The sequence below is a fragment of the Aethalodelphis obliquidens genome, unplaced genomic scaffold (assembly GCF_003676395.1).
Source record: "Aethalodelphis obliquidens isolate GAN/ISIS:26980383/991018 unplaced genomic scaffold, ASM367639v1 scaffold62, whole genome shotgun sequence".
Classification (NCBI taxonomy): Eukaryota; Metazoa; Chordata; class Mammalia; order Artiodactyla; family Delphinidae; genus Aethalodelphis; species Aethalodelphis obliquidens.
Window position 1 is genome coordinate 11,056,252 of NW_020838006.1, and position 222,604 is coordinate 11,278,855.

At 45.7% G+C, this 222,604-nt stretch overlaps 4 protein-coding genes, 2 long non-coding RNA genes and 1 other non-coding gene across 11 annotated transcripts; 2 read left to right on the forward strand and 5 right to left on the reverse strand.

The window, feature by feature from the left end:
- Positions 1–369: 369 nt before the first annotated feature.
- Positions 370–19,656, reverse strand: POMGNT2 (protein O-linked mannose N-acetylglucosaminyltransferase 2 (beta 1,4-)). Its single transcript, XM_027088322.1, has 2 exons — positions 19,230–19,656; positions 370–2,673 (listed from the first exon to the last, which is right to left on the reverse strand). Exon 2 carries the CDS (start codon positions 2,566–2,568, stop codon positions 826–828), a length of 1,743 nt encoding a protein of 580 aa, XP_026944123.1. The 5' UTR covers positions 2,569–2,673; positions 19,230–19,656; the 3' UTR covers positions 370–825.
- A 1,372-nt stretch (positions 19,657–21,028) lies between these two features.
- LOC113610291 (uncharacterized) lies at positions 21,029–27,952 on the reverse strand. Its single transcript, XR_003429025.1, has 2 exons — positions 27,503–27,952; positions 21,029–24,174 (listed from the first exon to the last, which is right to left on the reverse strand). It is a non-coding gene; the product is annotated as an uncharacterized LOC113610291 (long non-coding RNA).
- Positions 27,953–29,023: 1,071 nt separating this feature from the next.
- Positions 29,024–123,234, reverse strand: GASK1A (golgi associated kinase 1A). Of its 5 annotated transcripts, none has more exons than XM_027088340.1 (11): positions 122,805–123,234; positions 122,144–122,248; positions 112,536–112,618; positions 110,204–110,313; positions 109,496–109,609; positions 101,771–101,900; positions 63,236–63,422; positions 60,118–61,413; positions 45,095–45,217; positions 42,968–43,071; positions 41,354–42,349 (listed from the first exon to the last, which is right to left on the reverse strand). In XM_027088340.1, exons 8-11 carry the CDS (start codon positions 61,348–61,350, stop codon positions 42,139–42,141), a joined length of 1,671 nt encoding a protein of 556 aa, XP_026944141.1. In that variant the 5' UTR covers positions 61,351–61,413; positions 63,236–63,422; positions 101,771–101,900; positions 109,496–109,609; positions 110,204–110,313; positions 112,536–112,618; positions 122,144–122,248; positions 122,805–123,234; the 3' UTR covers positions 41,354–42,138. The 5 variants fall into 5 exon arrangements, 4 of the variants coding, with proteins under 4 accessions (XP_026944141.1, XP_026944140.1, XP_026944139.1 ...); XM_027088339.1 differs by having other exon boundaries at positions 122,773–123,234; XR_003429038.1 differs by lacking the exons at positions 63,236–63,422; positions 101,771–101,900; positions 109,496–109,609; ... (2 more) ...; positions 122,144–122,248; positions 122,805–123,234 and adding an exon at positions 29,024–30,941 and having other exon boundaries at positions 41,928–42,349; positions 60,118–62,044.
- Positions 123,235–128,052: 4,818 nt separating this feature from the next.
- On the forward strand, positions 128,053–128,125 carry TRNAE-CUC (transfer RNA glutamic acid (anticodon CUC)). The gene has a single exon. It is a non-coding gene; the product is annotated as a tRNA-Glu (tRNA).
- A 6,522-nt stretch (positions 128,126–134,647) lies between these two features.
- Positions 134,648–148,440, reverse strand: ZNF662 (zinc finger protein 662). The gene is given in 6 exon segments (XM_027088341.1): positions 134,648–136,164; positions 139,747–139,814; positions 139,816–139,855; positions 140,510–140,638; positions 142,383–142,563; positions 147,646–148,440. Coding segments are annotated over 5 exon segments (1,329 nt in total). The 5' UTR covers positions 142,447–142,563; positions 147,646–148,440; the 3' UTR covers positions 134,648–135,136.
- Positions 148,441–150,691: 2,251 nt separating this feature from the next.
- Positions 150,692–197,039, reverse strand: LOC113610341 (uncharacterized). Its single transcript, XR_003429050.1, has 4 exons — positions 196,911–197,039; positions 192,280–192,569; positions 162,660–164,103; positions 150,692–151,951 (listed from the first exon to the last, which is right to left on the reverse strand). It is a non-coding gene; the product is annotated as an uncharacterized LOC113610341 (long non-coding RNA).
- Positions 197,040–197,142: 103 nt separating this feature from the next.
- HIGD1A (HIG1 hypoxia inducible domain family member 1A) lies at positions 197,143–204,027 on the forward strand. Its single transcript, XM_027088387.1, has 4 exons — positions 197,143–197,246; positions 201,443–201,557; positions 202,197–202,331; positions 203,016–204,027. The coding sequence occupies exons 2-4, from the start codon at positions 201,461–201,463 to the stop codon at positions 203,063–203,065; spliced, it is 282 nt and encodes a 93-aa protein (XP_026944188.1). The 5' UTR covers positions 197,143–197,246; positions 201,443–201,460; the 3' UTR covers positions 203,066–204,027.
- The last annotated feature ends 18,577 nt before the right edge of the window (positions 204,028–222,604 follow it).

Consider the following 222,604-nt stretch of genomic DNA (forward strand, 5'->3'; position numbering starts at 1 on the left):
GAAGTCACTCGATGCAGCCGTGCTGGCTTTCTGAGCATCTTGTGTTACGTCCTTCTAAATGAATCCGGCACCGGGCGTCTGTACCACAGTCTCATGTGTCTGAACGTGTAGTGAAGCCTAAGCAGACTCTGGCAGACACCGATCTTCCTCCCCGCAGCCCTCTCCCACCTACTTCCAGGCTTTCATCCCACACAGGTGGAAATGGGATACTCATCCCTCAGCGGGATGAAATCCAGCCAGCCTGCCTTGCCTCCCAGGCCTCGATGCCTTCCCCTTTGCCACATCCGCTCGGCTGACAACCCGGATGAAAGGGCATCTAGGTATCGACTGCGAGCCCCCCTTCCCACCGTCCAATAAAAGACTTGACCGAGATGTTTATAATCATTTAATCAATGTTCCAAACACACACTTCATGGGGCTACAGGTGAATTTCATGATGACGGAAGCTGATGTACCACCCACCCGAACGACCACAATTACTAGCAGTTTCCAGAAACCCGACACCAACCAGAAAGATGCCGTAGGAAACAGCATGATCACTTAGCCAAAGAGGTTCTCTGGGATTCTTACTCTCCTCTTCCTCCTCCCCTCAAGGACCTTCTCCAGGGCATGGGTGCTCAGGATGAGAGAAACGGGTGGGGAGGTACCATCACACCTGTGCAAAGAGGCGCGCTGAGAACCCCACACCTCCGATGCAACAAGGTGACCCGAGGCACAGGCCTGCTCAGTAAATAAATAATTCCCAGAAGCCACCCCTGGGAGCTGGCGGGCCCAGGGACACCGAGCCTGAGTAGCCCCCCTCCCGAGGCCTGGCCGGACCGCTCGCTACGTGTTGCACACCAGCACGTCTGCAAAGGGTCCCTGGAGGGTCTTGTTGAAGATGCAGCGGACCCACACCAGGTAGGTAGTGAAGGGCTTGATGTTCTCGGTGAAGGTGTGGTTCTGCAGGGCCAGGATGTAAGGCACGTAGGTGTTCTCCCCCTGCTCCTGGAGCCACACCTCGTACTTCACCTCCCTCACCTTCAGGTACTTGAGGTTCCACGGGATCTGCCAGGAGACGGTGAGGTGGGCCTCGGAGGCGCCCTGCACCGACGCCTGGCACCGCGCCTCCCGCACCTTGCCGGGGTACAAACTGACCGTCCACTTCTGCTTCCTCGGCCCCGGCCGGCCCTTCACCACGCGCCGTATGGTTTGGATGAGCGACGGGATGTCCACCTTGGTGTCCTGGTAGATTCGGAAGAGCCACTCAGGGTTCCGGCAACAGAGGTGCCGCGGGACCTCCCGGCTTTGCAGGATCCGGGCCTGCTCGGCCCGGTCTAGGTGGCTGATGCCCCCCTGGTCCCAGGGCCGCTCTGGGTGCGTGACCGTGTTCTCTGGCAACGTGTTCCGCCAGGCTACGTACTGGAGGTCCATGCCGGGCAGCGTGGCCAGTGTCTTATAGGGGGTGTAGTGGTCAGGGTTGACGGCGTAGGGAAAGAGCTCCACCACGGCTGCCCCGCGGGGCAGGAAGAGGGCAGTGACCAGCTGGGCCCCGTGCATGCTGACCAGCATGGAGGCGTTGCTGACCAGCCGCACCACGTCTGCGAAGGCGTGGTCCTCCAGGGACACCGTCACGGTCTTCATCTGAAACTCCTGGGCCAGTGCCAGCAGCAGCTCCGCCTCATTCAGGATGAGTCTGTTGTGGGTGCGGGTGAAGACCAGGAGGTACTCCTCGCCCAGGGGGCTGCCTGCGTGGCTCACGTTCAGCTTTTCCGTCAGGAACCTGGCAAACTGCCGGATCTCGTTGCCCGAGACGAGGATGTTGGCCTTCGGGCCCTGGGGCTGGACGAAGCCGTACTGGTACCAGGTGGTGATCTTGGAGAGGCCCACGAAGGCATGGGAGAAGCAGAGCAGCCGGCCCAGGGCCTTCAGCTGCGCCCGCAGGAGGGGCTGCTTGGGGCTGAGCAGCTTGTAGAGGTCAAAGTGGGCGCCCTCGCCCCAGCCCTCCATGAAGAAGAGCCGGGCCTCGCGGGCCAGGCCGGGGAACTGCCGCAGGGTGTAGAAGAGGGGCAGCAGGTCGTCGTGGAAGACGTGCATGAGGTTGTCGGGGTTGAAGCGGTTGGCGATGAGGGCCACGTCAGGCACGAACGCCGGCTTCGGCATGAAGCGCAGGGCGGCGGCCGGCAGCTCCACGAAGTTGAAGTACTGGGTGTTGTGGTCCTCCACAGTGGACAGGTCGAGCAGGGCCGGCTGGAAGCGCCGGGAGCCCAGGCTGGGCAGCATCACGGAGGCGTTGCCGTGGAAGAAGATGAATTCCTCGGCCTCGCTGGAGTAGCAGAGCCACTTGAAGCGGCAGAGGCGGTCGGTGTGCGTGCGGCCGGTGCACACCATGTGCGTGCCACCCTCCGTCAGGATCTGCAGGGCCTTCGCGTAGTCGATCCGCATGGCGGGGGCGGGCTCCGGGGCTCGGCTGCCGAGGGCCAGCTCCTCCTCCAGGGAGGCCGCGTGCTCGCGCAGCCTCACGTGCTTCCACAGCACGGCTGCCAGCACCGACACCAGGAGGGCGTTGAGCACCGCCGAGAGGTGCATCCTAGCGCCGCAGTGAGGCCCTAGTGAGACGACGGCCCCTGGAAAGCACCTCGGGCCTGGCGGGCTTTACCCATCCCTGCAGGCACCCGGAGGACCAGCAGAGGCCTGCGGGAGGAGAGAAGGAAAAGGAAAAGGTGTCTGCACTGTGTGTCTGGAGTCACCCCAAGCGCCCGCTCTGCGCCAGGCATTGCGCTGGGCTCTGCTACGGCACTGGATCCTTGCGTCGCTCTGCACATTTGAAGACACGGTAGGCTAGACCATTGTTCAAAAATATTCACTCCCCTCCCTCCCCTGCTGCTTCCATGGGGGAATATACATCCCTGCACCTGGACTTAGGGCTTGGCCACATAACTTGCTTTGGCCAATGAGATGTTAGCAGACAGAACATATCAGAGGCTTGATAAGCGCTTGTGTGACTGTCTTTGCCCTCTTTATACTTAGGATGTTGCCATGAGAAGAATGTGTGCAGCCTAACTTCCTGGTCCCAGGAGAAGAGATCTGTGTGTGGAGCACGGCTGCTCCAGCCACGCTCAGTCTGGCTCAGCTGACCCCCAGATTTGTAATTGAGTCCAGCCAAGATCATCAGAACCACCGGTCAAACCCAGCCAAGACCAGGCAACACAGAGACACGTGAGCTGAATAAGTGTTCTTACTGTAGATCACTGAAATTCTGGGGCTGTTTGTTATGAAGCGCTGCTGCAGCAAAAGATAACCAGCAAAGGTATCTGTGACAAGAGGCCTCAGGGAAAATCCCCATTAAGGGCCCGACATTCCTGGTACTGCAAGGTAAGGACTTCACCTTACCATGGGCACATACGGGACAGAAGGCTTGTGAGCGCAGTTCCCAGGCTGCACACCAGGACCCCGCATGCCCCTTCTCAGGACACGTGGCACACACGCATGGGGGAGACAGGGAACATCTGCTCTTGCTTAATGCTCCTGTTTGGAAACCACGCCTGCTGGTTTTTAGATCTCCATGAAAAGATGGGTAGAAACTTGTCCCCTCAGTGCTCCACTCAGAGAACTGTGTCTGAATATCACTGCTGACAATGGTTTTGTATATTGAGGCAAAACCTCCAAAGGGTTAAACTTCCTGTCCCACATACACCTACAGGGAGGCCTGGCTGAGCTGTGGGCATTTGCTCCCATTTTTTCCGTTACCACCAGGAAGGGTATCATACCTGCTCTGAGGCCCAGGACTGTTCAAACGATCGAAGAATCTCGCCCTCAGCCCTCACAGGAACAGCACGGGTAACACCTGACACCAGCCATGGGGTGAGAGAACAGGGCAGGGGCAGCTGCCTTCTTAGCTGGCTTTTCACTGCACCTTCAGTCAGCCCTGTTCCTCTCTAGGGCAGGGTCTCTATAAGCCCAGAAACCCTGTAGCTGAGAAATCTGTTTAAGCATCAGTCAGCGTTTCTCAGGTTTTTCAAACCCATGCACCCACTAATAATACAGAGAAACTCTTTCATGCCTCAAACTGACCTGTAAAGTCCAGCATCCCTTTCCCCCAAGAATCTCTCACACACAAGACTCTCTTCTGTAATATCTGCTCCCCAAGACAACAGGATTTCATCAACTGTTACTTTCTGAGGTTCGTATTTTATATCTATATCTGTAATATGTAAAATAATATTGCTGCATATACTTTCCCAAATATGTGTCCCCATCTAGAAATTCTCCACCCAGCCTCACCAGCTAAGAACTACTTTGTCATAAGGTTGAACCACGTTAAACTGCTGAGAGTTGACAATTTCCGACCAGTGTCCTATGGTCCTGCCACGGGAACCAACTATCCTTACCACCACCGTGGTACAGACAGTACCAAGGCGGCTAGAGAGAGAAAACCTGGCGTACCCAAATAGGGGAGAAGAGACAGATCTCCCTTACAGAAATCCAGCTGATAAATGTAGAAGCAATGATGGAAAAAGAAAATCACCATTTGGCAAACATCACAGCAATAACTGTTTCAGGCAAGATCTACTGAGGGATGCTAAAATTAGTGGGTGAAAGTACGATGAGAAACAGGAAATCTGCATAGTCTCCAAGTATCTCCCTATGAGATACATACTAATGACAAAGGTAAAAATAGACATTTTACAGCAGAGAAGCTTGGCAGGCATCCCCTGAACCAAATAATCAACATTAACATCACCAGTAACAATATACTGACATCGTGTACTCCTTGATAGGACGTGCTAAGAAGTTACCTCATTTCTGGAGCCCTCTTGCCCAAACTACGTAACTGCGATCTATATTTCTAAATGGGGAAAACTTGGTTCTAGTTCCAGTTCTAGCTCTGAATATGATCTATAGATTAGTTAATAAAGAAAACATTAAACCCAAATTGAAGGATATTCTACAAAATACCTGACCAGGACTCTTCCAGAGTTAAAGTCATAAAAGACAAGGGAAGACTGAGGAGGTCCCAGATTGGACGAGAGTAAGGAGACAAGACAACTAAATGCAATGTGGACTCCTGGGCCAGAGAAAGGACATTAGTAGGACAACGGCAGAATCTGAATAAGGTTCATGGTACTGTATCAAGCCTGTGTTAATTTCCTGGTTTTGATACTTATACTGTGGTCGTGTAAGATGTTAACATTAGCGGAAGCTGAGTGAAGCGTTTTTTGTAACTCTGATGTAAGTCTCAAATTATTTCAAAATAAAAAGTTATTAAAAAATTAGATAACTTAAGAAACAAGAGGACGTAAGTATTTATAGGTAAAATAACATGTATGTGGTTCGTTCTAAAATACTCCAGCAAAAAAGGCATGGAGAGAGATGGAATAAGACAGCAGGATATTGGTAGTTGTAGATGATGATGGGGTCTTTTTTTGATCCCTTTTGAGTTTGACATTTTGCATATGAAAAAGTTAAAAAGGAAACAAAGAATCAAATAGATCACTATTACAAAATGACAGAATACTGGATAGTGGATGAGTAATAAATTAACGCTCAGAAAAAAATAATAAGATAAACTAAAGCTTTCCCTGGAGAGATGGGAGGCAGGTGGGTGCGGCATGAGCCGATGCATGCTTTGCTCTGAGCAGGCATCTGGGCCCCCAGGTACTCACCGCCTCTCTAGTGAGCATTCTGCTACCTGCCCCTCGCCCAGGTGTCCTTGTGGTGAAAGGCAGGCTTGGCAGCAGGTGGAGAGGTGGAGCAGGGGCCGCAGGCGGGCAGGAGGACCCGGGGGATGTGTGTGCAGCGGCCAATCCCAGTTAAGTCACTGAGCTTGCGGGCCTCGGGGCAAAGCTTACGGGAACCAGGGAACATGGGGGTAGGGGCCTCGCGGGCCAACAGGCAACTAGGCAGAGACCAGCCTTAGGGCCTGGGGAATGGGAAGGACGGCTTCTAATCAGATGGTAAGTCCTCCACCCACCCCAGGCCCTGCCGGAATGGTGCTGACAGAAGGCAGGACAAATACAGACTCGCCCACGTGGACCGCTCATGGATGCTTCAGGCTTTCCAGTTACCCTTCCAAGAGGGAAAATGGGAGAAAAGGTTTGCTGGGGATGGACAGAACATTTCCCTAGAAATAAAGCATGGTGGTTAAAGCATGGGGCCCTGAGGTCAGATTGCCTGGGTTTCTAACTTTACCACTTACGGGCCAAGCGGGCTGCGCCAACATCTGATGGGAACAGTCACGTAAATCCCCCAATCCCATCCTCCCCACATGAGATGGCCCAAGGCGTGTCCTACACTGGCTCCCAGAGCTCCTAACGGATTAAGTGGATTACACAGTTGCCCGCAGTGGGAACTGGCCTTCTCCCCCACCCTGTCTCATTTCCCCACTGCCCTGTTCATGTGTATTGCGATCAAGTGCAAGCAATCTACTTGCACTTGAATCCTTGTCTCAGAATCTGCTTCTGGGGGAATGTTAATTAACGCAGATATTATTGTATTTTGCCCCTGTGGAGACAGATGGAAAGCTGCCCTGGTACTCTCCCCTGCTGTGAAATAGCCAAAGTGTGGTAGTGAGAAAGCCAACAAGAACTCAGGCAGTCACTGCTTATTATAAAGTCCTCCCAGCCTGTTCCCCACGGTCCCCCCTCTGTGTCTGTCCACCCCCACCCCCAATTGCACCGCAGCAGCCTGCAGATGCCAGAAGAAGGATCAGGCAAAATCCTCAGAAATGTTTCAAAAGATAACAGATGGAGACAAAGAGTACACTAATCACACCCTGGCTCTAAAGAAGCCAAGATTCTCCTAAGTCCTGCCTGCTGGCTGAGGAGATACAACTTCTCTGGACCAGGTACCAGGCTGCTGGAAGAGGAGGGCAGTGTCCCTGCTGCCTTCCCCAGTGGAGTCTCGTTACAGAGGCAGATTAAGGGCACCACTGGCCAGGGGCAAGGAGGCAAATGAAAGGGGCCAACTCAATGGCCTGGGGGACACTTTCTCCGCTTGTGGTGCCGAGGGCTGACTACAGAACTGTGTTCTTTGGACATAAACTTGTTACATGGAAAAGACAGTCCCTCTTGGACTTCTAAGGTGCGGCATCAATAGCTTGGATGGTGTTGTCTTCAGCACACCTACTCCCTGGCCTGGGGGTCCCAGGAGGGGAGAAGCCTGTCACTTATTATGAGCAGACCACTCTTGTCTCAAGCTACCTGTCAAGCCACTCTGTCCCAAAGCCTGGTCTGGAGCAGTGGACCCTCTCCCAGGAGAGGTAAGCGGCAGGGAGACCAGGGGAGGACGGCCATGCTAAGACAGAACAAGGCCTCAAGGCTTACAAAGGGCACGTGCCCAGAGCACCTGTCTTCCAGCAAGGAGGCAAACTCTGAACAGATCCCCAACCCCTCCTGAGGCCTGGTTCTGTGGCACATGGTGGAAAGCTGTGCCCTTGAGTCGTCCATGACGTAGGTCCTGAGATTCCCTCCTTCAGTCTCTTGACAGCAGGCTCGGTCAGAGGTGGGCAGGCAGGGCACTGACCTTACGTAACTCCCACTACGGCACAGCCAGCAGCCAAGCAGGATGGACGCCAGCCACGGCGCTCCTCCCCGCAGGGGACAGCACTGGCAGGGTGCGGGGCAGGGCAGCCTGAACTTCCTGTTGACTCACCCAAAGGAAGATATGTCCATATCTCCATCCATTTCTAACTGTATCTATTCATGAACCTGAGTCCAAAGACTTAGGAGAACATGCAGAAAACGGGAGTGAGGCTCTGCAGCAGCCTAAGTTAGAGCAGGGTATGAGCAAGAGATACAAACACTAAAAAAAAAAAAAAAAAAGACACCCCCGTCCTCAAGGTTCTCCCTGTGGCAGAGCAGACAAGAGGCTGCTGTGAACACCTGACGTGGCGCAGCTGTCACAGAGGCAGGGAACACATTCTCGGGAGCGCTAACGCAGGAAGCATCTTCACTGCTGGGGGTGAGGCCGGGCCCCCCCTGCTAGACGCACTCCTCCTGCCCCACGAATGTCAGAGAGGCCCTCAGTACAGGCGACAAGCTTTCCTTGTCCAGTGAGACCAGCCCAATCCCCCTTCTGATCACTTCCTGGGTCATCCTGATGAGACACTCATTTGGCCTTTGCTTAAACATCTGTTTCCCACTGGTCTCACCCAAAAGGCTCCCTAGAGGAAGAGCATCGTCAGGTGGATGAGAGAAGAGTCTGCTTAGGAAGCTGGGAACCCTGGCAGCTCTCCCACACCATGGAAGTGCATTCAGTCTGGGCGAGTGCAGGTGTCAGGACACACACAAGACGGCAGAGGAGATTTCAAGCCTCCTTCCTAATGCTGGCGGTCAAGAATTCTTCCCAGGCTCTTGTTCACGCTCACCTTCCTTCAGACCACATGTGAGCTGGCTTTATGATCTTGGCACGTCCGTCCCTCCACCACCTTAAGTCTCAATGGCCTCATCTGTACAATGGGCAGAATAACCTCCTCGGGGTGTTGTAAGAATAAGTGAGCTAAAGCATGTAGAGTATCTAAACAGGCCTCAAGGCACATCAGCTGTCATAATTATATTTCCATTAGGGCTCCTAAAATTAACAGTGAACGAAAACAGGTACCAAACTGTAGAGCCTCAGACCAGTTCCCGAAAGGGCTGAACCCCCGACTGCTCTGGGGAGCACCCTCACTATCTCCCAGCTTTGCTCCCTCTTCCTATGACTTGTTCCCTTTCTCTGTGAAGATGGCCCCATACATTTAGAAGACGCTTCTGCCTGGTCTGAGCAGCCAGTTTTCAGTACAAAATTAACATGCAGAACCCCTGCCACCCTCAACATTTTATGCTGGCAGGGTACTTAAAAACTATTTATGCATTTCCTCATTTAATCGGAAAACCAACAGCTAAGCAGCTAGCAAAGCACCAGTGACATTTTCCCCATCACACAGATCAGGACACAGAGGTAAGGAGAAGCTAAGTAACGTGTCCCAAGGCCCTCGGCTTGCACGGAACAGCGTCAGGATTTGAACACAGAGCGCGTAAGCACTGTCTACGCTAACAGCCCAGGCACCCCTGGGACCTCATCTTCTCTGCATTCAGGGCAAAGAGGTCCCGGGGACTCAAATGTCACCACGTTTGTCATTGTCTGCTTCCTCTACCTCGGGCTCCACATTTAGGACCCAATGGATATGGGGCACAAAGAGCTTACTGGCTTAGCCAGGGCAAAGAATGATAGAGCAGGAATGTTTTTCAATGGTATATTTTTAGTGTTAAAATGTTTTCATCAGAAATGTGCTCTACTGAAGTTTGGGAGATATAAGATGTTTATTTAGCTATTGTTTTTTTAATTTTGCTGACAAGTCAATAAATAGAAGAATGGGTTCAAGCTAAAAACAAAAAAAAAAAAACAAGAATATTTTTCAAAAGAAAGGGGAAAAACGAAATAAGGGATTAAAAACATGCTTAAAACAGCCCTCTAGAAACTGAGGCAGATAGAGGATACTGCCAATTCACCCCCCAAAACCTGCTTTACTCAGCTCCTAGACCAGATACCTACTATCAGATTCCCACAGACGGGAAACCCTCCTTTCCAGGATCCCATGTATTCCAGGAAGCACTGGAGGAAGGTGCTGATGATGTTGCCACACCTGCAGACACAGTAAGAGCAGGGCAGCAGGAGGAGCCACCAGTGTGGAGGCTCCCATCCAAGGCTGCTCAACCAGCACTGGGTGCAGGCTCCCCTCCTGGGGCGCCCTGCCCGGCTCCAGACACAGGCACAGAAAAGGCATCTGATAAGGAGTAAAAGCCCCAGGAATTCCAGGCCTAGAGCGGGGGGTACAGACTCACATGCTTGCTAAGGCCAAGAGCCAATGGGGAAAGTGAAGCCAGGAGCGAGCAGTGTGACCCGGAGACCAAACGCCAAGGTTAAAGTTCAAGCTGATGAGGGCCTGGCAGGAAAGTGGCCCAGTGGTACCTACTAGTATTAGTCTGCTCCGGCTGCCATAACCAGGTACTACAGACTGGGTGACGTAAGCAAGAGAAATTTATTTTCTCACAGTAGTGGAGGCTAGAAGTCCCAGATCAAGGTGTCGACAGGTTTGGTTTCTCCTGAGGCCTCTCTCCGTGGCTTGCAGAAGGCCACCTTCTCACTGTGTGCTCACATGACCTCTTTGTGTGTGCTGGAGGGAAAGAGATCTCTAGTCTCTCTGCTTCTTGTTATTAGGACACCAGTCCTATTGGACTAGGGCCCCACCCTTATGACCTCACTTAACTTTAATTACCTCCTTAAAGGTCCTCTCTCTAAATATAGTCACATTGGGGTTTAGGACTTCATGAATTCGCAAGGACACAGTTCAGTCTGTAACACTACCCTTCTGGTTTTTCCAGAGAAGCCAGAAATCCATTTAAAATGTGAAATGTCCTAATCTGTAATTTCTGGTAACTATTCAACTTGAGTGAAGATGACAGGCAGGCCCAAGGGCTGGGGCTGCAGGCCTTATTGTTGCTGGTACAACGGGACCAAGGATGTAAGCTCTGGTCTAAAGTGAAGCCCTCTCCTGCTGGTCTCGCCAGCTGCACTGGGTTCCCAACCACCAGGACCAGCCGCTGTTCACCGGCCACTCCCCCAGGAGCAGGGCTGTGGGGATGGGGGGAGCTGGGACTGCCAGCACCTGCCAGACCCAGGCCCAGAAGACCAGCAGTGCCCACGGCAAGATGTGGGGTGGCAACAGCGCCTGCAGAAGGTTTCATATTAATAGTATAACAATCTTACTTTTAAGGGTTGTTCATACTCCCGACTGAAAATCATAGAATTCTTATTTTGTCATTTATTGAAAAAAAATGCTTTTATCCCAAATGCAGCCTGAATTACTAGTGCTGAATTATGGAAGTTTTCTGTCCTGCACTGATGTGTCTCACACGTTGTGAGTTAGGAAAAGCAAACAAGTTCTAATAACTCAAACACCCTCATAATGATCTCTCCCCCTGCGCCCTCCCCTTCCTATTTATTGTTACCAGAAGCAGTGTGTAGAACTGGTACTCCTAACATCCTGCTTCTATGGGCTCCAAAGTTAGATCTCCATCCAATGCTATTGACAAACCTGAAGAAACACTGACGAGACATCAGGTTTTCTGCCAAAAGCATTACCCTCTGGCAAAATGTTGGCGGCCTCTGAGTACTCCTTGTCAAACCTAACATTTAATTGACCGGGCATATGTAACATTCAGTTAAGAGTTCCCATGCTTAGACTAAAAAGTTAGTTTAACATGGATAATAACTCCGTGCTTTAGTACAACAGGCGAACCAAGGCAAAGCTGCGGACATTAATCCTGGGTCAAGCTAAAGATAGTGACTCTACTTCCCTATCAATTAAAGGGGATGGAACTCCTTGGGGGCGGGCAGGGCGGGCAGAGGAGCAAGCGAGTTCCAGTCTGTGTGACTCTGGTATGATACGCGGTGGCAGGCTCTGCTGAGGACAGCCAGGGCTCCACGGCGCTCAGCACAGGCGGGACAGCTGAAGAGACGGAAGTGAGCCCAGCCTACCACCGACGCGGAAACCCTCGCTCGCACAGCCTGCTGTGTCACCACCTGGCTTTTGCTTGGCACCCATGGGTCACTTGCAAGTTAGAGCTGTCCATGTTGGCCCTTTCTGGCAAAACAGATAAGCACTACTACACACCAATGTGGTCACAAACAGGGATGCAACAGAGAACAGAATCGTGTGAGTCTCTGCTGTGATGCTCACCCAGGTGACACAGAACATGCCTGCATCAGGTTTTCTACTGAAACTGCAAATTCAAATAAAAACAATTCTTACAGGAAATGCACAGTCCCCAGTGTGTACACAGATCCATTTGGGCCCTCAGGTCCAATGTAAGAAGACTGAATTCATCAAGAGGGTCAGAAGGCCACTCACTACAAGAGGCACAAAACATTCACCAAGAACGAAGAAGTGTGCCTGACAGGAAATGGTGCTGGTGGGGCCTGAGGAAGCTGCCTGAAGGGTGAGGGAGTTCTGAGCAAGGTGTTGGAGGTGTTTTGGTGGTCTGGGGGCTAAGATGAGTATCCCTGTTAGGTGTCCACACATCCCTGCTGACAGTGACTGCTACAAACCTCCAGCCACAGTAGACATCACTGTGCCCAGTTCTCACATCTGCCCACCAAGAAAGTCATGAGGCCACCAAGGCAGAGACTCCTCTCCCATCCCAGGGCAGTGACGGCCAGGCCCGAAGTCATGCACAGCTGAAAGGGCACTGTCTTTATAAGACAGTGGGGCGCTCAGGCTGCGGGGCAACTGTGGCCAGTGCCAGGAGAAGGCAGGGCGTGAAGCTGCCAGGAGACCCGTGTTTCACCCAGTCGAGCCCCCTGGGCTCAGGTGACCACTGGCGAAGCCCTCTGCAGGGGGAAGCCGTGCAGTGTCCAGGTCACAGCAATCCGTGCCAAAAACCCAGGGAGCCTGGAGCCCAGCATTAGTGAGTGGAGGGAGGTGACAGGCCTCGGCTTGGGTTTTCCTTTGGCCTCATCACCAAGGTGTCACCCTCAACTCCTCCCTTTCATCACCACCATCACCACCACCACCTCCACCACCTCCTTCATCATCATATCAGAGCCAACATCCACTGGCCAGTCACTAGGTGCCAGGTTCTCCAATCTACATGATGATGGTCATGTTATAGATGGTAGAACCAAAGGGCAAAGAGGTTAGAAACCTGCCCAAGGTCACCCAGGAAGCAGCACTGAGACTCTAACGCAGTCAGGGTGGCTACAGGGTCTGTCATCTCTGTTATCTGTTTTCCTTTTATCTGGAAATAATCCCAGACTTACAAAAAGTTGTAGGTATAATACAAAGAGCTCTCCTACATCCTTACCCAGATCCAACAACTGCTAATTTGACACATTCGTTTTTACCATTCTCTCTTTCTCTTTTTCTGAACTGTTTAAAAATAAGCCGGAGGGACTTCCCTGGTGGCGCAGTGGTTGAGAATCCGCCTGCCAATGCAGGGGACACGGGTTCGTGACCCGGTCCGAGAAGATCCCACATGCCGCGGAGCAACTAAGCCCGTCCGTCACAACTACTGAGCCTGTGCTCTAGAGCCTGTGCTCTAGAGCCCGTGAGCCACAACTACTGAAGCCTGCGCGCCTAGAGCCCGTGCTCCCAGCAAGAGGAGCCACCGCAATGAGAAGCCCACACACCGCAACAAAGAGTAGCCCCCGCTCGCCACAACTAGAGAAAAACCCGCGCGCAGCAACAAAGACCCAACGCAACCAAAAAATTTAAAAAATGAGCTGAAGATGTCTTGCCCCCTTTAACCCCTAACACTTCAGCATCTATTTCCTAAGAATGAGAACATTCTCTCATATCACGCAAAATCGGGAAATAAATATTGATATGACACTGTTATGAATCCCTGGTCTCTATCCTGTGGTGCAGAATCCAAACCGGGGTGAAGCCCGGCGGCCAGGCGGCATCTCTCTCTAGCCTCCCCTATTTGGGGCAGCTTCTGAGTCTTTCCTTCCCTTTTATGACCTTGACAATTTTTAATAGAGTCAGATATTTTCTAGTATGTCCCTCAGTTTGGGCTTGTCTGGTGTTTCCTCGTGATTAGACTGAGGATACAACCTCTGTCAGGAATCAGAGTCTACGTGCTTAATTGCAAATATGAGACTATTCCATGTGAGTCCTTCTGAGAAACGTCCAGTGGGGCAGCCAGGATCAGGAAGGATCCAGAAACCCCATCCTGTGTAGGATGCTCAAAGGAGTAGGGCCCCTTCCTTGCAGAAGAGAAGCCCCTGGACCCTGGGCATTCTTCAAACACCTGAGGGGCTGTGCAGCAAGGGTGAGGCTGCCCCAGAGCGGGGGCTGCACCCCTCTCTAACAGAGTGGACACACGTGCATGACGGTGACATGTGCAACCCAGGCCCCAGGCTGAAGGGCGGACTCCAGGTACCTGTAATTCCCAGCAGCTGGCTGCCGCTCTGCACCTAGCACGTTGGTGTGGGCCGCTCCAGGGCACTAGAGTAAGGCCTGCAGGGGCAGTCACAGGGAGGGGACTCCAGCGTGGGAGGCAGGAAGAGGCTTCTCTAAGCGTTAGAGCTGTTCTAACATTGAGGGATCGGCTACTTTGTACTCTCCCCTGCTGGGCAGTGGTCCAGTAAACCGAGGTCAACCTGTGAGGCTGGCGGGGGCTGGACATGGGGTCCCCCAAAGCAGTATCAGCCTCACCTGGGATATGAGAAATGCAGAATCTGGGGCCCCCTCCAGACCTGCGGAACCAGAATCTCTGAAGGGTGATTCAGGAACCTGTGTTTTTTAACAAAGCTTCCAGGTGATTCTAGTGTGCACTCAATTTTAAGAAGAACTCCTCTGAGGTTTTTCTAACACTCCACAATTCTGCAATTCCCTGCTTCTAAATACGCAGCAGGGCATTTCTGTCCAACCCAGGGTAAACAACCAAGGACAACCCTCCCCTTCAACAAAGGCTAGTAAATCCTGTTCCCAGCCTCTGCTAAGACAGTGCATAAGCCTACGCTCTGGGGCACACTAAGAAGGCTGCCATACTCTAAGCCCCTTTTGAGAAAAGGTTCCCCAACAGACACCTTCCCGCACAAGCTGCATCACTTATAATGCTGAAGTGGCAAAAAACCAGCCCAGGTCTCTAGGCCACAGCTAAATGGATGCGAGTGGAGCCTGGGTGTAAAGCAGCCACTGGTGGGAGACCCTGAAGAGGTCAAATCCAGCGGTGGCGCTTGTATCAGATGTGCACACCCGCAGGCCCGCAGACACAAGGCGGGTCTCCTGAGAAATGAACTCCTGAGCAGAGAAAGGCTGGACTGCTTCTCTGGCTCCTCACAGTGGCCACTGTACATCCCTCTTGGAAGCTCTGGGACCCAGCATAACGGTGGTAACCCCTGAAGCCCCTCAGGATGTGCCATGATTTCTGTCACAAACCCCCCACTACTGAAGGAGCCTGTGATGTGTCTCGTCACTGGGTGTGTCTAAAACAACCGGACCCAAGGGTCTGTACTGGGGACAACAGTAATAGTGACAGTACAGCAGACCAGGTCCCCAACCGCTCCCTGAAGCCTGGCCCAGGGCTGAGTACCCACTGCCCAGCCAGGAAGGGGCCCTCTGTTAAGCTTTTAAAAGTGGAGAAAGGAGGGCTTCCCTGGTGGTGCGGTGGTTGGGAGTCCGCCTGCCGATGCAGGGGACACGGGTTCGTGTCCCGGTCCGGGAAGATCCCACATGCCGCGGAGCGGCTGGGCCCGTGAGCCATGGCCACTGAGCCTGTGCGTCCGGAGCCTGTGCTCCGCAACGGGAGAGGCCACAACGGTGAGAGGCCCGCGTACCGCAAAAAAAAAAAAAAAAAAAAATTAAAAGTGGAGAAAGGAGACAACTCTTAGCATTAAGACCGTACCGATGGTCATCACCACTGGCAGAGTGAAAGGTGTGATTCCCTGATAGAGCCTGGGCCCTGAGTATGTACCCAGGGGAGCCAGACAACATGGAAGGATCGATAGCTCTTCTGAACACGTCAGGAAAAGAGGATGCTGGCCTCTGGGCAGGGGGTGGACGTTAATGCTACCACCATCTTACTTTACTGAGCACCTACTACGTGCCACGCACTGTTCTAAGCCCTTTCTCTGACCCTTTTCACTTAAGTCTCACAAAAGCCGTGTATCAGATGAACCAGAGAAGCAGTCCAGCCTTCTCTGCTCAGGAGCTCATTTCTCAGGAGACCTACCTTCTGTCTGCGGGCCTGCGGGTGTGCACATCTGATACCAAATGCAGGTACTCGTATTATCTCCATTTTCTTTTAATATGAAAAACTAAAGCTTCGTGGGGTTAAGTACTTTGCTCTAGGTCCTGCAGCTCAAGCAGGAGCACCAGAATTCAAAGCTGTGTCTGACTCCAGGGTCCACAGTGCTTCAGACTCAGAGGTACAATGGGTGATGGAGAAGCAGGGCAGGCCTCAGAGCAACAAGCTTTTATCCCTCAATGGCAGAGCAGGTGTGGATGCAGACCCACAGGCCCTCAACTGTAACTTAGCAACCAAGGCTTCTCTCGTGTAACTACTCCCCACCCGGCCAGGCAGAGAGATTCCCGGCGGTGGCAGGCCGCTCAGGGAGCTGTGGCCATTCTCTCACCCCAAGGAAGGTCTGGAGAGCACAGTGGGGTGACAATTATCCCACCTGCCCCGGTGCTGTGCTGACAGGGTTAATCCACCTATATAGAATTACCACCACCACTTTTCATAGCTAAAAGAGCCCTTAGAAACTATTTGCTCCAACTCTTTATTTTATAAAAGGTCTTGAGAGGCAGTGGGAACTCTCACAGGCAGCCGAAAAGAAAAGAGGAGGGTGCTGGCTCTCCTCACACCCACAGCTCGCAGGCGAACCCCCTCCCCAAAGCAGACGTCAGGCCCAGAAGAAGTACGTGGCTCCAGGACTCTTCCCAGCCCCCAGGCAAGATCATTTCTTCTCAAAACCAGGCTTCTGGGTCTCACCCAGATTACGCCCTTCCCCAGCCCTGTGGTCCAGGGATGAGAGCCTCTGGGGGCCACAGGGCTCGTTTTGGCTGCCTCTTCCTAAGGCTTCACCCTCCAGCCTCGGCTAACCTTAGACCTGGAGACGAGGCACACTCAGCCAGGCTGCAGGATCCTGCCTCTTCTCCAGGCGGTCCAAGACCCCCTGCTGTAACACTGGAGGCTGCCCCCGGTCACAGGTGGACTTTGAGAACTGTGAAGACCCCGGGCAGCAGTTCTGCAGCTGAGACTCCAGGATATGAGCTCTGGTCCTGACACTTAGCAGCTGCATAACTGTAGACCAGTTCTTCTTTTTATTTTTTTGACACATAAAAAGGTGTACATGATTAATGTACACGACATGATAAGTGTGGAGATAAGTATATACCCATGAAACCACCACCATAATTTATGCCATAACCTATCCATCACCTCAGAAAGTTTCCTCTGCCCTCTTATTTATTATTTTTTTGTGATAAGAACACTTAACATAAGCTCTACCCTCACAGCAAAATTTGAAGTGTATAATACAGTATTGTTAACATAGGCTCTATGCTGTACAGTAGATCTCTAGGGCTTGGTCACCTTGCCTATCTGAAACTTTACACCCTTTGACTAATACCTTCCCATTCCCCCCACCCCGCCGCCCCCAATCTGTGGCAACCACCATTCCACACTCTGCTTCCATGAGTCTGACTATTTTAAATTTATCCTTTAAGTGATATCATGTAGTATTTGTCCTGTGTCTGCCTGGGCCAATTCTTAACCCCTGCAAGCCTCCATTTCCTGCTCTGAAAAAAGGCACAATTATACCTACTTCAGGGGGTGGTTTTGTGAATTCAAACAGACAACTCAGGCAAAGCACAGTGCCTGACAATTATTTTATAGAATTATTATTAATCATAATAATGCTATAACTCCCATTCACTGGCCCTTACTCTAGGCCAGGAACAATGCTAAGTACTTGACATGAATTATCTCATTTGTTCCCTCTTACAAATCTAAAACAGGTGTTACCAATTTCATTCCACCTTTGAGGAAGTACGCTCAGAATCGTTAAGTGAATTGTCCAATGATGCACAGCCATTAAGTGGTGAGGCTGGGATTCCAACCCAAGTTTGACTTCAAAGCCTACGATGACATTTGTGGTCTCTGCCTTTCTGTTCATGATCTTACCCAGTTAAAAAACCTATCAGGTGATAAGCAGGTCCTGGGGGAGAGTATCCACTGACAACCAACTGAGAGTAACGAGGACCCTTGGGGATTGGAGCATTTGGCAATTTCATTTTCTGGTTAGCTCCATATTCACTAGAAGCCTGTGTTTATTGCTAAATATTTTCTAAAGCAAGGCTCAGAGGCAAGAACTTGCCAACCAGAAGGTCAGTCTGAAAGACACTCTGACACCTGCCACTTCAAGGCCACCAGAATGCTCACGTGCCACAGTGTGGGGGGGCCACACTCACCGTCACCAGCACCCCATCCTCCCCTTTGCTGAGGATCTCCACTCTGCTGCTCGCCACCAACCCCACCCCGCCCAGGGGCCCAAGACTCAGGGACTGATGTGCTGTCCGTCCCCAGGGAAGAGGGGACCTGTGCTCTTTCCTGGCTCTGCCACCCAGTGGGACTCAGATTTCTCATTTGTAATGTGAAAGGATGAGCTGAAGATCTCCAAGATCCACGAGCGTCAGAGGGAGCAGCTAGTTCCAGTGAGACGGACCTGGGTTCCAATCTCACCTCTAACATCTTCTGTTGTTAGCAACCATAAGTGATAACATTTGCTGCACGTTCACTGTACACCAGACACCGGGCTTCGGATTTGTGCAGCATGATTTCATTTAATCCTCACAGCAACCCTGTGATGAAGGTACTTTTATCTCCATAAAAGAAACAGAGGCTCAGAGAGGATAAGTGACTTGCTCAGGGGCACACAGTTAGTAAATGAGGGCCAGGATTTGAATGCCCAGCACATGTAACAGTAAACATTTGGTGAATGAACCCTGTTCTGCCTGTGCTCTTAGCCACCAAGTCCTATCAAGTTCACCCCATAACCAATTCCATTCCCTTCTCCCTTCCCCCAAAAGTATGTTTGAGGCTTGACTGGCATAAAGTAAGCCAACCCTAGCCGCCCACCACCAGGTGCAGGACACTGGCCTGAGGACCCTAGACCTTAGCAGAGGATTCCCATCAGTGACCGGGAGACGGGTTCCTACACACGATAGGGCCGGGAGTCCATAGGGTTCCTCCTTCAGAGGCTACCCCAGCACTGTCAAGCAGGCTGCGGCAGGCTCTCATTACTAGACACACAGTAGGCACCCTATGGAACCCCAAGGAGCCCAGGAATCAGTTGTGGTTTGCCCAGGTACTGCCTTCAAAGGGAGCTCAGCAGGCCCCGGCCCCCTCCGTGCACCTTGCCTGGCTCCCCGCCACCCGCGCCTCACGCGCACCATCTCCCCAGCAAAAGGGCATGGGCACCCGCTGCCAGTGCCAGCCCCGAGCTAAGGGCTTCAGCTGACACGCCAGGGCCCGCGGCACCTGGACCCCGAGGGTCCACCTCCCCTCACCCTCGCCTACCTCCCGCACCTCCTTCAGCCCCATCACACGTCACTCCTCCGATCTGCAAATTCCCCTGGGCTCCTCTCCACCCCAGCGCTCCTGTCGTTCCCACCCGAGGAAGGTCAGGGGGCCGCTCCCTCAATTCCAAACCCAACCGGGTGGCGGAACCCTCGCCCGCCGCGAGGGCGCGCATCTCACCTGCACCCCGCAGCCGGGCTCCGCGAGGCTGAAGCTTCCAGGCCGGCCCTCTGAGGAGCTGGCTTTGGCCGAACCCGCCACCGCCGCCCGCTCTGAGCCGTGGAGGTCCACGCAGGGAGTGCAGGCTCCGCCGCGCCGTCTGGTCAGCCGCCGCGGGGCTCGCAGGTGGCCTCCGTGCGCCTGCCCAGCTGGCGAGCCCGCGCGTCACCTGTGCACGTGCGCAGGCTCTTGAGTTCAGCTTCCTGAGCCCGAGGCCAGACCCACCTCCTTGGCTCGCGGAATTCTGGGAATTGCAGTTTGCGTCCGGTGACAGCCCGCTCCTTCAACCCGCGGAATCCTGGGAGTTGTAGTTTGCCCGACGAGAGGCGGTTTTGCTTGGTGTAAAGTTTCTACAATTATGGGAGGCCTGATAATAAACTTAAATGCAAGTTAAACCAACAAGAAGATGTCATTTATCAAATCAAAGTAATTAATATTTTCACATGCTTTTAAAGAACATATAATACTACGGGGGACTTACGTACAAAAGTACCGTTCCTCTGCTCCAATCCCTCAGCCCCACTCTATCCCACCAGGACCGACCTGCTCCTAAAGGGCAATATTCCCAAGTCTTATGGCTGCTGCATTTGGCATTTACTGCCGACTGTCTATATATATATATATATCTCGACATATATATCAATATATATATCTCCCTACTTCTTCATTTATGAATTTTAGACCTCTTGACTTTTTGCTAGTATAGATGAAAATTTTATTCATTTAGATGTGTACCAACTATGACTACCTGCACCTCCACTGATCTATGAGATAACACTTCTGTCTTTCGAATTGGGAAAACCCTGTATTTTTTTATAATTATTTTAAATGATAATGCCCAAGTGGTGAGGCAGTAAAAGTTCATAAATTTATGCAGGGCAATTTGACAATACAGTCAAAAGCCTTTAAAAACATACAGACCTCTAACCAAGAAATTCTAATAAATGTGGATGAGTGCAAAGGCTGAACAGTGTTGTTTATAATGATAATAAGTTATAAGGCTGGAGTGGCTATATTAATTTCAAAGTAGAATCAAGAGCAAGGAAAATCATCAGGGATAAGAAGGGATATTATGTAATGACAAAAGGGTCAATTCACCAACAAGACATAATAATCCTAAATGTGAATGTACCTGACTATAAAGCCTCAAAATAAATGAATCAAATACTGATGGAACTAAAAGTAGAAATAGACAAACCTGTAATTACAGTTGGAGACTTCAACATCCTTCTCTCAACAACTGATAGAACAACTAAGCAAATAGTCAGCAAGGATACAGAAAAGCTCAACAACACCAAAACCCAACAGGATCTAATTGATATAACATAACACTCCATTAAACAACAAAAGAATACACATTTTTTTCAAACACCCACAGTATATATATTAAAATAAACTCTATCCTGGACCATAAATATAAAAATTAGCAAAAGACATTAATAGACATTATACTGAATATATATATATACATATGGCAAATAAATACATAAAAAATGAAAAGATGCTCAACATCACTAGCCCTTAGGGAAATGCAAATTAATACCATGATGAGAAGTAAATTAAAAAATAATGTCAATATCAAATGCTGGTGAGTATGCAGAGAACTCTATCTCTCATACATGGCTGGTGGAAATAGTTTGGTAGTTTCTTAAAAAAAATAATTTCTTAAAAAAAAAAAAACATGCACTTACCATATGACTCATCAATCACACTCCTGGGCATTTATCCCGGAGAAATGAAAACTCACACAAAAACTTGTACCAGTTGTTCACAGCTGCTTTATTTGTAATACCCCAAAACTGGAAACAAACAAAATGTCCCTCAACAGATGAATGGTTAAACAAACCGTAGTGGATCCATACCATAGAATACTATTCAGTACTACAAAGGAATGGACAATTGATACAGGCAACAACTTGGATGGATATGAAAGGCATTATGTTGAGTGAAAAGATGTCAATCGCAAAAGGTTACATATATATAATTCCATTTATATGACATTCTTGAAATGATAAAACTGTAGAGATGGAGAACAGATTAGTGGCTGTCAGGAGTTAGGGATGGGGTAGAGGGGGAAGTGGTGAGTGTGACTATATAAGAGTAGCAGGAGGGAGATCTTTCAGGTACTTGATTGTGGTGGTGGTTACACAAATCTACACATGTGATAAAATGACACAGAACCATACACAACTTTATACCAATGTCAAACACCTGGTTTGGATACTGTACTATAATTATGTAAAATGTAACCATTGGGGGAAACTGGATGAAAGGTTCCAAGGAAACTCTCTCTACTATCTTTGCAACTTCTTATGAATCTATAATTATTTCAAAATTAAAAGTTTTTAAAAAGAAACAAACAAACAAATAAAAAAACAAACCATGGACATTACTTAGGTCCTTAGCCATACAGGATTGATTAAATAACATCATGGACCATCTGGGAAATTATTAAAAGAATGTTGCAAAATAATATTCACTTAACACTTGGAAGATATTTCATATTATATCATATTTAATTTTTAAAAAGTACCAAAACATTCAAAGTGACCCCTTTTTAAAAAGAGTATATTTGTGCAAAAGAGTCCAGAAGGATGTCAGCACATGCCCTGTGTAGTGAGATTATAGGTGATTTTTATTTTCATCTTGTTAATTACCTATATATATATATATTTCTCCCCCACCCCCGCAATGAACATGTATTTTAAATTTAGGGTTTAAATTTAAGTCGTATTTAGTTTTAAAAAAAGCTCCTAGGTTGAGTTCACGGTTCTCTACAACAGCGGTCCCCAACCTTTTTGGCACCAGGGACCGGTTTCGCAGAAGACACTTTTTCCACGGACGGGGCCTGGGGCGGGGGGCGGGGGGGCGGAGGTGGGGATAGGTTCACACGGTACAGCGAGTGATGCTTTGCTCCCTTGCCCGCCGGTCACCTCCTGCTGTGCGGCCCGGGTCTTGACAGGCCGCGGACCCGTCCTGGTCCGAGGCCCAGGGCTTGGGGAACCCTGCTCTACAAGAAAGCCAGCAGTGGTCAGCCGATGGAAGGAGGTACCGAGCAGCCCAAGAAAGCAGCCCATTACTAAAGGTGGGAAGGGATTGAGTTCTGGACAAAGCAGTCTTCTGGTTAAGATCCCAAAGGACGTAGCCTGTGGGTCCCCTAGGACCCAGTTTGCAGACAAGGATGATGTTTCATTTTATGAGCCAATCATGTTTTAAAAACTATTCTGGTTGTGGAGCATTAGGCAGTGCTTTAGTTGCTGATAGGAAGCTTTGACAGACTGGGAGAAAACAAGTACTTTCCTTTGTAGTAAATACCCAAGGTGGGCTGAGTAGCTGTCTTTTTGAAGCCTTAACCAATACTTTCAATAAATCAAGTATTTATGCAGCACCAAGCTGGGTTTGGCATTCCTCATGACTGAGTCCTCTCCCTTCCTCTGGGGTCACATTCCCTTTCTATTTCTATATGTGGATGACTCCCAAATCCACATCTCTAGTGCTGAGTTCCAGATCCACACTTCCGATCAAGTTGCTTGGGGCCTATTTCTACCCGGCTTACCTGACAGCATCTTAAAGTCTATGTGATGAACATGACGATGATGGTAATGATTTTAAATAGATCTGCAAATTATTTTACTCTCCTTCTTTCAAAAGATGAAGTTGAATTATTTTTTCCTTGAATAACTTAGTGATTCACTTAGTGGCATAATATAATGACTCACTGCTAATGAATAAAATATGTCAGAAGCAATACAATGTGATTTCTGAAACTAGGTCTTAAAAAAGACAGCATCTACACCTCTGTCTCTGTCTCTCTGGTAGCCTTTGGAACATAGCTGCCATGTCATGAGGAAGTTCAGGCCACATGGAAAGGACATGCATGGGCACATTCGTTTGCTAGGGCTGCCACAGACTGGGTGGCTTAAACAAAAGAAATTTATTTTCTCACATTCCTGGAGGATCGAAGTCCGACACCAAGGTGGTGGCAGGTTTGGTTTCTCTCCTGAGGCCTCTCTCCTTGGCTTGCCGACGGCCACCCTCTCTGTGTGTTACCCCATGGCCTTTACTCTGTGCACAAGCGTCCTTGGTGTCTCTTCCTCTCTTGTTAGGACACAAGTCCATCAGATTGGATTAGGGCCCATTCTAAATGGCCTCGTTTGAGCTTAATTACCTCTTAAAGTCCCTATCTCTAAATACAGTCACATTCTGAGGTACTGGAGGTTAGTTAGGAGTACAACATATGAATTTTTGGGGGGACACAATTCATTCCATAACAATGGGTGTACCAGGCAACGGCCCCAGGTAGGCCTGCAGCTGACAACCAGTAGCAATTGTCAGATATGTGAGTGAATGAGCCCTAAGGCGATTCCACCCTCCAGCCTTCAAGCTACCTCAGCTGATACCCCAGACATCACAGAACAGAGATAAGCGTTCCTGCTGCCTTGTTTAAATTTTTGACCCACGGAAATTACAATAAGTAATACATGATTTTTGTGATTTTCAAGCCACATGAATACGGTTTTGGAATACGGTTATGTAACATTAGATAAATAATATCCTTGTATTACACTTGTCTAACACTGCATAACAAATCCCAAAACGTACTGGCTTAAAGCAACAATAATCATTTATTATATCTCACAGTTTCTTTGGGGCCAGAATCTGGAAATGACTTGGCTCATTGGTTCTGGTTCAGGGTCTCTCATAAAGTTGCAATCAGATGTTGGCTGAGACTGCAGTCAACTGAAAGCTGACAGAGACGGGAGGATCTGCTTCCAAGAGGGCTGGTTCACGTGGCTGGAAAGTTTGTTCTTCTCCATGTGGACCTGTCTATACGGCCTCTTGAGTGTCCCCGTGGCCAGGCAGTTTGCTTCCCCAGAGCAAGTGATTTAAGAGACCAAGGCAGAAGCTGAGAAGAGACCAAGGCAGAAGAATACCTTTTGTGACCTAGCCTCAGAGGCCTCATACCATGTCCCGTCTGTGTATTCTATTGGTCACATAGGTTGACACTGATTCATGTGGAAAGGGACTATGCAAGGGTACAAATACCAAGCGACAAGGATCTTTGAAGACCCTCTTGGAGGCTGGCTACCATAATGATAATCAGAGATACCATCTGTTCAGTACCTATTATGTGCTTGGCTTTAGATGGAAATGATCTCATTTAATCCTCACAACAACCTCATGCAGTAGATTATTTTTTTCACATCTTTATTGGATTATAATTGCTTTACAATGTTGTGTTAGTCACCTATATGTATACATATATCCCCATATCCCCTCCCTCTTGTGTCTCCCTCCCACCCTCCCTATCCCACCCCTCTAGGTCATCACAAAGCATTGAGCTGATCTCCCTGTGCTATGTAGCTGCTTCCCACTAGCTATCTATTTTACATTTGGTAGTGTATATATGTCCATGCCACTCTCTCACTTCGTCCCAGCTTCCCCTCCCCCTATGTCCTCAAGTCCGTTCTCTACGTCTGCGTCCTTATTCCTGCCCTACCACTATGTTCATCAGTACCGTTATTTTTTTAAATAAATTTATTTATTTATTTATTTTTGGGGGGTGGCTGCATTGGGTCTTCGTTGCTACGCACAGGCTTTCTCTAGTTGCAGCGAATGGGGCTACTCTGTTGCAGTGCACAGTCTTCTCACTGTGGTGGCTTCTCTTGTTGCTGAGCACGGGCTCTAGGTGCACGGGCTTCAGTAGTTGTGGCACACAGGCTCAGTAGTTGTGGCTCGCAGGCTCTAGAGCACAGGCTCAGTAGTTGTGGTGCATGGGCTTAGTTGCTCTGCAGCATGTGGGATCTTCCCAGACCGGGGATCGAACCCGTGTCCCCTGCATTGGCAGGCGGATTCCCAACCGCTCTGCCACCAGGGAAATCCCAGTACCGTTTTTTTAGATTCCATATATATGAGTTAGCATTTGTTGTTCTCTTTCTGACTTACTTCACTCTGTATGACAGACTCTAGGTCTGTCATTACAAATAACTCAATTTCATTCCTTTTTATGGCTGAGTAATATTCCATTGTATATATATGTACCACATCTTCTTTATCCATTCATCTGTTGATGGACACATAGGTTGCTTCCATGTCCTGGCTATTGTAAATAGTGCTGCAATGAACATTGGGGTGCATGTGTCTTTTTGAATTATGGTTTTCTCTGGGTATATGCCCAGTAGTGGGATTGCTGGATCATATGGTAATTCTATTTTTAGTTTTTTAAGGAACCTCCATACTGTTCTCCATAGTGGCTGTATCAATTTACATTCCCACTAACAGTTCAGGAGGGTTCCCTTTTCTCCACACCCTCTCCAGCATTTATTGTTTCTAGATTTTTTGATGATGGCCATTCTGACTGCTGTGAGGTGATACGTCATTGTGGTTTTGATTTGCTTTTCTCTAATGATTAGTGATGCTGAGCATCTTTTCATGTGTTTGTTGGCCATCTGTATCTTCTTTGGAGAAATGTCTGTTTAGATCTTCTGCTCATTTTTGGATTGGGTTGTTTGTTGTTTTGATATTGAGCTGCATGTGCTGCTTGTATATTTTGGAGATTAATCCTTTGTCAGTTGTTTCATTTGCAAATATTTTCTCCCTTTCTGAGGGTTGTCTTTTTGTCTTGTTTATGGTTTCCTAGTAGATTATATTTGTCCCCAGTTTATAGATGAGAAAGGCTAAGAATCAGTAAACATTTTGCCCAGGGGCAAGTAGCTAGCAAATGGAGGGAGATGGAACCCAGCTTGGTGTGACTCCATCCCAGCCTCTCCATACTCTCTGGGGCCCTGAAACCTCCAAGTCACTTTCACCTTCTCTCTCCTCACCACCAAGTTGTGTAAATTCCTGCCATGTTTATCCTCCCCCTCATCTTCTTCCAACCTTGCATCTACTGTCCTGATTCAGGGTGGTGCCCAAAAATATGACTAAAAAAAATACATATTGGTTAAATTAAGGGAGAAACTCTAGCCACCTGTTATAGCTCTACTGTACTCAGTTTGAAACCCATGCATCTACCGTATTAGGATCTTTAAAAGGAATCTGCACGCTCAAAGCAAATGGCTAAACAGGAAGCCAAATAATCTCAATGGAATCTGTGCCCAGATCAGAAAACAAGGCCAGGGCAAGGCCCCGGAGAGCTGGATTAAGAGAAGAGGCAGAAAACAAGAGCTCTTCTACCCAGCCGTTAATCCCGGGCTGGTTTCTCTGGCTATGGAAGCGGAATGAGGTTTTCAATGGCTGTAAAAATATGCTTTTAGGACTTCCCTGGTGGCGCAGGGGTTAAGAATCCACCTGCCAATGCAGGGAGACACATGTTTGTGCCTTGGTCCGGGACGATTCCACATGCCGCAAAGCAACTGGGCCTGTGCACCACAACTGCTGAGCCTGCACTCTGGGGCCTGCGAGCCACAACTACTGAACCTGCGCACCTAGAGCCTGTGCTCACAAGAGAGGCCACCGCAATGAGAGGCCCGTGCACCACAATGAAGAGTGGCCCCTGCTCTCCGCAACTAGAGAAAAAGCCCATGCACAGCAAGGAAGACCCAATGCAGCCAAAAATAAATAAATAAATAAACATATATGTAAAAAAAAAAATTAACCATTCATTAAAAAAATGTTTTTAAAATTTTAATAATTACTTTTGAGGAAATATAATTTTTGTAAACCTCCCCTAGTGTATGTTTTTAGGTTATATTTGCCCAGCTCACTGATGGCATGTTAAGACATTTTGCTAGTATTTGGGCTCTCCAAGCCTGTTTGCCATGGGGACATTCCACTTCTCCTCCCACAGGGGGCGCTCCCCGCAGATAAGCAGGAGGTATAATCACAGCTTTGGGGAGTCTACCCCACGACACACTGACTTCTATAGATAATTAAGTGCTACCTAGGAAGAGGGATAATTATAAAAGACACATTAATTTCCTGAAACTGAAGCTCAAACGATTGCCTTAAATAAACTTTAAGTTTTGGAGGAAGATGTAAAATTTGTATAATTCAAAATCATCCCATTCTTTCATCTCCTCTCCCCCAACACTGCCTTCTTCCTTTTGCTCCTGCCAATGACTGTTATTTTAATTGTCCTGCTCATGCTTCCAGAAGAAGATTTCACTCTGAATGTGAGAGAGAAGACACATCCTTTAGTGGCAAATGCTCACAGTTACAAAGAAAAAACAGTGCCTTTGGTAGACATACGTGGGGAATACCCAACTGAGAATCTGGCAAACTGGCTGCCCCACCTGCTACAGGACGGTCCTGGGTCATTTGCTTGTCTTCCTCTGTTGGCTCATGTATGCAAATAGCTGCAGTTACCCCCTGAACATGGCTGCTTCTGAAATCTCCAACTCAGTGGTTTACTTCACGTTCTCCCATCCGATGTCCTGAATTTCTTGGAGGATAATTTTGCTGGAAACTTAGAGGTTAAAAACAGGGAACATTGGCTAAGTGAAGTAAGCGAGACAGAGAAAGACAAATACTGTATGACCTAATTTATATGTGGAATCTAGGACGCCCCCCCCCAAAAAAAACCAAGTTCATAGACACAGAGAACAGATTGGTGGTTGCCAGAGGCTAGGGCGTGGGAGGTGGGCAAAAGGGGTGTATAGAGTCAAAAGGTACAAACTTTCAGTTATAAAATAAATAAGTCATGAGGCTGTAATGTACAGCATGGTGATTAGCTAATAATACTGTATTGCATATTTGAAAGTTGCTAAGACGGGTCTTAAAAATTCTCACCATAAGAAAAAAAATTCTGTAACTATGTATAGGCATATTAACTAGACTTATTGTAGTGGTCATTTCACAATATATACAAACATTGAATCATTATGTTGTACACATGAAACTAATACAATGTTGTATGTCAGTTATACCTCAATAAAAAATTAATTAAATGCTAAAACAATAGGGTATGTTGTAATACCTAGTAGATGGCGAGGGTATGAGGGAAAAGGTGCTGTCACACACTACAGATGAGAATATAAATCACTGTGAATAAGTCAGGGACTGCTTTGGGCCGTTAGCAACAGAGGGCTGCCTGCAGTAGCTTAGAACAATTAAGAACTTTGTTTGCTCAGGTCTGAGAAACAGCCCAGAGCTGTTTGAAAGCTCTAACAGGGCTTTCAAGGACCCAGACTCATTTGGCCTCCCTGCTCCCCCCTCCTTAGTGCACGGTGTCCATCCTCAAGGTTACAAGAAGGCTGCTGCAGCTCCTGCCATCACAACAGAGACCATTTGGAAGAGGAAAAAGGACTGGAAGCAAAAAGGACTTTCCTGGAAGTCTCACTCAAAACTTCTGCTTCCATCTCACTGGCCACCCCATCTACAAGGGAGGCCCCCAAATGTAGCTTTTTGATTATTAAGGGAGTAAGGGAGAATGGATATTGGGTAGGCTGCCATGAGGTGCAGACTTTTTGGAGGACAATTCAGAAATAGCTATCAAAATTTAAAAATTTAAATACACTTACCTCTTGACTCAGAAATCCCCCTGCTAGGAATTTATACTGGAGATGTGTTCTCATATATGTGCATATGCTTACACACCACAGCTGTTTCTTACAGCAGGAAAGGATTCATGGACATGCATTTTCACTACATGCAATGTCTCAGTGAATGTCAGGCTCTGACCCATCCGATTAGCAACTTCTCTTCCCCTGGAGGAGGTGGGTAGAGACAGGGAACAGGAATGTGGCTGGGGGTTCCGTCTCAGCCAAAGTAGTGAAGTAGGGAGGGGAGCATAAATGTTTCTCTGCAGCCCTTAGGAGGACACAGAATGGGATTTATTAAGGAATATTAGGTGACTCAGAGGTTCACTGGAATGGATGAGGAACAGACTCTAGACTGGTTTTCTAGGAACAATTCCCGCAATGTCTGAGAACTGAACTGCCGAGGGAGCAGCTGCCTCCCCACCTCTGGGATCATGCTGCTGTGCCATGGGATGGAAAATACCACTGACTCTGCCAGCTATAGAGAAACCACCGTCCTCTGCCACCATTTCCCCCGGCAGGGGTACCACCTCATGGCGTTCTCTTTCTTCTTCCACGTTTTATAGGGTGCATCTGTTTGGTGGAGACTTGGTCCCAGGGATCCCTTGTTGCAAAGAGTCTGGGAGACGGAGTTTGTATTTCTCCATCTCCAGTGTGGGCAGCCTGGTGGAAGGGGGTTGGAGTGAGGGCAGAGTGAGATCCTGATGAGTGCAGACTTCTGTATCTGCTACCCTCACCAAGCACCTCATGTAGTTGCTTTTCAAAAGACAGTCCCTCTCATAAGAGGAATTCTCTTGCCAGTTTTTAAGACATTTTTCTTTATCTTTTTACATGGCTGCATGAAAATCAGATAGAATAAGGCTGTGAAGCTATTGGCCAATGTCTGTCATACGGTTAAGTGTTCAGTACATGTTAACTATTAACCAGTAAGGAGGTACCTTTCCAGCTGGCCCTTCAAGGTTGGGGGCTGGGAGTTCCAACCCAAGGTGCTTAAGGAGAACAGGCAAAGAGAGCGGGGGGATGATCCATTAATGAAAGTGTTCATCTTTAATTTTTTTCTTCCTGTGGTCCATCTCACTTCTCCCTGAGTGTCTTTTCATTCTTCAAGAATGACCAACTTCACCTACCATCGACTCTACCTATTGAAACCTCTGAACGAGCCAGCCCTTCACAAGACTCCAGAGTTGTCGGTAGTCCCTGACTTAGTTTCTTCTGTGTATCTCCATCAGCCTTCACCATTGTTTGGTTGACTGTCCAGAGGCAGCATGACTAGAGAATGCACTATATCCAGATGAAACCTCAGAGAGACAGCAAGATGGATAACGTCTCTGCCTGGGATGGTGCCCCAGATGAGCTCAGTTGCTTAGTCGCCCAAGGAGACTCTATTTTTTTTTTTCAAACTACCTAAACAATCCACTGTGCACCACACACAAATTCTAGCAAGAGAATGTCTGCTGATGAAGGCGGCAGTTGGTTTGTGGAGGCCCAGCTATAGGCAAGTTGACTTTCACGCAGACGTGACGTGCAACACCACTGCTCGCTGCTGGGAGTCTCCCACTGAAGTTAAGAGGAGCTCTGGGTCTCTAATTCTACATGGGGAACACCATCCTTCAACAATTTCCTTCATTCAGCAAACACTCTGGGCAATATATCATTTGGGGGTATTTATCAGTGTTTGGGGGGAGATCTTCAATGTGTATTTTCAGACTGCATAACCTCAGAGGAGACATTTGAGCCAAATGTCTTACAGTTGTCTTACATTCATCAAAGACAAGGTTGAAGGCTTGCTGGCTTTGCTTCCTTTAATTTTGGAAAAACTCTTCTAGTCTGATTGAATCTACCTGATTCATAGCCAGGCTAGAAGGGGGCAATCATCTGCAAGACATTCTAAATCATTCTGGAGGAAAAAGAAACCCTCTGTTTGTCCTGCTCTCGTTAGATTGCCGTCACAGGAGAAATCGCCAGCCCTTGGCCTGAGTTTCGGGGGATGAAGACCAGGCTCTTGAATGCGCTCTGTCCCATATTTCGTTCCTCTGTCAAGAACTTAATCCCGGCTTGTGAAACAGACATTTTGTAAAAGCAGTAGTAATAAGGCTGGCGTCAGCAGTGTGGCCTAAAGAGCAAATGATCTCACTGGCATATGACGATTCATCAGTTCAGAAGAGAAAGGAGAGAGGAGATGAAGATGAGATTCCTGAAGATGAGAGAGGAGAATTCTTAAAACAAAACGAAGATAGCTTGTTGGAACAGAAAAGTCATTCCATTCCTGGGGCAGAGAAGGAAATCCGATACAGGCTGCTCACTTCCCACACCTGCCCTTGGAGTTTGCACATAGAGCTCGCCCCTTGTTCCTCCTCCGATGCCAGACTTCCAAAACCCAGCGAACACACCAGATGCTGCATATACCATCTGGATCATCCGCACCTACAGGAGTCTCTCACTCCTCTATGACTTTCATTTGTTGTGTCATTCTCTTAAGTTGGGTTCCCCCAAAACAAGAATTTGAGAGAAAGTAGTTTGAGAGGCGGTACCAGGAAGCTCCAGCCAAGGGCTGGAGAAGTGATACAGGAAGGGAAGGAAGCTAATATAGGGGGAATTAATACCACCACTGTAGGAATCAGTGTCTCAGTCCCACTGGGGAGCTCTGGAGACTGCACAGACCCCACCTCACTGTCATCTTCCCTGAGTGGGGTAGGAATGGAGGCTTTTATCCTTCACCTCCTATCCATTTTGCAGGAGCTGTTTCTAGGAGTCTCAGAACTTCCTTCCCTGCACTCATGGAGAAAGCCCTCAGATGGAGAATCCCAGGGGTGTTCCTCAAGAAACCATCATTATACAAGGGAGTGGGGAAGGTTGAGGGGATGTGGGTTGGCAATGACAGCATCTGCTGTACTTTCCCTCCTTTATTCACTAACTCATCACTCTGTGTGAAGCCCTGTGCCAGATCCTGTAGCTGCAATGAAGAACAACAGACACTATCTGCAATCTCCTGGAGCTTAAAATCTAGCAAAGAAGTCTCACGTTGATTAAATAAGCATGCAAGTATATAATAAAATCAGTGAAAAAGTGAGGCAGAATAAAAGAACTGTGAGTTCAGGGAAAGGATGGCAGGAAAACATACTCTGGCTTGAGAAGTCATGGAGGGCTTCTTTGAAGAAGATGTGAGAGTTATCTAACTAGAGGTGAGAGAGAGATGGGAAGAGCATTTCAGGCAGAAGAAATAGCATGTGCAAAGACCTTGAGGCACCAGGGACCACAGTAGTGAGGCTAGAGGTCAAAGAGCAAGAGGATGATGTGGGGCTAAATAAGGCTGAAAAGGTGAGCATGAAACGTACTGTGCAGTGTTGTGTGAGCTGTGCTCGAGGTTTTGGTCTCTGTTCTAGAGCAGTGGAAGCCATTGAAGATTGTTAAGCTAGGAAGCGATGTAATTAGATTTTTAAATTTAATAGATTTTTAAAAGAGAAAAGATAGTTGCTGGGCAGAGAATGGGTCAGAGTAGGAAAGAGTGGAAGAAGTCATGAAGTCAAGAGTTGATGGCAGGATTTCTGCTCCAGCCCAAATAGAGTAACAGGGACCAGATTTATCCTCTAGCCTGAAATAGTTGTAACATTGAACAAAGCATATGAAACGATGGTTTTTAAGCATCGAGCATGCTTGATGATGCACAGTGATCCCTGAGAGAGAATAAACAAATGAGGTAGAGTTTATAATTTCCCCAGCTTACTGCATGGAGAGTTTCTAGGCCAAAAGAAAAGGAAACCAGGCAGAGTCCTGAGTTGAGAAAAAGAGCTGGAAGTCTTGGGGAGCCAGAGCAGCCAGAGTTCAAAGGGCGGAGTACTGGAGAGAACTCAAACAGAAAGAGAGAGTTCTAGCCATAAAAAAGAATGAGATGATGCCATTTGCAATAACACAGATGGACCTAGAGATGATCATACTACGTGAAGTAAGTCAGACAGAGAAAGACAAATATTATATGCTAATACTTATATGTGGAATCTTAAAAAAATGATACAAATGAACTTATTTATAAAACAGAGGGCTTCACTGGTGACGCAGTGGTTGAGAGTCCGCCTGCCGATGCAGGGCACACGGGTTCGTGCCCCGGTCCAGGAAGATCCCACATGCCGCGGAGTGGCTGGGCCCGTGAAGCCATGGCCGCTGAGCCTGCGCGTCTGGAGCCTGTGCTCCGCAACGGGAGAGGCCACAACAGTGAGAGGCCCGCGTACCGCAGAAAAAAAAAAAAAAGAAATAAAACAGAAATAGACTCACAGACATACAAAACAAACCTATGGTTACCAAAGGGGAAGTCGGGGGAAGGGATAAATTGGGAATTTGGGATTAACAGATACACTCTACTATATATAAAATAGATAAACAACAAGGACCTACTGTACAGCACAGGGAACTATATTCAATATCTTGTAATAACCTATAATGGAAAAAATCTAAAAAAGGAAAAAAAAATATATATATGTGTCACTATTCTATATGCCTGAATCACTGTAAATCAACTATACTTCAATTTGAAAAATAATAAAATAAAAGAGAGAGTTCTAGAGCTCTGGATAGGGTCCCCCTCAAATTTTTGGTTGAATATCGATCAGTGTATGTGTATGAGGAAACTCCCAGAGGCCAAAGAAAGAGTCACCTAAAAGGATTAGAGGGAATAGTTCCCAGAGCTCACACGGGGCTGGGAGATTGCAAACCTCCCTCTGAATAATTAATAAGACAAGCAGAGAGAAAATCACTGAAAATGTAGAAGACTTGAATATGTAGGTAAAAATATAGAAGACAACAAACTTGACCTAACTGATATTTAAACAATACCCCAAATAGTAGAATATTCATTTTTTTCAAATGAACATGGACCATTTACCAAGACAGACAATATTTTGGTGCATAAAATAAGTCTTAATAAACTTAAAATGATTCAAGTTAAAGGTAGGTTCTCTCACCAAAGTGGAATTAAATCTGAAATCAATGATGAAAACATACCTGGAACCCCCCCCCAATTTTTGAAAACTAAATAACACATTTATAAATAACTCATGGATCAAAAAGGAAATTAGAAAATATGAATGAATGAAAACAAAAACCCAACAATCTAAACTTGTGAGATGTCACTAACAGTACTTAAAGAGAAATTTATAGCACTAAAGGCCTAGGTTTTAAAAAAAAAAGTTTTCAAATTGATGACTTCAGCTTCTACCTTGAGAAACTTAAAAGAAAAACAATTAAACCAAGAGTAAGCAGATGAAAAGGAAACGATAGATCAGAACAGCAGTAGAAATAGGAATAGAAAACAGAAAAACAATAGAGAAAAATCAATGAAACCCAAAGCTGATTCTTCGAGAATTTGTAAGCCTTTAGCAAGACTGAGCAGAATAAAAAGAAACATTAAAAGATTACCAATACTATGAATGAGAGAGGTGACATCATACAGATTTCACTGATATTAAAAGGTTGATAAGGAAAAGTTATGAACAATTTAATGACAATAAGAGTTAAAAACCATCGAAACTTGAAAGATACAAAGTATCAAAATTCTAGAAAAAATAGATAACTTGATAACCCTATAAAATATCCCTTAAAAGAAAAATATTAATAAATTGGACCTAATCAAAACAAAAAACTTAAAAAAAAACACAAAACAAAACAAAAAACTTTTGCTCTTCAAAAGATACTGGTAAGAAAATGAAAAAGGCAAGTCACAGACTGGTAGAAAATATTTGTAAACATATATTTGACAGAGGACTTGTATTTAGAATATATAAAGAACTCTTAAAACTCAACAATAGAAAGACAAACTTTTTTTATGAATTTATTTATTTATTTTTGGCTGCATTGGGTCTTCATTGCTGCATGCAGGCTTTCTCTAGTTGCAGTGAGCGGGGGCTACTCTTCGTTGTGGTACGCGGGCTTCTCACTGTGGTGGCTTCTCTTGCTGTGGAGCACGGGCTCTAGGTGCCCGGGCTTCAGTAGTTGTGGCATGTGGGCTTCAGTAGTTGTGGCTCACAGGCTCTAGAGCACAGGCTCAGTAGTTGTGGCACACGGGCTTAGTTGATCCGTGGCATGTGGGATCTTCCCGGACCAGGGCTTGAACCCGTGTCCCCTGCATTGGCAGGCGATTCTTAACCACCGCGCCACCAGGGAAGTCCCAAGACAAACATTTTTAAATGGGCAAAGATTTGAGCGGACACTTAACCAAAAAAGCTATGTCACTGGCAAATAAGCACATGAAAAGATGCTTGGCATCATTAGTTATTGGGGAAATGCAAATTAAGAACATAATGAATACTATTACTCACATATTAGAATGACTAAAATTAAAAATTAAATTATACTAAAAGCTGGTGAGTATGTGGGGCTATTGGAACTAGCATACGCTACTTAAGGGGAATAAAATGGTACAACCACTTTGGAAAACAGTTTGGTAAATGCTTAAAAAGTTACACATACACCTACCACACAATGCAGCCTTTCCACTCCTAGGTATTTAATTAAGATAAAAGAAAGCAAACACCCATACAAAGACGTGTACACAAATGTTCACAGCAACTCTACTCATACAGCTAAAGTAGAACAACCCAAATATCCGTCAAAAAGTAAATAGAGGGGCTCCCCTGGTGGCGCAGTGGTTGAGAGCCCGCCTGCCGATGCAGGGGACACGGGTTCGTGCCCCGGTCCAGGAAGATCCCACATGCCGCGGAGCGGCTGGTCCCGTTAGCCATGGCCGCTGAGCCTGCGCGCCTGGAGCCTGTGCTCCGCAACGGGAGAGGCCACAACAGTGAGAGGGCCGCGTACCACAAAAAAAAAAATTAAATAGATAACCTGTGGTCTATCTATGCAATGAAATACTACTCAGACTAGTGATATCAATAACAACATAAATATGCCGAGTGAAAGAAGTCAGACATCCTGTATAATTCCACTTAGATAAAGTTCTAGAAAATGCAGATCTATAGGGACAGAAAGAAGATCAGTGGTTCCCTAGGCAGGAAGGGCTGGAAGGGCAGGAAGAAATGATTACAAAGGGACATGAGGAAACTTTTGGGGGAGTGAATGTGTTGATTGTTTTGATTGTGGTGATAGTTTCATGAGTGGATACATATGCCATAACTCACTGACTTGTATACTTTATATATGTGCCACTCATTCTACTTCAATTATATCTCAAAAAGCCTATTTAAAAAATAAGGGTCGGGCTTCCCTGGTGGCGCAGTGGTTGAGAGTCCGCCTGCCGATGCAGGGGACACGGGTTCGTGCCCCGGTCTGGGAAGATCCCACATGCTGCAGAGCGGCTGGGCCCGTGAGCCATGGCCGCTAAGCCTGCGCGTCCGGAGCCTGTGCTCCGCAACGGGAGAGGCCACAACAATGAGAGGCCCGCATAACGCAAAAAATAAATAAATAAATAAGGGTCGACGTGGCTTAGACCAAGTTGATGGAGACGGTGGAGATGGAGAAAAGTAAACAGATTTAACAGATATTTAGCAGGTAACTGGCAATAGTTGTGATGGATTGCATACAGGGAGGAAAGGAGAGGGAGGTACCAAGGTTGTCATCTGTATTAATGGCTTGAGCAATTGCTTGGATGTGTGGACAGTCACTGAGATGGGGAAGGCTGGCAGAGGACTATGTAGGGAAAGATGAGGAGGTCAGTTCTGGACATATTGAGTCTGAGGAACGATTGAGACAGAATCTAAGAGATGTCAAGCAGGTAGTTGTAGATCACTATGTTGGAAGCTGAGAGGAAGTGGTCTTGAGACATGGCCTTGAAAGTCTTCGGCACTGATATAAAATTACCGTATACTTTAATGTTTTGTGTCTTCTCGTTTGGGTTGTAAGCTCTGCGGGTGCAAGATTTTTAACTTATGCCTCTACCTATGTCACACCACCCTTTTATACCCACTTTAGTAGAAGGAGCACGATGAAGTGGGTGATGCGTGGAATTTAGAATGAGAGAGGCCTGGCTTCAACATCTGACTCACCACTTACTAACTGTGTGACCTTGGGCAAATTGCTTGCTCTCCATAAATGGTAATAATATTAATAGGATGTATTTCATAGGTTGCTGAGACATCTTAATATGATAATATAAGCTAGAAACGTGTTGAACCTACCTAAGCCCCAGTTCTTTCCTCTGTAAAATGCATGCAATGCTACCTTCTTATCAGTTGGTTATTGCTGCACCACAAGCCACCCCAAAATTCAGAGGCTCACAGTAACAGTCATTTTTTATTACAACTCCCATGTGTGTATGTCAGGCAGGGGACTGCCCTGGTTGATCTCCATCAGTTTGCTTATGCGTCTGTGAGTTGACTGCGGCGGCTTAGCTGGGGCAGTTCTCTTACATATGTCTCACCCTCCTCCTGGATGCAACGGACTTGGGCAGGCGTGTACCTTCTCAAGAATGTGGCAAAACAGCAAGAGCACAGGCCCCACTGTATATAAGTGCTTTCTCACACCTCTGCTTGTACCGTGTCTGCTAACAATTCTTTTGGCCCAAGAAAGTCACATTGCTGAACTCAGAATCAGCAATGTACACCACACTGCTTTGAAGTGAAAAGGCACATAACAAAGAAGACAGGTAGCGATAGGTCAAGAATTGGGGCAGCAATCTAACCTACTGCCTCTACAAAACAAAATATTTTCTTGTAACATATATAACATGCCTATCTCATTACATGTTTCAATAACTACATCTGCTCCCATCTTCAACAAATGTTGGATTATCGACTCTGATTTTAAGGGTAAAAATAAATTGGTTCCAGGCATTTGAAGCTATCCTTGCTTATTATGAAGCTTGGCATATTATATAAGAGAGTAATAATTAACCGTTTGGGTTAAGCACCTTCACACACAGACAGTGGCAATGTAAATAGATACAATCTTTTTGGAAAGTAACTTGACAATATATATCAAAAGCCTTAAAAATGTGTACCCTTTGACTCAGAAATTTTCATTATGGCAAGTCTACCCTAAGAAAATAGGAGATATATAGACAAATGTTTATGTGTAAGGATGTTCACTGAAGCAATATTTAGAGTAACAAAAAAAAAGGAGGATAACGCCAGATTAATTTGTTGCAGGGAAAAAAAAACCCTCTCATTGAAAACAGCTAAAAAGGCTGGACTAAAACAAATCTGTTTGGGGACTGGAGAGTTACCAAGACAGTCACAGTTTGAGGATCTCAGATTAGAGATATATGGAAAAGTAATTAAGGTGAGTCTGACATTCTATGCTGTTTTCCCCTCAAAGCCTATGTGGGTTCTTGGATGGTACAGCCAAAGAGACTAAGCAACAAAGAAACGCTTTTAAGTGACACAGAATCTGAGCAAAGATGTCAGCAGTCTGAGGAGGGTCTGAGGAGGCAAAAATTAGAGTTCCAAGCTTTTAAGACAGCTATGGCTTGAGAGGCTAAGATCCTGTCAGTGGTACAGAAAAATGACGTGTTTATTATCTCAAGGCATTCACCAGTTCACAAACAGTGCAGGCTGAGAGAAACAAAGCAGAAAGTGGCAGCCAACAGAAGTTTTGTGGCCTCAGAAGGATGGGAGATAAAAATCGATTTTGAAGTCCTGACAAGAAAGACTCCTGGGACTTCCCTGGCGGTCCAGTAGTTAGAACTCCACGCTTCCACTGCGGGGGGCGCAGGTTCAATCCCTGATTGGGGAACTAAGATCCCGCAAGCCGCGTGGCCAAAAAAAAAAAAGGAGAGAGAGAGAGACAGACTCTGGTAAGCACCTCACGCTTTCAAATGGAACTCCTAAAGGCCTGCAACCCTAGGAATAAAAGTGAACTAAAAGTAAACCAGGGCTTCCCTGGTGGCCCAGTGGTTAAGAATCCACCTGCCAATGCAGGGGACACATGTTCGATCCCTGGTCTGGGAAGAACCCACATGCCGTGGAGCAGCTAAGCCTATGCGCCACAACTACTGAGCCGGCGCTCTAGACCTCACGAGCCACAGCTACTGAGCCCGCATGACACAACTACTGAAGCCCGCGTGCCTAGAGCCCGTGCTCCACAACAAGAGAAGCCAACGCAATGAAGAGTAGCCCCTGCTCGTAGCAACTAGAGAAAGCCCGCATGCAGCAACAAAGACCCAACACAGCCAAAAATAAATAAATAAATAAATTATTTTTAAAGTTATTAAAAAAAAAAAGTAAACCAAATCTTATAAAGACTGATAGCCAATCCATTCTGTGATTGGATTAAAACGATCTATCCTGATTCTACCTGCCTGCCATAAGCTAAGGGCTCATTTAGAGCTTCTGCAATATTTTATACACAGTGTCTGACATTCAACTAAAATTCCCAGGATATCAAGAGACAGTGGAAGGAAAAAAAAATCAGACAATATAAATAGATCCAGAGGTAGGCAAGAATATACAATGGAAAAAAGGGAAAAAGAAAAAAACCGTCTCTTCAGCAAGTAGTGTTGGGAAAGTTGGACAGCTGCATGTAAATCAACGAAGTTGGAACACACCCTCACTCCATACACAAAAATAAACTCAAAATGGCTTAAATATAAGACATGACACCATAAAACTCCTAGAAAAGAACATAGGCAAAATATTCTCTAACATAAATTGTACCAATATTTTCTTAGGTCAGTCTCCCAAGCCAAAAGAAATAAAAGCAAAACTAAACAAATGGAAACTAATCAAACTTACAAGCTTTTGTACAGCAAAGGAAATCATAAACAAAATGAAAAGACAACCTGTAGACTGGGAGAAAATATTTGCAAATGATGCGACCAACAAGGACTTAATTTCCAAAATACACAAATAGCTCATACAACTCAACAACAACAGCAACAAAAACAACCCAATCAAAAAATGGGCAGAAGACCTAAAAAGACACTTCTCCAAAGAAGACATACAGATGGCCAACAGGCACATGGAAAGATGCTCAACATCACTAATTATTAGAGAAATGCAAATAAAAACTACAGTGTGGTACCACCTCATACTGGTCAGAATGGCCAGCCTTAAAAAGTCTACAATAACAAATGCTGGAGAGGGTGTGGAGAAAAGGGAACCCTCCTACACTGTTGGTGGGAATGTAAATTGGTGCAGCCACTATGGAGAATGGTACAGAGTTTCCTCAAAAAACTAAAAATAGAGTTGCCATATGATCCGGCAATCCTAATCCTGGGCATATATCCAGACAAAACTATACTTAAAAAAATACATGCACTGCTATGTTCATAGCAGCATGATTTACAATAGCCAAGACATGGAAACAACCCAAGTGCCCATCAACAGGCGATTTGGTTTAAGAAGATGTGGTTGGGCTTCCCTGGTGGCGCAGTGGTTGAGAGTCCGCCTGCCAATGCAGGGGACGCGGGTTTGTGACCCAGTCCGGGAAGATCCCACATGCCGCGGAGTAGCTGGGCCCGTGAGCCATGGCCACTGAGCCTGCGAGTCCGGAGCCTGTGCTCCGCAAGGGGAGAGGCCACAACAGTGAGAGGTCCGCGTACCGTAAAAAAAAAAAAAAAAAAAAAAGAAGATGTGGTATACATGTGCAATGGAATATTACTCAGCCATAAAAAAGAATGAAATATTGGGACTTCCCTGGTGGTCCAGTGGGTAAGACTCCATGCTCCCAATGCAGGGGGCCTGGGTTCAATCCCTGGTTGAGGAACTAGATCCCACATTCATGCCACAGCTAAGAGTTTGCATGCTGCAACTAAGAAGTCCACATGCCATAACTAAGACCTGGTGCAGCCTAAATAAATATTTTTTTAAAAGAATGAAATATTGCCATTTGCAGCAACATGGATGGACTTAGAGAATATTATACTTAGTGAAGTAAGCCAGAGAAAGAAAGACAAATATTATATATCACTTATATGTGGGATCTAAGAAATAATACAAATGAATCTATATACAAAACAGAAACAGACTTGCAGACATAGTAAACAAACTTACGGTTACCAAAGAGGAACAGGGATGGGGAGGGATAAATTAGGAGTTTGGGATTAACAGATACAAACTATTATACATAAAACTCATAAGCAACAAGCATTTACTGTATAACAAAGGGAACAATATTCAATATCCTGTATAACTTATAATGGAAAATAATTTGAAATTACAGATATATAACCGAATCACTTTGCTGTATTCCTGAAATTAACATGATATTGTAAATCAACTATACTTCAATAAAAAATGAAAATTAGAAATAGGTTTCCCTATCAGATGAATTAAAAACAAAAAGTTTGAGAATAGCAAGTGTTGACGAGGTGTAGGGAAGATAGTAAGTCCCCTACCCTCTGTGTACGAGGGCAAATTGACACCACCATTTTGGAGGGGATTCGGCAGTCTCTCTGAACATAAAGAATGCCCGTATACTTTGATGCAGAAACCCACCCATAGAAACCTAGCTAGCAGAAATACTTGCACACCATGCAAAGATGTTCATGGCAGCACTGTCCAGAATTGGTGAAAAGTCTGAACCATCTAAATGTTCATCATAATGAGAACAGCTAAATGAAATGTGACACGTCCCTGCCTGGGAGTTCCATGCAGTCATGAATAAGAATTGGGTCAACCCAGTTGGCGGATAAAGAACATAGTAAACATAGTAAAGTACAAATAGTGAGTTGACAAACAAAGATATCCTACTTTATTATATTTTCATTTGCATGCAGTGTGAGTGTGACTAAAATACGTATCACATCTCTAGGGGGTTTCTGGAACTCTCACTTTTTATCTTACATGCTTCTGTTATTTATGAATCTGTTTTTAGTGGCATGTATTACTTTCATAATTCTTAAACCAAAAACATAAGTGAATAAGGATTGACCATCTAAAGCCTATAAAGACAAAATGCTTAGTGTTTCATTTCTTGGACCTGAGTTCACTTTCAGCCAGAGCAGTTCTGGGCCACAAGTATAACTCTGTGAAGATCCTTTATGTATGCATGTGGGCATACACACATACCACACGTGCACAACTACCTGCACACCTCTACACATGCACACACACACACACACACACACACACACACACACAGAGTTGTGCAGCTCCGCGTGTGCATGTGGAACGCATGACTTTACAGTACCTGGAGCAGTTCATAGAACATTCTTGTGTATTTATTGGTGCAAGGGAGTAAATAGCCAGGGCTGAGCAGGCAGAAAAGAACGTGATGAGACTGAAAACCCAACACTCACCATCTCCTCCACCATCCCAAGCAGATGACACGTCCTGTGGAATCCATGGTGCCCTCCCGATTTCTGGCTTTTCCCTTTTGTCTTCAAGGCGGGTAAACCCAAGAAAATGTGGCCGTGAGGATGGGCACTTATCCACTCAGGTCATGTCGTGAGATGCCCCCGCTTCTTCCCCCTGCAGTGAGGTGAGAGTCCCGCCCAGACCGTGGGGGGCTTACGGGCCCTCGTCCCTGAAGAGTGTCAGGTTGTGCGTCTGGATGTGGCTCAGCAGGACCTGCCCTCGCCGCTCCAGGGTCTGGAGGACCCGCCGTAGGCCCTGCTGCCCGCCTTGGCTTTCCCAGAACACCGGGTCTGTCTGCAGCGACTTGAGCAGCATATTCTGTAGGCACCCTGATGCGAGAACCTTCACGACAGACTCAGGAAACCTGGAGGAAGGTCCCCCAGTCCCATAACAGAAAGGAAGAGCAAAAGCCATCTCAGAGAGTTGCCGTGAAAGGCCAGGCCAGTCGGCCAGAACCTGCACAGCTGAGGGCCCGCAAAGCCAGCCCGCAAAGTCTCCGGGGCCACCTGCTGACTAGTTATCCAGGAACCCTTCCACCCGCTCTGCTGTGACAGCAGGCAGGGGATAGAGCTTTCGATGGGTCCCACCTCCCTGGGTGGGTGAATCCACTCTGCTGGCCCGGGTGAAGTGAGGAGGAGCCCTAGGAAGGCCCAGCCGCTGCAGGTGTGAGCAGGGAAGGTGTCTCCCAGGCTAGCTCCCTGCCAGGGAAGGGCCAGCCTGCCCACTCCCCAGCAGGGCAGCCCATGTTGTGCAGGGCCAGGAGGCCCTCTGGATACTGGGGAGGGGGCAGCCCATCATGGACTTGAAGGGCCTGCTGGCTGTATCCCCTCAGCTTTCCCAGGACTCCTCACCCCCTTCTGAGGCTCATCCAGCAGCTTTTGTCTGAGGGACTGTGGGCTTCTCTGGAGCCACAGTTCAAGGTCTACAGCAGGGCCATCAAGCCTCAGCCCCTGAACCTCCACCCAACCGCTCTGACCCTCACCCGTCGATGCCCTCCAGCAGCCGGAAATTCAGCTTGTGCTCCGGGTGCTGAAGGTTGCCGGCGTTATCGATGTAGACCAGATGAGAGAGATCACTGCTCCGGACCTCAGGCAAGAAATGGACAGAGACAGAGGAGAGTCAGGGAGCAGCCTAGCCGGTGCCCCTGGACTCTGTCGGGGCTCAGCAGCTTGGGGGACCCTGAGCTGTCAGTCCCAACACCCAGCCTGCTACTCGCCCAGATGCTCCCCTCGCACTGAGCAGTGAGCTCACTCCATGCCGCTGCCATGCTTAGGACATCCAGGCACCCTCTCAGTGAACCCTCGCAGCAACCCTGGGAGGTGGCCACTGATATTAGCCTCATTTTACAGAAACAGAGGCACAAAGAAGTAATTTGCATAAGGTCACACAGCTAATCAGTAGCTGGCTGGTTCAAACCTGGACCCGTAGCCAAAAGCCACAGCACCTTCTGCAAAATTGCAAGGCAGAGGGACTGATTCCTGTTCTGGTGGCCGAAGGGCTGAGGAGCACGGGTGGAAATGGGAAGAGGCAGAGGTAGCCCACCCAGGGGCTGAGGCTGCGGGATGTATCGTACATGTACACCCTCACACACGTATGCCCGCCCACGTGCGCCCTGTGCCCCTGTCCCAGGCGTTCCCCTGAGCATCACCGAGGACACAAGACACCCTCCATCCTCAGATAGCACTGCCCATCCTCTGTCTCTACAGTTTTAGGGCCTCTGAAAACTCTTCAAAACTGAAATCAGGGCTTCCCTAGTGGCGCAGTGGTCGGGAGTCCGCCTGCCGATGCAGGGGACATGGGTTCGTGTCCCGGTCCGGGAAGATCCCACATGCCACGGAGCGGCTGGGCCCGTGAGCCATGGCCGCTGAGCCTGCACGTCCGGAGCCTGTGCTCCGCAACGGGAGAGGCCACAGCAGTGAGAGGCCCGCGTACCGCAAAAACAAAAAACAAACACTGAAATCAGCAGCAGGGAATTCTTTAGCACCTTAAAACTCTGGTATGGTGGGAACAGGAGGCCATCTCTTCCGGCTCCCACCTCCATGCACACACTCCGTTCTTACACATTTGCCAAGATTCCCTGGTAGTTTCCCATAATTCTCTTCAGCAACCTGGGCTTAAATTATGAACTTTTGTCTTCAGGACCTCAGCTTCCCCTCTCTCTGCTTCTTCTACCTCTCACCCCCCTGCACACACCAGGGATCATCTATTTCTCGAAACCCAATGACTCCTCCCTCCAAAAACTGATATCGGGAAGGATGTGTGAGACAGCTGCCCACCAGGGGGAAAGGATGGATATAAAAGCCCTCCCTCTCCCAGGAATATTTGCCTTTTACTGGGGAAGGAGAGAGGTGGCTATGGGGCAGGGGAGGGAGAGTTCCCACCACCCAGCAGCACCATGAGGCAGCCCTGGCCTGCGGGCTGGTGGGGCTGCCTGACGCTCGGCCCAGGGCAGCATCTGACGGCTACCGTCCAAAGCAGCTGGCCAAGGTGAGGCGGTGAGGACACCAGCCTCACTGGGGGAAGACAGAGCAGCCCCTCCCTAGGGTGGCACTTTGCTCCTCGTGCAGGAGAAGCGGCTGTTCTGCCCCACCAGCCTCTCATCGATGGCCACGGCACACGGCTTCCCACCCTGGGCTGTAGTTTTCACAGGAGGCAGCACAGTGTTCCTCCAACAGCCCCAGCCTGTGAGCCATCAGGGGCCAGGAGAGCGCCCTGTCACTGCCACCTACCAGACATGCAGCTTGGGAAACCCCCTTCCCCGCTCCAGGCCCCAATTTCCATATTTACTGGCACATTGAGGACATCCTACTAGACACACAGTTATTACACTCTGCTTCCTGGAGCCTTAGGGCGTCCCCGGAGTCTTCAGGGCTCAGAGGAGTTAGTGACAACAGCTCCAGCCCACACCCCATACCTACCTAAACCACATCCTCAAAGTTCCACCTGTGTCAGTTCTATATATTAAGGCTTCCTGAAAACATTTAAAGGGTTCTGCTGCTGAAAAGAACAGGATTGGGACACCCCAAGGTCACGTGATCTCTGACACTTGCCAACAGCATCTGCTGATGGAGACAGGAAGACCTGAGTCTGGGGCGACCTGGGGACATACCAAGATGTGGACCAGCCGCAGCTCCCCCGGGTTCCGGCATTTCTCTCGGAGCCTCTCTTCCACACAGGGGTCCGAGGGCTCGGGCTCGAAGCCGCAGCAATAGCGATCCAGGCGGTCATGGACCTGCGGGGACACTGTCCTCTGAGGGCCCAGCACTAGGGCCGCCGGAGCCCTGGGGCCACACACTGGGGGCCATCCTCAGGGATCTTGGTGCTGGTCAGCTCTGCTGCTGGCCTCCGGCTGTGACGGGGCTTCTGCTTGCTCCTCAGCCAGCCTGCCCTGCACCAGGACTGCTTGCTCACACTGCGTGGATTTCCACCCACCATTCACTGCTTAATCTCTGCCACTGGCCCTGAGCTCCAGCCTGGGGCTGACTGTCTTGTCTGCCTGGGGAGACCCACACATGACCACTTTCTCTTTAATCAGCAAATGCTACATCAGGGGTTCCTCCCTTTACAGAGATAAAAATCTTTTAATGACCATCCAGGCAGCTCCTGCCTTAGGACAGTGCTTTCACCCTGCAGGAGGCCTGAATCAAAGTCAGGAAGGAGAGCATTCCTGTTCCTGGCTCCTGTTACACTGGATGCCTAAAATGGGAGCAATGACGCTCCCTCAGGGATGATCACGATGTGCTTTAATAAGAAATATGGTCTCTTCCCTGGTTCCTGGCACAGCGCTCCTAAAACCCCTGCAATTTGCTCAGTGATATGAGGGTCTTTTGTTATTCATAATAAACCCTCTGACCATATCAGGGTTTAATAAGGTGACTCAGCGGGGCCCTTAGATCACTTCAGGCTGATTGCCAGATAGACAAGTAGAGAGCAGAACTTTTAACCCTACCCTCCAACTTCTGGGAAGAGTAGGAGAGCTGGAAACCGGGTTATAAAAAGTCTTCAACAGTGAGATTTGGGGAGCTTCCAGGTTGGAGAACACACCCACATGCCAGGAGGGTGATGCACCCCGACTCCATGAGGACATACAGGGTTGTATACTTGGGACCCTTCCAGACCTCTCACCCCATGTACCTCTTCAACTGACTGCTCACTTACATCCTTTGTAATAGACCAGTACACAAAAGTAAAGCGTTTTCCTGAGTTCTATGAGCCATTCTAGCAAATAATTAAACATGAGGAGGGGGTCATGAGAACCCCCAACTTATAGCCAGTTGGTCAGAAGTCCGGGTGGCCCAGGATTTGTGACTGGTATCTGAATCAGCAGTCTTGTGGGAATGAGCCCTTCACTTGTGGGATCTGACACTGAGTCCAGGTGGATACTGTCAGAATCAACTTGTACACCCAGCTGGAGTTGGAGAATTGGTGGGGTCAGAAGACATCACTCAGATGACCGGCACCACTGCTGCATCTCTATCTCACCCACTCCTCACTGCAGCCTTGCAATAGAAACATTATTGTCCGCATTTACACAGGGGGACACTGACCCCAGACTTGCCCAAGGTCCTACATGTGAAAGCAGTACAGCTGGGATTTGAACCGAGGTCTGCCTGGCTTGAGCCCAGTGGTCTCTGTTATCCTGCCCTGCTTCCCTGAAGGTCAGGAAGGGTGAGCCAGTTAGAGGTCAAGTGAGGTCCCCATCATTACACTAGTTAAGGCTGGAGAAGAGCTTTCAGAACTGTGAAGGAGGCTGTTCTGCCAACCCAAGCCGCAGATCTGATCCAGCTTTAGCCAGTACCACCATCGTGCCTCCCTCTGCCACATGCAGCCAACCCCCTCCACAAATGGCAGAGGGGACGGGGGCGGGGTTGGGGGGACGACACAACCTATAAGCCCCAGAATGCGGCGCTCATCAAAGCCGGGCCAGCCCCCTCGCAGTCCACTCGGGCCCAGCTCAGCGCTGGCCGGAAAAGGTCTCCCTCCATTTCCATCTCCCTTTGTAGGAAACTCTCACATGTTCTGAAGAAATACAAAATTGATTTCCTTCTACACAAGCCAGAAAATAACTATAGTTCTATTCACCAATCAACCTCACAAAACCGGAGTCCAGAAATGAGACAGTGTTAAACAGTCCCAGCTTCTGTCCCAAACCTGGAGGACAGGCCCAGCTCGGCCGGGGGCAAACGGCCAGAGCCCTGTCCAGGCAGTGAGCCCACGAATGAGCCCCCGGCGCAGACAGTCACTGCTTTGGTCTCCCAGACTTTGGAGAACAACAATTACCAGTAACAGAAAAGCCTGGCTCAAAATGGCTTTAACTGTAGGGGAAATTAAGATCATCTACCGCAGGAAGTCTCGTGGTGGGGCAGCGGGGGGATTTAGCAGCTCCTACTGTCACGGTAAGGACTCGGGTTTCTTTCTGCTTCTCACTGTACCCGCACAATGTTAAGGACATCCCTTTGTTGTCTCAGGAAGCCTGCAGGTGGCTGTTGTGGGTATGTTTTTCCTTGTTATGTCTAGAGAGAAGGAGATAGAGACACAGGAAGGGAGGGAGGGAGGGGCGGGGAGGCGAGGAGAGAAAAGGAAGCTATCCCCCAACAGTCACGGAATAGAAGTCCTTCCTTTCAGCCTGACTGGACCATATTTGGACACAGGATCATCCCTGGTCCAGTGGCAGCCAGGGATGCACAGACCTCTGAGCCCAGGCATGGGGGGAAGGTGAATCACACCAGGGCTCTGTGCAGAAGGAACGAGAGCAATCAGCTGGGAGCCCCAGTATCCTCGCTCAGGCTCGTAACACAAGTGTTGACTGGGACAGGGCTGAGGACGGAGCCCTGCGGCCTATGCCCCAGAGACCTCTATTTGCCCTAACTATTTTTGAATCCACCTGAGGCTAGTATCACGCCCCCATATTTCTCCATATGGTCCTAGAACTTAGCGGGTGAGGGTGGTCCTCCTCCATGCATTCACACACATGCCTTCCTCAGCAGGAGCCTTCGAGGCTGCCCACACAGAGGTTTAGAACAGAGGTCGGCAAGCTTTCTCTATAAAGGGCCAGACAGTAAATACTTTAGGCTTTAGAGGCCATACGGTCTCTGTCACGACTACCCACCTCTGCCTCTGTAGAGCATATTGTACGTATTCTACCTAATATGCAAACAAATGGTCATAGCTATGTTCCAAAAAACCTTTATTTACATACACTGACATTTTAATTTCATATAATTTTTATATGTCACAAAATATTCTTCTTTTGAGCTTTTCAACCACTTAAAAATGCTAAAACCATTCTTAGCTCATGGGCCATACAGAAACGCAGAGAGGGGAATTTGGCCTACAATCTGGGCCATGCCTGTGACCCTGGTTTGGAGCCCAGTTGATCTGGGGGTGAATCGTGGCTCCACTGTGTCCTAACTCCATGACCTAAGGAAGTTAGCTAACCCCACTACGCCTCAGTTTTCTCATCCACAAAGTGGAGCAGTGATGCTCCCTCAGGACCTCACTGAGGACCACACAAGGTGATGATGTAGGCAAAGCAAGGGTGGTTGTCCTGGAGGGCCCTGGAAGGGACAGGCCCGAAGGCCTGGAGGAATCTCAGGGTTCCTCCCTCCAGAAGCCCCGGCCCCACCCCACCTATAGGCCTGAGAACCAGAGTCTGAAATAAAGCAACGCCATGACAATCTAGCCACTCTCTTCTACGTGCAGGCCTGGTTTCTGGAGTGCAGACACATCTGTGAGATGGACACCACCTACCAAGTCCTCTTTGGCTGGGAGAATAAATGCCAGGACAGTTCTAGCAAGACTGAAATACGGTAACTGCTCTGGATTTCACGTGATGCCTGATGCACAGCCAGCCAAACCCCCTTTCTCCTGCCAAACGCTCCCTGACCCTGTGCAGATTTCAACTCGCTGCAGCGTTGCAAGCTGAAATGCTGGAAGCTACGAGGAATAACAGCCCATGTGATACAGGCGGCGCTGGCGTCCCCAAGTCTACACCCATTTGAATGCTGAACAGGAAGGGGCTGGCCAGGTGCAGTTGCCAGTGTGATTAATCTGCCACGCTGTCTGGGAACTTTTTTCCACTGAAGAGAAATTCAGTTTAAACTGCAGTAGCCAAGCAGGACCAAGCTTAAGCTTCATTCCCAAATCGCTTCAGGATTTGATTTTTTTTCCCCGTTTTTGAAAAAATGAGGAGTTACCAAGAAAAAATGATAATCCTTTGCAGTTTTGGTTTTCTGATGAACCTAGCAGAGTTGGATGATCGTGAAGTTTTTGTTTAATTCTAGTTAAACAGTTGTGAAGCCCTTACTCTGTGCTGGGTACCGCTCTGAGTGCTTTACCCATCACCACTCATTTAACCCCTCCCAGCAGCCAGGAGCCAGATACGGTTATTATCCCCATTTCAAAGATGAGGGAACTGAGTCACAGAGGCTAGTAACGTGCCTAGGGTCCCACAGAGCGAAAGTGGTGGCACCTAGGGACTTCCCTGGCAGTCCAGTGGTTAAGACTCCACGCTTCCAACGCAGAGGGCGCGGGATTGATCCCTGGTCAGGCAACTAAGATCCCACACGCCACGCTAAGACCCCACATGCCTGCGTGGACAAAAAAAAGAAAGAAAGCGGTGGCGCCTAGACTCAGACCCAGGCAAGTCTGGCTCTGACCACTGAGTCAGACTGGGTGGCAGGTACACGTTTTTTGGCACCAGAGAGTACAAGCTCCCCAATGCAAAAGAGAAGATATGGTTCAGGCTGATCCCCAGCACTTGTTCTGCACGAGACTCAGCTGAGGTTTTCTGAGTGAAAGGCTGAATGAATGAAGCGCATAGCTGGCTGACAGCAGGAAGGATCGGGGGGTGCTTCACGTGAGGACTATCACTGAAAGCCTGCCTGTCAGGTGAGCCCCACATCCCTGCCCAGGATACCAACACCAGAAGGCTTCGGGGGGAGGCCTGGCTCTGGGGTCCCCAAACAGGACATCTGGTGGGACAAGACACTGCAGTCTGCCAAGAGGGACACCAGGCCCAGCTGTGGGGAGGGGAGGTCTGGGAGGAGCCCAGCACAGGGCACGAGGGGTGGCCCGAGTCCTCTAACCCATCCACCAGGCTCCTGGGCCAAGACGCGTTCCTCAGCCAGTGCCTGATCTGAGTCTGGTGGATTCCAGAAGAACTGCCTGCTGTCCCTGGTGGCCCTGCCCCCTATGCAGGACCTTCCCCTCACCTGGGGACAGTCACAGGCCCAGGTTCTTCTGGATGGGAAGGGTGGCTCTTGGCCGGGCCAGCTCACTGCCAGATTGCCCCAGAGTGGCAGCATCTCTGTCCAAGGAGGGCAGCAGGCTGGTCTGTTAAAGAATTCGTGAGGCTTTGGGGAGGTCGGGGTGGGGGAGGTGTGGGTTACTCTGTACTGACTCTTACTCTCCTCTGATGACTCCCTCTGCAGTTCTCCCCTGGTGTCCTGACAGAGGGCAACCTTCCCGGAGGCCCAGGGGAGGAACATCTGGATGCCTCATCTGCCCCAAGCCTGAGGCCAGAGGTCCCAGCACCAGCTCTGGATGTGGGTGAATAGACTGGCTGGTGGGCTTTGAGGAGATGGTCTGAGAAGAACTAGACCTTATCTAAAAAGACATCTGTAGATCACCCTACATTTTAAACATCAACACAAAACCCAGCAGCCGTGAAAAGATGAATCCACCACAGCAAAATAGGTTCCTATCAAGAAAGCTGGGATGAGTCACCATGGGAACACCTTTCACAAAACGTCCCCACATCAATACACTAGAGGGGGGAGTACTGTGAGCTCCTCCCTGGATACTCAAAAGGCATTTGATATAATTTTTACATCCATTCCTGACAAGAAAAACTCTAATAAAGCAAGAGTAGCAAATAGTTCTTCAGTCAAAAGCCAGCATGATGTTTAATGGCAAAACACTAGAAATTGTCCCAAAAAGAAACAAGTCAAGTCCATCATCCCATTACTATTTACCATTAAGCTAGAGGCACCACAACTGTAGTGAGGAAAGAAGAAAGAAAGAAGAGGCAATGAGGAGACAAAGTGCATTCATTACAGAAGAAATGATCGTATACTTGGAAAACCCAGGGGATGAACCAAGCAACTGTTAGAAGCAGTACGAAGTAAGCAAGAGGCCAGTAACCAAACTATGACACAAAAACAATATCCTTCACACAGACCAAGAGCTACGGGCCAGAACATATTGAGATAGGCTGGGACCTGGGACCCTTTACCAGAGTGCTTGCAATACAAAGAAACTATAAGGGACTAAAAATAACTGCACACAGGCTCAGTGGGGCAAATTATGAACAATAAGATACAAAAAGGTCACAAACCAACTGTCACTTCTGAGGTGCCGGGAGCAAAAGGAGGGCCCCGCAAAAGCAGGGCCCCGCGCGCATGATCCCTGCACACAGCACCACCAAGGGGGTGTGCAGACCACCTAAGCTACGCCTCCTGTCCAACCCACCCATCCGCCCCCAGCCTCACCCCATTTAAGGGACCAGCTCGCCCTCGCCTTGGGAAGTGAGCAAGGGCACCTGTTTCTTGTTTTCGCTCCCGTGTGCTGCAGCACGGGCTCCAATAAAGCCTTGCCTGAATTTCTCATCTGACTTCTTATCAATTTCTATTAATTTAGGTCTCCTGCCGATTTTTGGATTGGGTTGTTTGTTTTTTTGATATTGAGCTGCATGAGCTGCTTGTATATTTTGGAGATTAATCCTTTGTCAGTTGTTTCGTTTGCAAATATTTTCTCCCATTCTGAAGGTTGTCTTTTCGTTGTATATGTATAGCTGGTTCACTTTATTATAAAGCAGAAACTAACACACCATTGTAAAGCAATTATACTCCAATAAAGATGTTATAAAAAACTTCTATTGATTAAAGAGTCCAAGAACCCAGGTCAGTAACAATATAATGGAAGGAAAGAGGCCATTTTCAGTGGTCACAAGAAGATGAAATAACAGTATCATCCCAACATGGAAGTGAAGATCTAGCTCAAGAAAACATCAAGATGCTTCTGAGGAACAGGAATAAATGGAAAGACATAGCCTGTCCTTGGCTAGAATGACCCTGTATTTTAGGATGTAAACGCTCTCTCTGTTAGTCCATGCAAATTTAATTTGATTCCAGTAAAGTCCCAAAAGGACTTGGGAAGGCAAAGGAAGTAACAAGCTGACTCTAAATTTCACAGAAGAATAGTATGCAAGAATATCAGAAAAACCTTAAAAAAGAGCAATGAGAAAGACCGAGCACTCCCAGTTATTAACTTAAAATATAAAGCATGATAATTAAAACAGTGTGATTCTGACACATAAATAGACCCTTTACTGGAACAGAAGAGTCCAGAAATAGACTTTTTAGTACATATGGAAATTGGCTATATGATAAAGACAGCATTTCAAACTGGGGGAAAGAACGATTTTTCAACAAATGGTGCTGGGACATTTGGGCTGCCATCTGAAAAAAAAATCATTGTTTTGCACCTGATCTCTTATTCCAAAATAACTTCCAGATGGATCAAAAATATATGTAAACACATGGGAGAATTTTTTAAATAACCCTGAAATGAGGATGGCCCTTTAAAACATAGTACACTAACCTAGAAATCATAAAAGAAAAACCTGATAATGTTAACGACATTAAAAAATTTTTTGAATTTCTGCACAGCAGAAAGACTAGAAACAAAGTTTAATTGACAATGGAACCTGAGAGAAATATTACAATGCAATGAAAACAAAAGACTAATTTCCTTAATCTATATAAAGCTCTTAAAGTCATTAAGAAAAAGATCAACAATCCAACAGAAAATGGGGCAAAGGATATGAACGATTAAAAAAAATCTAAAAAGAGGCAGGACGAGGGTGAGGCAGAAGAAAGTGCTTCTCGCTGCCAGGGACACGCACAGCAGACAGGCACTCCTAAAATGTTTGCACCTGGGGCCCCTCCCTTGCCTCACGAACTCACTTTCTATTGCTGCATAACAAATGACCATGAGCTTAGTCACTTAAAAATGACTCATTAACTCGGTTTCCGTGGGTCGGAATTCTGTCCCTTTTCTGCCGGTTTCTCTGCCCAGGGTCTCAGGCTGAACTCAAGGCGGGGCTGCATCTCTTTTGTAACTCAGGCTCCTCTCCTGGGCTCAGTCAGGTTGTTGGCAGAAACCATTCCTCGTGGTTTTAAGACTATGTTCCCTGAGATCTCAGGGTCCTTCCAGAGGCCGCCCCTCCCCATAGGCAGTTCGTAGCGTGGCTGTTTACCTTCTTCCTCGAGGCCCTCAGGAAAATCTCTCTGATGCTTCATCTTTGAAAGACTCTCCTGATTGGCTCAGGCCCACCCAGGAGAATCTCCCTTTTGATTAACTGAAAGTTAACTGATTAGTAACCTCAACAATATCGCAATAACTTTGTATGGTGACAGATGGAAACTAGACTTATCGTGGTGATCATTTTGTAATGTACAGAAATATGAAATCACTATGTTGTACACCTGGAACTAACATAGTGTTGTAGGTCAATTATACTTCAATTAAAAAATAAACACCCAGAGTTAACTGATTGATAACCTAATCACTGAAATGATATTCCATCTATTCGCAGGTCTCATTCCTACTCAAGGACAGGAGTTAACGCTAAGGGGGGTGGTTATCTTGGAGACCATCTTAGAATTCTGCCCATCACACCGCAGCCTAATCGAGGTCCTGCTTTTAAATATATGTAAAGATGCTTGATGTCACCCTTTAAACACCCTTGTCCGGGCGGGCTGTTTCACCCCTCCACCGTTGGCTGTACCACCTGTGCAGGAGGGAGGAGTGCAGCACCCATCTCTTGGGTCTGTTGTAGGACTTGAAGGAGCTCATGTGTGGGCACTCCATAAACGGTAGCTACTATTATATTTCATGTCACCGGCTGGAAGCCTGAGAGGTCGGCAGTGGTCACGGATCTGGGCTCCTCTCTAACTGCCACAACACCTGATGTTCCAGGGAGCCCAAGCCAGAGGAGATGCCATGAACCATAGACTTGAACTCAAAATAAGGAACACACACAGGATCACAAATGACTGAACCCGGCTCCCCGGGAAGGAAATGGGCCAACCTTAACCCAAAGAGACCTAGAAGAAATGACTTTTCCAGAGTCAGTTAAGTCAGCAAAGAGGGCAAGGGTATGCCCTCTACGACCAAGCCGCACTAGATTCGATCCCAGCTCCAACACTTAAGGCCTCGTGACTGTGGGCAAGTTCCTTAGCCCTTCTAAGCCTGTTTCCTCACCTGTGGAAAGGAGCTAAAAATACTGTGCCCCCCTAGGGCTGTTATGCATCAACACATGCTAAGTGCTGGCACGGGACCTGATGTGGAGGACGTCAGGCAGCATTTTATGCTGTCATCTGTTCTGGATGCATAAGTTAATTACGTGCCAGAGGCAAGGGCTGGACAAATGACTGTCACATTGTTTTCTGCCTCTAAGATTCTCTACCAGACCCGAAAAGAAATGGAGAAGGCCTTGGGATTCTTCTCAGTCTAGAGGAAGGAGTGACATTTGAGGAAACAGAACACAGCAGCACCTAGATAGGAAGTCGTACAGAGACCCTGGATTCATTCATTGATTTGTTCCTCCATTCATCCGCTCGTTCACTCATTCAACAAGTGCTTATCTAGGACCAAACCAAGAGCTTGGCCCTGTGCTAGGTGCTGGGGATGTGGTAGTAAACAAAACACAGCGACAGAAATGAACAAATAAATAAAATAAAATTTACATACTGTGCTGGGAGTCAGAAAGGAAATAGATAGGATAGCACAAAGGAGAAAGAGGATAACAATGGGGAAGTAGAGTCAGGAGAGCTGAGGCCCCAGGGAGGAGGAGTCGGAGGCATGTCAGGCTCTTGCACCTGAAGAAACTGACCGAGGCCACGTGCCAAGAGGCGGGGCTAGAGACAGCAGACAGGGATGGATCACGTGGGTCCTTGCAGAACCTGATACCGAGGGCATTGAGATGCTTTGCCTTATGGTAAGGAGGAAGTAACACAATCTGATTTACAATCGTAAAAGAGGTATGTTCTCTACCTGACCAGTTGTCTGTGAACTTCAGAGGTCTCCCTCCAACTTCCAGCTGCTGTAAGCTTTGCCCAGGGGCTTTCTCCAAATGCCAGGGAATTAACACCTCCAGGAACAGCCCTCAACCAAAGACCAAGGGGAGATTTCGCTATAAATACCTCGCATCCCTCACCTCTTCGTGGGGTGCGTGAATGTGTATTTTATACCATTTCTCAGAATTTTCCTGTGGAACTAAGCCCCAGTCGCCCACAGTGGTGACCTGCTTGTTGACGCCCTTTGTTGGCTGCCTTCCCTCCATCTCACTTTCCTCTTCACTACAGGTGTTTCCTGGGGTCCCCTTGCAGATGAACCACCACAGTGGAATCCTGGTCTCAGGGTCTGCCTGGGGGAAACAAAACCAAGACATCACTCCGGCTTCTGTAAGGAGACTGGATTGGAGGGGGACATAAGCGGAGGTGGGGAGACAAGTCCAGGTAAGAAAAGATGGCGGCCTGGACCAGGTTGGTGGGAGCCGAGGCTTTCTGGGGTCTGGACTTTCCAGAACATGAAGGCCCTTCATAAGCAGAAGCTGCAGAATGACTTCCGTGAGTGAACATTGCTCTCTCACAGGCTGTCCGAGTTCTCCATAGCTTCTCACCCAGCCGAGCCAAGCACATGCCCCCTAAGAGGAAGCAGGCATGAGAAAAGAAGCCTGTCTAAAAGGGGAAAATGCAAATGTGCCCAAGCCCCCAGCACTTCCTTCTCTCCCTCTGGCCTCTGGGTAGAAGGCCCTCTTGGGTCCAGGCACAACAGCCCTTGGGCTGGATTTGGCTTACGGTGGATGTGATGGTCATAGCTCCTCCCAAACACGGTTGGCTGTGCCACCTTCACTGTCCCAAGAGGAGGAGGACTTTGTGTCTCTCACCAGAGTGAATGCAACTCTGGCAGCAAGTAGCCCTGGCAGGAAGGCGAGTAGAGCTCTTTGAGCCCCTTCCCCCCAGCAACACACATACACACTCTCCCACCCACTGTGTCCAGCGAGTACAACCAGCTTCTCACTGACCCTCTCTCTTGGTCTTACTTCTCCTGATGACACAGCCCAGGGTGGGGTGGGAGGGCACCCACTCACTATCAGTCCTTTATCTTTCTTAGAGAAACCAGTTTATTAATCAAGAACACCATCCTGGTCACGCCAGCCTGCTGAAACTTGGTTTTGACTGATCATTCACTGGGAGCAGCAGATGCTATTGGGACCCACCTCCGCTCTTTGGCACTCACTACTCCTGTGCGTACTGATGGCTTTCTACCCCAAGTGCCTGCAGCTCTCTGCCTTTGCCCCTTTCTGGCTGCAGGAGCATGGACCAGTCTAGAGGTTCCCGGAAGTCAATGCCCTCAGGAGCAGTCTCAACCAGCGATGGCTGGGAGTTAGTGGCCCAGCTTCTTTGGCCCTTGGGCGGGACGACTTGAGGCGTTTTCTACATATTCCCCCAAAGGTCTCCGGGATTGAGCCCCAGTTGCCCACAGCAGTGTACAGACACCACATGGAGAGTATGTGGGTTGATGTGAATGGTGTGCACATATGTGGCTATAGCATGTATGTGGCTATGTTCATGTGTGAGTTTATGTACAGTGTGTGTTTTGGGGGCATGTTGACTGATCTGACTATTGTCTAACAAGTGTTTGCTCCCCCTTCTACTCTGAACAGAGTGTACTTCCCTTCCCTGACATTGGGCTTGGCCACTGACTTAACTCTAGCCAAGGGAATATTAGCAGAAGTGACATCAGCAGAGGCCTTAAATGTGCTTCTGCAGTTTGGCTGAGCCCTTGGGCTTCTTCCCCATTAGAAGGATTGCCCCAGGTGGTGCTTCCTCTTCAGCCTGGGCTCCAGAATGAGAAACGACGAGCAGACCTGAACCCACAGCTTTGGGCCAAGCTCAGCTGAGCCCAGCTGACCCACAGACCCTGGAGCAAGAAATCAAGAGCTGGTGTCTCAAGCCATTGAGTTTCGGAGAGGTTTGTTACATGGCATTACTTCAGCAATCACTAATACAGAGTGTTATGGGGGATTTGCAAAGCACGGGGTATGGTTTGTGCGATACGAGGAATGTGTTTGTGTATTTTGTGTCTGGGCAAATGTTATGTTGTGATACATAAACACAGAATAACAAGGGTTTATATTGGATGAGACAAAACAGACGAGCAAGCATACTGCAGAGTGCGCTGCATGTGGAGTTTGTACCTGGCTTCTGGTCAGAAGGGACCTCAGGTTCCTGGGCTGGGAAACCCACAGCCCCGCCTCTCTCCAACTTGCCTGTGGTTTCTAGGAAGGCGGCATCCTCCAGACAGGGGTGTTTGACTTGCCTGGTGTTCAGCAAACCCAGGAAGAGGTGGCACGAGGCCAGCCGAGTTGCGTCTGACCACACACACCCAACCTGCGTGTGCTTTGGCTGTTGACCCTTCCACCCCCATGGCAGGGCTTGGCAGCTGGGGAAAGGCTCCACACCACAGCCTCCACAGATGGACAGAGGGGCTCTGTGTGGGCAGAAAGCTGCTGCGTGCACATCAGCTGGACTGGGACTTTGCAAGGAGGGGCCTCCGAGCTCAAAGCCCCAGGGCATCCCTGTAAGCACCCCCTCTTCCTGCCCTCATTCATGGCTAGATGAAGAGGACTCTGTGAGTAAGTGGGTAAGCTCTGGAGTCAGACCGTCCAGGCTGTATCTCAGCTCCACTAGCCATGGCCTTGGGCAAGTAACTTAACCTCTCTCGGCCTCAACTGTTCAACTTTAAAACAGGGAGAAATGTAGTATCTCTCTAGTAAGGTTGCCATGAGGATTGGCTGAGTTACTTCCTGTAAAGTATTGGAGACAGTGCCTGTTTACTATTGAGCTCGGGCCGCCCGCCAGGCGCTGTATGAAGTACATCACGTGAATGACCTTGCGTGCACAGAGCACACAAGGTCAGTGTTATCTGATGGAAGCTGGGCTCCCCCCAGAGACAGACCTTGAGACAAGAATTCAAAGCAAAACCAGTTGATCTGTGAGCTAATTCAAAAACACAAGCAAGGAGAAGGGAAGGAGACAGGGAGGGCCAGCAATGACCACTGTGGGTAACTAGGGCTCGGTCCTGGTAGGGAACTGAGAGACACATGGAATCGCACCACAGAGCTACCCCAGGGGCTTTTACACACCAGCTCCCGTCAGTCACAGGAGGGCAGCTCCTGGAGGGAGCGTGACCAGCTCTCCCACTTTAACCAGGACTGTAAGTTTGTGGTCTGGGAAACCCCTGCATCCCAGGCTGGATGGCAGGCCACACTGTCTGGAGGGCATTAATTCCCAGCCCTCAGCCGGTCACACCCTGCGCAGAGCAGGCTCAGGGCCCAGAGCCCGAAGATGCAGATGCTGGCAATTCAGAGCTACCATGTGCCCAAGGGCATAAGGTTGGGACACCCGGTCCCATTTAGAGGTGAGAGAAGTGAAGCTCAGAGAGGCAAACTAATCTGCTCAGCGTCACACAGTGGCAAGGGGCCTGTGGGCAGGGGGTTCAAACCCAGGTCTGTCTGATGCCAAAGCCCATGCCAACCACCAGGGCCCATACTCCTCCCTCCACAAGGGCAGCCACGAGACAAGGGCTAGAGGAGCTGCGAGTATCGTGGGAGCCCAGCTAGTCCAGTGACTGGAGACAAACATCCACAGGCAGACAGGTAACATCCAAGCGTTTGGGGGTGGGTGTTAGACAATTAAGAGGTATGGTCTTCGGCCAAAAGGAGAGTATGGCAGCCTTTAAAGGGGGCAGCAGCTACTCAGCTCAGGAGGATTCCTGCCACGTGGGAATGAAGGCCCCATGTTACTAAACCATCCAATGTTTCAAAGGAAGTGGGATTTCATGAGAAATCTCCAGAGTATTAAATGTGGTCTGAGAATTTTCTAAAACACATTTTGAACCAACCTTATATGGACCAAAGAGGGCGCATCAGTCCCTGGCTACCCGGTTACGGCACTGAACTCGTTCTGTGGTGCGTCCACTCACCCCAGTAGGTAAATTTAGGGCTAGTATTGATCTCTTTCCTCAACAGGGGTCCCTACAGAAATGGGGGCTGCCTTGGTGTGCATTTAGCACACATATCCACCTGCTTTGCGCTCTAATCGTTTTTTGTCTTTCTTTCTGGCCACATTTTCCCACTCGTGTCTCCACGGCTGACATCCAGCTCACAGGTCCCAGAACAGCCACACTGGCTGTTCACAGGTCACTGAGTAAATAGCTGATGGCTGCAGTCCCCCTGTTAACCTCTGGGCCCTGATCGCCAACCCCTTCTCCAGGACCCCCGAAAACTCCAGGGTTAACTCCTGGCCCAGCAGAGGCCTCAGCTGGCCCTGTGGCTTCCTTCTCATTCTTCAGGGCCCAAGCTGGACCATTATCATCCCTTTATCTCTCCCCTCTCCCATTCTGTCTCTCCTCCACCTCGACTTTCTTTTCCGAATTATGCAACCATCTTGAATCCTACTTGATTCAAGGATAAAACATTACCAACAGTAGCGTGCTGATAAATGTTTAACAACCAGCTCTCAGGGAATAGGGAGGAGTCCTGATTTGTAGCATTTGCTGATTCCCTTGATGTAAATACTCCTACGCTGGCCAATTTCAAGCTACCAACATGGATGAATGTGGAGCTAGCAAGAGATATGCAGTAACTCATCATTATGTAGTATTTACTAGGTAGATGCAAAAAACCTCAAGAGCTCAGATAATAGTACAATGTAAAATAATTATGAAGTGATGAGTTCAGAGTATTATTACCTTTGTTTCTAATATAACTTATTATATTGTGAGTTTATGTAATTTAAATTTTAATAACGCCTGTGTTTCACAGCCAGGTCATAAAATTCCTGAAATTCTTGTGAGCCTATATGAGCTCGTTCCAGCACACCAATGGATGAATGAACTCAGAGGCAGAAAAATAACAAAAATGGGTGCTTGGTGATCAAAAGACAAGGACTAGGGGGAAAGTCACCGTCCATCCTCAGGTGGACAGTTCCGGCGTCTCAATTCACCTCAAATCCCCTACCTCCACTGCTTCCCACCCCCGCCCCGCCTGGACCCACTTACCTGCAGCAGGAAGTCGAAGAGTGCCAGGCGTGCCCACTCAGTGCGGTGGATGCCCAGGCATGCGGCCTGGCCCGGCTGGCTGCAGTCACGTGCCAGCAGGGCCTGGTACTGCAGCCAGCCCAAGGCCAGCGAGTTCTGGTCGTCATCTGGATCACCCAGGTGCTGCACGTCGGGTGCCCACCAGATGACGGGCCTTGCGCCACCGTCCGTGTAGCGGTAGGGCAGCAGGGGGCTGTGGAAGCGCCTGGCCACGGCAGGTAGGCTCCGGCGCAGCCCCAGCACACGGTCCACGTGGAAGGACAGGACCTCAGACAGGTCCCCAGGCCTCTTGATCAGGCCACAGAGCCCCTGGGAGCAGAGGTGGCTGAGCCCCGGAGACAGGTCCTGAAGGGCACCCTTGGCGGAGAAGCCAACCTGCAGCACCTGCCCGTGGCCAGGGACCCTGGCTTTGCCCACCACCTGCCCCTGCGCCAGCAGCTGGAGGGTCTGTACATCCTGCTCTGTGAGCCACGGGGGCACCTGTTCGCTGGTCCTCAAGCCACTCGACAGCCTGGGGGTCTCAGCGTCACACCACACAGATCCTTGCAGCTCCCCAACAGAGCCAGGCCACTGACGAGCCCCCGTGGCCGGGGAGGGACCCCCTGCTTGTCGTCCACCAGTCAAGGCTCTGTTCCTCAGTCCTGGCAGATCCCCGCCTTCTGCTGGATGAGGCCGGAGGGTCGGTCCAGCAGTAGCTCTCCAAGTCTGTAATGCTGCCATGTTGTGCCCTGCGAGGGGGCCATCTGGGGTGCCCGTCTCGCTCTGTGCCTCCCAGAGGGGACCACTGTGCCAGGGGAGGTCCAGGTCTTTGGTTCCTGGACCCCTGACCTCATCTGCCCTCAGGAGCACCAGATGCCGGGTACTGAGTCTCAGATCTCCTGGAGGTGCCAAAGTAATGCCCCTCTTGACCCTCCCTGGACGCCTGCTGTCCATGCCTGGGGACTGCCTGCTGCTGTCCACGCTCCCTCCGTGGCCTTGCTCCTCAGCACACACCAGGATGGAGCTCCCAGGCAAGGCCCAGCCTCTCCGGAACCTCAGGTTTCTTGCCCGCCGCCTCCAGCCGGAGCTCAGAGCCTGCCTGCTCTGGGGGACAGGGGCACCAGTTACCTGCTGGGGCTCCACGGGACCAGGGTCTGGGCTGGCGGCTGGGTGCTGTGGAGGGAAGCGGGTGACAGCCACCACAGACAGAGCCATTAAGAGGCAGAATGCCGTCACCAACCGCCTCTTGCCACGCAGCTTTCTCCAGAGCCAAGATGCCTGGGGGATGGGGTAGAAAAAAAAGCTTGAGACCTGCGAAAACATCAGCCCTAACCCACAAGACAACAGGACGGTGGATGAAGGAACATCGTGGGTGAACGAAGAGGGGAAAGAGCAGAGCCAGGTGGAGTAACGCCTAGCTGTCCTCGAGAGGCCCGGGAGCCAGCTGCGCTCCTGCCTCAAAGCTCAGCCTGCTCTGTCCCCAGGACAGCCCTGGCCGATGCCTGCAGGCAGACTAGGCTTCTCCTCTCTGAGTAAACTGCCATGATGACTCTAGTCAGCAAACGCACTGAGAGCCTTTCCCCATCTTCCCCCACCACCAAGTGCGGGCCCCTGTCGTTTCGTCTCCACGTGATCCCACTCTGCGGACCTGCAGTCGTCTCCCACAAACACGCTCTTCCCTTTTCTGCGGCACACGGCCGCCCAGCTACAGATGACCTTGCCCGGCCTCCCTAGCAGCCAAGTGTGACCCTGGGACTAAGTCCTTGCCTATGGCCCAAAGCAGCCAAAAGGAGGCTGGCTGCCCCGGCTTTCCCCTCTCTGGGCACACAGGTGTGGCAGTGGCAGCTCCACACGTCTTGGCAAGGACACACCCTGGGGCAGTGAGTTTTCAGCACGTGATCTCTGCACCAGCAGCATAAGCATCACCCGGAAACTTGTGGGAAATGCAAATTTGCAGGTCCTACCCCGGAACCACTAGATCAGAAACAGGGGCGCAGCAACCTGTGTTTTAACAAGTTCTCCGGGTGATTCTGCTGCTTGGGCACCGTGGAGCCACCAGAAGGAAGGAACTTGGGAGCTTGCGTGACCCCATGGGAGCAGAACTGGCAAGAGCTGTTTAAGCCACTGTATTTTGGAGCCCCCCTAACTGTGAGCCTGAGGCGCCATCTCCACCCCCTCCAACACCCCAGCAGCTACATCCGTCCAGGCACCCTGACCCCTGACCAAAGCTGATGGGGCCATCCTGGACCCTGATCTACACTGGTCCAAATCGCTCCTCAGCCCCAACCTTGCCCCGGGAACAAAGGCTTGTGACGAGTCAGCAAGGTTGGCTTGCTCTGCTCGTGCACTTGAGATCAGGGGCACGTGGCTGCCCAGCTAACGATGACAGCAGCGGCCGTATGCTATTGAGAGCCAGTCTGCAGGGAGAGAGAAGAAACAGCTGCAAACCAGAAACCCAAACAGGAGGGAGCACCTGCCCAGCTTCCTGAAGCTTCTGGTTCCAGTCCTGACCTGGCCCAGCTCTCTGTTCTTCTTTCACTGGGTGGATTTAGCCCATTTCCATCACTTGAGATTCCATACACGTTTAGTCTTTGTTCTGTCATAATATCTTATGGTATTTTTTTGTATTTATAATTTTTGAAGTCCTCCACTATGTTTTCAGTTATGTTTACTTTGCTTTTGGGGTGTATATTTCTTATAACATTTAGGAAATTTTGATCTGGGTCCTAATGATTACCTTTATGATTATATGCCCTTAAATGTCTAGTTCTTTAAACAGTAGCTCTTAAATCCGAGTAAGAATAATCATATGATTATTTCCTTTCCCCCCATTCCCTACCATTTTTTTGCTATTCAATTTTAATCACTAGTATTATCTTTTTTAATGTTTGCCGTTGTACAATTTAAAATGCTTACGTTTCTACTATATTTTGTCAGCTTTAAATGATATTCTTTGGTCCCCAGCTATTATTCACAAACAGCATGTTTGTTCTTTCTCCCACTTTTCCCTCATTCACCTTCCAAAGTTTTCTATTTGTGTCATTTCTATATTGTTAGGATATAAAACATGTCCCTTCTACTCTATTACTCCAATACTTACACTTGTTCGGTCTTAGTTCTTCAGTTAAATATATTCTTTGCATACGCCTGTCCCCTTTTGCCCTAGTTTTCCATTATTTCTTGGTTGACTGAAGTTAAAACTCCATAATTTTCTCAAGAAGTACTCATGGGTATAATAGTCTCTGGGTTCTTGCATGTTCAAAACTATTTTTCTATAGCATTCATACCTGAAAGAAGGTTTGGCAAGATATAAAATACTGCTCACAGTTTCTTTCTTGGAATAGCTTGTAGGTTCTGCTCCACAGTTTTCTAACATCAAATGATGCTGTGGAGAAATCTAAGATTAGACTGGCTTTTTACCCTGCCTAGGAGCCCTAAGAATTCTTTCCTTTCCTTCCCTTTTTTTTTTTTTTTTCATTTTTTCCCCAGCTTTACTGAGGTATAATTGACAAATAAAATTGTGTATATTTAAATTATTAAACATGATGATTTATGTATAGATTGTGAAATGATTACCACAATCAAGTTAGTTAACTCATTCATCACCTCACATAGAACTTTTTGTGTGTGTAGTGAGAATGTTTAAGATATACTCTCTTTGCAAATTTCAAGTATACAATACTAGCTAGTCACCATGCTGTACATTAGATCCTCAGATCTTATTCGTTTTATAGCTGAAAGTTTTTTGTTTTTTTTTTTTAGATTCTACATACAAGTGATACTATACAGTATTTGTCTTTCTCTGTCTGGATTATTTCAGTTAGTATAATGTCCTCCAGGTTTATCCATGTTGTTGCAAATGGCAGATTTTCTTCTTTTTTATGGCTGAGTAATACTGCATTGTATACACGTATGCATTTTCTGTATCCATTCATCCATCGAAGGACATGTAGGTTATTTCCATGTCTTGGCTATTGGGCATAAAGCTGCAATGAACATGGGAGTGCAGACATCTCTTCAAGATTTCTTTTGCTTCAGATAAATCCTCAGAAGGGCTCCTCCAATTTCTGTTTGGGGTTCCAGGGGCCCCCTCTCTATAGAGTATGCTTTTTGTACCCTCTGTTATGTTCCCCTGGGCCCCCAACTGATTCCAGCTGTCCCTACAGTGGACAATCCCTCTGTACACTGCCAGCTTCCCACCTCAAGCCCCGGAACTATTCCCTGCTTTCTTGCCCACTCTCAGGGAGGCACAGAGGAAATTAACACCTTTGGGGACAACCCTCAACACATAGGTGACAAAAGTCAGTGGGTAAATGCCCAGCCTCCGTCCTTCAAAGGGACCACTCTGAGAAGTATCCTATATGATGCCACAGGATATGCCCAGTGGGACTGAGCCTCTTTTCTATAAAACAGATGATCTTTGTCTCCCCCTAAGACACCTTTAGCTGATGATCCTTTTGAGGTGAGAGTCTAAATTTTTGTCTTTATTAGATATATTTTAATATGATCTTTATTACTATTTCACACACACACATACGTGTAATACATGCATAGATAAGCACTGTGAAAAACCCAGATAACACAGTTGGTCCTCCATAATCATGGGTTCCACATCCCCAGATTCAACCAACTGCAGACCCCATTATTGATGTTAACTTTTCAATTGTATATGAGTTATTATCTCCTTTAATCCTCACAACAACGTAGGGAAATGGGAATTATTCAATTTCCTGTTTTACTGATGAGAAAACTGAAAGGTCCAGAGTGCTAATTTGCCCAGAGTCACACAGCTGGCAAGAATACCAGTATTTTTAATTAAAACTAAAAGTAGAAATGGCCATGGACAAAGAATCTGTTTGGTTTTGTTTTTTCCTTCTACAATAAAAAGAAAACTATGTTTTCAAGTTGGATTCACAATCTGGACTCTCAAAGTTCTGGATACCACTAGGGAAAAATAAATCATCTTTTAAAAATGTTTCAAGAAGACAGACTGTTTTGATCCTTCTCTAGGCCTCACTTGGCTTCAGACAACCTGGGGAAAGTTGGCAATTGTGCAGTTGTGCAGAGAAAAAGGTTCGAAACGGCCACGAGCAGATGTCCCTGTAGGGCCACACAAGCAAAGCTTTTGGGAAAAGAAAAGCTGCTTTGATTGAACTGTAAAAACATCCTCTGAAGAGAAATATTCAGCTGAATAATAAAGAGCACTTTAGAGAAAGTAGTAAAGGGAATGATGCATGATGTACTAGAAAGTTTGCTGGTGGAGCCCAACTGACCCCACTGCTACACACCGGCCAGTGGAACCCGCCCCCAATTCTCCCATCCAAAACACACGCACGGTCTCTTGCGACGCTGGTGGCAGTAGGGAAAGGAGAATGGTGTCTGGTTCTACAGTTTGCTCTGTTTCTCCTCCCTCCTCAAATCTCACCTCCCACCCTTTCACCAAGACTCCCCCCCTTAACTTCTCAGAGAAGATGCCCACTGGACCAGTAGTCACATCCACTCACGGCTGCAGAGGAAGCGGGGTGAAAAAGAGAGTAGCCAGAAAAACTTTGGGGAAGACACATTTGAGTTCTAGATTAGCTTGTGCCCTTCTGGGTTGAGTTACAATGGGTGAGATACACAACCACTCTGCCCATTTCCTCAGTTATAAAATGGGCGAGAATGAGATAATTCCTCCCTCCAGAGACTGGCATGAGAAAAAAATGAGTCAAAATATAGAAAGGACCCACTACATAGTTTGGTACATTTACATGGTGGGATCAGGGTTTCTGTCCCCACTTTCCGAACCCCCTCTGATTTCTGGGATCTGAAAATTTTCCACCACCACCCCTTCCTGAGTTTTGGCATATTGCAATTGGGACACTTGGAAGTACAGCTCAAGGCAGAGCCAGAAAGAGAAACTCTTTCATCATAAAGCCACAGGCATAAATTAGGAGGAGGCCACCTGGGCAGTGAGAAGGGTCTTGCCCTGCAGAGGCTCCATCCAAAGATAATCCAGGATGGAACAGGAAGGAATCACTTGGCTTAAAAGTATATGGGAGGGCTTCCCTGGTGGCGCAGTGGTTAAGAATCTGCCTGCCAATGCAGGGGACACGGGTTCAAGCCCTAGTCCGGGAAGATCCCACATGCCGCGGAGCAACTAAGCCCACGTGCCACAACTACTGAGCCTGCGCTCTACAGCCCTTGAGCCACAACTACTGAGCCCGCATGCCACAAGTACTGAAGTCTGCACACTTAGAGCCCATGCTCCGCAACAAGAGAAGCCACTGCAATGAGAAGCCCGTGCACCGCAACAAAGAGTAGCCCCCACTCGCTGCAACTAGAGAAAGCCCGTGCGCAGCAACAAGATCCAATGCAGCCAAAAATAAATAAATTAAAAAAATTTTTAAAAGTATATGGGAAGTTGAGGAGAGAAAGGGTGGGAACCAAGAAGGACGCATGCACAAGGCCTAAAAGGAAAAGACTGAGATTTTGGCTTCCCTAATAACTGTAGGAAGGGGACCCAGGAGAGTAGTAAAGAGCCCGGTCCACTGAGAAGCTGTGGGCTGTGCTGGGCTGGACACAGGAGCCGCCACCAAACTCCCCATCATCGCCTCCCTCCATACAGGGTGCAGGCAGCTCTTAAACATGACGTGAAAGACAGTGTCACTTTTGGAATCATGTGGACCATTTCTTTAAAGTCTCTATTGAATTTGTTACAATACTGCTTCTGGGTTTTGTTTTGGTCACGAGGCATGTGGGATCTTAGCTCCCTGACCAGGGTTCGAACCTGCACCCCTTGCATTGGAAGGAGAAGTCTTAACCACTGGACCGCCAGGGAAGTCCCCACTGATGGAATCATTTGTTCACTATTCCTTCCTCCTCACCCTGCCATGGCTGCACTGAAGATGGAATACACTTCCTCACCCACTGTCTTTGACGTCGGTCGTGTGACTTGCTTTTGCCAATGGAATATAAGTGGACAAAACACAGGCCACGTCCTACTGGAGGCTTTGACTGTGCTTGTGTGGTGTTTGCCACCTTGCAAACTTGTCTTCCAACATGACAGGAGCATGTCCCAGGCAAGGCACCTGGAGCAGACCTGAACCCAGTCCCCAGCCTGGACCTAACCCAGCCACCCACTACTGGGCCCAGCATACCCACAGCCCTGGAACCAAGATCAGGGTGTATATTGTTGTAAATCATTGTGATTGTGGGGCTGTTTGCTATGCAGCATGATCACAGCAAACCCTAACTAATACAGATCCTTTGGTGATTTCTTTTGGGCTCAATGTGTGCCCTTTGTCAGAAAACAGTAAGGCAGTTTAGTAATGTAGTGCCCTTCCCTTGCCTAATAAGGGCATAGTGGTGTCACTACAGATGCATGACAGACTCTGACGACGATGATGGTGCAACCTGGTCACGGACACATCCCGTGAACCAGTTTCCCCCATGAGATGGGCAGATGGCATGGAGGATGCCTTCTGTCAAATGAAAACCAGAGCGGTCTTTTGAGAAGAACTTTTTGGAAAAATTCCAACATACACTGGTGGCCTTTGTACAGACACAGTTTGAGAAACTAGAACATTTAGAGAAAAGGGCTCGATTACAGTTAGTACTGTAACCACCAGCAGGAGACTTTTTCTTATTTCTAAAGGGCCACAGGAAAAGGAAAGCTCTTCTTCTTTGGGAAAATTAGTCAGGACTTGGCCTCACTTTGGGGCACCAGCTCTCCCTTTCCCAGACTACCTCCCAGAATGCCCTGCTGTAAACTCTGACATCCCAGGCTCATCAGATATGACTTTCACCAGATGCTGCACAGGAACGAGCTGGCAGGGACAGAGGCAAACCCATCTTTTCTCAACTCCCAGATATCAAAAAAAGACAACGAAAACCTGGTCCTCCACTGAACTGCCTTGGCAGGTAGGGTAACATGCAGGGCAGGGAAGGTGGGGAGAATACAGAGATCGCATGTTCCTCTCCCCATCACAACAGACAGAATCACAAAGCACTTGTACAGTGTTTCTTGGTGGGAGTTTCCTGGGTGGGAGAAGGGGCAGAGGAAAGCCACATGGGGGGGTGTGTGTGTGCGTGTGTGTGCATAATAAGAATCAAGTTTGGCTCTAGTTCTGGAGTCATCACTAAGGTGTGACAGCCCCTTCTGTTCCATCCCCCGACCTCTGCCCTCTACTTAGCAGCCCCCACTGGCTGATCACTGATTTATCACTACTCAGACTCTGGGTGAGACTGGCAGAGATTTTGCAATTTGGAGTTTCTGTTCCATTTTTTAAAGACCAGTTAAATAATTTTCATAACAAAACCATGGCTCGGGTGAGAGGGAATACGTAAGCATATTTTCAGAGGGCTGGATTAAAACCACATGTTGGTCCTGTGAGTAACACTGCAGGCTAGACCTGCTCAAAGTCTGCTTCTCTTGGGTGAACCCAGAATCAGGCCCTAGGCAGGGGGAGCTGGGCTGGCCCAAGACTCTGGGGGCAAAGGCGACAGGCACAGCCAGTCGGACCCTCCAGGCACAAGGCGTCCCTCTCTCAGTCAGATCTCTGGGTCCTGGGAGGCCAGAATTGTTCGTGCTACTGTGGGCAGAACCCCAGGCTGCCTGTCTCCTAGGCCACCACCCAGCCAGGCCCCTTGCTCAGCCCATTGGAGAGCTGTGATTTTCCTTCCACATCAGCAACTTCAAGACAAGAAAGGAACTTTTGCCCCTGTAATTTCTGGTCCAGCCAATCTCTAGGCAGGGGAAACCCAAAGGAATGATAATTAACATTTATTCAGTGTTCACTATGAGCCCGAGACTATTTGAAGAACTTTACTTCTATTAATTCATTTAATCTGTATGCCAGTCTTACAAGGTAGATATGAGGATTACTAACCCATTTTACAGGTAAGGAATACAAGGCATAGAGAAATGAGGCAACCCAAACTTCACAGAGGACAGCGTCATGACATGAACCCAGGCCATCTGGCTCCAGAGCCAGTGACCTAATAACTGGGTCACTCTAGAAAGGGGCTGCTACCCACAGCCCCTGCTCCAGCCCTGATTCCAGAGGACTGCACTGGGTCTCAGGGGTGGGCCCTGCTCTCAAAGGTTTAGCTCTTTGGGATTGGTCAGTTCATCTGTAAAATGAAGCTTGAGTGAGATCAATGGTAGGTGACAGCCTTTTTGCACTGGGACAAGTTGAGGGAAAATAAAATGTTTTCAGGCTACATTTATTCTTCTTTAAAAATGAAAATAATTTATTGTGTTTCATGCTCTACTTTATTACATAGAAGAATATCAGTGAGAAAATGCCACCATTTGACCCACTCAACTCTGGGCGTACTTGAGAGGTAACATTAGAAGCGGGTTTCTAATAATCTGTTACCCTCAAATTAAACCTAGGGCTTGACTCAAAACCACGCAGGTTCTATGTCTCCTGCTCCGTCCAAAAGAAGATGGTGCCCAAGTTCCTTCCAGCTCAAGCACTCTCAAGACTGTAGCCAGGAAACTGAACATATCTGACATATACAGACATTCCTCCAAAGAAGACATACAGATGGCTAAAAAGCACATGAAAAGATGCTCAACATCACTAATCAGTATTAGAAAAATGCAGATCAAAACTCACACCTATCAGAATGGCCATCATCAAAAAGTCTACAAACGATGCTAGAGAGGGTGTGGTGAAAAGGAAACCCTCTTACACTGTTGGTGGGAATGTAAATTGGTACAGCCACTATGGAGAACAATATGGAGGTTCCTTAAAAGACTAAACACAAAGCTACCATATGATCCTGCAATCCCACTCCTGGGCATATATCCGCAGAAAAGTGTAACTCAGAAAGATACATGCACCCCAATGTTCACTGCAGCACTATTTACAATAGCCAAGACATGGAAGCAACCTAAATGTCCATTGACAGAGGAATGGATAAAGAAGATGTGGTACTTATATACAGTGGAATACTACTCAGCCATAGAAAAGAATGAAATAATGCCATTTGCAGCAACACAGATGGACCTAGAGATGATCATACTAAGCGAAGTAAGTCAGACAGAGAAAGACAAATATCATATGATATCACTTATATGTGGAATCTAAAGAAATTATACAAATGAACTTATTTACAAAACAGAAATAGACTCATAGACATAGAAAACAAACTTACAGTTACCAAAGGGGGAAGGGGTGGGAGGAGGAATAAATTAGGAGTTTGGGATTAACAGATAACACTACTACATTTAAAATAGATAAACAATGAGAAACTATATTCAATATCTTGTAATAACCTATAACAGAAAAGAATCTGAAAAAGTATATACAGATACACATATATATATATATATAAAACTGAATCACTTTGCTGTACACCTGAAACTAACACAACAGTGTAAGCAACTATACCTCAATTTTTTTAAAAAAATGAAAATCTCTTTTCATTACCTCTTCACCTTTCCTTAATCTGCCCAAGTAAATGCTCTCCTTGGCACACCTGAAATAAAGCATTTTGAACACATAAAGGCACTACAGGTATTCGGCCTTGGGGGATATATGGCAGAGACGGGGTCTAAAGGTTCATGATGGGGGATAAATTGAAGCTCTCCTAAGGCTCAGATCTGAATCTCATTCACCCCAAGCAAATGAGTCCATGGCTCTCTGCCCAGGTTCTGCCGCTTAGCTTCCACAGCATAACTTCAGGCACATAGTAACCTTGTGATGTGATGGAAACTTCCTGGTTGAACAATGGCAATAGCTAGTGCTAGAGATAGAAAGGAAGACCAAATGAGGTCTCAGAAAGTGATGGTTCTCATTCCGGGGAAAGAAAAGAAACAGTGGGGAGAGCCCCAGAAAATACAAGCTCTAAAAACAATAAAGAGAAGAATGTTACATTTCAAGACAGCAGACATCTATGAGCCAAATGAATTCACCACACCCTCATGAAAACACGAAAAGCAATTCAAGAAATTGTTTCAGCAAAGGGTTCAGCCAAAATAAAACTTATTTTTCAAGAACTTTAACAGAAATTGAAATTTCAACTCTTTCCACCCACTTGGCTGCATTTTATTTAGGACATAAGGGGCTGTAAGGTGTTTTCAGATTTGGGGATTTAAGAAAGCCTAGGGGACTTCCCCGGTGGCGCAGTGGTTAAGAATCCGCCTGCCAGGGCTTCCCTGGTGGTGCAGTGGTTGAGAGTCCGCCTGCCGATGCAGGGGACACAGGTTTGTGCCCTGGTCCAGGAAGATCCCACGTGCGCGGAGCGGCTAGGCCCGTGAGCCATGGCCGCTGAGCCTGCGCGTCCGGAGCCTGTGCTCCGCAACGGGAGAGGCCACCAACAGTGAGAGGCCCACGAACCCAAAAAAAAAAAAAAAAGAATCCGCCTGCCAACGCAGGGGACACGGGTTTGAGCCCTGGTCTGGGAAGATCCCACATGCCGCGAAGCAACTAAGCCCATGCGCCACAGCTACTGAGCCTGTGCTCTAGAGCCCGCGAGCCACAACTATTGAGCCCGTGTGCCACAACTACTGAAGCCCGCGCACCTAGAGCCCATGTTCTGCATGAGAACCCACTGCAATGAGAAGCTCCCGCACTGCAATGACAAGTAGCCCCCACTTGCTGCAACTAGAGAAAGCCTGTGCGCAGCAATGAAGACCCAACGCAGCCAAAAATAAATAAATAAATTTATAAAAACTTAAAAAAAAGAAAGCCTAGGAAGTGGCCCTTGCAAGCATTAGAGCTCTACTGGAGGACACCGCCCGTCAGGAGGGAGGCTCTGGCTGGGTAACACCTGAGCATGGGTTTGCCTTTTCAGTCTCCATCGTTCACTGTAGTGATTTCTGTCAGTGGCAATTGAGCTGTTATCTACAACTGCCTGGAAACCAACACGTGACTAGAGCACCATGAAGTAGAGGACACTGGGAGAGCCATGTGATGTCAGGCACTTCTGAGACCCTCACGGCACAAGTGTGGGGATTCAAGGTACCTAGGGCAGGAGGCAGGCAACTTCCTCCAAAGGGACAGTGCAGGGCTGAGGCAAGGAAAAGTGTTGCTCCCCAAATTCTGCTACATCACAATCTTACCCTGTTATACTGCGTACCCCAACAGGGCAGGCACTGGATCAGGAAACAGGGACATGAGCATGAGGAAGGTTTGGCTCCGCCCTTAAGCAACTCACTGTCTCATTGTAAAAATGTGAATGATACAATCATTTGCCCCAAACCTGTTTTGGCCACCCCAAAGCCCCCCACAAAACTGGCCTTGCCTACATCCAGGGCATCTATCTTCCTAAGGTTGAAGGGGTGCAGATGGCAGAGTATGGAAAGCCAGGGAGCAGAGCTGGGTGCCACTCCCCAAGGACTCCACCACAGTCAGATAACATCTCACATTTGTTTAGTGTTTTTCACTATATGGCTAGAAGGATGTTGTTTCCAGACATTCTCACAACAACCCTGGAAGGGAAGAAGGAATTCTCACCATGCCCATTTTACAGATGAAGGAATTGAGGCTCAGAGAGACCTAGCCATTTGCGCAAGCTGGCACACCAACTAAATAGAAGAGCTGGGATTCCAACTCAGGTCTTCAGCCTCCAGAGACCAACTGCTTTCCTGCACACAGGAGCCAGGCCTGGGGATTTGGGAACACACGCGGGAAGCATTAGCTAAGGCCCTTGGGTGCTCATCCAGAAGCATTTTCTTTTTTTTTTTTTTAACATCTTTATTGGAGTATAATTGCTTTACAATGTTGTGTTAGTTGCTGCTGTATAACAAAGTGAATCAGCTATACATATACATATATCCCCATATCCCCTCCCTCTTGCGTCTCCCTCCCACCCTCCCTATCCCATCCCTCTAGGTGGTCACAAAGCACCAAGCTGATCTCCCTGTGCTATGCAGCTGCTTCCCACTAGCAATTTTACATTTGGTAGTGTATGTATGTCCATGCCACTCTCTCACTTCGTCCCAGCTTACCCTTCCCCCTCCCCATGTCCTCAAGTCCATTCTCTACATCTGCATCTTTATTCCTGTCCTGTCCCTAGGTTCATCAGAACCATTTTTGTTTTTAGATTCCATATATATATGTTAGCATACGGTATTTGTTTTTCTCTCAGAAGCATTTCTGATGCTCCCAGCTGACATGGGGGAGCCAGTGCCAGCAAAAGGCTTTAGAAGACCTGAGAAATTCCTACGTCTGTCTCTTCATTACATGAGCTGGGAACCTGATACCAGCCGAGACACGGGAGATGATGGGCTTCATTATCCTTCAGTAAATACTTAACCAAACATCCACTTCAGAAAGGCAGAATCCTAAAGGACACCCTGGAGGACACACATGAGCTAGACTCTCTAGGTCCAAACCCCAGCTCCACCACTACTGAGTGTGTCATATAACATCAGTTTTCTCACCTGGAAAATGGGTATGATAATGGTACCGACCTCAAAGAATTGTGGGGAGGATTCAATTAATTTTAATAAAGTGCTAAGAACAGGACACTGCATGTATTTTTATCGTGATTACTCAGCACTATTATTTAATCCCAGGATTATTAAATCCCTGCAGAGCTTTGCGACTCCAGTACCTTCTTTAGGTTACTATCCTGTGCCTCACTCTCTCCAACTGTGAACAGCTGGTAATGGTTAAGTCACAGCGCTCTGAGGACTGGTGAGTCATGGTTGAGAGGAAGGCGCATTGGGAAGTCTCAGGAACTGATGCTAAGATATATCCTCAGAGCCACCATTTGCTCAAGTGACCAAAAGAGCAGCCACTGACTCCAGCTTGGCCAGCCCAGTGCCCCAAACTTCTGGACATCGGCTGTGGAGCCCCAGAGAGGGTTAAATACTCTTGGAGAGAAGCTTCCCAGCAGGAGAGCAGGGCTCAGCCATGAAATGCCTTGAAGATTAGCCCTTGGGAGGGGTAAAACAAAGCTACCCTTGGAACCTGAGCAAGTTTATCAGATGGGCAGTATGTGGGCTGAAGGGGAAATAAAGGGACCCTCCTGTGGGAGGGCTCATGGGGCATTTCCTGACAACCGTGGGGCATAGAACTCCTTCCAGCAGGAGGCCTGGGGCTCAAAAGGACTAGGGAGGAACTGGGCAGCCATGTCTAGGGGCACAGATGGAACCGTCTTGGAGGCACGGAGGTCCTCCCTCCAGGAAACTCCATGACGTCGGCTGTAGCCAGCATTGTGGAACACCTCCTGTGCCAGGCTCCATGCCAGGTACTTGACTCACAACAGCTCATTTACTGCCTGCAACCTCCCTCTAGGGAAGGCATCACTGTTCACATCAGGCATTGAGGAAACTGAGGCACAGGGAGCTCGCGTCTCGTCCTCACAGCCTCATAGCTAAGTGGCAGAGGTGGGATTCAAACCTGGGTCTGGCTGACTTCATCAGTGTATTAACTAGAATTCTGTCCCTGCTATTACAGAAGCCTCAAAGAACAAGAGTTGTTTCCCTCCCTGCCACCCTTCTGCAAGCAAGCAAGCAAACCTGGAAAGCTGGCCTCATCCTGCCCCAAGAGAGAATAAAAAGCCTTTGTTTTCAAAAGCCAAGGCTTCTAGAGGTGAATTAAGCTAGGCTTTCTGTCTGATATTGGGTTACCTAGGTGAGGGCTCGACTGGAGCCAAACAATTCAATTTAGAAAAAGCAATGCTGGTGTTCATCTAAAACTGGTGGATGAAATACATGCCATTCCTCTCTGCCCTCCTGAAACCTCATAAAAATGACAGTAAAGGGCTCTTATTTTTAAGGGACAAACCCACAAGGATAAAGAGAACTGGGCAGGAGGCAATGGAAGCAAAATTCAGGACGCTAGAAAATAGGTGAGTGAATGGCAATGGACTTAGCAGACCACGAAGGCTGGATTCTAAACAGGAAGGCGGAAGGGTAAGACTCACCACGATTTACCCTGCAGAAGCCACCCCAACATGTCCAGAGGTGCCACCAAGTACCTCCAGAGGAGGGGGTGAAGGTGAGTCAAAAACAAGAGGGCTGCTTGCAAGTCTACTTAAGAAGAAGCTAGCATGCTGCTTGGCCAGATAACGCACCCCTGCACCTGGCTAAGGACCTGGAGAGAGAAAGCCAGGGAATCTGTATACTGGGGAGCATCCGGCACAACTGAGGGCAGGGAACTACACTGCCCTAGAGTAGAGAAGAGAAGCTTTAAGAAAGCATTTACACACTGAACATTGAAATATTGCAGGGCCTCCCCCACCCCAAGTAGCCAAGAAAATGGCTGAAAAGAAGACCCAAGTAGTAGTGAACACAATTATTTGCATCCCACCACCACACACACACATTCACACATTTGCATTTTGATGGGTCAGCCCTAGTGATGGCCTGGCTTGTCCCCATAGTCATGGAGTCAGTTTGTTGCTGCAGCCATCCAACGCCAAAGCTTCCACAGCGGTGGCTACTTGAGGCTCTTTCAGCCACCACTAGGCACATCCTGACAGCCTAACCACAGTTGCTATGCCTCTCACCTGCCCCTCCCCTGGCCCCCATGACTAGCAGGTGGGTGGTACCCACGACTACACAACCTGGAAGCACAGCGAAATTCAGGTCGAGTGGAGCAAACCTTTGATCACTGGGAGAATGAACCCAGTGGATAAATTCAAGTGGTCCTGAATTCAATTTGTGCAGCATCTCGGTAGGGCCGTAAGATCCTGCAGCCCATTACACTTAGCAGCGGCCAGCTTAAAAACGGATCCTCTTAACATCTCTCCCTGCGTCTCTGTGTGTTCCTTGAGCTTGCACTCACTCTCCAACAAAACAATAGCACACAAACTTTCTGCCTCAGGCTCAGCTACTGGAAACCCAGGTGAAGACAAACCAAGACACATCATCATTGTGAAAGTTCAGAACACTGGGGGAAATACCCTACAAGTTTCCAGAGAGAAAGAAAACAACTGAAACAGGTTTTATACAAAGTAATCAAGAATAAGAAAGGCTTTGGCCTCACTACTGCGACATGGAAGGCTAGAGCACAACTGAGCAAATCCTTCAAAATCTGACAGAAAATGATTTCTGGCTTAGAGTTTTATATTCTGCCTTAGAATTTTATACTCAGCCAAACTGTCAATCCCACTGTGAGGGTAAAATAAGAGCAGTTTCAGACATACAATGTTTCCTAATGGTTTACTCCTCAGCATCAGATCACTTGGACCAATGCAGCTGTCAACACAAACACAAAGGCAAGCATAAAATTTGCAGTGCGATGGGGTTCCAGCTGACGGGAGAGTTAGATTCTAATAGAGCAAATTAGGCAAAACTGAAGTCTAAATCAAAACTACCCTTGAAAATCCCTTAAGAAAGAAAGAAATTTATACACATCTAGTTTTCCTCCAACCTTAGAACAGAGGCTGAGTCTTTTGTCTCAAACAAATAAAACCACAGAGTTGGGAAATTCCAGTAGCACACTCAGCCTCTGAGACCATGTGTCTTGAGAAACACTTGGACCATCTACCAAGAGATTCTGGGGGAGGGAGGTCTGAATGCAGACCCACTTAGCTCCATTCACATTTGGAAGAAGACTAGCAATAATTAACACCAGATTTCTAATCAGCAGAGTTTCCATGTTGTGCAGTTTCTGGTAATAAGAAGAATCCAAAAAGGAGAGGGGGGTGTGTGTGACCTTGAAAAAGGTCAGGGAGCTGCCTCAAGGGCAGCTGGGGGCCTTGAGGAAACACAACCTCAGGTGGGAAAAAGGGTGCCTGAGGAGAGGGGCAGCAGCCTGCAGGATAAGAGAAAGAAGTGAGCCTAGGTTCCAGTTGACAGGAAGCCTCTCTAGCCTGCAGAAATTCTTTCTCCAAAGCAAGCCTGACTGCCCTCTCACTGGTCATGTAAATTTTTAAAAGTAATGTTGCCCCAGACACCCCCCAATGCCAGCTCTCTGATGACAACCCAAGGGGCCCACCTTCACCCTTACCTACGTTGTTTCCCTAATTTCTCACTGAAGCTCCTGGCAAAATCAGGTGTTTCTGGAAGTCAGGAGCTGTCGCCCCCGCCCCACCTTGAATCTCAGCTCTCCTCTTTGAAAGGGATAAAGTCAGTCGATGTTTCCCCCATCTGCAGCTTTGTATTCATGAATAAACAAGCAAACATGCCAGAGCCCTGGTCAGACAGAGTTCTGCCAAGGTGAAGATCTGGTGCTGGGTGTTCCCAACACTGGAGCATCTGGGATGTGTGTCCGGTGGACACACCGGGGGAGGGGCAGAGGTGGAAAAAGGGAAGAGGAACCAAGGAGAGAGCTCTCCTAGGCAGGAAAATGTGGCTGAACTCCATCTCCCTCCTGGGACAGGCATCCGCTGGGTACCTCATCAGTGTATGACAAAAGAATGAGATTTTTCCCCATCTGCAAGAAAATGTAAAATGTAGTTAGGGAGGTGTGTCCAGGGCAAGACTCTAAAAGGCAAAACTAGCAAGGAGGAGAAATTAGTCTTCAGTGTCCTCTATGCCCCCATTCTATCCCCAAATACATCGAAAATGAAATTGTCCATAACCTCAGCCACTTGTTAGATGATTATACAGTTCATCTCTTGGGAGTAGCACTCTAAAACAAGTGTAAGAAGGATAGTGTTTATAAAGTATTAATTCCTGTTTGCATTCCTGAGACCCTGAGCTGCATCTTATCCATCTATCTGGGAATGATATAGAAGAATGTTACAAAAAGGTACAAGGAGTTAGACCTTCTAACTTCTGACATGCAAAACAGAATTATGTGGAAATACACAGACTTGTAGATGAGGCTGTTGTCTTGAAAGACAATTTCCCAGATTCCTTCACCTCTCCTTAGCATCAAGTACCAAGCCTGGAGAATCTGGTTAATTTGGCCCAGGGGCCACCAGTTTGAGACCCCTGGTTTATACGCTCTCTAAGTTCCTTCTACTTCCGAGATTCTGCAGCTCCCTGTGTTTCCACAGACTCAAAAAAGAACTCGATTGAAGAGCTGTAAACCTAACTCTGGAAATTATTTGTTAAATACCTAATTACTACTGATTTGGGAATTTGAAGTCACATTGGTCCCACAGGACCCCTAGGAGAGCACAGCCCAAGCCTGACCTCGCAGGGCCAGCTGATGAGGGGGGAGTAACTCATGATCCTCAAAGCAGAGGCTGGATGACTCCTATGGTAAACTGAATAAGGGCTCCCAAAGACATCCAGGACCTAATGCCTGGGACGCGTGAAAGTTACTTTATGTGCAAAGAGGGACTTTGCCGATGTGATTAAATTAAGGATCTTGAGACGGGGAAATTATCCTGGATTACTTGGGTGAGCCCTAAATGTAATGACAAGTGTCTTTATAAGAGGGAGGCGAAAGAAGACTTGACTACAGAAGAGGTAAAGGCAGTATGATGATGGAAGCAGAGATTGGAGTGGTTCCATTTGAAGATAGAAGATGGGGCCACAAGCCAAGGAATACAGGTGGCTACTAGAAGCTGGAAAAGACAAGGAAAAGGATTCTACCCTAGAGCCTCTAGAAGGAAGCATCCCTGCTAACACCTTAACCTCAGCCCAGTGAAACTGATTTCGGACTTCTGACCAGAACTGTAAGAGAACAAATTTGTGTTGTTTTAGCCCACGAAGTCTATGGTAATTTATGACAGCATCAAGGGGAAACTAATACAGTCCCTACCCTGGCTGCTGCAGGGATGGGCCACACAGTCTTTAAGATGTCTTCCCACCGCAGGGGCACAGCTGCCAGGTCTCTGCTCCAGGACAGAGTGACCTACTTGTCATCAGAAAGACAAACAGCCTCTTGGGGGTTGTGCACACTCTCCAGGGAGCCCCCTGCCCTCAGGCTTAGTGAGGACGGCCCACAGCCCACTGAGCAAGGGGGTATAGGCTGAGCAAGGGACTGAACACCCACATCCAAATGTCCCCGGGGGCCCCACTCAGTCCCTGACCTCAGGACCAACCCCCAGGGCAAATCTGCTCACCACGACCTTCCCCCAGTCCCCAAGCTGTTTGGCAAGCTTCATCTCTGGTCCCAGAGGGATGCAGCAGCTCCCCAGGCTCACCTACCACCACCAGCCCCTTAATGACACATAGGTTCAGAGGCAGGCTGCCTGAATGTTGATTCCAGCTCCACTGCATCCTGGCTGTGTGAACTTGGGCCTCCATTTCCTCACCTGTACTGTGGCGATAAGAATGGCACGTCCCTCATAGGGTGGACCATTCACTAGCTCATTGAGCAGATATTCCTGAGCCAAGCACTGCTCCAGGCAGAAGTGAAACATCATGAAAACAGACAAAAGTCACTCCCCTTATGATGGTGACATTCTGGTGGGGAAAAAAATGTGACTTGTCACTCATAAAAATAAGATCACTCCACCAAGTACTGTGAAAGTTATATGAGCTGTTGTAGGTAAAACATGCAAAACAGAACCTGAAATATAGTTATGTTTACTCATAACTGATCATAATTTTCTAGCAGGACCCATGGGGTTACCTCCATGGCAGGGTTCCTGGCACCTGCGCTCACAACACATGCCCATCATGTGGGCCTGCGAACCCCCAACTCCCGAGATGGGAGGGGGCTAAACGACATGTCCTTTCTCTCCCCCTCCCTGCCAACTGGTTGCTCTGCTCCAATCTCTACGCTGATTATATGCTGGGGCTTTTCCAGCCCCGCTGGCTGCCGCAAGAGCCCTCTCCATACCCATAACTGAATTACCATTTTGTTCCAGCTCACAAGAGCACTAGTGTGGGAACACCGCAGGCCTGATGGAATATTTGAGACCCTGCCATTTGTTGGAAATTTTCTCTGGCTGCCTTGGTATTAACAGCCATACATTTTGGTCTCAGGCCTGGGAGTGGGGATTGAGGCTGAAAAACTAAAGTTTCTCTCTGGGCCATTCTGTGCCAGCCTTCCAGAGATTTCTACTCTCTGGCTGCTCAGAGGCCAGGACACAGCCCCAGAGAAGAGTTGGTGGGTGGGGGGAGCAGGTCTGTTTCCTACATACACACTTCCCCCCAATTCCAACCAAACCCGTGACAACACGCGGCTGAGCCAATGAGGGACACTAAGGGGAAAATCCACCTCACTCTTTGCCTTAAATCCATCCCAGTCACAGCAGGTCATATGGACTTCTCCAGAATAAGGCCTAGAGGAGGGTTTGTAAACTGGGATCCTTGGGCCAAGTCTGGCCTGCAGATGTGTTTTGTTTGGCTTGAAATGTTTTGAATAAATTCGAGCCAAAGTTGAAAAACCAGGATATTTCCCACAAAAATCCAGATTTCCGGCTTCCTCTGAAAAGGGGGAAGTTCTAGCCACAACTTGGGCCCACCTTCTCATATGGCCGGAGTCAAGTATGGCTCCCTCTCTCAATGATATGCTCTTCTGCCATTCACCACAGGCTCCACCACTCCCTATTGTCTGTCTCCCAAGAGAAGGAAGGACAGTTGCCTTTGGAATCTCACTTGCTTTATTGTTTTTCATAGGAGATAAACACTTCTCTGACCACAGCTCAAGACAATTTGAGAAAACAAAACATAGATTGTTTTTTTCTTCATTATACCCAGCCCACTTCTTTCACTTATGCCAGCAGCCCAGGCTCCATAAGCACTTCAGTTTATACTTCTTGGTCCAGAGCTGCACTGTCCAATATGAGAGCCATGAGCCACATGTAACTATTTACATTAAATTAATTAAAATTAAAAATTTCCATTCCTGGTTGTTCTAACCACATTTCAAGTACTCAACAGTCACCTGGGAGTAGTGGCCACCGTGGTGGACAGCGCAGAGGAGAACATTTCCATTATCTCAGAAAGTCGTACTAGGCTGGACTCTGGGGAGATTTAAATATAAGATGTGGAGGCTACCATCCAGTGAAGATACCTGTTGAGTTCTACGTCTGTGCCACATTGGGAGCTCTGGGGAGAGCTGCTGCCTTCCAGCGGCTCACTATCTAACTAGGGAGAAAGCCATAGCCAGCGACAAGAGATGACAGGAAGTACCCCCTGGTGTCACAGTGACCCTCTCAGAGCCAGAGAAGGGGAGCAGGTCTCTGTTTTCATGATACAAAGAAAATGCTCTGCTTGCCCATTGCATGCCCTCTCGGCCCAGTCCAGGCAGTCTCCTCAGAGGCTTCCAGAGACTGGGACTCTCTCAGCCCCGTCATGGTGATGCTGCTTTGATGTCTGGCGTAAGTGTTAGAGGCTCCCCAAGCAAAACACACAAGGAGAGTCAAACTCCGACACACCCCACTGCCTGTGTCTCCTGCCCTCATGCCCCTCGAGGCTGTCCTCTGTCCTCTCCATGAATCCAGATCTCGCCCACTCCCAGGGCTCCTACTCCAGCCACTGCCCCTCCCTCCCCTATGTCTAAACAAGACACTCCTGGGACCCAGACCCTCAGGGTAATGCTCTACACAAGAAACTAATTTCCAAGAATATTTACTTTCAACAGAAAATTTCCATAGATGCTACCAAAAGAAAACAGCTGCATCTAAGTGTGAGAATTTTCAGGTTGATCAAGTGGAAAAAGACTCAGATTTCTGGTTGTAGGGCCCACCTTAAAGTCCTTCATACTTATGAACTGCATGACTCAGCAATTACAGCATCATTGATCTCTAAGTTACTTTATTTATTGCTCTCTAAAATGGATCTAATGATACCAGCCTTAACACTTGAAGGATTAAAGACTCAATGAGATAATGGATAAGAAAGCTACAAAGCCCAACACAAGTATTTGTTGTTATTAGCTCTAAGGGGGAATGATCTTCCCTCAGCCAGCACAGAGGCCAGCACTCACTAGAAGTTTGTTGAAGATTATTTTTTAATGATCCCGGAGTAGAAGGTGAGGAAAGACATTTTTAGACAAAGAGGACTCTTGGCATATTCCAAGATCAGATCACCCAGACAAACATCTACACAGAAGCAGGACTTCTGAATCTTTTTAGTACCAAAGACTACTTCAGCCGCCTGGTAAAGACATGGCTCTTTCTCAGGATGCTTTTTTTTTTTTTTTTTAATGTATAAATAAAAGGCATAGGGTTACAAAGGCAATCAATTATACTGAAACACAGTCATCAAAATCTTCCAAAAAACAAATTTGTGATATAATAATGCATGTGCTTCTTTATTAACCCATTAAATAATGAGATTTGTCAGCACATCTAATAACCAATGCACTTTCAAAGTAGTGAGGAGTAAAGACTATATTTCAAAGGATCTGGTTCTACTCTCATGTTGTAAACTCTCTGATTCCTCTTGGTGACAAAGTCACAGGTCTTGCTAAGGCTACTGTGGTCAGTGCCTACATTCATTATTAAAGAAATGCTGAATTTCTGTTAGAGATTAGAGAAAATAAAGATGGAACTTTTCTTCATCCAAGTTTAGGGCTCCTCTGAATTCTAGGCATGGATCCCGGTCAAGAATCCTTGACCTGGTACCATCTGACTCTGCCTTTCTCTAGTTCACCGTTATAGGGATAGATCCATATGGCTTATATAAAGGCAGGCCCTTTATAGCACATATTTCCCTAATTCCCCCACTCCAGAATCTCTTCTGCATGGGAGCTAGGGTCCAAGGATACCCCCCAACTCCTGCTCCCCTGATGCACTGAAGGATCCTACTAACAGTCCTAGTGGCCCAGGCCTTGCTGCATCTTCTATCTGTTGTCTAGGGACAAGGTAACCACAGCTCCCATTAACTGAGCACTTACTATGTGCTGATGACTACTGTATGAGGTGCTTTATGCTCATTACAGGTCGAACACACAACCCCACAAGGAGGCAGTGTTATCTTAGAGGAAACAGAGGCCAAGAGGTTAAAGGTTCACTGACTTGCCCCAGGTGATAAGCAGGGTTTGAATTCAATTCTGATTACATCTTACCTCTGAATCCTTCATGCTTTAAAACCATACCAAGTAAGGTATTGTGACAATTACAGTTTAAGCCCAGTCACCCTGGGCCGCTGCCCAGGAGATGGGTGAATGTGAACAAGGACCAGGAGCCTTTCCTGACACCCAGAGAAGTGGCTGAACAGGGTGGCATTGCCCAGCCCTCCCTATGCCCTTCCCAAAGGGAAATGAGGGGATTTAAACTAGAGTTTCAAGAGAGAATGTTCTGAAAGGAAGGAATACAATAGCATCTTTGTATTTGCAACAGGATCTCTAGGGCATCAGGCGAAGTGGGGAGAGCAGGGGGGAGGAGGGTGAGACAGAACTGTAGGAGCTGACTCGGACTGGGGCCTGCAGACAGTGGCTGGGTGTGAGGGGAGGCCGGGAGGGAGTACTGTCCAGGAGGCCACCGCTGCCGGTGGCCAGTTCCCCAGCCGGGAACCAGGTCCCCCAACAGGTACACACTGAGCTTCTGTGTGAACAGACAACAGAGCCACTTTGTCCTGGAGAAAGAGGCCTGTGTGCCCTGCCCCCACTCTCCTCCCAGCACAGGGATGGGCATCCAAATGGCCTATTCACTGGCCATCCCAGCCTCAAACTGGCTGCAGCCTCCACCTCCACTGGGCCCAGGCATCCCAGGCAGCACAACCCAAAGCCCTCATCCCAGCCCGGGCACAGCGTGAGTCCGTTACTCCCCCCGCCTCTTCCATCCACCTGGCTGGAAACCAGTTATCACATTATCACTGGGGCTGGAGTTCCTTCATTTCCTTTGGAGAAAAGGATGAAGGGGGTTACGGATCCTGTACTTTCTGAAATTATGACCTTCTAAGGTTACAGGTTTAACTGTATGTGGGTCTTCCCTTCCCACCTCAAATAAGACCCCAAGCATTTAAAAGTACTAAAGCCAAGTTTTAAATCATGGCCAGAATGAAGAAGAAAGGCACGGCCTCTGCCTTTAGTTTACAGTCCAGATGAGAACATGACCATACACAACACTGCTGCACTAAGTACTAAGGCTGTAGAAATTACTGAGAGCGGTGTGAGTTGCCTGTGTGTGTATATGAAGGAAACTTGGAATGGAGGATTGGACTTTCATGGATAAACTCCTTTCAGGAAACGTGGAGACTGAGATATAAGAGACAGAATGTCTTGAGAATTCTCCGGTACCTAGTGCACTGGAAGGCAACTCATAGCATGGGTGCGAAACCAGTCTGGACAGAGGCAAGGCCAGCCGCTGGACGACCAAGTCTGTTCTGCTGATAAAGCTCCCTGGCAGGAGCACAGGGCAGACACGGGGACACAGGAAGCGCAGAGAGGCAGTGGCCGTCAGCCCTAGGCAGCCAGGCCAGCAGACAGCATCACTGCTCTGCCACAGGGAAGCACGCCGCTGAAATCCAGCCCGGAGCACTGTGCCCAGCACAGCCCCGATCCTGTGTCCCCCGACTGGCATGCTCAGACCTCGAGGGGCATCTGTGGGCTCCACACGCCTGCCGAGGGGTGAAAGGGCCTCCCCGGGGCCGTCCTTTTTGTCTCTGAGCCTCAGTCTACTCATCTCACATCCATACACCTCCAGCTGTTACTCTTCTCTTTTTTCTCTCCCTTTCTCTCTTCTAGCCCTAACCCCTCTGCCGTCTTTGACCAGCTCTTTGGCTGAGGGCGTTTTTGTAAAAACCCCTACCCGACTTGGCTTCTGAACGTGGAACCACGACCATGCTTCTCAAGCCAAGATGGAAGGATCTGAAGTCTCCAGATGGTTCTGGAAGAAGCTGTTTGCTCACTGCAAGCAAATACCCTTGAAAGCCAAACAAAAACTGGCCGCAAGTAAACAGCATATGACATAGCCCTTCCTGCGGCCACTTAGCAGAAACCCAAGCCCAAGCCCATGGCAGGCAGGGAAGCTGGCCAGGAGAGATGGAGCAGCCGCAGCCCTGCCCACCCTCCAGCAGGGCCTGGAGGCCAGGAGGAAGGGGACCTCTGTGGCTGCGCTGCCTGGCAGAGGGCCTCAGGGGCTGCAGGCAAGGCGGCTGGAGCGGCATAAATAACACCGTACTCACTTACCATTGCCACTACCTCTAGCCTATTTTTATGATTATAATGGCAAAACCAATCCAGAGGATGAAGGGAGAAATGTCAGACACTTCACCGTGGCTCTTAAGAATATACCATAGCGATCCATTTTATACAGCTGAAATGGTTAGTATCATTTTTAAATAAGTACTTTCTATATCATGGTTACTTCTAAATGTGACTAGTTAAAGGACCCCATAAGATAAATAAAATAGAGATGAGGAGAGAGGAGAAAGGCACAGAAACCTCTGTACCCAGATGCCTGAGCAAGAAACAGAAGTTGCTCTTGACTTGCCCTCAGGTTGCCAAGGGTTGGAGATTCTCCTGCCCAAATATCTCCCACCCCTGCTCCCTCTGGCCAGCCACAGGGCCATTCCTCCCTCTGGTCCACTGGGATCATAATCGTTCCCCAGACGCTCCCCCTCCACCCCACACCCCGGAGTCTCCCCTCCCTTGGAAACTGCTCTCTAAAATGCAAACACAGTCCCACCTCTCCAAGCTCTAAAGTCCTTCCATTGCCCGCTCTGTTCTCAGAATAATAACACAAATTCCCTCCTGGCTACACCACTTGTGCCCCATTTCCAGGCTCTGCCTCCCCCATTTCCAGAAGGTTTCCCCCAACTCCCTCCCAGGCAACTTTGATAGCTCACCTTTGCCTTTAGGGCTTTGCTCACGTCGTTCCTTCTGCTAGACTGCTTTTCCCTCTTCTTCTTCTTATTTTTTAACTATTTCTTCTATTTTTTCAGTAAAACTAAAATTTTTGTATACAGTTCTATAAGTCTGAACATGTGCATAGAACCACCGCCACAATCAGGACACAACAGTTCCATCACTCCAAAAACCTCCCTCAAGAATTCCAAAGCCGGGCTTCCCTAGTGGCACAGTGGTTAAGAATCCGCCTGCCAATTCAGGGGACATGGGTTCGAGCCCTGGTCCGGGAAGATCCCACATGCCGCGAGCAACTAAGCCTGTGCGCCACAACTACTGAGCCCACGTGCCACAGCTACTGAAGCCCGTGTGCCTAGGGCCCGTGCTCCGCAAGAAGAGAAGCCACCGCAATGAGAAGCCCGCGCACCGCAACAAAGAGTAGCCCCCGCTCGCCGCAACTAGAGAAAGCCCGTGTGCAGCAACAAAGACACAATGCAGTCAAAAATAAATAAATTAAATAAATTAATTAAAAAAAAAATTCCAAAGCCACAGGGAATACGACTCAGGCCCTAGCCAAAGGAGACCCATGTCGGTTCAGAACTAGTCAAGGCCTGGAGACCAGCGGAGGCCCTCTCCCCACCTTTCACTCTTACCCCCTTCACCTCTGAGTTCACCGGCTGCTACCTTAAAGCACCTTCTGGCTCCCTCTCATAAGCAGTTCTGGAGCCCCAAGGCCACTTCCAAGAATATGTGCACATGGTGCGGGGGGGCGGGGGGGGACACACGGAGAAGGGCAGCCTGGGGGTCACCCACAAACCCCTGCTCCATCCTCACTCTCAGGCCAGGTGGCCCATCAGACGCAGGCCTATGTAGACACATTCAGACAATACAGGGATTGCACCCCGAAGGCCCCAGATGGAAACACTTTAGCAGTCACATCAAAAAAACAATCCAAGCAAAGAAAGCCCAGGTGGCTCAGGCACCCAGGCCTCAAAGAAACCGGAAGCACCCTGCTTCTACGTCAGCACCCTGGTAGGGAGGGAGGGCTAGCCTCCCAGACCTCTTCTGAGGGGACTGTCAGCATCTTTGCGGCCCATCTGAAGCACATTTCTCTCCCTGGCCCCTGAAACTGCTAAGGCCTTTGCTCACTTCTTTGTGAGGCCTATCAGTTCCCCCACCCCCCCCACCCCTTCCAACCCCCTGTTTTTGGACCAACTCCTGCTTGGTCAGGTTGGGATCAGTGGATTATTTAAACCCCTCTGCTCCCCCCCCAGCCAGCCCTACAGAACCTGGCTTGTGTATGTATTAGGAGCTGCTCCATGAGGGAGGTGCCCACAAGAGAGGGTATCAAATTCCCTGCAGGCTCCAAGGGCTGGAAGTCCTGATTCCCAGTTCTGATTCCAAAACTGGTTAACCTCTTCTCTTCTCCGGCTGAGCCCAAGAACCTGAGGGCTTCACCCAGACCTTCGGCAGGGTGATTTCCCAGGGCACCCCGTCATTAGACCTCAGGGGCTGCGGCTGAGTGGGGCTGCCTTCTCACCCAGCCAGCATTCAGCAAGGAGGCCCAGGGCACACAGAGGGCAAACATCTCCTACGGGCTGGGTATTTCCTGCCTGGTGAGAAGAGAGATCTACAGGAGCAAGAAAACTACTTTAGGTTAGAATCTGTCTACACTTGGTCCACATTTAGAGTCCCAGAAGCACCCCCTAGTCAGGTACTGAATGAAATACATCGATGACTTCCTTACTGTTTGTTTTAGGTCCCGACAAAAAGAAAACTTATTTTTGTGGGTTCTTTGTCAAACCCCCATTCTTATACCACCTTTGGGGTACCAAGTGGTTTCACCTCCAAGATTCCTTTTGCTCCTCAGAGCAACCCCTTAGTATAAGTCCATTTTACACACGAGGGGCCTGGGCTTCAGAGCACTAGAGTGCTTACTCAAAGCTGCACGGTAGCTAGTCTGGCACGAACCTCGTTCTGATTTCAAACCCTGTGCCTTTGCTCCACCACTCCAAGCTGCACCAAAGGCCTCAAGAATATGAAGAAGCCACAGTGTCTGATGGAACCTGTAGGGTTGGGGTGGGGGAGTGAAGAACTAGGAGACCTGGGCTCTAGCCCGGCTCTGAGTGACCTTGAGAAGGTCACACCGCTTCTCTGGCCTTAGCCCCTTCACCTAGAGATTCCCCTCTGAGTCTTAACCTCCAGGGACTTGAGGTCTTGGTTCTTCCGAGGAGAACTGACCTATGTGTGGGCTCTCCTGGAACCCCCTTCTCTCCACGGCCTGCGTGATGACATGCTCATAGTAGAGTGAAGAGAGACAAGAGGAAACTCCTCCTACACCCACACTCTGGGCCCTCAAGCATGGCTGCAGTAAAATTTTTGACCAAGAGGCTGAAGGAATTTGTGCTTGTGCCACTTCACCAGGCACTCAGATCCCCATTTCCATTTCCATGGATGATCAGAAGCTGGCCCCATGCCACTGAAAACAGCCCCAACGTGGAAATGACCTGAAGTCCACACGCAGGGAGATGATTATCAAAATCATGGTACTGAGCATTGAAAGTACAGCGATGAAGATCTTTTTAGAGATGCACACATGGAAACTTGCTTTGACAAAAAGTGAAGTAAAACACATCAGACTGCAAAACTGCATGTTTGGTATACAACTCTTTAAAATAATACTCAAAGAGAGTAGAAGATACACCAAAATGATAACCAAGGTTACCTGTAGAAGTTGGCAGTATGGCTGTTATATAAAATATATTATATTTCATATATTTTTTTATCATATATATTTTTTATCCCCCAAGGACCAGAAAGAAAACTTTTTTTAAGTTGGCAGTAATAGTCTTAACTTCTATCAGTATTTTTCATCCAAGTTCAAAGTGTTCAGCATACATCAAGTCTCCCACCATTATTGTAAGGAAAGGGACAAGTGTCCCACTCTTAGCTTAGAAATACACACACCAAGCCCTGGCAGAGACTCACAGCCCCTTCATGATGATCAAAAATGCCCTTACAGGTCCCGCAGCTCAATGTTCACTTTTGCAAAAAAGACATTTAAGGATTCCAGACTTTTTATATTTCTAACTCAGGCTTTCCCATTTTAGGTACCTTGGATCGGTAATAAGATGGTGTTAAGGAATTACTGAATATTCAAACAAGCTGGGGAAGTTCACGTCTCAGTTTTAATGAATTAAAAGAAGTTTCTCTGTGGAAAGATCCTCCAAGAGGGGCATATAACATATATCATTTCCCAGCTGAAGTTCACCAAAGCCTTCTATTTTAGGACTATCTCAAAGAGTAGCAGTTCCATAGATGCAGGGACATCTGGGTAGGCGCAGTTTCTGTTCCCTCAGCCCTCTAGCCCTGGTGGTTCCCAGTCCTGGCTGCATAATGCGATCATCTAGAGAGACTTCGTTTTTAAAAACTTCTTGGTCTGGGTCCCACCTTGGATTTGGTCTAGGGAGCACTGAGAGTCAGTGCTGAGAACCACTTCGCCCTCACACCCTCTTAGCTACCCATGAGAAGAAGAGGTCAACACCAGGGCTGGGGTCCAACCTCAGAATTATTCAGGCATCATCCATTTTTGGAGCTAAATGCCACCTCAAAGGACATCTAGTTTAATCTCTCATTTTACAGAGGAAGAAACTGAGGACTCCTGGTCCCCTGTCTCCTCCTATACTGGTTCCTGCCAATGCTGGGCCCCCAGGCCTCTGGACCACAACACCCTTCATTCAGAGGGAGAAGCAAAGGAAACCTTCAGATCTCCAAGGCCATTTTGCTGCCAGAGGTTGCCCATCAGGCCCCTCTCTCTGGCAAGTGGACCCAGACACAGTGAAATCCTGACTCAAGTCCTCTTCCTAACACACCCCAGAACGGAGGATGAGAAGCCAGGAGGCTGCTGGCTCACGGAAACAGGAAGCCCACCCTGGCAGTGGAGCAATCACATCACTGTGGCGCCCAGAGGCTGCCCGAGCAGAAGGCAGGTATCTTCTCCCTCCTGCACCGGCCTCCACCACAGGAGGCCTGAGAGGCTCTGCCATGGACAGAATACTCCTGTAGACAGCAGTAACAGCCCTGAGTGGGTGGCCTCAGCCCGTACTCTCTTCTGGAAACACTCTGGCCACCAAATAGGGAATTTTGTGGTAAAAAAAATCTCCACGCTTTTCACATCCTGTACCTCTGATCACTTCCCTTTTCCAACCTTAAGATTCCATTATTAATTCCTCTTTAGCAGCCTTGAGGGGAAAAAACAAAAAACAACAAAAAACTCTGAGGATTGGGGAGACGGTGTTACGCAGGGGTAAAGTGAAATACACACACACACCCAGCCTCATAGGCCCCCGCTCCTGGTGACCAGGCTCCTGCCTTTGGTTCTGACACTGCCAGGACGCCCTGGAACACAGGGAACTATTCTCCCAGAGACCATCCATCCTACAGGGGAATCTCTGGGCACCTTCTCAACTCCAGCCCCACAGCTAAGCTCCTTGAGGAGAATCTCCCCTGAGCTCCAATCTGCCCTCTATGAGCTTGGGGTGGGGAGGGGGAGGGCTGTCCATAGAAGCAGACAGGAGAGCCCCTCTGGGTTCCTTCAGAGTTCAAAGTCATCCTAGTAGCTGACACCAGCCCCTGCCCCCGGGGAAGGACGGTGAACTGCAGGAGGGGTGGGGGGCTGGCAGCTCCATGTAGCTTCTACCTGGAAGCAGAGCTGACCAGAGCAGCCAGTGCTGAGGGAAGCCGCTTTCCTGAGGCTGCACCTGTGCTTTAAGCTGCCCGGATCACATTCTCAAAGGGTCTATTTTTCCTGCTTGTTGGTGTTTGTGAGTTTTATCGATAGAAGGGCCACTGTTCACAAGGTCCCTGGCTTCATGAATGATGCCCCAGGCCATCCAGTGCTCCCATACCTGCCCTGTGGTCCCAGGAGGTGGTGGGAAATGGGGCACTGGGAGACAGGCATTTGAACTTTACCAGGGCCAAATTAATTCTATGGTAATAAGTGTAAGGCATTACTTCTTTTTTTTTGTATGTGTTGGGTCTTCGTTGCTGCGCACGGGCTTTCTCTAGTTGCGGTGAGCAGGGGCTACTCTTGGTTGCGGTGCGCGGGCTTCTCATTGTGGTGGCTTTTCTTGTTGCAGAGCACAGGCTCTAGGCGTGCTGGCTTCAGTAGTTGTGGCTCGCGGGCTCTAGAGCACAGGCTCAGTAGTTATGGTGCACGGGCTTAGTCGCTCTGCGGCATGTGGATTTTCCCGGACCAGGGATCGAACCCCCATCCCCTGCATTGGCAGGCAGATTCCTAACCACTGTGCCACCAGGAAAGTCCCAAGGCATTACTTCTTAATATTAAAACATGGCTAAGATACAAGCTAATACAGAATTCACACGCATTTTTCTGAGGAATAAAGTGACTCCAAAGGCTGCCTTGGGTGTCCCATGGAATCCTCTCCTCTCCCTGCGCTGTGGATTGGATGGAGTTTGTGCAGCGCTGCCAGAAGGTTACAGTGCAGCCAGGGTGTGCAGGTCCAGAAGCAAAGCCGCCTTATTACGGTCCCCCCCCCCCCCCCAAGGCAAGCAGAAAAGCCGATTGCCAGCGTCCTAAGTCCCCGCCCTCCTGCAACTTTCGGGGAACAATTCTGGCCCCAGGAGGCTGCGCAGGCTCAGCGCGCCCGGAGCGGGGGCGCTTCCCACGGTCACCTGTCTGGGTGCCCACCCCACACGCGCGTCCCCTCCCGTGGTTCCTACCATGTCCCCCTCGGTGGCTGGACCGGCTCCTCGGCGCGCTCAGCCTGCTCGCCAGCTCATCCCGCCGCCCCGGCCCGCCCCCGGCACCGTGGCTCTCCGGGCTTCCCGGGACGCGGGATCCGGACCGAGGGGCCACAGCTTTCTAGCGGCCAATTCCGGGGCAGGCGATGCGCGGCGGGATGCTCTGAGGTTAGGCTTCGTTAGAGGAGGTCTAGGAGAATGCACACGCGGGATCTGTCGTTCTGCGGTAGCCTTCCCGCAGCCTCGAGCCTCCTCAATCAGCTAGGGACGTTTGCAGAGTTTGCAAAGTCCTGGCGTCGAGTCCCGGCCCAGCCTCCCCACTTCCCCGAAAGCGCGGGAGGGGGGAGCTCCTTTCACAATAAAAGCCCTGCCCCGGGCTCGAGCAGCCGCAGCCGCCTGAAGCAGGGGCCCAGATGCTAGGAAGGAATGGGCCCCGCCCGCCGGTCCGCTGGGTCATGAGCCGAGGCTGGGGGGCGAGGGGCGCTGCGCAAGGCCTGGGGACGTCGCCTCGATCTCTCCTCCAAGGGGTGCGGTGCACTGCGAGCCCCTGGCAACCCGGGGGTTCCTGCGGAGGGTCTCCCAAACTATCGCTTTCCCCTGCAAAGCCTCAGAAAGACAACTTTACTGGCACCTCATCGCCTTGCTTGGGCCCAGTCCCCAAGGGCGATTTGGAAGGAAACACGGGAGGAGAATCCGTTGACCACTTAAGATCATTAACGATGAACAGGTTTTCTCCTTGAGAACTAATCAGTGTTTAAGTTGCTGCAGTAAGCCACTGATACCAACCTCTCTGCTAAGGATGCAAACGCAGGGCCCTGTGTCCCCGGGGTCTTCATGCTCCTTGTTGGAGAGAAGACTGGGCTTGGAGCCCATAGCCCTGGAATTGGGGGCTGGCCCCTCTGTAAACAGCTCAGTGACCTTCTACCAGTGCCTGGACCTCTTTGAGACCAGTGTCCCTAAGCAGCCCAACGTTGTATCTCAGGATTCTTAACAGCCTGCAGGCAAGAAGGTGGAGGTGGGGATAGTGTCAGCAGTAGGACTCAGAGAATCTGAAAACCAGGCTAAAATATTACCCTCCAAGATTGAAACTAGTACAAACCACATTAGATGGACAAAAACTGGTATGTTCCCAGAAGTTCCCTGCTACAGAATGCTTTGAGGTTGTCACTGATGACAGTGCTTCTTAAGAGGGTCTCCTTAAATTTGTGTGTGTGTGTGTGTGTGTGTGTGTGTGTGTGTGTGTGTGCTGGGGCTACAACAGATGGAAAGGAAAGTATTTTTTTCAGTCCTTATCTTGTTCCAGATGCTTTCCAGAGGTTATTTCATTTCATCATCACAAGCAATCCTAAGAGAGAAATTTTATTACCACCATTTTTCAAATAAGGAAACTGAGGATTAGGCAGTTGAAGTGACTTTCCTGAGGCCAGATAGTCAGTTAGTAGTTTAGTAAACCAAAGTCTATTTGCTAGAGCACGTGAGAAAGAGGAAGAAATCGATAAGCCAGGAACAGGAGGCAGGATGCGGTGCTGAAAACCAGAGCTTATTTGTGCATAGGGAGGACGGCGAGAACTGAGAATCTGAGTGCTGGCTGAGGAATGTAGAGGAAGGGGGAGAGGGACAGACAGTACAAACTTTTTTGTGTTCTCTCCAGATGTTTGGGGAGACGATGTGGTCTTTTGAGCCTCCTTTTCTGACTGCAACCCACATAAGATGTACATTCTTTGTCATGACCTTTTACACAAACATACACGTACAAACGTAACTAAAACAAAGTTTTATAAATCACTGTTACACGTAGTGCACTCCAATATGTTCTATTCTATTCCATCTTAATTATTATTATTTTTGTGTGTGTGTGTGTGTGGTACGCAGGCCTCTCACTGATGTGGCCTCTCCCGTTGTGGAGCACAGGCTCTGGACGCGCAGGCTCAGCGGCCATGGCTCACGGGCCCAGCCGCTCCGCGGCATATGAGATCCTCCCCGACCGGGGCACAAACCCGTGTCCCCTGCATCAGCAGGCAGACTCTCAACCACTGCACCACCAGGGAAGCCCCATCTTAATTATTTTTAACAGTGGTCTCTAATCACTCTATTTCCCTAACATCCACTACTGAGTATAGTTTGAAAAACACTGTACTTGAGAGTAGAACAGAGACATTTCTTTAATGTTTTCAAAGAGCTTTGTGGTCTTCTACAGAATGTATCTGTTATATAGAAAAGGAATTTTAAAGGCAGGGATTTTGTTGGTCAAGTTTGAGAACACTGAGCACAGTTTCTTTGCTTTTTGTTTTTGTTTTTGGCAATAGGACTTGCCAGAGCCTTTGATGCTAATATATGTTGAGGTTTTCTGAGACAGGAGGATAGTGCCCAGTTTTTCCCAGGTTTACTGGATGTAGAACTCTTTTTCAGAGGAGTCACCTCTCAGGACTCATGGGACACCCTTGGGAAAAGCTGTTCCAGGACCTGGTCCAGACAAGTGAAGGGTCGCATACGAACAGGGAGTGAAAACCCTACATTCTGAAGCCCGACTCCCAAGCTCAGCACCATTCTGTTCAGCTGATACTCTGCTCAGAGAAGGATCAACTACCCAGATGGTGAATGTAGGAACTCCATTCGTAAATGAACAACTGCCACTTTTACAACCCAGAATGACCGTGAGCAGTGTCCAGGAATGACCACAGCTGAGGAAGCAGATAAGCTATCCAGCTGAGGACGCACGTGGGCTCTGCAATCATCCACCTGCCTTGCACAAGATCCTGCCTAGACTCCTGCCTTCCCTTTCTTCACTAACTCCTAATTGACACTGATTCCTTCCAGCTCTGAAATCCTATGAAGTTATATTAAATTTAGACAACCAATAAATCCCTCCTTTCTAGGAAACAGCACTCCAGGCAGTATTTACTTTCAGAACTTGGGCTGCTTGAGAGTTGGCTGCTCCCAGGATACTGGTAGGGCCTCTGGTTACACAGTGGAGCTTGCAAGTGAGAAACATTCAACTGAGACAGGTTGGTGCTAGTGAGGAATATTTTACTATTTCCACCAGAGAGAGCTTCCTACTTCATCGCGGAGTGAATCTATCTTCACCTTAACCGTTCCCGAGGAGTAAGACTTACAATTTGCTCTAATGACTTTTAGAGCTCCTTATAAATTGGTACCGCAGACAGCTGCCCAACTGGCTACTATTTTTTTTTTTTTTTTTTTTTTTTTGCTGTGCCCTGCGCTTGCGGGATCTCAGTTCCCTGACCAGGCATGGAACCCATGCCCCCTGCAGCGGAAGCGAGGAGTCCTAATCACTGGACCACCAGGGAATTCCCACAACTGGCCCACTCCTTGGTATGGTTCCATGTCTCATTCCAACTCAGACTTACTAAATCAAAATTTCCAAGGCTTGAGAATCTATCCATTTTTTTAAGCACCATAATTAATGCTAAAACACAGCCAGGCTGAGAACTGCTGAGCTAAGCAACTCCTCTTTCTTGGCTCCCACGTCTAAATGACCATTCTAAATGATTCTGGAATCTCTCTCCTATCCATTCTCACTGCCACTTCTTTGACCCAAACTCTTGTCTCACTCACAGAACTCTTGGAGGGACTCCCAGGCCCTGCTTTTGCTCCTTCCAATCCATCCTGCACATCACTACAAAAATGTAAATGTGGACCTGCCACTGGCCTGCTCCCCATAACTCTTGGGATTAAATGCAAATTCCTCAGCATAGCTTTCAAGGTCCTTCAGCGTTTGACTTCTGATGACCTCTCAGGCCTCTTACACATTTCTAAACCTTCTTAAGTGCAGTTCCCTCCATCTCAAAGCCTTTTTTTTTTTTTAATTAATTTATTTTTGGCTGCGTTGGGTCTTCGATGCTGTGCGTGGGCTTTCTCTAGTTGTGGCGAGCAGGGGCGGCTCTTCATTGTGGTGCATGGGCTTCTCATTGCAGTGGCTTCTCTTGTTGCAGAGCACAGGCTCTAGGCACGCAGGCTTCAGTAGTTGTGGCACGTGGGCTCAGTAGTTGTGGCACGTGGGCTCTAGAGTGCAGGCTCAGTGGTTGTGGCACACAGGCTTAGTTGCTCCGCAGCATGTGGGATCTTCCCAGACCAGGGCTCAAACCTGTGTCCCCTGCATTGGCAGACGGATTCTTAACCACTGCGCCACCAGGGAAGTCCCTCAAAGCCTTTTCTTGATACACTCATTTCTAACCGGACACACCTCCACCGCCATTCACCCCCACCCCCAAATCCTCTCTATTCTGAAGACCCAGCACAGCATGTTCCCTGAAGTTATTACCTTGTTGGTCTCTCTCGTGGACCTTGGACTCCCTAGAGGAAGGGACCATTCTGGGCCTTCTGTGTCCACTTGCCTAGCACCAAGTAACTGCTCAGTAAATGCTTTTGAATAAAGGAATAAGAGAGAAGACTGGGGTTCAATAATGAATCTGCTGCTCACCAATTATGGGTACTCAGTAAAGCAACTCTGCTCCAATGGCTTCACGTTCCTCGCCTGACAAATAAGAACCATCATCCCTGCCCAGCCCACCTCCCTGGATTCCTACAACCACATAATGGGTTCACATAAATTACATCATCCAGAACAAAGCCTGTGTCATGACAAACTTTCAAAAACATTTGTTGAATCCATGAATGAAGGAATGAATGAATAAGAAAGAAGCTTCCTTTGTGGCTAACATCCAGTTTACATTTTCTCTTTTTATCTTCACTCACTGAACCCCTGTATTTTAGAGGGCAGCAGTGTATTCAGCCAAAAGAATTACGTATTTCACAGCCCCACTTGCAAAAAGGGACAGTCGATGGGCAGTAAATAGAAGTCATTGAGTGGGGCCCACAGGAAGCTCTTCCCAGGGGGCTGGCATTGCTTTGATTATCGCTCAGCAAATATTCACTCCCCTTCGCCCTGCTGTGAGCAGAGCATGTGCCTGTGCCACTGTCGTTTGGCTTGGCCATGGACTCACCATAACCGTTAGAATGTGAGCAAGTAGAGGCATTATATCTGCCTGTGCAGCATCACTTGGCTTTCATTCTGGGGGTTCACCATGTAAAGAACAAGCCCTGGGTAGCCACTACCCTCTAGTCTGAGCCCTAGAATGAGACACGTGGGACAGACTTGAGCCCAACTCACTGCTTGGAGTCACACCCAGCCGCCCCAGAGGCATGAGGATAAACGCTGCGATTGGAAATCACTGAGTCTTAGAGAAGTTTGTTCCATGACATTATTATAGTAAAAGTTGAGGCATACAGGTAGGAGGGCCAAGCGCTTAGAGAGTCGATCTAGGACAAAAGGGCTCCCAGGTCAAAAAAAGAGGCCTATCAGGGCTTCCCTGGTGGCACAGTGGTTGAGAGTCCACCTACCAATGCAAGGGACACGAATTCGTGCCCCGGTCCAGGAAGATCCCACATGTCGCGGAGCGGCTGAGCCCGTGAGCCATGGCCGCTGAGCCTGCACATCCAGAGCCTGTGCTCCACAACTGGAGAGGCCACAGCAGTGGGAGGCCCACATAGCAAAAAAAAAAAAAACAAAACAAAAAAGAGCTCTATCATACCAAAAAGTCTCATAATAACATAATATATAACAAATTATTATACATATATGTGCTATTACTTCAACATAAAAATATATAAACAGATGTCATATTAAATTATCTATTATTCTATATTATTTATTTTTGTTTCATAAAGTCTATTATTTAAACAAAACAAAAATAGGACTACTTAGCAATAGTAATTAGTAGCAATGAAAAATATGTGAGAAAAATATAACAAAATTTTGGTTTCTTTCTCTCCTCTCATATAGTAATTTATTTAAACTCTTTATTGGATATTTATATAAACTATATCATTGTATATTCTTAAGCTATATAAATGTAAGATTGCTTAAAAAGATAACAGAAATGTAATAGGACTACTTAAACAGATATTACCTAGATTTAATTTAAAAATAAGAATATGGGGCTTCCCTGGTGGCGCAGTGGTTGAGAGTCCGCCTGCCGATGCAGGGGACACGGGTTCGTGCCCCGGTCTGGGAAGATCCCACATGCCGTGGAGCGGCTGGGCCCGTGAGCCATGGCCGCTGAGCCCGTGCGTCCAGAGCCTGTGCTCCGCAATGGGAGAGGCCACAACAGTGAGAGGCCCGCGTACCGCAAAAAAAAAAAATGGGACCTAATCAAACTTACAAGCTTTTGCACAACAAAGGAAACCAATGAAAAGACAACATATGGAATAGGAGAAAATATTTGCAACTGATGCAACTGACAAGAGCTTAATCTCCAAAATATACAAACAGCTCATACAACTCAAAAAAAAAGCCAAAAAAAACCAACCCAACCGAAAAATGGGCAGAAGACATTAATAGACATTTCTCCAAAGAAGACATACAGATGGCCAGTGGACACATGAAAAGATGCTCCACATCACTAATTATTCAAAAGTCTACAAATAACAAATGCTGGAGAGGGTGTGGAGAAAAGGGAACCCTCCTACACTGTTGGTGGGAATGTAAGTTGGTGCAGTCACTATGAAAAACAGTATGGAGGTTCCTCGGAAAACTCAAAATGGAATTACCATATGATCCAGCAATCCCACTCCTGGGCATATACCTGGACAAAACTATAATTCGAAAAGATACATGCATCCCTATGTTCATAGCAGCACTATTCATAATAGCCCAGACATGGAAACAACCTAAATGTCCATCAACAGATGAATGGATAAAGAAGATGTGGTACATATATGCAATGGAATACTACTCAGCCATAAAAAAGAAAGAAATAATGCCATTTGCAGCAAAATGGATACAACTAGATATTATCAAATACCATATGATATCACTTATATGTGGAATCTAAAATATGCCACAAATGAACCTATCTACAAAATAGAAATAGACTCACAGACATAGAGGACAGACTTGTAGTTGCCAAGGGGGAAGAGGAGAGGGAGAGGGATGGACTGGGAGTTTGTGGTTAGTAGATGCAAACTATTACATTTAGAATGGAAAAACAACAAGGTCCTACCGTATAGCATAGGGAACTATATCCAATCTACTGGGATAAACCATAATGGGAAAGAATATAAAAAAAAGAATGTATGTATGTGTATAACTGAGTCACTTTGCTGTACAGTAGAGACTGGCACAACATCGTAAATCAACTATATTTCAATAAAAAAATAAGTCACTTAGCCTTCTTTTTCAGTGATGACTGTGTCATACTGGCATTGGTAGGATAATCACTCTTGCTTTCATTATCTGAACTCTTAGAAAACATGGTCATGATATTCAGTGCCAAAAATTAAACTAGCACTATCTCAATACAAAGTCCAATAGTTAATTCACAAGCAAAATGTAAAATAGACTGTTAGTGCTCCTGATTACAACACTCTTAAGGTGGACGTTTAAGTCACATCATTTGGAGTGATGTTACAATGAATGCTCCATTTTTGTGAACCATAAATCATGGTTGCCTGCATCAATGGTAAGGGGAAAAAATAAGCAACAGCAACTACAGAAGGCAGATAATCTACGCCGTATCCAACTGACACTAAAAATAGCACTGCTTTCGGCCCCTATTTTTCATGTAGCCCTGTGGGGTTCTATATTCTCCCCCAGACATCTACATCCATCACCAAAAACTGGGACTTTTTGTGTCCTGAGGAGGGGTTTCCTGGGATGCTAAACTTTCAGTGCTAAAGCTGGGACAGTACGGAGCAAGCCAGGGGGTTAGTCACCCTTGCCTAAAGGAAGCTCGGAGTCTATATCAGTTATATCAACTTCCAGAATGGATGAATTCAACGAGTAATTAGCTACACTTACCGAGCGTCCACAATGATCAGGTGTATAGTGCAAGGTTTTTTCATGCGCATTTAATTTTTTAAAAAATATTTATAATAGCCCCACAAGTAGCTGTTATAGTCTCCATTTTATAGATGGAAAAAGTAAGCCTCAAAATCTAGGCTCTACCACTCATGGAATTGGGGAAAAGTGTAAAATGGATTTTCGTCCTTGCCTTGGCTAGAGAGGAACCATATCTGAGTAAACTAGGGGTCAGACACACTGTCAAAGAGGAGAAAATTCAGTAACTCTCAGGGAAAGACAACAGATTATAGAGGGGCGAGTTAGGGCCTGCCAGTCCCACTGCCCTTTGCGCCCTCCAGGTGGCTCCTTTTGTTTCTGGAACATTAGGACCTTGTTTTATTAAGAGTTGCATCCCTTATGCAGTAATTCTTAAACTTTGTCTCTAATGGCAGGTCAGAGAAAATTTAGACTCAAGGCACATGACCAGGGATGAGGCTGTAAACCACCTTATGGTCAGCATGTACTTTAATGTTAAAATAATGAAATCATTATTAAAATGTTTAAATACACTTTGACCTTGTATTTCAAAATCCTTGTCTGAAATTCCTGCTCCAGAAAGCAGTAACTACGGGCGAGCTAATTAACATTTATATTCCTTATAAAAGCAAATATAAAATGATGCCTTCCCTCTCTGTTCCACAGTCTCTGTGAGAATTGAGAAGAAATAACTTACATAAGACATATTCTTTCAGCTTAGTACTATCTGGGGAGTCAAGGATCCATGCTTATGTCACGACTGTATTTTTTTTTCCTGAAATTCTACCACTAGTTCTCACCTGGAAAACAGTCACAGCTCAGCCAAGCAGGACACACCACATTTAAAGGCTAGTTCCCTGGTCCAGACCAAGAGTTAAGATAACCAGTATCTCATTTTCATACGTATTTATCTTGTGTTCCAAAGGTAGGCAACGAGGTGAGTATTGGCTATTTCAGATTCATTATCTTATCACCACAGATCTGAGCAACATTGTAATAAAGGGTCTAACTTCGTTATTGATATTTGATCACTAACAGCTTCCAAGCCTCTTTCCTCCCTCTTCTCCTATTGCTCCACACCTCGACGGGCCTGTAAGAAACACTGGGGGCTCCCTCTCCTGGTGCCAGTGGAAGTTCAAACCATGCCAGCCCCCGCAGGCACAGTTAGAACCCTCACCCCAATGCTACTACCTACACAAAAAGAATAGCCAAATGGCCAAAAAGGATATGAAAAAGGTACTCAACATAATTAGTCATTAGGGAAATATAATTAAAACCACAATATGTTACATCTATACTAACACCAGAATGGCTAATATTAAAAAGACTACCCAGGGGCTTCCCTGGTGGTCCAGTGATGAAGACCTCGTGCTTCCAATGCAGAGGGCATGGGTTCGATCCGTGTTCGGGGAACTAGAAAAGACTATGAAGAGGAGGCTGCAGAGCATCTAAGACTCTCATACACTGCTGGAAGCAGGATACATCATTACAACTATTTTGTAAAACTTTTGGCAGTATCTGTCAAAGCCAAGCATATGCCTAATCTGTATGATGCAACAATTCCACTCATATAATAATTAATATAAAATTATATAAATGTATCTATCTACCTATAGATATTCAAGAGATATACATGAATAGGTCAGTTAAAAGGCATGTAAAAGAACGTTCATAGTATCTACAAAAGCCCCAAATCTGAAGCCACCCAAAAAGCCATCAACCAGTGGTATATTCAGGCAACGGACTAGTACTCAGCAATTTTAAAAAGCCTCTGCTACACGCAACAACATGGATAAACCTCACAGACAAAATGTGGTAAAAGCATCTAAACATAAAAGAGCAGATACTGAATCATTTTGTTTGTCATCTACACTAACCTATAGTAAGAGAACTCATTACAGTGGTTGACCCTTGGGAGGAGGCTGACAGGCAGAAGATGTGAGGAAGCCGTCTGGGCTATCTTGATCCGGGTAGGGGGCACGATACACCTCACTGTTTGCCTCCACTGGAGCCTACCTTGCTGTTCTCAAGCTTGCTTTTTCTTACTTAGCAATATATTGTGACCATTCCCATGTCAATAAAAGTAGCTCTCTTTCATCAAGTTTAAGTTGCTGTCACCTTTTTTTGTTAAACATACTTTCAGGAATCTTGTCTCCCTAAGCAAGTTACAAATGCTACAAGGGCAGGGGCTCTATCTTGCAAATCACATGAAGAAAGAGAATTTGGAGCTGTGGAGATAGTCAGACCTGGTTTTAAAACTGAATTTCACCACTTTGGGCTGTATAACCTTGGACAAATAATGTACCCAACCAGCCTCAGTTTCCTCATCTATAAAATGGGGATATAATGCCTACCTCGTGAAGTTTATTAGAAAGTTTTAAATAGACAATGAACGCAAGGAACGTAATACCTAATGGGTGCTCATCAAATGACAGCTGTCTTCTCTTCCAGCCTCATCAAGGCCTTGCTCACAGAGCCCTCAGAAAAGCTATGATGATTCTCTTACCTTGTTCCTGGAGCCAAGCAGCAGTCTAGAGAATAAGTGAAGGGCAGCATCAGCTCATCGTGCTTCCTAATGCCAATCGCTCCTTCTCAAGGTCAGGAGACACTGTCTAGCTGATCACACCATTTAAGGCCTGAGGATGAATTCCGAGAACGCATAGTAATGGGTATCTTGAATTGCTCTCCCCAGTCACAAACAGCAATCCCCTCAGAAGGCATAAAAATGAGGAAGCGCACTGAACTTCAAGGCTGGCAGGTGCGGTTTGACAGAGACCACCTAGGCTAGTCCCAGAATCAGGAGTATAAGAGAAATGTTTTAAATAATGAGGATTTGAAGAAGTAAATAGCACCCCTGCGTGGCCAACATTCCATATGGAAGCTGTTCTGTGCTTTGATTCAGCCTGGGGTTTTGCCTAACTGCTGTATCATGTCCTGGCTTCACAAGGGTGGAGAGAGAACTAAGACACACTCAGGAAAATGAGTACAGTTGTTCCCATAATCTGTTCCTCACCAAGAAGATCTGTGGCTCTGAGCCCACTGTGCCTCTAGGGCCTCCTAGCTTCATAACAGGCATTAATTCAACAACCCCTTGCCATAGGCATTGGACAGACCTTAACCTGAGCAAGCCCCACCTCACTCCTTTTTTTTGTTGTTGTTGTTTTTTTGTGGTACGCGGGCCTCTCACTGTTGTGGCCTCTCCCGTTGCGGAGCACAGGCTCCGGACGCGCAGGCTCAGCGGCCATGGCTCACGGGCCCAGCCGCTCCGCGGCATGTGGGATCTTCCCGGACCAGGACACTAACCCATGTCCCCTGCATCGGCAGGCAGACTCTCAACCACTGCACCACCAGGGAAGTCCCTTTTTTTAAAAAAAATAATAAATTTATTTATTTATTTTTGGCTGCATTGGGTCTTTGTTGCTGCACACGGGCTTTCTCTAGTTGTGGCGAGCGGGGGCTACTCTTCGTTGTGGTGTGCGGGCTTCTCACTACAGTGGCCTCTCTTGTTGTGGAGCACAGGCTCTAGGCGCGCAGGCTTCAGTAGTTGTGGCACACGGGCTCAGTAGTTGTGGCTGTGGGCTCTAGAGCACAGGCTCAGTAGCTGTGGCGCACGGACTTAGTTGCTCCGTGGCATGTGGGATCTTCCTGGACCAGGGCTCAAACCCATGTCCCCTGCAATGGCAGGCGGATTCTTAACCACTGCGCCACCAGGGAAGTACCCCACCCCAATTCTATATTCTGCCCTCTGATCTTTCAATGTGGGTGGGATTCATGAAAGTGTATTTCTTGCCAGACTCCTGCCTTCCACTGTATATGGCTGTCTATCTTCTTGTAGGTTTCCTAAGCACTATGAGGACAGATGCCATGACTAACTTATTCACAAATGTAATCTTGGCACCTATCACGATGCCTGGCACAAAGAATGAGCTTAATAAATGCCTGCCAAATAAATGAATGTTGACGCGCTTGAACTCTCCAATATACGCTGTAACTACTGATTGCAGAAGTCATTTCACTCACTCACTTCTTGATCCAAGATTTATTAAGTATCTCCTACGTGCCATGAACTATGTAAGAGGCCAGGGTGACAAAGATGACTAGAACATTATCCTCGGCCCACAAGGATCTCCAGGTGGGAGAGAGAAGGTGTGGAAATGAATAATATGACTAGGGCTATCATAAAGGAATGAGCAGGCTGCTTCGACACCTGCCTGAAGAGGTGGGCTAAGGTTTCTGAGCCAGCTGACTGTTTGGGATGAGTAGCAGCTCTCTAAGTAGGCAACTCGGGAAGGGGAGGCATTCTACTCAAAGGGAACGGGATGCTGTGCATGAGGCTGGGGTCAGGGTCACTTTGCATTGGACAAAACAAGTCTCATGGCCAAGCCTGACTTCAACAGAGTGTGAAGAACAACCCTCCCGCAGAGAGAATAAGTGACTCTTTGGTGAATGGCAATATGAGCTCATTGCCCGTGTGAGCGGTCCTCCCCGCAGACAGTAAGCTCCAGGACTGTTTGATACGAGTCAACATTCCCATGCGAAGATCGACCAGAATTCAGGAATTGAGGGGAACCTACAGAGTGTCTCTCACATTTGATGATGCCAATCCACCAGGTACTGGCTTTAGCAGTTTTATCTTTGACCGAGAAGCCCTGTGATCCGGCCATGTTGTGTGTACCTTCCTTCTTTGTCCTATTCTTCAGAATAGGATAGTTAGAGAGAAGACCCATCCATCTTTGGCTTTGTTTAATGTTTAATAGAGTTTCTATTACTACTGAGCTATTGCAACAAATACTGACATTCTCATCTGGTCCCTCAACAGTCACTCAGTATGCCCTCCTAGCTCCTCCAAACTCAGGGACATTAATAAAACCTCGCTCAAATCTCCTCTACTTGCTGCCTAAGAAACAGAAACTTTCTCAGAAAAGGCTTTGAGTCATCCCTCGGGATCAATTCAGATCCATCTACACAAGTCCTTAAGAATGAAGAAAAGTCCTTAAGAACTGAGGCAAAAGGTAGTATATTGCTATTTGTTCTCTTCTCTTTTGTATTCTTTTCAGGACAAGATCAGTCACAAGGATGGGGAATTGGAGACTTGGATGTCTGTGCTCAAATCATCATATGAAGTTAAACATTTCTGAGTGGTATTTTAAAATATAAAATTTAAATTGGTTGTACCATATCCCTATTGCCTACAAGTTGGTAGATGCAGTGAAATTTAGAAGGACATAACCCACCTTCTAGCAATGTTAACAAATTTTGCTGTGTCAGTTCCCATTGTACTACAACACTCAATAAAGAAAAAATAAACTTCTAATTTTGTTATAGTTACACAGGCTTTTCTGAGGTATCAATATGCCTGGAGCAAAAACTTTATTAAAGTCAAATCCAGCAACATGGTGCTCTCAGGACATTGTTTCAGGTATTAACTCAATAACCCTCCACCTTATAGTGTCCATTTGAGGGCTTCTCCTCCATTCCAGCTGCTGGACTGGTGGTTGGTTCTCCTGGCACGGATGGCATGCAATGCAGATTCTATCACAGGGTGGCACAAGACTCAGGTGCATTGGCATTGGAAATATACTGAGGCACAGCCACTTCTCACTAAACACTGTATTGCTTAAAATTAAAATTAATTCAATTTTTAGCAAGTCCAAGCAGCTATCAGCTTCTTGTCATACATGCCTATCTCAACAGTTGGCTCTGCTACATAAACGATCAGATCTTCACATACATATTCATTTATGTAACATCGATTGCCAGCCAACATGGTTCTCTAGCCTTCTTCCCCATCGCCAGGCTGTGATAAACTCTACAGTTGCTTTCCCCAACTTTTCTGTCTTTTGTTCCTATTATTTTCTGTGAGCATCTGACTCCTCACCAGTAAGGCCTCCAAGTAAGATCTTCAGTTCTGAGTATGGAAGGGAAGACAGAGGCTGCGACTGGCCCTTCCACAGGCTCCGTGTACAGGAGCCAGGTCACGGGAGGTCTTTCAGCAGCAGGGCCAGGAGTAGTGAAGAGAGAGAAGCCTGGGATACCTACCTCAAGAACCTAGAGTGGGGCACAAAGCAGCAATAGGCGTAGATGAAAAACGAAAGTGGTGCAACCATGGTCACACGTGGAGACATACTCACTGAATATGAATTCAAACCTCTCGGTAAACCCCCATGTATTCATTCGTAAAATTCTGACAATAGGACTTCCCTGGTGGTGCAGTGGTTAAGAATCCGCCTGCCAATGCAGGGGACACGGCAAGATCCCACATGCTCCAGAGCAACTAAGCCTGTGTGCCACGACTACTGAGTCTGAGCTCTAGAGCCCGTGAGCCACAACTACTGAGCCCTCGGGCCATAACTACTGAAGCCTGTGCACCTAGAGCCTGTGCTCCGCAGCAAGAGAAGCCACCACAGTGAGAAGCCTGTGCACTGCAACGAGGAGTAGGCCCCGCTCGCTGCAACTAGAGAAAGCGCACGTGCAGGAACGAAGACCCAACCCAGGCTAAATAAATAAATAAATAAATTTATTTATGGGAAAAAAAATTGTGACAATAATAACCCCTAACTGCACAGAGCTATTATACCATTGAGATAAAGAATATAAACTCCACACAATAATACTTGGCTCACGTTAGGTGCTCAATAAAGAAGATGTGGTATACATATATATGAAATATGATGCAGCCATTAAAAAAATGAAATAATGCCATCTGCAACAAAATGGATGGACGTAGAGGTGATCAAACTAAGTGAACACAGTCAGACAAAGACAAATATCATAGGATAACACTTATAGGTGGAATGTAAAAATTGATACAAATGACAACTTGACAAAACAGAAACAGACTCGCAGACTTCAAAAAGACATTTATGGTTACCAAAGGGGAAAGGTGGGCAGGGAGGATAAATTAGGAGGTTGGCATTAACATACACACACACACACAGACACACACACACACACACACATATATAAAATAGATCATCAACAGGGACCTACTATACAGAACAGGGAACTCTACTCAGCACTCTGTAATAACCTAAATGGGGAAAGAATTCGAAAAACAATAGACATATGGATATCTATAACGAATCAATTCACTGTACACCTAAAACAAAAACAACATTGTAAATCAACTCAACTCCAATTTAAAGTAAAAGTTAAATGAAAAACAAAACAAAAAAAATAAGGAAAGAAATGCCTACTCTATTCCCCTCAGGCCTAGTGACCTGGGCTGGTGTCACATCCCTGGAGCCTGAGCAGCCTTGGGTCCCCTGGCTGGAGTGTGCTGGTGCGGAGGGAGCCGGGGAGAGGATGTGCCAGCAAATGAGCCCCGCCCGGACTCAGAGTGCCCCGTCCCCTCGAGGTGGGACTACAATCACCAGATCCAGGCAGGCCCTCCTACACCTAAGCGAAGCCTACTGCACCCAAAAGATGGTGGACCCTCTGGGCTCAAAGAGCGTTGACAGGGGACCTGGTCACCAGGTCCCCTAGTGGTAAGGTCCCCACCTCCAGCCTCCTTCCTTAGAGTAGCCCCATGTACGGACGACAGCACCCTCTGCAGAGTGGTTATGCAGGGGTTGCCATCTGCCAGGGTAAGGGGGAAGAAGGAATGAGGCACAAGCCCTTGAGTCTTTGTGCTGGCACACTCCCCTCTCATTTACAAGCCAGGAACACAACCTTCCCTAAGGCTCTGGCTGCCTGAGTCACCGCACTGGAGCATGAAGAAATCCTGCCGCCTTGTGGCCGCTTCCTGTAACAACAGCTATAAACCCGGTGCTGCTGGGCACTTAATGTTCACAAGGCCTGAGGGGCGTTAAGTGATACCTGCCCTCAAGTAATGTCCTGGGGTAGGTCATCGAAGAAGAATTCAAAAACGGGAAGACTTTCCAGAAGCCCATTTCAAGAGATAACTTTTACTCACACTGTTTAAGGGAAAAAGAAAATAAAAGCACATGTAAAGATGCTCAACGTGGCTAATTATCAGAGAAATGAAAATGAAAATGACAACGAGCTATCACATCGCACCAGTCAGAATGGCCATCATCAAAATGTCTACAAACAATAAATGCTGGAGAGGGTGTGGAGAAAAGGGAACCGTCCTCCCTGTTGGTGAGAATGGAAATTGGTTAAGAGCCACTGTGAAGAACAGTATGGAGCTTCCTTAAAAAACTAAAACTAGAGCTACCAAATGATCCGGCAGTCCCATTCCTGGGAGTATATCCACAGAAAACCCTATTTCAAAAAGACACTTGGGGCTTCTCTGGTGGCGCAGTGGTTGAGAGTCCGCCTGCCAATGCAGGGGACACGGGTTCGTGCCCCGGTCTAGGAAGATCCTACATGCCGCGGAGAGGCTGGGCCCATGAGCCATGGCCGCTGAGCCTGTGCATCCGGAGCCTGTGCTCCGCAACGGGAGAGGCCACGGCAGTGAGAGGCCCGCGTACTGCAAAAAAAAAAAAAAAAAAAAAAAAGACACATGCACGCCAACATTCATTGCCCTATTGAAAATGGCCAAGACATGAAAGCAACCAAAATGTCCATCAACATATGAATGGATAAAGCAGATGTGGTTGATATACACAATGGAGTATCCATCAGACATTAAAAAAAAAAAAAGAATGAAATAATGCCATCTGCAGCAATATGGATGGACCTAGAAGTGATCATTCTAAGTGAACTCAGTCAGACAGAGAATGACAAATATAGGATATCACTTACATGTGGAATTTAAAAATTGATACAAATGAACTACTTCACAAGCCTGAAACAGACTCGCAGACTTCAAAAAGAAATTTATGGTTACCAAAGGGGAAGGGTGAGCAGGAGGGATAAATTAGGAAGTTGGCATTAACATACACACACTCATATATATAGAAAATATGTCATCCACAAGGACCCACTCTATAGCACAGGAAAGTCTACTCAGCACTCTGTAATAACATAAATGGGGAAAGAATTCGAAAAAGAATTGATATATTGATATGTATAACTGAATCAAGTTGCTCTACACCTAAAATAAACACAACTTTGTAAATCAGCTCTACTCCAATATAACCTAAAAGTTAAATTAGAAACAAACAAACAAACAAAAAGAAGAAGGAAAGAAATGCCTACTATATTCCCCTCAGGCCTGGTAACCTGAGCTAATGTCACATCTCTGGAGCCTGCGCAGGCTTGGGTCCCAAGGATGGAGGGTCCTGGGGCTGAGGGAGCTGAGGAGGATGTACCAGCAAATGCGCTCCCGCTGGCCCTGTAGTGCCTGGTCCCCTCTGCATGGGACCACCATCACCAGATCCAGGCAGGCCCCCCTACAGCTTAACCAAGCTCAGTGCACCCAAAGGATGGTGGACCCTCTGGCCTCGAAGAGCTTTGACAAGTCACCTAGTCTCCAAGTCTCCTAGCAGTAAGGTCCCCACCTCCAGCCTCCTTCCTTAGAGTCTCCCCACGTACGGATGACGAACCCTCAGCAGAGCGGTTTTGCAGGAGTTGACATCTGCCTGGGTAGGTGAAGCGTAAGGGGGAATCTAATAATTGGTACAAATGAACTACCTGACAAGCCCCAAACAGACTACAGATTTAAAAAAGAAACGTATGGTTACCAAAGCAGAAAGGTGGGCAGGTGGGATATATTAGGAGGTTTGGATTAACATATACACATTAATATACATATAAAATAGATCATTAACAAGGACCCACTGTATATCACAGGGAACTCTACTCAATATTCTGTAATAACCTATATGGAAAAGAACCTGAAAAAGAATCGGTATATGGATACGTATAACTAAATCACTTAGTTGTACCCCTGAAAGTAACACAGCATTGTAAATTAACTGTACTCCAAAATAAAATAAGAATCAAATTTTTAAAAATGTTTAACTTATTAATAATCATGAAAAGCAAAAATAATTTTTTCTATTTGTTTTGTTGATTAGTTGACAAGATAATACTTGCACTGAGTTTATCATTTTTGTAAAACTGGGAGAAACTGGTAAATGGTTATCACACATAACCAGTAAAGTACTTCGAAAAATCATTCCACATATCCCCAGGGATAAAATCATCCTAGTATGTAAGACACTGAAGCACGGTGTTGTGTACTCCATTTAAATAGATGAAAAACAGACCAATCAGAAACAGTGTGATTAAGGATCCCAAACACTCCATGATGCTCGGCAGAGAGAACACACTTAATCATTTTAATCAAATAAAAACAAAGGGCATTCCTTGTTTAACTCACCTGTAGAAACTGCTCTCCTGTTCCTCCTGCTTAGGGGTCTCTGGGGCTGGGTGAAACGTGACTCTTTTCCTTGCTCAAGATGAGAGATCAGAGCTAGTTTGGAAGTGGACGATGCTGCTTGAAGGGAAGAAGAAACAACACAATGAAGAGCAGAGTCACACGGGTCAGTCTCGGCGGGGGGAGTAACCCTGGGGGAACTGAGCAAGAGGTACCCTAAACAGGTACAGGACAGGTTCTGGGAGGAGATCTTGGACAGTGCTTCCAAGGAAGCCTGAGACACTCTGGGAGGCAAATTTCTATTTAAAGGAAAACAAAATGTTTTACCTTCCTTGTTAAAGAATGGAAAATTCTCTAACTGTGGAAAACGGATGTATGGCTCCTAGGAGCAACTCCGACATGGAGACAAAGGGGCTGAGTTCTCTCAAGATAATCTGGAGGTTCAATACTAGGGTGAGGGTACCAAGAGATTGCTCGAGCCCTGGTGTACCCAGAGAATCACCTCTAAGGCAGGTCCGGAGGGAGGACAGCTTTTATGATGGAAAAAGAAGGAAAGCCTTCTTGGAAGTCAAATAGACTCCAGGGCTCTGTGTACCTGGAAACTCTTAACATCACCATTTGGGGTCAGTTAATAGTTGTAAGAGAACCTTTAGCTTCTTAGGGCCCAGAGAGAACAGCAGCAGAGAGGCTAAGGCTTTAGGAAGGCCTCACATAGAGTTCTCCAGCATCACACTCCTGTACAAGGCCCTCTGAGCAGGTGTCAAGCTGGCCCATTCCTTTTCAGTGAAGTACACAGCCACATCCTCAAAAGCCACTGATTCCTGAAATGACAAGTTCCTCCTATCCCAGGCCTCAGGACTTTGGTGATGGTCAAAACTGTCAATGAGAGGCTGAGAACAGCATCTACAAGGACGTATATTTAGTACTGTGTCCCTCATGTGCCTGAGAAGTTTTTGTGTAAAAGTTGGAAGGTGTAGAGGAAGAGGACACAAATTAAAGGTAGACAGCCAGCCAGAGTTCCACATACTTTCCCAGTTAGAACAAAATACACCTTCACTATGAGCTTCCAAACATATGCAACCTCCAAATAGACTATAATATAGAAGCTAGGCTTGGGCCTGAGCATGAATGTATATATATATATATAAAAGAAAAACTAACGTATAATGGGATATGGCTGCTACCTTAGCTCTGAGCTCCTTCCCACTTCGTATAATATATTTGGCTGATTATTTGGGCTGCTCACAGTCCTGTCATTTCTCAATTGTGCTTTCATCCAAGTTCTTCCTCCTTCTTGTCTCCTTTCTCACGACCCCAGGCACAATGCTCTCACATTTGTCCGTGACTCCCCACCCCCATGTAGAGGTAGTGAGGTCAGAGAAGCATAGGAAAGTACCGTTTACTTGAGATGGGCTAGAGAAAAGTCTGTTTATCAAAGGACAACATTAAGAGAGTGAAAAAGTGGGAATTCCCTTGCTTTCCAGTGATTGGGACTCTGCGCTTCCACCACAGGGGGCCCGGGTTCCATCCCTGACTGGGGAACTAAGATCCTGCAAGCCTCGAGGCACGGCCAAAAAAATAAATTAATAAGAGAGTGAAAAAGCAAGCCACAGACTGGGAAAAGGAATTTCATAATACATACATCTGACATAGGACTCAAATCCATAATTACTACAACTTGGAGGAAAAAAATGACACACAATGTAAGAAACAATGGGAACGTATCTCAACAGCGACTTCACATAAGTGGACATCCACGTATGCAATAAACATAGGAAATGGTGCTCTGTATCACTCCTTAGTGGAGAAAAGGCAATTAAAAAACCCCAATATGATATCAAGAATGAATGAGAGGGCTTCCCTGATGGCGCAGTGGTTGAGAGTCTGCCTGCCAATGCAGGGGACACGGGTTTGTGCCCCGGTCCGGGAGGATACCACATGCCGTGGAGTGGCTGTGCCCGTGGGCCATGGCCACTGGGCCTGCGCGTCCAGAGCCCGTGCTCCACAAAGGGAGAGACCACAACAGTGAGAGGCCCGCGTACGGCAAAAAAAAAAAAAAAAAAGAAAAGAAAAACGGAAAAAAAGAATGAATGAGAAGTATTTGCAAGGATGTGGAGCAACTGGAACTTTCTTGTACTGCTGGTAAAAGTATAAATTGGAACAACCATTTCAGAAGATTGTTGGGCAGCATCTACTAAAACTAACCAAATGTATAGCCTATGACCTAGCAATTTGACTCCTAAAGATACACCCCAGAGAAACGAGTGCATGTGTTCATCAAAAGGCATAAGCAAGAATGTTCGCTGCCTTCTTATTCATAGTAGTCGAAAACTGGAAACAATCAAAATGTCCATCCACGGTAGAATGAATAAATAAAATGTGGTATAATCATATAATGGAAAACTATTCAGCAATGAAAAAGTACAAACTACTGCTATGTGCAACCACACGGGTGAAGTTCACAGACATAAAACTGAGCAAAAGAAGGCAGATACAAAAAAAGTAAATTTTGAATGATTCCATTTACATGAAATTTAAGAACAAATAAAACTAATATATTGTCATAGCAGTCAAAATAATGGTCATCTTTTTTTGTTTTGTTTTGGCAACGCGGCTTGTGGGATCTTAGTTCCCTGACCAGGGATTGAACCCAGGCCCTTGGCAGTGAGGGCAGTCCTAACCACTGGACCGCCAGGGAAGTCCCATAAAGGTCAACTTTGGGGTGGACTGCTTGGGATGGTGCATGAGGGAGTCTGTTGAGGTACTGATAATGCTCTATGTCTCAATATGAATGATGGTCTTACAGGTGTGTATATTTCTAAAAAGTGAGCTATACAGTGAGTTATATTTATTATAAGCTATACCTCAATGAGAAAGCAAATTTACATATTTATATATATAAAAGTACGTTATATATATTTTATATATGCATATGTAACATATATAAACTTATATACACTTGTATACTTTAATATGTGCATATATAAATATTTCTGTACATATGCACATGCATACATGCAGGGGCAGAGGGAACCCAGCTCACCTGGGGCCAGGTTGTTAAGGACACTGTTGTCGTCATCTGACCGCTTTTATTCCTGTCTCGGGGAAAGGTAACACTCTCAGGAACTGAAAGTAAAGAAAGAAGCATTAGTGACAATAATTCTACTGACCCTAATTCTTGCATATAGCATCTGACCCATTCTTTTTGGGGGGCTACATGAACTATCAATACTATTCATTAGTTATTGCCTTGTATCGGTGGCAATTCTCAAGTCACAGAGGTGAGACAGCAGGCATAAGAGGGAACACAGAAACAGAAATCGTGTGGAGAATATAATTAATATACAATTTCCCAGGTACATATTCAGCTGACTGGTTCAGCGAACAGATGCGAAGGTGGACTGACAAAACTAATTTTCAGTACTCCAAAGAAGACATCTTAGGAAAGAGGACAGAAAAGGAAACTAGGGCATACAGTGGTACAGTGGAGAGAATGTTATGGGCTGAAAAGAAAACTAGAGTTCCAATTAAGATCCCTAGAGTCAGGACTTCCCTGGTGGTCCACTGGTTAAGACTCTATGCATGAGGGTGTGAGTTTGATCCCTGGTCTGGGAACGAAGATCCTGCCTGCCACACGATGCAGCCAAAAAAAAAAAAAAAAAAAAATATCCCAAGAATCCACACAGTCAGACAGTAGTAAAAGTCAAAATGGAATTTGAAAATAGTTTATTAGGAACATCTTTTTTTTTTTAAAGATTTGATGTGGGACCTCTTTTTTTTTTTTGGCTGTGTTGGGTCTTCATTGCTGTGTGCAGGCTTTTCTCTAGTTGCGGTGAGCGGGGGCTACTCTTCGATGCGGTGTGCAGGCTTCTCATTGCAGTGGCTTCTCTTGTTGCAGAGCAAGGGCTCTAGGCGCACGGACTTCAGTAGTTGTGGCTTGCAGGCTCTAGAGTGCCGGCTCAGTAGTTGTGGTTCACAGGGCTTAGTTGCTCCACAGCATGGGGAATCTGCCCGAACCAGGGCTCAAACCTGTGTCCCCTGCATTGGCAGGCAGATTCTTAACCACTGCACCACCAGAGAAGCCCTGATATGTGACCATTTTTAAAGTCTTTATTTAATTTGTTACAATATTGCTTTTGTTTTGTTTTGGTTTTTTGGCCACAGGCATATGGGATCTTAGCTCCCTGACCAGGGACCAAACCTTCACTCCCTGCACTGGAAGGCGAAGTCTTAACCACTGGACTGCCAGGGAAATCCCATATTAGGAACACCTTGATGTCTCTCTACTACTATTTTTTTCCTCTAAATGCAGATTGATTATAAGATGATCATTCAATTTTATAAGAGTGTTGGGGATAGGTGGTGAGAAGAAAAACACTACCATATTAAATGATCCATCAACTTCATGACATGTCTCAAATACTCCAAGTTCTAAATATTGTTGCATCAGGGAAGCCAAGCAATTTTATTTGTAAACTAATAGTTCTAACTCCCTTTCTAGGTCAGTTAACCAGTTCATCATTAGGAAATAAGCCTTCTGCCATCCTACAGAATGAATCAGCAAGGTTTACACATTAAAGGCGACACCTGAAATACAAATAGCCACCATTAGTTTGATTGGAAATCGTTAATAAGCATAAAAGTGCATGCACTCGTAGACTTAAAAACAACTTCCATTTCAACTCCTTATCTGCAGTTTGCTATTAAGTCTCAGGGTCCATCAGACAAAAGACTTTATACAGTCAGCACATAGCCCTTTCCTCCACTGACCCTACTTAGTGAAACCAGAAAGCTATCCAGGAAGGTAGAGGAAGCTGAGGCTGTCAGGGAAAGAGCTGTCAGGGGAGGCTAAAAACCACATCTTGATAGTTGCAGGGATTCCAGGGGTGGGATGGGGGGGGCGGGGAATGGACGGGGAAGAGTAGCTATAAGTGTAAACAAAAGAACTTTAAAAGAAAACACAATGTGGTAATTCCCTGGTGGTCCAGTGGTTAGGACTCTAAGCTGCCAATGCTGGGGGCCTGGGTTCGATCCCTGGTCTGGGAACGAAGATCCCACAAGCCCTGTGGCACTGTCAAAAACAAAAACAAATAAAACAACACAATGCAAACCTACACAGGTAATGCTGCTAAACTCATGGATGGTTTTGTCCAAAGGTAACAAAAGCAGGGATTCATACTGAGTAACTGGGTACCCCTTGTAGTTGTGTACTTTAATTCTCTTAAATCATGATACTGTCATCGTATCTTTGTAATAAACATCCCTTACAGTGGATACTTAATATTACTGACATATTAAACAAATGGCCTTAAGCAAAAAGATGTGATCTGTACAGTTGACACTATGAAAAGCAAAGCATCTGGAAGTAGAACAGCAGCAGAGGCCACCCTTACAAAGTACAAAACACTCCTACTTTCCTGTGGGGAAAACCATAGCTATGGAATTGAAGCATAAACAACAAGCCCAGGTGGGAAACAAATCACAACACACTTCACTAATGGCAGGGACCATATGTTTTATCTGATTGATTGTGAACCTTAACAATTACGTTATGACAATTACGTTAAGAGAATGTAATGAGGAGTGAAATAAAGGATGGGAAGAGAACTAGATCAAGAAATGCTGGGCTTCCCTGGTGGCGCAGTGGTTAAGAATTCGCCTGCCAATACAGGGGATACGGGTTCAAGCCCTGGTCTGGGAAGATCCCACATGCCACGGAGCAACAAAGCCCGTGTGCCACAACTACTGAGCCTGTGCTCTAGAGCCCACAAGCCACAACTACTGAGCCCGCGTGCTGCAACTACTGAAGCCCACATGCCTAGAGCCCATGCTCCGCAACAAGAGAAGCCACCGCAATGAGAAGCCCGCGCACTGAAACGAAGAGTAGTCCCCACTCACCGCAACTAGAGAAAGCCCACGTGCAGCAATGAAGACCCACCACAGCCAAAAATAAAATTAAATAAAATTTAAAAATAATAATAAATAAATAAATAAATAATGTTTCCATAGCCCCAATACTGTGCATAGGATATTATATGCTAAACATTAGACACATATTAGGCGCTTGATAGATATAGATATATATATAGATATAGATATATATAGATATAGATATATAGATAGATATAGATATATATATATATAGATATAGATATATCTATATATATATATATATCTATCTTGATATATATCAAGATATATATCAAGATATATATCTATCTTGATAGATATAACCCAAGCCACAAAAAAAAAAAAAAAAGTTTTATTTTTATTTATTTATTTTTGTTGCACTGCACAGCACGAGGCATCTTAGTTCCCCAACCAGGGATGGAACCCTGTGCCCCCTGCAGTGGAAGCCCCGAGTCTTAACCACTGGATCGCCAGTGAAGTCCCAAGATTTTAGATTAAACATTCATATGAGCCAATCTTAATCCAGGGCTCCACGTTCTCCAATTCTGTGAAGGAAGTATCCTCCATGGGGGTGGGGGGAGAAAACCATTTCAGTCCTCTTAAAACTTTGGGTACTCTACGAATCGCTTCCAGATTGGGTTTAAACATGGCCAGGCGAGTAAGGCGAATAAAGTGATCACAGACTGATTTCCTGAGACCACCTGAAAAGGGAAAGAGCGTTAAGTAATTGTGCACAGGCCTAGGGGTAGGGCTGGGGTCTCCGCAGCCTGTACAAGACGGGGCTGGAGCGACCAAGGGGAGTGTTCTCTGCTGACAGTGCGTCCTGGAGCGCAGACAAAAAAATTTGAGAACCTCGGTGTCAACACTTGAATTTGTGTCAGTATCCAAGTCTGAATAGGCCACGGGCTGTCCTGGGGACGAGAAACTAGGCGTCAGGAGCCTGCGGCCGGCGTCCCCGGCCCGCCAGCGCGCCCTCTCCATGCGAACGAGTCGAGCATGGGCGTTGGGGTGAGGACCCCGGGAGCAGCAGTAGCCGCGCCGGTCTCCCCCAGGGTCCTTCCCGTCGTGCTCAGACCAAGCCAGACCCGCTCACTGTGGACTCTGAGGGCCTCTGCCCCTTTCCAGTGAACAGAGCTTTGAGGAACCACTCGCGGGTCTTCAAAAACCAAACCCTCACGCGCTAACAGCAATGGCTGAGCCGGAAGTACGTCATCACAGTGACCTGTCAACCTATAATTTACCTTAAATTCTCTCTAGTGATTTTAGAGGACCCCACATCTCGGTGATTCCTCCTTCTAGTTCCCACCAGACGAGCCTGAGGAAAAAAAGGCGAGGTAGTGTCTTCCTCTCAGGCTCCGCATTCTTTTTTATTTTTTTGGCCGCGTCACACGGCTTGCGGGATTTCATTTCCCTGACCAGGGATCAAACCCTGGCCCTCGGCAGTCAAAGTGCAGAGTCCTAACCACCGGACCACTAGCGAATCCATGAGACTCTGCGTTCTGAGTCAAGGCAGAGGACTTGGCTTGTCCTAACCCTAAGACCGGAGAAGGAAGCAGGGCCTTCATTCCATTGGATATCAGGTGAAGGGGCGGGGCCCAGCTGAGCCAATGAGCAGTGGAGCCTGCGAGGTCATTCTTCCTCTTGGAGGCAGGAGCCTCTTCCCTGCCGGGACAGGCCCGGCCCCTGCCTGGCAGATTTTCCACCTACTGGTGAGTCCCTCCCTTCAGGGCCTAGAGGAGAAATCAGGGACCTGGAGAGACAGCTGAACTGGGCTGAGGGCCTGACCTGGACGGGGCGGAGACCTCAAGACAGAGGAGGCACCGAAACGTTTGCTGAATGAATGAAAGTCGAGGAACAGAGTAGCGATCTTAATATATACCCAGAAGACCCTTAGAAAGTCAAAAAGGAGGTGCTTTTCTGTCCTGCATAGGGAGAGCCACCATGAATGAGTGAGGGAGGGTGAGAAGTGAATCCGGGCCCCAGTTAGAAGCCTACACACAGTCCTGCAACCTTTCTTAGACTTGTCCGCCACTTCATTTGTCCACCACTGCCAAATGTCCTCATGTGTCTAGTTCCTACCCCAGCCACTGTGATGCCCCACATGGGGCTCACAGTTTACAAGTCTTTTCATCTCACACTGCCAAGAAGGCTGTGTCCAGAGGAGCATCCAGCCCTCAGCCATATCCTACTGAGGCCAACACTTCCCCGGGATCCACGAGGCCCTTGTGTGGAATCCAGGTCACATCTTTTCAAGATAACCTCAAGTCCTCAATCGTCTGCATACCCTGAGAGCTTTATAGGAGTGTCTGTGGTCACCTCCAAAAGACCTTTAAATATGCGAGAGCAGGGGTTAGGATCTCCCTGCTCAAAAGAACCTGGAGTTTAAAGCATTACTGATAACATTGTTACCGAAGAGTGTCAGATTACTCCAGGGCACTTCGGTATTCCTGAGGAGTAAACATGATTTCTCTTTCCCTCCCACTGGGATGTTCTCAGATGTAAGTCGCTGCTCCTACTCTTTGACATATTTTCCATGTAGCAGATATGGAGCCTGGAAATCATGCTGACAGTTGGAGTAGGCCATTCCCAATTCCCATCAACCAAAGACACTTGGTTAGGTAGGTTTGCCAAGGCAAAATCAAAACAACCTATGCCAGGGAATTCCCTGGTGGTCCAGTGGTTAGGACTGTGAGCTTTCACTGCTGAGGGCCTGGGTCTGATCCCTGGTTGGGGAACTAAGAGCCCACTAGCTGTGCAGTGAGGCCAAACAAACAAAAAACCCTATAGCATAATACTCATCTTAGAACAGCAATCTAGTTTTAGCAAAACATCACTGTTCCTAAAATTAAATTAATGCAATTTGAATATTATCGAATTTGAATGTTCAGTTGTAATTGTGTAATAACCTATAAACATAGGAAATTTATATCAAGCTTTAAGGGTACAATATTTACAAGCTTTAAGGGTACAATATTTTTTTACACATTTTACAAATTCTTACTCATCCAATTGCTTTAAACATAACCCATATTAGCATAATTTTAGCTATTTAGAGCCTGCCTGCTTTGCATAATTCGTGAAACTGCACCTAACGTCGGCCAGCCATGGATAAGACAAACTCTGTGGCCATAGAAGACCCCAAACTGCTGCTGCCCTTCAACGATCTCTGAAGGGCAGAGACTCCCACCTTGCTGTTGAGCAACACTGCCTAGACAAGTAAGCCTCCTTTCCAATTCGCCTCTCCACCCCACCCCCTCCCCAGGATTCCCTCGCCTTCTGCCCCTGCTGGGTTATCCCTTCAGTAAGGGACTTCCCCTGTCCTGCGATCTGTACAGAGGCCGCCCAATGTAGTTTGTTGTACAATAGTGCCATCTAGTGGTCTTATCTTTTTCTTTAAAAAATTTTTTTGGATTGAGGTATAGTTGATGTACAATATTATATGCTTCAGGTCTTGTCTTTTCTTGATCATCCCTCAAATCCTTGAACGCACCACAGAATTGAAACAATATAGATATTCTTGCCTCTTCAGTTCTTTAATACCATTTATTGAATGCTGGTTAGATCATTACTAACGGCATTGAATCATCATGTCACCCATGAATATTGGCTTCCAATGACATCCTCAAAGGTTATTACAATAAGTGCAAATACAAGTCTTACGCAGAATATTCAGGAAAATATTAACTGTAATAGATTTCCTGGTCATGTTAAATTTACCATTTGGAATGTTATAGTCTAATCACTGAATCACATATTTTACAACCACAACTGCTCTTAAACTGCTGTCTTAGTCCATTCAGGCTGCTAGACAAAACACTATAGCCTGGGTAGCTTATAAAGAACAGAATTTTATTTCTTACAGTTCTGGGTGCTGGGAGGTTCAACATCAAGGCACCAGCATGTTCGAATTCTGGTGAGGGCCCTCTTCCTGGTTCATAGACAGGGCCTTCTTGCGGTGCCCTCACATGGAAGGGAGCTAAGGAGCTCTGTGCGATCTCTTTTGTAAGAACGCTAATCCCATTCATGAGAGCACCTACCAAAAGCCCTGCCTCCTAATACCATCACATCAGGGTTAGGATTTCAACGTATGAATTTTGAAGGGGACACAAACATTGAGACCATAGCAACTGCTATAATCTTTGCGTTCCTGGAATGTGATGTCTTTCAATGTCAGTTATCCTTCTCCCTTCCATACCACCACCACCAACGGGGAAGATGAGCAATGGGCCCATGCGAAGAGTAAGAAGAGCAGTTCAATTCACCCAAGAAATGAATGTCCCCTTCCAGTGCAGCTTAAGACTGACCCAGGACAGCATGCCGTCACTGCATCAGTGGGGGGTAAGAGAGGACATCTATCAGAAAGCCCTCAGAGGAGAGAGGTGTGGCCACCCCCAGAGAACTGCCTGACATGTTGTGTGGGGAAGAGTGACCACCCTCATGGCCAAGAGTGGGGAATGCACAAGATAAAGGATGTTTGCTGCCACCTCTCTTGTCGTCGGGTATTGTAGCCCATAAGCAGCACTGCAGTAGGAACGCAGAAGAGCAAGAGCTGACACAGGGGCCCACACATGCAGCCCACCCCAAGGGTTGACAGCAGACCCACAGTAGCCCAGAGCCTTGAATTCAAACCTGTACCTAAGATGAATGAGTTACCCTGAATCAGTCAGCATCATTCTGATGGCCCAGTGTCATGTGATCCTGTGGGAAAAACCCACGCTGGCCGCCCTCCTAGAAATGAGGTCCAGCCATAGGGCCCTGGCACAACCCTACAGGTGTGCATTCTGGAGCTCTTTAGGACACCTGGTCAGCCCACACACTGAGTAAATGCTCAGAGAGCATCCCAAATGGGACAAACAGAGCACAGGTCCCATAGAGATCACAATCTACTCTCGGAGCACCCTATCTGACAGTCCTATTTGACCTAGCCACACCCAGGCAACAGTAGATGACTTTAAAAATGTAGAGGAAGGGGGGACTTCCCTGGTGGTCCAGTGGGTAAGACTCCACGCTCCCAATGGAGGGGCCCAGGTTCGATCCCTGGTCAGGGAACTAGATCCCACATGCATGCCGCAACTAAGAGTTTGCATGCCGCAACTAAGAGTTCACATGTCGCAACTAGCAGTTCACATGCCGCAACTAAGAAGTCCACATGCCGCAACTAAGACCCGGTGCAGCCAAAATAAATAAATAAATAAATGGATAAAAATAAACCAATAAAAAAAAAATGTAGAGGAAAGAACTCCTAAATGCAGGACCCCTTGAACACCCTGGGCACATGCCCTGGGGTGGGACCCTGTTTTCCTTGGTCTAATGGTGGTGCTGGGCATGGATTTAAGTGCATGGCCAGAGAGTTGCACGTACCATTTCACAACGGCCAGAGGTTGGTCACATGGCCAAACACACCTGCTGAAAAAACTGGAAATTTTAGCAATTTCTACGGAAGCAGGAGAGAATGGAGACTAGGTGATGAGTAGCAGTCATTACCATGTCCACTGAACAATAGAATGCAAGATAGACTGGAAATGTGAATATCTAGCTTTCCTATACTCTAGAGTGAAAGACAGCAACAGAGAAAAATGCTGGGAAAGGCCAGAATAGCCCATAAGGCACATCAGTACCTATTAGGAAACAGTAGCCCCTAAAGAGATACAATCCCATAGGTGCGTGACATGGCAAATGGAACAAGGGCAGGATTTCAACTCCCATCTGTCCCTTAGACCAGTTCCTCTTTGCACGATTATCACAACCACAAAGGACAGACCTGGAAATGGCTCTAGATTCAGCCACCGGTAATGTCACACACTCCTCCCCTTTGTCAACTACTTGGTGCTTTTTCAACACATTTCTCCATATTTATACAATACGTTAAAATAAGAAAAACATATAGCAGGCCTGATCTCTATCTCCTCCACACACTGAGAAAGGCTGTAACTCTCTGGGCCACGGCTCGGCAAATATTCCCAAGGAGAAGGTCTGGGGAATGTGAGGTTCATGTTATGTGTCTCATCTCTCTCAAAAATCATCACATTGCATTGGTTGCTAATGAATATCTACAAACTGTTGTTCAGTGTTGTTTTTTTTTTTTTTTAAGTGTGGTCCACTTTGAAAATTTTAAAAATCCCCAAATCCACCTCTTCTCAAGATGTAGAAAAACTGAAGAAGGGACTTCCCTGGTGACGCAGTGGTTAAGAATCCGCCTGCCAATGCAGAGGACACGGGTTTGAGCCTGGTCCGGGAAGATCCCACATGCTGCGGAGCAACTAAGCCCGTGCGCCACAACTACTGAGCCTGCGCTCTAGAACCCATGTGCCACAACTACTGAGCCTGCGTGCCACAACTACTGAAGCCTCTGTGCCTAGATCCCGTGCTCCACAACAAGAGAAGCCACCGCAATGAGAAGCCAGTGCACCGCAACGAAGAGTAGCCCCCACTCGCCGCAACTAGAGAAAGCCTGCACACGGCAATGAAGACCCAACAGAGCCAAAAATAAATAAATAAATAAATAAAATTTTTTTAAAACCTGAAGAATATGGCCCCACTCTTACAACAAAAAATAGCCAGACTGGGACCTCCCTGGCAGTCCAGAGATTAAGACCGCAGTAGGCGTGGGTTCAGTCCCTGGTCAGTGACCTAAAATCCCACATGCTGCATGGCACAACCAAAAAAAAAAAAGATAGCCAGATAATCTGAAACTTTTCCTTGAACACATCAGAGAGCTGAGCCTCAGGGCAAACAACTTACCTAAAATCTAAGGAAAGACAGACACTCTCAAGGTCATTCCTTATATTCATCTCCTTTGGGGACAGTCCACCTTCCTGACCAATCCTGCTATGGAGAAGCTCACCACTGCAGAGTTGGAAATAACATTGAGTCAACTGGAGGGAAAACAAAAAATAAAAATACAAAACAACAATAACAAAACAACCAGCATATAAATTCATTGTAAATAGAATGTCTGTCTTGGGAATTTCCCGGCAGTCCAGTGGTTAAGACTCTGCCCTTCCAATGCAGGGGGCGTGGGTTCGATCCCTGGTCAGGGAACTAAGATCCCACATGCCGCATGGCACGGCCAAAAAGTTTTAAAAAATAATAAGGCTGTCTTTAAGAAAACAGACAAAAGAGGCTGTAGTAAGAAAGGCAGGGTCAAAGTGCTAAGCTTCAAAAAGTCTTAAGGCTAGATAGGATCAAAGAAAGGGGAAGAGATGGGGAGAGGGCATCTGGGGGAGCAGAAAAAGCACAAGCTCAGAGGAAGAAACTGAAACAGTGTGTGTTGCAGTGAGTGGAGAGGACTGGCTGGAGCAGAGTCTGGGGAGGGCAGGAGGTACAGCTGGATTGGGATAATCAGGCCAAGAAGGGGAGGGCCTGCTAACCTGCACTAGGGGGACACACAGAACAAGATTACATTTAAAAGTTTCTCTCCAGGATGAATTCTCCAATGACGAATAAAATTTGAGTTCTGAATGACGACTTTCCCACATTTCTTACATTCACAGGGTTTTTCTCTAACATGAAGCCTTCAGTGCTGCTTCAATCCTGAACTCTTGTTGAAGCCTTTCCCACACTCTGCATTTGTAGGGCTTCACCCAAGGGTGGATCCATTGATCTTGGGGTTTTCTTTTTCTTTTTTCCTTCCTTTTCTTTTTTTCTTTTGGATCCATTGATATTGATTTAAGCTGACTTTTTGCTTGAAGGCCTTGCTGTAGTCCTTGCATCTAAAAAGTTTCTCTCAGGCTTCCGTGGTGGCGCAGTGGTTGAGAGTCAGCCTGCCGATGCAGGGGACACGGGTTCGTGCCCCGGTCCGGGAAGATCCCACATGCCGTGGAGCGGCTGGGCCCGTGAGCCATGGCCGCTGAGCCTGCGCGTCCGGAGCCTGTGCTCCGCAACGGGAGAGGCCACAACAGTGAGAGGCCCGCGTACAGGTAAAAAAATAAAATAAAAGATTTCTCTCCAGTGCTGACTTGCTGGTGCTGAGTTGAAGTTAAAGGCTTTGCCACACTCTTTACACACCTGGAAATTGCAGATGTGTGAACTGACCCCAACATTTTTTTCTGATCTCTTATGTGCATGACATCTATTTTTCTTTCTTTTTTTTTTTTTTGCGGCACGCGGGCCTCTCACTGTTGTGGCCTCTCCCGTTGCGGAGCACAGGCTCCGGACGCGCAGGCTCAGCGGCCATGGCTCACGGGCCCAGCCACCCCGCGGCACGTGGGATCCTCCCGGACCGGGGCACAAACCTGCATCCCCTGCATCGGCAGGCGGACTCCCAACCACTGCACCACCAGGGAAGCCTGACCTCTATTTTTTATAGGAATTTTCTCATTGTTTACTCCCTCCTTTGCTGAATCTCTCTTATTTTTCTTCATTCCATCCCTTATGAGACTTCCTGAAGGCCTCTCTATCTTGCTCTCTGATTCACAGGTAACTTGAAAACCACATCCCTGGGGAAGGTCTCTTAATGTTCCTCTGAGGCCAAACCACGGGATTCACTTTTCTCAGAATGTCTTATTTTGAGGCCTAAAAGCGCAAATTCAGCCCTGATTTCACAAGCTGAGAAAAAATAATAAACGCAAATGTTAGAGAGGGAACTAGATCATCAAAGATACGACGGTATGCTGTAAATACACAGCTTTTGTATGTTTGCAAATTGGTTTCACAGAGCATAGGGAATGAAGAAAGACAAGGAAAAGCCCTGGGACCCAAAAGGGAAAGGGGCTACATCTGGTCTCACAGCCAAAGATGCAAAAGAAGACGAGATAATTATGGTTGGTCCAAGAGAGTAACATTGTTGAAAATGGAAATCTGATCATGGGAGTGGCCTCAGAAGACCAAAAGAGAATGAAAAGTGAAGAGGATATTGGGTTGGGCGGGCTGGTGAGACTCCTTCATCAATTAAATGTCAAACAAAAAACTAAATTAAATAACTTAGATATTCCAACTTAGGGGTATGTGAGGAATGCTATCACGAAGCTTGCAAATTACCTGAAAACATAAGTAATATAAAAGATTAGAGAAAACCACACTGGGCCAGGAGAACACAGATCAAACTTCCACCCACACTGACTAACTAACCATAACTGCAAGGTAACATTTGGCCATCGATTTAGCCCTAGGCCATGACAAAATTTCACAGACTGGATGGCTTAACAGAAATTAATTTTCTTATGGTACAGGAGGCTGGAAGTCCAAGATCAAGGTGCCAGCTGGCTGGTATCCTCTGAGGCCTCTCTCCTTGGCTTGCAGATGGCCAACCTCTTGCTGCCACTTCACACGGTCACCCGCCTATGCATGTGCACCCCTGGGGTCTGTGTCCTAATCTCCTCTTCTCATATGGACACCAGTCTGACTGGATTAGCGACCACCCTAACAGCCTCATTTTAACTTAATTATGTCTTTGAAGATCCTGTCTCCAAATACAGTCACATGCTGAGGTACTGGAGGTTAGGGCTTTAACATATAAAGTTGGGGAGGGGGACACAATTCAGTCCACCTGCCATATGCTGAACCCATCCCGCGCCTAAGCACCGAAGCCTCACCACCTCCCTATGGACATGGTCCAAGCATGTTCCCTCCCCTCGGCCCCAGCAGTTGCTATTCCCTCTGCCTGAAATGCTGCCCCTAAATATCAGCACATCTCGCTCCCTACTTTGGTCTCTTGTTCACATGTCCCCTCATCAGAGTCTGTCCCTGATCACTCTATCTATCCCTTTCTATACCCCTTCCCTGCTTTATTATCCTTCATAGCATTTACCATTACTTGCCATAAAAATTTATACATTGTGGGGTTCATCCGTGTTTAACATACACCCAGGAGTTTTAGAAATCATGTATGGTAAGGTCACAGACAAGGAGACAACTGCCTTGGAAAGAAGAAGTACTTACAGTTCCTGAAAAGAGGGGGCATGCCACACCACGCAGGGGGCCCATGGGGAAGCACCATGGGGTCAGTCAGGAGGCAGAGGAGGGGGCAGAAAGCACAGGCAAAAGCCTCTATTACTAGAGTGGTGGGAAGTTGTTAGGTGGGCATGTCCTCCTGCTGGGCAGGAAGCAAAACACAGATGTTGGGGTCCGTGGTTGGAAGGTTTGTAATAGGATTTTTGCACACCCAAAGGGGAAATATAATCATCTTCGGCTGTTAGTTTGACCCTATGATCAATGGACGCCAAATCATCAATTACAACATTTTTAAATGTTGGTTAGAATATCCCACATTTTTGGCGTTATGCCAATATATTCAAATGTTGGTTAATAAGAGAACAAGCAAATGAGTTTCCATTTGACTAGTTTATGCCTGTCCTCATGTACACCCATGTCCTAAGGGTAATTCTTGCTGCCACCACTTGGGTTCCAGGCTTCATCCTTCCTCTCAGGCCAGGTGTACTTCTTCTCTGTACCTATCTTGTCTTACCTGAAACCTCTCAGAGGCTCCTTTTGGTGAATATAGATGGATGCATCTTTACCTCGGACACAGTTTCCATGAAGTACCTGCACTGGCTTACCTCAAAACTCAAGTGGACAGAGGTCAAAGGGAACAAAGCTCACCTGAGGCTTGGTTTTAAGGGACACAACCTGTCATCATCTAGCTTCTTCAATTCTTCTTATGGAGAAAAGTATGATTCTCAGTAGCTTAAGGCAGAGAATGATACATCAGCAAGATGGACTGATCGCAACTCCCATAAAGAACCTCTCCCCCAGGTTCTGTTTTCACATTTAACATTGTTTGTACTGGCAGCATGATTCTCTGCTCACAAGAGGAAGATAACAGGCACATCTCAGAATGCTGAGACAACGCAGAGATCATTCCAGTAAGGAGCCTGAGAAAACTGGACGTTCCATGAATCTAGATTCATAATCACAGGATCGCAGGAAAGCATCCAGGAGAGGAAGCTGGGGGAGATAATGGATACAGGATTTAGAAGCCAGGAAGAAATGTGGAGCCCCCAAACTGTAAACAGAGTTCCCTAGAGACTACACACCAGAGATAGGAAAATGTTTATTAAAGATGCAGGCATCATTAGAGCGAGACTGAATCCATAGCCTGTGCTTTTCAACACCACTGCATCTCTCCGTAGTATGACTGTGCCAATTAAAGCTCTATTATCAAAAACCTCAATTCAAGATCCCCTTATCTGTCCCACAGGACAAGGAAAGGCTATTGATGTGATCTTGCCCTTTTAAGTACTTTATTCTTGTGTACTCAATGCTACCTAGCTTATGTAGAGTATTAATGTATTTCTATTAATACGACCCAGTAAAATTATACTCATAAAGTGACAGAACTGAATGAATCAATTTGCCCACTAAACAAACAAACAAAATGTACATACGGTGTGTTGAAAAACATAGCTCCCAATATAAAACCAATCTAGAAAGAGTGACAATATACTGAAGTTCCCAGCCACTCTTGGCTAAGTTCTCCACGTATGTGTGGTGTGCCTTTAGTTTATCCAGTGGCCCAGTACTGATACTAGTCTGATGTTTCCCTGCCTCCCCGGCACCATTACCTCATGCTCCTTGTCATGTGTTGACACTGGCTTAAGGATCATATTTTTAATTTAAATTAATTTTATAGGAGCCTAAACAAACTATGTGATGCATGCAAATGGCAGATATAACTATTGTGAATTATCAGTGTTCCCTCCGTGCGAATGGCTTACTGAGAGTTGACTGTGTCTGGCTTCATGTGATAAGAATAGAGTGATGCTATTCGGTCTATTCAGTTCCCTCCATGCTCCTGGCAATGTGTCAGCAATGTGTTGTTTCCTGGCATGTAACTGCTTTTAATAGAAGGCAGCAAAAGTAACGACTCTTTGATATGTGATGTTATTAAGATATTTGTAGTTTTCTTTGAAAAGAGAAGCTGGTGTGATTAGGTACCTTTTGTTCCATTAACAGCAATAATAAAGATGCTATCACTCCTCAAAAAAAAAAAAAAAATGCAGGCAAACACTGGAAGATCTTGAAAAAGTCCTTAACTCTCAACCTCTATTTTTTTCCTGTATAGAAATAAGATACTTGGACTAGACAACTTCAAATGTCCTTTTCAGCAATAAAGTCAATGAGTCAAAGGAACAAAACTGAAACAAGACTTACAGATGGTTTAACAATAAATTTTGATGACTCCCTACTACTATTTTTTTCCTAAGACATATCAATGGATTTTAAGATTCTTCATTAATTTTATCGCTCTGGCAAGGGTGGGGAGAAGGTAAGTTGGAAAAAAAAAAGAATGGTAGTCATGTTAAAATTACATCCCAAGTTATAAGGCATGTCCCAAATATTACAGTATTATAACAGTAACCTACTTCCAAATCCCACTCTGTGTCAGCTACTTAGTTCATCACTGGAAAACAGGGATCCTGCTGTGGATTGATTCTGCGAGGTACACTCATTAAAGACAAGGCCTGCAACACAACAGCTGCCACTGGTTAGACCACAGATTCCCAACTGCATAAAACTATATGTGCTCGTGGATCTTTACACTTTAACTGGTTTGTTTTGAGACAAAATGATTGCTATTGTCACACCCAGTTCTCCTCCCTCTGCTCATACATCATGCATGAACAGCAAGACAAAAATCTCACAACCCAATTTCAGGTCTGCAGTTTCGCCAAGTTCATGGTATTCTGACTCTAAAGACGTCCAGGGGGACTTCCCTGGTGGTCCAGTGGCTAAGACTCTGCACTCTCACTGCAGGGGGCCCAGGTTCGATCCCTGGTCAGGGAACTAGATCCCACATGCTGCAACTAAAAGATCTCACATGCCGCAACTAAAGATCCCCCGTGCTGCAACTAAGACCTGGCACAGCCAAATAAATAAATAAATAAAAAGATTGAAATAAAAATTAATAAAAAAAAAAAAAGACTTCCAGGAAGGTGAGGGAAGCAAGGCATGTGGGTCATGGGAAAAGTTGTCAGATAATGCTAGACACCACATCTTTGTGGGTAGAAAGACTATTAAGGACAAAGAGTAGTTAAAAGCATGAACTGAAGGACACAAAAGAAAACACAACACAAATTCTCACACGTAAAGCTCATTTCACAGAGCTTCTATCCAATATTAACACAAGTAGTGATTTCTTGCAAATAGAGTAAATAGGTACTCCTTGGACATGGATGTTCTATTTCTCTTTGTACCTATTTGTCTGATACAGTAGATATGATCAACAGACTTCCACATGTGGTTGCCCTATACAAGATTTTCTTAACAGCAGCACTAATGGCATTTGGGGCCAGATAATTCTTTGTCATGGGAGACTTCCCTGTGCATTGTAGTATATTTAGTTGCATCCCTGGCCTCTAGATGCCCACTAGATGTCAGTAGCAGCCCTATCCCCAATTGTGACAACAAAAAATGTGTCTAAACATTGCCAAACGTCTTCTAGGAGAAAGGCGCAAAATCACTGCCAGTTGAGAACCACTGACCTATACTGATATATTCACACATTCCTTGAAAGAGCAAGATGTGGTTGAGAATGAGAAGCAGAGAAGTATGGGTGCCGTTGAGACTTAAGTGGGAGATTGAGGAGAGAGAGCATAAAATCATAGATTATAACCAGTCACTGACAGAGTTTTGAATACTCACCTAGGGAACTTGGGTTTTGTTTTATAGACAAGAGAGAATCATTAAAGGAATTCCAGAAAGGGGGTGATACGATTAGATTTTCATTTTAAGGAAATTTTCTTGATCTAAGAATGAGAGAGGATTGAAAAGACAACAGCTATCACAAAACTCTGACGTGGTAACTATGGAAAATAGAGCAGAGGATGTGGAAAGGAAATGGCCAACCTGCTGCATCTGTGAAACGGAATCATTAAAACGTAGTCTATTTATAAGGGTGCAGGATAGAGAGGAACTGAAGATTTCCATGAGGTTCCTGGGCTGAACAAGTGGGCAGGTGGCGGAGAAAACAGGGGTTAGTGTGTACCTGTGGGTAAGGATAAGAAGTTCATTTTTGTACATGTGGCTCCCAGATGTAATTTATTTTTATTTATTTATTTTTGGCCATACCACGCAGCTTGTGGGATCTTAGTTCCCTGACCAGGGATTGAACCCAGGCCCTCGGCAGTGACAGCAAGGAGCCCTAACCACTGGACCTCCAGGGAAGTCCCCCAGATATAGTTTAATCCAAATGGGTTAATAATCCTGTCACCTGGTGACACTGTATAGAGTTAGAAGAGGGACAAGATTGGATCCCTAGGTGACTGCTTATCTTTAGAGGGTGGACAGAAATGGAGGAAACTCAAAGGAGGCAGGAACTAACAAATCAGGAACGTCAGGAGAAAGTGGTGACCCGAGAGCCAAGAGGACATTTGCAAGGGGTGTAAATTATCAACAGGGATACATACTGCAGATGATGAAGCCCGGGAAGCCAGGCGCTGGTAGTAACCTCAGTTCAAGGAGTTTGGTGGGAGCAGAGGTCAGTTTCTACGGGCTGAGGAGCTAGTGGACAGACAGAAGAGAAACAGAGAGTAGCTGTCATGAACCAGAACTAGTCTTTCAGAACAACTCCCACTCTGCAGGGCAACAGCCTCCAGCCCCACCTGCAGGTGGAGCCGGCATCGAGGCTCTCTGGATGGACCATGTCCACCTCTTATGTTTGCGCTGAGTTGATTTTCAGTTTCCATATTAACATCACCATGTGCGGCTTCCCTCAGGTATATCTGTCACCTTTTCAGAATACTTTCGCTTTATATATCCTGGGGGTTCTTTTTGTTTTCAATCTTACTTGCCACCAGTTTCCAGCATATATCACTCCCCTCTTTTTCTTGTTTCCTCTTCACCTAGGCTTGTATTTTTCAAAGGAACATCAGGGAATCTGATCTGCCACCCGCAAGGCAGAAATAGTAAGGGAGCTTAGCCCCATTTGCCTGAATACCCTTTGAGCCTCCTAGGAAAATAATAAAATAAATTTGGGGCCTGGTAGTTAGATCCCTTGCACTCAGAGTTAATATTTTCTCAAAGAGAAGGGGTCAGAGTGAAAAGTCTACGTCGAGTTTTCTACCGGGTGCTCTTGTGGGAAGAGAAATCTGTAGTGTGAGACACAACCCAAGACACCAGCTGATTGTCTGCCAGACAAATGTACTGTTTGGCTTCTTCTTTCACACCAGTTCTTTCTCATTCCTCTTGATATTATCAACAGAATAAAGTTTATGTTATATACTTGACAATGAATAAGTTTTTATCGACTTTAGGGGGTACAATACAGTGGAAATCAGAAGACATCGGGTTTCCAGCTGCATTCATGCTAAGCACACTTTAGCCTGGACTACGTATGCTGGAAATGGGGGTAGAGGCTGAACAATTCAGTTGCTTAACTCCAATATCTATATCACTTCCACCAGACAAATATAGTCCTTCTTTCGGAGGAAAAAAATGGTTAAAGCCAGTTCTTTTTGTTTTCTCTTTCTGCTAAAGTAAGGAAGCAATTTTCCATTCTATAAAGTAATTTACATCTCAGTCACTGGGCAGAGGAATTGTCTTTCAACATCAGAGAATCTTCTCTAGGTCTGAACTCTGCCCCTCTCAATAGGTATTGGAACATTGTCCTACCTCTGAACTTTTCAGTTATGTGAGCCTATAAACAACTTTTATTAGTTAGATTTGGGTTTTCTGTCATTTGCAAATTAATTATACTGATCCTGGCTTATATTTGAAAGCACTGTTTCCTTGTATAGCACCTTAATATCATATTTTCTCTTAGTGGTCACACAAGCTCCTCATTTGTATTTCATCTCAGTTGCTTGGAGGTTAAGTGTCTAAATAGGTACCTTTCATGCCCTAACCTTAACTTGGTGATCCCACCGGACTAATGTTTGTCATACCGTAACATACCTTCCAAATTTGATGAAAATATACTCTCAGTTCCAGATTCTCCAGTGGATAATTTCCAATCTCTTTGAGGTATCTTCCAGATTCCCCTACCCTACCTATGTGAATTTTGGGTTTGCCACATCACCAGTGTTTTAAGTCAGATCATGTGGAATGTCCAGGATATTTTCATATCTGCTAGAGACCCTTACTGGACATCCATTTCCACGTGCTATTTCTTAATCTTCCTAGACCACCTATCTTTTGCCATGTTTTGCTAATTCTCTCATTGTGATACTTCTAAAATTTGTCTTGCCATTCCACCACTCTGCCTACAAACATTTCCATCTTTGAAAGAGAATTCCTAGGGTTGATCAACTCCCATGATCCTCTTCTGTAAGTCTAAACTGTTTCTTCTCTTTCATAGTTCCATTTCCATGGGTTCTTATTCTTATTCATTCTCTCTCTCTCTCCCATTTTAAAATACTGAACTCATCTAACGTATATGTCACCTTCACTCTGGAAGCTTTTGAATATTTAGGATTTTAATGATCACCTCCTTACATTCCCAATTGGAAAGTCAACCCTATTTCAACTGCTGCCTGCATAACGTTGCCACTGGTAGTGTAGTGTTGCCAATCTCTCACTGATGCTCTTTCTTAGCATTTCTTCTTGGTGTGCCCCCTGTCCAATTCCCTAAGTAGAGTTGGTATTCCAGAAGACTTCACCCTGGGCCCTCGTATTTGCCTGTACTGTCTCTGGGAGCAGTACTGTCCAATAGACCCTTCTGCTTCAATGAAAATGTTCTACGCCTACACCATCCAATAAGGTAGCCAACTACCACATATAGTTACTGTGTGCTTGGAATCTGGCCAGTGTGGCTAAGGACATACACTTTAAATTTAATTTTAATACCCACACGTGGCTAGTGGCTACTGTATTGGATAGTGCAGCTCTAGATTACATTCATTTCTTCCCATGGCTTTAAATACCTTCTGTTCGTTTGACCGCTCTCAAATGTACAGCTCCAGGTATCACTAACCCAGAGGTCCAGCCCATATATAAAACCACCTACTTGAAATTTCTAATTGTACATCTCACACTTATCGCAAATGTTAATCCAAAGTAGAGTTCTAGACTTTTCCATCTCCAAACCTATTCCCATTCCAGTCTTATTCATTCCAGTAAATGGCACCACTGTCTAACTCAGCTGCTCAAGTCAGAAGCCAGAAAGCTATCCCTGATTCCTCCCTGTCCATTATCCTTGCATCTAATCCACTGGCAGCAGCTCACTGATTTTACTTCCAAAATATATCTTAAATCCACCTTCTCTTCATTTCCATTACCACCACCCTCTCCAGGCCACCGTCATCTCCAACTTGGACGGCTAGCAGTCTCCAACATGATCTCTACTTTCACTTTTGTCTTCTTACAACCCATTTTCTATTAGCAGCCAGAGTGCTCATCATCATCTTATAATCAGAATCAAACACGTCATTCCTCCACTGAATACTCTTCAATGACTTCTTTCCACTTAGGGTGGAATTGAATGATCTGGCCCATGGATCTGTATAATCCCAGCTGGTGCCACACATGCCCTGTTCGTCTTGCTAAAACCTGTTTTCTTGAACGTGCCAAACTCTTCACACATCAGGGAGTCTGCACAGCTGTTCCCTCTGCCTGCGGTTCTTCCTGTTCTTGGTACAAGAGGCTCTTTCTCATCCTCTGAGTCATACCTTTAATGTTACCTCTTAGGATAGGCCTCCTGTGAGCATCTACAGAAAGAGGGTCCCACTTTCTGTACCTTGTTCATTCCCTTCAGAGCACTTAGCAATCTTTAATAATCTTGTTCACTTGATTTTTTTTGGTTGGTCCCTTTAATCTTCACTAGATTAATGTTCCAGGAAGGCAGGGAGCAGGTCTGACTTATCATTCCTTTACAGCACCTGGCACAGTGCTTTGCATACAAGCAGGTGCTCGGTAATATTTGCGTAATAAACAACTTCCTCAAAACACGTGTTCACATCACTCATTTCCATTTCCTGGGTCTGTGTAGTAACAAAATAAAATTTTTCCTGCTTATTAGAGGTACTCTAGCTGGACTACACCAGACCAAGTTCTCCTTACTACATGGCCTTTGGCTTCAGCAGTCAGAAACTCCAGAGTTATCAGTATGTTTGTACTTTTCAGGAAGCAGAAGTTTGGTCCAAGCAGGCCTCTGGCTTCTCCTCCTTGCTCCTTTATCAACCATTATACTCACTGGCTGGGAGCTTATAAAGTGGGATGCCTAAATAGCAATGGAGCAAACTGCAGTCTGGAAAATGGCTCTAAAGGTGGAGAGTCTGGAATGGATGTTTCATCTGTTTTGGCCAGCGTTCTTCTTCTCTGAATAGGGCCTTTGGTTCTCTGACTCTTCAAGATGGTTCATACCATTCATTAATATCCTGAATTTCTTCATAATTAATATTTTAACAGCCTGTATCCCCTTTTAAAAAATATTTTATTTTACAGACTTGATTTCAAGTCTGTAATCAAGTTAATTTTGGAATTCTTCACCTTCCCCTTACTTGCTGCGTAGAATCTATGAGTGCCTAGCATTTATGTTTGATCATGGACCTATGCAGGGCATTTGTGACCCTGACACCAAGGTACTGGATTATATTGCCACTGCTGATTGAGGATACCCAAAGGAGCGTGAAGTGACCACTTCTCCCTCCTTTGGTGATAGCCCCACAGCTTACTTTGGGACGTAGGTATTATGGTGATGAGAAGGGGACAGACTAGGAGAGAATTTAGGATAGTGGTGCTATGAGAGGGGTTGTAGCTCTACAAATTTTTATGAAAAAAAATTCCGTTGGTTTACATTTTCCCAGTCCCAGAGTACTCTCTTATAACACAAGGGCAATCAGGTCTCCCAAGACTGCACAACCCAGACTGTCTCCATTGCTTTCCTTAAGTTACCTTAGTGACCTAAAGGAGGCCAACAACTTCTGAGGAAGAGAAGGTCCTGGAGTTGGCAAAGTAATAGCAATATCACTATATCAAATATGGTTTTAAGTGGGGTAGACTTATGGAAAGTAGTATTAATAAATACTTGTGCGGGCATGTACCCAGAAAGACACAGAAACAACGCATTGTCTCTGAGAAGGACTGGAAGACGGGAGTGACAAGGAAATTTACTTTTCGCTGAACACCTTTTTGAACTATTTCAATTTTTTTTTATCATGAGTATGTTATAGCTAGTCAAAAATAAATACGTTTCAAAATTTGAAAAACATAAAGAAATGCAGTGTTGGTCCTCAAAGAGTCATTTAGCCAGACTAACAGGCATGAGACTATTAGAAAAAATAGAAGATAGCACATAATTAAATACCAACTTGGGTGGTACTGACTACAATTAGAAAATGAAGAGAGGTCTGTTCACCTGAAGGAGCTGAGTCTTAGATGAGGAAAGGAGACTTTTAGCCCAGGGAAATTTGAGCAAATAAAAACAGGCAGAAGCAGAAATGTGCACAGATAAAGAACAATAGATTCGGGAGTCAGATAGGCCTGGTTCCAATCTTAACTCTAAACTTTACTACCTGAGTGAACTTGAATGAGTTTATAACCTCTTTCAACCTCAGATTTCTCATTTGTAAAATGAGGATAAGAGTACCTACCTTATAGGATTAAGAAAAGTTAAGGAATGTATGTAAAATGGTTAGCACAGTACCTGAAATAGAGTAGGTGCTCAACTAAATGTTGCCTAGTATGAGTATGGCTGAACAGAGAGACCAGTCTTGCTAGAGGACAGGGTATCCACTCAGGAGAAGGGGCAAGACAATACTGGCTATTACAGTTACAGCAAACTGTGGGCAGTCATCTCATCTTGTGGCTGGGGTTCCTGTAGCATAAGAATTATAAACAAGTATCACCATTATGCATTCTCTAATGTCCAAGAAAGTGAGAAGTCTGACAGTTATAGGGTTTCTCTCTAGCATGGCGCCTCTGGTGCATAATCAAAACAGAATTCTGACTGAAGGCCTTCCCACAGTCATTACATTTATAGGGTCTTTCCCCAGTATGGATTCTCTGATGACGAGTAAGGTGTGCCTTGCAAATGAAGCTTTTCCCACAGTCAATACATTCATGAGGCTTCTCTCCAGTGTGGACCCATTGGTGCTGAGCAAGATCCAACTTCCACATGAAGCCTTTCCCACAGTCCTTACATTCATAAGCTTTCTCCCCGGTGTGGATTCTCTGATGTCGAAGAAGGACTGGGTTCTGAGTAAAACTTTTCCCACATTCCTTACATGTATATGGTTTCTCCCCGGTGTGGATTCGCTGATGTTGTGTACGGCTTGTGTTCTGACTAAAGCCCTTCCCACATTCCTTACATTCAAAGGGTTTCTCTCCAGTGTGAATTCTCTGGTGCCCAATCAGGTTTGACTTCCAAATGAAGGCTTTAGCACATTCTTGACAAACGTAGGGTTTCACCCCAGTGTGAGTCCTCTGATGTACAATGCAGTGTTATCTGAAACTGAAAGTCTTCCCGCATTCCTTACATCCACAGACTTTCTTCCCAATATGAATTCTCTGATGTTGATCAAAGTCTTCATTTTGAACAAAACACTTGCCACATTCTTCACATATATAGAATACCTGCTCATGGAGACTTTTCTGAGGTACAAGGTGGGTATAAACATCAGCATCTTTCAAATGCTCTCCTACTGAGGTCATCTCATCCTTGACAATCACTTCTATAATGTCACATGTAGTGTTCTCCACACTTTCCCTATTGGGGTAGGCAGGCCATCTCATTAACCTGCTTTTCTCCTCTTCACAGGTTTTTCCAAACCAGAATTCCTGGGAACCACAGCACTGGGGTCCACCTGATAGCACCATGTGGTCCTGTGCCTCCTCAAAAGTATCCTCCTTCAGAATAAAACCTTCTTTCTCACTCTTGGACACAGACTCTGAAAGAAGAAACCAGAGCTGCAAATGTTATCATTACCCATGACAGAGTGACTGAGGTCACCAAGTGGGATTAATATGTCCATTTTCCTCCAAGTGCCACCCCTGTGTCTAAGTGGCCCTGACGTAGCTGAAAACGGCGAAACAGAGCTAAAATACAGAAAGCAACAAAAATCAAAAGGCAGAAATTAGGCAGACAGTCCCTGAGGGCTGAGGGCTCTGATTTCCAGCACCAGAGCAAGCATGGGGCTGGCAGGTGGGGAGTTGGGGGCGGGGGGTGCTCTTGGGAAATAGTTGAATTGAATTCTAAGGGAGATAAGTCAAAATTCCTTCTAGGTAGTTCAGTTTATAACATGAGAAGAACTAGCCAGGATTCAGAGCAGAGGACCTGTTCAGAAATAAAGAATATCTGTGGTATACCTGGGGACCCTGAGCTTATCACACACGGTGGGGAGCACAAAGAAGACTCTCTTATACTTTTCAACACTGAATGGAAATAAAGTCTTCTCATTCAATCCAAACACCGGGTCCACCATGAAAAGTGCTTCCCTGAATTACTTTAGGCAGTGTTGGCCAAAGTGTCTCTTTGTTCCATAGTGTCTTATTCAAATCTCTGTTACAGCATCACATTTTGTTATAATTATACATTTTTGTATAATGTCTCATCAGACTGTGAGCGTTTCCGGGATAGGAGCCATATATTACTTGATTTCTGATCCCTAGCAATGAACACAATGAGAAAAATACAGCATTTACCTTTTAACATATTGATTGACCACTGCAGCCAGATAGGTAAGCCCTCTGTTCAGTTTGAGCCTAAGATGAAAGATCCATCCAAATTTAATTATCTGCACTTGTCCAAATAAAAGTTGGAAGTTTAGAGTTTACATTTCCTCTGATTAATTAGTTGATTTGGGGATTTTTAGAGGGTCTTTTATTTAGAACATAAATGGAATGGAATTTTAACACTTTACAAAGGAAAGACAGGAGAAAAATGTGTGACTGGGAGAAAACTGCTCATTTCCCTCTCACTTACCGGTACAAATTAGGCTTGGACCCTCTCCTTGCAGTTTCGGTTTCAATGGCTCTTCTACCTGCTCAAGATGGGAGATCCCAGCAGGCTTTAGAAATGGATATCCTGCCAGGATCAAGATATAAATAAGGCTGACTCAACTGGAGGAGTGGGGCCCATTAGGAAAGGAGCTGAGACGGAAGTGGTAGGGGAGAATGAAGGTCGGGGGAAAGACTGGTAAAACAGTGACCTGAAACTTGAGAGTAATAAGAATATAAAGGACAGGAAATAGAGGTTCAGGGAAGTTGTGATTCCATCAGTTCACCAATATACAAAAAGTTATCACTCATTTTAAAATGTCAAGAAGAAACAGGAAAGACTAAGGTCTCTTCTGCACCTGCCCCTAGGAGCTGAAAGCCAATTCACATAGCAAAGTATCAGGATAGGAAAGAACTGCAAGGAGCTGTTCCTGAGGCTATGTTGGGAAAGCACCACCTCTTACTTCCCTTCCTTCCTATCTATTTATCTACTGCCTTCTCTTTTCACAAAGGATCAACAATGGGTCTCTCATGTCTTATGGCATCCATAAGAAATGGCCTCATAGCCTCATTCAGCCATTCCCAGAAGTCACTTCTTGCTCTAACAATAAACACCTCTATTTACAAAGGTCCACTCTAATAAATTCTTCAGACTTAGCTAAGATTGGTCTCTTTGTAACTCCCAACCAAATCCTCCTAAGAAACAGATCAATTCTGCAATTTCCAAATGATGACCTTTCAGTGTGATGAATTGGGAGATTGGGACTGACATATATACACTAATATGTATAAAATGGATAACTAATAAGAACCTGCTGTATAAAAAAATTAAATAAATAAATAAATATATATATGGAGAGGACTTAAAAAAAAAAATGATGACCTTTCATGCTGCTGAGGCAAAGGACTATATGCCTCGTGAGTACTCTCTTCTTTAAGACTTTGAGTAGGGACATGAGCTCCAAGGAGGGCTGCTGCAAGTCAGGGAGTTAGGGTTTTGCTCAAGGAATAACTTAGCTGTTAGCTTTCTGCCTAAAGCAGAGATGAGAATGCCCTTGAGTGGCAGGGAGAGTAGGTACTGAGATGCTGAGAGAATGTAGAGGACACTGTAGGTGCCTCCCTACAACCATTCTACCCCTCCCCCACTAGGGAGTAGCCAGGCCCTTTGGGTGGGAGTGATCCCAAGTCCAGCTCCTGGTACAGGCCCTCACTGAGCTAAGCCAAACAGGTTATCCCATCCCACTCACTACATGAGAGATCCTTTCAGGGACCAGCAATCCAGGCCAAGTCAATCAGTGCAGAGCTTTTCCCTGGCTGTAGAGACCGATTTAGAGCCGGCATAAGACTTAAGATGGTGCAGCAGAGCAATACTTGGGACTGTGATTCACAATGGTTAAAGCCTAAGGAAGGCCTGCTCTGTTCCTCTCCATCGGTGTGAAGAAGCACAGTCCTGGTTACAACTACCGATCACCTTACAACCACGAGAGGAGCCAGACTGTAGACAAAACCAACATACGAGGAGACAGAGAAGAGCAGAGACTGAAATTCTGATCCAAATGTACCTGCAGCCCATTCTACCTATGGACTTGCCAATTACACAAAACAATAAATTCCTCTTTTTTATTTAAGCCAGTTTGAATTGGGTTGTTACTTGCAATCAACGGTATCCTAACATGGAAAGACTTCCAGACACAGCAAGGAACTGTGTGAATGGGGAAGTTGAGGGCACAGCTCAAGTCACCTGTGCCCACAGAAGAGCCTCTGTGGGAAGAAGATGAAATGGGGCCAGGGGGCAATAAGAGGACACAGTTCTCAGTAGGAAATTAGGAGCAGGGAAGCCCTGTGTTGGGCCTAAACAAATGCCAGGGCTTTCCCACCAGAAATCCCTGAGGAACAGGAAGTATTTGGCTCAGGGTTATTTAGACTTCTTGATTTCTAGTGATAAAAATGGCCATGATAAGGGCTTCCCTGGTGGCGCAGTGGTTGAGAGTCTGCCTGCCGATGCAGGGGACACGGGTTCGTGCCCCAGTCTGGGAAGATCCCACATGCTGCAGAGCGGCTGGGCCCGTGAGCCATAGACGCTGAGCCTGCGCATCCGGAGCCTGTGCTCCGCAGCGGGAGAGGCCACAACAGTGAGAGGCCCGTGTACCGCAAAAAAAAAAAAAAAAAAAAAAGGCCATGATACCCCAAAGGGCAGTCCGAATCTTCTGCTGGAAGATTATAAGCAGGCCAGGAAAGTAGAAAGGCCACCTCAGATCAGAAAGGAAACAGAAAAGTCAGGGAGTAAAGATACATAACGGCTCTGAAAAGAACAGTGGAGATGGGGAAGAGGAAAAACAGGTGCATGAAGATGGCAGACAGAAGAGCCCGGATGAATACAGCAAGGACTCAAGATGGAAAACCATGGGAACACAGAGGAAAACAAGCAATCCCACTGGTGTCTACAGCACTAGGTTAAGAGAACACACCCATGACAATTTAAAGATTAAGACAAGGGAACTGGTCAGATGACTGGCACATGTATCCTCACTCACCTGAGGAGATGCCCCTCGGGCCCTCTCCATCCAGAGCTCCCTGAGGAGCCAAGCTCCACGGTGCTTCGTTCCAGCTGGAAAATCAGAGCCGGCTTGGGAAATGGAAATGCTGCTTGACAGGAAGGAAATGGGACAGGTGGGTGAGTAGGGTGACACAGAGCAACCCCAGGGCTCCTCCCAGGCCTGTGTCTTCAGGGGTGGGAGGGGAAAGAAGGGAAATTACTAGGGAGAACAAGAAAAAGAAGTCAGGGGAAAGGGACAGGAGACCCAGGGGAGAGGGGCCTGGAGGCTCACAAAGGTCAGGAAACAGAGAGGAAGGGGCGCTCAATAACAGCGTGAGTGAGCAAACAGATGACTTCACTCTTTGAGGAACTGAGCTTTCTTGTGCTCTCCCTCTCTGAGAGCTCTCAAGCTCAGACGTCTGCATGAGGATGGTTGGTATTGGGCTGGGTCTCCCAAACTGAGGTGGTGGGAACTGAGGGCTCAGAGGGGCACCAGGAATCTTCTCTCCTCCCACTGTATCCACAGCACATGAGTCAGGAGAACACCAGCTCTCAGCCGAGGGTAAGGAAGTCCTATGTGAGGCCTGAATTGATACCAGGACTTCCTACTTCCCAGCAACCACTAAGGTTGGGTCATTAAGAATACAAGAGCCTGAAGCTGCCACTCAGCTGAGGTTATCAAAGACTCCTGAGCCTTTGAGGAAGAAGGAGCCAAGAAATTCCAAAGGGTAGAGGCAGAGTCCAGAGGGAAAGACCCTTACCCAAGGAAGCCACGGCCCCATAATCCTCCGGCATCACATCCCTGTACAGGGCCCTCTGAGCAGGGGTCAGGCCGGTCCATTCATTCTCAGAGAAGTAGATGGCTACATCCTCGAAGGTCACTGACTCCTGAAACAACATGTGTTTAAATGCCCTAGGACAATCCCAGGACCCAGGCCTGGAGTCTGGGTAGACCCAGGCACTAAGAGGTACTGGAGGGGATGCCCACTGAGGTTCTGGATTCTGAATGTCTAAGGGAACTCGCAACAGATTTTTGCCCCCTACTTACAAAGATATAAGGGGTCAGCTACCAATCTTCTCATGTCTCTTCATTTTTACTTCAGCAAACATCCTCTCATCTTTTTCATGAGTCTCTGCAAGTTTTCCCTTTTCGTTCCCATATGTGCTCTAAGTGCCAACCTTTCTCCACAGTGTATCCTCCTTCAGAGGTCACCAACCCTTGATAACAAGAGCAACTGACATTTATTGAGCCTGTGCCAAGCACTTTACATATATTACTCTGGGCACGCCTCACAGACTGTGAGGACATTAGACCCATTTTACAGAAGGGAAACTGAGGTTCAGAGATTAACATCCCCTGAGTTAAAGGGCTGAGACAGAACTCAGGCCTGTGGGACTCTCTGGCTCTTACCTACTATGGCACACTGTCTTCTATCCTCACTCCTGCCACCCCTGCTGCCCCTGTCTAGGACTCTTGCTCTTCTCTCCCTCCCAGTCACTGCCACCAGCCAAAGAGGCAGCTAAGGGCCCCTCAGAACACTCAGGCTGCTCGAGAGGCTGTACTCAACAGGGCAGAGCCCAACTCTGACTACTCCCTAACGCACCTACCCTACTCTCTTCCCCACATCCCAGTCTCAGTGTTCCTTTTTCTGTATTTCTCGGAGCCCTAGCTCCTGCACGTTTTCTTTTCTTGCCTTTCTCTCTCACTCTCTTCCTTGAGAAACACAAACTGCTAACTTGGAGCCATCAATACTTCCTATAATTCCCAGCCACTGCCTCATTCAGGGTCTCAATCTCAATACTATGGAGGGGCCAGTTCTGGTCCATTCCCATCAGTCCTTGCCCGGCAATGTTCTCACAGCAACTTCCGCAGCATTCCAAGGCTCAAAGACTTTGGCTGGCTCACTTTTGCCTGCCTCAAAAAGTCCAACTCCTCTGAACTGCAGACAACTCCAGTCACATTCAGGGACCCAGCTTACTTCCCAAGGATCATCCCCTGCAAGACCACCCTCATGCCCTATACTGTCACGGTTCCGTTATGAACCCAAACCCTTTCCTTGCCCAGATCTGTATCCTTGGACCTACACCCTCCTCCGTCCCCACCCCTCCTCCACCCCCGGCCTGAAGATCCAGATCCTTCCTCCTACTCCTGCAAGCTCATGTTCTTCTCAAGACCCACCTCAAACAAAACCAGCTCTGTAAAACCAGTCGTGGAAATTCTGGCCATTCGTCGCCGCACACAGCGCTCTGTGCTGGGACACCTCTGCCCCAGAATTGGCTCATGCCTGTGCATCTGCACGTGTGCTTCCCCTGCCGCCGCAAGCCTGGGGGATGTCGAAGCCACTCTGCCCCTACCTGTTCCTCTGGGCCCTCCACTCTGGGCTGTACCCCGGTTTATCGGTAGCCGCACTGCCTCCTCTCCGCCCCTCATGTGGGCCTAGAGCCCCGGGCAGAGCCGAGCCAGCTTCGTGGCGCCGGCTCAGCGCTCACCGGGCCCGACCGGGGACTACCCGGGGTCAGGGAGGGACGCTCCAGACCCGGGCGGGCCTGACATAGCGGCCCCCGCCCCCCCGCGCCCGGGAGCCGCCCGAACAAGAGCCAGGCTCCAAGCCCCTACCAGCCCCATGCCCAGCTCCCCACTTTCTGCGTGGGCCAGGTCTCTGCATGCGAAAGGCGGAGGCTGCAGCACTTTTGCCATTCCGGCTTCTCTAGGACGGTGGAGGGCTCCGCGTCTCCATGGTACTCCCTTCTCGCCACGCAAAGTCGGGAGGGGAGAGTGGTCCAGCTCTCCCAGAGACACAGAGCGCTCCGGGCCCTGCAGAAATCAAGGAGAACGGTAGCGGGGTGGGGGTGGGGGGAGGCTGGGGAGGAGGCTTCCTCTGGGAATCCTTTCCCGGCCCTTTTCTTCCCACTGACCACTCTTCTCCACCTCATTGAACCTTTGTAGGATGGATGCCGGTATAAGCATCCATAGCATTCACTGGACTGTGCCTGTTCACATATCTGCCTCCTTCTACTAAGTTCTACATTCCCAGAGAGCAGACTATGTCCTTGATATGTTCATCTTTGTGCCTCTAACATCCGCCCAACGTCTCGCACCTCTTAGGGCCCAATTTCTTTAAGTGGCATAGAATGTTTGTTGAATCAAAGCATGATTAAATGTTGAACCAGTTTTTCAGTTGAAGACAGTGAAGCCCAAAGAGAGGAAACGACTTACCTAACATCACACAGCATGTCAGGAAGCTATGCTTTTAAAGAAAGTTGTGGAAATAAAGGAAGACCTCCCAACTGAGAACAAGCAACGGCTATTTATTCAGAGCTTATTATAGCAAGGAAGTCAGCCACCATACTTGCATTTGGCAGAGAAGTGGGAAAGCTCTGTAGTAGGAAAAAAGGAAGGCTTCAGGTATGCTCTGATTAAAGATTGTAGGCATGAGGGCTTACTAGATGCAAAGCATCTGATGTGATTGGTTGGGAAGCATTATTCAAATTCTGGCTGTTTGAGGCTGGTTACTACAGGAGTTATTTTGGCTTCCGGGACTGGTTGCTACAGATAGTAGTTTGAACTCTTGGACTGGTTATTGCAGATAGTGGGTTGGTTTCCTGGACGGGCTGCTGCAGATTGTGGGTCAGAGTTCTATTTTTCTATATGGTTTGGCCATTGTTCATTTGTATATTCAGTCTCCTGGGTGAACAAGGAAGGAAGATGATGTCTGCTTCACAGGAATTCAAGTCTACAGGTTCAGATGCGTTATAGCTACCCAGGTACTGAGAGCTTACAGATACCATACCTATGAAAAGTCACAGAGCAAAGGAGACCTCAGATGAACTCCCAGGCTTGTTGGTTGGTTGGTTGGTTTCTAAGAGGATACTGGAATAACTCATAAAGGGACACTAGCTGATAGTCTGTGAGTGCTGAGAAGGAAGCAGAGACTCAACTTGGGAAAGATCACTAGGAAGGTTGAGCATACAAAAAAATGTTCCCATGATTTTCTTTGGGACCAGATGGAGAAAACTGAACTGGTGACAAAACAATTATGGGAGTTTTAGCTCAGAACAAGGAGCCCTCAGATAACTGATGACTAAGTCATCATCCACCTGAAAAAAGGTCTCTTATGACTATGATCAGCGTTTGGTTCAAAATTTTTTAGAAAACGAAAGAGGAGAGGAATAGTCTGTCATAATTAACCATATATTTTTACTCTCTCTATTGTTCTTCTGTCAAACATACAGCAGCAGGCAAGGCCAAGGCCAAGGCTAACTCCAAACTGATTTGACCAGTAAAGATACAATATGCCATTTTTAGATTCATATAATGTATTACTTACATAAACAGCAAAAGAAGGAGTAGCCAAATATCCCAATTCCCCAAGTCCTTGTCCCACACACCAAAAACAATGATACGGAAACGAAAGGGGGCTGGATGACTGCAACGTGGGTTGTGGCATACGCCTTGCTGAGGAGACAATTTTAGACTGCAGCTAAACAGTGTTATAGTCTGCAGTTATAACCTGAGGAGAGTGGGGCAGAAAGCCTCATGCCTCATCAGAATCTGGGAGGCAATGACAAATTGTCTCACGGCAGCCTCCCATGGGGATAGGGACAGAAGTGGAAGATGGCCTCAAAATCTTGTAAAGTTCCTCTCATCCTCTCATGTTCTGGAATGCTCACAGGATGATCTGCCAAGACTCAAATTAGCTATAGTTCAAGCCTTTGCCTGCACAGCCTATATAGATATGCGTGAAATTGCCAGGGCACCATGGTAGACACACTCCCCTACAACTTTACCTCCTAACTTCTAACACGGGAAGAATTCTCGGGAGCATAAATCACCACATAGGTCATCAGATACTCTAATTAATTGTACAGATAGAGGATTGGGCCAAATGTGTTCCATTTGTCTTAGGTAGCATTGGACAAGAGTGACCATGATTACGACTCACAGTGGTATAACCAGGCTCACTGGAGGAAAGACCATGTCAGGCTCCACATCCAGAGCGAAGCCAACTAAATGTGTCATTAATCCAGGTGAGACAAGAAAAACTAGCAATGGCACATATCCCAGCTAAACTGGCTAGCAAAAAAATCCAGGGCAATACAATTGTCCATTACCATTCATGCTAGAGAATTTAGAAAAGTCACTGATCTGTGAAAAATGTACAAGAGAGTCCAGCATAACAGTATGAGGCTAAAGGGAATCACATCAATGTCCATAAAGTTAATACTGTTCTATTGTTTCTTTTTTTTTTTTTTTTTTGCGGTACGCAGGCCTCTCACTGTTGTGGCCTCTCCCGTCGTGGAGCACAGGCTCCGACGCACAGGCTCAGCGGCCATGGCTCACGGGCTTAGCCGCTGCGCGGCATGTGGGATCTTCCCGGGCCGGGGCACGAACCCGTGTCCCCTGCATCGGCAGGCGGACTCTCAGCCACTGCACCACCAGGGAAGCCCTCTATTGTTTCTTGACGAGGCTGTTCCTTTCTGGAGTCAATGGCTGTTGGGAGGATTCTGAGGGTTTTTAAACTAAGATCATTTGCTGGCCAGTAGTCAAACTGAAGTTAGTGGCAAAAGCCTGGGTTAAATCTGCCAGATATCCCACAGACAAAACCTAAGATAGGTTAACGATCCCTCCCTCTGCCCCTGACTTCAGAGTCTAAGGTGTTTTCTTCTTCCCAACCAAGGTTGTTCCTCTCCTTCCACAGCCACGTGATCATTATGACCAGACTCTGCAACAATTACTTCACCTTTTCCTCAATCCTCCCCATGTCTTCCCACACTATACGCATCATCTCATCCCTAGTTAGCTCAGAAGTTCCTATTTATAAAACGTGTAACACCCTAGACCATCTCCCACCCTCTGACATGTAAGTCATGCCAATATCACCTTAGGAGTTATCACCTCATAATTCATGATCATTATAATCATTTTCTATAATTGCCTAAATCCAGTTACAACTATAATTTCCCATCTGAGTACTGATTTCACTATATGCCCTAAGTTTTGGTTTTCATTTTCGTTCATGTCAAGATATTTTCTAATTTCTCTCGTAAATGCTTCTTTCAAGAAATCATTAGGAAGCTTGTACGTGGATTCTTGCAGACTCCATGTGTGTCTTTTTGCCTTACGATTTCGTTATGTATCCTTAGTACACCACTGTAATAAATCTTAGTCATGAGTAAAACTATATGCTGAGTCCTGTGAGTTCTTCTAGGGAATCTCTGAATGTGAAGGTGGTCCTGGAGATCCCTGATATGGGTTATGAGAACCAGATTGCATGAAACATGTAAAGCATTTGGCGTAATTCTTGGCTCATGGTAAATTCTCAAAATAAGAATGGTAAAATTCTTAAATGGTAAAAAATAAGTGGTCACAGTGGCAATGGGGATGACCAGCACAGGGCCATGAACAGAATAGGCACCCAATGTCAATTATTCCAATCCCCATCCTATTCCTTCATTCACTTCCACCATATGCCCTCATATCTCTTAGCCTCTTAGTGAATGAACAGCCCAATACCTTTATAATGGCATCTCACTGCCGGCAAGTACCTCAAGTTCAGCCTCCTGTTTGATATAGCAGAACAGCAGGGCCCAGAAAGGTGAAATGAAATGTCCCATATCATGTCGTGAGTTGGTGACAGAGTTGAGACAAGAATCCACTTTGCCCTTTAAGTCCTACACTGGCTTCAATGTCACCTGGTACATGAGATGCAGACTAGGAGTAAGGTAATTAACCTGGGGCCAGGCTGTCAAGAACCCAGGTGCTGTGGATGGGTTTCCTTCTCTTCCTGGAAAAAAGAAAACTTGAAAGCTAGGGAGGAAGAGGAGCCATAAATAAGCCCAGCTCTAAGTTAATGAGACTATTTCTGATCTAAAGGTAGAGTGAAATAATTTTTTTCCCTGCATCTCCATTTCAAAGGTACTGCTGTTGACTCCTAGGGGTTAGGCAGTGGGCAGGAAGTGGCTAGCACTGGGGGAGAAGTCAATATCACTCAGAATTGGAACAAAGGGCAAACAAGACTCAAGGGATAGCCAGTGTAGCCGGTCTAGAGCAAGCCCAGAGGAACCACAGCAGGTAAACGAATTCTTTGGCCGGTGCACAGTTGCTTAAAGTTCTGGGCCATGTATGGAATGAAAAGACATGAGATCTGACGGCACCTGAAACCCACTTGAGCCCTGTGGGTCAACCCAGCGACTTCCCTGGTGGTCCAGTGGTTAAGACTCCGCGCATCCCTGGGGGAGTTCCCTGGGGGAACTAAGGCCCCACATCCCACATACTGTGCAGAGCGGCCAAAAAAAAAAAAAAAAAGAACTCATCCCACCCTCCAGCCCACCACGTAATGTGCAAATGTGGTGAGCCTTAAGTGGTGGCTTCTCTCAGCACGCACGCATTGGAAACAGCAGCGGTCTAAGCAGATAGTTTAGGGGGTCCCCTGAGAAAGAGAACAAAGAATGACTTTCTTGAGAACCCATTCTGGCCTAACCCATCTTGTGATCTAAGCCCGGCTGCAACGCTTGCCCTTGAACAGGTCTCAGTAATTAATGATCTTAAAGGAGGGAATGCAGAAACACCGGAGGACCAGTCAAGAAACCATAGGGCAGCCTTGGGGCAGCATCCTGGTTCCTCAAGGGATATACATAATAACATATCTTTGAGTTCTGCAGGAACTAAGCGCCCCCCCGCCAGGTGGAGGATGGAATTAAGATGTCAACCCTCCTGAATTCCATCAACTAAAGCTTGGACTCTGTCAACCTTTGCCCGGATTCTATGCTAAATTCTGCTCCCCTCAAGCCCCCTCATGAATATGCATGATATGCATGTATCATTAGCTTAAACTTTCCCCAACTTTGCTGTTCAGGGTGACACTGCTTTGGGTAAGAGCTCTGGTGTTCTCCTTACTTGCTGCAAGTAATAATAAAGCCTTCCTTCTCCCGATCACAGTGGGCGGGAAGGAGTCAGCCCTCTCCGACACGTCTTGCCCCCCTCAGCCCCACTCCCTTACTGATTGCTCCGCAGACGAAATGAGAGACACACAACCGTCTGCGCAAAGCTCCGCCGACTTACGGACAGAGGGCGCCTCAGGACTCAGAACTGCCTGCGGCGCCTATCTAAAGACGCCTTTACGGAGGCGGCGGGGAGCGGAAGTACGTCACCGCCTTTCCGGCCCTCTGGCCACCAAGGCCTCTCTAGCAGGCCCGGAGGTCGCCTATGCTGATTGTTGATCCTCCTCGACTGCCCCGCCCACCATCCCACCATGGTGACTCCACCCCCACCCTCACCCGGAGGTGCGGCTGGAGTGGGGAAGGCTGAGACTTGACGCAGGCCTGTGGTCCTCACTCTGCACTGCTGGGCCCCGGCCATTCCGGAGGACTGGGAGGGCAGCCTCATGGGCCGATTTCCCAGGGGCAGGCCTGCCTCCACCTGCTGGTATATCTGGCCACCCTTCAGTGGCCCGGACCCAGACGAACGGGTGGCTGGACCTGCTGTCATGGGAAGGGCTCAGTGCCGCGTGATGGGTCAAAGCCGGAAACCGCACTGAGCTGGAGACTCTTCCCCCTCCTCTGAGCACTCCGGCCACATAGGCTCCCTTGGGACGACCCTGACACATGCCGTAGAAGCACGTCCCCTACACCCTTACACACAGCACACATTGGCCTGGCCTTGTCCTCCAGGTCTCCACTTAATTACCACCTGATCAGTGTGGCCTCCCTGACTCCCCACCCTCCTTCCCGCTCTGCCCCCCCCCTTTTTTAAATTTATTTAATGAATTAATTTAGTTTTGGCTGCGTTGGGTCTTGTTGCTGTGTGCAGGCTTATTCTAGTTGCGACGAGCGAGCGGGTGCTACTCTTCATTGCAGTGTGCGGGCTTCTCATTGCAGTGGCTTCTCTTGTTGCGGAGCACGGGCTCTAGGCGTGCAGGCTTCAGTCGTTGGGGCATGTGGGCTCAGTAGTTGTGGCTCGCGGGCTCTGGAGCACAGGCTCAGTAGTTGTCGCACACGGGCTTTGTTGCTCCGCGGCATGTGGGGTCTTCCCGGGCCAGGGCTGGAACCTGTGTGCCCTGCATTGGCAGGCGGATTCTTAACCACTGCGCCACCAGGGAAGCCTTCCACTCTGCCCTTCTTTGCAGCACTTAACACAATTGTGATGATATGCTTCTTCGGTCAAGGCCGTAAACTCCAACAAGGCAGGGACAAGGTCTATCTCATTTAGGGTTGTAGCAAAATTTCTGGCAATTGAGTGCACAGTAAACATCTGTTGAATGGATAGAAGGTGCTGTTCCAAGAAAGGGGGAAATGAATGGATGAGTGGGTGTGAGTGAATGAATAAATGAAGGTGAGAATGAATGTAAGATGGTGCTGCCATCCATTAAAAACTGAGGGACAAAGTTCAGCTTTTTGGATTTGACCCACAGTTTCTGATTTTATATATATATATATATATATATATATATTTTTTTTTTTTTTCGCCACACATCTTGCAGAATCTTAGTTCCCTGACCAGGGATTGAACCTGGGACACCGCAGTGAAAGCACCAAGTCCTAACAACTGTATCACCAGAGAATTCCCTTTTATTATTTTTTTAAAATTTTATTTATTTATTTATATTTTTGGCTCCGTTGGGTCTTCGTTGCTGCGCGCGGGCTTTCTCTAGTTGGGGCTACTCTTTGTTGCGGTGCACGGGCTTCTCATTGCGGTGGCTTCTCTCGTTGCGAAGCACAGGCTGTAGTCTAGGCGCGCGGGCTTCAGTAGTTGTGGCTCGCAGGCTCAGTAGTTGTGGCGCACGGGCTTAGTTGCTCCACGGCATGTGGGAATCTTCCCAGACCAGGGATAGAACCCGTGTCCCCTGCATTGGCAGGTGGATTCTTAAGCACTGCACCACCAGGGAAGTCCTGGGAATTCCCTTTCTGAACATATTCTAAGGCTAAGGAGAGTTGGTGGAGCTGAGTACTTGCTGTGGTTGCCATGAGCAATCAGAGAGGACTTCATGGAGGCAGAGTGTGGATGTTTTCAGCTCCCTGCTGGGAGGAGCTGCACAAGGCAAAGGGAACTCCCTCAAGAGGGGATGTAGGAATCTTATGGTCATCTGAGGAGACAAAGTCCCTGTTTGCAGGTCATTTAGGAAGTTAAAGAGTAACTTGGGGGTCATCAGAACTGGTTGAATCGAGTCTGAACCTCATCACCAATTGCAACAATGAGCTAGGTTGCTTGACTAAACCCTTAGAGTCAACGGTACAGCTTTCCCCTTCTTGGGCCTGCTGGCAGGGACCTGGCCTGACATCTCACAGAAGGTCCCCAGTAAACTGTCAACTCACCTCACCCAAGCTAGAGCAGGTATCAGAAAAAGTCCCCACTACACTCTGAACCTAGATCCTTATTGTAAAATAAAACAGTTTGTTTGAAGTCCCTATCATCTCTGACATTTCATAATTCCAAGATTCCCAGTCTGTATTTCTTTTTTTTCTTTTTTTTTTTTGCGGTACGCGGGCCTCTCACCATTGTGGCCTCTCCCGTCGCGGAGCACAGGCTCCAGGCGCGCAGGCTCAGCGGCCACGGCTCACGGACCCAGCCGCTCCGCGGCATGTGGGATCCTCCTGGACCGGGGCACGAACCCGCGTCCCCTACATCGGCAGGCGGACTCCCAACCACTGCGGCAGCAGGGAAGCCCCCCACTCTGTATTTCTTGCTAGAGAAGTATGCAAGCCAGTTGGCGAGAGGCTTGGAGACTGAAGTCTGAGCCTGTGCTTGAAGGGTCCTCTGTCTGGGAGGTTCTGTGGGTCTGGACCAGGTCACCTTTACAAGGCTCCCTTCACCTGGAACACTCCGTTCTTTTCCCTCTCGGGGCCTTGGCCTCCTGATCGTTCACCTTGGGAATCTTTCCACATTCTCTGGACCTCTGGGGCCACCAGCCCCTCCCATCACTTTCATCAATAATACCAACGATGACAACAGCAACCAACATGTGTCATATGCACGTGACAATTGGCCAGGCACTTTCATGTCAACTCTGGCAGTCCTGGAAGGCAAACCAGGAAGGAACGGTCAGCCCCACTTAACCCAGGAGCAAAGTAACTTCTCCACAATCACGCAGGAAGTCACTGGCTGAGCGCATCTGAGCCCCAGGTCTTCAGACTCAGAAACAGTGCCTTGTCCCTGGTCTCATCTCATTCTCGGCCTCTGTTCTGCCCTGTCTAGCAGTTTTCAAAAGGGGCCACCTGAGAGAGGTGTGATTTGAGCTCAGGAGGTCTTGCTTGCCCAGGTTTTGCCCTCATTGGCTGGTCCAGCCTTGGTAGATTCCACCATTAATGCCCCCAAGGCTTTATGGAGCCTCCTTGGGAAACGTAGTCTCCCTACAGGTCAACAGAGTAGCCTCCCCAAAATATCCAGATCCTAATCCCTGAAGCCTGTGGATATGTTACCTTACATATCAAAAGGGACTTGACAGAAGTAATTAAGGATCCTGAGCTAGGGAGGGTACCCTGGATGATCCCGGTGGGGCCACTGTACTCACAAGGTCCTTTATAAGGGAGGCAGGAGTATCTGAATCAGAGAAGGAAATGTGACGGTGGAGACAGAGGTCAGAGGGATGTGGTTGCAGGACAATGGATGCAGGCAGCCTCTAAAAGCTAGAAGAGGCAGGGAACTAATCCTCCCCTGAGCCTCCGGAAGGAATGCAGCTGGGCTGACCCATTTTAGACTTTTGATCTCTAGAATTTTAAGCTAATAAATTTGTGTTGCCTTAAGCCACTGAATTTGTGGTAATTTGACACAGTGGCAATAGGGTCACTTCCTGTGACCCTTTGTGCCCTCCGCATCTCACACTGAGGGAGTGAGAGTGCATGGTGTCCACCTCCTCCAACTTACAGGTGGGGAAACAGAGACTCAAAGAAAGAGAACTACTTGTGCAAAGCATACAGTGAGTCATCTCTGTACGGCTGCACTGAGCCACAAACCCCATGTTTGACTGCCCTTCCGGTCTCTGTTACCCCACCCCTAATAGTCCATCTAGCCCTGTTCTGTTTTCCCTTTTTTTGTTTTTTCACTTTTCCTTAATACCGGAATTCATTTATTTGGCTTACCCAGAAACACCTTGAGAGGAATGGATTGCAGTGTCAGTTATTCACATCTTCACAGATAGTAAGGCAATCCCGAATGAAGCTCTGGAGTAGAACCTCTGGGGAATCCGGACAACTAGATAGAGAGGAGGCTGAAAGGAGCAGGGACAGCAAGGGCAAGGTCAGCTGAGCTTCCCGTACAATGAAGCCAAGGGCACAAGGGCAAACTACAGCTTGTCTCTGGGGCAGTAACATCATCCTGAGGCTGCTGGCCTGGGCTGGCTCCAGCTTTAACTTAGCAAGAATCTGGCTGGAGATTAATGTCTTCTCCTGAGGATCCAGGCCTCCCCTCCCCAGGCCTCTCAGAGAAGTCAAAGTTAAGGCAATAAGAGAGAGGATACTGCTATGTCCATCTAGATAGGAAGGTAGCTATGTTAGTTGAGCTCCTTCTCATTTAATCTTCACCATAGTTCTGATAAGCAGTACCATTATGATCCCCATTTTCCAGATAAGGAAACTGAGGCTTGGAGAGGTGAAGCCCAATTGCCCACAGCTTAAGATCAGCAAATGATGGGCCCAGGATTGGATGGCCCTAACAATACAAGGTAGAACTGCAACAGAGAAGAACAAACCTGACTCCACATTGGCTCTGTTGCCTGGGCTTAGCCATGCAGGCTCTGTACCTTTGTCTCATCCAACAGTAAAAGAATGCTTACAGCCTGAAATATACATAATAACCCTTTCTCAAGACTCTGCCTCCCAAGCTTGACCATTAAAGGTGTAACACTTTTCATTCATATAGAGATAAAAATTTGCAGAACAAAAAATAACATTTGTCTGTTGAAGGTTTATAGGAACATCTGACCAGTCCCACGTGGTCAGCTGCAGGAACAAAGGATCATCACATCCCCACTGAGGTCTGGCTGGTACCAAGAGGTCTGCAACAACCAGCCACACCCCGCTTCCCTTTTAGTAGAAAAGAAGCCTGAATTCTAATAACTCAGGTAAGATGATTCTTTGGGACACGGGTCCCCCATCTTCTCGGCCTGCTGGCTTTCTGAATAAAGTCGCTATTCCTTGCCCAACGCCTCATCCCCTGTCGTGCAGGGGAGCAGTACAAGCTTGGACTCAGTAACAGAACTGGCCCTTTTCCCCCAGCTCCCCTTTTCAACATGAACCAAACTTGAATTTGAAGGATGAGCCTCTGATAGTGGGACTTCTGGCCTCATCAATGGGTGGCAGAGAAGACTCAAAGTCAGCCATATGCTGAGGCTGTCTCGTACCGGCTGGCGAGAGCCAGTAATGCAACATCCGGGAGGCATTCAACAAGCCATCATGGGATTAACCAATTCCACATTCAGTGATAAATCAGTAGCCTGAAACTGATCATGGTGGGAATATTTACACCAAGGCAAATGCTATAAACGGGAGCTTCCCTTCCCTCACCCACCGTTGCTGAGAATCGGCTGTTAAACCTTTAGCAGCATACCTCCGATCAGGATCCCATGGAGCATGACCAAACCTGCCTGTCTTGCTGTCACCCACCACCTTCCCTTTTACACCTTTCACATCAACCCCACAGCTGCCCTCCTCCCCAGCCAAGAGGCCTTGAGGACAGGGTCACGTGTAGGTCCCCTCCCAGTTGACCACAGCACCCCCATGTTGAGTGTGCTGCCCACAGTGCAGCTGAGACCAGTGAATAAACAAGATCAAACATGACCCTAAGAGGCCACACCGGCTTTTGTAATATAAAACAAACAATAACATTTGAGATCACTTTCAGTGGACGATAATTTTGCTGGCTTCCTTGGAAAAAGATTTATATCCTTTAAAATGCAATCTCAATCCTTCCCTCCCAGGAGGCTACCTGGGCCACTGGCCTGGTGAACCCCCTGCCCTAGCCCCCCAAGCACTCACAGAAGGTCACTCCTGGGCTTCCCTGGGCTTCCCTGGTGGCGCAGTGGTTGAGAGTCCGCCTGCCGATGCAGGGGACACGGGTTCGTGCCCCAGTCTGGGAAGATCCCACATGCCGCGGAGCGGCTAGGCCTGCGAGCCGTGGCCGCTGGGCCTGCATGTCCGGAGTCTGTGCTCCGCAGCGGGAGAGGCCACAACAGTGAGAGGCCCGCGTACCGCAAAAAAAAAAAAAAGGTCACTCCTCAGCCTCAAATCCACCTCCCAGAAACAGAGTCACCTTTTGAGGATCACTTGCCTCCTCTGCTAGACTGGGGATTCCCAGGCGTTGGAACTCCCCGGCACAGGGCTGACATCTGAGAGGCATTCAACAAATGACCATGCAATTAATCAGCACGATCACCCTCTCCCTCCCTTCTTCTCTCGCCTCCTTTTTCCCTGGCCTGATTTTCTCCCTCCCACACTGGTGCCCTGCACACAGCTGAGCCAAGACCCTCCTTCTGTGAGTTATTTCCTCAGCTTGGGCAAGCTCTGCCTCAGCAGTCTTGGGAGCCCGTGACCATGGAGTGTGACCGGCCCAGAGCCCCCACTGTTTCCACTTGAGCCAAGTTCAAGGCCACTTCCAGCTGGCGCAAGCCTCCCTGTGGCCACCCCCTGCTCCCTCCCTCAGAAGGCTCCCCTGACTGCTTTGGGAGGATTAGGGTGGAGACAGAGTCCCAAGGCCTGGACTCCAACCTGGCTCAGCTAGTGATGGGCCCCCCTCTCTGCCTATAATTCTAGCATTCCCATCCTGTATTCCTGGCCCAGCTGTGGCTGGAAAAGTTGAGGCAGGAGTTGTGAAGTGACTGACACTCCGACCACAGTGTCGGGCTGTGGAAAGTGCTCTGTTGGGGCACAGGTGGGGGACCTGGTAACAGCATTGGGATCTCTCTTTTCTTCCTGCTGGGTTTGGGAAAACACAAGATATTAAACTCTACTGTATGTATAACAATAACAACAACAATACCCACCACTTACATAGCACTTCCTATGGGCCAGGCTCTGTTCTCAGAACCCATTAATTCATTTCATCTTTGCAATAACACTCTGAGGCGGATAGTTATTACCTCTATTTTACCTGTGAGGAAACTGAGTCATAGAGGGGCTAGGGAACATGCCCAAGGGCACATAGCTAGTAAGTAGCAGAGCTGGGATTTGAACCTAGGCCCAGAGTCTAGGCTAGCTCATTAAAAGATAGGGGTGAAGGGCTTCCCAGGTGGCGCAGTGGTTGAGAGTCCACCTGCCAATTCAGGGGACAGGGGTTCGTGCCCCGGTCCGGGAAGATCCCACATGCCGCGGAGCGGCTGGGCCCGTGAGCCATGGCCGCTGAGCCTGCGTGTCCGGAGCCTGTGCTCCACAATGGGAGAGGCCACAACAGTGAGAGGCCCGCGTACAGCAAAAAAAAAAAAAAAAGATAGGGGTGAAGGTTGGGGACTAGAGATGGAGAGTGACAGGAGACCAGGCTGCCATTGCTCAGGATGCTTGAATGGAAGGCTGGTTGTGGGACTGACGGTATGTGAATAGAAAACAGGAAAAGGAACGGGAGCCACACAAGGACAGGAGGAAAGAGGTCCAGGGCCATGGGAATGGCATGCAGGGAGAGAATTCAGGAATTACCAACTCAGGGGGCAGAGGTGGGTCTCTGCTCCACTGCTCAGTTTGGGATGCTCTTGGGCTTAAACCTTCATGCAGCCCCAAGACAAAGTCAGGGCTTCCATCCTAAACCCTTGAATTCCACGAGGCTGTTTTCTCATCATAAAATAAATAATACTACAGCAAAGGATTTCGTGGGATTAAATGTGGTGCAGTTATTATAATGGCTAACACCATGGAGCCCTGACAGTGTGCTGGGTGCAGGGACAAGGAGCTTCACATATATTATTTAATCCTCATATTTACCTTATAGAAATTAAACATATCATTAGTCCCATTTTCTAGCTGAGAACACTGAGGCACAGAGATTAGGGAACTGGCCCAAGAGCAAGTGAGTAGTAGACCAGGAACTATAACCCAGAGTCCATTTCCTTTTTTCCACCATGCAGCATGGCTTAGTTCCCTAACCAGGAGTTAAAACCATGCCCTCAGCAGTGAAAGCACAGAGTCTTAACCACTGGACCGCCAGAGAATTCCCCCGAGTCCATGCTTTTAAACACTAAATTACATTGCCTCTCAAAGAAAATAACAAGTGAGTTGTGGTCCCTCCCCCCACCGCTCCCCCACTTGCCCGCCAAGCTTTATATGTGTTAAGGTACTTACTGCTCTCACAATGACCTTTTGAGACAAGCACTACTGTTATTCCCATTTTACAAGTGAGGAACTGAGGCTCACAGAGGGGGAGTAACATGCCCAAGGACACACAGCAAGTGTACTGCAGGATTAGAAATCAAGTCCCACCAGTCGGCTCTAGATCTGGAGCCTTGAACCACACACTGCGAGCTGCTGTGAGCCCTCGCAGACTCACGGGACTGACATCTGCCCCCTGCACCGTCCCCCTTGGGAAGCATGGCATTTGGATTCCTTGTGATGATAAAACACAATGCAAACAATACAAACCAGTCCTGACATTTACATGAGGCTCTTTTATACCCTGGTCCTTGCAAGTCTTCCTGGCTTCCCTGTGAGGAGAGTAGCAGGTGTCCCCTCCCCGGTTTCACAGGAAGCTCAGGGCCTCACCACAAACCAGGCAGAGCTGACCCTAGAGCCCTGATCACTGAGTCCTGGACCACTGCACACACTCTCCCTTTTTATTATTTTTTTTTTTTTGCGGTACGCGGGCCTCTCACTGCTGTGGCCTCTCCCGTTGCGGAGCACAGGCTCAGCGGCCATGGCTCACAGGCCCAGCCGCTCCGCGGCATGTGGGATCTTCCCAGACCGGGGCACGAACCCGTATCCCCTGCACTGGCAGGCGGACTCTCAACCACTGCGCCACCAGGGAAGCCCCCTTTTTACTTTTTTAACATGTATTTTTCCTGATTACAAAAGTAATATATGCTCAATGTAAAATGTGAAAATACAAGAAAAAAAATAGAAAAGAGGCTAAAAATCTCCCCATAATCTTACCTTCCTCCAAAATAACCCTTGGGAACATATTGGTGTATCTTGCCTTTTTCATGCCCAGAGCCCCCATCTCCTGCACTAACCTTCCCTAGGTTTGTGGAGTCACAGAGCCTGGCTGGAAGAAAGTGGCCTTGTCCGGTCCCCACCAGGCAGGGGGCCCCTTGCAGCCTCCTGATGGACATGCTGCCTCCTACTCCCTGGGATCCGTAAGGCCCACCCACTCCCCGGGACCCCACACTACTCTATGTTTCCTGGCTCTTACCAGGAAACAGAGATGCTTGTGACATTGATGAAATCATAAGAGCAACCCCTCCTCCCAAACTTTGTTTCAATTAATAAAAACTAAGCAATTTTAGAGCCCGACTCTTCAAGGAGATGCTGCTGAAGATTTTCACATCTTTCCTGAACTATTTTTGCCTTTTTTGGGGCCTCTCTCGTTGTTGCCCAAAATTTCGCTACTCAAGCTCCTCGCATTTGCATTTCAGCATTATGCTGGGGTCAAAATGAAATACCCGCTCCACCGCCACCACCCCCAGGGAGGGTGGTACACTCAGCATGGTGCAGCATAGAAGAATAGACTATAGATTGGTCCAGTTCTTAATGGCTGAGTAACCCTGGGCAAATTACTTAACCTCTCTGAGCCTTAGTTTTCTCACCTATAAAATGCTTCCTGGTGGCATTTTTATAATAATGAAATAAGTGCCTAGCACATAACTATTGGTTCCCCTCCAGACCCTAAAATGACACTTGGCTCAAGCTGGGATGAATAAGAGGGGATCCTGGGACTGTTTGGGGCAGATGGAGGGACTGAGAACTTGGCAGGAGTTGGGGGTAAAAAGAGAGGATGGGGGTGCATAAAGAGTGAGTGTGGATGGGTGCTGGGAACCTCAGCCCTGGGAGGGGGACCCTTAAAGGCCATCTCATCTGTCCCCATCACAGTACAGCTCAGAGAGGAAAGGGAATGCCTGAGGTCACCCAGCCATGTCGGTAGCAACTCTCAGGGATTTCCAGAATCCACGAAGCAGATTCTGAGCTGGAATCAAGGGGGCAAGGGGCCAGCAGACCACCTTACTCCCCAGCTGCTGGGGCAACTGTTCCAACAGCTGCCCTAGAGACAGAGCTCCACACTCACCCCGCTTAGCACCTGCCTCTCCCCACACAGTCCACACTCTCCGGGCCACCAGATCCTGTCTCAACCTGTGGCCCCTGTGTAGGGCCCACCCCATTCCGAGAGTTTCCTACCAGAGCCAGCTCCACTTGCCTAGGGATGTCCACCTCGCACCCAGGAGGAGAGCAGTAGCGCCTGGGTCCTTCTTCCTCAGTGAAGTGCAGAGGGAGTGATCCTTCATAAGCTCTTCCCCTCCCTGGACAGCTTCCTGAACACATCCTGCCTTCCGGCTGGAACAAAATACCTCTTTGCGCCTGCCCCAGACCCACCTCAGCTGCACAGCCACAAGCTGTTTCCCTCACTGAAGATGAGTCAAGCTCAAATGACTGCCCCCATGAAAGAACATCTCCCCCAAAGAGAGGTTCTAATTACTTTGGAAAACATGTGTCCCCAACCATACTTCTCTGGAACGATTCCCCTGCAGCTGGGCCAAGAACATGAACTGTCTCAGTCCAGACTTCCAGGCTTTCGCTTACCCTGTCCCCTATCTAGGTGGCCTTCCCAGTCTCCAGCTTCATTGGTCCTGGATACCTCCCCAGCAGGATTCTACACACTCCCTCATTCACCCCCAACCCTCCTTCTCTGACCCTAACTCCCTCCAAGCAGTGCTGTGTCTGTTCCACCCACAGTGTCAGGGATATTCTCATCTCCTAGACTTTCTAGACCATATTCCCTCTTTCCCTTTCCCTACTCCCCCTGCCATTCCCATCATGGCATGAATCTCCGCATAGCTAGCTGTCTGTTCACTTGTCTGCTCCGCTACTGGGTCACGAGCTCTCAGGGCAAGGACCATATTTGACCCACCAGCCTGAGTCCAGGGCCAGGCAAGAGCAGACTGAATGAACGAATATGTGTGTGTGACACACTGCCTGCCATATGCTTGGCAGTATGAAGGTTCCTCTCCGCCAGGATGGCACCTGTGGTCCAGGGTCAATGTCTCAGCCACCTTCACCTCCAGCCCCACTGCCAGCCTGACACACAGTAGTTGCTTGGTGAATGCTCGTTGCCCCTACCTGAACTGAGCAGTAATAGAATAATGTCAGGTGGTTACAGACACTGGCAATTGGGTTACACAGAGCTGGGCTTGAATCTGGCTATGTATCTGCTGTGTGACCTAGAGATGGTGGCTTCACCTCTCTGAGCCGTGGTTTTCAGATCTTTTGGGGGTGTGGGGATGATGCCTCCCTCAGACAGGCATGAGAACTGAAGGTCCCCAGAGAGGTGGACAAAGGCAGACATTTGCCTTTCTCTGGCATCGACAGGCCACAGGAGGCCAAGCCTGTGATGGGTTCTCACTCTCACAGAGGGAAGCAGGGGACCTTCCTAGTGGGTGGGTCTCCAAGTCTCTCCAGGCCAAATGCTAGTTACCAATAGGGAGAATAAGGCAAAGAGTCCTGCTTCCATCTTGGGGAACAACTAAGTTCTAGAACCTGGGCTCCTTCCTCACTCCCTTTTTAAAATTTTTTAATTTAAAAATAATTTTTAGACTTGAAAAAATTGTGCACAGAATTCCCGTTAACATCTTACAAAACCACAATACAACGATCTGAACCATGACACAACACAGTTAACTAATCTGCAGACCTTATTCGAATGTCACCAATTGTCCCACTAATGTCCCTTCTCTGGTCCAGGATGTGAAGCAGAACCCCACCCTGCATTTTGTTGTTGTGTCTCCTTGGTCTCTCCATTCTGAGACAGTTCCTCGGTCTTGCTTTATCTTTCATGACCTGACAGTTCTGAAGAGAACTGTAGAATGCCCCTAAATTTTGGTCTGATGCTTCTTCATGATTAGATTGAGGCTATGCATTTTGGGCAGGAACACCAGAGAAGTGATGTGTCCCTCTCAGCGCATGATACCAGATGTACCTCATTTTAATATGGCTCATTACTGGCAATGTTAACTTTGATCACTTGGTAAGGTAGTGTCTGCCAGGTTTTTCCACCATGAAATTACTATTTATTCCTTTGTAATAAGCATCTTGTGGGGAGGTACTTTGAAACTATGCAAATATCCTGCTTCTTATCATACTTTTACCACTAATTTTAGCATCTACCGATGATGCTTTCTGACAACGATTATTACTGTGGTGTTTGCCAAATGGTCACTTTCTATTTCCATCATTCTTTCTATATATATATATATATATATATATATATATATATATATTTTTTTTTTTGTCCGGGAAGATTTTGCGGTACGCGGGCCTCTCACTGCTGTGGCCTCTCCCGTTGCAGAGCAACAGGCTCCAGATGCGCAGGCTCAGCGGCCATGGCTCACGGGCCCAGCCGCTCCGAGGCATGTGGGATCTTCCCGGACCAGGGCACAAACCCGTGTTCCCTGCATCAGCAGGCGGACTCTCAACCACTGCGCCACCAGGGAAGCCCCTTTCTATATTTTTTAATTGGAATTTTCTATATTTTTTTAATTGGAATTTTACTGTAAGAAAGTTAGCCTTTCTTCCTATTTATTTATTTATATCAGTATAGACTCATGAGTATTAATTTTATTTCATTATTATCATTATTTCTTTTGCTGTTCAAATTGTCTCATCCTCTTTTGAAATATCTCAAACCATCTGCTTCCTGCTGACTTGACTTCCCAGCCACAGCACATCAAACACTCCCTGGTGGGCAGGGCAGGTTATGGGGGCAGCTCAGAGTCTTTGCATGAGTGGTCATGTTTCCCTGGAACCCACTGAGGCATCTTTCCAGCAAGAGCTGGGCCTTTTCCTGGAACAGGCATGTTCCAGTCAGGGGAAGTCAGTCATGGCTCCAGTGCCAGGGAGTTCCAGGAAGGGCTGGCCAGGTAGGCCCAGGTCTTTCCATTCCTCTCCAGTCTGTCATCCTGCTCTCCACCCCAATCCTGACCCGGCCCATAGCTGCACCGGCCAACCTCATGCCCTGAGGTTTTCGTTCTTGACTTCCCCTTCTCTGCTCTGCTGCAGTGACAGTTGCTGAGAAGCCCGGGTGGCAGACAGTTGGGCAACACTTACTCAAATTCATACAGAGGAACTGCTCTCCACCCAAGAGAGAGCTACCAGCTGTCTTCCACTGGCTCCAAGGGCAGCCAAAACAGTGACTGCAGTGCATTGCAGCAAGAGAAACTAGTCAGGGGGCAGCAGGACTTTCCCATGTGCGCTGCAGGGAGAGGGCTCTGAACTCATCTTCTCTGCTCTCTTTAAGATGTGCAAAGATTATCTTCCCTGGGAAGGGAGTAGACGCAGCCTCTGAAGCCACTCAGCCAGGATACACAGGCCTCTCCCACAGGACACAATGCCCTTAAACTATAGGGTAGGGACCTTAAAATCTTTACTATACTGGCATACTCCTAACTCACAGGGCACATTTACTAATTACAGTGAAAAGTGGCATCACGTTTTCAAAACACCTGCTTCTCTCTTCAGTCAAGGACTGACTGTGAATCTGTCAAGCTTTGCCTGTAGTCTGTCCTCCATGAGCCAGCTCCAGGCCTGTCTCCCCACAGAAGCCTCCCCAAGTCTCTCCAGGCCTCCCTGATGCCCTGCTCTGAGCTTCCCGAGTCTGTAGGGGAATTATTATTCAGGGGCAAATCTGTCTCTCCATCATTCTGCAAATTCTCCAAGGTCAAGGGCCTTGTTCCTCTGCACACAGAGTATCCAGTGCTACCCACACAGAACAGGAGCTTGAGAGGCGGCCAGTTGATTTGCTGATGGAGCCCAGCCAGCACTTGACAAAGTGGCTTTTAGATGAAAGAGCCCCGGGTTGGCCCTGCCTCAGCCTCTGTCTCACTTGCTGTCTCTTTCTTTCTATTTCTCTGTATTCCTTGAGCAAAGTTCACCCGATTCTGGGCTGAGCCCACAAGAGGGTCAGTCTGGTCCATCTCCAGGGTCTTAAAGTTGGAATTCCTAAATCACAAACTTGCCCCACAGTTTAGAAGTTCTGTTAGCACCTGTGTCTAGTCACTATGATTAGACGTTGTGTCAAAATCTCAGACCAGTTTCTTCCTATTATTCTCCATTGACAGCACAGCAGGAAGGAAATGTTCATCTCACCTCTTCCATTACCTCTTTCTGCGCTGCCTCCGCCAGCTGGCCCCCTCCAGCCACCCCAGACATGTTGTCTCCCCTTTTGTACATCTGCCCAGGGTCTTGAGCTCAGGGCCTTGGGAGGGGGCTGCTTTCAGCTAAGGTAGGAGGCAGTATGTAATCTTTTCGCCACTTACCAGTCCCTTGGTGTGGTAAAAACGTATCTGTTTGAAATCAACATATTTATTCATTTATCAAAATACCTTCAACCATATATTACATGAGCTAATGTATTGGTTCTCCAGATGCCTTCTCTGTGGGTTAGGCCAAGCTGAGGTTATCACACCCATTTTGTAGACAGGATTGCCAAGGGTCAGAGAGGGAAAGTCACTTGCCCAGAAACCCACAGTTGATAGTAGCCCCTGGACTTTCTGATTCCCATGCCAGTGCTCTCTTGCCCATAACGTATGTGAATATTCTGTTTAATTCTCTGCTCCTTCCTTCTCCCTTCCCTCCAACTCAGATCTAGTTAGCTATTCTAGGACAGAAATTATTTCTTACTCATCTGCGAATCCCTCACGGAAAAGCCCAGCCAGGGCTTGACATGCAGCAGACATGCAATACAAGTGTACTGGGTGAACGTATGCTTCAACATGAAAACTCCGCAGAATTACTTACTTTTACCTAAGACTGCTCCCAGTGCTGCTTGGACACAAAGACTCTACTCCCTAGGGCTTCTCTGGAGAGCAGTTGTAGAGGGCTGGACCCGATGACGTCCGTACTCCATCAGCTGGAACACTGTTATTGGCTCTGCGACTTTGCCCATGAGGACATGACTGAAGCCAGGATGCCTGGCCAGCCCGAGGTCAGGGACGGCAAACAGCAGCAGCTTGCACGCACCCTCAGGCTCCAAGCAAAGACGACATCGTGTAGGGCTTGGAAACCGGTGCTCACAACAGAGCCTGAAAGTAGGTAGGAGGCATGGACAGCTTTTTGTGGCCAATTTTGTTTCTGTGGAATTATTTTCTTTTAAACACTTTTAAGGTCTTGGAAACGGAGGAAGCTGACTGTTAATCAACAGTTGAGAACTGCAAGGCTTGCCGACCACTCCTTCACCTTTTCACCCCATCTGCCCATCCAGGAGGCCCTCCCCACATGTGTGTCCCAGGCCCAGGCAGCCTGACTCCTGCACTCCCACTCACGGCCCCCAGCCAGTTGGCTGATTGCACCTTCCTTCCAAATCCAGATGTTTTCTCCTCACCACATATGTTTTATAGTTTTATTAAGTATTTTTATTATGGCAATTTTCAAACATACACTTCGAGAAAGTGCCAGAATAGTATAAAATAATTCCCATGTATCCAGCATCCAGCTTCAACGATTATCAACTAGTGCTCAATCTTTTTACTTACGCTCCCATCCACTTACCCCTTCCTGTGTAATTTTGAAGCAAATACCAGACATCTCATGTAAGCTGTAAATATTTCAGTATGTGTCCTTAAAAGATAAGGGCTTTGACCACTGTCACACCTTAAAAAGTTAACACTAATTCCTTAATATCAAATATCCAGTCACTGGTCTCACAAATTTTTCCCATCACCGTTTGTTTCTTTGATTCAGGATCCAAATAAGGTCCACGCACCGTTAGTGGTTGATATATATATTTAAGTATTTTTAGATCTGTAGGTTCCCTCTCCACCTCTATCGTTTTGCTTTTCCTTGCAACTTGGTTGTTCATCCTGTACGTAAATTTCCCAGCATCTGGACTGTGCTGGTTGCATCCTCATGGTGCTGTTTAACACGTTTCTCTGCTCTCTGTATTTCCTGTGAATTGGAAGTGGGAGGTTTGATCAGATTCAGGTTTGCAACTTCACAGGTGGTTCTGTTCTTCCCTCAGGAGGCACGCACTGTGTGGTCCTCTGCCCTTCTTGCCAGGTGAGCAGCACTAATGCTCAGTGCCCAGCCCCATTCATTCTTTAGCACTTGTATAATGGTGCTGGCGCACCTTCGACGACTTACAGTCTCCTCCTGCACTCCTGCGCACCCCTGACCTTGCTCAAGCGTCTTCCTCCTGAATGGCTTCTTAGCTCCTGGCATTCCTTGGCCCTTGGCCACCAGACTCCTGTCAAGGACACACAGTATCACACGGAGCTGGGCATAATAAGCAGGGGACAGCACGAATTCCACCTGAAACATCCCAGGTAGGGGGATGTTCTTGGGGGACGGGAGGCCGAGCTATCATCACAATGTGAACCCTGACTCCTCCAACTAAAATAAGAAAATTCTCAGAGGGCGGACAGCAGAAGCAAGAAGAACCACAATCCTGCAGCCTGTGGAACAAAAACCACATTCACAGAAAGACAGGTAAGATGAAAAGGCAGAGGGCTATGTACCAGATGAAGGAACAAGATAAAACCCCAGAAAAACAACTAAATGAAGTGGAGACAGGCAAGCTTCCAGAAAAAGAATTCAGAATGATAGCGAAGATGATCCAGGACTTTGGAAAAAGAATGGAGGCAAAGACTGAGAAGATGCAAGAAAGGTTTAACAAAGACCTAGAAGAATTAAAGAACAAACAAACAGAGATGAACAATACAATAACTGAAATGAAAACTACACTAGAAGGAATCAATAGCAGAATAACTGAGGCAGAAGAATGGATAAGTGACCTGGAAGGCAGAATAGTGGAATTCACTGCTGCAGAACAGAATAAAGAAAAAAGAATGAAAAGAAATGAAGACAGCCTAAGAGACCTCTGGGACAACATTAAACGCAACAACATTCGCATTATAGGGGTCCCAGAAGGAGAAGAGAGAGACAAAGGACCAGAGAAAACATTTGAAGAGATTAGAGTCGAAAACTTCCCTAACACGGGAAAGGAAGTAGCCACCCAAGTCCAGGAAGCGCAGAGAGTCCCATACGTGATAAACCCAAGGAGAAACACGCCAAGAAACATAATAATCAAATTGGCAAAAATTAAAGACTAAGAAAAATTATTGAAAGCTGCAAGGGAAAAACGACAAATAACATACAAGGGAACTCCCATAAGGTTAACAGCTGATTTCTCAGCAGAAACTCTACAAGCCAGAAGGGAGTGGCATGATATACTTAAAGTGATGAAAGGGAAGAACCTACAACCAAGATTACTCTACCCGGCAAGGATTTCATTCAGATTCGATGGAGAAAACAAAAGCTTTACAGACAAGCAAAAGCTAAGAGAATTCAGCACCACCACAACAGCTCTACAACAAATACTAAAGGAACTTCTCTAAGCGAGAAACACAAGAGAAGAAAAGAACCTACAAAAACAAACCCAAAACAATTAAGAAAATGGTCATAGGAACATACATATTGATAATTACCTTAAACGTGAAAGGATTAAATGCTCCAACCAAAAGACACAGGCTTGCTGAATGGGTACAAAAACAAGACCCATATATATGCTGTCTACAAGAGACCCACTTCAGACCTAGGGACACATACAGACTGAAAGTGAGGGGATGGAAAAAGATATTCTATGCAAATGGAAATCAAAAGAAAGCTGGAGTAGCAACACTCATATCAGATAAAACAGACTTTAAAATAAAGAATGTTACAAGAGACAAGGAAGGACACTACATAATGACCAAGGGATCAATCCCAGAAGAAGATATAACAATTATAAATATATATGCACCCAACATAGGAGCACCTCAATACATAAGGCAACTGCTAACAGCTATAAAAGAGGAAATCGACAGTAACACAATAATAGTGGGGGACTTCAACACCTCACTTACACCAATGGACAGATCATCCAAACAGAAAATTAATAAGGAAACACAAGCTTTAAATGGCACAACAGACCAGATAGATTTAATTGATATTTATAGGATATTCCATCCAAAACCAGTAGATTACACTTTCTTCTCAAGTGCACACAGAACATTTTCCAGGATAGATCACATCTTGGGTCACAAATTAGCCTCAGTAAATTTAAGAAAATTGAAATCATATCAAGCATGTTTTCTGACCACAACGCTATGAGATTAGAAATCAATTACAGGGGGAAAAAACGTAAAAAACACAAACATACGGAGGCTAAACAATACGTTACTAAATAACCAAGAGATACTGAAGAAATCAAAGAGGAAATCAAAAAATACCTAGAGACAAATGACAATGAAAACACGATGATCCAAAACCTATGGGATGGGGCTTCCCTGGTGGCGCAGTGGTTGAGAGTCCACCTGCCGATGCAGGGGACACGGGTTCATGCCCCGGTCCGGGAAGATCCCACATGCCGCGGAGTGGCTGGACCCGTGAGCCATGGCCGCTGAGCCTGCGCATCCGGAGCCTGTGCTCCGCAACAGGAGAGGCCACAACAGTGAGAGGCCCATGTACCACAAAAACAAACAAACAAACAAACAAAAAAAACAAAACCTATGGGATGCAGCAAAAGCAGTTCTAACAGGGAAGTTTATAGCTATACAAGCGTACCTCAAAAAACAAGAAAAATCTCAAATAAACAATCTAACCTTACACCTAAAGGAACTAGAGAAAGAAGAACAAACAAGACCCAAAGTTAGCAGAAAAAAAGAAATCATAAAGATTAGATCAGAAATAAATGAAACAGAAACAAAGAAAACAATAGCAAAGATGAATAAAACTAAAAGCTGATTCTTTGAGAAGATAAACAAAATTGATAAACCATTAGCCAGACTCATCAAGAAAAAGAGGGAGAAGACTCAAATCAATAAAATTAGGAATGAAAACCTAGAAGTTACAACAGACACCACAGAAATACAAAGCATCCTGAGAGACTACTACAAGCAACTCTATGCCAATAAAATGGACAACCTGGAAGAAATGGACAAATTCTTAGAAAGATATAACCTTCCCAAGACTGAACCAGGAAGAAATAGAAAATATGAACAGACTGATCACAAGCAATGAAATTGAAACTGTGATTAAAAATCTTCCAATAAACAAAAAGTCCAGGACCAGATGGCTTCACAGGTGAATTGTATCAAACAATTAGAGAAAAGCTAACACCCATCCTTCTCAAACTCTTCCCAAAAATTGCAGAGGAAGGAACACTCCCAAACTCATTCTATGAGGCCAAAATCACCCTGATACCAAAACTAGACAAAGACTATGAAGAAAAGAAAATTACAGACCAATATCACTGATGAATATAGATGCAAAAATCCTCAACAAAATACTAGCAAACACAATCCAACAACATATTAAAAGGATCATACACCATGATCAAGTGGGATTTATCCCAGGGATGCAAGCATTCTTCAATATATGCAAATCAATCAATGTGATTCACCATATTAACAAATTGAAGAATAAAAACCATATGATCATCTCAATAGATGCAGAAAAAGCTTTTGACAAAATTCAGCACCCATTTATGATAAAAACCCTCCAGAAAGTAGGCACAGAGGGAACTTACCTCAACATGATAAAGGCCATATATGACAAACCCACAGCCAATGTCATTCTCAATGGTGAAAACTAAAACCTTTTCCGCTAAGATCAGGAACAAGACAAGGATGTCCACTCTCACCACTATTATTGAACATAATTTTGGAAGTCCTAGCCATGGCAATCAGAGAAGAAAAAGAAATAAAAGGAATACAAATTGGAAAAGAAGAAGTAAAACTGTCACTGTTTGCAGATGACATGATACTATATAGAGAGAATCCTAAAGATGCCACCGGAAAACTACTAGAGCTAATCAATGAATTTGGTAAAGTTGCAGGATACAAAATTAATGTACAGAAACCTCTTGCATTCCTATACACTAATGATGAAAAATCTGAAAGAGAAATTAAGGAAACACTCCCATTTCCCATTGCAACAAAAAAGAATAAAATACCTAGGAATAAACCTACCTAAGGAGACAAAAGACCTATATGCAGAAAACTATAAGATACTGATGAAAGAAATTAAAGATGATACCAACAGATGGAGAGATATACCATGTTCTTGGATTGGAAGAATCAATATTGTGAAAATGACTATACTACCCAAAGCAATCTACAAATTCAATGCAATCCCTATCAAATTACCAATGGCATTTTTTATGGAACTAGAACAAAAAATCTGAAAATCTGTATGGAGACACAAAAGACCCCAAATAGCCAAAGCAGTCTTGAGGGAAAAAAACGGAGCTGGAGGAATCAGACTCCCTGACTTCAGACTATACTACAAAGCTACAGTAATCAAGACAATATGGTACTGGCACAGAAACAGAAATATAGATCAATGGAACAACATAGAAAGCCCAGAAATAAACCCACGCACCTATGGTCAACTAATCTATGAGAAAGGAGGCAAGGATATACAATGGAGAAAAGACAGTCTCTTCAATAAGTGGTGCTGGGAAAGCTGGACAGCTACATGTAAAAGAATGAAATTAGAACACTCCCTAACACCATACACAAAAATAAACTCAAAATGGATTAGAGACCTAAATGTAAGACCGGACACTATAAAACTCTTAGAGGAAAACACAGGAAGAACACTCTTTGACATAAATCACAGCAAGATCTTTTTTGACCCACCTCCTAGAGAAATGGAAATAAAAACAAAAATAAACAAATGGGACCTAATGAAACTTCAAAGCTTTTGCACAGCAAAGGAAACCATAAACAAGATGAAAAGAGAACCCTCAGAATTGGAGAAAATATTTGCAAACGAAACAACGGACAAAGGATTAATCTCCAAAATATATAAACAGCTCATGCAGCTCAATATTAAAAAAAAAAAAAAACCCAATCCAAAAATGGGCAGAAGACCTAAATAGACATTTCTCCAAAGAAGACATACAGATGGCCAAGAAGCACATGAAAAGCTGTTCAACATCACTAATTATTAGAGAAATGCAAATCAAAACTACAATGAGGTATCATCTCACACCAGTTAGAATGGGCATCATCAGAAAATCTACAAACAACAAATGCTGGAGAGGGTGTGGAGAAAAGAGGACCCTCTTGCACTGTTGGTGGGAATGTACATTGATACAGCCACTATGGAGAACACTACGGAGGTTCCTTAAAAAACTAAAAATAGAACTACCATATGACCCAGCAATCTCACTATTGGGAATATATCCAGAGAAAACCATAATTCAAAAAGACCCATGCACCCCAATGTTCACTGCAGCACTATTTACAATAGCCAGGTCATGGAAGCAACCGAAATGCCCATCGACAGACGAATGGATAAAGAAGATGTGGTACATATATACAATGGAATATTACTCAGCCATAAAAAGGAACGAAATTGGGTCATTTGTAGAGACATGGATGGATCTAGAGGCTGTCATACAGAATGAAGTAAGTCAGAAAGAGAAAAACAAATATCGTATATTAAAGCATATATGTGGAACCCAGAAAAATGGTACCGATGAACCAGTTTGCAGGGCAGAAATTGAGACACAGATGTAGAGAACAAATGTATGGACATCAAGGGGGGAAAGCGGTGGGGGGGTGGGGTGTGTGTGTTGAACTGGGCGATTGGGATTGACATGTATACACTGATGTGTATAAAATGGATGACTATGAAGAACCTGCTGTATAAAAATAATTAAATTAAATTAAAAAAAAATTTTTTAAGAGATTTGAAAAGCAGAGGAAAAAATAAATAAAAAATAAAATACGAAAATTCTCAACCAGTGAGGTCAAGTGTAACTCAGAGTCAGCTGAGATCACACTGTCCTTTGAAATGGAATGAAATGGGCTTGCCTCCAGCAGGGAACTGCCCCTGCTAAAATTCCTGGGAGCTTATGTTGTCATGGTCACTTCGAGCTCTGAGTCTTTGTATCCTTGAACTCCCCAGCCCACTCACAGGTCACCTCCCACAGCTATTCCCTGCCCCAGCAGATCCAGGAGTGGGACTCACCCCCGTCACTCGACTTTGTCTCCTCAAAATCACTCACATGACTCATTTGTGAGCATGACAGATATTCCTTAGGTTTGGGGCAATGGTTGGGTTTCAAGTTGCCGTGTGCCTGGGCCACTCTTCATCCTCTGACTCCCCTCCCCACAGACACACTCCCCTCATTAGTGAAGATCAGCCTCTGTAGTGCCTCAGTTCTCACACAACAGCACAGAAGACCTGGCAGAGGCTCTGAGATGCCACCCTACTCTGTCCCCATTCTCACCCAGTCCCTAGGGGTAGAAGGGAATAATGTGGCGATACATATTCCTCCCCCTTAGAACTTCATTTTTTGTGACGACAGATTTGTGGGCAATGTGGCAAAGCCTTGGACTCCCTCTCAGAATAATGTTTTTAAAAACACAAAACAAAATATGTTAAAAATGAATTGTAGCCCAGAACTGGAAACAATCCTAATTGCCCTTCAGCGGGCAAATGGTTCAACTAATTGCTAATGTGTCTACCATGGAATACTTCTCAAGGACAAAAAGGAACAAACTATTATCTACACAATTTGGATACATCTCAAGGGAATTATACATAATTAAAACAAGGCAATCTCAAAAGGTTACACACTTCTACAAACGTGAAAATATGTAAACCTCAGAAGGGTAGAGACTTCATTATATAACATTCTTGAAATGACAAAATTGTAGAGATGGGGAACAGAATAGTGGATGCCAGGGCTTGGGAAGGGAGAGGGAGGCAAGAGTCTGCCTATGAAAGAACAGCATGAGGGGTCTTTGTGGTGATGGAGTTGTCTGGGGGCACACATATCTACACATGTGATAAACTGCATATAAAACTGGTGAAATCTGAATAAGGTATGTGGGTGGATATAGCAATGTCAATTTGCTGGTTGTGACAATGTACTATAATTTTGCAACAGGTTATACTGGGAGAAACTAGGTGAAAGGTATACAGGATCTTTCTGTATTATTTTTTGTAAATGCAAGTCTACAGTTATGCTAAGATAATTTTTTTTAAATGTAAAAAATTATTCTGAAATGCAGTTCTTAAAGTATTTTTAAAACACATTTATGATACAGTAATATATGCATTTCATTATTGACACATTTAAAAAGATCTAGCAACAAATCTTACAACTACCATGACAGTGATGAATACAAATGATATTTTAAGATACCTGTGACAAGGTCCTGCTAATACTACTGTTTTGTTGCTTACATTCACAATCAAAGATGTTAATTTTGCCAGAGGTTAATGAAAATAAAAATGTAAATTTTCTTCCTATCCAAATTCAGGTTTCCCTGAGTCATATCATGGGCCCCCAAGTTAAGAACTCCTGCCTTGTTTAAAATGGCAACTTGCCTCCTCCGTTTTACAAGCTATAATGAACACAGAGGGGAAAGAGTAGTAGAGGGAGCATCTCTGGAAGAGGCGGTGGTCACAGCGCATTGGTCACGGCAGGGTGGGGCATCTTTGAAATGTTAATTGATGTTTCCCCCTATTGACTTTCCCTCCACTCAAATAGCCAGACCTTAGGAAAGATCTTTCAATTTTCCTTGTCCTTAGGGTACAGGAGTTTGAGGAAATTAAGGTTCTCTTTCTATCCTACATCAAACTAAAATATTATTCCCCAGGCGGGGGAGAAGATGAGAGGCCTGAGGGAAGCACGTCAATCTAGACACTAGACTGACCCTGTGCCCTGCCTCCCGGTCAGAGACCTGGGGTTTGTGCAATCCAGGGGAAGAGAGACGTGGTACACGGTGAGTCCAAGGTGAGTACGGCCACAGGCAGTCCCAATCCATTCCCTAGCTTGGCACAGAAGCAACAAAATGAACTGCCAGGCCTGAAGGTGCTGGTGGACCATACTGAGTGTGGATGTATAGGGCTGGTGACCAACAAGGAGGCAGGAAATGATGTCTAAGTGGAGGCCCATGTGGACAGCTTCCACCAAGAACCATGTGGCACAGTGCTTGCCTGGGCCTTGGCACTGACTGAATCTCTTAGACCTGATGCAGTTCTGGGCAAAGGGTGACCCTCACACTGACTGATATTTATTTTCCATTATCCTGTGGATCGGAGTCTCAAAACAGAAAATAAGTTGTTCTAGAAAATATAATCCTATTTTCTTATATACTTGAGTTTGTGGTCGAGAGCTAGTGGCATAGCTTCTGCAGCAGGTGCTGTTGCTGGTGCTCCTATACTCCATCGTCACTTATACCTACTTAGTATACACTGGCTGACTCCCTACTGGAAACACCCACGCTGCTTTGTCTGAGGGCTTGCTCTGTCTAACAAAGCCTGTTTCACCCCTGTCCACCAGTGCTGCACACCAGAAATTTCAGGGAAGTAATGCCTCTTGCTGCCTCAAGAGCCCTCAACCAATGGCTGTGGTGAGTTGTTACAAATATAGCCCACATCCCTTGCCCTTTGGGTGAAATAACTCTCAGGTGTATGGTCCATACTGTTTCTTGAATTCCTCCAATGGGATTACACTCCAGCTACCCACAGATGTAACTGGGTTGATAACACATCCTTTAGGTGACCTTCCCTCCCCTGCCTCACTTCCCCACTATCCTGTCTGTGTCTCCATCTCCCAAATAAACTACTACTTGAACCACATGACATTGCCAATGGCTGACCTTCTTTGCCTTATTAAAAAGAAAAAGGCAACTTTATATAGTTCAAACTAAAATTTAGCTCAAATCTCTGTCTCTGGGTCTGCTACGACATTTATCTACACACTCCATCCAAGAATTGTCCCCTTGAGTTGCCACCCAGCCACCTCTGCGGTGGATCAGTGGGAGGAAACTGCTGAACCAAATCCAGATCTAGATCCTAAGATCTAGAGAGGACCAGTCTGCCTCCTCAGGTTCCACAGGACAGTGGGTCTCAGGAGAGGTGAGGCAAAACAACACAGAGGCTGCTTCAGGTTGGGGATATGCTCCATCCAGATATTACATACCACAGTGGGAAGTGTAGCCATAAAATGAGGAAACCATGAGATAATAAAATGCTGTAATTGGAAATGTGATGAAGTGTTTGGAAGCAGAAGCCCTGGGTGTGGGCTGAAAATCTGCAAAAAGGAACATTTGTATGATCCCAGGAAGGCAACTGTGAAAAGTACCAGGGCCCTATTTGGCCTGATTCCAGGCCTCCCTCCTAGAGAACTCAGTCCCTTGGAGGTGGAGGGCTCTGGGCATATAAATGGTCTGGAGAACACTTTGGCTAAATCAGAACCCCGAACATAGGGACTTCCCTGGTGGCACAATGGTTAAGAAACTAAGCCCGTGCACCACAACTGCTGAGCCTGAGAGCCACAACTACTGAAGTCTGCGTGCCTAGAGCCCATGTTCCACAACAGGAGAAGCCACCGCAATGAGAAGCCCACGCACCACAACGAAGAGTAGCCCCAACTAGAGAAAGCCCGTGTGTAGCAATGAAGACCCAACGCAGCCAAAAATTAATAAACAAACAAACAAACAAATAAATAAGAGCCCCGAACAAAACAGCACGTTAACCACCCAGCAAAATTAATCTGCCTCCATGGCTCAGAGGGTGTGGGGACCACACCACTAGGCAGCAGGACAGGAGCAGAACTTGGACCAGAAGCCAGGCCTGTTTCCACCTGAGCAGGTGCTTTTGCCTTAACCCACAGGAGGAAAAGCATTTTACCTAGCAGTCCACTGCACAACTTACACAAAACAATAATTACCCCGACTACCCATAATGTGCTTGGATAGTTTCAATTTTATTGTTTCACATTTCTTAAATGCTGGACATGACACATTAACTGATTTCACAACTCACTTCTGGGTGGTGACCCACAGTTTGAAATACTGCCCTTGAATGTATCCAGAAATGAAAGGATGTGGACAGTAATGCTAGACTTCTCCTAAATACTGTGTATTTACCATCAGCCTCCATGTCCCATTCAAGGCTGCAGGGAATGCTGGGCTGGGCCATGAGAGCCTCTAAAATTCTATAAAGTGGACATAGAGAACAGACTTGTGGTTGCCAAGAGGGAAGGGGGGGGGTTGGATTGGGAGTTTGGGATTAGCAGATGCAAACTATTATAGATAAACAACGAGAACCTACTGTATAGCACAGGGAACTATATTCAATATCCTGTGATAAACCATAAAGGAAAAGAATAGGAAAAAGAATTGTATATATATGTATATATACATACATATATGGGTATATATATGTATGTATATACAGCTAATCACTTTGCTGTACGGCAGAAATTAACACATTGTAAATCAACTATACTTCAATAAATTACAAAAAATAAAAAATAAAATTCCGTAAAGTGAAGGTGGTTCCTATTTCCTAATCCAGTGATTCAAACCAGGCATTGCCACTACTTTCACATTCTTTGCCACATCCCATACCACCTGTACTATGTATTATTGTGTGAATATTCTAAATCAACTCATCACTTTTTAAAACTTAAATACTCAGACTAGCCTTGTCTTATGGAGTACTACTGGTGAAATCAAAGGTTTGAAGTTATTCCCTGATGCAAAGTAAAACAAAAACACAGTGATGAAAATAAAACATGCCTTCTGTGTTCCACGTTACATCATAGAGCTAGTGGCCCTCCCTCCCCTGCTCTTTTCACAAGAAAATAATCCAGCCTCTGTATAGTTCAAGCTGTCCTTAACCCCTAGAAAGGCTTTGTCCTTCTGTCTGTCCACCTCTCCAATGATAATCAGCGCTATTATCATGGCTAATGACATTTAAACTCATTTAATCTTCACACCAGCCCTGTGAATTTCTCGGGTCACTCCACTTTACAGATGAGGAAGCAGGTATGGAGAGATCAGGCAGACTTGCCCATAGCTAGGAAGTGATGGAGCCAGGTTTTGAACACAGGTCGTCTGACAGCAGAGCCTATGTGCCTAACTACTACACTGTACTGCCCCCCTCTGAAGATGCCCATCCCTAATGTCAGCCCTAGTGTTGCCTCTTACAGGAGAGCTTCCTGGACTACCCGTCCCATAATATTGTTCTTCCTCTATTCCCAAAGCACTCACTTCTTGCCTGTTTAATTCATTTGAAGGTTAATCATAACCTGGTAGAGACACTGCCTCTACCAGGCTGAGAGCCTTGAAAGGATGGCTACATGTTATTCTTCTGTGTATCTCTGCGTCCAACAGCCTGTCTGAGGCATTGGAGGCCTTCAGTGTCTCTTGGGCCCTGTGATCTCTCCTTGTTATTTAACAAATGCCCAGCACTCTTTGCAAGTCTCCAGCTCACAGGCTGGTTTCCAGTAAACCCTGGGAACAGTCAAAGGGTAGAGAAGATGAGTCAGAGACAATAGAATCAAGGGGTCTTAACCCGGTCCACAGATTCCCAATGGACCCACGCCTAGTATGCAGGAGGTCTCTGAACTTAAATGGGAACAAGATTACATCCTTATTTTCACTGGCCTCTGATGGAAATTCAGCATTTCCTTCAAATGGAATTCGACCTGTGACTTTGTCACCAGTAAAGTCACTGATAGTTTCATTTCACGTCACTATTATAGCAGACAATCTCAAAATATTTATACTCATCATTTCATGGAAATTCTGATCGTTTTCAGACTCACTGCTATATCTTGTATTTAAGATATCAGTAAAGAAACACATATATACCATGCCACAGTAGGAAAAAATAGCTTAGATCTGTATTTTAATAGGATTGGCATTTCTTGGCAATTTCAATAGGATCAGTAATCTTACGTGTTTTATTTTAGACTTTTAAAAACATTATTTTGAGATGGGCCCATAGGCTTCACCACACTGCCAGCGGAAGCCACGGTACAAGAAAAAGGTTAAGAGCTGGGTTTGGAGCAAGACAGATCTGAGTTCAAACCTTAATTCTGCCATTTACAAACCAAGTTACCTGGGTCTCAGTTCCCTCATCTGTATAATGGCGATCGCTACCTACCTTACTGAGCTAGCATCTAGCATCTGAATGAAGGTGATATCCAAACCCAGCCTAGACTGCCTCGTGAGGCAGACAAAGCCTGGGGATAGTGGAGCCCTCAGCTTCCCACCTCTCCTGTCAGAGAAGTCATTTGTCCCCCTCAGTGTGGCTGAGACCAGCTCCCTGTGGCAGGACAGAAAGACTAACTTCAGCCCCTTCTTAGATACTCTATCCCATTTCTGAGCCCAGAATCTGCACCCCACTCCCCAAACTGGCTGACTTTATGAGTCTCACAGGAGGGGCCAGTCAGCCTCCTTTAAGCACCGACATGCATTTCCACACTTTTCCACTGGGTGGAGCTGGTTCACACTCTTAATCTGTCAGCAGGACCAGGAGCAGAGCCAGAACATTTCAGAGTTGGGACCATCCCCCAACCCAGCCCCTGCTTCCTGACGCTCCCCCCTCCCCCGCCCCCAACCACCCTAATTGAGCCTGACGTGCAGAAAAGTGCCCCCTCTGTGCTCCTTTCCAGTAACCCACCACTCTTGGAATGGTGGTGACTATCCTGACTTTTAATATCATAGATTAGTTTTGCCTGTTTTTAAACTTTATTTAAACATACTCATATCGCACATATTCTTTTGTGTTTGATTTCTTTTGCTCAACATTATGTTTGTGAGAGTACATGCCACTGTAGCTCATTTATTCTCATTGCCCTATAGGTTCCATTGGGTGAATATTCAGTAATTTATTTGTCTGTTTATTGTTGAGTCAGCATCTGAAGAGAGTCCAGTTTAGGGTTCGCTTTGTGGTTGCTCCCTGGAGGATGGTATCCATGCCTCCACCCAGCCAAAACTGGTTTGGACCTGGAGACTAATGATACAATACACTCACAAGAGGATTTGAAAGATTGGTCACATAGCAAAGCTTTCTGGGGAGAGCAAGGCCCACATTCAAACCAGCCTGCTTGGCTTAAGCAGAAGGGGCAGTGGCTCTAGTTTTTACAGTGGTTGGGGAGAAGACTCCCTCTCCCACTGGCTGAAGTTTGAGTGGTCTTAATATCCTACTCATGTCAAGGAAGCAAGTACCCGGGTTTTCTTATTGGCATGTCCAGGAGTGGGGCAAAAAAAGGAAAAGGGGAGTGATGGGGCTTGCAGGCTATCATGATCAAACATCAAAAATAGAATCAGAGGGCTTCCCTGGTGGTGCAGTGGTTAAGAATCCGCCTGCCAATACAGGGGATACGGGTTCGAGCCCTGGTCTAGGAAGATCCCACATGCCGTGGAGCAACTAAGCCCGTGTGCCACAACTAACTGAGCCTGCGCTCTAGAGCCCGTGATTCACAACTACTGAAGTCCGTGAGCCACAACTACTGAAGCCCGCTCGCCTAGAGCCCGTGCTCTGCAACAAGAGAAGCCACCACAATGAGAAGCCCATGCACCGCAACAAAGAGTAGCCCCCGCTCGCCGCAACTAGAGAAAGCCCGCGCACAGCAACGAAGACCCAACACAGCCATAAAAAAATAATAAAGTAAAATAAGGTACTAAAAAAAAAAATAGAATCAGATTCTTTATTACACCATTACTACAAGTAGTACTGCTATGAACATCCTTGTATAAGCCTTTTGGCAAATATTACTCATTTCTTATGTGTGTCTCTAGGAGTGCAATTGCTGGGGAATGTGTTTGTCTTGGCCAAATAGTTTTTCAAAGTGATTGTACCAAATTCCATTCCATTCAACATGCCAGTTTGTCTATCCACTCTGCAGCTGAGGGACATTTGGTTTGTTCCCAGTTTTCTGTGATTACAAATAAAGCTGCTTTAAACATTCATATGCAGGTTTTGGGGGTGAATATAAGTTTTCAATTCTCTTGGGTAAAAACTAGGAAAGAAACAGCTAGGTTGTATGGTAAGTATATGTTTAGCGGTGTAAGGAACCAGGCAAATCGTTTTCCAAGGTGGCTGCACCATTTTGCATCTCCACCAGCAAAATATGTGAGTTCTAATTGCTCCACAATCCCCTAAGTACTTGGATTGGTCAGTCTTTACTTTTAGTCATTCTACGAAGTGTGAAGTAGTATTTCATTGTGGTATTTATTTGCATTTCCTTAAGAACTAATGACATTGAATATATACGGATGCCAACTTACTATCCATATATCTTCTTTGGTGAAGTATCTTTTCAAATCTTTTGTCCATTAAAAAAAAAAAGGCTGTTTTCTTACTACTGAGTATAGAGGGCTCTCTGTTTATCTTGGATATAAGTTCTTTATCAGGTATATGGTTTGCAAATATTTTCTCCTAGTTTGTGACTTGTGTTTTCATTATTGTAACAGTGTCTTTTGAAGAGCAGTTCTTAATTTCAGTGGAGTACAAACAATTTTTTTCTTTTACGGGTTGTGCTTTTCGTGTCTTATCTAAGAAATCTTTGCTTACCCTCAGGTCACAAAGATTTCCTCCTATGCTTTCTTCTAGAAATTTTATAATTTCAGGTTTTACATTTAGGCCTGTGATTAATGAACCTATATTACCAAAACTTCAGAAGGTATTATTTGAAAGGGGGTTCTGATAATGGACATATTGAAAGAGGTCAGAGTTTATATCCAGCAAAACACTGAAGATATATAAGGAGGGCCATAGTTTCTGTGCAGAGAGTCAAAAGTTAAGGATTTCTGCTAATCCAGAGTTTAGCTTTCAGAAGAAATGGCATGAAGTTCTAGGGATGATGGGGGCTGCTTTCCTCCCTGTATCCTCCCTTTGACAGATGTAGCATCTACATATAGTACATATTTGGTAGCCTACAAATATGCCCTTTCAGGCTATAAATAATTTCACAGTCTTGGCTTTGTTTCTTTGCTCCTCAGAGAACCATCTGTTTGGCCTTTCAAAAAGTTAAGAGTTGGGAGGGAGACTTGTTTAATGTAACATGACAAGCAAACCCTAAGTAGCATAACAAATACATAGAAAGTTCATCTTGCAATCAGGATAATTCCTTTTTTTTTTCAGTTTTTGGCTGCATTGGGTCTTCGTTGCTGCGTGTGGGCTTTCTCTAGTTGCGGCAAGCGGGGGCTACTCTTCGCTGCGGTGCACGGGCTTCTCATTGTGGTGGCTTCTCATTGCAGAGCACAGGCTCTAGGCACGCGGGCTTCAGTAGTTGCAGCACACGGGCTCCATAGTTGCCTCATGCAGGCTCAGTAGTTGTGGCGCACGGGCTTAGTTGCTCTGGGGCATGTGGGATCTTCCCAGACCAGGAATCCAACCCATGTCCCCTGCATTGGCAGGCGGATTCTTAACCACTGCGCCACCAGGGAAGTCCCAGGATAATTTGTAATGAATAACTTTTAACAATTGTCCACCAATGTCCACGATCTACCTGAACCAACAGAAGTATTATTCCTCTTATGGAGTGAAGAACCTGGGATACTTCTTTAATTTTAGAGGTTATTTTTTTCTATCTACCTTGAGCCACAGTTAAAGTTCATGAGCTATTTTATTCTTCCTTTACAGAGGCAAAAGACAACTTGGTTTGTGAAGCCCCAATGGCATTAGTTGCATTAGGCCTTGTTCTAGAATTCCCACAGGTTTTACAATGGGCCTTGCAAGTTAAAAAAAAAAAAAAAAAAAACAGTTCCAAGGATTAGCACTAGAAAAAGGACATAAAACCAAATGTTCCTATAGGTGAGTAGTTCTCTATATTACAAAGTAGCTAACCAGCAAACATGCTATGTCAGGGAGGATCCATGCCTTTAGGTGAGGAAGATTTTTATAGCATTTAGCACACTGTGTCCCAAAGGTGGAATAAGCAGCAATCAGAGAACTTTAGAGACAGTGCTAAAGTCTGTTGTGCACCAACTACCGGGTGGTCATGGGTCACCACTGAAAAAGACATTTGAAGGACAAGCTATGATGGAAAGGGGCAGGGAAGAGGGACCCTCCTGATATGCAGCAGTAAACTATGGTGGCAAGCAAGGTGAGGACTTAAGAATCCTACAGTACTAGCCCGGCAGTCTTCTCTTTCACACACTGGACCTGAGGGTATTTATCTGGCATCTCCACACAGTCCCACACTTTGTGGTCTTCACTCAGTGCATCTTGAATGCCACAAAGTAACCGCCTTTTCTTTCTAGGCTAAAGCTTCCCAGGGCCTTGGTGGTCTCTATGAATTGTATCCAGATTTACCTTGTTTGCTATCAGTTTTGATGTAGTTGTGGCTGGTCACCCTTGCACCCTTGATGGTCTACAGCCTCACAGAGCCATAGGGATGGCCAAGAGAACATCATAGGGCTCTTTCCATCTAGGTTCTTTATTGAAATTCCTTTTCACAGACCCTGTATCCTGCTGGAACATGCGTGCTATATGGATTCTAGGGTGGCCTGGGCTGCAAAGGAACCCACGACATAACTGAGTACTTGACAAAAAGAATGCAAAAGACAAGTAAGAAAGCTCTCAGGGTTGGAGTGACACTACTGGAAAACCAGCTAGATAACAATGTTGATATGGCTTGAGTCCCGAGATCTGGTAGATTGAAGAACTGCAGCGTCAGAGTTCATCTTGATCTTGGAAGGGTTTCAGGCCATGTAAAGCCCCCTTGTTGCTGTTTTATTTAGTTTTGCTTAGTGCCATAATTTTGCTTCTAGCTCACCAGAGCTTTGGAAGTTGGAAGGGATGTGTGGTTTGTAATGCATACACGTTTGAAAAGTTGTCCCATAAAATGAGAACATTAGTCTGAGTTTAGATACAAGTCTATCTTTTCCCAGACAGGAATGAATTTTTCGAGTTCTTCTGACTGTTGTAACATCTGCCTTCCACTAGGGGTCGCCTCACACTACCCAGATAATAAGCCTAACAACTCAGATCCAGTGGACAACTCCTAACGATTGGATCATCTTTTTTGGGTGCTTTCCCCCAATACCAGTGACAGATGAAAGGCAGTGTACATAAGAAAAAAACCAGTAAATTGGAAAACCCAAGTCAAACCTAGCATTTTTTATTCTATCATGCTCTTCATTTGATAGGCAGGGAGGAGAAGGACGGACTTGCGGCCACAGGTTGCCCATCTTGGTGGAGGCTATAAATAGGTAGCACAGGATAGGAACCTGCTAGTGTGTGGTCAGCCTTTTCTGTATCAGGGCCCCATGTAGAGGCTCTTCGGTGGTTCTTACATTGGAAAGTGACAAGGGGCTAGAGATCAGAACAGGGAGCTTATAAATGTATTCACACAATGGCCTGCTTCATCTCAAGCATTTCCCTTTATGTACTTCAACTGCTTTAAATAATAAACAAAGCTTTCCTGGGGAGAAATTCATACTTATAAATCCAATACACTAAACTTTAAATGTTAGGAATCTAAAGGTCTCTTAAATGTCTCAATATTAAGAATAATTTAGTAAGATTTCACCTTAGAAAAATGTGTATTGCTCAAACATTTCAAACCAGTTACAAAGCTGTCATTCTACCAGACCAAACCCACCCTTCCTGTGACAATACATAAAGCATCAAATACGTAAAGCCACGTACTTACTTCACACACAAAAAATATTAATGCTAATGGGGCTCTTCCCTTAACTATTTCGATGCTTTATTCTGAAGCTTCCCAGGTTAAAAGATGTTTACCCACCTAACGAAGGAAGTTACTATACCAGTGTCTGCTAGCAGACTGTTGGGCTGGGAGGCTGAGAATCTTATTGAGAACCCATGGGCAACACTAAACTCTATATATGATTATGTTAATGACTCCAAAATGTCAAAGTGGTAATAATTGGGTGAAATAATATAATATAATATAAATATAGTATACAATATCTTGGATTTTCTTTAAAATACCCTAGGAGAAAAAAGAAAACGTTGGGACTTCCCTGGTGGCGCAGTTAAGAATCTGCCTGCCAACGCAGGGGACACAGGTTTGAGCCCTGGTCCGGGAAGATCCCACATGCCGCGGAGCAACTAAGCCCCTGCGCCACAACTACTGAGCCTGCGCTCTAGAGCCTACGAGCCACAACTACTGAGCCCGCGCACCACAATGAAGAGTAGCTCCTGTGTGCCGCAACTAGAGAAAGCCTGTGCACAGCAACGAAGACCCAATGCAGCCTAAAATTAATTAATAAATAAATAAAAGAAAAGATTAATACATAAATATATACCTAAATACATAAATAGGGGAGTGATCATCTAGTCCACTTCCCTGGGTTCAAGTTTTATGTTACACATTTTTCTCCCTAAAAGTCCACAGCTCTTAGCCATGTTGATTTTTTGACTCAGTTTCAAAACCTTAAGATACATAAATGTATATATGTTAAGATATGTAAATACCTTTACATAAATATCTCTAGAGACCCTTGAACTTGAAGACCTGATGGAACTGTGCATTCTTTCATATTCATAGGACTATGTAACTCTTGAGGATCTTTAAAATTAGATCCAATTGGATTTTGGATATTTTATATATATACATATATATGTGTGTGTTTTTCTTGGCCGCGCCACGCGGCATGCAGGATCTTAGTTCCCCAACCAGGGATCAAACCTGTGGGATCAAACCCCGTAGTTGGAGCGTGGAGTGCTAACCACGGGACTGCCAGGGAAGTCCTGGATTTTGGGTATTTCACATGGTTTTCTTCTGACTCAAGGGCAGAACGTATAGGTTCATGCTACTAATATTCCCATATTCAGAAAATGCCTCCTGCTATTTTTAACAGTTTCTGTATTCTTCATGACACCAATAAATGAGTTAATAACATGATTGAGTAGCAAACTCAACAGTAATGCTCAACAGTGTTTCTACTTAAATTCTTGATTCTGTGATTGTACTTCCTTTTCTTTTATACTGAAAATCTTGATTCCTAAAATAATACACACAGTCACTAGTATGTTCATTCTAATACAAGAAAATGGTTTTAAAATACCATATTAATATGATCAATAAAGCTACGGAATAAAGTCTAAGATTTTTTATGCAGTTTCTTTTTTAAACTGTCTCCGAAAGTGTCACTCCCATTAAGTATGTGTGGGTAAACCATGTTCTAGAGGTGTGCTGTCCAATACAGTAGCCACTGGCCACATGTGGCTATTGAGCACATGAATGTCCGAATTGAGAAGTGGTGCAAGTATAAAGCACACACTAGATTTCAAAGACTTAGCACAATGAAAGAATGTAAATATCTCATTAATAATTTAATATTGATTACATCTTGACAATATTTTCAATATTTGGGCCTTGACTGGCAAGCAGGACTGCCCCACAACTGGAGTGTGGCAGAAGATAAAGAAACCACCCACTCATGCAGATGAAATTTGCCCTCCAGCACCCCCTACTGACAGACTTTATCCTGAGCCTGCTGACAGGAAGAAATCTTCTAATGTCACAGGCAAAGCAATGAAGGGTGGATTTGGAATAAGGAGGCATTAAGTGACAACTGGGACACCTCTAAAGGTAGGAGGGCTTGATCTTTTGCTATCAAGGGCTTTTTACAGGTACATAAAAGACTTCCCAGAAAAGAATTTCACCAATAGCCTTAATGAGGTTTTGCCACTTCTACTGCATGGAAATTTCCTTGTTTTCTCACAGATCTCTGACTCGGTCTGGCAATGATGAGCGTTTGTTTGTTTTGCCTTAAACATTTGGGGAAATTATGGTCCCAGGATCAGTCTTGGAACTTCTGGGCCATGTCTGGTATAACCAATTCCAAATTATACAAAAAAGGGACCAAAATGTTTCAAAGTAACTGACTGGAGGGATGCTGGAGTTTCCTTCCTGACCCAGACAGCGGCATCCACAGAACACTTATCTAACCTAAGGGGAAAGAGAGTACACCTGATTTTGAGGGGTCTGAGAGGAGAGGGTTACAACACAGGTCAAACAGATAGACCAACAGGTTTCACTTACGATGCTTGCCGGAAGCTACAAAACCTTTCTGAAAAGTAAACCAGCCCAGGGACAGACCTTAGGTACAGCATCACCAGGAGTAGAAGGCAAGGGAGGAGAACATAAAAGTAAGACATTCAGGGATCTCATGAGCTGGGCACCTGCTGCTTCATCCTACATCATACCTCTGCTCTTCTGCTGTGTTGCTCTATATCCTGTTGACTATGCCAAATCGTCAGGGGCGGCCGAGTCACAGACAAAATTTCAAAGCAAGATGTTGTCACTTGTAGGGACTACATTGCAGAAGAAACGAAGGGAGAATAGGGTCATGGTTGATGGGCCTCTGCCCCAGACTCCTCCTGCCTCTCCTTATGTTCCCTGGGGCACCTTATGGTTGAGGGACACCACTTCAAGTTTCTGCCATGTCCTGTTCTGTATCCCTTTTGCCTCTCAGTTGACACAATGGGGAGATGACTCAAAGAGGAAAGCCACGTGGTGAAAGGACAAAGTGCAGAGGGGCTGGTAGTCAAGAGGTCTTTCTAGTTCCAACTCTGAAATTGGCGTTTTGTAGGAATAAGCCCTCTCTGGGCTTCAGGGCCTTTATCTGTAAAGTTAGAGCTGTTTCAACTCCAGGGCCCTATCAGAAAAGTCAAAGGATGAAAGAGCTGACAGAGCTAGGATTTGGGGAAAAGGTGAAGAGAATAAACAGCAGAGACAAAAGCCCTTGGCCTGATCTTCTGGTATTAGCATTGGGGAAGGTGACTCACTCTGGCCCACCCAGAATTGCCCATTACTCCTGGCTCACCACTCCCGTTTTCTCCCCTGACCTCCTTGGGAAGAGAATTTCTGGTAAGTCATAGACAGAACGCCTTAGTCATCAACTCAATAGGTGCTATTGCCTAGAGCACAGTCACATGGATGACTTATGTGCACGTAGTAAGCTAATCTAGTTCAAAAGCTGTAAGACTCTTGACACACCTATGTGGACACGAAGATAGCAATTTTGCTGTGCCTTGCCTCTACCAAAGCCCAGGTTTACAACCTCCTAGGTACTCTGCACTGGTCAAATAACATGTCTTATACATCCAACCTCTGTGGCCCTCTCACCAACCCTCATCTCTTCTCTCGTTCTGTCCACCCAAAGCTTGCCCATTCTTCCACCCTGCTCAAGTCTGTTATTCCCCAGACCGGCTCTGTCCCTTCTGTAATTCTCCAATATCAGGTGGCTTGATGTTCCCCTCCCCCAGGAGTGTTCTGCCCAGCAGTGTTCTGACTAGCTGTCATAAATGGGACCATGAAGACTGTAACGAAGGTATTACTCATTTGGTCAACTATTACACACAACTATGGGCCAGCCCTTATATCATCCTCCTGTTTTATTTAGTGTGTAGGTACTTCATAATATAATTTTATTTTCTAATATAATTCTATTTTCAGAGGTTTCTAGAGAAAACAGTTTATATTCTGGCTTGAAAACCTTCCTTACTACACTGTATTCCTGACAAGAAGACTCCAGAAATACCCTAATTAGCCCCTGAAATCATTGGTCTTTAATCCTAAATTAGACAGAATAAAATATCTAACTGGTCTGTGGGATGAATTCACCTCTCCAAATCTCGTAGCCTCAGACCTTCCCAGAACATTCATATATAGGTGGGCTCTGGGAAAATAATAGGCCTCAGAAAATAATTTATTTTGGTTCCATCAGAAGTGACCCTTCTCAGGATGAACTTGATCTGATTTTCTTTCCCTGACGTCAAAATGTAATTTAAGTATCCTGTGACCTATCCCACTGAGATTAAAGCTTCTGACTAGAGCTCTTTCCCTTCCTTATTGACTTTACACATATTCTTTCAGGCTTATAGTTTCTTTTATGGGGACGATTGAAGGCTGTTTGGTAGCTAAAAAGCAATTCAATTCCCCCTTGCCACCCAAAATTGGCAAACAACCATCATCAAGTCCTTAGTGGGCCTTCTCCCCGTGGGTGAGGCTGTCCAAGCGGAAGCTGGGTGATCAGCTGCCAGAGGATTCCACACTGATCGACAACTGGGAATCAGGAGTCCTGAGGGTTGTTCCAACCTCACAGCTCTGTAAGTCTCTTTCCCATGCAGAGAGAGAGACAGAGACAAAGTGGACAAGCCCAACTCCTAGAGCCCTTGTATTGGCACTTGGTCAGATCCTGTGTTAAAGGTTTCTCATGCAGATATACTGTCTTCTTAACTAAGCTGTAGGTTCCCCAGAGGCAGAGTGCTCTGCCTTTCTTTTCCTGTTCTACTCTCTACAGTACACAGCCTAGGGTTCAATATTTAAAAGGTATTCAATAACCCCCAAATTCTCTCATCCTTTTAATGGCATGCTTTAAAGTCACTAATGAATACTCCATATTCAGGGATATGGAGATACAGTTAAGACTTGGTCCCTGCACAAAAGAAACCCATAACATCAGCGTGTAGAAAGACTGACTTGTAATAAAGGCTATATCACAGTTATGGGTGTTGGCATATCTATATATCATAGTTATGGGTGACAGAAGTTCAAATGAGGAAATTGTACATTTTTGCTGGTGAGATGGATGAAGAAAGACTTGACAGATGAAATCCTTTGGACCTGGGACTCAAAGGATGAACAGTGTTTTACCAGGTGAAAGTGAATACCTAAAAACTTGGATAGAACACTCCACTCAATGATAGCAGGATACACATTCTTCTCAAGTGCACATGGAGCATTCTTCAGGATAGACCATATGTTAGGCCGTAAAACAAGTCTCAATAAATTTAAAAGAACTGAAATCATACAAAGTATGTTCTCTGACCACAATGGAATTAAATTAAATCAACAACAGAAGGAAATTTAGGGGATTCACAACTATGTGGAAATTAAACAACATACTCCTAAGTAACCAATGAGTCAAAGAAGAAATCACAAGGGAAACTATAAAATACTTTGAGATGAAAGAAACCAAAACAAAATACAAAAAACTTATAGGATACAGTGAAAGCAATGCTTAGAAGGAAATGTATAGCTGTAAATGCCTATGTTAAAAAAGAAAAAAGACCTCAAATAAAGGAATTAACCTGCCACCTTAAGACCCTAGAAAAAGTAGAGCAAACTAAACTCAAAGCAAGCGTAATGAAAGACAAAACAAATACTAGAGCAGAAATAAATGAAAGAGAGAACAAAAATACAACAGAGAAAAAAAAATTTTTAAGTTGTTCTTTGAAAAGATCAATAAAATTGAAAAAACTGAAAAAAAATAGGAAGAAGGAATAAAAGGGAGAAGACTCAAATCACTAAAATAAGGAATAAAAGAGGGATTAAGAAAGGAATAAAAAGGATTGTAAGGGAATACTATGAACAACTGTATGCCAACAAATTAGATAATTTAGAAGAAATGGACAAATTTCTAGAAAAATACAAAACTACCAAAACTGTCTTAGAAGGAAACAAAAAATCTGAATAGACCTATAATAAAGGATTGAATTAGTAATCAAAAAACTTCCCACAAAGAAAAGCCCATGATCCGATGGCTTCACTGGAGACTTCTAACAAACATTTAAAGAACTACCACCAATCCTTTCAAAATCTATCAAAAAACAGAAGAAGGAACACTTCCCAACTCATTCTATGAACCATTATTACTCTGATACCAAAATCCAACAGACATTACAAGAAAAGAAAACTGCAGACCAATATCCCTTGTGGATATAGTCACACACACACACACACACACACGCACACAAACAATTCAACAAAATACCAGCAAACCAAATCTAACAACATACACTACACACCATGATAAGTTGGAATTTTTTCCACAAATGCAAGGTTGGCCCAACATATTAAAATCAACCAATGTAATATACCATATTACTAGAATAAAAGACAAAAACCACATGATCATCTCAGTAGATGCAGAAAAAAGCATTTGACAATCTTCAACACCCTATGATATGATAAAAGCATGCAATAAACTGGATAGACACTTTTCCAAAGAAACATCAAATGGCCAATGAGCACATAAAAACATACTAAACATTATTAGCATCAGGGAAATGAAAATCAAAACCACAATGAAATACCTCTTTACACCCACTGGGATAGCTATAATCAAAAAAGATGAACAATAATATGTGTGGATGAGGATGTGGAGAAATTGAAACCCTCATTAATTGCTGCTGGGAATGTAAAACGGTACTGCTCCTCTGGAAAACAATTTGCCAGTTCCTTAGAAAGTTAAACATGGGGGAATTCCCTGGCTGTCCAACGGTTAGAACTCTGTGCTTTCAGTGCCTAGGGCGTGGGTTCAATCCCTTGTCAGGGAACTAAGATCCCACAGCCAAGTGCCATGGCCAAAAAAAAAAAGTTAAACATAAAAGTTACCATATGATCCACCTAGGTATAGGTATACACCCATGAAAATTGAAATTATATGTATGTCCACAGAAAAAACATGTACATGACTGTTCCCAATAATTTTATTCATAATAGCCAAAAAGTAGAAACAATCCAAATGTCCATCAATTGATGAATGGATAAACAAAATGTGGTGTGTGTGTGTGTACATATATATGTGTGTACACACACACACACACACACACATATATCCGTGCATTGGAATATTATTTAGCCATCAAAAAGGAACGAAACACCTATACATGCTAAAACATGGATGAACCTTGAAAGCACTGTGCTAAGTGAAAGAAACCAGATACAAAAGTCCACATATGATTCCATTTTTATGACATATCCAGAATAGGGAAATCCATAGACAAAGAAAATAGATTAGTGATTGCTTGCCTGGGCGGGGTCGGGGGGAGGTTGCGGGAAGACAGAGGGCGACTGGGCGTGATAGTTAATGGGCATCACCCAGATTTGGCATGATAAAAATGCTGGTCTGGAATTAAAGCTGACAGTTATACAACTTTGTGAATATATTAAAAACCACTGAATTGTACACCCTAAAGGGGTGAATTTTATGGTATGTGAATTACATCTCAATGTTTTAAAACTCAGATAAGTGATGGAATCGGAATCAGTGTGATATACTTAGCATAGAACAAAGTGGAACTAAACTTTGACTTTTATTTGATCATTTGTTGCAATAATGTTAAGGAAGAAAAGCAGAGCACAAGATTCAATGGATTGTAGTAATTCATTCTGCAAAAGTTTAATGGAGTTCTTGCCATCCTATGTAACTATGCTAGTTGCTTCAGAGTGTACAAACGTGAATGGTGCTCAGCTCCTCTCCATGTGTCTTAGAAGTTAATGGAAAGGCTAGAAGAGGATACAATGGACTGATAGCCCAAAGAGGGCTGGTTCTGCTTGTCTACTCACGCATTGCGTATGTCAGAGCAGTCCACCAGGCTTCCATTTCTGGGAGCCCCAGAATAGGCCTCCCTGGAAAGACAATGACTGGTGAGATGAAGGCTAACAGGCTGCCCCAGAGACACTTGATTAAGTTACAGAATGAAATCACACCTTGATCTCTCAGATGAGAGAGAGAGAGAGAGAGAGACAGAGACAGAGACAGAGAGAGAGACAGAGACAGAGAGAGACAGAGACAGAGACAGAGACAGAGACAGAGAGCGAGAGAGAGAGAGAGAGAACGGGAGGAGGCAGCACAAAAGCACAGCTGTCGGCCCTTCTGTCCAGGGCCCTTGACTGAGAACAGGGAAGGATTGGGTCAGATTACTCTGACCCCTGACTTAGCTTAGTACAAGTTCCTCTAGACAAGAGGGGAGGGGAGGGGTGCTGTAAGACAGAAAAACTCAAACATAAGAGTTGTCACACAACAGTTTTTATCAGAGATTAAGAAAACAAGGGGAATGGGTAACTTGTATGGGTTATACTTGAAAAAGTACAACCTGGGTGGGAAGAGATGTCCTTCCTCAACTTCAACAAAGTGAAAAAGAACAGAGGCACAGCCTGAACTGTATGGGGCCTGATAGAATAATGGGGCGTAGCTTAGCACCAAGTGATAGGAGACGGGACAGCATCGTGCATAAACACCAGAGTGAGCATGACAGTTGACTCATGTCATGGGAACAGCAATGTGGAGACACAGCTAAGATCATAGGGATGAAAAGAGATGTAAGACTGGCATATAGTGGATATAGCAGGAAGATCCTAGCTTTCTTGATGGGAGCAGATTGGAGTAATAACTCTTCTGTTACCATTTCTATTATTAGGTGTGCTTCCCTGACTCTTCATATCTGAGTGGGGCCCCGAGAAACTTAGGTTACACAGAATACAAAGCAAAATGCTAAAAATGACTCAACAAAATATAAAGTGCTAGGGAAAGGGAGTGTGTTTCAAAAGAAAAATGGGTAGCATCAGGGAATTCCCTGGTGGTCCAGTGATTAGGACTTGGCACTTTCACTGCTGTGGCCCAGGCTCAATCCTTGGTTGGGGAACTAAGATCTTGCAAGCTGCACGGCCCGGGCAAAAAAAAAAAAAGAAAGAAATAGAAAAAGGGGCAGCATCAGCTTGAAGATCAGGAAAGATTTTATTTACAAAGGTAGTAGCATATGAAGTTGAAAGGATATAAAAGATTTTAAAAAGTGTTTTCTGATCACAATAAATTTGGTTTGATAAATACAGAAAAGAAAAACACAGAGAAAAAAATGAAAATCCCAAATTATTATTCTATACTCAGATAAAACCAGCATTAACATTTGAGGGGGGACTTCACTGGTGGTGCAGTAGTTAAGAATCCACCTGCCAATGCAGGGGACACAAGTTCGATCCCTGGTCTGGGAAAATCCCACATGCCACAGAGCAACTAAGCCCTTGCGCCACAACCACTGAGCCTGCGCTCCAGAGCCCATGAGCCACAAATACTGAGCCCATGTGCCACAACTACTGAAGCCCGCGCGCCTAGAGCCCATGCTCCGCAACAAGAAGCCACCGCAATGAGAAGGCCGCGCACCGCAACAAAGAGTAGCCCCTGCTCACCGCAACTAGAGGAAGCCCGAGCGCAGCAACGAAGACCCAACACAGCCAAAAATAAATAAATAAAATAAATAAATTTATTTTAAAAATAAATAAATTACATTCCCCTTTAAAAAAAACACATTTGAGGGGTACACCTTTCCTCATTTTATTTATTTATACCTCTATTTATAAATATCTGTAATATCTATAAATATAGATATACAGATATGAAAGTGCATGTGTTTGTGAATATATACATACATATATAGATATACCTACATACACACACACACACACACACACACACACACACATATTTCAAAACAAAAGTTGTGATTGATAAGGATTCTAACAGAAATGGAAGGTAAGAGAAAGACCAGGCACAGGCAAGGAAAAGAAAGCACAGAGGCAATGGAACCTTCCAGAGAGTATGAGCTAAACGGGACTGGATTCAAATCCTGCCTCTGCTTCCATGGAAACATAAGCAAGTTACTTAACCATGCTGAACCTCAGTTTCCTCATGTGTAAAATGGGGATAATAATATTTACTTGATGGAGCTGTTTTAACGATCACTTGAGTACATTAAGTACGTAGCAGTGTACCCAGAGAATGGGAGGCGCTGAGCGTGTGCTGGTGTTGTACAGCAGGCTGTTTGGGTAGCTGCATGTGGTGCTGCTTGTTTCTGATGTAAGATACTTGCAGGTAAGAGGGAGGCCAGGGACACTCTCACTATAGCTCAGGGATCACAAGGATTCCAGACCCCAGCTAAAGGAAAGAGCGAACTGCCCTTAAGCAACAACTCTCCCAATTTCAGGAGAAATCATGATCTGCGTGGGGCACTTAATGCTTAGCCATCTCATGGCCTGTCATTTCCCTCTAATCAGACATACTGTACTAGGCGACAGGCCAAGGTTATGAGGTCACTTTTTCTACAGTTATTTTAATACTCATCATTCTAGAAACTCTTCTGACTCTCATAAAACAAAGTAGCAGAAGGACTTTGATGGCTAGCACTTGTCTGCTGATTCACTGAGTGAACTTGGGTCAGGCACATAATCTTCCTTTTCCGGGTTTTCCAGAAACAGGATAGGCGGGTTCCTGTCCCCGAGCAAAAGCATCAGCACAGGGACGGTAATTCAGGGCCACCAATTTGGGTGAAGTGTCTGTCTGCATAATCCATTTTTCTCTCAGAGTTATAGAAGTAATTGTCCATCCATCTCTGGCAAAGGAGACCATTATCCTGTCCTTACTGAGATATGGATCTCATTTAGATGTCGGCTACGTTTATGAGCCCTCAATTCATTAAGCCATCAAGACAAACAGATGGTGCCTCACAATCAGTGTCACGGCAAAATGACGTGGAGGGCTTGGAGATGTCAACAGAAACCTATTTGCAGTGCCACTGAGTATGGCAGTGCCTTCCATAAGAGGCACCTCATCCTCAGAGAATTAGCAGGCTGTACAAATAGCCCTAAATCATTGTTGGGAGAGACAGAGTGGGGGGAAGCAGAGAGGCCATCAGTATCCAAGGCAGTGGGGGAGAGGAGAGGAGGATTCTGAAAGGGAGACTGTCAATGGTGGGTGATCACGAGAATTAAGAAGCCACAGGAGCCCACAGTCCCTGCCCAGCTACTGCAGCCCCAGTAGCTGAAATGCAGCTAGAGTCCCTGAACTCAGGTACTCACCTCTGCAGAGAGATAGTCTTGAGTCAACAAGTATTTTCCATGTGCAGCACACCATCAGGTGCTGTGGGCGAAAATGCTTAACAGAGGTTCTGATGCCAGGGTGCTTGTAACCCAACGTTCATGCATAACCACGGTACTCTCCATCATACCAAGTACCAGGAGCCAGCTGCGGAGCCCAGGTGGAAAATCGTGTTTATCCTGTCTGGTGGAAAGAGCTGTTCACCGGTGGTGAACAGAAAGCTTTTGCTTCCAGTGATCGATTCTTTCTTTGCGTAATCTAGTCAAATTACCTGTACAAATACAGATTATAAAAATAAGTCAATCTTTTCAGTTATATAGCTTATATAAGATTACAAATTTTCTAATTTTTAAAATCAGTATATAAAGTACATAAAACTAGAAGACCAAGACCATCAAGGATTTACCCAATTCTGCTTACTCATTCTCTACTAAAAGGCACATTTAATAAATTATATAGGATATAAAATTATATAAATTTTTTGGTCATTGTATGATTTGCATTACCTTTTTCTTTTTTTAATTTTTACTGGAGTATAGTTGATTTACAATGTTGTGTTAGTTTCAGGTATACATAAAATTATATAAATTTTTAAGACGAGATGGTTGTGTTGTTAATTCCAAATCCAATTATCTCCAAAGCAAGGGAATGAGGCAGGAGGGCTTCAGCTCAGTTAGAGAAGTTCCGTGCCCACCCCCCGCAACCAAATAACTAACAGGAAGAAGAAAAAGGAATTCTGAGGAGCTTCAGTGAATCCAAGATCCATTTTTTAGTGACAACCGCACAGTTTTTTGTTGGAAAATATTATCAGTGAAAACAGTCTTGCATCAAGGGTAAAATGATGCAAATGTATTTCCTTATTTAATCTGTTTAAGTGCTTTCCTGTATAAATGATCCTCTCAACATCACTGGGCCAGTTTGGTCAGAGCACAGTACTATGAGAGGGAAGGCACAGTCTCACCTCTGCCACCGATCTTCAGAAGGCTTGCCCCTTGTCATTCAGTTATCTGCCCACATGTCACTGGCTACATGTGCACAAAAGTAGGAGTAGCATCAAGGATTTACCCAGGTTTCATGTTCAGTTAGTGGGATGGAAAGCAGTTCTACCAACCAAGTCAGGGAATTTAAAGAGAAAGTACAGGATTATGAGGAAGGGGTGTCCAGAGCAGGGAGAAGGATAAGAGAGAGATAATTATGTTCAGTTACGGACGTGCTATGGAGTCTGAAATTTTATGATAGCCCGGACCCTAGTCAATTCTCCCTGGAGACTGGACTGTATGGACTATTGCTACTTTAAAGCAGCAGGCCTTGTCAAGGTGGTAGAGGGGTGACACTACAGCATGTAGCAGCCTTCCCTATCCTTAAGACCCAGGATATGGCTTCAATATAAAGAATATAATAAGCTACATACTGAGTAGTCTTGTTTTCTGGCAGAGAAATGCTAATAGTCCTTTTCTAATGCATTCAACTTCACTACCAAGTACCTCAAATTCACTCAGCTCTTGAAACATCCTGCTCCAAAACCTTCAAGGGCCACCTAATATAATATTGTCCAAGTTCTTTGATTAGCGTTTAAGGTCCTCCCCAGTAAGCTTAGGCCTACTTTCCATTATTCTCTGACTCTGCTTTACTCACAGATTTTTGCCTTTTCCCCACTCACTGTCCTCCATGCCAGAGCTACAATCCCATAGTCTACCTCTATTCCTCTGCCCACTGTTTCCTTTTTCTGGAATATTCTTTCAACTTATTTACATGCTAGTCATCCTTCAAAGCCCACTCATTCAAGCCCCTGTCCCAAGAAGCCTTCTTTGAAACTGCTCGCTATGATATCTGCCTGGATTTCCATTCAAAGCACTTATCACAGACTGTTTTTGATACTTTCCTATACCTGTTCCTTTGACCTAATCAGATGATAAATTATTTCAGGGAAGGAACTGAGTCTAATTTCTGAGTCCTGTACAGGGCACAATATACGTGTCCAGTATTTGCTGACTGTGACTCTCAACTGTAGTTTGAAAATAGTCATAGATATTACCAATTTTCTCAAAAGTTTTAATATTTGTTTTAGACAAAATTCCACAAAGATCACACAGTATTTTTTTAAGGATGTCAAAAAACAGATAGTGTAGCTTTAAGCTGAGCCTTAGCCCAAATCTGAGTTTAGAAGCCCATTTCTCTTATAGTGCATATGATCATGTGTGGACAGCTACTTGGAGCATGAGAAGTTACAGAGGCTCCCTAAAGAGGGGAAATTAGCAAAGCTGTCAGAGACTTCTTGTGCTGCCTTCCTATAAATTACAGGTGGATTAATTTAATACATGAGAACCCAAATAATTTTTTAAAGTCTTTTGCATCAATATTATACTTTGAAATAACACAAAGTAAGAAGAATGGAATAATATATGTTGTACATTTGTCACCAATGTCTTATGAAAAATTATTATGAAAATTTTAATAGTTTAATCAGCTGTCACTGTTTTCTTTTAACATGATACTGAATAAAGTAGTGAACAATCTTTAAAAAAAACTTCTGCATCATCTGATACAGATAGGCATCATCACCATTTACCAAGATTTTTGTTTCTACATATGATGAGATCATTTCTTAAACAAATAGGGCAGGGTCTGCATCTTTCTGGACAATGCATGGCATAGGAATTTTTAAACTAATAGCTAACACTCTACATTTATTTGCCCATTAACCACCACTACTTTTATTCCCCACTTTACAAAGGAAGAAAGTGAAGCCCAAGGTCATGGCTAGTATGTGGCTAAATTGGGACCAGCACTGGTCTGCCTGACCCCAAATCTCATTCTCTGGAAATTAGCAAATTAGCGAACATTATTTTGATTCATATAAATCCTCTTCAGGAATGAACATGCTGTGGTCACTGCTGCAGTTAGCCTTTGTTTTTCCAGAATCAAAGGACTTGACTTCTACTTTACTTTTTTAAAAATTTAATTAATTAATTAATTTATTTATTTTTGGCTGCGTTGGATCTTCGTTGCTGTGCGCGGGCTTTCTCTAGCTGTGGGGAGCGGGGGCTACTCTTCCTTGTGGTGCCTAGGCTTCTCATTGAGATGGCTTCTCTTTGTTTTGGAGCACAGGCTCTAGGCGCGCGGGCTTCAACAGCTGTGGCACGCGGGCACAGTAGGTGTGGCGCACGGGCTTAGTTGCTCTGTGGCATGTGGGATCTTCCCAGACCAGGGCTCAGACCCATATCCCCTGCATTGGCAGGAGGATTCTTAACCACTGCGCCACCAGGGAAGCCCTTGCTTTACTTATGCATGACTTTCATATTCAAATCTGTCAAGCTCTTTTATCGCTTTAATTACCCTAAATGAGTTCCTTATCTTCCTACTTCCTTTTTTTTTTTTCCAAAAATTTTTTTGGCTGCACTGCCCGGCATGCAGGCATGCAGGATCTTAGCTCCCCGACCAGGGATCGACCCGTGCCCCCTGAAATGGAAGCGTGGAGTCCTAACCACTGAACCGCCAAGGAATTGCCCCCTACTTATCTTTTAAGCCATCCAGCTACTGCATTAGTTGTCACTTCTTTTTTTTTTTTAATAAATTCATTTATTTTGTTTATTTATTTTATTTTTGGCTGCGTTGGGTCTTCGTTGCGGTGCGCGGGCTTCTCATTGCGGTGGCTTCTCTTGTGGAGCACGGACTCTAGGAGCACGGGCTCAGTAGTTGTGGCTCGCGGGCTCTAGAGCACAGGCTCAGCAGTTATGGCGCACGGGCTTAGTTGCTCTGCGGCATGTGGGATCTTCCCGGACCAGGGCTCAAACCCGTGTCCCCTGCACTGGCAAGCGGATTCTTAACCGCTGTGCCACCAGGGAAGCCCCTGTCACTTCTTTTAACACTATTGAGGCCCTACTGAGCTCAAAGACAGTGTTCAAGGAGATGCCTGCATGAACCAGACAAAATACGTGCCCTCAAGCAGCTGAAAGTACTCCACATGACCAAAGTAAAGGGTTTTTCATTTATCGTACTCAGCATGAATGTTTCCTACCAGTGTTTTAACTCAATTATGAGACAAAAGATTTTCAAAATCCTGAGCCTAAAACACTGAGCTTCTACCTGTGGGATAAAGCACTTGGCAGTCTGCCTCGTTTCGTGGTTACACCCAGAGATTCTAGTTTAGTTAGAGTCCCCACGGTAGCGCTTGATGCCCTGCACTAATTCGCCAGGTAGCTATCGATTGCTCTACGAACAAATTTGGGGCTCTGTCCCGGGAAGTTCACTGCCACAAGGGGCCTCTGACACTTCTTTCCTCAGGTAAACCACCCCGATCTAGGTGGAGTCACCCGTGCTTGCAATGAGTGGCTTCCTCCCACTACCGTGTAAGCGCCAAGCCGGAGGCCGACAGCGCACGTTCGTGGCGGATAACCGCCAGGTCTTGGGAGCGGCTCCAGCGCCCCACCGCCGTCGGCGCCCCCGAAGGCAGGAACATGCTCCCTCCTCACCCGCAGCACCCCAAGGACCTGCCGCGGTTGAACTCCCTGATCCGCGGCCCCGCCCGGCCGGCGCTCGGGACACCGCCTTCGCGGTGCTCGCTGCCGCCGCCGCGACCCGAGAGAAAAAGGGCGAGAGTAATCTCAAGTACCGCCGGGCCAAGGGCCAAGAGTCCTCCAGCGTCCTCGGCGGAACCCCGGTCGCCGACCTCTCACCTCTGACGCGATCGCTACGTGACAGCCGGGGACGCGGAGTCACCGCCCGCGCACGTCGCCCCAGCCAATCCGGAGCTCGTTCCGGGCCGCCCCACCCACTGCGTACAGGCCCGCACTCACCCGCCGGCACCGACACTGGCGTACCAGCCACTGGCTTCTGATTGGCTGAGGCCGGCTGTGGGCGGAACTGGGAAAAGTCGGGCAGACTGCTGGTGCGCGAGGTGGGTCAGCAGCTGGTAGGAGCCGGTAAGAACCTGCGACGTCGTGCAGTTGTAAGTGATGCATGCCGGGCAGTGGGATGGGAAGAAGTGAGGCCGCGCTGGGCCAGGCTGAGAGCACCTTGGGAGGGTTGGGGATCGCAGGACTGGGAGTGGGGGCGATGCCTGGGCTGGAGGGGGCGAAGTCTGGTTGGCGGGGTTCAGGCCCCACCTCGCGGTGCAGGGGAGGCTGGTGAGGGCGTACGGAGCCTATGAGGGGATGCAGCAAAGGCTTGAGGAGCGAAGCCTCGCGGATGGAGCTGGGGAGGGACGGGGCTGGGGCCGACTTCGGGGAACTCGTAGAGCGGGGTGGGTGAGGAGGGATTGAGAGGGCGGGCGCTCAGGCCATGGAGTCCTGACAAGGTCACAAGAAGAGAGAGGGGAGGAAAGTTGAAGGGTTGAGAGGAGGGCATAAAACCAAACGACCTTCCTGCCATCGGCTTCATCTTCTCCCCGGGCCGCTATTCCGTTCCACGTTTGGCGACCCTCTTCGGCCCTAGGAAGGTTAACAAGGACCCAGGCATGTATCAAGCATCTCTGCCGTAATTTACATTTCTCCCGAAAAAGTAAACCTGCCAGATTAGAAATTACAAAACATAGCAGGGGATTAGTATTGGAAGCAGCCGAAATGATTCGGCAGGTTTATTCGCCTCTTTTGTTTTACCTGTGCGGGAAGCAGTTATTTCCTTCTTCGGGGTAATCCCTATGGAAGGAATCTCTGCTTTCGGAAGTACCCAGACCAGTTTGGATGAAAAGTTATGATGGATTGAAGCGGTACCACGCCCCAGCATGATAATCGTATTTGAGTTCTGTATACCAGGGGTTCTCTTGCTTCCCTGTGCACCAGAATCTCTTGAAGGCGTCTTGTTAAGATACAGATTCCTTGGGCCCTGCCCCAGACCATCTGAATCAGAATCTTCCGGGGTGGCGCCTTGCAGCCATTTTAAACAGGCTGACAGGTAACGGATGCAAAATCAAAATTTGAAACCATGGTTGTTAGATAGTAGTTCCAGTGACCAAAATGACAGGCTGTGAAGATCCTTAAGTCTTTTACATCACGTGATGCTGGGCAGCTCCAGTTCCCTTATGCCTCTTCTAGGTTCCCATGTATTTGGAAAGGTCTTCAGTAGTATCTTACCAAGTTTACAGACTACTTCGTGTTTTCCAAACTGGCTTTGAGTATCTGGTTATAGGTTCCTCTTTTTGTACCTGTTCAACTTTCCGACAGAGATCTGGGTCAGCTGCTGCAGGTGGATGAGAAAATTATAATAAAGGAAAATTCAGAAGTGGCGCTAGGGAAAAAAAAAATCTTCAAATCACACTTGAAATCGTTAGATGAATTAAGTCACTGGGAAAGAAGGTTCCATTTAATTTTAGGCATGACTGACATTTTTTACAATTCAAAGAAAGAGATGTGGGCTCCTGTTAAGGAGTGGATTTTAAATGTTTTTCAGATTAAATACATACCAGCATTATAAGACAGATGATTTGGCAATATAGTCAATCAAAAGAACCCACAACTGTGTATCAGGAGAGCTGGGTTCTAATCCTACCCTGCCAGAGATGTATTCCTGTTGTTGAGCAGTTCATTTTACCCTTCATAACCTTTTTTTTTTTTTTTTTTGCTTCTGTAAAATAAGCCTATTGGCATGGATTAATAATCTGGGTTTTTACTCTCAAGTTATATGATCTGTACTTACCCTGATATTTTAAAAGTGAACCATTTTGTATTTAGGTGGCTATAAATCATGAATACTTGGAAAACTTCTAGGTGGTCATTAGGAAGAGAATTATCAAAATCTTTTACTCAGGGAGTGTTACAGATATATATTATGCTAGATATATAATTTGAACCACAGAGTAACAAATAACTTTGTGATATATTGGACTTCTAATATTCCCCTTTATTTTATCCTGAAATGTGCACACAAGGTGTTCTGGATCAGAGACAGATTATCATTAGTCACTTGAGACATAATGACCACATGGTTCCCTCACACCCTGATTCTTTCCCCAGGGACTACTTTCTGAAAGCCAGATCTAATGTCCTGTTCGTACAAACTGCTGAAAGGTGATCCGCCTCCCTCCTGAAAGGAAGGAGAAGGGAACTTTTGCACCATTGACCTGTTGGACAATTAAAGTTATCCAGATGTGAGAGATTAAAGGAAAAACTACCAACTTTCTTGCTTTTAAAGACAATTCCCAAATGACTTCTTAGTTTAGGAATAATTAAGGCAGAGGAAGAAAACATGCTTTTATATATGTAAAAGAAGGTGCTAGTTTTTAAAAGTGGATTGTGGTATATAATGGTTTTGTCTCTTGTGGTTGCAAGGCTCCAAGACCTACTCAGATTATCATGTGTTCTTTCATAGATACAATATAAGAATTAAAAGAAAAATAAGCACTTATGTACATACAGCTTGACATTTTTATTACTGACTCTACAAATGTGTATAATTGTTAGTTTTCACTAAATTTTCCTAATTACCTGAGAATAATTTTAATTGTTGAAAATATTACTTTACAATTTATTCAACAAACATTTTGTGGTCTACTTTATGTAATAAGCATCATGCCAGGCTATGGTATAGACACAAGCAGGACAGGTGTAACCTCCTGACTTCAAGGATTCTAGTGAGAAAAACAGTTAAACTTGCATTTATAAGAAAGAGTTATTATAGAGAAAGCATCGGGTCCTATGGGACTGCGTAACCAAAGCACTTATCATAAACTGGGAGAGTCAGAGAAGACTTTCCAGAGCAGGTCAGTTAAGGCAAGAAACCGAAAAATGGGAGGTCTTAGCCCAGAAGGAGTACCTGAAGGAAATGAAAAGGGAAGAAACGTTTTAGGCAGAGGAAGTAGCTTGTGCAAAGGCTCGGAGGTTTAGAGGGCATCTATAAGAAGTTTAATGTGATTAGAATGTGGGGTTGGTGAGGGAGGTTGAAGGAGGATTTGTGATAAAAACAGAAATGAAACTATTGCCTTTGGGAAGTTTAGATTGGTTATGAAGGAAACTAATAAACATACTGGCCTAAAATAAATACAGTATTTAATCTTAGCATCTAGTACATTTATATAGTATCTCGTTGATGGTTTGTTTTGTTTTGTTTTGTTTACCGCACAGCGTAGAGGATCTTAGTTCCCTGGCGGGGGATTGAACTCATGCCCCCTGCAGTGGAAGTGTAGAGACTTAACCACTGGACCGCCAGGGAAGTCACCATTTATGTAGTATCTTGAAAGCCAATCTCAAATATTTCTCTGAAACTTCCCAAACTTTTTTATCCAAAAGACATCACACTCTAAATTCTCATTGTCTCTGTTGGCAAAGTGATCACACCCTGGCATGTCTATTTTAAAGAATCTAATTTGTGAAACATTATTTCAGTGTTTACATTCTGTCTCTTCAAATATATAGTGAGCATCCTGAACCTTGAGCTTGTTGAACCTTGTATATAATAAAAGCTCAGAGAAAGTAAGGGTTTATTCAATTAGCAGGTAATGGAGCACAAAAAAGAAGAGAAAGTCTAGTCCTAATTTCTTCTATCTAGCTGTGTGATACTGTACAACTCATTGGGATTAAGGTTTTCTTCTCTGTCAGATGACAGAATTGGACTCTTCCCAATGAGGATGGGGGCTTGGAGGGACAATCTCACTTTTCAAACTAAGCACTAAGCCTCCCCTCTAGAGTTGGATTTTCTTTGAGGACCTTGACTACTACTAAACCCCTTGAATAGCAGAGTGTTGAATGAGAGCTATTATTACTGAAGGGAGTGTTATGCACATGAAAAACCCAGAAGCTAAGGTAAGACTATATGGGTAATGGCAGTTAACTTTTGAGTTTATTGTAATTGACGTCAGAGACTTGTGCAGTTATATACTATGTTTGACTCCCTTTTTTATCTATGGGTAAAGTTTATAGTCTGTTCAGCTCAGTCAGAAGGAAGTATGTACATAGTTACTGTGACTAAGGTGAAATTGAATTTGTTATTACTTTATTGTGATGAAATGCCTACTAGCGTCCTGTGTAAAAAAACTGACCAAAAAAGGAGAATGGAGCCTTGGTCCCTTTGTGATAGAAATGAATCTTTTTTTCTGCCCTCTAGTTCATATAATCAGGCCAGTATCTTGCCTTTTTTGGTACCACTTAAAGGAATAGTCTTATAAAAGAAGTATGCTTTTAACTGCAGAACCTCATGGAAATTCTATTTCAGGAAGATTCTTCAATCACCATGTCAAGTGATACAGATGTTTCTCTTTCTTCATATGATGAAGGTCAGGGATCTAAACTTATCCGAAAAGCTAGAGAGGCACCATTTGTCCCCATTGGTAAGTTTGACTTTGATGGTCTAATAAGCTATTGTAAGCTTTAACACAGTAGAAGTGTGGTAAACTTGTTTGGTTCATCAAGAATTTCCTGAAAGCATTTATTTTTGAATATTTTTCCATATCTTGAAATATGCTTAGATTGGTATGATGTAGCTCTCATTATAAAAATTCTTCTCTGTGTAGTCAGACTTCTTGTTTTAGTGACTTATTTCAGTGAATGTGTTGGGACCCCAAGACTACCATCAGTCTCAATGATTTGCTGGAAGGACTCACAAGACTAAGAGTTGTTATACTCACAGTTGTGGTTCATTACAGTCTCTACTATATTAACTGATTGCCTTTGGGGATGGAAGTAAGACAGAGAAGAGTTCCCCTGGCACTCTTAAAGGAATTTATTTACTGGCTTCACAAGCCCACATTTTAAAGATGATCTTAACTTTCTGGATCTGCTACTGTTTGCTTCCAATTGTGGATTTTTAGTTCTGAGGGGGGAAAATTAAAAATTCAATTTGTATGTTAGCTGGTTAATGGTCTCCTAAAGCATCCTTATAAAAAAAAAATAGAACGTTGATTGATGATAAAATCATCTTGATTCCTGCCCGCATGCATCTGACATACTTGTGACTGTCTGTTTTACAGGAATGGCAGGTTTTGCAGCAATCGTTGCATATGGATTATATAAATTGAAGAGCAGGGGCAATACTAAAATGTCTGTTCACCTGATCCACATGCGCGTGGCAGCCCAAGGCTTTGTTGTGGGAGCAATGACTCTTGGTAGGTTCCTACAGGACATTTCAAATTTGTGGCTCCCCATTAATGGATTTCTTTGTAAATAAAACAAGGTAGATACTTTTAGCTGACTTTGAAGCAGTTTGCAAATATCACTTATATTCATTTTCACATAAAAACTGAATTAATAGAAATAGTTCAAGTAGTGACATAGTTTTACTGTCTATGATATAATCTTACTAAGGTTTTAAAGAAAGAAAGAAAAGATAGTACTGCCCATCACTGAGTTTATAATTTCTTTGAAGAGTCTAGATATGCAAATAGGGTTGGTAATAAGATCCATCATCTGGGAGAGACATGATTGCTGTTTTATTGAGTTTTTGAAGGTGGAAAAGATATTACATGCTTTTATAGGCTTTATAATTAATTGACTTTATCTGGTATTATATAGCAAGAGTAACTCCTTTTAAGGTTGCCAGATAAATATTGATATTTTAACAGTCTGAGCTAGTCACACTGGCCTTGAGATACTTGGGAACTTGTGTAAAAAGAATTTTAGAAATTTGAATTGTTTAAGAAAGCAAGAATGTAAGCAGCCTGGTGCCTGGTTCCCCTTGTAAATATTGTATGCTAGCAAGGGTGCTACTTTTAGCTATTTTATGAACTGTTTTTAACTTTTTAACACTGAAGAAAATATTTAAATGCTTAACTAGCATTCTTTTTCTTTAGGTATGGGCTATTCCATGTATCAAGAATTCTGGGCAAAACCTAAACCTTAGAAGAGGAGATGCTGTCTTGGTCTCGGTGGTGCTTGCTTTAGTTAGACATCTCATATTGAGGTTATATGTTTATGTTGAAAATAAATTCTGTGGGTCAGACAATAACTTTGTAATTTGAATATTGGCTTCCTTTCTTGCAGGCTTGATTTGCCTGGTGACTAGTTCACTAGCTAAGTCATTCAGGGGAGTCAGATGAGCACAAAAACATGTCACTTTTAAATGCACTCGATATTGGTACAGTGTCCACCTTCTTAAACTCTTCTGATAAAATTAGTTGTAAAGAGGACAACATGCCAAACCTGAAAATGCTCCCAGTTGCTGCAGAATATCATACGCTTTTGATGTAATGTAGGAATCCTATTTACCCCAGTTAATTTAACTCTTTCTGACTGCCTTGTGGACTGAATACTGTTTTTAAGGTCTGGCTGGCTCTTGAAGAACCCTTTCAGAACAGTGCACGGAATACAACATTATAAACCTCCCAGCAACTATGTGTGTGTTTTTAAACCAAACCTAAAGAGCTGGTAACAGCTGCTTTGAAGTAGTATCTGTTTCAGAATCATAGTTGTAAACATGAGAATAACTTAACTGTAGATCCCCGTTTAGCTGTTTTGTAATTGCAGAACTATAGTTTGCTGCTGTTATATTAGAATAATTTTTAAATGGCATTTTGAAATAGAAGTGTGTATTTTAAGTGCTAATGCAAAGGTAAATGAAAAATACTTTTTAAATGTGTGCAGTCTGTTTATTTCCTCTGAAAGAATCATAAATGTTAAACTAAATAAATCGCCTGTAATGGAAGAGATTTATGAGCAAGCTGGTTTGGTCAGACATTATACAAACTTTGGTATACTACAGAATGCTTTGTTGTACTTGTGAAATTCTCTTGTCTAACCTGAATTTACCTTCCATGGTGATAACATGGTAAATGTAATGTTATTAAAGTAAGTGAACACATCAAATGTCTTGTATTTATTTCAATTTGGAAAAAACTATCATTCTTCAAAGTAGCACAGGTAGTTCCAAGAAAAGAGGGAGAACATTTTATGCCTTTTGTAGGAGCCATAGTTAAAGACTATTTAACGAACAGGAATAATAGCTAACGTTTATTGAGCATTTACTGCGTGCCACACACTGCTCTAAGCACTTTTCATGTAAAATGTCATTTAAGTTTCCTAACAACCCTAAGAAGTAGGAGCTATAATCCTCATTTCATGGAGGAGGAGACTGAGGTATGAATAGTTTTAAGTAATTAACCCAAGGTCACATAAGCTAGAGAAGGTTGTAGGTTTGGGACTGGAACCTGGGCAGTCAAGCAGTAGATGCCAACAGAGACTTGAAATGTTGGCCTTTGTGAAGTTAATGCTGCGTGGCAGTGGTTACCATAAATTAGTACTGTTAGACAAGAGGGTACGGCATGGTCTTGGCTCACTGCTCCACTGACTATATAACCTGGACCAACCAAGGTTTTCTCAGTTTTCTGCTAGTTAGAAATGAGAGACTGGACTATGTAATTTCTATAGTCCTATCTAGTTTATAGATCATTACATGGGTCTATGGGAAATGTGCTTTAAAAATATAAGCTATTACAAGGAACTCTTCTCAGCCTCCAGTAGACATTATAGGAGTTGCTTGTAGCCAGTCCTAACAATTATTTCATGAAGGATAAGCCTTCTATAGAAGAACAAATTTGTGAACAAGTTTCAGAAACTTTCTAATGGATGAGTACATTATTGATTTTGTTAAATAAATACTAATTGAGAGAAGCTGATCTAGACAAATGCCAGAGGATAGAAGAACAGGAGCAAAATGTTGAGACTGTAGTGAGCATATTAAGTGATCAGGAGACAATAAGTAAGGGTGCTTGCCTGAAGAAGACAGTGGTAAATTAGGGTGGATGAATAGGCTGGCATCAGATTATGGAAGTTCTTAAAAGTGGCTCAAGTGGATGTAACACTTTTTACTGAGTCAGACCTGGGTTCATGGTTTTGCCACTTAGGAGCCAAGCAGCCATGGTTTCCTCATCTGTAAAGTGGGGACAATGTCAGTGGCCTAGGGTTGCTGGGAAGATAAAATGCAATGGTGAACATAACAGGGCTTAGCATAGCACCTGATGCATTAGTAATCTCTGAATGGCTGCTGTTACCATTGTTACTGTTAGGCTTGGGAATGTGGCAGCACAGAAGGTGTGTGGGCCCTCCACTCACAACTTACAGTCTAGCACAGAAGGCTGGCATTAGATCAGTGATTTCGAAAACCATGATAAATACTAGGTACAGGATGCAGCAGACTGGGGGACCTAACCCAGGGCTGGAGTCAGAGAAGGTATCCCCAAGGAAGTGGTGTTCTAACTTAAGATGATTTTTCGTCTTAAGTTAGAACATCACCTTAAGACACTGATGAAAGAAATTAAAGATGATACAAACATGGAGAGATATACCATGTTCTTGGATTGGAATAATCAACATTGTGAAAATGACTATACCACCCAAAGCAATCTACAGATTCAATGCAATCCCTATCAAATTACCAATGGCAGTTTTTACAGAACTAGAACAAAAAATCTTAAAATTTGTATGGAGACACAAAAGACCCCGAATAGCCAAAGCAGTCTCGAGGGAAAAAAATGGAGCTGGAAGAATCAGACTCCCTGACTTCAGACTATACTACAAAGCTACAGTAATCAAGACAATATGGTACTGGCACAAAAACAGAAATACAGATCAGTGGAACAGGACAGAAAGCCCAGAGACAAACCCAGGCACCTATGGTCAACTAATCTATGAAAAAGGAGGCAAGGATATACAATGGAGAAGACAGTCTCTTTAATAAGTGGTGCTGGGAAGGCTGGACAGCTACATGTAAAAGAATGAAATTAGAACACTCCCTAACACCATACACAAAAATAAACTCAAAATGGATTAGAAACCTAAATGTAAGACCGGACACTATAAAACTCTTAGAGGAAAACACAGGAAGAACACTCTTTGCCATAAATCACAGCAAGATCTTTTATGATCCACCTCCTAGAGTAATGGAAATAACAAAAATAAACAAATGGGACCTAATGAAACTTCAAAGCTTTTGCACAGCAAAGGAAACTACAACCAAAACGAAAAGAGAACCCTCAGAATGGGAGAAAATGTTTGCAAATGAATCAATGGACAAAGGATTAATCTCCAAAATATATAAACAGCTCATGCAGCTCAATATTAAAAAAAAGAAACAACCCAATCTAAAACTGGGCAGAAGACCTAAATAGACATTTCTCCAAAGAAGACAAACAGATGGCCAAGAAGCACATGAAAAGCTGCTCAACATCACTAATTATTAGAGAAATGCAAATCAAAACTACAATGAGGTATCACCTCACACCAGTTAGAATGGGCATCAGAAAATCTACAAACAACAAATGCTGGAGAGGGTGTGGAGAAAAGGGAACCCTCTTGCACTGTTGGTGGGAATGTAAATTGATACAGCCACTATGGAGAACAGTATGGAGGTTCCTTAAAAAACTAAGAATTACCATATGATCCAGCAGTCCCACTACTGGGCATATACCCAGAGAAAACCATAATTCAAAAAAACACATGCATCCCAATGTTCATTGCAGCACTATTTACAATAGCCAGGACATGGAAGCAACCTAAATGCCCATCGACAGACGAATGGATAAAGAAGATGTGGTACATATACACAATGGAATATTAGCCATAAAAAGGAACGAAATTAGGTCATTTGTAGAGACATGGATGGATCTAGAGGCTGTCATACAGAGTGAATTAAGTCAGAAAGAGAAAAACAAATATCGTATATTAAGGCATATATGTGGAACCTAGAAAAATGGTACAGATGAACCGGTTTGCAGAGCAGAAACTAAGACACAGATGTAGAGAACAAACGTATGGACACCAAGGGGGGAAAGCGGCTGGGGGTGATGGGATGAACTGGGAGATTGGGATTGACATGTATACACTAACATGTATAAAATGGATAACTAATAAGAACCTGATGTATAAAAAATAAATAAAATTCAAAACTTCAAAATAAAAAAAGTAAGTAGGTTTTTGTATTTTTATATTCAGGATCCTGCTATTCCGGGCAAAAAGTTATCAGCCTATTTCTAGTTAACGAGCAATAGTGACATCTGGTGGTGACAGCTGGAATTTGACTCCACACAGAAATCCCCAAAGTAGCCTCTGCTTCTGTACCACGGAGTCAGAACTTTGGAGTAGAGGACTGGTCATGCAGACCACGCCTCTTGCCTCACCGATGAGGAAACACTGCTCAGAGTTTCAGGAACTTGAAATTTAGGCTCTACCCCCATTAAATTTACAGCCCATCAAAACAAAGGCCAGAACAAAGCTGAATGAACAAAGTATTTTAAAGTTCTCATGTGTCAAATAGTGGAACTGCCAATTATTTATATACCTAATCCTGTTTGAAAGCTCTTCAAATTGAACGGGAAGTTGGAGAAAGGAAACCAAACATGCACCAACCATGACTTGATTGCCACTTTCTTAGTGAGTGATTTACCTGCTGTAAGTTCATGTAAGAGCCACTACTACTCATGTGTCCTGGCTTTATTCTTAGATAAAGAGAGCTTACTTTCCCCTTAGTCACTGAAATGGGGCAAAATAATTTGTTTTTAGCAAGACAAAAGTTAGGAAATTTTCTCCTAAATTCAGCAGTGATAAATAGTTCCAGAGTGGAGGCCAGCATCCAGTTGGTCCCCGCACAGGAACCCAGGAACAGGTCCCCTCTGTAGTATCCTGAGCTGCTTATAACATTGGTGTTAGGTCTTTTTCCTGTCCCCAGTGTAACTCTGAAGTGTCACACAGAGTAACTAAAAGTTTACAACGTGAGGTAGAAATGCCATCATCGTACCTTTCAGCTAGAGCCCTATGACCTAAACTCAGCTTATCTGCAGCTATACTTACTGCCTTCCCTACTGGTGCTCCTGAGATCACCCGTTCCTGTCAGGGATCTCCATCTCACACTGTCACACCCTGGGCTCAAACTCAGAAGTGTCTTTCCTTCCTCCTGTTCATTTATCACTATAAAGCCAGTCACCAAGTTCTGCCATTTTTCATAAGCAGAGTCCTTCATCACTCGGATTTGTTCTTTTCTTTTCCTTGTTGCCTAGGCCCTTCATCTCCTGTCCTGCCACCTAGCTCCAGCAGAGCCACTGATGCAAAAGCCCTGTGCTCACCACTGCCCCTGACACCTCTGCTTGGACTCTAGTCCTTTCCTGAATGCTCCCCCTTCCTGACAATTCAGTGCACTCCTTAAAGACCCAACCCAATTCTACTTTTGGTAAACTGTGAACCCTCCCAGGCCATGGTGAACTTTACCTTTTTACAAATCTTGCTATATTTGAGTTTAAAACACAATGCGTGTTCCACTATGGTAACACTTTGTATAGTGCTTTGCTGTACATAAAGTGCTTTACTACTCTTTAAAGTCCCTCACAAAAAATGAAGTATGTATTATCCTGACTTTTTCCATGTGGAAAGCTGTAATTTATTCAAGTCCACACAACTGAAAAGTGAGAGAGCTGGGACCCAAATCCAGAACTTGAGACCCCTGGTCTCATGGAAAGACTGCATGATGGAACAGAAGGCAGGTACATAAAATAATGCCTGTCCAAGAAATACTTGTTCTTCCCTTCCCTTCATTTCCACCTTCCACTGCACACACATGCACACTTACTCCCCACTGAGGTCCCAAACCCAATACTTTTTTCCAATATACCGTAGCTGCTTTATCCTCAGGTGTTTTCATATATAAAAATCCTCAGTCAGTATTTGTTTTGGTCTTTATATAAGAAGGAAGCTGAGTGGAAGCAACTAGAGATTATCATACTAAGTAAAGTCAGAAAGAGAAAGACAAATACCATATGATATCACTTATATGTGGAATCTAAGATATGACACAAATGAACCTATGAAACAGAAACAGACTCACAGAACAGACTGGTGGTTGCCAAGGAGAAGGGGTTTGAGGGAGGGATAGAGTGGGAGGTTGGGGTCAGCAGATGTAAACCTTTGTATATAGAATGGATAAACAACAAGGTCATATTGTATAGCACAGAGAACTATATGCAATATCCTATGATAAACCATAATGGAAAAGAATATTTAAAAAAATGTATATATAAATGAATCACTTTTCTGTACAGCAGTAATTAACAGAACATTGTAAATCAACTATACTTCAACTAAAAAAAAAAAAAGGAAGCTGCGGAGATTCCCACATAAGATTCCACTTACTGTGGAATAAGATAAGATTCCACTTACTGTGGAGGCAGTAAATTAAAAACTAGTAAGTACACAAGGCATTGGAGACCTAATCACCAGGGGAGAAACCAGGTATCACTGAGACAAGATGACTTTCATCCAAGTGTTTTGAAAGACGATGATGTGAACCAAGAGTGAAACTGAGAAATCTGGGGGGGAAATAGAAAATATATTACAAATCCATTATGCTTGGAGGAGAGCCACGGTAGATCTCAGCCATCAGAGAGGTCCCTTGGAACTAAGGACTAATGAATCTTGGCAGAACATTGAGTCTTCTAATAAAGTCAACATATGATGAATGACATCACCATATATACAAACACATCTTAGACAAAATTGCTCCATGGATAAAATAGGACTTGACTATAGCCAAAATGGTATTAAGTTAAAAGGCAGAGTGTGCGGGGAGCAGGGGACTCTGAGAGGCTGGCAGCCAAAAAAGAAACCCCAAATTCATGGGGAGATGAAGAGGCAGAACTGGCAGTGTGTATCCAGCACCTTTTAGCGAGAAGGAACTTGAACCTGGAGACCATGAACAATTTTTATCTATGGGTGCTTCTGACGGTGAAGTAGAATGTTTAATAAGGCTTAACCCTGGGTCAGAAATATTTCAACGCAGTTGGCTTCTGTTTGCTCTGAATCACTCACAGTCATCTTTCTGATGACTCTTGGCTTCATGGGTGTCTGATTCTGGGAAAGGAGCAGCTCTGGATATGGGTGACAAATCCTCTAGTGTAAACTAGTGCCTCAGTGTTCTTGTTTACACGTTAATCACTTAATACCATGGCTGGCATAAGTCTGGTCCCAAGAGACACTCCTGGTTTAATGACCAAATTAGATGTTGGACCTGCAAAGCTGAGGTCCATTAAGAGGAGAGCCCTGAAATGGGGAGAGCCAAATGGAGCCTTGGTTTTAAGCTGCAGCAAAGCTTACTTCCATTCTGAGGCAAAACAGCTAAGTCTGTATAACGCATGACAGCTGAAGAGCATTTCAGTTTACAAAGCACTTTCGTGACCTATTTGTTATCACAGGAATAAATTTACTATTGCTATTTTAAGAAGAAAGTTGGGACTTGGGACTTGACTAATGTCAGAGAGCTAAAGCCTAGGTATTCTTACTTCTGACAGACTTTAGTCAATTCAATTTTGCTTCTCATAGTAAGAGGAGAATCACTAACTGCTTATGTTATATTTACTTATCTGTGGGAGAGAAAATATTATTTCAGTGAAGGGAAATCTATTTGGTGATCTTATCATCTAAAAAAAGATAAAGATCCCAGTTTAAAGTTGGAGCTACATTGAACTGTGGGAAGGACGTAATTTAGCGATTAGGAAAAAGAGCATTTAGACCCAAACAAATATGCTCAACTGATTTAAAAAAAATTTTTACTATAAAACATACATAGCAATTTACTATTTTAAGCATTTTTAAGTGTACAGTTCAGTGGCACTAAGTATATTTAAAATGCTATGCAGAGTCCACCCTCGGGGCCCCGCGCTTGTCTGAGCCGTGTGGATGACAGGCTCTTGGTGCTCCAGCCAGGAGTCAAGGCTGTGCCTCTGAGGTGGGAGAGCGAATTTCAGGACATTGGTCCACCAGAGACCTCCCAGCTCCACGTAATATCAAATGGCGAAAATCTCCCACAGATCTCCATCTGAATGCCAAGACCCAGCTCCACTCAACGACCAGCAAGCTACAGTGCTGGACACCCCATGCCAAACAACTAGCAAGACAGGAACACAACCCCACCCATTAACAGAGAGGCTGCCTAAAATCTTAATAAGGTCACAGACACCCCAAAACACACCAGCAGACGCGGTCCTGCCCACCAGAAAGACAAGATCCAGCCTCATCCACCAGAACACAGGCACTAGTCCCCTCCACCAGGAAGCCTACACAACCCAATGAACCAACTGTAGCCACTGGGGGAGACACCAAAAACAATGGGAACTACGAACCTGCTGCCTGCGAAAAGGAGACCCCAAACACAGTAAGATAAGCAAAATGAGAGGACAGAAAAACACACAGCAGATGAAGGAGCAAGGTAAAAACCCACCAGACCTAACAAATGAAGAGGAAATAGGCAGTCTACCTGAAAAAGAATTCAGAATAATGATAATAAAGATGATCCAAAATCTTGGAAATAGAATGGAGAAAATAAACGAAACGTTTAACAAGGACCTAGAAGAACTAGACAGCAAACAAACAATCATGAACAACACAATAAATGAAATTAAAAATTCTCTAGAAGGGATGAATAGCAGAATAACTGAGGCAGAGAACAGATAAGTGACCTAGAAGATAAAATACTGCAAATAACTACTGCAGAGCAGAATAAAGGAAAAAGAATGAAAAGAATTGAGGACAGTCTCAGAGACCTCTGGGACAATATTAAACGCACCAACATTCGAATTATAGGGGTCCCAGAAGAAGAGAAAAAGAAAGGGACTGAGAAAATATTTGAAGACATTACAGTTGAAAACTTCCCTAATATGGGTAAGGAAATAGTTAATCAAGTCCAGGAAGCACAGAGACTCCCGTACAGGATAAATCCAAGGAGAAACACACCAAGACACATTTAATCAAACTATCAAAAATTAAATACAAAGAAAACATATTAAAAGCAGCAAGGGAGGGCTTCCCTGGTGGCACAGTGGCTGAGAGTCCGCCTGCCAATGCAGGGGACACGGGTTTGTGCCCCAGTCCGGGAAGATCCCACATGCCACAGAGCGGCGGGGCCCGTGAGCCATGGCCACTGAGCCTGGGCGTCCGGAGCCTGTGCTCCGCAAGGGGAAAGGCCACAACAGTGAGAGGCCCGCGTACCACACACACAAAAAAAAGCAGCAAGGGAAAAACAACAAATAACATACAAGGGAATCCCCATAAGGTTAACAGCTGATCTTTCAGCAGAAACTCTGCAAGCCATAAGGGAGAGGCAGTACATATTTAAAGTGATGAAGGAGAAAAACCTACAACCAAGATTACTCTACCCAGCAAGGATCTCATTCAGATTTGATGGAGAAATTAAAACCTTTACAGACAAGCAAAAGCTAAGAGAATTCAGCACAACCAAACCAGCTTTACAACAAATGCTAAAGGAACTTCTCTAGGCAGGAAACACAAAGAAGGGAAAGACAATAACAAACCCAAAACAATTAAGAAAATGGTAATAGGAACATACATATCGATAATTACCTTGAATGTAAATGGATTAAATTCTCCAACCAAAAGACATAGACTGGCTGAATGGATACAAAAACAAAACCCGTATATATGCTGTCTACAAGAGACCCAGTTCAGACCTAGGGACACATACAGACTGAAAGTGAGGGGATGGAAAAGATATTCCATGCAAATGGAAATCAAAAGGAAGCTGGAGTAGCAATTGTCATATCAGACAAAATAGACTTTAAAATAAAGACTAATACAAGAGACAAAGAAGGACACTACATAATGATCAAGGGATCAATCCAAGAAGAAGATATAACAATTGTAAATATTTATGCACCCAACATAGGAGCACATCAATATATAAGGCAAATACTAACAGCCATAAAAGGGGAAATCGACAGTAACAATCATAGTAGGGGACTTTAACACCCCACTTTCACCAATGGACAGATCATCCAAAATGAAAATAAATAAGGAAACACAAGCTTTAAATGACACATTAAACAAGAGGGACTTAATTGATATTTATAGGACATTCCATCCAAAAACAACAGAATACACTTTCTTATCAAGTGCTCATAGAACATTCTCCAGTATAGATCATATCTCAGGTCACAAGTCAAACCTTGGTAAATTTAAGAAAATTGAAATCGTATCAAGTATCTTTTCTGACCACAATGCTATGAGACTAGATATCAGTTACAGAAAAAAATCTGTAAAAAATACAAACACATGGAGGCTAAACAATACACTACTTAATAACCAAGAGATCACTGAAGAAATCAAAGAGGAAATCAAAAAATACCTAGAAACAAATGACAATGGAGACAGGATGACCCAAAACCTATGGGATGTAGCAAAAGCAGTTCTAAGAGGGAAGTTTATAGCAATACAATCCTACCTTAAGAAACTGGAAACATCTCGAATAAACAACCTAACCTTGCACCTAAAGCAATTAGAGAAAGAAGAACAAAAAAACCCCAAAGTTAGCAGAAGGAAAGAAATCATAAAGATCAGATCAGAAATAAATGAAAAAGAAATGAAGGAAACGATAGCAAAGATCAGTAAACTAAAAGCTGGTTCTTTGAAAAGATAAACAAAGCAGGAACCACCTTACAGCAAAAAAACACATTACAAAGGGATGAACAACCCAGCAGGAACAAACTCACACCAAGGGCCCACATCACAAAGGGGATGAGGAACCCATCAGGAACCACCTCACACCAAAAGCCCACATCAGAAAGGGGATGAGGAACCCAGCAGGAACCACCTCGCATCAACGGGCCCACATTACAAATGGGACGAGGAACCAAGCAGGAACCACCTTACAGCAAAAAACCACATTACAAAGGGGATGAGGAACCCGGCAGGAATCACCTCACACCAAAATCCCATATTACAAAGGGGATGAGGAACCCAGCAGTGACCACCTCACACCAAAGGGTCCACATCACAAAGGAGATGAAGAACCCAGCAGGAACCACATCACACCAAAGGCCCACATCACAACGGGATGCGGAACCCAGCAGGAACCACATCACACCAAAAGCTCACATCACAAAGGGGATGAACAACCCAGCAGGAACAAACTCACACCAAAGGGCCCATATCACAAAGGAAATGAGGAACCCAGCAGAAACCACCTCACACCAAGGGTCCCACAACACAAAGGGGATGAGGAACCAAGCAGGAACCACCTCAAACCAAAATCCCATATCACAAAGGTCATGAGGAAACCAGGACGAACCACCTCACACAAAAGGGCCCACATCACAAGGGGATGACGAACCCAGCAGGAACCACCTCAAACCAGAAGCCCACATCAAAAAAGGGATGAGGGGCTTCCCCGGTGGCGCAGTGGTTGAGAGTCCGCCTGCCGATGCAGGGGACGTGGGTTCGTGCCCAGTTCCAGGAAGATCCCACATGCTGCGGAGCGGCTGGCCCGTGAGCCGTGGCCACTGAGTCTGCGGGTCCGGAGCCTGAGCTCCGCAAACAGAGAGGCCACAACAGTGGGAGGCCTGCGTACCACACACACAAAAAAAATGGATGAGGAACCAAGCAGGAACCATCTCACACCAAAGGTCCCACATCACAAAGGGGATGAGGAACCCAGCAGGAACAACCTCACAACGAAGGGCCAACATAACAAAGGGGGTGAAGAACCCAGCAGGAACCACCTCACACCAAAGGGCCCACATCACAAAGGGGATGAGGAACCCAGCAAGAACCACCTCACGGCAAAAGCCCACATCACTAAGGGGATGAGGAACCCAGCAAGAACAACCTCACAACGAAGGGCCAACATAACAAAGGGGGTGAAGAACCCAGCAGGAACCACCTCAAACCAAAGGGCCCACATCACAAAGGGGATGCGGAACCCAGCAGGAACCACTTCAAACCAAAGGGCCAACAGAAAGAGGATGAGGAACCAAAGAACAACCTCACACCAAAGGGCCCACATCACAAATGGGATGATTAACCAAGCAGGAACCACCTCACAGATAAGGCCCCACATAGAGGAGTTGAGGAAAATGGCAGAAGCGTAAGGCGCGGAGATCACCTTCCTCCCCACAGATACATCCGAAATACATCTACTTGTGGAACTGCTCCTACAGAACACCCACTGAACGCTGGCAGAAGACCTCAGACCTCCCAATAGGCAAGAAATTCCCCACGTACCTGGGTAGGGCAAAAGTAAAAAGGATAAACAGAGACAAAAGAATAGGGCCAGGACCTGCACCAGTGGGAGGGAGCTGTGAAGGAGGAAAGCTTTCCACACACTAGGAAGCCCCTTCGTGGGCGGAGACTGCGGGTGGCAGAGGAGAGCACAGCAACAGGGGTGCGGAGGGAAAAGCGGGCAGATTCCCGCACAGAGAATCGGTGCCGACCGGCACTCCCCGGCCCGAGAGGCTTGTCTGCTCACCCACCGGGGCGGCGGGGGCTGGGAGCTGAGGCTCGGGCTTCGGTCAGATCCCAGGGAGAGGACTGGCAGCGTGAACACAGCCTGAAGGGGTTAGTGCACCATGGCTACCCTGGAGGGCGTCCGGGGAAACGTCTGGAGCTGGCAAAGAGACAAGAGACGTTTTCTTACCTCTTTGTTTCCTGGTGCGCGAGGAGAGGGGATTAAGAGCGCTGCTTAAAGGAGCTCCAGAGACGGGCGCGAGCTGCGACTAAGAGCGCGGACCCCAGAGACGGGCATGAGACGCTAAGGCTGCTGCTGCTGCCGCCAACAAGAAGCCTGTGTGCGAGCCTAGGTCACTGTCCACATCGCCCCTCCTGGGAGCCTGTGCAGCCCGCCACTGCCAGGGTCCCGTGATCCAGGGACAACTTCCCCGGGAGAACGCACGGCGCGCCTCAGGCTGGTGCAACGTCACGCAGGCCTCTGCCGCCGAAGGCTCGCCCCGCACTCCGTGCCCATCCCTCACCCGGCCTGAGTGAGCCAGAGTCCCCGAAGCAGCTGCTCCGTTAACCCCATCCTGTCTGAGCGAAGAACAGACGCCCTCAGGCGACCTACACGCAGAGGCGGAACCAAACCCAAAGCTGAACCCCAGGAGCTGTGCGAACAAAGAAGAGAAACGGAAATTTCTCCCAACAGCCTCAGATGAAGCGGATTAAATCTCCACAATCAACTTGATATACCCTGCATCTGTGGAGTACCTGAATAGACAATGAATCATTCCAAATTGAGGAGGTGGACTTTGAGAGCAAGATATATTATTTTTTCCCCTTTTCCTCTTTTTGTGAGTGTGTATGTGTATGCTTCTGTGAGAGATTTTGTCTGTATAGCTTTTCTTCCACCATGTGTCCTAGGGTTCTGTCCGTCCGTTTTTAAATTATTTTTGTTTTTTAAATCTTTTTCTTAATAACTATTTTTTATTTTAATAATTTTATTTTATCTTACTTTATTTTATCTTTTATCTTTCTTTCTTTCTACTTTTTCTCCCTTTTATTCTGAGCCATGTTGATGAAAGGCTCTTGGTGCTCCAGCCAGGAGTCAGTGCTGTGCCTCTGAGGTGGGAGAGACAACTTCAGGACACTGGTCCACAAGAGACCTCCCAGCTCTACGTAATATCAAACGGCAAAAATCTCCCAGAGGTCTCCATCTCAACACCAAGACCCAGCTTCACTCAACGACCAGCAAGCTACAGTGCTGGACACCCTATGCCAAACAACTAGCAAGACAGGAACACAGCCCCACCCATTAGCACAGAGGCTGCCTAAAATCGTAAAAAGGCCACAGAAACCCCAAAACACACCACCAGATGTGGACCTGCCCACCAGAAACACAAGATCCAGCCTCATCCAGCAAAACACAGACACTACTCCCCTCCACCAGGAAGCCTACACAACCCACTGAACCAACTGTAGCCACAGGGGACAGACACCAAAAACAACGGGAACTATGAACCTGCAGCCTGCAAAAAGGAGACGCCAAACACAGTAAGATAAGCAAAATGAGAAGACAGAAAAACACATAGCAGATGAAGGAGCAAGGTAAAAACCCATCAGACCTAACAAATGAAGAGGAAATAGGCAGTCTACCTGAAAAAGAATTCAGAATAATGATAGTAAAGATGATCCAAAATCTTGGAAATAGAATAGAGAAAATGCAAGAAACATTTAACAAGGACCTACAAGAACTAAAGAGGAAACAAGCAATGATGAAAAACACAGTAAATGATATTTAAAATACTCTAGAAGGGATTAATAGCAGAATAACTGAGGCAGAAGAACGGATAAGTGACCTGGAAGATAAAATAGTGGAAATAACTACTGCAGAGCAGAATAAAGAAAAAAGAATGAAAAGAACTGAGGAGAGTCTCAGAGATCTCAGGGACAATATTAACCTCACCAACATTTGAATTAAATTGTTCCCAGAAGAAGAAGAGTAAAAGAAAGGGACTGAGAAAATATTTGAAGAGATTATAGTTGAAAACTTCCCTTATATGGGAAAGGAAATAGTTAATCAAGTCCAGGAAGCACAGAGACTCCCATACAGAATTAATCCAAGAAGAAACACGCCAAGACACATATTAGTCAAACTATCAAAAATTAAATACAAAGAAAACATATTAAAAGCAGCAAGGGAAAAATAACACACAAGGGAATCCCCATAAGGTGATCTTTCAGCAGAAACTGCAAGCCAGAAGGGAGTGGCAGCATATATTTAAAGTGATGAAGGAGAAAAACCTACAACCAAGATTACCCAGCAAGGATCTCATTCAGATTTGTTGGAGAATTAAAAATCTTTACAGACAAGCAAAAGCTGCGAGAGTTCAGCACCACCAAATCAGCTTTACAACAAATGCTAAAGGAACTTCTCTAGGCAAGAAACACAAGAGAAGGAAAAGACCTACAATAACAAGCCCAAAACAAGTAAGAAAATGGGAATGGGAAGATACATATCGATAATTACCTTAAATGTAAATGGATTAAATGCTCCCACTAAAAGATACAGACTGGCTGAATGGATACAAAAACAAGACCCATATATGTGCTGTCTACAAGAGACACACTTCAGACCTAGGGACACATACAGACTGAAAGTGAGGGGATGGAAAAAGATATTCCATGCAAGTGGAAATCAAAAGAAAGCTGGAGTAACAATTCTCATATCAGACAAAATAGACTTTAAAATAAAGATTATTACAAGAGACAAAGAAGGACACTATATAATGATCAAGGGATCAATCCAAGAAGATATAACAACTGTAAATATTTATGCACCCAACACAGGAGCACCTCAATACATAAGGCAAATACTAACAGCCATAAAAGGAGAAATTGGCAGTAACACATTCATAGTAGGGGACTTTAACACCCCACTTTCACCAATGGACACATCATCCAAAATGAAATTAAATAAGGAAACACAAGCTTTAAATGATACATTAAACAAGATGGACTTAATTGATATTTATAGGATATGCCATCCAAAAACAACAGAATACAAATTTTTCTCAAGTGCTCATGGAACGTTCTCCAGGATAGATCCTATCTTGGGTCACAAATCAAGCCTTTGTAAATTTAAGAAAATTGAAATTGTATCAAGTATCTTTTCTGACCACAATGCTATGAGACTAGATATCAATTACAGGAAAAGATCAGTAAAAAAATACAAACACATGGAGGCTAAACAATACACTACTTAATAACAAAGTGATCACTGAAGAAATCAAAGAGGAAATCAAAAAATACCTAGGAACAAATGACAATGAAAACACGACAACCTAAAACCTATGTGATGCAGCAAAAGCAGTTCTAAGAAGGAAGTTTATAGCAATACAATCCTACCTTAAGAAACAATAAACATCTCAAATAAACAACCTAACCTTACACCTAAAGCAATTAGAGAAAGAAGAACAAAAAAACCCCAAAGTTAGCTGAAGGAAAGAAATCATAAAGATCAGATCAGAAATAAATGAAAAAGAAATGAAGGAAACGATAGCAAAGATCAGTAAAACTAAAAGCTGGTTCTTTGAAAAGATAAACCATTAGACAGACTCATCAAGAAAAAAAGGGAGAAGACTCAAATCAATAGAATTAGAAATGAAAAAGGGGAAGTAACAACTGACACTGCAGAAATACAAAAGTTCATCGACATTACTACAAGCAGCTCTATGCCAATAAAATGGACAACCTGGAAGAAATGGACAAATTCTTAGAAATGTACAACCTGCCAAGACTGAATCAGGAAGAAATAGAAAATATGAACAGACCAATCACAAGCACTGAAATTGGAACTGTGATTAAAAATCTTCCAACAAACCAAAGCCCAGGACCAGATGGCTTCACAGGCGAATTCTATCAACATTTAGAGAAGAGATAACACCTATCCTTCTCAAACTCTTCCAAAATACAGCAGAGGGAGGAACACTTCCAAATTCATTCTACGAGGCCACCATCACCCTAATACCAAAACCAGACAAAGATGTCACAAAAAAAGAAAACTATAGACCAATATCACTGATGAACATAGATGTAAAAATCCTCAACAAAATACTAGCAAACAGAATCCAACAGCACATTAAAAGGATCATACACCATGATCAAGTGGGGTTTATCCCAGGAATGCAAGGATTCTTCAATATACGCAAGTCAATCAATGTGATACACCATATTAACAAATTGAAGGAGAAAGACCATATGATCAACTCAATAGATGCGGAGAAAGCTTTTGACAAAATTCAGCACCCATTTATGATAAAAACCCTCCAGTAAGTAGGCATAGAGGGAACTTACCTCAACATAATAAAGGCCATATATGACAAACCCACAGCCAACATCGTCCTCAATGGTGAAAAACTGAAACCATTTCCACTAAGATCAGGAACAAGACAAGGTTGTGCACTCTCACCACTCTTATTCAACATCGTTTTGGAAGTTTTAGCCACAGAAATCAGAGAAGAAAAAGAAATAAAAGGAATCCAAATCGGAAAAGAATAAGTATAGCTGTCACTGTTTGCAGATGACATGCTACCAGAAAACGACTAGAGCTAATCAATGAATTTGGTAAAGTAGCCGGATACAAAATTAATGCACAGAAGTCTCTTGCATTCCTATACACTAATGATGAAAAATCTGAAAGTGAAATTAAGAAAACACTCCCATTTACCATTGCAACAAAAAGAATAAAATACCTAGGAATAAACCTACCTAAGGAGACAAAAGACCTGTATGCAGAGAATTATAAGACACTAATGAAAGAAATTAAAGATGAGACAAATAGATGGAGAGATATACCATGTTCTTGGATTGGAAGAATAAACATTGTGAAAATGACTATACTAACCAAAGCAATCTACAGATTCAATGCAATCCCTATCAAACTACCACTGGGATTTTTCACAGAACTAGAACAAAAATTTCACAATTTGTGTGCAAACACAAAAACCCTGAATAGCCAAAGCAATCTTGAGAAAGAAAAACGGAGCTGGGGGAATCAGGCTCCTGGACTTCAGACTATACTACAAAGCTACAGTAATCAAGACAATATGGTACTGGCACAAAAACGGAAACATAGATCAATGGAACAGGATAGAAAGCCCAGAAATAAATGCACGCCCATATCGTCACCTTATCTTTGATAAAGGAGGCAAGAATATACAATGGAGAAAAGAGAGACTCTTCAATAAGTAGTGCTGGGAAAACTGGACAGCTACATGTAAAAGAATGAAATTAGAACACTCCATAACACCATACACAAAAATAAACTCAAAATGGATTAAAGACCTAAATGTAAGGCCAGACACTATAAAACTCTCAGAGGAAAACATAGGCAGAACTCTCTATGACATAAATCACAGCAAGATCCTTTTTGACCCACCTCCTAGAGAAATGGAAATAAAAACAAAAATAAACAAATGGGACCTAATGAAACTTAAAAGCTTTTGCACAGCAATGGAAACCATAAACAAGATGAAAAGACAACCGTCAGAATGGGAGAAAATATTTGCAAATGAAGCAACTGACAAAGGATTAATCTCCAAAATTTACCAGCAGCTCATGCAGCTCAATATCAAAAAAACAAACAACCCAATCCAAAAATGGGCAGAAAACTTAACCATTTCTCCGAAGAAGATATACAGATTGCCACAAACACATGAAAGGTTGGTCAACATCATTAATCATTAGAGAAATGCAAATCAAACTACAGTGCGATATCATCTCACACCGGTCAGAATGGCCATCATCAAAAAATCTTCAAACAATAAATGCTGGAGAGGGTGTGGAGAAAAGGGAACCCTCATACACTGTTGGCAGGAATGTAAATTGATACAGTCACTATGGAGAACAGTATGGAGGTTCCTTAAAAATCTAAAACTAGGGCTTCCGTGTTGGCGCAGTGGTTGAGAGTCAGCCTGACGACGCAGGGGACACGGGCTCGTGCCCCGGTCCAGGAAGATCCCACATGCCATGGAGCGGCTGGGCCCGTGAGCCATGGCTGCTGAGCCTGCGCGTCTGGAGCCTGTGCTCCACAACGGGAGAGGCCACAACAGTGAGAGGCCCACGTACCGCAAAAAAAAACCCCAAAAAACAACAAAAAAACCCAAAAATGCTATGCAACCATTACCATCATCTGCCTCTAGAACCTTTTCATCATTCCAAACAGAAACTTCATAGTCTTTAATAATAACTACCCATTTCCCTCTTCTCCTGCTCCCTGGCAATCTCTATTCTAGGAACCTAATATAAGTGGAATCATACAATAGTTGTCCTCTTGTGTCTGGCTTATTTCACTTGGCATAATGTTTTCAAGGTTCATCCATGTTGTAGCATGTATCGGTACTTCATTCCTTTTTATGGCTGAATAATATTCCATTTAATGGATAATACCACATTTTGTTTATCCATTCATCTACAGATGGACATTTGGATTGTTTCCACCTTTTGGCTATTGTAAATAGTGCTACTATGGACATTGGTGTACAAGTATCTGTTTGCTTCCATATTTTGGGAATATACTCAGAAGTGAATTTCTGGATCGTACTCTATGTTTAAATTTTTGAGGAACTGCCAAACTTTTCTACAGCAGCTGCACCATTTTACACTCTCACCAGCAATGCATAAGGGTTCCAATTTTTCTACATCTTGGACAACACTTTTTATTTTCCATTTTTTTAATAACAGCCATCCTAATGGGTATGGAGTGTTATCCCACTGTGGCTTTGATTTGCATTTCCTTAATGGCTAGTAATGTTGAGCCTCTTTACATGTGCTTATTAGCTATATGTATATCTTCTTTGGAGGAATCTCTTCAAGTCCTTTGCCCATTTTTGAATTGGGTTGTTTTTTGTTGCTGTTTCTGAATTTACACAACTGATTTTTGACAAACATTCAAAAGCAATTCAGTTGAGGAAGGATACCTTTCAATAACTACTGCTGAAGCAATTGGACAGCCATAGGTCAAAAAAAAAAAAAGAATCTCAATCTAAACCTCACATCTTACATAAAAATTATGCCAAAATAAATCATGAACATAAAACTCTAATGCTTTTAGAATATCACAGGGGGAAATCTTTGGGATCGAGGGCTAGGCAAGGAGTTCTCACACTTGACACCGAAAGAA

Coding starts and splice junctions, on each gene's coding strand:
- GASK1A (XM_027088337.1), bottom strand. CDS start 61,458: ATGTTTTCGCAGGTCTCAAGCTTTTTTTTCTACCCCATCCCCCAGGCA. Junction 45,218..60,117: donor TCTTCGACTTCCTGCTGCAG/GTAAGTGGGTCC, acceptor GTGTCCCCGCAG/GTCCATGACCGCCTGGATCG. Junction 42,350..42,967: donor CTGCTGGAGGGCATCGACGG/GTGAGGGTCAGA, acceptor ACCTTCCTCCAG/GTTTCCTGAGTCTGTCGTGA.
- HIGD1A (XM_027088387.1), top strand. CDS start 201,461: ATGTCAAGTGATACAGATGTTTCTCTTTCTTCATATGATGAAGGTCAG. Junction 201,558..202,196: donor GGCACCATTTGTCCCCATTG/GTAAGTTTGACT, acceptor TCTGTTTTACAG/GAATGGCAGGTTTTGCAGCA. Junction 202,332..203,015: donor TGTGGGAGCAATGACTCTTG/GTAGGTTCCTAC, acceptor CTTTTTCTTTAG/GTATGGGCTATTCCATGTAT.
- POMGNT2 (XM_027088322.1), bottom strand. CDS start 2,568: ATGCACCTCTCGGCGGTGCTCAACGCCCTCCTGGTGTCGGTGCTGGCA.